This window comes from Durio zibethinus, chromosome 5 (genome assembly GCF_047325235.1).
Source record: "Durio zibethinus cultivar Kanyao isolate XHJ-2024 chromosome 5, ASM4732523v1, whole genome shotgun sequence".
In the NCBI taxonomy this organism is placed as follows: domain Eukaryota; kingdom Viridiplantae; phylum Streptophyta; class Magnoliopsida; order Malvales; family Malvaceae; genus Durio; species Durio zibethinus.
Window position 1 is genome coordinate 30,748,305 of NC_143166.1, and position 278,284 is coordinate 31,026,588.

At 32.7% G+C, this 278,284-nt stretch overlaps 35 protein-coding genes, 2 long non-coding RNA genes and 12 pseudogenes across 82 annotated transcripts; 25 read left to right on the top strand and 24 right to left on the bottom strand.

Annotated features, from left to right (window-relative positions):
- Positions 1-4,645: 4,645 nt before the first annotated feature.
- On the bottom strand, positions 4,646-8,855 carry LOC111282458 (metacaspase-1-like). 4 transcript variants are annotated; one of them, XM_022870545.2, is made up of 5 exons: positions 8,295-8,855; positions 7,596-7,926; positions 7,204-7,315; positions 6,927-7,112; positions 4,646-5,231 (listed from the first exon to the last, which is right to left on the bottom strand). In XM_022870545.2, the coding sequence occupies exons 1-5, from the start codon at positions 8,728-8,730 to the stop codon at positions 5,172-5,174; spliced, it is 1,125 nt and encodes a 374-aa protein (XP_022726280.1). In that variant the 5' UTR covers positions 8,731-8,855; the 3' UTR covers positions 4,646-5,171. The 4 variants fall into 4 exon arrangements, with proteins under 4 accessions (XP_022726280.1, XP_089617191.1, XP_089617192.1 ...); XM_089761065.1 differs by having other exon boundaries at positions 6,927-7,127; XM_089761066.1 differs by lacking the exon at positions 4,646-5,231 and adding an exon at positions 5,238-6,277.
- A 5,908-nt stretch (positions 8,856-14,763) lies between these two features.
- LOC111282145 (7-deoxyloganetin glucosyltransferase-like) lies at positions 14,764-16,629 on the top strand. The gene is made up of 2 exons (XM_022870108.2): positions 14,764-15,332; positions 15,407-16,629. Exons 1-2 carry the CDS (start codon positions 14,834-14,836, stop codon positions 16,351-16,353), a joined length of 1,446 nt encoding a protein of 481 aa, XP_022725843.1. The 5' UTR covers positions 14,764-14,833; the 3' UTR covers positions 16,354-16,629.
- A 991-nt stretch (positions 16,630-17,620) lies between these two features.
- Positions 17,621-18,828, top strand: LOC111281632 (protein EXORDIUM-like 2 pseudogene; annotated as a pseudogene).
- Positions 18,829-20,110: 1,282 nt separating this feature from the next.
- On the bottom strand, positions 20,111-22,520 carry LOC111282876 (small ribosomal subunit protein eS6-like). Its single transcript, XM_022871160.2, has 6 exons — positions 22,420-22,520; positions 22,252-22,316; positions 21,978-22,035; positions 21,773-21,881; positions 21,088-21,360; positions 20,111-20,549 (listed from the first exon to the last, which is right to left on the bottom strand). Exons 1-6 carry the CDS (start codon positions 22,423-22,425, stop codon positions 20,311-20,313), a joined length of 750 nt encoding a protein of 249 aa, XP_022726895.1. The 5' UTR covers positions 22,426-22,520; the 3' UTR covers positions 20,111-20,310.
- Positions 22,521-22,818: 298 nt separating this feature from the next.
- LOC111282308 (14-3-3 protein 6-like) lies at positions 22,819-25,216 on the top strand. The gene is made up of 4 exons (XM_022870336.2): positions 22,819-23,437; positions 24,259-24,381; positions 24,565-24,681; positions 24,827-25,216. The coding sequence occupies exons 1-4, from the start codon at positions 22,961-22,963 to the stop codon at positions 24,884-24,886; spliced, it is 777 nt and encodes a 258-aa protein (XP_022726071.1). The 5' UTR covers positions 22,819-22,960; the 3' UTR covers positions 24,887-25,216.
- Positions 25,217-27,143: 1,927 nt separating this feature from the next.
- On the top strand, positions 27,144-31,276 carry LOC111283067 (uncharacterized; annotated as a pseudogene). Its single transcript, XR_016342292.1, has 2 exons — positions 27,144-27,179; positions 27,317-31,276. The product of XR_016342292.1 is annotated as an uncharacterized LOC111283067 (transcript).
- A 142-nt stretch (positions 31,277-31,418) lies between these two features.
- Positions 31,419-32,440, top strand: LOC149518899 (putative DNA helicase MCM9). Of its 2 annotated transcripts, XM_089761068.1 has the most exons (3): positions 31,419-31,690; positions 31,819-31,964; positions 32,274-32,440. In XM_089761068.1, exons 1-3 carry the CDS (start codon positions 31,555-31,557, stop codon positions 32,292-32,294), a joined length of 303 nt encoding a protein of 100 aa, XP_089617194.1. In that variant the 5' UTR covers positions 31,419-31,554; the 3' UTR covers positions 32,295-32,440. The 2 variants fall into 2 exon arrangements, with proteins under 2 accessions (XP_089617194.1, XP_089617193.1); XM_089761067.1 differs by lacking the exon at positions 32,274-32,440 and having other exon boundaries at positions 31,819-32,136.
- A 504-nt stretch (positions 32,441-32,944) lies between these two features.
- On the bottom strand, positions 32,945-35,134 carry LOC111283068 (phytosulfokine receptor 1 pseudogene; annotated as a pseudogene).
- Positions 35,135-38,053: 2,919 nt separating this feature from the next.
- On the bottom strand, positions 38,054-40,374 carry LOC111283130 (phytosulfokine receptor 1-like). The gene is made up of 2 exons (XM_022871545.2): positions 39,353-40,374; positions 38,054-39,253 (listed from the first exon to the last, which is right to left on the bottom strand). Exons 1-2 carry the CDS (start codon positions 40,262-40,264, stop codon positions 38,213-38,215), a joined length of 1,953 nt encoding a protein of 650 aa, XP_022727280.1. The 5' UTR covers positions 40,265-40,374; the 3' UTR covers positions 38,054-38,212.
- Positions 40,375-48,965: 8,591 nt separating this feature from the next.
- LOC111282361 (phytosulfokine receptor 1 pseudogene) lies at positions 48,966-51,315 on the bottom strand (annotated as a pseudogene).
- A 1,350-nt stretch (positions 51,316-52,665) lies between these two features.
- On the bottom strand, positions 52,666-55,118 carry LOC111281633 (phytosulfokine receptor 1-like). The gene has a single exon (XM_089761069.1). It carries the CDS (start codon positions 53,683-53,685, stop codon positions 53,017-53,019), a length of 669 nt encoding a protein of 222 aa, XP_089617195.1. The 5' UTR covers positions 53,686-55,118; the 3' UTR covers positions 52,666-53,016.
- Positions 55,119-55,222: 104 nt separating this feature from the next.
- LOC111283087 (dicarboxylate transporter 2.1, chloroplastic-like) lies at positions 55,223-58,846 on the bottom strand. The gene is made up of 4 exons (XM_022871481.2): positions 57,800-58,846; positions 57,271-57,584; positions 55,962-56,410; positions 55,223-55,534 (listed from the first exon to the last, which is right to left on the bottom strand). Exons 1-4 carry the CDS (start codon positions 58,622-58,624, stop codon positions 55,419-55,421), a joined length of 1,704 nt encoding a protein of 567 aa, XP_022727216.1. The 5' UTR covers positions 58,625-58,846; the 3' UTR covers positions 55,223-55,418.
- A 4,575-nt stretch (positions 58,847-63,421) lies between these two features.
- Positions 63,422-67,517, top strand: LOC111282326 (bifunctional riboflavin biosynthesis protein RIBA 1, chloroplastic-like). The gene is made up of 7 exons (XM_022870362.2): positions 63,422-63,534; positions 63,996-64,383; positions 64,493-64,714; positions 65,173-65,495; positions 65,659-65,788; positions 66,055-66,351; positions 66,848-67,517. The coding sequence occupies exons 1-7, from the start codon at positions 63,482-63,484 to the stop codon at positions 67,115-67,117; spliced, it is 1,683 nt and encodes a 560-aa protein (XP_022726097.2). The 5' UTR covers positions 63,422-63,481; the 3' UTR covers positions 67,118-67,517.
- A 1,090-nt stretch (positions 67,518-68,607) lies between these two features.
- Positions 68,608-69,218, top strand: LOC111281634 (uncharacterized). Its single transcript, XM_022869319.2, has one exon. The coding sequence runs from the start codon at positions 68,646-68,648 to the stop codon at positions 69,018-69,020; it is 375 nt and encodes a 124-aa protein (XP_022725054.2). The 5' UTR covers positions 68,608-68,645; the 3' UTR covers positions 69,021-69,218.
- A 1,021-nt stretch (positions 69,219-70,239) lies between these two features.
- On the bottom strand, positions 70,240-71,683 carry LOC111282509 (uncharacterized). 2 transcript variants are annotated; one of them, XR_002689245.2, is made up of 6 exons: positions 71,471-71,683; positions 71,291-71,371; positions 71,098-71,180; positions 70,765-70,967; positions 70,525-70,669; positions 70,240-70,424 (listed from the first exon to the last, which is right to left on the bottom strand). XR_002689245.2 is itself a non-coding variant. In XM_022870618.2 (5 exons), the coding sequence occupies exons 1-5, from the start codon at positions 71,662-71,664 to the stop codon at positions 70,577-70,579; spliced, it is 654 nt and encodes a 217-aa protein (XP_022726353.2). In that variant the 5' UTR covers positions 71,665-71,683; the 3' UTR covers positions 70,240-70,576. The 2 variants fall into 2 exon arrangements, 1 of the variants encoding a protein (XP_022726353.2); XM_022870618.2 differs by having other exon boundaries at positions 70,240-70,669.
- Positions 71,684-72,799: 1,116 nt separating this feature from the next.
- On the bottom strand, positions 72,800-74,914 carry LOC111282508 (acetyl-CoA-benzylalcohol acetyltransferase-like). The gene is made up of 2 exons (XM_022870617.2): positions 74,863-74,914; positions 72,800-74,304 (listed from the first exon to the last, which is right to left on the bottom strand). The coding sequence occupies exons 1-2, from the start codon at positions 74,912-74,914 to the stop codon at positions 72,800-72,802; spliced, it is 1,557 nt and encodes a 518-aa protein (XP_022726352.2).
- A 71-nt stretch (positions 74,915-74,985) lies between these two features.
- On the top strand, positions 74,986-76,689 carry LOC111282526 (RING-H2 finger protein ATL54-like). The gene has a single exon (XM_022870637.2). It carries the CDS (start codon positions 75,204-75,206, stop codon positions 76,368-76,370), a length of 1,167 nt encoding a protein of 388 aa, XP_022726372.2. The 5' UTR covers positions 74,986-75,203; the 3' UTR covers positions 76,371-76,689.
- Positions 76,690-80,332: 3,643 nt separating this feature from the next.
- Positions 80,333-80,752, top strand: LOC111282463 (pentatricopeptide repeat-containing protein At5g09450, mitochondrial pseudogene; annotated as a pseudogene). Its single transcript, XR_016342294.1, has one exon. The product of XR_016342294.1 is annotated as a pentatricopeptide repeat-containing protein At5g09450, mitochondrial pseudogene (transcript).
- Positions 80,753-80,767: 15 nt separating this feature from the next.
- LOC149518900 (pentatricopeptide repeat-containing protein At5g09450, mitochondrial pseudogene) lies at positions 80,768-81,010 on the top strand (annotated as a pseudogene).
- A 1,601-nt stretch (positions 81,011-82,611) lies between these two features.
- LOC111282174 (serine/threonine-protein kinase PEPKR2-like) lies at positions 82,612-87,729 on the top strand. 2 transcript variants are annotated; one of them, XR_016342293.1, is made up of 5 exons: positions 82,612-82,938; positions 83,512-84,646; positions 85,226-85,522; positions 86,265-86,734; positions 87,223-87,729. XR_016342293.1 is itself a non-coding variant. In XM_022870163.2 (4 exons), the coding sequence occupies exons 2-4, from the start codon at positions 83,905-83,907 to the stop codon at positions 86,627-86,629; spliced, it is 1,404 nt and encodes a 467-aa protein (XP_022725898.1). In that variant the 5' UTR covers positions 82,612-82,938; positions 83,512-83,904; the 3' UTR covers positions 86,630-86,891. The 2 variants fall into 2 exon arrangements, 1 of the variants encoding a protein (XP_022725898.1); XM_022870163.2 differs by lacking the exon at positions 87,223-87,729 and having other exon boundaries at positions 86,265-86,891.
- Positions 87,730-93,476: 5,747 nt separating this feature from the next.
- Positions 93,477-96,427, top strand: LOC111282167 (root phototropism protein 3-like). Its single transcript, XM_022870148.2, has 4 exons — positions 93,477-93,999; positions 94,152-94,221; positions 94,338-95,627; positions 95,803-96,427. Exons 1-4 carry the CDS (start codon positions 93,887-93,889, stop codon positions 96,349-96,351), a joined length of 2,022 nt encoding a protein of 673 aa, XP_022725883.1. The 5' UTR covers positions 93,477-93,886; the 3' UTR covers positions 96,352-96,427.
- A 2,190-nt stretch (positions 96,428-98,617) lies between these two features.
- Positions 98,618-102,917, bottom strand: LOC111283118 (transcription factor bHLH143-like; annotated as a pseudogene). Its single transcript, XR_016342295.1, has 3 exons — positions 102,493-102,917; positions 100,753-101,632; positions 98,618-100,653 (listed from the first exon to the last, which is right to left on the bottom strand). The product of XR_016342295.1 is annotated as a transcription factor bHLH143-like (transcript).
- A 120-nt stretch (positions 102,918-103,037) lies between these two features.
- Positions 103,038-104,093, bottom strand: LOC111283013 (mitochondrial uncoupling protein 5 pseudogene; annotated as a pseudogene).
- Positions 104,094-104,239: 146 nt separating this feature from the next.
- Positions 104,240-106,537, bottom strand: LOC111283014 (peptidyl-prolyl cis-trans isomerase FKBP12-like; annotated as a pseudogene). The gene is made up of 5 exons (XR_016342296.1): positions 106,450-106,537; positions 106,172-106,205; positions 106,013-106,074; positions 104,992-105,044; positions 104,240-104,493 (listed from the first exon to the last, which is right to left on the bottom strand). The product of XR_016342296.1 is annotated as a peptidyl-prolyl cis-trans isomerase FKBP12-like (transcript).
- Positions 106,538-113,045: 6,508 nt separating this feature from the next.
- On the bottom strand, positions 113,046-115,482 carry LOC111282824 (uncharacterized). Of its 2 annotated transcripts, XM_022871084.2 has the most exons (3): positions 115,156-115,482; positions 113,703-115,067; positions 113,046-113,318 (listed from the first exon to the last, which is right to left on the bottom strand). In XM_022871084.2, exon 2 carries the CDS (start codon positions 114,965-114,967, stop codon positions 113,711-113,713), a length of 1,257 nt encoding a protein of 418 aa, XP_022726819.1. In that variant the 5' UTR covers positions 114,968-115,067; positions 115,156-115,482; the 3' UTR covers positions 113,046-113,318; positions 113,703-113,710. The 2 variants fall into 2 exon arrangements, with proteins under 2 accessions (XP_022726819.1, XP_022726818.1); XM_022871083.2 differs by lacking the exon at positions 113,046-113,318 and having other exon boundaries at positions 113,442-115,067.
- A 992-nt stretch (positions 115,483-116,474) lies between these two features.
- On the bottom strand, positions 116,475-117,189 carry LOC111282662 (uncharacterized). The gene has a single exon (XM_022870856.2). It carries the CDS (start codon positions 117,130-117,132, stop codon positions 116,758-116,760), a length of 375 nt encoding a protein of 124 aa, XP_022726591.2. The 5' UTR covers positions 117,133-117,189; the 3' UTR covers positions 116,475-116,757.
- Positions 117,190-119,740: 2,551 nt separating this feature from the next.
- On the bottom strand, positions 119,741-120,807 carry LOC149518901 (uncharacterized). Its single transcript, XM_089760410.1, has 3 exons — positions 120,741-120,807; positions 120,684-120,688; positions 119,741-120,489 (listed from the first exon to the last, which is right to left on the bottom strand). The coding sequence occupies exons 1-3, from the start codon at positions 120,805-120,807 to the stop codon at positions 120,040-120,042; spliced, it is 522 nt and encodes a 173-aa protein (XP_089616536.1). The 3' UTR covers positions 119,741-120,039.
- Positions 120,808-121,699: 892 nt separating this feature from the next.
- On the bottom strand, positions 121,700-122,742 carry LOC149518902 (uncharacterized; annotated as a pseudogene).
- Positions 122,743-122,836: 94 nt separating this feature from the next.
- Positions 122,837-128,018, bottom strand: LOC111282017 (uncharacterized). The gene is made up of 2 exons (XM_022869892.2): positions 127,001-128,018; positions 122,837-123,954 (listed from the first exon to the last, which is right to left on the bottom strand). Exons 1-2 carry the CDS (start codon positions 127,579-127,581, stop codon positions 123,441-123,443), a joined length of 1,095 nt encoding a protein of 364 aa, XP_022725627.2. The 5' UTR covers positions 127,582-128,018; the 3' UTR covers positions 122,837-123,440.
- A 578-nt stretch (positions 128,019-128,596) lies between these two features.
- LOC111282016 (protein EIN6 ENHANCER-like) lies at positions 128,597-130,355 on the bottom strand. The gene is made up of 3 exons (XM_022869891.2): positions 130,065-130,355; positions 129,761-129,828; positions 128,597-129,017 (listed from the first exon to the last, which is right to left on the bottom strand). Exons 1-3 carry the CDS (start codon positions 130,234-130,236, stop codon positions 128,886-128,888), a joined length of 372 nt encoding a protein of 123 aa, XP_022725626.1. The 5' UTR covers positions 130,237-130,355; the 3' UTR covers positions 128,597-128,885.
- Positions 130,356-130,504: 149 nt separating this feature from the next.
- LOC111282818 (phytolongin Phyl1.1-like) lies at positions 130,505-132,748 on the top strand. The gene is made up of 2 exons (XM_089761073.1): positions 130,505-130,746; positions 131,273-132,748. The coding sequence occupies exon 2, from the start codon at positions 131,550-131,552 to the stop codon at positions 132,405-132,407; it is 858 nt and encodes a 285-aa protein (XP_089617199.1). The 5' UTR covers positions 130,505-130,746; positions 131,273-131,549; the 3' UTR covers positions 132,408-132,748.
- Positions 132,749-132,956: 208 nt separating this feature from the next.
- On the bottom strand, positions 132,957-135,903 carry LOC111282476 (beta carbonic anhydrase 5, chloroplastic-like). 4 transcript variants are annotated; one of them, XM_022870566.2, is made up of 9 exons: positions 135,663-135,903; positions 135,489-135,556; positions 134,703-134,848; positions 134,571-134,619; positions 134,320-134,433; positions 134,158-134,211; positions 133,955-134,037; positions 133,694-133,799; positions 132,957-133,480 (listed from the first exon to the last, which is right to left on the bottom strand). In XM_022870566.2, the coding sequence occupies exons 3-9, from the start codon at positions 134,771-134,773 to the stop codon at positions 133,280-133,282; spliced, it is 678 nt and encodes a 225-aa protein (XP_022726301.2). In that variant the 5' UTR covers positions 134,774-134,848; positions 135,489-135,556; positions 135,663-135,903; the 3' UTR covers positions 132,957-133,279. The 4 variants fall into 4 exon arrangements, with proteins under 4 accessions (XP_022726301.2, XP_089617198.1, XP_089617197.1 ...); XM_089761072.1 differs by having other exon boundaries at positions 133,694-133,796; positions 135,663-135,835; XM_089761071.1 differs by having other exon boundaries at positions 133,694-133,796; positions 134,703-135,021; positions 135,663-135,719.
- A 1,670-nt stretch (positions 135,904-137,573) lies between these two features.
- On the bottom strand, positions 137,574-140,142 carry LOC111282453 (uncharacterized). The gene has a single exon (XM_089761074.1). It carries the CDS (start codon positions 139,562-139,564, stop codon positions 137,711-137,713), a length of 1,854 nt encoding a protein of 617 aa, XP_089617200.1. The 5' UTR covers positions 139,565-140,142; the 3' UTR covers positions 137,574-137,710.
- A 21,510-nt stretch (positions 140,143-161,652) lies between these two features.
- LOC111282637 (MADS-box protein SVP-like) lies at positions 161,653-171,254 on the top strand. 4 transcript variants are annotated; one of them, XM_089761078.1, is made up of 10 exons: positions 161,653-161,914; positions 162,174-162,231; positions 162,689-162,880; positions 168,310-168,391; positions 169,091-169,152; positions 169,232-169,331; positions 169,477-169,518; positions 169,909-169,950; positions 170,027-170,160; positions 170,747-171,254. In XM_089761078.1, the coding sequence occupies exons 3-10, from the start codon at positions 162,699-162,701 to the stop codon at positions 170,763-170,765; spliced, it is 663 nt and encodes a 220-aa protein (XP_089617204.1). In that variant the 5' UTR covers positions 161,653-161,914; positions 162,174-162,231; positions 162,689-162,698; the 3' UTR covers positions 170,766-171,254. The 4 variants fall into 4 exon arrangements, with proteins under 4 accessions (XP_089617204.1, XP_089617203.1, XP_022726545.2 ...); XM_089761077.1 differs by lacking the exon at positions 162,174-162,231; XM_089761075.1 differs by lacking the exon at positions 161,653-161,914 and having other exon boundaries at positions 161,949-162,231.
- A 233-nt stretch (positions 171,255-171,487) lies between these two features.
- Positions 171,488-176,873, top strand: LOC111282420 (guanosine nucleotide diphosphate dissociation inhibitor At5g09550). Its single transcript, XM_022870485.2, has 13 exons — positions 171,488-172,111; positions 172,310-172,372; positions 172,508-172,591; positions 172,920-173,027; positions 173,130-173,302; positions 173,735-173,846; positions 174,066-174,146; positions 174,228-174,290; positions 175,259-175,360; positions 175,459-175,583; positions 176,001-176,211; positions 176,413-176,487; positions 176,611-176,873. The coding sequence occupies exons 1-13, from the start codon at positions 172,025-172,027 to the stop codon at positions 176,659-176,661; spliced, it is 1,335 nt and encodes a 444-aa protein (XP_022726220.1). The 5' UTR covers positions 171,488-172,024; the 3' UTR covers positions 176,662-176,873.
- A 730-nt stretch (positions 176,874-177,603) lies between these two features.
- On the top strand, positions 177,604-187,600 carry LOC111282217 (Cysteine proteinases superfamily protein). Of its 8 annotated transcripts, XM_089761084.1 has the most exons (19): positions 177,604-177,977; positions 178,525-178,575; positions 178,678-178,758; positions 179,617-179,682; positions 179,753-179,919; positions 180,114-180,204; positions 180,311-180,360; positions 181,058-181,255; positions 181,354-181,429; positions 181,744-181,867; positions 182,935-183,066; positions 183,625-183,663; positions 183,742-183,825; positions 183,921-183,976; positions 184,059-184,152; positions 184,803-184,893; positions 185,219-185,338; positions 185,676-186,098; positions 186,775-187,600. In XM_089761084.1, the coding sequence occupies exons 1-19, from the start codon at positions 177,809-177,811 to the stop codon at positions 187,255-187,257; spliced, it is 2,595 nt and encodes an 864-aa protein (XP_089617210.1). In that variant the 5' UTR covers positions 177,604-177,808; the 3' UTR covers positions 187,258-187,600. The 8 variants fall into 8 exon arrangements, with proteins under 8 accessions (XP_089617210.1, XP_089617205.1, XP_089617207.1 ...); XM_089761079.1 differs by having other exon boundaries at positions 183,625-183,825; XM_089761081.1 differs by having other exon boundaries at positions 183,625-183,825; positions 185,231-185,338.
- A 1,596-nt stretch (positions 187,601-189,196) lies between these two features.
- LOC111281635 (sugar transport protein MST6 pseudogene) lies at positions 189,197-190,493 on the top strand (annotated as a pseudogene).
- Positions 190,494-190,917: 424 nt separating this feature from the next.
- On the bottom strand, positions 190,918-193,108 carry LOC111283050 (uncharacterized). 4 transcript variants are annotated; one of them, XR_016342299.1, is made up of 4 exons: positions 192,879-193,107; positions 192,705-192,781; positions 191,583-192,183; positions 190,918-190,932 (listed from the first exon to the last, which is right to left on the bottom strand). It is a non-coding gene; the product is annotated as an uncharacterized LOC111283050 (long non-coding RNA). The 4 variants fall into 4 exon arrangements; XR_002689328.2 differs by lacking the exon at positions 190,918-190,932 and having other exon boundaries at positions 191,399-191,734; positions 191,821-192,183; positions 192,879-193,094; XR_002689329.2 differs by lacking the exon at positions 190,918-190,932 and having other exon boundaries at positions 191,399-191,734; positions 191,889-192,183; positions 192,879-193,089.
- An 11,957-nt stretch (positions 193,109-205,065) lies between these two features.
- Positions 205,066-208,136, top strand: LOC111282408 (beta-ureidopropionase). The gene is made up of 6 exons (XM_022870476.2): positions 205,066-205,279; positions 205,714-205,821; positions 206,437-206,625; positions 206,706-206,933; positions 207,022-207,246; positions 207,605-208,136. Exons 1-6 carry the CDS (start codon positions 205,145-205,147, stop codon positions 207,968-207,970), a joined length of 1,251 nt encoding a protein of 416 aa, XP_022726211.1. The 5' UTR covers positions 205,066-205,144; the 3' UTR covers positions 207,971-208,136.
- A 1,166-nt stretch (positions 208,137-209,302) lies between these two features.
- Positions 209,303-214,679, top strand: EX1 (UvrB/UvrC domain protein (DUF3506)). 9 transcript variants are annotated; one of them, XM_089761090.1, is made up of 14 exons: positions 209,303-209,897; positions 210,008-210,124; positions 210,224-210,289; positions 210,403-210,509; positions 210,741-210,822; positions 211,367-212,098; positions 212,223-212,346; positions 212,523-212,692; positions 212,944-213,037; positions 213,141-213,233; positions 213,330-213,475; positions 213,657-213,704; positions 213,796-214,073; positions 214,250-214,679. In XM_089761090.1, exons 1-10 carry the CDS (start codon positions 209,514-209,516, stop codon positions 213,152-213,154), a joined length of 1,890 nt encoding a protein of 629 aa, XP_089617216.1. In that variant the 5' UTR covers positions 209,303-209,513; the 3' UTR covers positions 213,155-213,233; positions 213,330-213,475; positions 213,657-213,704; positions 213,796-214,073; positions 214,250-214,679. The 9 variants fall into 9 exon arrangements, with proteins under 9 accessions (XP_089617216.1, XP_022725809.2, XP_022725813.2 ...); XM_022870074.2 differs by having other exon boundaries at positions 212,944-213,018; XM_022870078.2 differs by lacking the exon at positions 213,796-214,073 and having other exon boundaries at positions 213,657-213,795.
- A 963-nt stretch (positions 214,680-215,642) lies between these two features.
- On the top strand, positions 215,643-220,397 carry LOC111282796 (KH domain-containing protein HEN4-like). Its single transcript, XM_022871047.2, has 7 exons — positions 215,643-216,451; positions 217,100-217,684; positions 217,780-218,055; positions 218,444-218,740; positions 218,878-218,960; positions 219,162-219,273; positions 220,021-220,397. The coding sequence occupies exons 1-7, from the start codon at positions 215,846-215,848 to the stop codon at positions 220,159-220,161; spliced, it is 2,100 nt and encodes a 699-aa protein (XP_022726782.1). The 5' UTR covers positions 215,643-215,845; the 3' UTR covers positions 220,162-220,397.
- On the top strand, positions 219,163-231,658 carry LOC111282797 (GATA transcription factor 28-like). The gene is made up of 8 exons (XM_022871051.2): positions 219,163-219,273; positions 227,689-228,059; positions 228,934-229,017; positions 229,117-229,250; positions 229,353-229,469; positions 229,655-229,760; positions 231,062-231,133; positions 231,245-231,658. Exons 2-8 carry the CDS (start codon positions 227,730-227,732, stop codon positions 231,341-231,343), a joined length of 942 nt encoding a protein of 313 aa, XP_022726786.1. The 5' UTR covers positions 219,163-219,273; positions 227,689-227,729; the 3' UTR covers positions 231,344-231,658.
- LOC111282798 (costars family protein) lies at positions 223,156-225,736 on the bottom strand. The gene is made up of 2 exons (XM_022871052.2): positions 225,512-225,736; positions 223,156-223,551 (listed from the first exon to the last, which is right to left on the bottom strand). The coding sequence occupies exons 1-2, from the start codon at positions 225,590-225,592 to the stop codon at positions 223,348-223,350; spliced, it is 285 nt and encodes a 94-aa protein (XP_022726787.1). The 5' UTR covers positions 225,593-225,736; the 3' UTR covers positions 223,156-223,347.
- Positions 231,659-231,661: 3 nt separating the features above from the next.
- Positions 231,662-232,102, top strand: LOC149518903 (uncharacterized). The gene is made up of 2 exons (XR_016342304.1): positions 231,662-231,793; positions 231,908-232,102. It is a non-coding gene; the product is annotated as an uncharacterized LOC149518903 (long non-coding RNA).
- A 1,187-nt stretch (positions 232,103-233,289) lies between these two features.
- LOC111283040 (GATA transcription factor 17-like) lies at positions 233,290-238,468 on the top strand. 9 transcript variants are annotated; one of them, XM_089761099.1, is made up of 11 exons: positions 233,290-233,674; positions 234,778-234,864; positions 234,949-235,082; positions 235,673-235,782; positions 235,896-236,027; positions 236,836-236,895; positions 237,057-237,178; positions 237,332-237,424; positions 237,541-237,637; positions 237,734-237,802; positions 237,949-238,468. In XM_089761099.1, the coding sequence occupies exons 1-5, from the start codon at positions 233,528-233,530 to the stop codon at positions 235,922-235,924; spliced, it is 507 nt and encodes a 168-aa protein (XP_089617225.1). In that variant the 5' UTR covers positions 233,290-233,527; the 3' UTR covers positions 235,925-236,027; positions 236,836-236,895; positions 237,057-237,178; positions 237,332-237,424; positions 237,541-237,637; positions 237,734-237,802; positions 237,949-238,468. The 9 variants fall into 9 exon arrangements, with proteins under 9 accessions (XP_089617225.1, XP_089617224.1, XP_089617223.1 ...); XM_089761098.1 differs by having other exon boundaries at positions 235,896-236,895; positions 237,275-237,424; positions 237,527-237,637; XM_089761097.1 differs by having other exon boundaries at positions 235,896-236,895; positions 237,275-237,424; positions 238,041-238,468.
- Positions 238,469-238,675: 207 nt separating this feature from the next.
- On the bottom strand, positions 238,676-250,886 carry LOC111283039 (dynamin-related protein 3A-like). Its single transcript, XM_022871421.2, has 20 exons — positions 250,373-250,886; positions 249,520-249,802; positions 249,399-249,427; positions 249,201-249,302; positions 244,125-244,193; positions 243,981-244,040; positions 243,204-243,317; positions 243,070-243,118; positions 242,838-242,947; positions 242,237-242,329; positions 241,983-242,075; positions 241,757-241,894; positions 241,482-241,595; positions 241,283-241,378; positions 241,098-241,140; positions 240,697-240,845; positions 240,453-240,599; positions 239,763-239,815; positions 239,561-239,660; positions 238,676-239,318 (listed from the first exon to the last, which is right to left on the bottom strand). Exons 1-20 carry the CDS (start codon positions 250,739-250,741, stop codon positions 239,052-239,054), a joined length of 2,478 nt encoding a protein of 825 aa, XP_022727156.2. The 5' UTR covers positions 250,742-250,886; the 3' UTR covers positions 238,676-239,051.
- An 881-nt stretch (positions 250,887-251,767) lies between these two features.
- Positions 251,768-253,480, top strand: LOC111282580 (uncharacterized). 2 transcript variants are annotated; one of them, XM_022870721.2, is made up of 5 exons: positions 251,768-251,913; positions 252,240-252,302; positions 252,472-252,555; positions 252,688-252,869; positions 253,269-253,480. In XM_022870721.2, exons 1-5 carry the CDS (start codon positions 251,895-251,897, stop codon positions 253,365-253,367), a joined length of 447 nt encoding a protein of 148 aa, XP_022726456.1. In that variant the 5' UTR covers positions 251,768-251,894; the 3' UTR covers positions 253,368-253,480. The 2 variants fall into 2 exon arrangements, with proteins under 2 accessions (XP_022726456.1, XP_089617632.1); XM_089761506.1 differs by lacking the exon at positions 251,768-251,913 and having other exon boundaries at positions 251,975-252,302.
- An 11,234-nt stretch (positions 253,481-264,714) lies between these two features.
- Positions 264,715-267,626, bottom strand: LOC111282511 (gamma-glutamyl peptidase 5-like). The gene is made up of 4 exons (XM_022870621.2): positions 267,005-267,626; positions 265,400-265,555; positions 265,124-265,291; positions 264,715-265,036 (listed from the first exon to the last, which is right to left on the bottom strand). Exons 1-4 carry the CDS (start codon positions 267,314-267,316, stop codon positions 264,935-264,937), a joined length of 738 nt encoding a protein of 245 aa, XP_022726356.2. The 5' UTR covers positions 267,317-267,626; the 3' UTR covers positions 264,715-264,934.
- Positions 267,627-269,934: 2,308 nt separating this feature from the next.
- On the top strand, positions 269,935-271,140 carry LOC111281636 (uncharacterized; annotated as a pseudogene). Its single transcript, XR_016341996.1, has 3 exons — positions 269,935-270,057; positions 270,182-270,363; positions 270,764-271,140. The product of XR_016341996.1 is annotated as an uncharacterized LOC111281636 (transcript).
- The last annotated feature ends 7,144 nt before the right edge of the window (positions 271,141-278,284 follow it).

Genomic DNA, 278,284 nt, shown 5'->3' on the forward strand with positions numbered 1-278,284 from the left:
AATAATCAATATTTATTTTCAATCCAAAAAAAAATATAAAAATATAAAAATTTTTGGTTGAAAATATTTGACAATTATCCAATGATGAGAATCTTAGAAATTTCAAATGGTAAATTCTTAATAAATCTCTAGGTGAGAAATTTCTTTAAATTTGTCCCAAATAGTGGAAGAATTTAAATGAAATTTCAATAAAAAATAATTGTCATAATATTTTCTTTTCGAAAACAAAAAAAAAGGAAAAAAAATTTTAAATAGGCCCAAACGGCGGAAAATTTAAAAATTTTGAAAAAAACAATTTTTAAATTGACCCAAATTGTGAAAAATTTAGAAATAAAAAAAAATAAATAAAAAGAATTTCTAAATAGGTCCAAATGGTAGAGAATTTAAAAATTCAAAACAAGAAAATATTTTTAATTTGGCCAAAATTGTGAAATAATTAGATCTATTTTCAACAAAAAAATAAATAATTAACATTTTTCTGAAGACGGAGCCTCTTCAAGAAAACAAATGAGATTCTTAAATACTATCGAGGTGAGAAAATATTTTTAAAAATTCTACCAAATTGATAGAAGAGTTTTAAGAATTATTTTCAATATTTCAATATAAAATTTAAAACCATTAGAATTAATACCTTAGGATAAATTTAAAATAATATAGTATTATCCTTCGGATGGGCATGTGGGGGTGCTATAACCTTTCTCACATGTAATTGAACTCTCGAATCCTATTCTGGTTAGTAGACCCGAACCTATTCTTTTAACGACTCTTAGTCAAGCTTAAGAGTTCCTTAAGATGATAGATTCTTTATGTGACCAATCATACATAGAAAAAAGATTGGTGATAACTCCTTTTATTAAGTCTAGTTATAGATTTATGGATCTATATGTTATGACAAAGTGTTTGTTTTTAGTTTTGTATCAGCCAAATAACGTGAACTCAAATATAAGAGAAGTTCAAAAGAAAAGTAGTAGTAGTAGTAAGTCACGTGTAAATTAAGTTTTGACTGGTAATGAGTTGTAAGAGTGTGATGAGTTTCAATAATGAATTGTAACAGTAAAAAAGGTAAATTTTATTATCAAATTGTATACTACATCTCTATATTTTAGTTAAATGGTAAAATTAGTCTTTTATTTTAATATATTTAAATTGGATCCCTATACTTTAATTAATTATTGAATTTATTCAAATTATTAATGGTTCAAATTTTTTTATTAAAATTGATAATGTGGTATTTTGATTTTTATAATGTAGAATTTTTGTTGTACATGGCCATTGATTTTGTGTATCAAGTCCACATGATTAATGATAATGATGTAACAAAAATTTTTGACACATCAATATTTTTTTACGCTAATTTTTCTTAAATTGTATGACTCGTCTCTATACTTCAGTTAAATGGTAGAATTAGTCCTTCTACTTTAATGTATGCTCAAATTTGATCTTTATACATCAATTAGTTATCAAATTTAAGATTTGACGTAAAATAACATAAAAAATATAAATTATTAATTTGATCGTGATCTTTTTTTCATATTTAGATAAACTTTTTTTTGGATATTTGAATTATTAATTAGACTTAATTTGACAAATTATGTTAATCTTAAATTAAATTATAAGCTCAACATAAACTAAATTATATTTTTTCTTTTTCTTTCTTTAATTAATTAATTAATTTAGATTTAGATTTTTTAATTTTTTTGTTAATTTCTATTTTCAATATTTTTGAAATATAAAAAAAATTAAAATTAAATAAAAATAAAAAACTTTAAAAATTGACAAAAACATAGAAGTTAAATCAAGAAACCAATAATCAACAAACCCATCAAACCCAAATACACAATTAACAATAAAAGCAATTGTGCACATCCTATTTTATTCGAAAATTTTTTCAATATTAAATAACCTTCAAATTTTATATCGATATTAGGTTCTAAAATCGTTTTTGGATCAATTAAGCTTTAATTGTGAAATTAGATTTTTAAGCCAAAATTTAAAGGTCCAAAAATGTTTTATTTATTATGTGTTATTTTCTTTTTTTCTTTTTATTATTTAGTTGATGAAAGCCAAAAGGTCAAAGTCAAAAAAAAAAAAGATAAAAAAGAAATCAAAAATTGAAAAACAAGAAAATATGAAAACTTTTTGGAAAGATTAATTTAGGAAAATTTTGAGAATTCAACGACAATTAACAAGATAATAGAACAAAAACAAAGACAATCAACAAAAACTTTTAGAAGTAATTTTTTTGTTGAGAAATTCTTGTTTAGAGGTTTCATATTTAGAATTTTTAAAGCATTAAGCTTAGTTGCTTTAGACGATAATACAAAACGGTGGGATCGATGGTTAATTTTTTAGTATTGACAGTTTTTGAGATAAATTTTTCTATGATCATTTAATGTTTTATTTATTATTTTTTAGAAAGTTAGTTGAAATATAGTTGCATGAGATTTGTAGAGAAAAGCAAAATGCAAACGAGGATGATAAAAAAGAGGAAAAAAGGTAAATTAAAAATAAAAGGTTTTTTGTTTTTATAATAAGTTGAAGTGATGTTGTTTTAGAAAACAAGTCTAGTGTAACTCAAGTGTTGACTCATATATTTACTCTATTATGACTCGACCTATTTGTATTAAATTTTTTTTTTTAGTTTTATTTTATTTATTTTAGGCTAAATTTTAAATTCGATAATTAATTGATGTATATGAATTAAATTTGAATAAATATTAAGTTAGAAGAACTAATTCCACCATTTAACTAATGTGCAAGGTTGAACCATACAATTTAAGAAAAGTTCATGCGAAAAATATTAATATGACAAAAGTTTTGCCACATCATCATTTTTTACTATGTGGGTTTGATATGTCAGCAAAATCAACAATCACATAAACAAAAATGCTATATAAAAAAAGTCAAATTCCACATTATCAATTTTAACGAAAAAAATTTGAATCATTAATAATTTGACTAAATTTGACAATTTATTAATATATAGAGATTCGATTTAAACACGTTAAGAGAGATTAATTCTATCATTTGACTAAAGTATGAGGATCTATTGTACAATTTAACCAAATTATATCGTTAGTCGCTCAATTATGATCGTATTTTTAAAATGATCATTAAATTATTAAATCTTTTAATTTAGTTACTAAAATTTAAATATCTTTTTATCACTCAACTATTAGTCTCTAATGACATGATAATAACACATTGACACATTAGCTATCAGGTGACACATGACATTGTAATGTCATTAATTTTTCTAATGTTGCACTGATAATTGGTGAGATATTGTCAGGTTAACATGCTCCTAAAAACTAATGGTTGGATGACAAAAAAATTCATACTCAAATTTTAGTTACTAAATTAAAAAATTTAATAGTTTGATAATCGATTAAAAAATTTAATAGTTTGATAATCAATCATTTTAAAAATGTGATTATAGTTCAATGACTAATGATGTATTTTTAATATATATATATATATATATATAATACAAGAATTCATTTTTACATACAATTCTTACTCTAAAAAATTTTACAGATTTATCGTCTCATTATTTTAGAAATATTCGAACCCGCAAGAAAATTGGTGGAGAACCAGATTTGGTTTCTTTTTCTTTGGTGGAATAAAATCTTTACACATGTATGCAGGTAATTAGATTCGTCGTGGTCTGCTAGGTTATAGTCAAATCAGCTTGATTGCTATCCATTACAATCTTTAGAACAGAGCCAGACTGAATAATGGTGACATCTTGAGAGAGAAACTCAAGGTAAAGGGCCTGAAATTTGTGAAATACATCGCAGAATTGAGCTGGGTTTTGAGTATCCGGGCAGTGTTGCTCCGAACACAGAACTGTAAGCATGGTTTCTCGGGCAGCACAAAACGTATAAGAATGAGGTCTGCTAATCTAGATATGTTTTGTGAATAACAATAAAATATAAATCAAATCCAACAATGATAATAGAAGATTAATGAATTATGGTATCCACCGTCAAACTTTCGGGATTTGGCTCCGAGAAATCTCCACGGAAGTCATGTTTTATCCCTGGTAATGTCAAATTAATTTGAGAAAATTATTGGTGAATGTCTGGAAGCAAGAATTAAACCTTTTTTTTTTCTTTTTTAATTTCTGAGTACAAGAATTCAATCTACTTGAGAGGAGGGACCATCAATTCTTAGGTATCAAATGTCCCCATCCCTCTATTTGGGTAAAACCTAGACCATGATCCAACTCATAAATTTTATCTGTGATATGTCAAAACTTCTTTTGGGAAAACAACATTTCTCTTTCCTTTATTGTTCATTGTACAATGTGAAAGTTGATCAAAAAGCTTTCATATTTTGGAATGAACAATGAATTTTTTTGCTCTAAGATTCATGACAAATTAGGATATGCTGAGGAATTAGAAGATGATATTAGCTTAGTCTTGTTGGTTTTTATGAATCTAAACCGGATTTTTTATATGATCATCACCTCATTAGTCACCTTATCACATTTAGGCGTATGAATGCGGTTAATTGCGAGCGGCCTTATATTCCAGTTGTATTGCAACGCCGATTTCTTCTCCAAAGACAAAGGAACCAAAACGCTTGGTTGTTTCTCAGGAATCAAGTTCTCAGGAGCATATAGATATAGAATAAGAGCAGGTGGTGACAAATGTTCTTTTATTAAAGATGCTACACTTTGACATTTTTACAACATTTTTACGAGGATCAAAAAGTTAATGCTACTCAATGTTAGAAATTTTCAAGAGGCAGATAAAAAAACAATCAGCTCTCTGGATTTCCATTTTTTTTTTTTTTTTGCATACATCACAACTGTAGGAGGCAACATATCTTGATCCTTGGCACCAATCCAACAAAGACAAAATGAAAAACTAAAATCGACAGTAGCAACATACCCTCTTCAATCTTTCTTTTCATCTTGTTTAATGTCATAGTTATTTCATCTCTTTTATCGATAAATCTAAACTGTTTATTTCCCTGTAAACTATTCTTTAAATAATAATAATAAAAAAACTCTTGTTATCAGAAGTGTACAAAGGTTTCCTTATATCATGGGTAATTGATTAAGTTATTTCTTGAAGATCGATAACAAATGAAAGCTTCTGCTCTCAAACGCTCCACGCAAAATCCATGGCGCTTGTTGCTTCAATGGCATCCAATATGAACAATTATAGTCGAAATTTCCTCTGGTAAATGTCGAACTCTTCGGAAGCTGAGAGTAGAGGCTTCTGTATACATTCATAGAGAAAACCCAGTGCCACATTATGCAAAGAAAAACTAGTAGTCTATACAACTTTTGGTAACTATTATATGTACAATTTTGCTATGTAATATATATAGCAATACTTAAAATATAAAATTTAGTTCAATTAATCCATACAATCACTCTTAAATGATTATATTTATCAAATTTGCTATTTAAATCTGAACACCTTCAACCATTTTTCCTCTATCTAGATTGCGACTCCTTTATAAAAAAAATAACAATACTTGTAAGATTAAAATAATAGTTTCATTTGACTCAAGTAAGGATAAAGTGTGATAAGGGATAAGTATATTATTATATTCAAGAGAAATTTTAATATATCGATAATGTATTATTCTGTCGATCAATAATAAGATGACACTTTATTCAATAAAAAAAAATTAAACTTTCAAGTCCTTAACAATTAATATTAATAAATATATTTAGGGTTAATTAATTATTAAAATTTTGCTCTCCTCTAAATTTTTTTACTGACTCTCTCTACAATGTTTTGTAAGCCTCACACCTCTTTTCAACCTTGCTATTTCTGCTGCTTCATTCACAATTACAAAGGTAAAGATCATTTTTAAAACAAAGTTAGATCATTATTATTTTTCTCGTACAAATTTGCTGGCTAATCATCTTCTCATTAAGAACATGACAAGAAGAAAGGTACGAAAGATACAAAATATTTTCAGTATAGAAGCAAAACAATTTCTAAATCAAGGAATGACAAGAGCCTTAAGAGATTGAATCTTCAGATGATTTGGCCTAAGAAAGAGTTTTTAAATACTCTTCCCTCGTTCAGAACAATGAAGGCTACTTAACCATGTACTTGACTACTGTAGTTAACGATTGTGTGGCACATAGGGGGAAAATATAAAATAAAGTTTCCCAAAATTATGGCAAATTGAAAAAGTATTGGAAATACTAGAAGCTACTCTGTGATCTTCCTGTAACCTAGAATAAGACCGAAATTTGTCGATTAATTGATGATGTCTCATATGACTTCTTTTTACAATGTAAATCCTATAACAAGATCAATAGATAGGGTTAAAAATGTGAGTGAAGCAGTGGAAAAATAACAAGATTGGAAATAGGCATAAAGGTTTTAGAATATTGAAAAGAGCGGCAGTAAAAAAAATTAAAGAAGGAACTAAATTTTAATAATTAATTAACTCTAAATAAAATTTATTAATATTTATTTTTAAGGACCTAAAAGTTTATTTTTTATTTATTAATATTATTCTATTATTAATTGATAGTGTATAAGAGTGATATACTGTATCAAATAATCATAATATTCTCTAATATATATATATATATATGAAAAAATTAACTATAAGCATATAAACATATATTTGCATTTATCCTAATATATAACATTGTTTCTTGCATATTTACGTATAAACACACGAATTTTTGTTATTTTTTTTTATTTGAGATTGTTAGAAATTAAATTTTTATCATTAAAATTAAGAATTTAATAGTTTATTTTATTTAAAAAAAATATTGGAAAAATTAATATTGACTTTCTCTACATAGAGATGACTTTTTCAAGGTAGAGATCAGACACATGCAATTAGCATTGAGCTAAATTATCAAGCGTGAATTTTTGTGTTTATTGTGAAGAATGTTGGAGGCCAAGTACCTGAAGTATATCAGAGAGGTTAATTACCTGTGTGAGATTGGGGCCAAAAATTCTGCTTAATATTCTTGAACCAAGGCATCCTTCTATGTTAACTTGATGAATTCGTTCTTCCATCTCGTCAAGTAATTCCCCGTATGTTATACTTGGTCTGCTTCTGACAATATCTATTAAAGTGACTGTCATTGCACCATTCATCGACTTGGAACTAAAAGCCTGCACATATTTTGACTTCTTTGTCGAACTTTTTTTCCCTGATTTAAAAAAAAAATGTTTATGAAGACAAAGGAAATTGGGAAAGTCTTACAGAAGTGTCAGCAGCAGCCTGGTCATCTTCGCAAGCACTGATACAATATGCTTTTCCACCGCTTGTTAGTTTCCTCACACCTGATGGAGGGCTGTTGTCTATCCACTTGTTCCTGTTAACCCCAAACATGCAATTCATTATGTATATTTACCTGTATAAAAACAATTACATAATTGCTACTACATATAATGGATCAAATTTCTCTGTTTTTATTTCTCAATAGGATGTCCAGCGGTAATCAAATCTTTTGTTCTTTATTTATGAAAAGAAAATTCAAACTTCGATTCATGCATTTATTATTGGGTCAAATTTTTATATATATTAAAGGTATAAACCAATTAGATAAAAATTGTGAGCGTAGATTAGTTTTGGGACAGACGTGCGAAACTCACTTTTCTTTATCATAGACGTGCTCTAAATCGAGAATAGTTCCACTATGGCAAGCATCAACAATGGCATGAAGCGTGACGCCCACTGTCAACGGCTTAACAATGGTGGCATAGATGTCATTATCGAGAATCATGCCTTCTTTCAGAAAGTCAACCGGACAGATGGTTTCGTCGAACCCATCGCGCTCATCATTCTCAAAATCGGGTTGGCGTAAGCCATGTCCCGAGTAATAGAACACCAGCGAATCCCCTGCCTGGCAGTTATTCACCAGCCATTTCAAGCTAATCTCGATGTTTGCCTTTGTTGGAATAAGCCGAGGGTCTGTCTGTTCCTCTGCAGTTTAAATAGATTATTCCTAGCTCATCAACTCCAATTCCAAACATCGATGGAACCGATTAGATGGCTGCTATGATTTTGTCAAGTTTAGATATATAGAACTACCTCAAATCAAACAATTGGATAATTAAAAACTCATACTTCAATATTGTATCTTGACTGATTTTTCCTCTCCTATGAACTGCTCTTTGATTGGGTTAGTTCAAATTAATATATAACAACCTATTTTCCAAATGTTAAAAGGAAAAATTACACAAGTTTGCAACAAAATTTGTTAAAATTAGGCAGCTTTTTCTTGGACAAATGCAATTATAAGTTTAAGCGTACAAAAGCTAGATAAAACCAGTAGGGCTGATAATAAATACCTGTGAGCACTAGAATATTTTCCTCCTTAAATTCATAGTTTTGAATCAACAATTGTTTCATGTTAAACACATCGTTTATGGTCCCCTTGAGCCTATATTTCCACTTCTTGTAGCTCACACCGCATAGCACCGCACGTTTCTTCGGCCATGGGCCAGAGTAGTCGAAAGCACAAAGCTTAGGGTATTTGGTTGATGATGACCCAGAAGCAGCAGGTTTCTGCCTGCTACAGCGCAGAATTTTCTTCAGCTTTTGCTTTTCCTTCATAATGTTATCTATAAACGGGTAACTTATCCTGCCATGCTCTAGGGAAGATGATTGATTCGTAAATGTTCGATTCGGATTGATCATATGGCAGTATGGGCAAATAACTGTCTCAAGATTGGTTGACGCTGAAAACTTTTGCCTGCAACGCTGGCATACGATTCTACCTTCCATATCACCCTCTAACTAGCATTTACGAGCCTGAATTAGGCTAGGCAAAACTCTGCCTGATCGGGTGGAAACTTATTTTTTGAAGTTTAAATGGAACAATCAACAGAGAGAAAAGAGCCAGGCAAAGACGAAGGGTCATTCCTTGCTCCCAGCTTTGTCTTTTATATAAATAAATATATTAATTATTATTCTTTTAACAACTTTGGAATTTAAAATTTAGATATGTAATCTAATCATAATCTTTATGATTCTACGTATCTTTTCTATTTTATAATATAAAATTATATTTAATGCATTGTCGACGTGTAAATATATATTATTAGTAAATTATATGATGTCACTTTATTAATAAATAAATATAAAATTTTAAAATAAATATACAAAAGCATCATTTAAAAAAAAAATTTTTTTGACTTTTTTTTAAAATTTTTTATTAATGATATCATCTGATTAACTAATAGTGTATCAAATTCTTATTATAATACACTTAAAATTTTTTAAATGTTTTAAAAAATTATATAGATGTTGATGCTATTAAGAAAGTTTAGCATCTTACTTTTTATTATTTCTATCTATTTCAGTACATTAACTATATATAACTATTCATACGAGTGAGTCCAATAATCCTTATTATAAGCTTGATGGTTAAGGAAATTATATTACATCTATATTGGAGATTTCATGTTCAAATACTCACTTTCCCAGCTTAATTATTTTAGTAAATAAAAACATATAATAATAGATTAATATTTTTAGTTTCATACTTTTATCCAAAACTTTTTCTTTAGAAAGATAGGTTAGCCTCCAAAATAAGAAGCTAATCAAACTACTTTATATATTCCTGATATAAAATAATATAATTAATAAGATATCAACACTTCTAGCTGATCATTCTATTTAATATACTAGATGACATTATTTATATATTTTTTTATAATTAAAATTTGATCACTAAAATTAAAAATTATCTAATCTATCAACAGATCATGCTCAATTTTATTTTTTTTTTTTACTTTTTCTTCTAAACAAGAGGATAATTCTAAGTAATCTCAAATATATTTATGTACTCCAACTCCCGTAAATTGACCGATAGGTCGAGCAAGGTTAAGTCAATGTAAAAGTAAGATTTGTTTAAGGTTCAAGTCGGTATGTTCATCAAAACTCATTTATATTCATTATCATTCAAAATATTATTAGAAATTTCAAAAATATCTATATTAATATTTTTTAAATATTTTAAATATATTTTAAAATTAAAATTAATCTTTTTATCGGACTTAAAAAATCCTACTACGACTTGGCCCGAATTGGCTAGACCTGTTGTGCATGACAAACTGGTCAGACCCATGAACAAGTTTAATAACATTAATCTTAATTAATAAAAAAATCTAAAACCAAAAGCAAATTTAAAGCTTGTGGTACAATGAAAGATTAAGTGATTGATATATTTAACCTTTCGGCGACGATTCATTACTTTATTCTTCAACTAGTAGAATAAAAGAGCAAGAATCAGATCCGGTTTCCTTTCTAATCCTGTGGCTAAAGACACAGATGAGATTAGCGCTTCTGCTTTACTCCTGCTTTGTCTGATTCTTGCTTCATCTTATACATGAAGCATACAGTTAAATACCGGTTACAAAATACAGTAAACTTGGAAATGCCTGTTACCCGTTGCAATAGCAAAACTTTGTTATCCGAGGGACGAAATTACAATAGTCGGAATTCAATGGTTCAGATGTGTTAGTTCAATTGAAGCGCACTGAAACTTTAGTGAACAAGAACAACAGATGCCACCTTAAGTCAAGCTAATACAGCTCAACACATAGTTTGCTCATACACTAACTAGGACAAGTTAAATCTGAGCATACAGAAGTATTTTCGTAGACCCATGCTGCCAATACAAACTTTACAACAAAGGAGGTGCTGGAAGGCCAGGCCGTGCCAGTGAAGAATTCCCACCAGAGAGGATGGAATATGCCTGGTCCAATTACCAGACTGGCACGTCTCCATTCTAGTCTGGATAGCCACCTGATCTGCCACCATTTTGGAATTTCTTCTTACCAATTCAATCTTTTTATAAGGAACCAAATTGATCAGCAAACTATATATGAATATCCACCGTTAAGCGTTATTAGCCTAATTCTCCAATCCTTCACTTTCTTTACATTGGATCATAATTTTTTAATTTCTCTGATGAGCCACTTTATGAGATTCCTCCAATTAGGATGTTGAAATAGTCACTGCTCCAAAATTCTGTTCACACGTCCTTTTTTTTTTAGTAAAAAAAGAAAGATGCTTTTATAAATTTAAGGTTTCTCTCAGTCTTAGAACATTTTAGATCGTGCTAGTATGCTTCTCCCACTTTAGGATTGCCCATCAAGAATTTGATACGGTCAAATGTTTTTATTTCATATCTTTTTTTTTTTTTTTATGGATTACAATGTTTTGTGCTTTTATAATTTTCAAAACCTTATCCAAACTAAAGTAAGATAAAAAAGGAAATGGCCTGCACTTTTCTTTATTCAATGATATCCAAAGGTTTCTGATTCACGAATTGATCAGAAATACTACTAATTCTAAACAAGAATCATGTTAGTATTTGTTGTTGATCTCACAAAGATTTTTTACAACGAAATCTTCAGGTGCAATAGATACATGAATACGAAAGAGAAGTGAAAGAAAGGAGACCTTTAGGATAAAATGGTTAGGATATATGCCATCTCTTTTGTAACAGCTAGCAACAACAAAGGTGGAATAACATGAATAATATCTATATGTATGACAACCTAGTCTAAGTTAGAAAGGTTGAAGTAAGCAAGGTGTTATTGTCCAGAACATGAGACCAAAATCCTTCATGTTTAAGGTTTCACTGAGAAGTCATGGAGGAGATATTCTCCAAATCCATTACATAGCAAGAGTTACAATACGGTCCGTCCTAATAGATTAAGGACATATCCACCACTGTGACGCAAATTACCAGTTGTTGGGTCCTAATAACTTGGTTGAGCTCTGGTGTAAGAGGAGTGTCTAATGGTCTTAACAGTGTTTTCTTCTAGCCCAACTTAGTTGTCGATCGGAACCCTAGTCCGATTAGTGGTAAAAGGAATAATTTCAAGTGTCAATAAACATATATATATATATATATATGCACCTTTTAGTTTTTTATCAAAGAATATATGAATTGTTTTTGGTTGTGGCATGAATATGCTAGAGTGTAGATTGATTATTGTTCATTTGGTTCTCTTTATAAAATAGTAATAGTTGCTTTTCTGCAATTTCTACAACTTTTTTCTGTTTTCTTTAGTTTTTTATTGTCAATTACTTCTATTTAGGTTCTTAATCTCTTGTCTACGAGTCAGGAGAAAATATATCCAGAAAATATGCTGGGAAATATGACTCGCATGCATGTAGTAATGGGGTTTATTATACGATCTTTTCTTGCCCTTGTAATTTGGGTTAGGAGCTATACGTTTTGTCATTTTACTCTCTCAAAAGCCCCTTCAAAGTCCAAATTCCAATAATATACCCTCTTCAGTCTCCAGTTTCCGAAACCCACCCAATCTGAGAGGGAGAGCGGAAGTCAAACCAACCAATCATCAATTTCAGAAAGCAGTAGATCTAAAAATGTGAAATGGACAAATTGTTGAATCTGATTGTCCGGAAGTTATTTCTCAACTTAACAATTGTTGCGTCAGTCTTAGCTGCACAACAAATGCTGTGGTTAGCGATAGTTCGATGCCTTCAACAAGATTTTGAGTCTGTTGCATATCTTACGGTGTGATAACGAGGTTGCCAATTGAGTGTCAATAATACATAGAGATCTGTCTAGCCCAGCTGATTTGGTTTCTTGTCCCCTAGGGACTTGTTTTGTTTTATTCTTGCTGACATTGATGGCAGATTGTAAATGTTTTGGGGCAGCTTAATGCCCTTTGTATGAACAAGAAAAAAAATTTTGAGTAAAAAATTGTGGAGACAAATAGAAAACCATTCACACTAATTTACCTGAAATCGAAAACCATCGATGTTCAATAACGTTTCCAGTCATTTCTTGAATTATATAACTGCAGTCTAAATGTGACAGCTAGGAATCGCAAAGTGCCGCTCACCTGGTTTCTAGCTTGAATGGCAGATTTCCTGGATAGCCTGGTAGTTCCTCAACAATGGAGCCAGCTGAGTCTGCAAATGTCGAAAAAGTAGGAGCAGCAGCAAATGCAGAAGAAATTGGCGGCCTACAATGTTCCTGGATGGCATGATAGTTTTAGAGACCTAATGCAACAAAGCCCAAGCAGCGTTTACACAGAGTCCTCCCAAGGTTCCAAGAGTGATGGATTGGGTTGAGAATTAGTGCATTTTAATCATGGCATGGACCAGAATGAGAATATGTTGTTGGCATTAATTACAAACATCAATCTCCAATCCAATCTAGAACATGGGTGTGGGCAGCTTGTCTAATCTTACAGTCATTTGGGTTGGTCGATCAGTTCGATAATTTGTGCTTTTTTCCTCAAAATTTGTCTTAATGGCCAATTAGCCGTGAGAAGTGAGGCCCATGAGACTTGATAGTTGAATGTTTGTGTTATCAGTCTTTGAGAGAGGGAAACACATTGAAGATTCAACACAACGTACTGAAAGCATTAATCATGTTTTTCTTCCCTTTGTACTTCAATTTTTGCACGAATTAATACTGTTTTTCGAGATGGAAACTTGTATTCATTGATGGTTTTCATCTGCCGGTGAAGTGAGGGCACGGACAAGGATTAATGCTTGATAACACAAAACCTAATTACCTAACATTCAAATTCCAAATCATGCAATGCATGGATAAAAATTTAATAGGATCTAATGATAGTAGTAACAGTCGTACAATATTTAATAAAAAGTTTTTATTTGATATATTATCAATATATAAATTTTATATATTGTCAGTAAATAAAATGATATTATCTTATTGATAAATAAATATCAGTCTTTAAAATAATATAAAATTTTAATTTTTTTTAAAATTATTTATTAATAAGATGTCATTAGATGATAACAATTCATTTATAAAATGATATTATCCAATTCACTGACAATATATAAAATTTATACATTAATAATGTATCAAATATAAATCTTTTAGTAAATAGTATTTTGGTTTTTGTTTATATATATGTTTCAAAATCTCGTGTCCTCTTTCTTTTTATAAAACACATAATTCACTTATTTTTTATAATTTAATTTTTTTTTATTTTTAACAATAAAAATCATGATTGTCAAATTTATTAAAAAATTCAAAATTTTAATATAAAATACATTAAAATCAAAATTTTTTTTTCAAAACTCCATTAAAATCAAATAAAAACAAATAAAATGAGACAAAAGAATAACAAAAATTATTTGATGCAAGATAAGTTGGATCATGAATTTTTTTTTTTTTTTTATAATTGTTCAAAGGGGACAAAGTAAAATGAGACAGAAGGATAACGACATATATATGATGCAAGACACGTTGGATGATGGATTTTTTATAATTGCTAGAGAGGAGACAAAATGAGAAAGAAGACAACAAAATATTTCGTCGTCAAAATACTGCGATTGGAAATGATCATATGATAAAATCTTATCTACATAATTTATATGAAGTTCGTGAGATGAAATTTATGAAATTTTTTTTAAATGATTAATAAAATTATAATAAAAAAAATTAAATAGATAGATTGATAAAATTTAGTATAAAAATTAATAATATATAAAAAAATTATTTAAAATTATTAATTATAATTTAAATTTAATTAATACTTATTATTTTATTATTTACTAACATAATGAATGATGAATCAAATATAAATACCAATAGTAATACTTGGATCTGACACAATAAAGAGGAATAATTTTCTTGCCCCTTGAGAACAGAAAACAACAAGAAGTTTAATTAGCGTCATCTGATTGACTTTCTTGGCCCTTCGTTAGAAGTAATCCGTCATATATAAGTGGAGTGGGGACACTCTTATCATCAACTTTTTCTTTTACTTTAAGCTTATCAATTTAAATGCCTTCTTTTTGCATTGGAGCTTAGACCATAGACAAGTTTGATCCTCAGTGCTACTCACTTTCTCAAGGGCATATGGAACCGGTAATGCCCCATGCTGTCTGTATTCCTCTACCTGCTCAAGGCCACATAAACCCCATGTTAAAACTTGCCAAACTTCTCCATTTCAAGGGCTTCCATATCACTTTTGTCCACACAGAATTCAACTACCAACGCGTACTTACCTCTAGAGGATTAGACTCTCTCAGGGGCTTAGCCAATTTCCAATTTGAAACAATATCTGATGGTTTGCCATCAACAAATCCGCGGCGAATACAAGACCTACCAGACTTGTGCTTATCGTTACCGGTTCAGGGGTTACGTTCCTTTCGAGATCTGATAATAAAACTTAATGGTTCATCAGATGTCCCTCCTATTACTTGCATAATTTCTGATGGAGTCATGAGCTTCACCTTGGAAATTGCTGAGGAATTTGGCATCCCAGAGATGGTTATGTTTACTCCTAGTGCTTGTGGTATGTTGGGTTACCTTCACTTTGAAGAGCTTAAGGAACAAGGTTATTTCCCATTGAAAGGTACTGTTGTCTAATTTCTCTATTGACACTCTTTCTTTATTTTATTTTTTTTTCAATATTTTAATTATTTGCAGATGAGAGTCACTTGAATAATGGATATCTTGACACTCTGATTGATTGGATACCGGCAATGAAAGGAGTTAGATTAAAAGATATCCCCACGTTCATTCGAACCACGAATCCTGATGACATAATGTTCAATTACAACTTACAATCCGTGAACAATGCCAGGAAAGCTGCAGCTGTAATCCTCAACACTTTCGATGATTTGGAACAGGAAGTCTTGGATGCCATCAAGACCAAAGTCATCAAGCTCTACACTGTTGGTCCATTATCAATGCTTCACCGGAAAGTTTGTCCTGGAAATTTGGACTCCATCGGATCGAATTTGTGGAAAGAAGACACCCAATGCTTAGCTTGGTTAGACAAGAGAAAACCCAGGTCGGTTGTATACGTAAATTATGGGAGCTTGATAACAATGACGCCGGAACAATTGCGCGAGTTTGCTTGGGGACTGGCTGACAGCAAGTACCCATTCTTGTGGGTTATCAGGGCAGATCTTGTCAAGGGTGGAGAAGAAATATTATCCAAGGAATTTATGGAGGCAATAAGCGATAGGGGTCAGCTTGTGGGTTGGTGTCCGCAAGAGAGAGTGCTAAGTCACCCTTCTGTAGGAGGCTTTTTGACTCATTGTGGGTGGAATTCTACATTGGAAAGCATTTGTGAAAGGGTGCCAGTGATGTGTTGGCCATTTTTTGCAGAGCAACAGATGAATTGTTTCTACTCGTGTACGAAGTGGAGCATTGGGATGGAAATAGACAGTGATGTGAAAAGAAAGAAAGTTGAAGCTCTTGTGAGGGAGTTGATGGAAGGGATGAAGGGGCAAGATTTAAGGCAAAAGGCTATGGATTGGAAGAAAAAGGCTGAGGTAGCTACAAGCCCTGGGGGGTCTTCTTACGCTAATTTTGATACCATTGTTAAGCAGTTGAAACAGGGAAATGGTAATTGCTACTGTAAGTAACTAGGGTGGGGATTAATCTGGAAACATGCTAGTTCTGCTCTTCTAGAGGGAAACTTAAAAGGATGATGTTATTCAAAATAATTCATATCAATTTTGTGTAAAAGCCTGGGGTTAGATACAAATTATTTTTTTTCCATGGTCCAATTTATAGAAATTATTGCAGGAAAGCTGCTAGGGTAGTTTGATCATCAGAGACTCCAGCACGTACTTAGGGAAAGAAATAGACTCCTTGTAATCTTTTATATCCAATGCCGTTTTGACCCTTTTGGTTTTTAATTTTGAGATTATTAAAAATTAAATTTAATTATTATTTTTTTTATTTTAAAAGAAAGCAATGCCCTATTATATGAAAAGAGAAAGAAAAAACTTGGTTCAAACCTAAACATTAATATCTTCTTTGAAGTTTATGCACTGTTAACAAGATTTTTACGATTTTTTTTCAATTAGAATAAAATTAGTTTGCTTAGTTACCGGCCCAAAACATAATCCGAGGTTTGTTAATTTCTGGGTTCTTTTTGCAATTCAACATTTATCTTCTCCGGGTCAAGAATCATTGTCTTGCTACCACCAAATCATTTTATGATTCAGTGATACAATTAACGACGAATGATCATTGTATGACAAAAATTATAAGCCAGTAGACATTGTATGACAAAAATAATGCGTTTAATTGGTCGGATGTGTTTGCAGAGTGAGGACAGAGAAAAAGAACGACTATAAATGACAATAGGCATCCTCACATTTAATTTAAAATTGAAAAAATAAAAAGGCGAAAAAATTTTAAAAAATAAAAAATAATTTAAAATTATATTGTTGGGTTTAGATTTTTTTTATTATTTGATTTGAATAAAAATCAAATATTAAATATATATATTAAATTTAGATCAAAATATAAAAAATTAAAAAATTAAATTAAATTAAATTATATATTTTTATTATTTTTTAAATATAATTTAAATTTTTATAAAATAAAATTATTTTATATAAATTTATTTAAATATATTAAAATTTTTATTAAAATAATATATAAAAAGCAAAAAAAAATTAAATCAAATTAAACAAATAAAATTTTATTTAGATCTATTTCATTTTAAAAAATAAAAATAAAATTTAAATTTAAAATTTTATAATATTATAAATTATTTAAAATAATCAAATCAAATTTCATTGATTTGATTTATTAATTATTATCATTATCCGATTTTATCATTTAATTTCTTATATTATATTTTATATATATATATATATATATATATCCTCGTTCAAGTGCAAAGGATGGTTGAAATGGTTAACGGCGGCTATATGTTAAATGTCTAGATGCTCACCTACACATGGATCGTACGTTTAATTATTGACAAGAATGGCACAGGTTCAACAGTGGAACAAAGAGTACTTCAGTTTAATTTGAAGCCAGGCTCATCCACCTTAGCTGTAGGCAGACAGATTCTCTTCGAAAATTACCGGCTCAGTAAAATCCTTAAAAACCCACATTTACCAGCCTCGGCCAGCAAATTTATCGGTGTCAATACCATCAACATCATCCTCACGGCCGAAGATGTCGGCGTCGAAGGCTTTTTCATGAGGTGCGGGACTCACGGGTCAACCCGTGTTGGCCGAGGCCCCATTCATGGACCCTATATCTGGGTTGGAAACTCGGAGACGCAGTGTCGTGATCAATGCGCCTGGCGGTTTCACCAGCCTAGTACGGTCCCCAAACCCCGGCTTCAATTGCTCCCAATGGATACGTTGGAGTTGACGGAATGATCATTAACTTGGCTACCCTTTTGGTAACACTGTTACCGATCCGTTTTAATAACGGGTATCTGCAGGGGCCTGCCAACGCTCCTTTAGAGGCGGTTTCAGAATGCACGGGGATGTTCGGGTCGGGTTACGTTGGAGTTGACGGAATGATCATTAACTTGGCTACCCTTTTGGTAACACTGTTACCGATCCGTTTTAATAACGGGTATTTGCAGAGGCCTGCCAACGCTCCCTTAGAGGCGGTTTCAGAATGCACGGGGATGTTCGCGTCGGGTTCGTAGCCGGGATATCCAGACAATCTCCTGGTGGAGAAGGGTACCGGGGCGAGGTACAATGCACACAGGGTTAACGAAAGGAAATATTTGTCGCCGGCTACGTGGGATCCACAGACATCAACATGCAAGAGGTTTGTGTGATTTGGGACACATGGCGGAAATTGGTGATGAGAGAAGAAGATGATGGTTAACATGGCACTGATTGACATGCAGATATTTGAGGATAGTGCTGGGTGGGTGTAGGGGCCTTTGTGTGACTTGCAACTTCCATTTCAATATAAAAAGAGAAAAAGAAAAATAGTAGGGGTGGGTGGAAGGCTAAAAGGCTATCATTTTTATTTATTATAATTATTTAATTATTGAGTATGTGATTAAGAAATTAGTTGAAAGTAATGTAAGACAGTAGTTTTATTTCATCATTTCTTTCTCTCCTCTTGTAAGACTGTTAATTTTTTTTTGTAATAAAAAAATCTTTAATTATTCAGTTATATTAAAAAATAATATAATAATTTAGCACTTATAAATATACCTTTGATATAAAATTTTAAATTAGAATTCATCAATTATAATACAATAATACAGACGATCACTGGATGAGATTTACCACCTCACTTTGCTGTTTATTACTAGTACTATTATGACCATACCTTATTTTCTTTTCGAGGAACAAAAAGAATAGTTTTAAGTTATATTCGATCATTTAAAATATGATATAATATAAATATAATATAAATTAAAAAAATAATGATATAATTTAAAATTTTAATAAAAATTATATATAAGTTTAATAAAATTAAAAATAAATATTTTATATTTTCATATTATGAGATGTAATTTTTATATAAAATATAATATAAATATACAAATTATTAATATTTTATATTATACAAAAATATAAATTACAAAATCCACTTTCAATTATAGTTATGAAAAATAAATGGGTGAGAAAAGGCAGATCTATGTATACTATTAAGGTACTTTAAAAAAATATTTTTTGAACATATCCAAAATTTTTTAATAAAATTGATAAATTTATCGATAAATTTTTAATGGATAAATTTTAGACTTTTTTTTTTTTTTTAAATCATGGATATGTCAAGGGGTATTGATGGGTTTAGCAAAAATTTGGGTAAAACTTGATATTTTGGCACTCTCCATTGCGCTAGAAGAGGGGAGGAAGAGAGCCTTGTGAATAACGAAAATAATATACTTTGGTGAGTAGATAAAGGCAATTAGGAACCATTAAAACAGTGTTCATTTTTACAATTGATATATATATATATATATATAAAGGTTTCAGAAGCAGGACCACATTATCAATTTCAATAAATAACAGCCGTGACAAGGTCAGAGGTAGAGCAATCAGACAGTTCATGCACCATATCTACTATTCCATTACATCTGGAAAAGTGCATCTCATTTATTTATTTGTTTATTCTCTTGCAAATAAGCATGTTTTTGTTTAAGAAGGGAACCGATTTTTTTTTTTTTTTTGTTCATTTTGATTTGGAAGAAGGACGAGAGTTATGACTACTTGAGTGCATTCCTCGGCTCATTGCTGTTTCAGCGGCCATCAACTGCAATATAATGCTAATCAGTTCTGGCATTTTTGGGGTACAAAGGCTTTGCTTTTCACACCTCGGGTACAAGCTGACAGACAGCTGATAATTTCGGAAGCTCCTTCGCCTCCTTAATTTTCAAAAAGATAATAACAGAGAAGCTAGTAAACCAGAGCGATTACTCTATTGCATCAATGCAAAAGCACTAGAATATCAAGTTCAACATTCACAAAAATCTAAAACAACTCAGCACTCAAAATAACATAATAACATTGAATACTAGGCAAAACGATGGCAGCATATAGCACTACAAAAACTAAGTACTGACAAGATCCATTGTTTATCAAAACTTCAAAAGCAATCTAAGCCACAACAGAAGGCTTAGAAGCAGCTGAGAGCTTGGACCTCCTCCTTGCTAAACTCTCGCTACGGCGCTCCCGCTGCTCCTTCAACCTCAATGCAAGCAGTTTCTGGTACTCAGCTGCCTCAGACTTGGCCTTGGCAATTCTCTTCTTCTTATCAGCAATTCTAGCACGCTTCCTCTGGAGTGTCAATGGAGTTACCAGCCTCTGGATTTTTGGAGCTTTACTGACCTTCTTACCTGTAAACCCCAGATACGGCTATCAGTAATCGTTTCAATAAAGAAATCATCACTCTCACTGAGCCTCTCTAATTCCAATCCTGATCCAATCTCCAATACCCTACTTCCTGCATGCTCCATAGTCCATGCATGAATAAATGAAAGACTAAGACCTTTTCAACTCGATTAGGAGGGTTGGCAATGGGGTGGGCAAGTGAAGCATGCAGACACAATGCACATACTCAATTTTAACAAGTTAAAAGCTAGAGACCTAGAATTATGGTTGGACTCAATCACATGGATTACAGTCAGTCATAGGAGAAAATACAGTGACTATCACAGAAGGAACCATTACAGAAATTCAACCTTACTGTGCATATTAAACACGCTGCTATATATTAGAAAAATTTATAATTATATGTTACAGACCATTTCACAGTAAGCAAATAACAGGATAATGTCTAAGTAGTTATCAGAACATAAAGCATCCACCTAGTCTCTTACATCTTGTGGCCATCTTTATTAAAAACGAAAGTTAAGGAATAAAAAGCAGCTTTACCAGATTTTGTGGTGAAAGTCCTCCTGTAAGTGTTGACATACTTCCGTACATCATCTTCCTTGGAAAGGTTAAAGAGCTTTCTAATCTTGGATGCCCTCTTTGGACCTCTCATCCTAGGTTTTTCAGTGTCAGTCAGTCCAGGCAAATCATTCTCACCCTTCTTCACTATAACCAAGTTCAAAACAGATAAGTCTTGGCTAACAATACATCCACGGACAGACTTTCTTCTGCGCTCTCCATTACGTCTTCCATATCCACGGAAGCATGGGGTACCTGCTCAAGCAATTCAAATGAATCAACTTCCATTTCTGCACAGGAAGACATGAATGAAGGCCAAAAAACTTTGCAGAAGACATGAATGAAGGCTAAAAAACTAACATTCCAATCTACAAAAGTATAATGCAGCACTAAGACACCAAGCAGCAGAGATCACAATGGTATGCAAAAAAAAAAAAAACAAATAAATAAGTCATGCATGATTAAACAAAACAAGCAGCATTAGCCTAAACATAGAATTACCACCAAGACCCATGCCTTGATGATAATAAATAAATAAATATAAATATATAAAAGCTATGTAAGCATCCTGTTCCATGTCCTTATATTCAATAATTACATAGTGAACAAATCAAAGTAACTGGACTATGAAAACTATCTACTTTAGAATGCTCAGCAGAAACGTCACCTCTATGAAGCAAGAGCCGAACACGACCAGGAGTCAGAACACCTTGCTTCATTGGGAATCCTTGCTTGTCGCAACCTCCCATGATCTTGAAAACGTAACCCTTGAATTCCTGTCAAAAGAAATGGAAAGGAAACTTCAATTAAATCGAACAGATAAATAATTACTTCAAAAAGAGATTTAAATTGCCAAATGGCTAACCACATACCTCGCCTAAAGCATCTCCAACAACCTCCTGGGAGATCCTCTTATCAAAAAATGCCCGACTGTCATATTAAAATAACGCCAATATATTACTTACACGATGGCATGTCAATAAGCTTCACAAATTCAACTTAACTCTTAGATTCTGTGCTATTTGTAACCAAAAGTTCAATCTTCATATTTCTCATTGCTTTCTTATTTTCTTTCACCTGACTTTCTATCGACTTTCTCAGCAACCAAACAGAATATGACGAAAGAAAAAAAAATTTTGAACTTACAGCTTCTGATCGTCGTCGATCTCGAGCTTCTTCTGGCAACCAGTAGTCGGATTCGCGATATTAAACTGCAAAACAACAAAATGAAATAAAATTAATCACAAAGAATAGAGTTTTGCATCTCAATCAAATTAGAGTCTCCCTTTTATAAGGGGGAGGGTTGCATCGTACCTTCATTTTTGGATCAACTCTAGTAACTGCTGCTGCGGCTGCTGCTGTTGCTCACAATCACCAGAGGCAGGTCAGCGTGCGAAAAAGAGATGATAAGGGACAAAAAAAATTTAGGGTTCATAAAAATGATGCCTTATATATGAAGCGCGTGGCTCTTGGGTTTTAAATTGTCCGATTTCATTTGGGTCTTCACACTAGTAGTTTCACTGTAGGCCTGATTTTCGTTTGAGCTGAGGCTTTACAAAATATTACTAAGCCTATTAATAGGCCCAATATTTTAAAAAAAATTCCTAAAACAAGAAATTCCCTTTTTTTATTAAAAAAAAGTCTACAGTAAAACCGGTTAGGCAAGGAAAAAATTAAAAAGAAAAAGGGGGAAAAAAAGTCAAAAAAGGGAGAGGAGAGAAAAGAAGCCCCTTGGCTCGTTTATAAAAAAACGTCGTCGCTTCGAAGGTCCTTTACCATTGCTCCTACCTCTCAAATCTCAATCCTTCGAAAAATCTTGTCAGTTTCATTTCCCATCCAAACACAACCCAAAACCATGGCCCCGCGTGAGGAAAACGTCTACATGGCGAAACTTGCTGAGCAAGCCGAGCGCTACGAGGAGATGGTCAAGTTCATGGAAAACGTCGTCTCCGCCGTCCCCGCCCCCGACGAACTTACTGTCGAGGAACGGAACCTCCTCTCTGTCGCCTACAAGAACGTGATCGGCGCCCGCCGTGCCTCCTGGAGGATCGTTTCCTCCATCGAGCAGAAGGAGGAAGGACGTGGCAACGCTGACCACGTTTCTGTCATCCGCGAGTACAGGGCCAAGATCGAGGCCGAGTTGTCCGAGATTTGCGCTGGTATATTGAAGCTTCTGGATGACAAGCTTGTTCCGGGATGCGGAAACGGGGATTCCAAGGTTTTTTATCTGAAAATGAAGGGAGATTACCATAGGTACTTGGCTGAGTTCAATACTGGCGATGACAGGAAAGCTGCTGCTGAGAATACGCTCACTGCGTATAAATCTGCTCAGGTTTGTGGGCATTGCAGTAATTTCCTTTTCGACCCTGTCCATTTGTTTGCCTTGATTTGGTTTAACTTTAAGGTTTGATTAATTTTAAATGTGAATTATGGTGAATAGGTGTTTAATTTTTTGAATCTGGTTTATGCTTAATTGCGGCATAGTTTGATTTGGGGGCAATGCAGTTTATTGATCTACGTTTACAGTTATGCCCTTGATGTGTTGTTTATTTCTTATCGCTAAGATCGGGATCTGCTTTCCATTGCGTAGCTTGACTAGGAAACATAAGCGTTAGAAGACATCACCTCGAATTTCTATAGAAATTTTATGAAAATTAGCAAGAAAAAATGGTCTCAATAATATGGCTCTTGAATTAGCTTTGTATATTAAATATTTCTATTGTGTTATTGAAAATTTTATTTTAGTTATTTCTTTAAGTGCATAACTGAATTACTTGTTGGGGCCAAGGAAAATTTTGTTTATTTTTGAACCAGTCACTTCTCTCCTCAGCCTCCCCCCCCCCCCCCCCCAACTTAAAATTCAAAATTCCTTTGTATTAATTCAATTCATAGAGTGCAATATTAGGTGCTTCGGTTTATTGAGCATTTTCTAGTCATGTCACAAATTGATGTAAGTCCTGTTTATGTAGATCTTTGTTACTGCTATTGTTTTTCTTTAAGGCCTGGCAATCTGTCTGGATCTGTTATTATTATTAGTTTCTCATGTTATCTTTGGTTTTTGAGTTTGCTAAAGTGATAATGACTTGTGTTTTGTCCATAGTTCCGGTCCTTTATTGATGTTATCTTGCCTTTTTTGATCTGTTTTCCTTTCAGGACATTGCAAATTCTGAGCTGGCCCCAACTCATCCTATCCGGTTAGGATTGGCTCTGAACTTTTCTGTCTTCTACTATGAGATCTTAAATTCTCCCGATCGTGCTTGCAATCTTGCGAAACAGGTAGGATAATAAGACTTTAGAATTTTAGTTTAGTCTCTATATTCATCTTGTTTATCAAAGACAGAGCGTGTGTATGTATATTCCTTTAAATAGTATTACAAATCCTTTTTTGTTCTCCAGTTGGAGTTCATTTCTTTTGTCTTCAAATTCTATTTAGTCAACATGTTTTGTTTCTTTCCTCAGGCTTTTGATGAAGCCATCTCGGAGTTGGATACTCTTGGAGAGGATTCATACAAGGACAGCACTTTGATAATGCAACTTCTTCGTGATAACCTCACTTTATGGACCTCAGATATGCAGGTTAGAGCCCTCACATTTCTTTTTCTTTTTTGAATTCGTATTCTTCCATCTCTGTATATATATATATATATATATATATATATATATATATGTATATATATTTATAATGAATTTCTTTAACTAACTATATATTTAATGCATTTAGGATGATGGGACAGATGAGATCAAAGAAGCTCCCAAACATGAGGATGAGAAACAACAGTGAAGTCGCCAATCTTTGTGATAGTAATTTTCTTCTCTGGTTGTTTTTGTATGGAGAAGTTGCTTGGTCCCACTATTCCTCTTGTTACTTGTTTTTAGGAAATGATGCCTCGGTATATGCACCTTGAAATTTCTGCTAAAAATTTATTAGTATTTCACTGGTTATTCTTTTCGTGTTGAAGCTTTCTAATTGCATTGAGGCTATGTGCACTCTTGCTTAATTATTTCCTTGACAATAAGGGAGCTGATGATTGAGATATTTTCTAAGCTTAATGTTTGGAAGATGATTTCTTGGACGTATCAGATTCATATTTATATAGCTTTTGTTGTTTTACCCCTTTTGTGCACTATATTGAATATGCTTGTTTCTGTTTGTTCTCTTTGACCTTTGCTTACTTTTGATTGATGCCGAAATATCTGCCGTTTGCTTCATCTAGCTTGCTTTAAGCATGCATGCTTATGTCAAGAAATTGGTAGATACTGGTTTTTAACACAACTGCTGATTGCATTGAATCAATCTCCTGGATGCTTAGAATTGGAAGGGGAAAACGAATCGCGATTATTATAGGATTAATTTTAGTTGAATGTATGCTATGAAATGTGGCTTACCTGGAGATTAAAACATGCCAAAGATGGTCTGGTCTTCCAGGGTTTTACGCCACTGCTGCATAGATTAATATAAAACATAATTGTAGAGCCTTACTATGATTAGACTTGACAATCTAAAAGACGACCCAATAATACGATATGAACACATTATGAAAATAGGACATAAAAGTGAAATGATTTAAAATTTTAGTAATAATTATACATAAATTTAATAAAATTAAAAAAATATATATTTTATATTTTTACATCGATATGAATTGTGATAAGTAGTTTTCATATAAAATATTATGTATGTATATGAATTTTAGAATTTATATTACACAAATATACCAATCGGCAGATCTAATTATGGTATATATTACTATTTGTTTGCAATACCTTCTTAATTTCATGTCTTGAAGGTGAACATCCAAATCCAAGAGAGTTTCATTGCCTTTCCGTTTCGTTCTCCCTCGTTAGATTTTACTGTCAAATGGACCCGGTCGGATTTATTTTTCATTTTAATTTTCAAAGGATGGTCCAAATTCAATTCGTTTTATTTGAAGGGAGGGTTCAAATTCAAAATTTTCTGCTATTGGTTATTGCGAATGTTGATGAAAGAAAATCCATATACTCGTAAGAAACCTAAAGCCATAGTCCGGAGGGAAGGAACCAGTCGGTCAAGAAGAAAAGTGTTTGGGAATATGAATCCCATTGCTAAGATGCAAAGTCAAAATCGTCAAGCCCAGCTCTGCCAGCTGTTTCGGTCCCCACAGCCACACAAAAATCGACCATTTTCTTTCTGATTTCACAAGTAAAAAGTACAAATAACCCAAATAAGTCATTTTATTTCTTCTTTTTTAACAAAAACATAACAAATTACGTTACAATGAATTTAGCCCTAAGATTAAATTAATTAATTTTAAAATATGTTTTTATACAAAGAGGTTATAACTTAAAAATAAAAGAAAGAATTATAAAATCTGAAATAATTATCTGATATAAAATCTGAAATAATTATCTGATCCAGTTTGACTAAATTCAAGTTCAATTCATTTCAAAAATATTAAATCATTAAGTTTCTTGATAAAAATTAAGCTATATCTATAAAATAAAAGATTTTTATATTTATTATATTTTTAAATTATTATTTAAAATATTTTTATTATAAATATTTAAAAGATTGATATAATATTAACTCGATTTATTTGATAACTAAAAATTATAGTTTTATTGTAAAATTCATTAAATGGTAAATAACAAAGAGTTACAGTTTAAATTGATTTTTTGTCAGAGTTCCAATCTTACGTTAATATTAAAAATAATAAATTTAATGTCAATATGATTTATGTTGCGTATGAGACAATTTTGACATGTTAATTCAAATTTTGGTTTATATGAGCTTAATTAATTTTAATTAGTTGTATTTTATACAATTATATGTATAAATAAAATATAATTTTAGGGGAGAAAAATGTAAAGGCCAAAAAAAGGGAGAAAATGTATTAATATAATGTAAAACAAACCATCGGGCTTAGAATTTTGTTTTAGATTAGTACTGGGCCTGTGTACACACACAAACCCGACCCAAAAAACCAAACGGACTCTTTTTTCAGTTCTCAAGTCGGTGTAACTCCGCGATAAAGCATTCCTAAAGATCTCCAGCGTAGGACATTATAACCATTTCAAGTATCGACCGCTGCCTTCAGGTCAGTCTCGGTTTCATTTTCTTTCGAACTTCAATATTCCTTTTTATTACTCGCAAAACGATCTATCCTTTTTTTATTATTATTATTTTAGATAATTTTATTGATTTTCCTCTCAAAATTTTGAAAAAAAACCCTAGTTATGGACATTGAAAGTGAGATTGCAAAAACGCAAGAAGAGCGACAGCGAAAGGAGGAGGAGCTCGCCTCTCTTACCTCCCTTACTTTCGATCGGGATCTTTATGGTGGAACAGACAGGGATGCTTACGTCACTTCGATTCCTGTCAACGATGAAGACGATACGAATCTCGATTCCATGGATTCCGAGGTTGCTCGTAAGCTTGCATCTTATACGGCTCCCAAATCACTACTCAAAGAGATGCCACGTGGCGAAGAGGACGATAACTCGTTAGGGTTTAGGAAACCTGCAAAAATTATTGACCGTGAAGATGAGTATAGGAGGAGGAGGTTGAACCAAGTCATCTCTCCTGATAGACACGATGCGTTTGCCTCTGGGGAGAAGACGCCGGACCCCTCAGTGAGGACGTATGCGGATGTGATGAGAGAGCAGGCATTGGCGAGGGAAAAGGAAGAGACTTTGAGAGCTATAGCGAAGAAGAAGAAGGAAGAAGAGGAAGCGGCTAAGGCACAGAAGGAGAACGGTGGGGCTGCTGCTGCTGCGGTGCCTAAGAGGAGGAATAGGTGGGACCAGTCTCAAGATGATGGGAGTTCTGCGGCAAAGAAGGCTAAAACAACTTCAGATTGGGACTTGCCTGATGCGACTCCTGGGATTGGGCGTTGGGATGCTACGCCTACGCCAGGGAGAGTGTCGGATGCGACCCCATCAGTTGGGAGGAGGAATAGGTGGGATGAGACACCAACACCGGGGCGGTTGGCTGATTCGGATGCCACTCCAGCTGGTGGAGTTACGCCTGGGGCAACACCAGCCGGGGTTACATGGGATGCTACTCCAAAAGGGTTGGTTACTCCTACACCGAAACGGCAGAGATCTAGGTGGGATGAGACTCCTGCAACCATGGGGAGTGCGACTCCGATGGCAGGGGCTACACCAGTTGTTCCTCTCACACCCGGGGTTACTCCTTTTGGTGGTACTGATTTGCAGACACCGACTCCTGGGAATTTTCGGGGGCCTATGACTCCGGAGCAGTATAATTTGATGAGGTGGGAGAAGGATATTGAGGAGAGGAATCGGCCATTGACTGATGAGGAGCTTGATGCTATGTTTCCACAGGAAGGTTATAAGATTTTGGAGCCGCCTGCTTCTTATGTGCCTATTAGGACACCTGCTCGGAAGCTTCTTGCTACTCCAACTCCTATGGGAACTCCACTTTATGCTATACCTGAGGAGAACCGTGGGCAGCAGTTCGATGTGCCTAAGGAGGCACCCGGTGGGTTGCCATTTATGAAGCCTGAGGATTATCAGTATTTTGGGTCATTGTTGAATGAGGAAAATGAAGAGGAGTTGAAACCAGAGGAGCAGAAGGAGCGGAAGATTATGAAGCTTTTGCTGAAGGTAAAGAATGGGACACCACCGCAGAGGAAAACTGCTTTGAGGCAGCTCACTGATAAGGCAAGAGAATTTGGTGCTAGTGCATTGTTTAATAGGATACTGCCTTTGCTAATGCAGCCAACATTGGAAGATCAAGAGAGGCATCTCTTGGTTAAGGTTATTGATAGGGTGTTGTATAAACTGGATGAGTTGGTTAGGCCTTATGTGCACAAGATTCTTGTTGTGATTGAGCCCTTGTTGATTGATGAAGATTATTATGCACGTGTGGAGGGTAGAGAGATCATTTCTAATCTCAGTAAGGCGGCTGGTTTGGCCACCATGATTGCTGCAATGCGTCCTGACATTGACAACATTGATGAATATGTTAGGAATACAACTGCTAGAGCTTTTAGTGTTGTGGCTTCTGCACTTGGGATTCCTGCACTTTTACCATTTTTGAAAGCCGTGTGTCAAAGTAAGAAGTCGTGGCAAGCTAGGCACACTGGGATCAAGATTGTTCAGCAGATTGCTATTTTGATTGGTTGTGCTGTTCTTCCTCACTTGAAGTCCCTTGTAGAAATCATAGAACATGGTTTGAATGATGAGAACCAGAAGGTGAGAACAATCACCGCGTTGTCTTTGGCTGCTCTTGCTGAGGCTGCTGCCCCCTATGGTATTGAAAGCTTTGACTCAGTTTTGAAGCCATTGTGGAAGGGTATAAGGTCTCACCGAGGTAAAGTATTGGCTGCATTTTTGAAGGCCATTGGTTTTATCATTCCTTTAATGGATGCAATTTATGCAAGTTACTATACAAAAGAAGTTATGTTTATTCTTATCCGTGAGTTCCAGTCTCCTGATGAAGAAATGAAGAAAATTGTGCTTAAGGTTGTGAAGCAATGTGTGAGCACAGAGGGTGTTGAAGCTGATTATATTAGGAATGATATTCTACCTGAGTTCTTTAGGAATTTCTGGGTGAGAAGGATGGCTTTAGACAGGAGAAATTATAGGCAGCTTGTTGAGACAACTGTTGAGATGGCGAACAAAGTAGGTGTTGCTGATATTGTAGGGAGAATAGTAGAGGATCTTAAGGATGAGAGTGAACCCTACAGACGTATGGTAATGGAAACGATTGAGAAGGTAGTTGCAAACTTGGGCGCATCTGACATTGATGCCAGGTTGGAGGAACTTTTGATTGATGGTATTCTTTATGCTTTCCAAGAGCAGACTAGTGATGATGCCAATGTGATGCTTAATGGTTTTGGTGCTGTTGTGAATTCACTTGGGCAGAGAGTGAAGCCTTATCTTCCCCAGATCTGTGGTACAATAAAATGGCGCTTGAATAACAAGAGTGCCAAGGTCAGGCAGCAGGCAGCTGATCTTATTTCAAGAATTGCAGTGGTTATGAAACAATGCCAAGAGGAACAATTGATGGGTCATCTTGGGGTTGTTCTATATGAGTATCTAGGAGAGGAATACCCTGAAGTTTTGGGATCTATTTTAGGAGCCCTCAAGGCAATTGTCAATGTTATTGGTATGACAAAAATGACACCCCCAATCAAGGATTTGCTTCCAAGGTTGACACCAATTCTGAAAAATAGACATGAGAAAGTCCAGGAGAACTGTATTGATCTGGTTGGCCGTATTGCTGATCGAGGTGCAGAGTTTGTCCCGGCTAGAGAGTGGATGAGGATTTGTTTTGAGCTTCTTGAGATGCTTAAAGCTCACAAGAAGGGTATTCGAAGAGCTACTGTCAATACTTTTGGATATATTGCTAAAGCCATTGGCCCACAAGATGTCTTGGCAACTCTGTTAAATAATCTCAAGGTGCAGGAACGTCAGAACCGTGTTTGCACCACTGTGGCAATTGCAATTGTTGCAGAAACATGTTCACCTTTTACAGTTTTGCCAGCATTGATGAATGAGTACCGTGTACCAGAACTAAATGTGCAGAATGGTGTACTGAAATCTCTTTCCTTCCTGTTTGAGTATATTGGTGAAATGGGAAAAGATTACATCTATGCTGTGACACCATTACTTGAGGATGCTCTTATGGACAGAGATTTGGTTCACAGGCAGACTGCAGCTTCAGCTGTCAAGCACATGGCTTTGGGTGTTGCCGGGTTAGGTTGTGAGGATGCTTTAGTCCACTTGTTGAACTATGTCTGGCCCAACATATTTGAGACTTCCCCTCATGTCATCAATGCTGTCGTGGAAGCCATTGAAGGGATGAGGGTGGCCTTGGGTGCTGCAGTTGTGCTAAACTACTGTCTCCAAGGTCTCTTCCATCCTGCCCGGAAGGTTAGGGAAGTTTATTGGAAGATTTATAACTCGCTTTATATTGGATCTCAAGATGCTCTTGTTGCTGCTTATCCTATTCTAGAGGACGAGCAGAACAACGAGCAGAACAACATATATAGTAGGCCTGAGTTAATGATGTTTGTATAGATTGCAACTGCTGCTATAGTGGGCAATGTAACGTCTAGGACTGATGTTAAGACTTTCGTATTTCCTTGACTACTGCAGTAGCTAATTAAACTCTTATGCTTAAAATGAGATTGTTACATTATTTATTAGTACTTATTTATTTTAATTTGCAATGTTGTTGCATGCTGTGAATTGGTAATGCGGCAAACTTTCTGTTATTAGAAAGGCATTCCAAGAAATTTGTTGCTTACAAGTTACTACTGGAAGCAAGCATATTGCACTTGAAAGGTGCTGGATTCAAACTTATTCTGTATATCTATCTATATTAGCTTGCAAAGCTTTTGGAACTAAAGCTCCAGAATCACTGTAAACCAGTGCTTACAAAAGAGGCTTAAAAGGTTATCTCAAGCTGTTATCAACTCCAAAGGATATCAACCACCCATAATGCAGGTTCCTCCTCACAAATCCTTTCTACTAGATCACAGTTGTCATTGTTCTATTCACTTTGACCACACCATAATGGACAATGCAGCAAGAACAACAGTGCGGATGCTGGAAAGCTTGATACACCTGGCTCAAGGTACGTTGGAGAATGTGTTGATTTAACATCTTTTTCTGCAGACATTATATCCATTGGACTTTGTTGTTTGCAAAAGTTGCAGCAGTATCCGATCATCAATAATGGTTTTGATGCTGCTAATATTTCAGCATATGCAAGGCTTATGTTCAGAACTGAGGTCACTAGATTAGATGCCATAACAGCCATTCTATGCATTGAATCATCCATGACTATCTTGGCCATTGTAGACAGTATGGGGAACACTCTAATTTCACTGAGAACCATGATCAGGAATGTATCCTTGCCAGCTCTCTTCTTTATAAATCATCCATAATGAGTACATGATATGCATCCATGATCCATACATGCCAAAAGTTGAGCCAGTTAGCTTACTTTTATCTTAAACTTATCTTTAAGAGGACAAATCTGTCGTACCTATTAAAGTGTTACTTAGGAATTTTGCAATTTGGAATTTATAAAAGGATAGCGAAGCCATCACTTTGTTATTACAGTGCTTCCGCATGCACCATTAATGCTTGAATCATGCCCTTAAATATCTATTTCATAAAGAAGATTTTTTGAATTCCTGACTTCAATGTCATAGATGCCAAGCAAGGAAGGTTAATTTCTGAAAAGAAGAGTTCAGTTGATGAGTTCCAGGAATCAAAGGGCTTGGAAGGTGTGTGATTATGCAAAATGTGCCGGAGAATGCAAGCATACTGTTTGAACGAGCTGCTTTTGGGATTGCATCTAACAGCCACAGCCATAAATATTATAGAAATTTTACCGTTTTACGGTTTGCGAGGATAGGAATGATGGTTTCTCCAATTATTTTACCTCAGTGGAAAGCATCAGCTCTTTGTCTTCAATTCTTTGGTTGAAAGGAAAAAGTTAAGGTAGAGATTCTGCATATTTCGTTAATCATTATTTTTGCAAGAGTGGAAATTGTAAATTTGAAAAGTTGATAGTAGAATATAATTATTTGGCTGTTGTAACAAGACATTTCATTTTTCTTCTTGTGGAGTCACAGAAGGTGAAGGCTTGAAGCTGCAGAAGTTCCAGACGGTGGCTGTTATGGAAAATATCATAAATTAGAAGCAAATTAGAACTATGATAGTATGCTTTACGGTTTATCTTCGATCATTACAACATTAGCAAATTTAAGAGAAACAAAAGGAAGAAGAAAAACCATATGGGGAAAACCATATATATATATATAGCTCCTCTGCTTTTCCCCATATCTTTGTGTGTGTGTGTGTGTGTAGAATATGCTTCTCATCCTTTGGAAAGTACCCAGCCAGACTTGAAGCAAAAGGCGACAATGAGACCGAAACCAACTGCCGCTCCAATACCAAAATTCCAATCCACAATCTTCATTCCTTTACTTGGAGATGCAAGTGGAGGAATCAGTTTTGTCTGACAAGGTCTAATTATTTCATTGCAGAGTTCCTCGTTCCCCTCAAAGCTTGAATCGGGGAATGTCATAAACTGACCTCCTGAAGGTATATTCCCATAAAGCTTATTGTATGATACATTGAATTTTGACAAAAAGCTGAGATGTACCAGAGAATTAGGTATTTCGCCAGAGAGTTTGTTACAAGACAAATCCAACACTTCCAAGTTTGTCATCCCTGATATACTCTCTGGAATGGTTCCTGAAAGTTTGTTCCCTTTCAAACTCAAAACATGAAGGTTTTTCAAATTCCCAAAGCTTATCCAGATTGGTCCCGCAAGCTTGTTGAAACTCAAGTCAATAGTCGGTGGCAAGCTCCATATATGGCGATATGACAAGCGCAGCCCACCTTGCTCCATGCTTTTTACCAGTGGGAAGTCTGCAGAGAGTTCTTTCAGTTGAACAGCTTCGTTAACAAGACTATCAAGTCCAGTTAAACTTTCTGGTATTTTTCCGGAAAAGGAATTGTTAGACAAGCCCAAGTAAACGAGATATCTGAAATCGCCTACCCAAAAAGGAATGGACCCTCCCAATGAATTCCAAGACAGATCCAGAAATTGCAACATTTTGCAACCCCTCAACCACATTGGAAAGGAACCTCTAAGGTAACAAAATGGAATAATAAGTGCCTTAAGACTTCTAAACTGCAAATTGACGTTGCTAGGCATCTGTTCGTGATAAAAGTTAACAGCAAGGCCCAATATGGTCAAGTTCTTGCAGTCTTGTAGAATCTCAAGTGCTGTGGATATATTATTGATGCTAGTGTTTGTGAGAGAGAGGAATTCCAGTGCCTGGAGATTTTTGAAGCGGAATGGAATCCCACCGGTGAATTTGTTGTGTGCAAGACCCAGACTTCTCAAGCTCTGACAAGAGGATAGACCATCAGGAACTGGACCATGAAAATTATTAGAAGCTAGACGAAGTGAGGTGATACTGGTCATTGCAGAACAATTTATATTGATCGGACCATCCAGACTGTTGTTGTGCAGATCAATCTTCAAAATCGAAGGAGAATTCACCAAAGAAATAGGCAATAAGCCACTTAATCTGTTTGAGCCAGCAGAGAAGGACTCTAACTTTCTCAGTCTTCCAAAAACATCTGGAAGACTTCCATCGAAGCCATTGGAAGAGATATCCAATTCAACGAGGTTAGAGAGGTTACCAATTCCGTAATTCAGAGGCCCTGAGAACCTATTTTCTTGAAGGTGCACTATTCTGAGATGTTGTAACCGGAATAAATTCTCAGGGAAAGTTCCCGATAGACCATTGCCATTAAGATAAACATACTGCAATGAAGTACAATTCTCCAAATATGTTGAAGTTTCTCCGAACAAGTTATTTGCAAGATCAAGATACTGGATATTAGATGAAGTTTTACAAATTTCTGAGGTAAGGATGCTTGAGAAATAATTCTTTGAAAGGTCAAAATACTTCACTGAGGGCAAATGGATTATGGTGGGAAGTGAACCAACGAAATAATTGTTACTCAAGTCAAGGACTTCCAGGTTCTGGAAACGAAACAAGTTGGCAGGAATTTCACCATCGAGAGAATTATGAGAGAGGTTCAGGATTCGTAGTTGCTCCAATCCAACCAAACTCTCACATATGGTTCCTGAAAGTCTTTTGTTCCCAAGCTCTAGCCCAACCACTCTTTCATTTAAAACAGAGGAATTATCACAAGTGATACCTGTCCAGGAGCAGCAATTGAGGTTGTTCCAGTTCCACCCGCCAATATCTGATTCTAAACACTTGATGAAACCTTTGAGGGCTGTTAAGTCATTCCAATTGCATGCCGGTTGTTGAGATCCCTGGATCCTTTGCCCAAACATGACAACCAACAAAATGAAAGCCAAAGAGACCTTTGGGATGCCCATGAAGGTCAATTTAACAAAAGGAAGCAAGGAGTTGTTACTGGTTTTTGCTATGCTATGATGTTATACATTTTCCTTCTTTTTTGGTTTCCTCTGTAACGTTTTAAGGGGGACGAAAGTCGCAGAACCCATGACTTTTGTGGGAGCTTGGACAATCCATCACTGTTGCTTCTTTACTTCGGAAAGATGATTAAATGATCTTATTGACTTGTTCAACCAAAATTAGTCCATATCCCCGTACGCGTTCGTTCATAAACCCATAGTTTCTGTCAAAAAACAAAAGACCATTGATAAACTTCATGTCCGCATGAGATCGTTTTACAGTGAAGGTTTACCAATATTTTGACAAGAAATAATACATTAACATCTGATACACACGTAATGTGTTGATTAATCATTTCATTGCTTTCCATTAATGGACATTTTTGTTTATAGGCCAATGTGTAACAAATGATTAATGTTTATCGTCATTAAAGCAATAATTATTGTAAGCATTAATCATTGTAAGCTAAAATCAATTTACTGGTGTCATTGGCTCCATTATTAACTTGATGACTGTTATATGCTTAACTTTCATTTTTAGGTGTGTAAAAAATAAAATTTATTATATCATAATTCATATCGATATATTTAATATAAAATATATATTTAATTTTTTTTAAACTCATAAAATTTTTATTAAAATTTTAAATAATTTTATTTTTATAATTTTTATATCACTTTTATATCATATTATCATAGTTAAAATTATCAAATATATTTATATGAACGAATTTAACCACTCAACTACATTTTCATTGTACATATAAATGCAACCACTTAGATAAATATTACCTTATCCTCTTACTGAATTGTTGCTTAGGAACACTTTGTAGAGAAGATATTTTGGATTTTCCTTTTATTTGAATATTGCTATAGCCTATGGGTGCCAAGCATGAAAGGTTAATTCTTGCAGTCTTAGTTCAGCTGATGGGTTTGTAAGATCAAACGGGCTGCAAGAATTGTGATGATGAAAATAAGCGGAGTTATGGAAGCATCCTTGTTGACTAAGGGTTCATTTATACGAGCAGTAAGATTGATTTTGATAAATTTGAAAATAATGATAAAAATAAAATTAATTATTATAATAATAAAATTAAATATTATAATATTAAAATTAAAATTAATGATGAGATATGTGTTTAAATAATAAAATAATTATGATGGTGAGATGAAAATACAAAATTATTATTAAGTATTTTATTTTAAAAGTTTATTGATAAATTATTTATATATTTTTTAATATATTTATAATATTAAAAAAATTTTAAAATTTTAACTCAATAAAACAATAAACATATTATTTGTTATATAATAATAAAATTTATTTATCATATAATAATAAAATTTTATTTATATTAAATTAATAAAATTATTTTAAAAATTTTTAAATAAAAAATCAAAATAAAAAAATAAAAGTCAAATGGCATGAAAATCCTTAAAACAATAAGGGCAAAAAATAATACTAGCGATGGGCAAAATAGGAATAAAAGTCAGTTGAATCTCAACTAAAGCTCCAATAACGAGACCCTCGCGCCTCACTGGTGTTATCCAAACACCTGGACAGTGCGATTTGCACCAAAAAAAGGGGACCAATTGCGCTGAAACGGAAGCGCGATGACTTCCAAATGAGCCCTAAATGGATCAGAATTGGAGAAGTCTTAACTAACTCGTGTTGATGGGAAACTATTGGGATTATTTAGTATTTACTGTAATTTTAGCAAAGTTTTTTTTTTTTTTAATTTTACATGTATTAGCTGGATTTATTTGCTTGTAAAATACTTCTAGCTGCCCTTGTTCCCACGTAATTTCACTGCAGTGGTAAGGGAGACTTCCATCTATTTGTCCGTATGACAGGAGACTTCCATCTATTTGTCCATATGACACGAGACATCTTTCCTTGACCAACGTAAGGAAAATAATGAAAACTGCTCCTCCAACTCCATGACCTCATCAGTTTTTTGGCTTTGCCTAGAAAAGTCTTTAAGAGATGATAAAGAATAATTCTTTTTCTTTTTAATATATGTTATATGGTATAGTTATAATCATTGATTTTTTATACGCCCATGTTATGTGCAACCATAACAAACATATATACTATATCAATATGATCTCATTCAGAACCCAAACCATCATCATATACGGGAATAAAAGTATAGTTTCTTCTTCCTGATAATTTTCCAGATAAATGATCACTTGCTTTTCCTTAAATTCTGATATGGCAATAGACCATGATTAGGAATGTATCCTTTCCAGCTCTTTTCTTTATAAATCATCCATAATGAGTACATGATATGCATCCATGATCCATACATGCCAAAAGTTGAGCCCGTTATCCTACTTTTATCTTAAACTTATCTGTAAGAGGACAAATCTGTCGCTCTTATTGAAGTGTTACTTGGGAATTTTGCATTTTGGAATTTTGGAAGAGGATAGAATGCCATCACTTTGTTATGACAGTGCTTCTGCTTGCATTATTAATGCTTCATTCATACCCTTAAAAATTTATTTCATAGAGAAGATTTTTGGAATTCCTGACTTCAATATCATAGATGCCAAGCAAGGAAAAGGTTAATTCCTGAAAAGAAGAGTTCAGTTGATGAGTTCCAGGAATGGAAGGGCTTGGAAGGTGTGTGATTATGCAAAATGTGCCGGAGAATGCAACCATCCTGTTTGAACGAGCTGCTTTTGGGACTGCATCTAACAGCCACGGCCATATATTATATAGAAATTTTACCGTTTTACGTTTTGCAAGGATAGGAATGATGGTTTCTCCAATTATTTTACCTCAGTGGAAAAGTATCAGCTCCTTCCCTTCAATTCTTTAGTTGAAAGGAAAAAGTTAAGGCAGAGATTCTGCATATTTCGTTGATCATTATTTTTGCAAGAGTGGAAATTGTAAATTTGAAACGTTGATAGTAGAATATAATTATTTGGCTGATGTAACAAGACATTTCATTTTTCTTCTCTTGGAGTCACAGAAGGTGAAGGCTTGAAGGTACAGAAGTTCCAGACGGTGGCTGTTATGGAAAATATCATAAATTAGAACTATGATAGTAAGCTTTACGGTTTATCTTCAATCATTACAACATCAACAAATTTAAGAGAAACTAAAGGAAGAAGAAAGAACCATATGGGGATAAGCAGAGGAGCTATATATATATATAAAGAATATGCTTCTCATCCTTTGCAAAGTACCCAGCCAGACTTGAAGCAAAAGGCGACAGTGAGACCGAAACCAACTGTCAATCCAATACCAAAATTCCAATCCACAATCTTCATTCCTTTACCTGGGGACACAATTGGAGGAATCAGTTTTGTTTGACAAGGTCTAATTATTCCATGGCAGAGAGCCTCGTTCCCTTCAAAGCTTGAATAAGGGAATGTCATAAACTGACCTCCTGAAGGTATATTCCCATAGAGCTCATTGTATGATACATTGAATTTTGACAAAAAGCTGAGATGTACCAGAGAATTAGGTATTTCGCCAGAGAGTTTGTTACAAGACAAATCCAACACTTCCAAGTTTGTCATCCCTGATACACTATCTGGAATGGTTCCTGAAAGTTTGTTCCCTTTCAAACTCAAAACATGAAGCTTTTTCAAATTTCCAAAGCTTATCCAGATTGGTCCGGTAAGCTTGTTGAAACTCAAGTCAATAGTCGCTGGCAAGCCCCATATATTGTTATAAATCAAGCGCGGCCCACCTTGTTCTATGCTTTTTTCCATTGGGAAGCCTGCCGAGAGTTCCTTCAGTTGAACAGTATCGTTAACAAGACTATCAAGTCCAGTTAAACTTTCTGGTATTTCTCCGGAAAAGGAATTGTTAGACAAGTCCAAGTAAATGAGATATCTGAAATCGCCTACCCAAAAAGGAATGGACCCTCCCAATGAATTCCAAGACAGATCCAGAAATTGCAACATTTTGCAACCCCTCAACCACATTGGAAGGGAACCTCTAAGGTAACAAAATGGAATAATAAGTGCCTTAAGACTTCTGAACTGCAAATTGACGTTGCTAGGCATCTGTTCGTGATAAAAGTTCAAACCAAGGACCAGAATGGTCAAGTTCTTGCAGTCTTGAAGAATTTCAAGTGCTGTGGATATATTATTGATGCTAGTGTTTGAGAGAGAGAGGAATTGCAGTGCCTGCAGATTTTTGAAGTGGAATGGAATCCCACCGGTGAATTTGTTACGTGCAAGATCCAGACTTCTCAAGCTCTGACAAAAGGATAGACCATCAGGAACTGGACCATGAAAATTATTAGAAGCAAGACGAAGTGAGGTGATACTGGTCATTACAGAACAATTTATACTTACCGGACCATCCAGACTGTTGTTGTGCAGATCAATCATCAAAATCGAAGGAGAATTCACCAAAGAAATAGGCAATAAGCCACTTAATATGTTTGAGCCGGCAGAGAAGGACTCCAACTTTCTCAGTCTCCCAAAAACATCTGGAAGACTTCCATCGAAGCCATTGGAAGAGATATCCAATTCAACGAGGTTAGAGATGTTACCAATTCCGTAATTCAGAGGCCCTGAGAACCTATTTTCTTGAAGGTGCAGTATTCTAAGATGTTGTAACCGGAATAAATTCTCAGGGAAAGTTCCAGATAGACCATTGCCATTAAGATAAACATACTGCAATGAAGTACAATTCTCCAAATATGTTGAAGTTTCTCCGAACAAGTTATTTGCAAGATCAAGATACTGGATATTAGAAGAAGTTTTACAAATTTCTGAGGTAAGGATGCTAGAGAAATAATTCTTTGAAAGGTCAAAATACTTCACTGAGGGCAAATGGATTATGGTGGGAAGTGAACCAACGAAATAATTGTTACTCAAGTCAAGGACTTCCAGGTTCTGGAAACGAAACAATTTGGTAGGAATTTCACCATCGAGAGAATTATGAGAGAGGTTCAGGATTCGTAGTTGCTCCAGTCCAACCAAACTCTCACATATCGTTCCTGAAAGTCTTTTGTTCCCAAGTTCTAGCCCAACCACTCTTTCATTTAAAACAGAGGAATTATCACAAGTGATACCCGTCCAGGAGCAACAATTGAGGCTGTTCCAGTTCCATCCGCCAATATCTGATTCTAAACACTTGATGAAACCTTTGAGGGCTGTTAGGTCATTCAAATTGCATGCCGGTTGTTGAGATCCCTGGATCCTTTGCCCAAACATGACAGCCAACAAAATGAAAGCCAAAGAGACCTTTGGGATGCCCATGAAGGTCAATTTAACAAAGGGAAACAAAAGTTGTTACCGGTTTTTGCTAAGCTCTGATGTTATACATTTTCCTTTTTTTTTTGGTTTCCTCTGTAACGTTTTAAGGGGGACGAAGGTCGCAGAACCCATGACTTTGGTGGGAGCTTGGACAATCCATCACTGTTGCTTCTTGACTTCAAAGATGATTAAATGATCTTATTGACTTTTTCAACCAAAATTTGTCAACATCCCCGTACGCGTTCGTTCATAAACCCATAGTTTCTGTCAAAAAAAAAAAAAAAGACCATTGATAAACTTCATGTCCGCATGAGAGTCGTTTTACAGTGAAGGTTTACCAATATTTTGACAAGAAATAATACATTAACATCCGATTCACGCGTACCTGCCTCAAGAACAATGTGTTGATTAATCATTTCATTGCTTTCCATTAATGGACTTTTTTGTTTATAGGCCAATGTGTAACAAATGGTTAATGTTTAAAGTCATTAAAGTAATAATTATTGTAAGCATTAATCATTGCAAGCTACAAGCAACTTATTGGTGTCATGAGCTCCACTATTAATTTGATGACTGTTGTATGCTTAACTTTCATTTTTATGTGTGTAAAAAATAAAATTTATTACATCATAATTTATATTGACGAAATATATATTTAATTTTTGTTAAACTCATAAATTTTTTATTAAAATACTAAATAAAAATATTTTTATATCATATTATTGTATTTAAATTTATCAAATTTATTTGTATATACAAATTCAATCACTCAACTATAGTTTGATTGTAAATATAAATGCAACCACTTAGATAAATATTACCTTATCCTCTTACTGAACTGGTGAGATGAAAATAAAAAATTAATATTAAGTACTTTATTTTAAAAGTTCATTGATAAATTATTTATATATTTTCTATTATTATTTATAATATTAAAAAAATCTTAAAATTTTAATCAATAAGATCAATGAACATGTTATTTATTATATAATAATAAAATTTATTTATCATATAATAATAAAATTTTATTTATTATTAATTAATAAAATTATTTTAAAATTTATAAATAAAAAAATCAAAATAAAAAAAAAGTAAAATGGCATGAAAAACCTTATAACATTAAGGGCAAAAATAATAATAATAACAATGGGCAAAATAGGAATAAAAGCCACAATTGAATCTCGACAAAAGTTCCAATAAATACACGATGGCTCTTACCTCCAGTGAATGAACGGAGGCCCTCGCACCTCAACGGTGTTATCCAAACACCCGGACGGTGCGATTTGCACCAAAAAAAGGGGACCAATTGCGCTGAAACGGAAGCGCGATGGCTTCCAAATGAGCCCTAAATAGATCAGAATTGGAAAAGTCTTAACTAACTCATGTTGATGGGATACTGTTGGGAGTATTTAGTATTTACTGTAATTTTAGCAAAGTTTTTTTTTTTGTTTTTGTTTTTTTTTTTAATTTTACATATATTAGCTGGATTTATTTGCTTGTAAAATGCTGCTAGCTGCCCTTGTTCCCACTTAATTTCACTTCAGTAGGAAGAGAGACTTCCATCTATTTGCCCATATGACATGAGACATCTTTCCTTGACTAACGTAAGGAAAATAATGAGAAGTCCTCCTTTAACTCTATGACCTCATCAGTTTTTTGGCTTTGCTTAGAAAAGTCTTTAAGAGATGATAAAGAATAATTCTTTTTCTTTTTAATATATGTTATATGGTATAGTTATAATCATGGATTTTTTATATGCTCATGTCATGTGCAACCATAACAAACATATATACTATATGAATATGATGATCTCATACAGAACCCAAACCATCAACATATATGGGAATAAAAGTATAGTTTCTTTTTCCTGATAATTTCCATCCTTAAATTCTGATATGGCAATAGACCATGATGAGGAATGTATCCCTTCCAGCTCTCTTCTTGATAAATCATCCATAATGAGTACATGATATGCATCCATGATCCATACATGCCAAAGTTGAGCCCGTTATCTTACTTTTATCTTAAACTTATCTGTAAGAAGACAAATCTGTCGCACTTATTGAAGTGTTACTTAGGAATTTTGCAATTTGGCAATTTGGAAGAGGATAGAATGCCATCACTGTTGCGTCTGAAGCAATAATCACAACAATACAGAAGCAATAGACAACAATCAATAATCAAATGCGCAGAAAAATAAAGCACACCAAGATTTACGTGGAAAACCCTCCAGTGTAGAGGGAAAAAACCACGGGCCGCCAGAAAAATCTTCACTATCAAATAATAGTTATACAAAGTTCTTCTCTAGCTAAAACTAGAGCTAATCAACAACTAGAGAAACAATTGGAGAAATCTCACCAAATAAGTGACTCAACAAATACACCCTGGATTTGTTCCTAGAGAGCTTCAAACCCGATCTTCACCGTTCAGAATGTCAAACTCTGAATCATAAACCTCCTGACAAGGTTCCAACTCAATCGGACCACGGATCGACTTCCGTTCAACCAACTCTCCCTTCTCCTTTTTCTCTCTCTGCTTTTCCTGGCTTTTCTTCTTTCTCTGCTTGGTTTTCGACACACACACAAAACAACCCCACCTCTTTTTTATTAAGTAGCTAGGGCTCTGTGTAAAATAAAAGATCAAGGCCCATGGCCTTTACTTGGTCCAAAACCACTTACATGGGACTGGACCCCATTTTCCTAACAATCTCCCCCTCCAGCCCCATTAGGAGGAGATTCATCACCATAGCAGTTTCATTTGGAACTTAACTTGGCCAGGGAACTCATTCCGGCCAAGTTACTACAAAGCTCAAGCTTTTCCCTGGGAAGTATCTTAGTCAACATATCTGTCACATTTTTATCAGTATGGACTTTCTTCAATAGCATCTGCTGTTCTTCAATCACTGAACGTAACCAATGATATCTAACATCAATGTGCTTTGTTCTAGCATGGTACATGGTATTCTTACTCAAATCTAAAGCACTCTGGCTATCACAAAATACCACATACTCTTTCTGATTCAACCCTAATTCAAGAAGAAAACGTTTCATCCAAAGCATTTCTTTACATGCTTCAGTTGCTGCAATATACTCAGCCTCTGTAGTTGACAAAGCAACACACTTCTGCAACTTAGACTGCCAAGATACAGCTCCTCCTGCAAAAGTAAACAAATACCCTGAAGTAGATTTCCTACCATCAAGATCGCCTGCCATGTCAGCATCAGTAAACCCTTCTAGAACTGGTTGTGAAACTCCATAAGTCAAGCACATTTTTGAGGTACCCCTCAAATATCTAAAAATCCATTTCACTGCTTCCCAGTGAACCTTCCCTGGATTAGAAAGAAATCTGCTCACTACACCAACTGCATGAGCAATGTCAGGCCTTGTACAAACCATAAGATACATTAAAGAACCGACTGCAGAAGAATAAGGAATACTAGACATAGCTAGTTGCTCTTCCTTAGACACTGGACAAGATTTCTTTCTTAGATGAAAATGGTTGGCAAGTGAACTGCTAACTGATTTAGCATGTTGCATGTTGAATCTACCAAGCAGTCGTTCAACATACTTTTCCTGTGACAACCACAGCTTTCCAGCTCTCCTATCTCGGATAATGTCCATACCAAGAATCTGCTTTGCTGGACCTAAATCCTTCATATCAAAGGACTTAGACAATTGTTCTTTCAACCTGCAAACCATACTAGCATCTTGTCCTACAATCAACATATCATCAACATATAATAATAGGATAATGAAGTTACCATTAGGGAATTGTTTAATATACACACAAGAATCTGCTGCTGTTCTTTTATAGCTATGACTCATCATAAAAGAATCAAACTTCTTGTACCACTGTCGCGGAGCTTGTTTCAAGCCATACAAGCTTTTCTTCAATTTGCAAACTAAGTGCTCTTTCCCTTTCACTTCAAAACCCTCAGGCTGATTCATATAAATGTCCTCCTGCAAATCACCATGCAAAAATGCAGTTTTAACATCAAGTTGCTCAAGCTCAAGATTCAAACTAGCTGCCAATCCCAGTACCACTCGAATAGAACTCATTTTTACAACTGGAGCAAAAATCTCATCAAAATCGATGCCTGGTTTCTGAGAAAAACCTTTTACTACCAATCGAGCTTTGTACCTCACTAGTTTGTCACCATCCTTTTTCAACTTGAACACCCATTTATTCTTTAATGGCCTCTTCCCTGTTGGAAGTTTAACAAGATCATAAGTACCATTCTTTCGCAATGACTCCATCTCTTCTTTCATTGCTTTTAACCAGTGCTCTCTATCCGGAGTAGCCTGCACATCTTGAAAGCTTTCTGGCTCCCCTTCACTGGTAACTAAAATAAAATCTGAACTTGGATACCTGGTAGATGGCCTGCGCTCTCTAGTAGATCTCCTGAGCTGAGACTCTACATCACTTGATGCTGAAGGTAGCTCCCCTTGCTCAACACTCTCAGGTAGAGAGGATTGCTCCCCCTGCTCAAAACTAATAGCATCTGGCTCATCACCAACTATGGCTGGCTCATTCATATCCCCAAGTTCTGTTTCTGGCTCATTTTCACCATCTGTGGCTCTTTCCTGTGAAATCCCTGTCGGTGTTGAAACATCACACTCAACAGTAACTCGTGTAGTCTTCTCATTTTTCTCAAGGTCTGCTATGGTTTCTTTTTCATGAAAGACCACATCTCTGCTTCTGACTGTCTTTCTTTTTACTGGATCCCATACCCTGTAGCCAAATTCCTCATCACCATATCCTACAAACACACACTGTGTAGCTTTACTATCAAGCTTTGACCTCTGCTCTTTTGGTACATGCATGAATGCTTTACACCCAAAAACTTTTAAGTGAGAGTATGAAGCATCTTTTCCTGTCCACACTCTTTCTGGAATGTCAAAGCCCAAAGGAACTGATGGTGACCTGTTAAGTAAATAACAAGCTGTGTTGACTGCTTCACCCCAGAATGGCTTTGGTAATTTTGCCATCCTCAACATACATCTGACTTTTTCCACAATGGTGCGATTCATTCTTTCAGCTATACCATTATGCTGCGGTGTTCCAGGTTCTGTCCTCTCATGCCTGATCCCATGCTTTGAGCAATACTCTTCAAAGCTTTTAGATGTGTATTCCCCACCATTATCAGTTCGAATACACTTCAAGGGTAACCCTGTCATCCTTTCAACCATGGCATGAAATTTTTGAAAATACTGCAGTACCTGACTTTTATATTTCAACATATACACCCAAGTTTTACGTGAAGCATCATCAATAAAAGTAACAAAATATCTGCTACCACCTAATGACTCAACCTCAATGGGACCACATACATCAGAATAAATTAATTCCAATCTATTTTCTTTTCTCTGAGAACTTTTACGAAAAGAAACTCTATGATGCTTACCAAACAAACAATAATCACATGAATCGAGAGACATACCTTTGGTCAAGGGAATGAGAGAGTGCCTTGCCAAAACTTGTAACCCTTTTTCACTCATGTGTGCCAGCCTCCTGTGCCACAAGTTTGCTGAAGCATCATTTTCAACGGTATTTACCTGGTTACCGTTCAATTGCATCCATGTCTTATACATTGTGCAGCATAGTTTTCCCCTCGCAACTACCATAGATCCTTTGAGAAGCTTCCACTGTCCATTCTTTTGTCGGCTTTCATATCCCTCCTTATCAAGGACATTAATAGCAAGCAAGTTCATTCTCATATCTGGAATGTGTCTGACATCCCTCAAAGTCAACATGCAGCCTGTACTAGTTTGTACACCAATATCACCAATCCCAACAATCTGCGACACACTCTTGTTTCCCATCTTGGTACAACCAAAGTCTCCTGCTTTGTAAGTTGTAAACAACTCTCTCTTAGGAACACAATGATATGCCGCTCCTGTGTCAACTATCCACTCAATGCCGGGATCACTAACATGATTACAATCACCATGTGTACAAATCAAAATAACTGAATCACTATCTGAATTCACTGCTGCAACATTGCCATCATCTGAACTCTTGCCTTTCTCATCTTTTCGCTCTTGCTTTAAGATTCTACAGTTTCGTTTTATATGACCCGCCTTACCACAATGGAAACACTTCACTTTACCTCTAGACTTGGATCTATGTTTAGACTTACCACGGCCTTTTGAGTCCTGACCTCTGTCGATGTTTCTACCCCTGTTCTCTGTGACCAAAGCTTGATTCCCAGGGTCTACATCTTTTCGCCTCGCTTCTTCATTAAGCATACTGTCCTTTACCATCTCCAATGTCACCTTATAATCAGGAGCTGAATTAAGAACAGTCACAACTAGAGTATTCCAGCTGTCTGGCAATGAACCCAAAAGAAATAATGCCTTCATTTCATCATCCATCTTAAGTTCCATAGTAGTCATCCGATTAAATATATCTTGAAAATCACTCAAGTGCTCTGTAACAGATCGTCCATCCCTGTACTGTAAAGTTGCAATCTTTTTAACAAGCATAACTTTATTCATACCTGTTTTTCTCTCATACAATGCTGCCAATTTTTCCCAAACAATGTGAGCATCTGACTCCTGCGCTACATGATGGAACACGCTGATATCAACCCATTTTCTGATTGTAGCCAGCGTCTTTCTACCTAGCTTCTTCCAGCTTTCATCTTTCATATCTGCTGGTTTAGCCGAATCACCCAATACTGGCTCATACAAATCTTTACAGTATAGATGATCCTCCATCATAGGCTTCCAAATTGAATAATTCGATGCTGTCAATTTTATCATGGAACCTGTATCACCCTCCATGATCTCAAACAGAATTTACTTCTATCCTGGGTTGCTTCTGTATCGATGTCTCAAAATAACCCTCGCTCTGATACCACTTGTTGCGCCTGAAGCAATAATCACAACAATACAGAAGCAATAGACAACAATCAATAATCAAATGCGCAGAAAAATAAAGCACACCAAGATTTACGTGGAAAACCCTCCAGTGTAGAGGGAAAAAACCACGGGCCGCCAGAAAAATCTTCACTATCAAATAATAGTTATACAAAGTTCTTCTCTAGCTAAAACTAGAGCTAATCAACAACTAGAGAAACAATTGGAGAAATCTCACCAAATAAGTGACTCAACAAATACACCCTGGATTTGTTCCTAGAGAGCTTCAAACCCGATCTTCACCGTTCAGAATGTCAAACTCTGAATCATAAACCTCCTGACAAGGTTCCAACTCAATCGGACCACGGATCGACTTCCGTTCAACCAACTCTCCCTTCTCCTTTTTCTCTCTCTGCTTTTCCTGGCTTTTCTTCTTTCTCTGCTTGGTTTTCGACACACACACAAAACAACCCCACCTCTTTTTTATTAAGTAGCTAGGGCTCTGTGTAAAATAAAAGATCAAGGCCCATGGCCTTTACTTGGTCCAAAACCACTTACATGGGACTGGACCTCATTTTCCTAACAATCACTTCGTTATGACAGTGCTTCTGGGTGCATGATTAATGCTTCATTCATACCCTTAAAAATTTATTTCATAGAGAAGATTTTTTTAATTCCCGACTTCGATGTCATAGGTGCCAAGCAAGGAAGGTTAATTCCTGAAAAGAAGAGTTCAGTCGATGAGTACCAGGAATCAAAGGGCTTGGAAGGTGTCTGATTATGCAAAATGTACCGGAGAATATAAGCATCCTGTTTGAACGAGCTGCTTTTGGGATAAAAGTATAGTTTCTTTTTCCTGATAATTTCCAGGTAAATGATCACTTTCTTTTTCCTTAAATTCTGATATGGCAATAGACCACGATCAGCAATGTATCCTTTCCAGCTCTCTTCTTTATAAATCATCCATAATGAGTACATGATATGCATCCATGATCCATACATGCCAAGAGTTGAGCCAGTTGTCTTACTTTTATCTTAAACTTATCTGTAAGAAGACAAATCTGTCGCACTTATTGAAGTGTTACTACGGAATTTTGCAATTCGGAATTTTGGAAGAGGATAGAAAGCCATCACTTTGTTATGACAGCGCTTCTGCTTGCATGATTAATGCTTCATTCATACCCTTAAAAACTTATTTCATAGAGAAAATTTTTTGAATTCCTGACTTCAATGTCATAGATGCCAAGCAAGAATAAGGTTAATTCCTGAAAAGAAGAGTTCAGTTGATGAGTTCCAGAAATCAAAGGGCTTGGAAGGTTGTGATTATGCAAAATGCGCCGGAGAATGGAAGCATCCTGTTTGAACGAGCTGCTTTCGGGATTGCATCTAACAGCTATAGCCATATATTATAGAAATTTTACCGTTCTACGTTTTGCTATGATAGGAATGATGGTGTCTCCAATTATTTTACCTCAGTGGAAAGCATCAGCTCTTTGTCTTCAATTCTTTAGTTGAAAGGAAAAAGTTTAAGGTAGAGATTCTGCATATTTCGTTAATCATTATTTTTGCGAGAGTGGAAATTGTAAATTTGAAAAGTTGATAGTAGGATATAATTATTTGGCTGACGTAACAAGACGTTTCATTTTTCTTCTCTTGGAGTCATAGAAGGTGATGGCTTGAAGCAGCAGAAGTTCCAGACGGTGGCTGTTATGGAAAATATCATAAATTAGAAGCAAATTAGAACTATGATAGTATGCTTTACGGTTTGTCTTAGATCATTACAACATGAACAAATTTAAGAGAAACAGAAGGAAGAAGAAAGAACCATATGGGGAAAAGCAGAGGAGCTATATAAATATATATATATATATATATATTATAAAGAATATGCTTCTCATCCTTCGGAAAGTACCCAGCCAGACTTGAAGCAAAAGGCGACAGTGAGACCGAAACCAACTGCCGCTCCGATACCAAAATTCCAATCCACAATCTTCATTCCTTTACTTGGAGAGACAAGTGGAGGAATCAGTTTTGTCTGACAAGGTCTAATTATTCCATTGCAGAGTTCCTCGTTCCCCTCAAAGCTTGAATCAGGGAATGTCATAAACTGACCTCCTGAAGGTATATTCCCATAGAGCTCATTGTATGATACATTCAATTTTGACAAAAAGCTGAGATGTACCAGAGAATTAGGTATTTCGCCAGTGAGTTTGTTACAAGACAAATCCAACACTTCCAAGTTTGTCATCCCTGATATACTATCTGGAATGGTTCCTGAAAGTTTGTTCTCTTTCAAACTCAAAACATAAAGGTTTTTCAAATTCCCAAAGCTTATCCAGATAGGTCCGGTAAACTTGTTGAAGCTTAAGTCAATAGTTGGTGGCATGCTCCATATATGGTTATATGACAAGCGCGGCCCTCCATGTCCCGTGCTTTTTACCAGTGGGAAGTCTGCAGAGAGTTCTTTCAGTTGAACAGTATCGTTAACAAGGCTATCAAGTCCAGTTAAACTTTCTGGTATTTCTCCGGAAAAGGAATTGTTAGACAAGTCCAAGTAAATGAGATATCTGAAATCGCCTACCCAAAAAGGAATGGACCCTCCCAATGAATTCCAAGACAGATCCAGAAATTGCAACATTTTGCAACCCCTCAACCACATTGGAAGCGAACCTCTAAGGTAACAAAATGGAATAATAAGTGCCTTAAGACTTCTGAACTGCAAATTGACGTTGCTAGGCATCTGTTCGTGATAAAAGTTCAAACCAAGGGCCAATATGGTCAAGTTCTTGCAGTCTTGTAGAATCTCAAGTGCTGTGGATATATTATTGATGCTAGTGTTTGAGAGAGAGAGGAATTGCAGTGCCTGCAGATTTTTGAAGTGGAATGGAATCCCACCGGTGAATTTGTTGTGTGCAAGACCCAGACTTCTCAAGCTCTGACAAGAGGATAGACCATCAGGAACTGGACCGTGAAAATTATTAGAAGCAAGACGAAGTGAGGTGATACTGATCATTGCAGAACAATTTATACTGATCGGACCATGCATACTGTTGTTGTACAGATCAATCTTCAAAATCGAAGGAGAATTCACCAAAGAAATAGGCAATAAGCCACTTAATCTGTTTGAGCCAGCAGAGAAGGACTCCAACTTTCTCAGTCTCCCAAAAACATCTGGAAGACTTCCATCGAAGCCATTGGAAGAGATATCCAATTCAACGAGTTTAGAGAGGTTACCAATTCCGTAATTCAGAGGCCCTGAGAACCTATTTTCTTGAAGGTGCAGTATTCTAAGATGTTGTAACCGGAATAAATTCTCAGGGAAAGTTCCAGATAGACCATTGCCATTGAGATAAACATACTGCAATGAAGTACAATTCTCCAAATATGTTGAAGTTTCTCCGAACAAGTTATTTGCAAGATCAAGATACTGGATATTAGATGAAGTTTTACAAATTTCTGAGGTAAGGATGCTAGAGAAATAATTCTTTGAAAGGTCAAAATACTTCACTGAGGGCAAATGGATTATGGTGGGAAGTGAACCAACGAAATAATTGTTACTCAAGTCAAGGACTTCCAGGTTCTGGAAACGAAACAAGTTGGTAGGAATTTCACCATCGAGAGAATTATGAGAGAGGTTCAGGATTCTTAGTTGCTCCAATCCAACCAAACTCTCACATATCGTTCCTGAAAGTCTTTTGTTCCCAAGTTCTAGCCCAACCACTCTTTCATTTAAAACAGAGGAATTATCACAAGTGATACCTGACCAGGAGCAGCAATTGAGGCTGTTCCAGTTCCACCCGCCAATATCTGATTCTAAACACTTGATGAAACCTTTGAGGGCTGTTAAGTCATTCCAATTGCATGCCGGTTGTTGAGATCCCTGGATCCTTTGCCCAAACATGACAACTAACAAAATGAAAGCTACAGAGACCTTTGGGATCACCATGAAGGTCAATTTAACAAAAGGAAGCAAGGAGTTGTTACTGGTTTTTGCTATGCTATGATGTTATACATTTTCCTTCTTTTTTGGTTTCCTCTGTAACGTTTTAAGGGGGACGAAAGTCGCAGAACCCATGACTTTTGTGGGAGCTTGGACAATCCATCACTGTTGCTTCTTTACTTCGGAAAGATGATTAAATGATCTTATTGACTTGTTCAACCAAAATTAGTCCATATCCCCGTACACGTTCGTTCATAAACCCATAGTTTCTGTCAAAAAACAAAAGACCATTGATAAATTTCATGTCCGCATAAGAGTCGTTTTACAGTGAAGGTTTACCAATATTTTGACAAGAAATAATACATTAACAGCTGATACACACGTACCTGCCTCAATAACAATGTGTTGATTAATCATTTCATTATTTTCCATTAATGGACTTTTTTCTTTATAGGTCAATGTGTAACAAGTGATTAATGTTTAATTATTGTAAGCATTAATCATTGTAAGCTACAAGCAATTTACTGGTGTCATTGGCTTCGCTACTAACTTGATGACTGTTGTATACTTAACTTCCATTTTTAGGTGTGTAAAATATAAAATTTATTATCTCTAAATTCGTATTGATATATTTAACACAATTTTTTTTTTTTAACTCATAACATTTTTGTTAAAATTTTAAACAATATTATTTTTATATTTTTATATCATTTTTATATCATATTATTATACTTAAAACTATCAAATTTATTTATACATACAAATTTAATCACTCAACTATATTTTCATTGTACATATAAATGCAACCACTTAGATAAATATTACCTTCTCCTCTTACTGAATTGTTGCTTAGGAACATTTTGTCGAGAAGATATTTTGGATTTTCTTTTTATTTGGATATTGCTATAGCCTATGGGTGCCAAGCATCAAAGGTTAATTCTTGAAAAGTCTTATTTCAGCTGATGAGTTTCTAAGATCAAACGGTTTGCAAGAATTGTGATGATAAAAATGAGCGGAGATATGAAAGCATCCTAGTTGACTAAGCAACTATTTAGATGATGGATGATAAGATTAGTTTTAATAAGATTAAAAATTACGATAAAAATAAAATTAATTATTATAACGATAAAATTTAATATTATAATATTAAAATTAAAATTAATAGTAAAATATGTGTTTGAATAACAAAATTTGAATAATAATACAATTATGACAGTGAAATGAGAATAAAAAATTACTATTAAGTACTTTATTTTAAAAGTTTATTGATAAATTACTTATATATTTTTATAATATTATTTATGATATTAAAAAATCTTAAAATTTTAATTCAATATGAACAATAAACATATTATTTATTGTATAATAATAAAATTTATTTATTCTACAATAATAAATTTTTATTTATATTAAATTAATAAAATTATTTTAAAATTTATAAATCAAAAAATCAAAATGAAAAAACTAAAAGTCAAATCGCATGAAAATCCTTATAACATTAAGGGCAAAAAAATAATAAAAATAATGGGCAAAATAGGAATAAAAGCCACAGTTGAATCTCAACCAAAGCTCCAATAAATGCACGGAGGCTCTTACCTCCAGTGAATGAATGGAGGCCCTCGCGCCTCACTGCTGTTATCCAAACACCTGGACAGTGCGATTTGCTCCAAATAAAGGGAACCAATTGCGCTGAAACGGGACCACGATGACTTCCAAATGAGCCCAAACTGGATCAGAATTGGAAAAGTCTTAACTAACTGATGTAGATGGGATACTGTTGGGATACTGTAATTTTAGCAAACCTTTTTTATTTTTTATTTTTATTTTGCATGTATTAGCTGGATTTATTTGCTTGTAAAATACTGCTAGCTGCCCTTGTTCCCACTTAATTTCACAGCAGTGGTAAGGGAGACTTCCATCTTTTTGTCTATATGACACGAGACATCTTTCCTTGACTAACGCAAGAAAAAGGAACTCAAGTCAATAGTCGGTGGCAAGCTCCATAAATTGTTATATGACAAGTGCGGCCCACCTTGTTCCATGCCTTTTACCACTGGGAAGCCTGCTGGGAGTTCTTTCAGTTGAACAGTATGGTTAACAAGGCTATCAAGTCCAGTTAAACTTTCTGGTACTTCTCCGAAAAAGTAATTGTTAGACAAGTCCAAGTAAAAGAGATATCTGAAATCGCCAACCCAAAAAGGAACGGACCCTCCCAAAGAATTCCAAGACAGATCCAGAAATTGCAACATTTTGCAACCCCTCAACCACATTGGAAGAGAACCTCTAAGGTAACAAAATGGAATAATAATTACCTTAAGACTTCTGAACTGCAAACTGACGTTGCTAGGCATCTGTTCATGATAAAAGTTCAAACCAAGGACCAATATGGTCAAATTCTTGCAGTCTTGTAGAATCTCAAATGCTGTCGTTACATTATTGATGCTAGTGTTTGAGAGAGAGAGGAATTTCAGTGCCTGTAGCTTTTTGAAGGGGAATGGAATCCCACCGGTGAATTTGTTGCGTGAAAGATCCAGACTTCTCAAGCTCTGACAACAGGATAGACCATCAGGAACTGGACCCAGAAAATTATTAGAAGCAAGACGAAGTGAGGTGATACTGGTCATTGCAGAACAATTTATACTGATTGGACCTGCCGGACTGTTGTTGCGCAGATCAATCTTCAAAATCGAAGGAGAATTCACCAAAGAAATAGGCAATAAGCCAGTTAATCTGTTTGAGCCGGCAGAGAAGGACTCCAACTTTCTCAGTCTCCCAAAAACATCTGGAAGACTTCCATCGAAGCCATTGGAAGAGATGTCCAATTCAACGAGAAATAATTCTTTGAAAGGTCAAAATACTTCACTGAGGGCAAAAGGATTATGGTCGGAAGTGAACAAACGAAATAATTGTTACTCAAATCAAGGACTTCCAGGTTCTGGAAACGAAAAAAGTTGGTAGGAATTTCACCATCGAGAGAATTATGAGAGAGGTTCAGGATTCGTAGTTGCTCCAATCCAACCAAACTCTCACATATCATTCCTAGAAGTCTTTTGTTCTCAAGTTCTAGCCCAACCACTCTTTCATTTAAAACAGAGGAATTATCACAAGTGATACCCGTCCAGGAGCAGCAATTGAGGCTGTTCCAGTTCCATTTCCAATATCTGATTCTAAACACTTGATGAAACCTTTGAGGGCCGTTAGGTCATTCAAATTGCATGCCGGTTGTTGAGATCCCTGGATCCCTTGCCCAAACATGACAACCAACAAAATGAAAGCCAAAGAGACCTTTGCGATGCCCATGAAGGTCAATTTAACAAAGGGAAGCAAGGAGTTGTTACTGGTTTTTGCTAAGCTCTGATGTTACACATTTTCCTTCTTTTTTGGTCTCCTCTGTGCCGGAGAATATAAGCATCCTGTTTGAACGAGCTGCTTTTGGGATAAAAGTATAGTTTCTTTTTCCTGATAATTTCCAGGTAAATGATCACTTTCTTAGTATTTACTGTAATTTTAGTAAAGCCTTTTTTTTTTTTTAATTTTACATGCATTAGCTGGATTTATTTGCTTGCAAAATACTGCTAGCTGCCCTTGTTCCCGCTTAATTTAACAGCAGCGGTAAGGAAGACTTCCATCTATTCGTCCATATGACACGAGACATCTTTACTTGACTAACGCAAGGAAAAAAAGGAAAACTGCTCCTCCGACTCTGTGACCTCGTTAGTTTTTGGGCTTTGCTTAGAAAAGTCTTTAAGAGATGATAAAGAATAATTCTTTTTCTTTTTAATATATGTTATATGGTATAGTTATCATGGGTTTTTTATATGCCCGTGTCATGTGCAACCATAACAAACATATACACTATATGAATATGATCTCATACAGAACCCAAACCATCATCATATATGGGAATAAAAGTATAGTTTCTTTTTCCTGATAATTTTCCAGATAAATGATCACTTTCTTTTTCATTAAATTCAGATATGGCAATAGACCAGCAATTTCTTCACACTGTCAGACTTGGAGTTTCCCTAAATCAGCAAACCTAGCTGGCAGGTAAGGCTTTATAGCAGAACAGGGAATGTACAGTTTGCATCTCAAGCAACATAAACACAGAATTCATGAAAGGGCAGCAGTGATGGATTCTAAAGAAAATGAATGCATCTCTAAAAAAATCAAATCATATTTGAATAAGCGATATAAACCTGCTGAATAAGCAATATAAACAGTAAAAACATAAAAAGAGAAGACAAAAAAGAGCCAAATCTATAACTATGAAAATTTTCTTTTAAATTGAGCTCAATTGTTCCACAAAACCTGACTTCTTACAGCACGGAAGAATTAAACTTACAGGGTAATTGAATCAGTAGAGGCCCAAAAATTTCCACCAGAAAGCTCCAACAACTCCCCAAACCATGGCATTAATAAAGGCCATTATAAAACCCACTTTGAATACGTCAGGTAGGTCCACATATCCGGCTGTAAATAAAATCAAAAGAACTCATCAGCTCCAAGCAAATCTTTAATTAAAGAAACATTATCAAGATGTATATTGGATGACTTGTGAATGCTTTTCAAAGAAATTCACTATTATTGTCTATAGGTGAAAGAAGGAACAAAGAAATTGATAAGGGAATTTGAGAATGATCTCTTACCAAATGGCCACTGTAAGTATCCAAACCAATTCTCTTGTTTTACCATCTCATCAACCAAAAGCATGGTCGTGTACACACCGACACATGAGGGAATAGCTATATTTTGCAATAATGACTCCAGACAAAAGCAGGCTTTGTTGTTGCGTACAAAGGCACGGTGCTTATATGCATGTGTACACAAATGCATGACAAAGCAAGAGAGAGAGAGAATACATAGTCCATACAAAGATAGTGAGGAAAAAGAGACCCACCTCCATAGTAGACAGCAGCCTGACCACTGCTATAATGTGTTAGGGCACCAAAAAGATTGGTGTTGTAAGCAAGAGCCAATGCTGCTAATACACCAGGCACTCCAGCCGCCAAGTGCATGGCAAGAAAAGCAGAGTATAATGCTCCTACATGACCAGTTTGACTTGCAAATAGGTAGTGGATGAAAAAGTAGGATGTCTGAAGAACAACAAATGCAGCAGACCAGCTCAAAGAAAGCAATTGAAGGATCTTAGCTACACAGCCAGACATCCAGCTCACTATCCCAAGGTTTGTTAATTGGCCTGCCATGCCTACCAGTACAGCAAACCAAGCCAATGTATCCCATGCTGATTTTTCACTTAAGCAGTCATCCCAGTCAAGCACTCCTAACAGAAGGAGTATTGACAAACCAATCATTGCAGCTACAACACTTGGTATATTGAGAGTCTCACTGTGTATGGTTCAGGAAATATCAACAAAACAGAAAACTAATAAATTATCTGTTCTGAAGCAAACACCAAACCAGCAAAAACCATAGCTTCAAACTTGCAGCTGATAAGCATGCATGGATATTGTCCTTGAATGGTAAGAACAATAGGTTAGAGCAATACACGCATACAATACAAGTCCAATCTAAGAATCTGATTCATGCTGGCAAAAACCAAAATGGACAAAAAGTTTTCTAATGCCTTAAAGTATAGGAGGGAAATACAACATGGAATGCTTAAAAAGAATGACTTCCAAGTTTCAAATATTTAATGGTAGTGTGTAAGAAAATTCCTGCTGCCAGCAAAACCAGTATATGTTAGGAAAAACTAGAAAGTATAATCAGTAACAAGTGAGAATCTTATTAGCATGTTGGTGAGAAAATCCACCTGCGAAGGGCAAATGATTACACATTTTCATGAACAATCATACTTTGATACTTAAAACTACATTCTCAAAAGAAACCATTTCCTAAACATCAAAACCCCAAATAATTGAAGTTTAACTTCGTTGATGCATATCTACAACTTTCTCTACCTATTTTTGCTGTCTTATGTCCTGGCTTTATAACCCATATGTCATATGTGTAATCACACATTCATTTCAAAATAAGCAACAAAAGTAATAGATGGTATCCTCATTATGACATTCGCATGACAGTAGAACTTCACAGGGGCACAGATTCGTAAAGAAAGGGTAACAAGGGAGTTATGGAAGACACTGATATTTCAATCGATACAAATACACAAATTTCATGTTCAAACAAACATTACATACGAAGACATCAATTTCTTGGCTCGATTGGTATGATAAGATGCCACTTACCCACAGACCCATAGAGTAACTGCAAGAAGCATTGTTCCAACCATGATCCATTCATTTCTTGAGACAGGACCCATGTGCTCTAGTTTCTTTGCTGCCATTGCAGGGGCATCTGGCGTATCTTTGATTTCGGGAGGAAAAAGCTTGTACAAAATAAGCGGAGTAAGCAGTAGAGAAACAAGTGCCGGTAAACTAGCAGCCTTAAACCACGAAACCCAAGGACTTGAAATTATAATTCCAAGCTCCTCTGCTAATTTGAGGCATAGCAAATTTTGAGCTGCAGCGGTCAGGAAAAGAGCACTAGAGTTGCCACTAGACTGTCATAGATGATCCATGAGTAATGCGTGAGTCAAAAGGTACTAATGCAAATGAGAAAAATAAACAACACATAGAACCAAAAATATTCACAGAGCTCAAATTGGAAAGAGAAATCAAAGAGCCTAACTTTATTAAAACAGAGAATCCAGATTAATCTAAAAAATAATAATAATAAGCGGGTGATCATTACTAATAAACTAGAAACAAGGCGAACCTGAAACTGCGATTGAATTAGATAACTGCCAAGCTTCCGAGATGACGAATCCCCAGGCCGACTCCCAGCAGACAGAGACAACGACTTGATGATGGGCAAGAAAATTCCACCAGCTCTTGCAGTAGTACTAGGCATCGCCGGTGCAATCAATGCCTCACTCAAAGTGAGCCCATAAGACAATCCCAACGTGCTTTTTCCCAACCATTTCACGAAATAAGTAGCGATCCTATCACCAAGCCCCGTTTTAACGAACCCACGAGCGAAAAAGAAGGAGATGACAATCAACCAAATGACTTCGTTGGTGAAGGCACTGAAGGCGGTTGTAAACGGCAGCGTTCTGGTGACGACGGAAGTTGTGAGGCTTAAAAAAGCCCATGCCCCAACGGGTAAGGGGCTTAAGACGAGACCGGCAATTGTGGATAAAAATATGGCGAGGAGTTGCCAGGCTTGTTGGGTTACTTCGACGGGTTTGGGGACCAGGAAACCAACAATGAGGCCTACGGAAATTGAGATAAAGAGAGGAATGAGTTTGGCTCCTTGAGGAAGAGGGGATGGAGATGGGGATGTCGTTTCGGAGGATGGGTTATTGTCGTTTTGAGATATGGCGCAGATAAGGGAAAGGAGGGGCTTGGGTTGTGTGGGAAGTGGGGAAAACAAGAGGGGCTTGAGAGGGGATCGGAGGGTGGGGAATGAAGAGGAGGGGAAAATGGACGGTTGGGGTGATTTGGAGATGGGTTTAGAGCGGTGGTAGAGGGAAGTGCGGGAGGTAAGTGAGAAGGAAGTGGTCGTGGCAGCGGAGAAGGAGTGGAGGGCTAAGCTCTCCATTGTTTGGACGTCCAGGAACAGAGAGAAAGTGGAATTCAAATGGAGGGAAATACAAAGTTTGAGGAAGGATAGATGCAAGGAGTAAAGAACGGAAATCCCAAAGAGAGTCGTGAAACTGAAACTGAAACTGTTGATTGCTGGCCAACGGGGTCGGCTTTGTCAACTTCTGACGAGGGACAACTTTTTTTTTTTTTTTTTCTGGAAAAGGATCTTTCTCTTTTACATACAGGTAGTTACTTCTTTGTCCCTGGGTGTTATTAATTTTTATAAAGTTTTAAAAAAATTTATTTCAATATATTTAATATTAAATTTTTAAAAATTTTATAATTTTTAATGTTAAAAAATTAAAAATATAATAATAATTAAAAATATTTTAAAAGAATATAATTTTAAAATATCTTAATAAAAAATACACAAAAAAAAAAGACAGATGGAATATTATATTAGACAAAAGAAATTGTTAAATTTTTAGACATAGATCACTTTTGCTATTGCAGGTTGGTAAAATTTTGTTTTAAAAAATTTATGTTTGAAAAATATTTTTTAAAAAATATGATTTAAGATTTTTGAATGTTTAATATTATTTTAAAAAGTATATGATGTTGAAAAAAATTATTTTATAAAAAAATAATTAAATGAATATTTAATAATTTTATCTTTAAACCATAACTTTTAAATAATAATTTTACCTCTCGATTAATTTTAACAATTGATTTAAATACTTTTAACATAAATTATAATATATTTAGAATTATTTTTACGTTTAAAAGTTACATTTTGAAATCCAGACGTAAGGCTAGACAAATGCCTCGAACGAGGAAAAGGCACAACGGCTACTTTCCGGAGCAAAATTCAGGCGTCTATGACCCAACAACAAATAAGTTATATGTTTGATAATTTAAAATATAATATAATAATACAATATAAATATAATATAATTTAAAATTTTAATAATAATTATATATAAATTTAATAAAATTAAAAAATATATTTTATATTTTTATATTAATATTAATTATAATATATAATTTTATATAAAATATAATATAAATATATAAATTTTAGTATTATATACAATATAAATCGTCAAGTCTAATTTAAAATACTAGCAAGGGTCATATATTTGCATGTGGATTGGGCTTTGTTGTCAGTTCACGAGAAATTTGCCAAAACCTTAACTCAAAGTCTATTTAGTTGGAATGTGTGATTAAAAATAATAATGATAATGAGATTAATTATTATAATAATGAAATTGAATATTATAATAATGAAATTAAAATTAATAACAAATTATGACTTTAGATAATAAAACAATAGTGGTGGTAAAGTGAGAATAAAAAATAATCATTAAAGACTAATTTAAAATTATCTTAGTAAAATATTTTTATATATTTTAATATTATTTAAAACATTTTAAAATCTTAATATTTTTATTTATTTTCATCAAAATATTAATATATATTATTTATTTATTAATTTATTATATAATAAAAGAACTTATTTATTTATTAATTTATCATATAATAAAAATTTTATTTATTATATTAAATCAATAAAGTAATTTTAAATTTTTAAAATAAAAAATCAAAATGAAAATGAAAAACAGTGAAAAAAGTGAAAGGTTAATTTATGGATATTTTTGTCCATTCTTATAATTTTAAAGGTAAAAAAAAAATACAAACTAAAAAATATATGGACAAAGATGGAGGGAAAGAAACGGTGGAAATGAAATGCACCCCACTTTTTGTTTTTTTACACTCCACTTTTAAAAAAACTTTGTCAGTAAAATTATTTAAATATCATTATCAAAAGTTTTAGAATATTATATTTAACAAATTTTATGAGTTTTGGAAAATGTATTTCGAAAAGTATTAAGAGTGAAAGTTTATGAAAAATTAGAAAGAAAAAAAGAAATTTTGTTAAAATTTTTTATGAATTACTATAAAGAAAATAGTTATTATTAGAAAAAATTTTATAAATTTTAAAATTAATAAAAAATTTACTTTTACTATTTTGATCTTAGAGAAATAATAAAATATTATAAAATTCTAATTAAACATTTTATCTCTTCATATTACAAAAAGGTGATAAAATTTTATCAAATTCGATCAACATATAAGAGCTTAAACTACTTAAATGACTTAAATAATATTTTTCAATTAAAAATTTAATTATTTAAGTTATCATCATATACGTTAATAAAATTATAGTAATTATTTAAAATTTAATATATGTGAATTTTTTTAATTAAATAAATGAATCTAAACATAAAATATCTTAAAAATATAAAAAAAAAACTCTGGATATCATATTTTTTTTAAAATCATACTTTCTTTTGAAATCTATAATTTCACGAACTAAATACTCTTTAAGGTTAAAAAAGATAAAAACTAAAAAAGAAAAAAGGAAGGAAAGAAATGGTGGAAATGAAAAAGGGAAGGACTAAATGCACGCCACTTTTTTTTCTCTCTACACTTCACTTTTTAAAGAATTTTTTGATAAGTAAAATTATTTAAATATCATTATTTAAAGTGTTTGGATATTTATATTTAATAAATTTTGTAATTTTCTGGAAATGTATTTTGAAAAGTGTTAAAAGTGAAAGTTTATGAAAAATTACAAAGGAAAAAAAGAAATTTTGTTAAAAATTTTGATGAATTACTGTAAAGAAAAATGTTATTATTAGAAAAAAATTTATTAATTTTAAGAGTGAAAGTTTATGAAAAATTAGAAAGGAAAAAAAATTGTGTTAAAAATATTGATGAATTACTTACTATAAAGAAAATAGTTATTATTAGAAAATTCTTTCTAAATTTTAAAATTAATAAAAAAATTACTTTTATTATTTTGATCTTAGAGAAATAATAAAATCTTACAATATTCCGATTAAATATTTTATCTCTTCATATTACATAAGGTGATTAAAAATTATTAGATCTTATCAATATATAAGAACTTAAACTCCTTAAAATTATACAAATAATACCACTGAATATTATAAAATTTTGTTAAAATTTAATATGTTAGTTGAAAAAATTTATTATGATAAGTAGATGATGAGACTTCTCTAAAATGTTTAGTATAGTTAGTGCTATTATAAAATATTTTAATAACTGATACAAAAAATGTTTATTTAAAAATAATAAAATTTAAATTTATAAAAAATTGTATTTACTATTTTATTTTTAATTCAATTAGGATCTTATAAGATTTAAATTTTTTAATATCAAAATAGTAAAAATATTTTTTTATTAATTTTAAAATTTATGATTTTATTCTTTTTTTTAATATCAAGAGATGAAATATTTAATTAGAGTTTTATAAGATTTTATTTTTTTAATATCAAAATAGTAAAAGTAACTTTTTTATTAATTTTAAATTTTATAAATTTTCTAATAATAATTTTTTATTACACTAATTCATAAAAATTTTTAACATTTTTTTTTATTTTCATAAACTTCACTCTTAAGATTTTTTTAAGTGCATTTTCGAGAAGTATTATTAATTTTTGAAAATATATTTTTAAAAAAATAATAAAATTTATTAGATATGAATATCTGAAAAATTATGATAAAGATATTTAAAAAAGGTGGTGCAAATCGCGTCTCGATCCCCCTCCAATGGAATCTAAATGAGCCGTAAGGCATTAAGCCATCCCATATCCAAAATAAAAGCATTCATATGTTACCCATAATTCATTAATAAAATTAAGTTTTTTTTTTTCATGCATTTTATTGTTTCAAAAATTAATAATAATAAAAATAAAATCAGCATGTTTAAAGGTTACAACAGAAGTTATAAATAAAAACAAAACATATAAACAATTTTATCTTTTTCATCTACCATAATGTGCATACATAAAGTCCAATTGACTGTTGCTTAAAGACCATTTGTCAATGGTTTGAAAGGTTAATAAAAAAAAAAAGTAAGAGGGAAAGGAAAATGGTGGGTGACCAGTAGATTTAATAATTTAAGAGATGATATGATAATATAATAAGACATAATAAAAAATAAGATACAAAAATAATATAATTTAAAATTTTAATAATAATTATATATGATTTTAATAAAATTAAAAAATATATATTTTATATTTTTATATTAATATAAATTATAATATATAATTATATATAAAATATGATATAAATATATAAATTTTAATATTTTATATAATATAAATAAATAAATCGTTGGCCTAATAACAAATGAAAATAAATGAGAAAACAAGTAAATAAATGTAGACAAGTTTAGAGAAGCTTGAAGGGATGATTGTTATGGGTGATAAGATTCAATTCGAATCGAATTTGATTTGATTTTTTTATATTACATAATATTATAAAAATTAAAAATTTAAATTAAATTTTTATTTAATTCAAACCGAACCGAATTTACATAAATTTGTCTCCTGATTAAACCGCCCAGCTGCATCACCCGCTTTACATAAATTTTGTTTACCTACTTCTTTTTCAAATTTAATTAAGATTATTGTTTAGTTAAATTATTTATTTTTAATATATCTAAAAGATATGTTTAATTATGTTAATTCATTGTAAAATTTAAAAATTTTATTAAATAATTTTTCAATCGCACGCCTTCTTATATTAGTACGAAAATCCAACCAAGCAACGGTCAAAGAAACCCACCAAACCGACCTGCTGCTGCTGCTAGCTCACCCGCGGGTAACATCTTATCTCCACAAATATTCAATTCGCCGCAACTTCGTAATCACGTTTCTTGTTCCATTTTGCTTCCTCCTATAATTATATAATAACATAAACGTTAAAAAAAAAAAATTTCGAATTTACAATTGCAAGATCAAAAACCCCATTAGACTTTTAGCTTGTTCTCTGGCTGTTTATGGCTTCTTTCAACGTTTCTTCTCCTTCAACTTCGGCTTTTTCTCGTCCTCGGTAACCTGTCTTCTCTATTTCTTTAATTAATCCTTTCGTTCAAGTGAAATTTCGTTTGGGTTTTTGTTGTTGTTGGGTTTTCTTTGTTTTTTTTTTTTTTTTTGTTCCAATACGATTTCCTTCTTCTGTTCTTTGGTTTTCTAATCAAATTTCAAGTTTTTACGGTCAATGGTTCCGATTTCGATCTTATACAGAAGCTGTTGTTAACTTTTATTTTAAACAACTTAACGTATCCAACAAGCGGGTGCTGTCAGAGATTGTTACCAATGAACTTTAGCCTTTAGCCATTTTGACCAAAAGGTCCTGTCTTTGTATCAAGGATTAGCCTTGGCTGGAAAGCAATATGGCGACACACCCCATTGACTGATACCGAATGCCTTATCAATGTTATAGTACAATCTTTACACTTGTCAGTATTATTTGACTGTATGAATTTCTTAGTGACCTTTCTTTCTACATAGGGCATCCAAAAGCTTCAGACTCTTGAATGGATTACACAGCACAAATCTATTCTCTTCAAATGGCTACGTGTCTGATTTGGCCTTTATACGGTTGGGTAGTAGTAGATCACCCTTTGTTGGCAAAACTAGAGTTGCACTTGTATCTGGAGAAGGCGACCTCCTGTCCTATTCTAATGGAAATGGTGTGTCAACAAATGGTAATCTCTTCAGTGATAAATCAGTTGGGATTGAAGCACAACAAGATGCAATAGCATTTGGAAATCTTGCAGCAGATACAGCTCCTATAAGTAATGCTTTTCCCATCGATAATGATGAGTTTGATTTGGATCGCCCCACTGAAGGTTTTGCTTCCATCCCTGAGGCAATTGAGGACATTCGCCAGGGCAAGGTTAGTTTTTTTCCTTGGGATGCTTTTTGTTCCATGAGCTGGTAATATTTGTATATTTATTTTTCTGCATATTAGTCAGTTTTCTTTACCAATCTGAATTATGTTGCAGATGGTAGTGGTTGTAGATGATGAGGACAGAGAAAATGAAGGAGATCTTATAATGGCAGCTCAGTTGGCGACACCTGAAGCTATGGCCTTTATTGTGAAGCATGGAACTGGGATAGTATGTGTGAGCATGCAAGAGGAGGATCTGGAGAGGTTGCAGCTTCCTTTGATGGTGAACCAAAGGGAAAATGAAGAGAAACTCCGCACTGCATTCACAGTTACAGTGGTATGTTGTTTTGTCTGATATCCATAAACCCGATACATGGATAATTTCATTTTTAATGAAACAATAAATTATTTGGAAAGAAATTCCTATCTATGATTCTAACTTAAATTTGAGAACTAATTGTTTTTTGTTGTTTTTTTTTCAATTGTATTTACTGCTTCAGAACATTTTTGAAAATCATAGCCACCTACCGGAGGTTGAATCTGATTGCTGAAGATGTTAGATACCTGGAAGATATTGATGATCATGATTGCCTATACACTTTTGATAAGTTCAAAATACGATTTTGGAGAAATCTTTTATGATAATTTGAACAAAGTATGATTAGGGGTTAATTTGTTTTAGTCTAGAAAAACGGCTTCTATACAATCATTTTTTTGGCCAGGGCTTGTATGCTATCTGGTTCAACAATTCCAATGGTTCTAAACTTTTTCTGTCGCATGAAAACCAATTTGCAGGATGCAAAACATGGTACTACAACTGGTGTGTCAGCTCATGATAGAGCAACAACAATATTGGCCCTTGCTTCTAAAGATTCCAAACCTGAGGATTTCAACCGACCGGGTCACATTTTCCCACTGAAGTACAGGGAAGGTGGTGTTTTAAAAAGAGCTGGGCATACTGAAGCTTCTGTTGATCTTGCAATGCTAGCTGGATTGGACCCTGTTGCTGTTCTCTGTGAGGTTGTAGATGATGATGGATCCATGGCTAGATTACCAAAGCTTCGTCAATTTGCTGAGCGGGAGAACTTGAAAATTATATCCATTGCTGATTTAATTAGGTAAATTAATGAGTATCATATGCAGAGCTTTGCTTTCTACTCATCTTTCATGGATCCTGAGGTTAAGTTGCCCAATTAATTCTTGCCAAAACTGTTACTTTTTGTATATGGGGTCTTTTAAGTACAATAAAGTACTACTTCTAATAATGCTTATGATTGACAGGTATAGGCGAAAGAGGGATAAATTAGTTGTTCATGCTGGTGCTGCACAGATACCCACTATGTGGGGGCCATTCAGGGCTTATTGTTACAGGTCACTATTAGATGGGATTGAGCATATAGCAATGGTTAAGGTGAGGATATATCGGCATTCTTATTGCTAGTTTCAACTTCCTATATATCTGATTTACCTTATTATCTGTATGAATCCCATATAAATATTTATCCTGTGGTTAATCAAGTCAGAAATGTTTCAATCTATTTTAAGCACACTTCTATTGTTTTTCCGTAAGTGTCAAGTTTTGCACTATTCTGTATAATCCTTTAGCTTTAGATTTTCTTGGATTAAAAGCCTTCATAATGAAGAATATGGCATGATTCTTCTGTATGGTGTAAACAGGGTGAGATTGGAGATGGGCAAGATATTCTTGTGAGGGTTCACTCAGAATGCCTCACAGGAGACATATTTGGATCTGCTAGATGTGACTGTGGGAATCAGCTTGGCCTTGCAATGAAACAAATTGAGGCTGCTGGCAGGGGCGTTTTGGTATACCTTCGTGGGCATGAAGGCAGGGGCATTGGTTTGGGCCACAAGCTTCGTGCCTATAATCTGCAGGATGCTGGACGTGATACGGTAGAAGCAAATGTGGAGCTTGGGTTGCCCGTTGATTCAAGAGAATATGGCATTGGTGCACAGGTATTCCTCTTCAAAAATCAAAATCACGCTAAATTAATATATCTAGCATAATTCAGTTGCATTCCAAAGGTTCATCTGTTTTTGTAATCTCCCCCCTTTGTTTATAGTTTCAGGGTCTTACTAAAAATAACATGGAGCTTGTTTAAATTCTACTGGTTAAAAATACTTTTGATCTTAAGATGGAACCTTCATGTGTTGTATAGCTATTTAGATGGAGAAAAGAATGGAATTGTTGGAGGTTGGAACTCAGCCTAGGAACAATAGTCCAAGCTGAAGTACTTAATTCCATAATTTTTTTTCTTTTCCTTTGATTACAACCTCATATGGAAGAAAGTTCAGTAAAATAAATTGGGAAGGATATGAACCCTTGTTTGCGGCTTGCTAAAAGGCTTTACCATATGACTGGTGCATCTTTTTGCTTTGTTTTGATGGATTTTACTTTCTTCATAACTCTCAAAGAAGTTTGTATAACTCAAGTTTTGATTCTTCCTTTCAGATACTTAGGGGTCTGGGTGTGCGAACAATGAAACTGATGACAAACAATCCTGCTAAATACAGTGGACTCAAGGGCTATGGATTAGCAATTGCAGGCAGGGTTCCGCTACTAACTCCTATTACAAAGGAGAATAAGAGATACTTGATGACCAAACGCGCTAAAATGGGCCACGTTTATGGCTTAGACTTTAATGGCAGTTTGAACAGTCTCATTATTGGCGGCAATGGTAACACAACTCCGGTGGATGCTGCATCTGAATCTGAATCATAGGATCTGCTGCTTCCGGCTTGCTTTAGATGCTGGTAACTCTCCCACTCGATCCCCTTATTACAACTGACATGATAATAGGAAGAGAACATCATCTCTGAAGTTGGTTATAGATACAGATTAATGCTTAAAATTTTATATAAAATTCAATGTTTACTTTGGCATGCTAAAGTAAAAATTTATGCGGTTTTCCTATGCATACCGAGGAAGAGCCATCCATTCTTTTTCTATAGCATGTAAATTTGGACAAAGAAAAAACAAAACCAAGCAAGTTCAGTTCTAGAATTTGGATTTGCTTGACCAGTTGTTAAGCTTCTAATAATGTCAAATTCGAGTTGTCATTGTTGTAATTTCGATTTTATATAATAAATGGAAAAGGGGAATAAAAAAAGCTTTTAGTATATATCTGCATTTCATCTCTGATTGAATTTGTTGTTACGATTTAAGTAACAGTTGAGAATTAATACAAAATTCAAAATAAATCACAGCAAATATATAATTTTCTCATCAATTTAATGCACTCATTATGTTGATGAAAAATAAATAAATGTGAAAAAAATTTTAAAGCTTAATTTAATTAATTCAATCATCCAATATCTGATAAATTTAAAATTTAAAACTTAATATTTACAATATCTTTTTATTTTACATAATAGAGGAGGGAAATATAAACCAAATGATATATATTATTTTTATTTTTTAATTTTGTGAAAGTAGTGCATTACATTATGTAGGGTTAACTCGCCGTGAATCCGATCCAACTTAATGTGTAATTAAATTCGAATTTGATTTTATTCGAAAATTTTTTTGTTTTTCATATTTGAATCTGACCCAAAATAATAAAATATTATTTTTTAAAATAAAAAATTTAAATAATTAATTAAAAAATAATTTTTTATATAATATCAGATCGGGTTTGTTTAAAATTTGAATTCAATCCGATCCGAAACTTGAAATTCAAAAAAAAAAAAATCAAACTTATAAGATCGGATCTGATCGAAACTCGTCGGGGATGGTCGAATTATCAACTCTAATTACATGGATAATTTTTTTTTAAATAATATATATTTTTTAAAAAATAAATAATATGTACCGGTATTTCCAAATAAGTGGTCCCACCGTAAATTTCCCACTTATGCACTATTTTTTTTCCTTGGTGCATCAGAAACCGTCAGATCTATCAAGTTCTCGACCGTTGCAAATATGTAAACATTTAACGGAAAATTGAACGGATCAGATTGCATCTGGATGCCAAATTTCAACCCCACTGCAACTGCCATATGCAGCCGATGACCGTGCTTTTTTAATCGTTACTAAAAGCACAAAATTAAAGTAGAAAAAGCGCCAATTGCAAACCAAGCCCTTTCTTTAAAATTAAAGCAAATGCCAAACGTTCATCTCTTCGAGATCCGTGCGAGAACAAATCCAACGGTTATTAATTAATTCTGATCTCCATATATACTCCCCTATCTTCTCCCTTACCTCGTACACTGTCTCTGTTGTTTAAATCCTTCTTTGCATTTTAACGGCAATGGCTCTCTCTCGTTTTCTCTCCTTAATTACAATGGCATTGCTGTTTTGCTCCGTTATAGCACAATCTCCAACGCCGTCGCCTGTTTCTTCGCCGAAGAAATCCCCATCGTCAAGTCCGACGCCAGTCTCTTCACCACCCACGGCGTCTGCACCGTCTCCGTCGAAGATTCCGAAAGCAACCGCACCATCTCCAGTAACTGTTGAATCACCTCCATCTTATTCTCCGTCGCCAGTTAGCAGTCCCTCGTCGATTTCCGGGCCTCCTGCTGAAGCTCCTGGACCAGCGGAGAACAGTGCCGTTTTGAAGTTGAATAGGTTTGGTGCTACTGGATCTGTTGCGGTTGGACTGTTGACAGCCGTTATGGCGCTGTAGGGACATCAAGAGTCCTTTTCCCTCCCCGAGAATGAGAATTAAGTGTTGATTAAAGAGATTTCATCGTTGTAGTTAATTTCATTAGTTTTTTTTTTCTTTCTTTTTATGTCTTTTTCGAGTTATTGGGGTTTATATACAGTTGATTATTTTGCAGTTTGACATAGATGGATCTGCCCTTTCCGCTTGGCTTCATCTTTTTTTTTGTTAAAGTATCATTATCTTTAATTGTTTTTGTTTTGCTTTCATTAGTATTCTGTCTCTTAATTTGTCCCAAAAAAAAAAATTATTATATTATTTTTTTATGAATTAAATTATAGTTAAAGCTTTAAAAAGAAATTATAGCGCTAAAAATTTGAATTCAAATTTGATTTTAGTTATTTTTAAAAATATTACATGAAAATTAAATTTGGGATTTAAAAAATATACATGCAATTAAGGGTTCATCAATGAAATTAGTAATAGTGAGATTGAAAATACGACGATGAAAGTGAGATAATTATTGTAACAGTAAATTAAAATTAATGATGAAATATATATTTAGATATAAAAAAATAGTAGTATTGAGGTCAATCATAATGAAAAAAAAATATATATATATTAATAAAAATTTAAATTATTTAATATTTATAAATTATAAACAATTAAAAACTATTAAATTATTTTTAAATAAATTAATAGTTTTAATAATTTAATAGTTTTGCTAATAAAAAATTGAAAATAAAAATAGTGATAAAAATTAATTAAATAATTATTATATTAAAGTAATAAAAGTATTTTATAATTTTTAAATAAAGCATCGAAATAGAAAAGATTAAAATATAAAAAATTGTTATCTTTGTAATATAATACAAATGTGAAGGGTAAAAAAATGAAAAAAAATCTAAAATTGACGTCCATTATTTTTTGAACCAATTTTTACAAATTATAAAAAGGTGTTTCAGTGCGGTTAATATATTCAAGTACACCGTCATTATCTTGCAATCAGCACTCATCATGAATGCAATTACATCCAAATCGGCTGCAAATAAAATATATTTAAGTTATTACACCAAAGGAGGTGATTAGGCTTTGTGGTTGAGATTTAGAGTACCGAACAATTTTATCGTAATCCAAATGAGTCAATTTTATTGCCGTTTAGATTTCTTTCAGTCGCCCATCTTTATAAGATTCGGGTACGGATTTGGAGTTTCTGTTTCGACTTTCTTGAACAAGATTAATGTCTACTGGTCAATCTTTTACAGCTTTTATTAAATATCCGACCAAAAAAACAAGGAAAGCTAAGAATTTGTACGCTAACGTTGTCCTCTTTTGTCGCTTTAGTTTCTTTTCCAGACAGATAGCTTTGCTTTATTAGCCGTGATTCGTGTTCGCCGTGGCCCACGTCCTGGATGACTTGGTGGAATTCTTGAATTAGGGAGATAAACTGATGTTAGGCTGATCTTTGACTGGACTTGGACCAAGCAAATAAACAAAAGTTTAGAATAAATATTTTTTTTTATCTTACATCATGGCATTATTTAATCTTCTCAAAGGTTTCATCAAGATTAAATTTGAGTTTATTTTGCTTGGGGTCCTTGCTTCACGATCTTGTTAACAATGGGTTCAACCAATGACTCCAAGCCATCTACGTCATGCTTTATTGCCTCAACCTATATGTTTGAATCAACAAAGGGCGTAATCAATGCCATTTACCGCCAACTTCTATTGCGTGCTGGAAGAGATAAATGAACTGACAAGGCATTACCTGGTGGATGAATTGTGTTGTGGCGTGAGCATCTTGGGCTGTTATTTCTGAAACGTGTTCGACCGCCAGAGCTGCCTTTTTCAGCTTGCTATCATCAGGAAGCTTTTCTGCTACTTGAGCTGATGCCTTCTCCGCTGCGTCTGCAACCTTTTCCACTACCTCCGCTACATTCTCGACCTGTTCCACCACCATCTCTGCTTCTCCTGAAAATACATTTCAAAATTGCAAATATATAGATTTGGTAACTGTATCATATTTTCACCAGTGATCAACTCTTTACCAAATCTTGACAAGATGGGAAACAATTCTTATGAATTATCGCATAACATGTACCTTCAATCCTCTTCAGTTTTGTCCATTTTTCCTTCCAGAAGGGCAGGAAGAAACTCAGCACAGAGCCCAAAAGGCATTTTACCCTGCATGAAAATGGTGTTTTTCTTTATGCTTGTCTTCTCATGATAGGAATGGATTTCTTATTTTCTTTTGGTTCAAAACATTGAATATCACAACTTAAGCGAGTTCATACCAGAGGGAGAATTTGAACTTTGGAGGACCTGAACCAGCCGCTGGTGGGCTATCCTTCTCCCTCTCATCCTTTGTAGTAGTACTACAATTAAAAATAATGAAAATTTATTCAATCAATGTCAGAGGCTGCTCAATATTGATGATAAAAATGAACATTCAGGAAGATTATATGACTAATTACATGTTTCTCCATATTCCTATATTGGTGCTGATGAATCGAAGCCCTTGGTTCATAGAGAAATCATGTCGCTTAGCCATACCGTCTTGATGTTGGAAACCTGGAGAGATATTGCCCGACTTATATTTGTAAGAATGAAGTAGCGATTCAATGCAATTTTGCAGCTTGTAAGAAGCAAAGCAACCTCTTCCAAACATTGTCACCAATTTTTTTCACACCAATCCTATTGATAAATGGCCATTTATATGCTTCGTTCCAGGTTTTTAAGCATCGCAAGCCCTTAGCATCTTCTTCATGACATTTTCTCGTGGGAGTAGTTTCTTGCCAATTTATTAAAATGGAAAAAAACGAAAGAGTGTTTCAGCACGCCAAGGGATGAGATGTTCAACTCAGGTTTGGCTTTGCACCAGGAAGAAAGTAAGCCTCTGACCTGTTCCTTGCAAGTTAAAACTGATTCAACCAAGCTTAAAGGCAACCCAAATATTGCTTCTTGAACATTGTTACTTCCACGATTGAGCAAAAGCACGACATTGCTAAGCATGTGGGTTGTTCCTTCTAAGTAAAACACTTGCTAATTAAGTATTCATGTAAAGTTTTTGAGATTTGTGTTGTTAAAAACTCTTTTTGCTTACGTTTCGTTTGACTACGAATAATGATTATATGATTTACAAAATGTGATAAACACTACTGACTATATCATTCTTATCTTTAAAAATGCCATTCTTGTCAAATTTGAAGATGATGCATATAATTTTCAGCAAAAAATAAGACGATGCAGCATGTATAATTGGTCAGGAAATTATAAAAATTTGAAATAATTTAGTTAATGGATTAGCGATATAGCATACCAATAAGTTTCTATGTAGCCGAAATAATTATTGTTCTGAATTACTTAAAATGATTTTTGGTAAGCAAATTTAGCCTTAATAGACCATTGCATTAGCCCAAGTTTTGTTCAGAACAATAATTGCTTCATACTTCATTCGGATGATCGGTATGTTTAGCGATCCATCACTATGATCTGAGATTGAACCATGAACTCTCTCGACATGTTGATGTTACAAATGTTGGGCTTAGCTTTTAGACAATTTGCTAATTACTAGGAAAGTGTTAGGCCCATTTATATCTTGCTATTGTCTCATTATATAACCTTCATATGTATATTTTTTAAAATTTTAATGTACATCGTATCAATAGACAATATGGCATTTGACATAGTATCAAATAGAAAAATTCTTCCAATCAAGGAATATATAACACTAGCAATTGCATTGACTAAAGTCTTCTAGATAGATTTTACTTCACTGCAGCCGATGAACATTGAACAAAGTTTTAAGAGTAGTATTCTGCAGGCTTGCAACTATATGCCAAAATGTCATGATCTTGCTCGAATTGACGCATGTTGCTTGGTTCCAAGGTTACCCATGCTTCAATTCCACTATCAGACTTGGTGTCCATCAACAAAACCATTTCTCCAGGCTTATGAGTACTTGCTATCCAACCAGGCTTTCCCCAACCAAAATCAGCTTCATAATAGGGAAATTTACAGTGGCTTGTAAGGAGACAAATATCTGTATTCCCTTTGATTAGTTCTTCATGGATCTCTCTCAAGGAACTTGTTGCGGACAAGAACAAATCCCCAGCTTGTTCTGTCTTTGCAAAAGATTCGGCAGCATGCCTTAGTTCATTTCCCACTAGATTTACCAAGTGTTGCAATTCCAGCTTGTTTTCATTTGCTGTAAATCGGACAGTGACATTCCTGAATAGGTTGCCTCCAGCATTCGGTGGTATAGGCATGGCTGTTTTCCGACGAAAGTTATAAGGAAAGATTAGTAATGAATTCCTTAAAGACCCATGTTTTGCTTGAGCCAGAGCTATGCGTGCCTTCCATATGAGGGCAATCAACAGCTGCACCCTGGAAGGTTGGTGGCTTTGATGTGGTGAATCACCAGCCAAGGCAACGGTTTTGGCTTTGAGAGCAGATATAGCAGCTTCCCGGAAAATAAACCTCCTTGTGATAAGATTTTCTGAATTATCATCTGGGACTGGAATTTTATCCGTAGCTGTATATATTGCAGGCAAAAGAGATCCGCTTTCAAAACTTAAACATTTCACTCTATCTACACCTATGCGGCAACAAGTAGCCCATCCATTTACGAAGGTAAATATTGTAAATCCATCAGCAAACTTGTGTGAAAGACTGGCACCGATAGCTAAACCACCACAATCAAATTTGTTGATTTGAACCGCCAGGACTGTTGGAGTAAAGGCAAGCTCATTCGGGAAAGGATTTAATTGATTCAGCAATTTAGAGTCTAGCTCTTCCAGGATAAATTGGTTTAGATTGGCATTCACTTGAGCTTCCAAATATTCAGCCCCTTGGTCATGGCAATCAATGACGTTCCTATCTTGATCTAATCTACCAGCTAGAGGGTAAAAGCAGGTTAGTACCTCTGACAGTGAATTTTGTAGCTTTTCTAGCCTTTCATCTTTGCTGGATGTGCTGATATAGCTATCAGCAGGAAAGAAGAAAACAAATGAACCGTATGTTGGAGGAGCAATCTGATCAAAACATGATAACTTCAATTCTCTAAGGTGATTTGGAGTTGGAATCGATGGCTTTATCAACTTTCTTGTTTGGATGTGAACTTCCATGTCTGAACTGGAACTTTCCTTTGCAACAGCAATGCTTTTATAATGGTGGTTTGTTTCCTTCGAAATGAGAGAGTTAAAGATTCCTCTTCTCTGTAACGTAATTACAATCAGTGCGTTGATGGAGGTCAGGTTTTTTTGAGACTTCAGTTTTACACACCCTCCTTTATTCCAAGGCGTTAAAACTAAAGAACAGTTTTAACAACATTAATTTTCCCTAAGCCCTACTAGAAACAAGGAAAGACTGTCTTGTGTAGTGCGAGCGATGACAACAATTTTTTAGTAATTCAGGATTTTAACCGACATTCTACTATCATTCTCAGCAAATTTTATGCTGACAACAATTGACTTGCATTAAACAACAAAATAGTTAAAACACCATTAAAATATTTTTTTAAAAAAATAGATTAATATAGTAAATAATTTTTAAATTATAATGAAATATTTAATGTGATATTTAAATTTTAAAAATTTTTAATATGATATTTAAATTATAAATTTATTAATTAATATGATATTCACTTTTTAATTAATTTTATTTAATAAATTAATCAACTTTTTAAGTATCATATTAATAATAAATTTATAATTCAAATATCACTTTAAAAATTTTTAAAATTTAAACATTTAATTAAATATTTTATTATAATTTAAAAATTATTTATGACATTAATCCTTAAAATAATAATTTTATTTTTAGATTTTAAAAAATCATTTTACCTTTCTTCATCTTGATTTATTACCCGTGAGCAGATGATTACGCTTGGGCCGGTCCCAATGTCTACCTGACTCCATTGGGCCGCTTCTGGTCACTATCAGCCGCCATGACAACCAAAATACAAGAAAGTCAGAAACAAACGCGGAAAAGATCAAATGAAAAAAAAAAAAAAAGGTCATATTCTATTCTTCATTATCTTTTAATCAAACTTTTCGTTCCATAAACTAAAGCAGTTGTGTGTGAAAGTCAAGAACCCCTCCCATCGTTTTATGCTCTTTCTCCTTCACCCAACCCTTTGATTTCTTCCTTCTGGCATCGTTTCTCATCTTTGCTTTTGTTTTGATGTTTGATCTTTGGTTCCCGTAAATGGGTTTTCAACATAGAAAGTTGATGTCTGATTCAAGAAATGAAACCTCACTAGATTACTGTGTCGATTGTCACCATGATTGTGTTCCATCATGTTCTAAATTATGTGAGTTGTTCTGTTCTGAGCCTCCTGACTCTCCTGACCCATACCGATACTCTCCTCCGGCTCCTGTTTCTAAGTCCCCTTCTCATACAAAGATACCTACCAAGTTGTTGATCATAACGTTCACAGTTCTTGCCACAGCTTTCTTGTTTCTATGCTGTTATGTTTACTATGTCAGGTGGTCTAGACGCCGATCTAATGCTAGGAGGAGATCACAGTCTGAAACAACTGAAACCCGTGATGAGTTCCTTGATGAAGATCATGGTCCTATCGTTGACCATCCCATCTGGTACATCAATACCGTAGGTCTGCAACCATCTATCATTAATTCCATCACGGTTTGTAAGTATAAAAGAGGTGAGGGTCTGGTTGAAGGAACAGAGTGCTCTGTTTGCTTGAATGAGTTTGAAGATGATGAGACTCTAAGGTTGTTGCCAAAGTGTAGTCATGCTTTTCACATCCCTTGTATTGATACTTGGCTGAGATCGCATACCAATTGTCCTATGTGCCGAGCACCTATTGTCTCAAACACGGCTAAATCTAATGAAGGACCATCATTGTCTGAGGTAAATAATGAAGAGTCAGGAGTAAGTGAGGAAACCCAAGTGGTAATTGTGGAAGATGATGGAGAACCTGAGAGAGAAACTAATGGTGAAGCAAGTGAAATAAGGATTAGACCAGTCGAGGAAGAGGAATTAGCTGTTGAAAATGAGAGAAACACAGGTGAAAGTTCGGGAGTAGAGGATGGAATTCAACCTATGAGAAGATCAGTTTCTTTGGATTCCTTGGCAGCTTCTCAGATTAGCCAGGCTCTTGCTAATGGTATTCCAGAGGGATCTAATGGCAATTCAGATAATGATTTGGCTAAAGGAAAAGAATCGAGCGTGAGAATTGTCTCAAGGAGAGCGGCAGGAAATCAAAGTTTGCTGAGACTGATGTGTCATTCTTCTATAGCTAGGTCTTTGCAGAATGGGCCAGTTTTTATGAAGAGGTCATTTTCTTACAATGGAAAATTCTCCTTGCCAATATGCAACAACAAAAATCCTCCTTTGAGAAGCTTTTGATCGTTGCTGCAAGTTTCTACTTTCAGGTGAGACATCTGAGACTGAGATGTCTTGGGAACTCTCAACAAGCTGAGGGTTTTCTGTAAGCTTTTTGTTTCTTTAGAATAGAAAATACTGTAATATCCAGAACCCTTGATGAATATAGATGATGCTAAACTTGTATAATAATACATAGCAATAAGATTCATCAAAAAAAGGATCCTGTTCCGAAGGGATAGCAGTTGTGCTTATTGCAGCATCAGTTTTGAGTTTTCTATAGAAAACATGCAGTTGTAAGTAAAGCTTTTGAGACTAATGCTTATGTTATTTTCTTGTTTAACGAATTCTGCCCTTGCTACATGTAAGTAGACATGTAGAGGGGCGCATTGTTTTGGGTCTAAAAGAGAAATGTCTCAATTTTAGCATCAATCTTATGTGTTGCCAGTAGAACCACTGGAAATCGGCGTTTGACATGCCTGCTTCAGTCTTAATCCAGATCTTTCAAATGTTTCGATTGAAGATTATCAATGGAAATGAGCCTTTGGTAGATCAAGTTATGTCGCCTAGGATCAGAAAACAGTAAGGTTTCCATTGTGGAAAATTGTTGGATTCTTGAGGATATTTGCCCACCATTTCCTGTTTTACCATAGATTTCTTTGTGTGACACTAGAATGAATCATGCTCTAATTCATGCTTAAATATGTTTGTTAAACAAGAAAAGTTTGTTTACAGAAACCAATGATTTTCAAATCTATTATCCAACTCCTTAGGAAATATGTTGACATCCGCAGAAGAACAAGGAGTGTGTTCTGTAGTTCCAGCAAGTTGAGAAAATTAAATATGGCTACATAAATTGTTGATCCCTTGCTTAATTACAGAGTCCGATACATGATTCTCTGATTGATTGTCTCATCTCTCAAGTGTATATCAAAGGCAATTTTAAAGAATTGGGAATTTTAATCCTCTAAATTGTCAAGAAAATGGAGTCCCCAAAGAACAGCAAGTGATCATTGATTCATTCACTTGTCACGTTGTCCAAAGAAGATGAGCCTGAATACACCCTTGGAATTTTTTAAGTCTTTGGGAAGCAAACTTATAAAACCGGGTGAGTTGTCAGGTAAAAAACAAATGGAGTAGATTCAATTATGAAGTAAAAAAGGAAAGCCTAACTGGCTAACTTGAATTGACCTGTAGATGATCATGAATAAAGAAACTGATCGTAGCATTCATTGATCTCACAAGCAGGACAATCAGTATACTATGCGGTAATCATTTAGAATGCAATCTTATGGCAGTTCTTCTTCATGGGAGCTGTTGGAGTGATTTTCTCTGCCTCCTCGTTGCTCTCTGGTATAATAATTGGGGTTCTGCTTCCTGTGACAGAACCTTTAGGCTTTGGCTTTTTGTTCTACCATGAAAAGTTCCTAGTTGAAAAAGCCAAATCACTTGTTTTATCTGTTTGGGGATCTCAGTATTACTTATACGGTGAGTTCCAAGAATACAAGAAGAAGAATCAAGCTTCAGAAACAGAAATAACCTAAGCATGTGCTTCATCTTATTGCATCAAATTAAACAGATTGTCTGTATCATTCGCTTTCATATTTCATGCGTAGTTTCGACTTCAAGCTTATGTTATAAGTCCTAAATTATTCATAATCTTTTTTCTTTTGTAATTGAGATTGTCGGAATCTAATTGGATTATTAAAATTAAGAGTTTAATATTCTAACAATAGATCATGTGACCGCACACAATTATTTTGTGATTTGTGACATTTTGAAAATTAAATTTTTTGAGTATTAAAATAAATAAAAGGTTTAATATTATAAATAATCCAATACCAGAATATAAGAAATAAGGTTTAATATGATGTTGTTAATTTTAGGAATGGTTTTTAAACTATAATAAAATATTTAACATAATATTTAAATTTTAAAATTTTTTAATATCATATATGATTTATAAATATATAAATAATATAATATTTACCTCTAATATAAATAGTTTGACGAATAAATAATTTTTTAAATAATATATTAAATAATATATTTATAATTAAAATATTATATTAAAAATTTTTAAAATTTAAATATCACATTTAATATTTTATTATAACTTAGGAGACATCGTAACATTAGTCCAAAATAAAATACAACTTGCCCACTTTAATCCTTTTTGTCAAGACGACTGAACCCTTAGAAGACAAAAATGAGAAAGGGAGACAAGCACACAAATGAGAAGGCGAACCAAACACCGTCCAAGTGCCGAATTTAACTCAAGACCCTCATCCGTACTCTCTAGAAAATTGGAAGAAAAAAAGAAAAACTCAAATAAGCTAAATCAAATTCTATGGCGTCCCGCTCCCTCTTTCTTAGTCTACAGACGGTAATTATCTTTATTCCCATACTTTCTCAATTCCAATAAAAAGAAAAAAATGAGAGAAATTTATTAAACTGAACCCATTACATCTCTTCTTAGCTGTTTTTGAGTGTCTTTCGTTTCCCAAAGATTAAATTTTCAAATTTGTGAAATATATATATAGATATGTATGCAGGAAATGCAGCAACTGCGGCTTCTCAAGGCTGTTGGCTTCGGGCGCCGCCGGCACCAATGCGTGGAAGAATATCCGAATAATTCGGAAACCGACGATCTGAAAAGCCGCATTTTTTGGCTGCGGCTTCTGAAGGGGAGCACCACCACTATAATCGAGACATGGGTGGAACCGAGTTTCCATTTCTGACCTCCACCAAATTTCTAAAGACCTTAGAAAATCCCGGTGTTTCTGGCATGCTCTCGAGGTACTTTTCCTTCTGTCTTCCTCAAAGAAAAATTTATATATTTATATATATATAGTAGTAATTAAGATAATTAGAATGAAATTAAGAGTTTTCTGTGATGGGTTGGCTTTGTTATCCCTATAGAAACTAGTAATAGTTATTTAGATTAATAACACTTGATGAAAATTTCATCAGTTGTGGCATGACAGATATAATGCTTGATTCTTTAGGTTTCAGTAACTAGGATTGGCCAATTGGGGTCATATTAATCCATTGATTAGGAATCTTATCAACTGGGGAATGGTCTAATCTGTGGATATACACACGACGAAAGAGAGAATTTCTAATATATATTTGATTAATAAGATCGAAGCAACTCATTAAGCTCACTACTTGGCTAACTTGGATCTTTAGCTGGATCACAGCAGTGGCTTTCTCGTCATGTTGTCATTGAATACCTGGGTCTTGTCTCCTCTCTTTCTAGGCCTGCTTGTAGAAGTCTTCCTTTGCTTCTTTTATGAAATATTAAAACTTGCTTGTCGCTTCCACCCTCAACTTCAATAAGTTGAGTACATTGCTGTGCTGTCCTGTTAGTGTCACTTATTACTTCAGGTGTTTTTTCAGTTATAAGAGGGCATGTAGTGAAAGTTGGTTATGGTGGGAAATTTGTTGATGTTCAAGGTGACTTTTTTGGGATTGTGAAATACAAAGGTCCAACATCTTTATGTATCTAGGGAAATCTCAAATCCTTTTTCGTGTTATCCTTAGTATTCTTTATTAAGTTGCACCTTGCAGCATCTGGGTTAGTTTCTTTTTCTTTTCCCCACTTCTAAAAATACCTTTTGGTTGATTACAATCAAACATAGGAATATCAGAAACAAAGTTTCACCTTGCATCTGTGTGAAAATGTTTATGCTTAGAGTTGGTGAAGCTTTTGATTTTACAGTTAGAATTGATGCTCAATTCTCATATCTTACCTATTCAAGCTTGCAGATACCAGAATGGATGGTTAATCATGAAGAGTACAAGTTATCAGCTACTGACTATGCAATTCATATTCACTTGATGACAAAGTTTTTGGTATTGATGCTGCTGAACGCTCTTTTGAAGACTTACCTTCAACTGCAAAGACTAGTGAAACATACACAGCTCTTCTCCATTCTTATGCTGTGACAAAATTGACTGAAAAGGCGGAAGAACTTTATGAGATGATAAAGGGGTCAGACGTGTCATTCTCTGCCCTTACTTACGATGAGATTATGACTTTGTTCATGTCAGTTGGGCAGGTGGAGAAGGTTTCTTCCGTTGTAGAAGAACTGAAAAGACAGAAAGTTGCACCAGATATCTTTACATATAATCTTTGGATAAGTTCGTGTGCTGCAGCTCTGAACATAGATCAAGTTAAAAGTAATCTGGATGAAATGAGATGTGACTCTAGTTGCAATGATGGTTGGATGAGATATATCAACCTCATAGATGTTTATGTAACTGCTGGTCATCTTGCAAATGCTGAGTCCAGCTCTCCTATTGGAACAGAGAAGGGCATCACACAAAGGGAATGGATAACTTATGGCTTCCTTGTTATGCTGTAGACAGGCTTGGGAAACAAAGATAAAATTTATCAGATATGGAAATCTCTAAGAATGACCAAACAGAAAATGACAAGCAGAAATTGCATATGCATTCTTTCTTCGTATCTGACTCTTGGGCGTTTGAAAGAAGTGGGAGAGGTTATTGATCAATGGAAGCAGTCCACCACCATAGATTTTGATATCTCTGCCTGCAATAGGATTTTGAGAGCATTTGCAGATTTTGCATTAACTGAGAAAGCCAATGGCTTACATTTGCTTCTGATTCAGAGAAATTGCTGTCCCACAAATGAGTAGGAATCTGTTGGAGTTAAATGTGGATAGGAAAGAAAATTTGTGAGAATACTTCCATGGAGGCTGGAGTTCTGGATATGAAAAAAAAAGCATGATTAAAATTACTGCAGCCTTGCCTTGTAGTGACTGAATTGGTTTTCCAAGTTATGGCCGACTATTGCTACTGGTGATAGTTTTTTTTAACACCCACTTTTTGAAGCATGGGGTGGTTCACGTACACCTGAAATTTAAACCTTTTGCCTTTTTTTTTTTTTTTTTTTTTTTCACAACTGATAGCGAGATGAGCTACCATACTCTCTTAAAAACTGATGGATGAAGTGAAAAGGAATGCTGGAGCTGAGCACACATCTTGTAGAGCTCAAGTTTTGTTCTCATTTTTGCCCCTTAATGTCTAAGTGCTTGTGAAACTCTTTGTTGGTATACATATAATGCTTTAAAAATTGGAGTGAATTTCTAAACGTACCAATTAGTTATGTTGGAATCTTGAATATGGATTATTTAGCATTAGAAGGGAAATTTGTGTCTTTTTTTTTTATTATTATTCTTTTTTCAGAATTCAACAAAGTTACCTATTTAAATGGCTTTTATACTATGAAATTGTATGGGAAATGGAAGCAGAAAATTGCTAGAAGCGAGAAAGTTGAGCAGGGCCAAAATTTTGGAATTAGAATATGCAAAAGCATCTATTTCTCTATATAATTGGACTTGACGTCGAGTGATACTTAGTGGTATTTTGTGGCAGAACATGGGGCAGGGAATTATTGAGAACAGGTTTCAAGTTGTGTAGTAGTATCACTTTACTTTATTCATCTTCACCACTTACTTAATCTTCGTCACTTCATTAATTGACATGCAAAAATATTCTTGACATATAAATTTTGAAGATATAATAAAATTTAATGATTAATAATATTTTGTATTTATAATTGTTTGATTGATAACATTTTATATTTACGAAAAGATTCGATTGGTCATTCACTGGTGAAAAAATAGAATTATTTAATTTTTGAATTATATATAATATGTGGGATTTATTGATTTTGTTAATTCAAAACGTAATTAATCACTAGATTTCATATGCTGTTCAAGATTTATAGATTTCATAGTCTGTTCAAGATTTATATATAATCTTTTTGCATATTAATTAATCATCAAATAACTTGCCTTGAGGCTTGTTCTTAATTAGTCAGTAGTTCCCAATCCTATGTGCTAACATTTAGTACATGAACGTTGGCTTTCATGAGACAGAAAGTGCACAAGGAAAGTTTGACGATTGTATCCGGAACTCTCCGTCCATCGTCACAAAAAGATATTGAGCAATTGCGTGTTGGATCATATGAAACTCCTGTTCCAAATTTTCACCAAAAACTTGTCTAACAAACACTAGTTTTTTTTTGTTAGAGGCCCCATCTTTGGCAATTTTACTTCTATGAATTCTGTACTAGAAACTATGATGTTCTATTTATATTAAGTTTCCATCGTCCAAATCCTAATCAAATGGCGGTTGGCAAATCTCAATTGGATTTAGAACGGGAAATGGGCAAATAACAGGCCGCGCAAAGAAAATAAGGTCACATTTTTTAAAATTACTTTTACACTGTTTACCGGAGCGACATGGTATTCATAATTGGTATGACTAGTATTACACTGCTTACTGCAGCGACATGGATATAGCAGTTAATAAAGAGGCGCGCAAGACAAAGAGCACACCGTGGAGGCAACGCACTGGCGGTTGTTTTCACGTGCCTTTGTTTCTCACTTTCTCTCTCTCTATCTTTCTTCACTCAGCCGAGACAGACAGACAGAAAGAAAGACACAGGAAAATAGTATTCAAAGCATGAAACTTTCCTTTCAATCAAACCCTCTTTTAATCCTCCTTAATACTTCTATCATACCCCTCTGTTTTCCCTCACACTTTCCTCTCCGATAAGGTAGTGCATTTTTTTTCCCTTTGCTTCTTCTTCTTCTTTTATTTTTTTTCATTTTTTATGGTTTTATTATTATCATCAAAACCAGAAAGCAACTAGTTTTTTTCGAAGTATTTGTTTTAGACAGAAATCAGTTTGATTGCTGAGAAACCCTCTCTGGGTTACGTTCTGGTGAGTGAAGGGTTTAGTGCTTTAATCTCTCAGTGAACTAAAAGCCTTGTGGTTGATATGATTTCATCAGTCAACTATTTTCTTTTTCTATTTTGACTCTCTCCCTCTCCAATGAGAAAGGAAATGGGAAGAATATTCTAAGATTTTGGGTTTTTTCTTAAATATTTGTATAGGGAATTCAAGGATGGATCTTATTAGTAGTTCAAACACTAGTGATTCTTGTTTCGTCTGATCTTTATTCAGAAAAGAAGAAGATGATAAAGTTCATAGCAAATAAAGAAGCTTTTTTTATTTTTAACCACCTCTTTCTGTTAATAGTTGCATACTTGCATGCCTTTGCTTTTTCCTCGTTTTCTCTATAGTCATTTTGGGGTTCATTAGTTATTTGATTTCTTATGTTTTCAGGTTTTATTTGCAAATCCAAGTGGATCGATGTTGAGAATTTCTGCTATGTCTGTTCATATGGGTCGAAAGAATGAGAATAAGTAGCTTCTGGTGTCTAAGGTTTAACCTTTGCTAAATGGCTTCTTGATATTGTGTTTAATTGGTACCTAAATAAATAGAATAATGGTGTCGTCTGATTGAAGCCTTCTGCTGGAAATGCCGGAAGTGCTAAATATTTACCTTTATGAGAAATTAGTTTGTACTTAATTTTTGCTGGAAGGAATTTAGCTGTTCAGTGTTAGGTTTAAGAAATGTTGGACTTAAGATATTAAATTAGTAAATCCAATGCCTTGCTGGGTTCCTGGTAGTTTTAACGTTTAGGAATGTTGGGAAGTAGCCTTCCCTGAATGTTTAATGGAGGCCTTGAGGAAGAAGAGAAAGGGCCCGGAAGTGTTGCCATCATGTCGTAGGTCCTTCACTACTGTAACAGTTGTTTGGTCTCACTTATCTCTGGAAGATTACACGAAGCAGAAAAAGAAGTGTAAGGAAGATGAAGCTAAAGTGGCTATTGGCTCTGTTATGAGTGTAGTCAAAGGAATTGCCACTGCCCCACCTTGTGGGAGTGCATGTTTGGAACCACCCAACAGGGGCCTTAAGAGGAAAATTGGGTGTATTGATGCAGCAACTCAATTGGGTCGGAAAAAGAAGATTGACCAAGATTATGATTTGGGTGCAACAATTGGCTGTGGAAAGTTTGGATCTGTTGTATTGTGTCGAAGTAAGGTGAATGGCGCAGAGTTTGCTTGCAAAACATTATGCAAGGGTGAAGAATTTGTACATCAAGAAGTGGAGATAATGCAACACCTTTCTGGTCATCCTGGTATTGTGACATTGAAGGCAGTATATGAGGATTTGAAATCATTCTTTCTTGTGATGGAGCTCTGCTCTGGGGGACGGTTGCTTGATCAGATGGCAAAAGAGAGCCAGTATTCAGAGTATTGTGCTGCTAATATACTCAAGGAACTGGTTCTAGTTATCAAATATTGCCATGATATGGGTGTTGTTCATCGGGATATAAAACCTGAGAATATCCTTCTTACAGCTTCTGGACAGATGAAGCTCGCAGATTTTGGATTAGCTGTGAGGATGTCAAATGGTAATTCTTTTTCAAATTTATTCTGGCCTTTTAATAGTCATGGGTATGTTTGGAGTCTGGACTATTTAAACTTGTCAACTTTTAGTTGACTCTTTATGTTTCTTTTCTCATACAGCATTTGCTCCTTTGGGTATACAACTTTGAGTCTTCAGTAGATTAAGGGTGGTGAATCATGATTGATGCAAAAAGTAAATTGTTGGATAAATCAAGCATCCAACTGCTTTGGATTTAAATCAAATTCTTGTTGGATTTTGAGGGTATGTTGACATGCATGTTAGATTTGCAGCTAAAATGAAAGTTATAAAAATATGAGAAGAGGCTAAAGGGCAGAAAGAAGATATCCAAGGTTTTCTCTCTAGGGAATGAATGCTATCAGCTGTGTAGCATGATCCTTTTTTTAGTGAAATGACAACATGTAATAATGCATTTGTTTGAACTGAAATGTGTTGTGTCATCTATGTCTAATTGTGGTTTGTTATTTTTTGTGTTGCCTTTCCATTTAAGTTATTTACTGTCTATATCACAGCAACCAATTATGGGTACTTTGTCTAAATGAACATCTTGCTTTCTTTCTTCTAGGTCAGAGCTTGACAGGTGTGGTAGGGAGTCCAGCTTATGTTGCCCCAGAAGTTTTACTGGGCAATTATTCTGAAAAAGTTGACATCTGGAGTGCTGGTGTCCTCCTTCATGTTCTCTTGGTTAGTGTGCTTCCATTTCAAGGTGATACTTTGGATTCAGTATTTCAGGCTATCAAGTATGTGAACCTTGATTTTGAGAATGGAGCATGGAGGTCCATCTCTCAACCTGCACGGGATCTGATTGCCCGTATGCTGACAAGAGATGTTTCAGCAAGGTTAACTGCTGATGAAGTATTAAGTAAGCATATAGTGTATTCTCAATACTTTTCCTGAATTATTTAAGGCTGCATGGCACAATATAGATATCTAGTTATAGAAAACACTGTGGTTAATGCATTGAAACTTGACTGTGCCGAGAATAGTTCCATTGATCTGCCAAGCATAAATGTAAAGCACTTCATTTGCATTTCATTAGTGGCTGTTTTATGGGAGACATTGTAGTATCATGCCACTATTCACGTTTTATTATGCACTCCTGATTCCACAAATGGTGAATGCTACAGAAGCGTCCATGGATTATTGCCTTCCTAAGTCAACGTATTGATCTCTTCTGGGCCATTAGCTTTAATTTCTGCATTAGGGTTTCACCTCATCTTGCTTTAGGAACTTGGTACCATCTCCACTTTATTAGATCAACTGCTCAATAAATCCTCCACCCATCTTCTGCTCAGAGAAAACATCTGATAAAAGGCATCAACGAATTCATGTAGAACACCAGAAGGCTCTAACCTGTGTTTAACCACATCTTAGATTAAACTGCCATATACTTTGAAGAGAATGAGATCCATAGACACTAGATATGACTGTAGTTTGTGCATAAATAGATGGGAAAATGGAGCAATTATATAAGAGTTTATATGCTTATTTATTTTGTAGTTTTGCAAAGAAGGAATTAAATGCCAGAAAGAGAGAAAAAATGCATTGATATCCAATTTCTGTATCTTGTCTCTTGATGCATTTATATGACTAAAATTTTCCAGGGCATCCATGGATATTGTTCCACACTGAAGCAACAGTGGAGATGGTTGCTTTGAAGACAAAAGTGAGAAGCCATGAATGGCTGACTTCCCAACAACTGACTGTCCCGCCTGGGGTAGTGTCGGAGAGAAGCAAGATAATTTCCTGTGGCTTTCTCGATGATGATTCTTTCCTGTTTTTATCATCTGAAAGTTCATCTACTAGGTCAGAAGTGCAGGACTGTGTGTTGGTTGATGCTCTCACTGTCGCAATTTCACGCGTGAGGATATCTGAACCAAAAAGAACTAGGTTATGTGTCCCCAGTGGTCCTGTTCAACAAGAGTGTTCTTCTAACATTAAGGTCAACAGCCTCTGTACAGCATTTTAAATGTAACAAAGTGCTTATAACCATGGAAGATAGCTCACAATGACTGAAGCTTTGACTGGAAGGCAAATACTAAGGACCGTTATAATAAGCCGACTCTTCTAATTGGTATGTTGTATGACCTGAACTTCTGTTATTTTTTTGTTAGGAAAACATTTGTTTTAAGTTTGATGTGAAGGATTTGGTCTCTGGCTTTAGCATGACTTACTGTAAGCCTATAATTTGCCGATTTGCTATGTAAATAGAAAATGCATTTTATTGGGCATTGGGTATGTTTTGGGCATGCAGTTCAATTAATCAGTTTTTTTAACTTTCTTAATCATCCGCAAGGACTGGTATTTGCTGCTATGCAGGCAGCACCTACTCACCGACTTCACTGATACTTGTGCTTTATATGTGTCTTTACTCAGAGCTGTTATGATTTAGCTAATTCGTCTAACAAGTTATCAAATTGGATTGACGTTATCTGGAAAAGAAAATGGCAATATAAATAGTCCTTTAACTATTCAAACGAACGGAAAATTAAAAAAAAAAAAAATTCATATGGATAAGAAAAGCTTGACCCTGTTTGGTAATTAATTACTTGTTTGATCCAGGTGAAGCTAATGAGTTTAAAAGATATTCAAATGTCACCACGTGGGGCCAATTGACCAACTTCCTAATGGATCAAAACAGCAGCCTGATTGAGTTCTTTACCAAAGGATAGCTAAAACTTGCTGGCGTAGGCCAGTACGTGTATCATTTGGATGGCTAGCTGGTCCAGGATGAGGCTCTGAGGCGCATGGAGAGACCCTGATAGGGAGAAAAATGGCCCCTACTCAGATGACGATCGTCACTCTACAAAAGTGGTGGAATTGGATAAAATGAAACCCATTTTGCTGAGTGGGCTAAAAATATTCTAAATGAGGTTAAAACAAAGAAGTAAAAAGAGGCTTATAAACATGAATCAGCTTCGATTAAAACTTGTGGTTGCAGTTAATTGGTCTTCCTTCCTTTTTGGGTCCGAATTTTGTACTTCACTCCTTTTTCTTTTTTTGGAATTTTTAATTTTCATTAATAGAGTTATATCTATGAATAATCCTCATTCACCTGCAATAAGAACAAGTTTCATTTGATTTCAATGTCGGGTCCTCAAGCATGCTTTTTTTTTTTTTTTGGTAAAAAGGCATAGTCCTAGAGCATAAGAAAAATGTCCTAATTTCTTTGGATTATTCACTTTAAGTCGGCCCAATCTCAACTAGACCTTTTTGCTTTTCAGGTCTGATATTAAGTAGACCTCATTATCACACTCCAATTGCCAAGTCAGCTTGGTCCACCAAACTCCGATTGAAATCGAATGATGAAATGCCAAAAAAAAAAGAGAAAATAGCATTCATCAGGAAAAGTGGGAAAATTTTGTTTTCCATCATGATTCATGAGAGGGAGCGACAGGAAATTCTCATCCTTGAAAACAATCAAACTATGAAAGGTCCCTCCTAAAATAAAGCTATCTGGATATGGGCTTTGGCCATCACTCGACATGTTACTTCTTTTTCTAAACTATCGACTTCAACAAAGGAGGGTGGGGGTGGGACCTCAACATGTTTTTTGCATTTTCATTTTGATTTGAAAATTTTACTACAATGGAAGCAATAAAGCAAATCTGTTGACAGTCTTAATGGATATTTTAAAAATTAAAAATTAAAAAAATTTTAAACATTTTCAATTTTTAAAAATATTTTTTAATAACAAAATTAATAAATTCATCGATATTTTTTTACATATTATAAATAATTTTTTTTTTAAATAGATTCGTTGGAATCTCTCAGCATTGTCTAAGGTTTGATTTGGATTAAAACATGCATCCGGTAAAAGTGTGATTTTTATCAATTTTTTATTGGAGATCAAATTTTCAGTGGCTCGATGCAACTGCTTTATTTTTTTTGTTAACGCTTCTCTCGTTCAAGCTAACAACTTTAACACTTTACATTTATTTTTTTATTTTTCTATTTTGATTTTTATTTAAAAATTATAAAGTAATTTTATTAACTTACTGTAAAATAAATGTTATTATATAATAAATTAATAAATAAATTTTATTATTATATAATAAACTAATAATAAATTTTAATTATTTATTAACAAAATTATTATTTAATTTAAAAATAATTTAATATTTATTAATTATTTATTAATTTTATAAGTATTAAATAATTTAAATTTTTTATTACATATAAATTTTTATTAATTCTTTAATAATATTTTTTTCTCTTTACAATTTACTTCATTATCACCGTTTTTTTTGTATTTAAATATATATTTCACCATTAATTTTAATTTTACAATTATAATAATTAATCTCATATTTATCATTATTTTTTATTTTATTAAAATTAATTTTACTGCCTACCTAAATTTTACATTACAAGCAGACATAAAAGCTTCAATTCAAATATCGACAAGCTGAGAATGTTTGCAGCAGTTTTGTTTAAATATAGTGGTTAATAATTCATTTATCATAGATAATGATATTAGTTATGATAAAATTAAAAATAATGATAAAAATAAAATTAATTATTGTAATAATAATTAAAATTAATGATATAAATATGTTTTTTTTATGTAAATATAGTGATAATGGTAAAATAAATTATAATAAAAAGATAAATAATAATAAAATTTTAAAAAATTATAATATTAAAAAATTATTTATTATATAAAATTTGTTAATAAATAAAAATTTTATTTAAATTATTCATTGTATAATAAAATTCTTTTATAAATTTTTAATAAAAATCAAATTTTTATTTTTTTTTTAAAATAAAAATTAAAAAAGGACAAAAAAATCAATTGATATTAAAGTATGATTTGAGGCGAAAAAAAAATATTCATCGACCCCCTACTGAATTAAAAATGATCAGTGGAAAACTGATCTTCACTGCATTGCACCGATCACCTATTTGAGTGTCCACCGACAATGAACAGAAAAAAAAAAAAAAAAAGGGCCAGTAACCTTCCACCGAAAATCCGGTTGCATCCAAACCAGCCCTTGCAGCCATGTGTGGTCAATCTCCAACAACGAAGTGGGACACGCATGTGCCGAGAGAATGGAGGGATACGTGGCTCGGTTCCACCACCAGCTGATGACAGATCAGGTCATGTCATTAAAATTTGTTCTTTTTGCTCCAGCTTGCACTCGCCCTTGGCCTGCTCATCATGGCCGATGCTCAGCCTCCAGGTCAGGGGTGGTTCTAAATCCGAGAGTTCAATTTGGAATTTCATAAATTTGAGAGACACAAAGTCAAAAAACAAAGAAACAATGAGATAAAATTGGATTGGGGCGGTGAGGGAGACATTTTGTGGGCCATTTCAACAATAATAATAATGAAATGCAACAATAAAGAATCATTGGGTGTTAAATGAGAGGAGTGATTGCTAGTACGTAGAAACTCTTTGTTGGTTACTTTTTGGAAACGCCGTGAAATCAGCTAAGTAATTTTCGCTAATAATATCCTTGTCTATGATAATAATATAAAATCTGAACAATATACAAATTAGTAACACTTTTTGTGCATCTATAGTGGCAGAGCCCCATAATTAAAAAGAAAGAGAGTTTTTTTTTTTTAAAGTCACATTGATTATTGAGTAGAAAGTCCTAAGATAATCTATAATTTTTTTACTATTTTTTTATTAAAATAAAAGGTGATCCACTTGAAAGGTAGCAAATATACTTTAAGACTATAGAAAATATATTTTGATAGATTTGAATATTTTTATATTTATATTATATAAATATTAAAATTTATGTATTTATATTATGTTTTATATAAAAATTAAATATCATAATTTGTATCAATATAAAAATATAAAATATATATTTTTAATTTTGTTAAATTTAGATATAATTATTGTTAAAATTTTAAGTCATATTACTTTTGTGTTTTATATTTATATTTTATATTTTTTTTCATATTATCGTATCGTATTTTAAATTATCAAGTCTATATTTTAATGAAAAAAAAAGTGTGTCATGTATGGATATATAAATTTTATATATTTTTAATGAATTAGATGATATTATTTTATTAATGATTAAATATAAAATTTTATTAATTTTTAAAATAATTATACAAAAAATTTAATCAGAAAAAAATTTTATTAATGAGTTGACATTTTTTAATTTTTTAATAATATATAAATTTTATTTATTAATAATACATCAAAAATAATTTTATAGTCTAAATGTTTCATTTAATCTCAATATTTTATTGACGCCTCTTTTTGCATTAAATTATATTTTATGTTATAATTATGTGCATTTAGGAATAATAATTTTCACTACACGTGTGTAAATAATTTAATATATAAATTTCACTCATTAAGAAATATTGATATAAACATATTATTTTAATACATAAATTATTGTAATGAAAGAGACATGAGTTCTTGGAGTTTCTTAAATTTGTGAGTTTGGGATGACATGCTATAATTAGGATTGGAATTATTATTTTTTATGAAGGAAATTGTAATATAAAAATAGAGGGATAGACTGAAAGCATTGAAATTTAAATATATTCAATATTATTTTTTAAAAATTATTATATAAGTTTATTAAATTAAATTTTAAATTCGACTTTAAACTAATGTAGCTTATTCAAATGTAATGAAATAGTTATTAATTCACAAAACCCTAAATTAAGAAATGGGTTAACAGCGATAAAAAAAATTGGAGAACAAATTAAGGATATTATATTATACTTTTTCCTGTCTCTTTTTTTTTTTTTTCCTTTGTTAATCTTTATTTTTTAGAATGTCTAAAAATTATGATTTATTTTTTTGAATATTTAAAACTTTTATTTTTTTATTTTTTATAATTTTTTTTTGTTTTTGATATTAAAAATTATAAAAATTAAATTTTAATATTAAATAAATTAAAATAAAATTTTTGTTCTAAATTTCATAAAAATAAAAAACACTCAAATAATTTGAGTGAGAGGAAGTATCTACCATGGAAATGGAATCACCAAATACAGTAGAGGACACAATGTACTGACTTAAATGCAGCCTGCAACTGGGAAGTGTTCTTCCTTTCCTGCCAGAAGAAAAGGCAGCTCCATTGATGGACCACTTCCTTTCCTTGTGTTAATTTGCAGTAATGCTTCCAAAACTAAAAACTTATCTTTTATGTCAATTACTTCATCTAAACTAGCTAGAGCCTATTTTTAAAAATTTTAGGGTTGTTTTCCATCTTTAATAATGGAAAAAAAAAAAAGAAATTTAGGGTTCTAACAAATACTTGAAAAAAGAAAAAATATATATGTAAAAAAAGAAAAAAAAACCATATATGCAAATATGATTTTATTTTTTAATTAATTATTACATTATAATTAAGATGCAATCACAAAATAATCAATTATAAACTAAAATATAATTAAACAATAAAACTCATATTAAGTGAAACTTGAACTTAAAACTTTAAAATTCTAAAATCTCTTCTTTACCATTAAATCAAACTTCGTTAAAAAAAAAATTGCTTACCGTACAATTTTTGTTACTATACTACTATAAAGCAAGCAGGACAAGGAAAGAGCTCTAGGGTTGGAAAACGTAATTGAAACAAGGATTTGACACTTCATTTGAGTAATTTGGTGTTTATGTTTCACATTAGCAAGACCTGATCGTGATCAATCCCCAATCAAACACCAAGTAGAAGATTATCCACCTCCACTAGATTGAAAGATGGAGACCGCATATGTACTCACTACTCACCCACTGGACCAATCATTGGCCCCACTCTCCTTATCCCCATCACTGTCTGGTTGGAGGGTTGTGTTCATTGCCCATTGCCTCTCTCTCTCTCTCTCTCTCTCTCTCTCTCTCTCTCTCTCATTTTAGTGATTTATGTCTGACTATTTTTCATTCTAAATAAGACTGTAAATGTAATAATATGCATGTATGCTGGAAACTGGCATGTACTAATGGGCAGAAGGAAAACAAACGTATCTGCTGAATAGTGAAAAGTCCTACACTTTTGGACTGCGGCTTTGACTGAGGACCGAGGATTTGGGGGGAGGGGGGGGGGGGGGGGGAATAACACCAGCCTTCAGCCTTGCATAAAAGGGAAACTTCTCATGTCAGAAATCCGGCTAGCCAGTCCAAGTGCACGGTGGTGGAATGCTTATCATTCCTCACACAGTAAATATCATATAAAAGGAAAACACAGTACTTTTGCAGCAGAGTAGAAGATAAATAATCATATGCCTTTCATCAAATGGACTCTACCACTCCGATCTTCCAAATTGCTTCAATTCTTTTGGTGGGGGGACAGACGCTCTTTGGTGCTTGCCCAGTGCCATGGGGTCCATTATATATGCTGAATTTTCTGGAATAGTAAAAGTATACCAATATTTATTATTGAAAAGAGTAGTACAAAGCTAATCCCAAATGTAGCCCACTTGAACCAGATGTTTCAAACAGGGTTCTGGTCAAGTGGTAAGATTACAAAAACGCAAAATAAAAAAAAAAATGAAAAACGATAGAATGAACTAACTAATAATTAAATTTAATAATTCATAGAAAGTTCATCATATTGTTTTCATTGATGACTATAAACAGCTCTGCTCACTTCTGGGTCATCGGGATAAAAAAAATTGAAAAATACGATACAATTTGCGTTGATTATTGCAATGTTCTTGGATCAATCTACAAACTTGGATAAATCAGTGGCATTTTTTTGATTCAACGTTTCGCCGAACACCTGCTACGTAAACTTAGTTCTGTTCTGTCTCTGTCAAATTGAAGAATGTTATTTTTCGGAAATGTAATACTACAGAAATGATATTTAAAAATAAAAAAAATGGCAATGAAAAACAGGGACAAAGACAAAGGATGAGAGATGCAAGCTAATAACAGTGGAAAAGAGAAGAAAAGAAACTGAATCTCCCACAATTTTTTTTTTTATTATGCATAGAGAAAAGTGTCTAAATTTCAAACAGTGAAGAGAAATGTAAAACCAAAATGATTCAAAAAACAGTAAGATACTATACTGCCCATTACTTCACAGCCTGTAAGGAAAGCCTTGAAAATCCGACAATTCAAAGATAATTCCAAGCATCCCATGTGGGATTCTTCCTTTTCTTCTCCTCATCAGCTCTTTCTTTGTTGTTCGGTTCTTGCTGCGTGTTTCATTTTTCCCTCTTCTCCTCCTCTCTGGTGTGAGAGCCACATTCCCTGAGAAAAGAAACCCCTGTTCAACTTCCCTTAGGCCTTTTGTTTTTCAATATGTGGGAGTCAGAGACTGAATCTGTAAGAGGGAGTTGCTATCGGAATGGAGTCCTTAGCTCCAGTAAACATGCCGTCAAGACTGATGGGTTTGAGCTTAGGGGCCAGTCCTGGTATGTTCATCATGTCATCTTGTGATATATTTGGTGGATTCTTTCTTTTTTTTTTTTTTGGGGGGGGGGGGGGGGGGTGGGGGTTGCATGTGCAATTTCAGAACAAGAACTTAGAGCAAGTTAGCTTCTGAAATATGTTGTCTTTTGTGCAGGTACGTTGCTACTGATATTCCAAGTGACCTCCCAGTTCAGGTTGGAGATGTCAATTTTCACTTGCACAAGGTAGCTGTTTCTCTGATTAGATGTCTGAAATTTTTTTATATCCTTCAAAAGCTTCTAAATTCAAATTTCAGTTATCTGAAATCATATGACTTACTGTATTTCTCAACTTGGGGAAGTATCCCCTGCTTTCCCGAAGTGGAAAGATGAATAGGCTTATATATGAGTCACACGAACCAGACCTGAACAAAATTGTTTTGGAAGATCTTCCTGGAGGACCTGAGGCATTTGAGCTAGCTGCAAAATTCTGCTATGGTATTGCAGTAGACTTAACGGCAGGGAATATATCTGATCTGAGATGTGCTGCAGAGTACCTTGAGATGACAGAGGACTTGGAAGAGGGCAATCTTATATTCAAAACTGAAGCATTTCTCAGCTATGTGGTCCTATCCTCCTGGAGAGACTCAATACTTGTACTAAAAAGTTGTGAAAAGCTCTCACCATGGGCTGAAAACCTTCAAATTGTGCGGAGATGCAGTGAGTCAATAGCTTGGAAGGCTTGTGCCAATCCAAAAGGAATCAAATGGGCATATACCGGGAAACCCACTCAAGTTTCTAGCCCCAAATGGAAAGATTTGAAGGATTCAAGCCCCAGTAGAAGCCAGCCTGTTCCTCCTGATTGGTGGTTTGAAGATGTTTCAATCCTCAGGATTGACCACTTTGTAAGGGTTATTACCGCAATCAAGGTCAAGGGGATGCGATTTGAATTGATTGGGGCTTCAATAATGCATTATGCACTCAAATGGCTTCAAGGTTTGATAAAAGATGGTCAGGGGCAAGCAGATGATATGAGCATTAGCAGCAATAGCAATAGCAGTGGCAGCAGTAGCTGGAAAGGTGGACTCCATATGATTGTAGCGGGAACTAAAGATGACACTCCATCCATTCAGGCCAAAGATCAAAGGATGATCATTGAAAGTCTCATTAGCATAATTCCACCACAGAAAGACACTGTGTCATGCAGTTTTCTTCTTCGGCTTTTGAGGATGGCAAACATGTTGAAAGTGGCACCTGCTTTGGTAACTGAATTGGAGAAGCGGGTGGGAATGCAGTTTGAACAGGCTACACTGGCAGATCTTCTTATTCCTTCTTATAATAAAAGTGAAACATTGTATGATGTGGACCTTGTTCAGAGACTCTTGGAGCATTTCCTTGTTCAAGAGCAGACAGAAAGTTCGAGCCCAAGTAGACAATCTTTTTCTGACAAACACATGTATGAAGGAACGCAAATGGGCAATAATCCAAATGCCAAGATGAGAGTCGCTAGGCTAGTTGATAGTTATCTTACAGAGGTTTCCAGGGATAGAAACCTGTCTCTGACAAAGTTTCAGGTTCTGGCAGAAGCTTTGCCCGAGTCTGCAAGGACCTGCGATGATGGACTTTATCGGGCAATCGATTCCTACCTTAAGGTAATTCCCTTTTTCCCCTTTTCTTTTAAACTGATTCTATATAGACATGTGAATTTATTTTGGAGTTTTGGGAGTTTGATCTAGCCATTTTTTGAAGACGGACTGTAATTTCCATAGAGTCAACATGAACATTTCTTTTCTTCGGAATTCTCATCTCTGGTTAACAAATTCACAGGCCCATCCAACACTCTCTGAGCATGAAAGGAAGCGACTCTGCCGTGTCATGGACTGCCAAAAACTCTCCATTGATGCCTGCATGCATGCTGCTCAAAATGAAAGGCTTCCACTGCGAGTTGTGATGCAGGTGCTCTTCTCCGAGCAAGTGAAAATAAGCAACGCATTGGCCAACAGCACCCTCAAAGATCCTGGAGAAACTCAATACCAGCCCTTGATACCGAACCGTAGGACATTACTTGAAGGGACACCACAATCGTTCCAAGAAGGATGGGCAGCTGCTAAGAAGGATATTAACACACTCAAGTTTGAGCTGGAGAGTGTGAAGGCTAAGTACCTTGAGCTCCAAAACGACCTGGAGAACTTGCAACGACAATTTGATAAGATGTCAAAGCAGAAACAGACATCCGCATGGACCAGTGGATGGAAGAAACTTAGCAAACTCACCAAGATGACAACCTCAGAACACCACGACATTGGACCACAAATCCCAACCACAGCTGATCAGAATAAAAAGACACCTAGAAGATGGAGAAATTCAATTTCATAAGGGACAAAGGGTCCAAGAAAAACTGAAAAGAAAAGAATTCCATAGAATTAATAAAAGAAAGGGATGCCTTACCTCCACATTTCCATCCTGTGTTGCTGCCTTTTTTCCTTCAAATTCATCTCATTTTTTTGTCTCAAATTTAAGGAAGTGTAGTGTTCTTGTTTACAGAAATTACCTTGAAAAGGAGAAAAAACCACCATGAAACAAAAGTAAATTTGTCTTTCAATGTGTGATTCACTGATTTGTTTTAGAGAATTCTTTGTGTGTGTGTGTGTGTGATAATTCTTCTGTAATTCTCAATTTAGTACTTGGTTTTCAAAGGAAACTATATTGTCAATTGCCCTAAGCTAGTAAATCCACATCACATATTTGCCTTACCTTATCAGAAATAAAGATTGTTTCAAATCAAACATGGAAAATCATGAACAAGATCAAACATTCAGACAGTTAACTACCAATAATTTTGTCAAGCAGATACAAGGATATTAACTACCAATAATTTTATCATGCAGAGATAAGGATGTGGTGCACTCTCTATAACTCAGAACAAAAGATCAATATCACATGGAGAGATATTCGTGATTAGATAGAAATCAGGGGGGAAACAGCCGCCTAGAATTCATACAGCAAATACCAAAAAAAACCTGCAAATGCATGGGCTTGGTTAAAGGGCAAAACAAGTCCCACCATTTAACAAAAAGAAATTAAAAAACACATACCTAAATTTTTATGAATTCTGTCATTTTTGTCTTGGTAACATCATCATTCAAAGCTGGTCCTAAACTTCCAAACATATCATCAAACACATCATTCTTGTCATGCCTTGAGATGTGCTAGGGATTTGGTAAACATGGAATGAAAAATAGAGGGGGGAAATGCTCATAGAAATTAAAGTCTCATAACCTGCATTATAAGATTGTTCAAAAGCAAACATGATTGAAAGCCGATAAAGCGATTATGATCACAAAAACAGTGAGAGAAAAACAAGCAAAAAGGTTAAAAGCAGCAGCCACAATTTTCTATAAAAGATAATTTACAAGACATGGATCTTTTTTTACTTGAGAATTATTCAAGGGTATCGCTTAAAAGTTGTGGACGAATGTCACAGAAATAGTAAGAAATGAAAGATTTAGGTAAAACTTAAAAGCCACCATTTCTATATCAACTATTTTCTACAATCTTAATCAGTGAAGGTTTTTTTTTTTTCTTTGGAATCTTTGCTAGCTTTTAGCAGTAGTTAAAGCAGCTTAGCATGTGAAGCAAGTTGCCATTATTTTTACTTTCTTAATTTAAACCTTGTCACGCCCACATATACCATCTCAAACTTCCCTGATGAATAATAAATCATCCGGGTTATAGAATTAATCTAATAGTTCTCATTTTGTCGATAACATTTTATAAAAATCTAAAGTGTAGGCATTTACAAAAGCAATGCATGAACCAAATCGCTCGAAGTCCAGTCTTCATACAAAAGGGTGCCACTGTCAGTTGCAAAGTTACTTAGAACTCAAGTGAGTGATTTGGGTTTAGATTTTGGATATTCTGGAAAATTTAGGTTACGAGCACAATGTCATATCATTGAATTCTTTGGACATGTAGCCTTCATCCAACAATAATAATACTAGAAATCTCTCCTAATACTAGATTCCCAAACCCAGATTTACGCTAAACCTGCTCACCTCGTCCCACCAGTCATTACCCTCATTGTTTTCTGCCTCCTTCCTCTTGATAGACGAGAAAAGAAAACCAGAAAGGAAAATGATTGTAGAGTCAGATGCGCCCGAGATAACCTTCACAATTATTATATAGCAGCCATCACCATTAATGTGTTAGTTATATCATTTTGTATAGCAAAACATAAATATCCTTTCACGGGCAAACGATCCACTGTAAAAATATGAGAATGGATTTCCTGATTAGCTTGCTAAGGAAAAAGACTCGAATAAAAAAACAGCTTAATCAATGATGACTGACTCACAAAAATTGTTATTTTTTTTAATTCATTTGGGTTCAAAGTCACTTAAAGATTGTAAAAGAATACTTTTTTTATAAATTCATTAAAACGGTAAATAAAGTTGTTTAAATCGACCCAAAAATAAAACTACACAAAACTCAAAATTGTCTCAAAAGTCCTTGCTGTCAGAAAAAAAAAAAAAAAAAGCAGCTTGGAAGTTGGAACATAGTGTTTTATGCAAATGTTACAAGGGACTAACTGCCATATTAATTTTGTTTTGTTGTCAATTTTCATTTTTGAAAAGTAAAGAAATCACTAACACATATTGTACTATTGGAAATGATAGTACAACACATTCATAGTTGAGGCTCAAACTCAATCGCTCATGCTCCAACTATTAATACACAAATCATCAAATTATACAAACAAAAACCTTGCAAATACCAGAAGCAAAGCCAAAAAGTTCATACCCAAGGAAGGATTATGGTCACACGTTACAACCACATGTAACTGCACAAGTACCAGAGCCTTCTTAACGCTCACATGAAAACAAGCCAAACTTTTACTACATGATTTGATCGAAGATGGACCCCAAAAGAAAGGAAACAAAGGATGCTCTCCATGCATGTACATCCCAACTCCGGAAACTTGCCTTCATACTTCAAGGAGATCAATATCAAACATGATGTGCTTTCCAGATAATGAGAGAGGACAAACCATAAAATCAAGAGAAAAGGAACAAGGTGGATGGTAGGACCCAAGTTACCTAACGCGCATGTGCTAAATCCATGGTGGCTCTCAACACTTCCAGAAAAGGAAGTGCCTTGTTTTACAGCACATACCACGAATAGCAGCCTCCCCGTGCATTCAAAGCCTTGGTAACTTTTTTCCCTTAATAAAAATCCTAACAAAAAGCTAAAAAGGAAATCATTTCTGGTCAACAAACAAAACCCGCTTTTTTTCCTTCACCTTCTTTAAACAAAAGAGCTAATAGCATTCAGATAGTTGCATCACTACCGCTATTGGCCCATTATATACAGAATATAGCTCCTTGAGAAAGTAAAAGATGACAGACGGAGGACCTGACAGAGCAAAAGACGGTGTAGTGATTTCAAATTCATCAGTCATTCAAGCTAAGAAATGGTTCTTTCTTTCCCTTCTTTCCCACTGCAAAGAAGGGAGTGCATCTTAGTAGTGGTTCACTCCTAAAGTTTTGGCTTCGAGCTTTAAAGACCTCAAGTAATCTATAGATTCATTAAGGACCAACAATGGGTTATTTCCCTTGGCACCAGGTATTATGCTCTCAAGAATTTTTAACGTTAAGCGAATCTTATCCTTCTTTGACATCTTATTACGTAAGATGGAATCCATTTCTTCTACTTGATTACGTCCAATGGCATAGCTTGATTCTGCATCACTATCATACTCGTGAGAGCATTCCAATTTCACTGAACAAGCAGCATCCACCATTATTGATGAATTATGTCCACCTTTCAGCAGCTTTTGCTTTTTGTTTGGAGCACCAGAGCTAGCAACTTCCTCCATTGTATCATCATGGTCTTCACTCTGGTGGCTTTGTTGAATCCCAATCGGTGAGTGATCAGTTCTGATTACTTCATCATCATCATCATTATAATCATGATCCTCTTCATCAGAGTAAAGTAAGGCATTGAGTTCTTCAGTGTCTTCAAGCATCTAACCGTCTTCAACAGTCAAATGGTTTTCATCATATTGCTCCAATAAAGTTGGTAGTCTCAAAGTAAAAGGATTTGTTTTAACTGCTTCACTTTCAAGCCAATCAAGACAAGAACCTAGTGCTGTAATGGCAGTGATTGCATGCTGAGATGGAGGGTGAACCGAGCCATAAATTAACCTTGTCTGACTCCCTAACTGATCAAAAAATACCAGTCCTTTCTGCGAGGAGCTAGAGACCAAATTAAATGTAGCCCTGCCATTGTGCCCCTTAGCAGTCATGAATTACTGTTCATTGAGATGTGAACCTGGAGAGGGCAATGAAGTCAGAAAACATTGGCATAACTGCTGCTGAAGCAACTCATGAGGGTGATATTTTTGTTCTGTTTTTGAAACAGAAATATCTGCAGGCCCTGGCATTGCAATATTTGCAGGAAGCACATGAATGCCCGGATTTGAACCAGGAAATAGATACGCCGGCATTGACATACTCTCGGAAAACATGTGAGTGCAGGGATTTATACATACAGGCAAGCATTCTGGTTGCGTGGGCTCTGATGATGTGCTCATGCAATTTAACTTGGGCAGTTGCCACGAAGAATGCTGTGGTAAAAACCAAGAAATGTTGGTCTGAACCATTCAACTAAAACAATCTCCTTGCAGATGAAAAATAAGAATTAAATTTTTTAACCCAGGAAATGAACCAAAAAACTAGTAAAATGAAAAAGAAGATGTTGTATGTGGTAACAACATACCAGGAGATGGACAATACTCAATCTTCTATTGTCAAATTTTTAACGCTTCTTTGACAAACAAATGTTGAAAGAAAAACTACAAATTCCAGCTCGATAATATACCACAGATATGGAAACAATCTTCGTTACAGGTTTAAACAAATGACGAAAGTTCTCAGCCTGAAAAACAGCAAAATTGACATGATATCAATTTAACAACCATTTATAAAAATGATTAATACAAAGAAATGAAGGATTATTGGAGCAACAGTTAGAAAGAGGAAAAAGGAATTATATGAAACTAAAAATTAACTAACATGGCAATCCTCCATTGGTTGAAAGCATGCAATTACTCTAACTAAAATGGTTGGTTTTCCAGCAATACCATTTTCATATTTTAATGCTAGAAATCTCGTTTGACTTGCTACTTGGCACACCATAACTCTTTTCACTAGGATTAACCACTTACCTATCAATATAGGATGAGAAAGAAACAAATTCCCTAATAATAAAGTAGATCAAATCCACCAAGGTACAAGACCAAAAACAGATCTAACTTCTACTTAAGAAATGTTTGAAATCCAGAAATTGGCAGAAGGAGCTTGAATTATGACTAGTATTTAACTTCAATCTTTCTAACTAATCCTATATTAATCATAAACAAGGCAAAAAATTGGGGAGATCCCATGGATAGTTGAGCAAAAAACAATAGCAGATAAGAAAATTAAGGTAAAGTGAAAGCGGTAAAATTTACAAAATAATTCTGCAGTATAAATTCAACCGCACAAATTTGTGAAACACATTAACCAAGACACTCAACCAAGGCATGCTGTTTCCCTTCTCTGTTTCACCAAATTATCCACGGCTGCTATGTTCTTATTGGCAAACAACCCAATATTTTCTGGAAAAGGTAAGAAAGGTCTCATAAGAATTGTAGCATGACCACAAGAAATCAAAAAACATAAGGTACAAATAAGGAAGTCAAAACATGATAATCCACTTGTTTGAAGAGACATTGCAAGAAAATAAGGAAAAAAAGTTAAATCTTAGACAGGTCAACAATGCTAATATAAAATAAAACAAGCATAAGAAATGTGCTTGACACTTTCTTTCTTAGGACAGAAGAGTTTGCTACATACAAGTTCCAATTTCATTTCTCTCCCACCATTTTTCATATAAGCATTAACAATCATAATAGACTCAACCGATGTATGCACCAAGCAATACTTAAATCTAGAATCAAATGTAATTATGGTAAACCAAAGAAACTTGTAAACCAATCAAATAAATATAAAGTAAAATTTCATAGCAGTTTTGTTGTTTTTAGAAAAGGAGAAATCAAAACTTAAACATTTCCAATGTTAAATAGGGTTTATTGTATAAAACGAGCACATATAATCAAAAATTTTGTATAGAAAGTGATGAAGTCATGAAAACCGCACTCAACTCTTTAGTTTTCTCTTAATTCTTCAAAAATGTTTTCCACAATGAAAAGACGATAAGGATAAGACGCAAAGAAGCTTTTTCTCCAAAATTTTCTTAGCAACTAAGTAATTTGTCAGACAAACCTACATGGAAGAATAAAACGCTTAAAACCCAGAAAAAATATAGGAAAAGAAAACCCTTTCTTTCTTACTAAACAAACAGGGGACGAGGCAAACCCATCGAGACATAGGTAAAGAAACAACATAAAAGAACATGCAAAAAGGAGAAAAAAATAAAATAAAATAAAATAAAGGAACTTGAATATAACAAACTCACAGAAGAAAACTAGGCTTGGTATGGTGGGATCCAAGCCGATGACAGAATCTTCAAACTACGAGGAAAGAAACAGAAAGGAGGACAACAGTTGAACTCAGACTCGAGACAAAGGTTGGGTGTCTAAAGAGTTAAGTGAGTTAAGAGATACCGAGAATATATAGAAAATTTGGATGCACTTCTACGCTTTCTTAGGGCAATTATCGGTACACATTTTATGACAGTTCCTCTTGTAAAAACTCAAAAAGCATGGAAAATTTTTCTATATTAATGTATTGATGATAATAAGAAGATGAATGAGAGAGACAAACATGTGCTATTCACTCATTAACAATCTAATCCGCTCATTAGCAATCTAATCCAAAGGCAACCAAAGTTTCTTTCACAACTTCTAACCAGTAATAATGAGCCATGATCCACAAAAGAATGTGAAGTGTCACTTAGTGAAAAATCTAAAACAATAATAAATAATAATAAATCCAATATATCTAATCTAATATAAATTAGTTATTGTATCTTGCAATGGTGGAAACTATTATCTAAAAAACTTGTTTGAAGCGTTTTATTTAAGTTTTTCATTTCTTCTTCCATTAATTGTAATAGTTCAATTTACATACAATATTATATGATTTATCCTCAACGAATTAGAATGTATATACAATATTTATTTCAATTTCAAAATCTAAGCTTTTTATGATAAAATTGGAAAATGAAGTTTGTTCTCAATCGTTCGCAATCAAAGTTCCTTGAGTAGCTATCTGACTTGATACAATGTGACAGTGAATTGTCCTTCCCTTGATATTGTAGGGATGAAGCCTTTATACAAAGCAATAGGCCCCTCAGGCCCCACCGTCTTTAAAGCACAATCCAAAAAATCCAAGTAAGGCGGCACCGCCCCAGGCGCCACCTTCATATTCATCACCCTTGTCTTAATCACATTAATAGGGTTAGATGCCACAGCCGCCACGAATCCCGCCGCGAAGCTGGCGGTCACGTGGGTTATCCCATCACTCATCACCCGCTTCACCATTATCATCTCCCTGATCTGATCGTAGGTTGCAAGCTGTGATGCGGTGACGATCATTGCACAGTTCACTGTCCAGGCTACCAACGCCTTCTTGTTTCGTCATTTGACCTAATGCATTAATTACGCTCTTATAGTTGCGTCGTTGGTGAATAGCAAGACACCCATCAGCTTGCATACGGACCATTGCTACATCAGCAGGGTTGCCAACTGCTGCACCAACGCCCTCGGCAATGAGGCCAGCTGCTATCTTGCTTGTAAGTGGCAAATTCCCATAAAGTCCCATACGAGTGTTGGCCTTGACTTTGACGCTCCCTTCCCTTTCGCTCTTCATGTTCAATCGGGAGTAGCTATCAACATACTATTGGCACTATTTTACCGGATACATATTGACCAATTGGACCCTTCAAATTTCTATAATCTTATCGCTGCAGCATTGTTTGATTATTTCTCGGCAGTTAGTATTAAAGGAGTCTCACGATTCAAGCACTAACAAAATGAAAGGAGCCTTGTAATTGGTATTGTAGATTAATGTCCCTGTTGGAAGAGATCAACTCTGCCTCGCAATTTGCATTTTTAGATGACTGTCACTGTCAGAACCGATCTTATTGGGTCAAACAAACTCAAAAATGCGATGTGGGCTGGGATCATAAAAATGAACAAATCAAAAGCTACTGGAGGGAGGAAAGCGCAGTGGGGTTTGCAGCTTATATTAGAAAATAAAAGTCACCACTAAATAGCTTTGTCATGCATAAATTAGATGCTCATACAGATATTCGTTAATATTCATACATGCTACCCGATGATATCCATATTTGTTCATGGCAGGTAAGTTATTCAGGGTACATGTTCTTTCGACAATCACCGACTGCTTAGTACTCACTGCAAGCTTAGGACTTCAATCTCAAAATCAAGAACTGAGTGAGGCCGTATTCCCATGCTGGAAATCCACCAGCACCATAAGCATAGTCTGGAGAGCACTGCAAACATCCAAAAAGGCCCATCAGAAGCTGCATGAAATCATGCAGGTATCAACTAAAAATGGTTTTCTGTTTGGAGTAACAAGGGAGAAGATACAAGTGTAGATAAAACACCAATGAAAGAACAGGGGTGAATAAAAAACTCTTTTTTGTAAAAGGAACAAATATTTCTAATTTCTACAAGGCATTGATTTCTTGAATGTTTTGAAAAACTCCCGCAATGCTAATGCATTGCCAACAAATGCAACATATATATCAGAAATTTAAGATGTCATAGCTGAGATATCAAAATACATACAGAGAGAGGTACACACATTCTTTTCTTAAAAGGAAAAGGAGAAAACCACAAAAACTTGTACCGTGCGGTTCAATAACTCCTCTAACATATCTTTCATCATTCATGGCATTAATCTAAAAATTTCAATTTTAAGTTTCAAAATGTAATTGTAGTACAATTAAGTAAACTAGTAATGAATTTAGGATTCAGTAAAATAGTACCCAAAGACGAGCAACTTCTCCCACTAGCATTCCCATCACACCTTCATCCCTTCCTACAAAAGGTTGAACAGAACAATAAATTTTTACCAAATGAGGTATCATGCACTGCACAATAAGGAGTGGAAAGTATATAAATGCACAATGGAAAAAGAAAGAGAGATGCTATGCCTATCATGGCAGTCATTGCAAGAAGTAATGCACAAATCTAAGTTTCAAAAAGCATCAAGTTTTCCTTCTTTTTTTTTTTTCCTTTTTCAATCGATAATGAGTTCAAGCTACATGGCATACTATAGTCCTATCCTGTTAGATAGCATTTGCCTTCACACAATTGCAACTTGAGACCACCTCTTCTGATATGAAATGGGTATACCGCTAGCCTATAAAGTTGAGTGGTTTATAGATCATCAGGTTATGGTCTCAAATTGCATGACACAGATTTACCTTTCTTAACCAAGTAGCATGATTCTCTCCTCATATAAGCATAGAGAGTAGAAAAGGTGTAAGGTCAGTCATCTAATAACTACGCATCTTAATGGGTAGAAAACCATGAAACTTCCTCAATTCCAAACGTCAATCGGTATGATGTTCAACAAGAAAGAATACACTTGGATCTATCAGAACTAAAGAGGTAAGCATATTCTATGACATTGTACTTCCTCTCAACATAACTGCAGTATATTCCAACAAAGAACAATAAAAGCCTTGAGAAAAATTGAGTTCAGCTTTATTTCAGTTGAAAAGCAGTCAAACAAAATAGGAGGTGTTATAAAAAAACAAGTTCTACTAGAACACAATCATTATTCAAATTTAGGATTTTGATACGTCAAACTTTCCCAGGCACTTCAAAACCAATACATTCACATTCATAGATTAAAATACCAAAAAAAAAAAAAAAAATCAGGACAAGAAATAATTTTCTTCTTTAATAAAAAAAATACCATCAAAACTTGTAGGATATTGGTATGGGATTCAACAAAGTAGATACTAGAGACCAAAAAGCAAGCAATTAAAATTTTGCTACCTTTTATGACATAACCCTTGCCAATTTGGAAAGAGAAAGGTTGCTGTCCTTTATCCTTGGTGCTAAAATGACACAAACAGAGAAATAATTAATAATTCAATGGAAATAAAGATGTACAAAAAGACCCAAGTTGTGATTCTGGTTGAAACCGCTGCTTACCTCCAGAACTTCTCAGACAGATCACCATTTTTCCCTGCACCAAAAATAAAAGTACAGTTCACACCCTCAAACATAGAAACAAAAAATTATCGTGTTAATAACACCCAAAAAAAAAAAAGCAAATTTTTAATCAAAATTGGTCTTTTAGGGAAAAAAACCCCTTGATTAAAGAAGTAAATATTGATGATTGGAAAAATACGAACCAGGTTTTTTCGGCTACAGTGAAAAGTGTGAAATTGATAGTAGTAAGAAAGAAAATGGAGAAAGAAAATAGTTACCGTAGCCAGTGCAGTGAACCGTGACGGTCTGACCGGGGGTGGGTTAGGGACCGGTTCCGGGCCTGAGGACTTGCTTCTCTACTACCATTTTCAACTTTAATGATCGACGGAATTTTCGTAGGGTCTCATTTCTATTGTCGGCTGCTTTTCTTGCTTATAATTAAGCTGTCAAATGTAATATATCTATATATATATATATATATATATACAAATATTATCCCATGTTGTCTATCTTTACGAGATATAAACATTAGGGGTTAAATATAAAAATAATGTTGTATTATATATTTTAACTAAATAAATAAAATTATCAATTGAGGGAATTATTTGTACATCAAAAAAATTCTCAATACATCCCAAAAAAATAATCAATAAAAAAATTACTTAAATACTGTTAATTAATTTTTTTTTGTTTTTTACGCCCATTTTCAATAAGTTATTGAAAATAAATTTTTAAAATTTTTTTTAATATACCAAAAATTTATTTTTGAAAACTTCTTAATTATATCAAAAATTTATTTTTGAAAAATATTATAATTATAAAAAAAATGCATTTTCAAAAAGCATTCCAATTATCTTAAAATGTATTTTCAGAAGTAATTTTTTATTTTAATTTATTTGTTGTGATCTCTTTGATTAATGTCTGTCATGAGAATATCAGATATCTCTTGTTGTAATCTTCAAATAGGTCTATAATGATTTTTCCAAAATATGTTATGTTTAATTCCAGCAGTAGAAACTTTTAAAATTTCGACCAAGCACTGTCCGATTAATAACGTTCGAAACATTTTATCAATTTTAACAAATATGTATTTGAAAAGAATCGCTCATTGTGAAAAGCACTTGTGCAAGTGATTACTGCACCATGTGCGATGAGACAGTCATACTCTATCGCATATGGTGCAACAGCCAAATTACCTAAGCATCTCTTCACACTTAGCAATTCCTTTTGTGTGTCTGTGTGTGTGTGTCTATATATATATATATATTTGTCAGAATTGCAAAATGGTACAAACATTATTGAATAGATAATGCTTGATGGTTGAAAGATTAAAGATTCCTATTGGTAGATTTATCAATTTACTAATGACATAATGAGGTTAATTTTAGTATACTGAAAAATTATTTGATCTTTATTGATGGGCGAAGGTTATTATGTATTAGAAATCTATTTTTGAAAGTTTTTGAAAGATTTCTAAAATGAGTGTCAAGAAACCATTAAGAAATATTAGAAATAAATTTTCCGATACACTTTCAAAATTTCTTAAAAAGTTTTCGAGAGTGGATATTTGGAAGCTTTTAAAGGATTCCAAAAATGAAATTTCAGTACACTGAAGAAGTTTTCAGACATGCATTTTTAGAAACATTCAACAATTTTCAAAATTTTATTTTTGAAATGATCAAATTGCTACCCCAAATTGTACTCTTAAACTTAAAATCTTAAATCTTTTGAAATTAAACACAAAATCAAACAAAAAATAGAAAAAATGATTTACCTATGATTTTAAATTATCTAACATCAAATGAGTGATTGGAGCTTGATTTTGGACTTAATCCCTCAAGGGTTTAGGGTTTACAACGAAGAAAAAGAAAAAGGGTATAAGGTATTTGGGGTTTTTAGTAAATTAGTATTTGGTTTGGGGTGTGAAGAGAATAAGAATGGGTATTAATAGTAGTGGGGTGAAGAGAGGAAGTGAGGATGTAAATAGTTCATCTCTTATCAATTTAGTACTTAAACTTTTATTTCATCATGATTTTAGTGCTTTAGACAACGTTGTTAGTCCATTTACTTATAAGGCATGAACATCTAATAAGATATTGATACGTGTTAAAAAGTTCAATCGATGTCATATCATTAATTGTGACATCAACAATTAAATGAAAATTTCAAAAAAACATTTTAAAATTCTAAAAAATTCAAAAAAAAATTTAAAATTAAAAAATCTAAAATATTTAAAATATATATTAAAAATTAAAAAAAGATGAAATATTTTTAAAATTATAAAAATTACAAAATATATGAAACTTAAAAAATCAAAAAATCTTAAAAATTTAATAAAAATTCAAAAATTTTCTTAAAATTCAAAAAAAAATTTCTTAAAATTAAAAGCATTCATAAAAACTTAAATAATATAATATATCTAACATAGATAAATTTTTTTATCCCTTTTATCTATCTTTGTAACACATGAACGTTGTCATGTCAATTTATTTTCATCTCGTTTGGTCTTTTTAATTGCTATGTCAAATTTTTTTTACATGTCATCTAGGTTTACCTAATAATATTTTCTGTAACATTAATTTGTACTTGAACTATTTATGAATTTAGAGATTCATAAATCTATGTTATTCATAAACTAAATTAATTATAGATAAATATACTCTATTTTTTGTATCATTTAAAATTTTAAGTCTAAATTCATATTTATTATTAATTATGAATTAAATCCAAAATAAATGAATATAAACTTAATCATTTATGAATTCCATTAATTATGGATAAATGTTCTTGGTGTTTAATGTAATTTAAATTTAACATATTAATTAAATAGTATAAATACACATTAATCAAATCATGCTGATGATAGCTTACCTGACTCAAAAACAAGTTACATTGCTTTCAAGTTATTCCCCGAAGAATCTCTAATTAAAAAAAAAAAAAAAAGGAATAAGGTAAACTAAAAGTTAATAATACACCAAACTTTTCCTTATTATAATACTTATTTGAATATAATTTCTTGCTTTATCAATTTAAAAATTATGATTTGTTTTTGTACTTTAATTTGTTTTCTTACATTTCAATGTTAAAATAATTTAACAAAAATCACCTGCAGTAATGCATAAAACGTGACATTAGTATATATGTGTACATATTCGAGAAGCCTGTAGCTATAAAAGAAAAAAAAAATCCGAGGAAATGGTTAGCATTCATTAATTCGTGCATTATTATTGTGTTTATTTTGTCGCAAATATATATAGAATACAAAAATTATTTTAAATAATTTATATTAGCATTTTAATAACGTATAAATTTGTAGATTTATTGTTAGACATAATTTATGAAATCATTACTACTTTTTTTAGATGCGATTGATTATCTAATTGAATCTGTCTCATTTTTTAAAAAAATCTCAAATTTGACTCATATATCTTTAAAAGATAAATTTTAGTCCATGAAACCAAAACTAAGTTCAAGAATTTGATAACATGTACTATCCAAGACTTAAAACATATTTTTAATTTATCAAATAATTTAATTATTAAAAATTAATTTTAAAATTACTCCAATAGTTTGATATCAATTTAAGATAATTTTTTCACCTCAAGAATATTCATAAAGACTAGTGTCCCACTTTGAAAAAGTTCCATTGTCGGATTTATTAATGTATTTTTTCATGAATTAATTACTTTTGAAAATAATCAATAAAATCATCCAATAGTTTAGTAAGATTTTATTTTGATACACATCTCCTAATAATTTGGATGAATTTTTTTATTTAAAAACATTTTCGTAAATTTTTAAAAAGAGTTATTAAATCTTCTAATAATTTGTAAGATTTAACTCGAGATTTAAATATTCTAATAGTTTAATAGGATTGAAAAATATTTTTCAAGAAAATTCAATAAGTCCTCCAATAGTTTTGGTAACACTTAATTTAGAGATGTAAATCCTTCAATAATTTAATTTAGAGATTTAAATCCTCCAATAATTTGATAGGATTAATTTGAAAATAATTTTTATTTAAATTTCTTATGAAATCCTCCAATAGTTGGCAAGATTCATAATATGAAAAATATTTTAAACTCACAAAAATCCTTTAATAGTTTGATAAGATTGATGGATTTATTTAAAATATTTTTAACAAAACTTAATTTAAGCAACATGAATGAATAAAATTTACATAATATAAATTAAAAAACAAAATAAAATATAAATTACCCAAAAAAAAGAGTCAACGGCTTGGTTTGGACTTGACAACAGCTCGACTGAATAAACAAATTATGGCTTAACAACTTGATACACGATTTAGGTCGAAGCATCTGAGATGTAGGTTGCTAGATCCTGGTGCTATAGGTTGGATCTGTAATTAGGTTGACACTTAGGTCAAGTCAAACTGGGTTGATGCTTAGGGAAATTGAAAATCGTTGTTGGAATTTGAAAGTATTGTTAGAATTCTTGTCGAGAACTTTACTGCTTGCTGAAAAATGTTACCATAATCTGAACATCTTGTCAGAGTTTGAGAATCTCATCCAAAAATCATCAAAATTTGGAAAAAGCCTAAAATTTGAACTTGAACTGCTTAAAACTTTTTTTCTCTTAAATTTTTTTCAATGATTGTTGTGTGTTGATTGTGTAAATTTGTAGAATATTTATAAGAGTCTAATCCCAACTTGATAAGAGCTCTAATTCAATCAAAGATTATTTTAAAAATTATCTTTAAAATAACTTTAGAATTTCATCCCCTTTCTCACCCAGTTTTTTCAAAATCAAACTACTTAGATTTAATCAATATATTATGTATCTAATAAAGATATTAGTCTAGGTACAAAACTATTAATAAGGCTATAAACGAATCGAATATAAACAAACGAATGTATGTTTGTGGTATGTTCATTTATTTTTAGAGGTGTTTGGGTTCGATTTGCATTCAATAAGAAAATTGCTCTATTTGTTCGAGCTAGGTTTGTTTAAATAGTAGGATAATCTCGTTCGATTCGTATTTAATTTAATTAAGTTAAATGAGCTCGTTTGTGAATATTAAATGAACATGTTTACTAATATATATAAACGAACATGTTCATTAACAATAAACAAAATCATAATCAAATAAATTTAAATAAATAAATTCTAAACAAATATAAATGAATCCAAACAAATATAAACGAACCTTAAAATAAGATTATAATAAAAGATAAAAATATAATTTTATTAATATTATTATAAACAAGCAACAAATGAACAACAAATGAATAAGGTTAAATAAACTTTAAATGAGCTTGTTCATGAACATAAATGAACCAAACAAATTTATGCTCGTAGATTCATTTAAAAAACGAATATAAAAATACTATTTAAAATCATTTATTAAGCGTAATAAATGAATATAAACAAATAGAAAAATCAAACATGTTTACAAATAATTCATTGAAAACTTTGTTCATTTACATCCATAACCCTTGAATTGAATGAATTCCTATCCTCTCAAGAATTCAACTTCACTCACACTTCTGTCGACTCTTTTTTATTTAAAAAAAAAAAAAAAAAAACAAAGTAAAGATAATTAAGAAATAGATAAAGATATATAAGAAATAAATTAGTAAATAAAAATAATTAATGAAGATAAATAAACCATAAAGACAAATGAAAATAAATAATAAAAAACTTAAAATAATAAAAAAAATTGAACTTTTAAGCTTAGACTAAAGGTTGATCCTAGTAATATAAAAAATCAATACCTCATCAAAAGTATTTTTGAAAATTTAAACACGAAACAAAATAAAATGTCTATAAGCATATCAAAATGAATAAAATTTTTGCTTTTTTCTAAACTCATATATAATTTTTGTCAAAAGTTTGAAATTTATTATTTTTAAATCGAATTATCATATCACGTTTAAAATTTCTATAATCCAATATAAAGCATTATCATGTAAATCTATCAAATAAACATTATCCTAAAAATAAATAAAATTTTTAATTAAAAACTGCTCATAGTGTATGTTTAATTATGTGTGTTGAAACATTCTAGTGTTTTTTAAGCATTTTATTTAGAGCATATTAATGTTTTTAACTTTTGTTTGTTGTGAGGATTTTATAATTTAATTTAATTTACTTTATACCGAAGAATATAAAAACAAAATTGGACACAAGTACATTACAGCTTATGAGGATTAAAATGCCGCATTAATTAGATTATCGATTCAATTAATTTATTTGATTTACCTCTATTAGTCTATCTATATTTGAGATTATATCAAATCCATTACTCTAAAAATAATTTGATTTTAAAGATTTTTAATCGAACCTTTTGCTCAATCCAAATTGATTATTAAAATAAAAATATTTTATATGAATATTTTAAAATTAAATAAAGTAATTACTTAATAATAAAAAAATTTGATGAGCTAAACCGACTTTTTTTTGTATTACCCGACCAACCCGATACCCGATTTTTTTTTTTTTTTTAAAATGACCCTAAAAGATCGGGTCTGGTCGGAACCCACCGATTTCGGGTTAGATTGCCTTCTCTAGCCACGTCCCAAAATGAATGATACAAGCAAAACAAAAGGAAAAAACAAGAATCAATGTTGAGGTAGATGATCATTATGTTTATGATTTAAATCATGAAACCATTCATCACTGATCATCATGTTTGTGAGACTTGTGACAGTTATGGGTAGATGATCCTAGCTTGTGTCTACAAATGTCCTGTGGTTTAATCATGGTATTGACGAGAACTGGGACATTTCGACAAAGACAACCATAATTTGCAACATTTTAATGGAGAAGTGAAAGTGGCAGTTGCCTTAAATTTTCCAAAAAAGTTTTGACCCGTCGCTGAATTTAACTAACTAGCTAGGTTAAACTCAAGTAGTGAATACAACAATATTTCAAGCTATTAAAAACTGTAGTAAATGAGGAAAGTACCAATCCTTCTTCATTCAACTCAACTTTCGTTGAAGAATTACTGGCCATTCATGGAAGCAAGCAAACTCACCAAACCCAGAAGCCAACTTTTTTCATTAAACATTTTCTAACACTATAAAAAACCCAATCCGGGTCCTATCAACTCACTTCAAAGCCATCTTTACTTTCATTTCTTTAATTGTAATGAGAATCCAAATCCTACTATGACCATATTGTATGCCTGCAATTAAGGAGTAGACCAGACAATGAAGCATCTGGGATTAGAAAAAAGAAAAGAAAAAGACTATAGAAGATATGTGATAATATACCTAATGATTTAGATATCAAGAATACCAAAATCTCATAAAGAAATAGTAAAAGATCAATACTTAAATCTTTGAATACTGCATCTTTATTTACATAAAGTTAAAAGAACAAAAAGAAACATCAAAAGATTCGACAATCAACATGAAAATCAACACCTGGATAAAGAAACCAGACTACTACTAGTACTAAGGAATAAAATGCTTTTATTTGGAGAAATCACATGTAAACTCCCCCACATGGACTCTAAATATTACAACAAACATCACCCAAAAGGATGTAGATTGTAGCATGTGCATACCTTAGTTCTCATTCCCACCATTGATGTACTGCAACTCCCTCATCCCTCAGCCTTCCATATAAAGCTAAGCATTCCCAATAAGCCCTCTTGCTCTTTTTTTTCTTCTTCTTCTTCTTCCCTCCATCTTCCCATTGGTTGTTGCACTCCAAAAACAGTTCATCCACCAAACCGATTGCCCTCCTCTCTATTATCTCTTCCACCACTTCTGCTTCTGCCTTCATCACAACATACTCCTCTTTTCTTGCATTTTTCATCAACCAATCCGAAACATCAATCCGAGGAGTCTCTCTTCTTGCCTTTCCTCCAGATAATCCCCTTTCCAAACTGTAAACCTCAAATTCTTGATTCCTCTTTGGATAGTTTTTGTCAAACCATTTCATTACAACATTCTTCTCCTCAGGAGACCCCACATTAATGAAAACTCTACGGGGGTAGTGCTCTAGAGAATCCCCTAACAGATCAGGAAGAAAATTGATTTTCTTCAAGTAAACATGTGATTTAACCAAGGCTCTTCTCGGTGGCTCAAATAAAACATCTTCTAAACCTTTCAATGCCGCTTTCTTAGCCTCCAATGTGAGCTGACAAAGCCTTCGCTTTCCTGAGGAATCCAACAAATGGTTGTTTGAACCAAGTTTCTTCATTGCTACAATGGTTGAACTATATTTCTTAAGATATACAATTCTGTAATCTGACTGCTTTTGATAACTGCTTGAGATGTCATCACCCAATTGCATAGCAATAACACCACCAATCTTCACAACACGATCAACAAACTTGGAATCAAGAGAGCCAGACACGAATACAAAATCAAACCCCTCATCTGGTAAAGAACTTTGTCGTTCCAAATCAGGCTCCAACACTACATCAATCTCATCATTGTTCACGAACCTGGAACATCCATCAGCCACGCCTTCGATGGCAGAGTTCAAAATAAGAGCTTTATGGCCTTTTTTTATAAGACCCTCGTTAACAAAATCTTGCCAAAGCAAATTCCAATAATTCAAACTGATAGAACCAGAATTATGATGAAAATCAATGGCATTAAAAACCGAACCTGAAGGTCCCTTTAAAAAGAACCTAATCCAAGGCAATGTGATAATCAGCATTGCCAAAAACAGCGAACGTGACAAAACAAGCAAGACCCTTGGATCCGGAAGCTTAATAACCAAAAGGGTATCAGGATTTAATGAAATCCTTGGACCTTGCAAATGATTGATCTGATTGTTGTTGTGGGTTTGGGGTCGATACCCACCTCCCATCTCCATGTCAAATGGCCGGATCGATATCTGAAACGAAGCCAAACGAGCTTAATTTCGCTAAATTTCGCCAAATTGGCCGAAGGGTACCTCAGATGGCAAGAGGGTGCTGCAAAACCCAAGAGATTGGTGAAACAAAAACACAGAGACAAAACCAAAACAGTGGAGAAAGGAAGTTATTTTATCGAGAGCAAAACCTAGCAGCGGTGTGGTTTCCACCCACAAGAGCAACACGTGAGGTTCTGATTCTGCACCAGAGGAGAAACAACGACCTAAACCTCTCTATCTCCATGGTCACCCTACTCCTGAATCTCCCCTCCCCTCTCCCTCTTCTTTGTGCTCTTCTTCTCTCTTTACCAATATCAGATCAGATAAATGCAGGTCCAGAATGTCCCAGATTTACGTCTTCTTACCATTGATCATCCGAAACCTAACCAAACCGAACCAAAATTCAGAGAAGAAATTAGTACAAGAGGAACAGAGATGAGGGGGTAGATTTTTTATTTTTTATTTTGGTTTTGCGTGGGGAGAGAAAGAAAGAGACGCTTATATAAAAGGCAAAAGTTAAATTACAAGTAAGAACATAAAAATAAACATAGGATTAATGAGTTGTGAGTTGCAACTAATTCTCCCTTGTGAAACCTTAATTTGGCCTAGTTGAGGTTGTTTTTCATGCCGTGTGGGAGCAGTGTTACTAACTTCATGTAATCTTGAATGCTTAATATTCGTATACGTATGTCTTCGTGCAAAATGAAATTAAGTTTTTAATTTTTTATTATATGCAAATAAATTTAAAATATGTTTTTGAAGGAATAAATTTGTAATATTTTATTTATAATAAATATAATCATAAATTTTTAAAATTATATAAAAATTTAATTAATTTAACTGACGAATAAATTAGAGATAATTGATATCTACATGGCATAATGACAAAAAAATAAAATAAAATAAAGAAGCTCACATGAATGATGAGATGGCATAAATGGACGCACGCATGGCGTTAAAAAATAGCACCATGTTTGTTTGTAATTCTTACCAATGATATGGCATAAGTGATTATGTGTAATTCATACCATATCACTGACATATATTGTTATAATAAATGATTTTACGGATAAAATAATCAAAATGATAAATATTTTAACAATTAAATATCAGCATGAAACTTGGAGATCAAATTAAAATGTGACTAAAAATTTTAGGATTATTCATATTATTTACCTTCAAGATAATAAAAATATAATTTTTTTAAAAATGTGATTATTAACATAATTTAAAAGGAATAAATATATATTAATGTAGAATAATCATCCATATAAAAAATAAAATTTGGATAAGGATTAGAGATATATAATAATATTAAATTCGTGAGAGCACAATCAACTCATTTTTCTTTAAAAAAAAAAAAAAACTTGTTCTCCTTTGTCGTTCACCTTATCATCCATTTTTTTCATTCCAAGTTTTTTTTTAAAAATTTTTTTTTTTAAGTTTAAGAACAAATATATTGCCGGTATTAAAAAAATATAAATACCACACTTTATTATTCATTTAAAATGAAATTGAACATACAGCAAATATATAATGAGGAAATTCCCCTTGAACTTAAAAGCACTAACAGTGAAAACATATCGTCTTTTTTTTTGTTTTCTTCTTTTTCAAATAATTTAAATTGTAAGCAACATGATGACAAACAAGAAAGACTGAAGCAGAGAATGTGAGCAGAGTCCATTCTCAGGGACACAAGAACCATAACATAATTATTAGGAATCAAACTGCGCGCAATGAAATGGATGAATTCAAGGGCTAGAGGGAGCGGGAGGTGGAGACAAGAAAGGAAGAGAGGGAATTGTAGTTGGGATTGTGGGGATCGAAGGCATGCTTGGCAATGGAGGCAGAGTCACCTTTGGGGCAGTAGGCAAGTTGGGCAAGCTGGGAAGTGGAGGAAGTAATGTGCCGGCAGGGTTAGGCAAAGATGGTTGAGTGGTTGGCAAGGTTGGAAGTGTGGGCTGTGGTAGATTTCGGATAGTAGGCAATGGTGGTATTGTTGGCAAACTTGGGATTGGAGGCATGGGTGGTAATTGCTGAAGACGCCGAGCTGCTAGGCCAACCTCGATGCTCGAAAATGACAATGCAATGAAGAGAGCTAAAATGAAAATGTTGGAAGAGGCCATTTTACAGTAAGCAAAGGTTGAAGAACAAGTGGGAGAGTTGAAGGTTTACATGGGGAAAATCAGGGGTAGTCTTGGGTATTTTATAGCCAGGGAAACATGGACTCCATTTTTTGTTTCTATTCTTGTAGTTAGCTTACCTTCTCATCCATCTTTCATTGACAAAAACTACATTTGTTGGTTGAGTACTACTTTTTGATTTGGGCCAATGAATTACGACATCAAACTCCTAGTTGATCTAATCGGTTGGTGATCTAATTTTAGTCTAACTAAGCCACCTCATAAGCTATAAGATGATGAGATCACAGTTTTTTTTTAACAAAGCCCTTAAAAAAAAAACACGTTGCCTTAAAAAAATCATGTCTACATGCTTTACACAAAGCCTTTTAGCGACTAAATCAAGGGATAGAAGGCTATAGTCAATAGGTCAAAGGATAGAAGGCGAGATAATATGTTTTTTTTTATTCCGTTTGTTTTGTAAAAAATAATTTTTAAAAATATTTATATTTTTTGAATTTAAAGAAATTTTTTATTATTTGGATGAATTAATAAAAAATATTTTTTGGTTGTTAGTTGGTTTTTAAAAAATTTATATTTTTATCTAATAATATTAATATAACTATTAAAATATTAAAAAATATTTATTATTAAAATTATTAATATTAAAAAATATTATATTTTAATAATAATATTTAATATTAAAATATTATGTTAATATAAAAATACTTAAAATAAAATTATTTATTATTCTTTATATTATTCATTAATATAATATTATTTATTAATATATTATAATATTATTTACTAATATATAATAATATTATTTATTAATATATTTATTAATTGTATATTATTTATTCATATAATATTAATTATTAATATATTGTAACATTATATTATTTATTTATCAATATAATATTATTTAGAAGTAAAATTATGCTAAAATGTATTAATAAATAGTTATACTTATAGATATCTTTTTTTCAAAAAATGTCTTCTTTTTTTTAAATTTATAAGATAATTTTCAAAAAAACAATCTTATTTTTCATTGACTAGTAAATTATTTTTAATTAACCAATCAATTTTTGATCAAATAAACACCTAAAAATTTGAAAATTTACAAAAATGCTCAATTACTATTATTTTACAATTCATGCAAATAAGAAAAAATATGTACATATGTTCCGATTATGACTTACAATAAATTAAATCTCATGAATTACCATTTAATAAAAAAATTATTATTTTTATACAAAAACATTAAAAAAAAAATTTTATTTCAAAATTAAGTTTATACTATTGTCATGTATTTATTTAATAATTTAATAATTTATTTTTTTAATATAATCTAAATAGATACAATTCAACCATTTAAACTCAGACATGGAGTTAAAATTTTCACCATTAATTTATTCTGCCTTTATTAAAGACAACAAAAGTTGTTTATTTTTATCAATAGAATTTTTAAATTCCATCTGATGATTATCACATATTTTTTAGGATATATTAAAAATAAAAAATTAATATAATAAAAAACACATGACAATATTTTCACTTGTAGAATTTAAAAAATTCACAGTGAAATAATAATGCCAGTTAAAAAATAAAATTTTGTTCAAATTTAAAATTTTTTGGGGATAAATGACTATTTTATTTATCCCAAGAAAGCAAGGCCAACCATGCTACAAACAAAGAAAACTGTATATAAGTAACATTTTACACAAATAAATGAAGCAATCAAAGAACACCTATACAATAAGGCTGATATACATGAAGAAACCAAGGAGAATTCAACAAATTCTGAGTAACTGTCTTCTGGAATTAACTTATGTAATACTATATTAAAGTTCAATGGAGGTTCGTTTTTGGTACACTAATGGATATGCATATCAGTAGTATTACATTGAATATGGTATCAAAAGTTTAACTGATTTATCTGATTTTCTTGCATTTATCTTTCATCCTCATCGAAAAAAATCTTGGGAGTTTTTAGTCATTGCCCTATGTTGAATCAAAGTTTGATATTGCAGGAAAAAATAAATCTCAGAATTAGATCCAAGCTTTTGGATATACTTTTCTTTTTGGGTACATAGATTTTTTAAATTCATTTTTTATCACAAAATCTTGATAATTAAAACTAAGATTTTAATGCTCTACAAATGTTTGAATCTCTGCAAAGCTGAAATTGGTTCAAATTCTTTTGGTCTGTCAGCTTTCCAAGGAATTGTGGTTCAAGGAGCACAACTTTAACCATTTTAGAGCTTAAGAGATTTGAGAATTGTAGTCCAACAAGAAAGGGGAATTTAGTAATTTATCGTTATTGGACCTTGTTATGATAAAATGACTTTTAACATATGGGCAATACATTAGCCCAAACTTACAATATGACCCAATAACATAAATAGTTGAAGAATTGTAGACGGAATGAGCCATGTGCTGAGCTGATGTATGGCTTATCTGGTTTCTGAAACAATTTTTTATTAAAACATTTGGGCAAAGCGGTTGTAAATTTGTAATGCAATCAATCTCTTGCCTTAGATGCTCTAAGGTTACTTATGGCGTGCAATGGTGTACATTCTAGCATTTGCAACTTTTAAAGGGAAAAAAAAATAATAAAAGTAGATGGCAAATCTCAATAACTTCTCCAATATGGATATATATAAAGTGGTTTCTGATAATACAATGCACCTATATATCAAACTTCCAATATTTATGAAGACAATTGTGGTAGAAAAAGCATAAAGGAAAATGAAAAAGAAAAGCGTTGACAGTGAAATAAAACAAAATAAATGGCTAAAAACCTCTAATTTTCCCTGGTAATACAAGATTAATGTTCAAAACAGCCTATATCACACCATATAGCAAACGCGCATACTCCAAACTTGTATCAGGAAGGACAAGTGGACAATTTCAAGGGGTAATTTTTGCAGGTGGTGGGGAGAAGAATGGAATGGATGGAATGATAGTTGGAATTGTGGGGATTAAGGGCAAGCTAGGCAGAGGTGGCAGGGTGACTTTCGGTACATTGGGGATGGTAGGCAGTGTTGGCAGGCTAGGAAGTGGAGGTAGAGTTACGAGCTTGGTTAGAGATGGCTGCGGCAATGTTGGGATTGTTGGCTGAGGGAGATTTGGAATAGATGGTAACGGAGGCAATGTTGCTCCAGGGAAAGTCGGCAATGGTGGCAAAAGTGGCAGCTGGAGAAGATGACGAGCAGCTAGGCCAAAGTTGATGCTTGAAAATGACAAAGCAATGAAGAATGCTAAAACAAAGCAATTGAAAGAGTCCGTTTCGAGGGATTTGAAACTAAGCAGAATGTTTTTTCTTTTTTTTTTTTTGAAAGGAGGAAAGAAGTTGTCGTACTAGTTTGAGTGAGGACAAGGCCTGGTGTTGTGTTAATATGGCCTTGGAGAAAGGGGGCATTGGCCTCTCAGGTTGGTGATATCTGATCGATATGTGGTTATAAAAGATAAAGCGTGGTCATTTTAAATGTTTTGTTAGCTTATCTTCTCATCGACATTGGGTCAAGTGGAGTTGTGGTTGGCAAAGAAGCTACCGGAACTAGTTAAGGCAGCCACTTACATAATATGCCAAATAGTAGACTTGGCCAAACCGTCCAGGCTGTCAAAGTCTCCATTCATTGGTGGGTTATCTAACAGGACTTCAGTATACACCTCCATGTAGAATCTGCCATTAGCATTGGGTTTCCAACAATCAAGAAAAAACATTTTTTTTGGTTGGAAGTTGTAACTACTAAGCCAGTTCATTTTTCTTTTCTTTCCTTTGGGATGGGACTTAATCTTACAGAAACGCGAGAGGATTTAATTCTGTTGAGGATAAGCAGCATTTAATATTGAGGTTATCCCACAATGGTAGAGGAAGGGGCTGGTGATTGCTATATAAGTGTGGGGGAAAGTCTCATCTCTTCAGCTAGTTTTTGCGATGGAGAAACCCAAGATCATCTAACAGTGCTATAAAAGCTGGAAAAAGTTGGTTATCACTTTATAAGCGTGAGAAAACCTCACCTCTTGACTTAGCTTTTGGCATCGAGAAGTCCGAAGATCACCTTACATTTATTGATATCAGGAGCGGTTTCTTCCAATTCATTTTCTATAAAACTACCGTCCAGATTAATTTAAGACCTGTTGACAGTAATGTGCTAAAGTATCATACAACTCATCAACGTCTAATTCTCTATCCTATAGTAATCCAAGATAATGGGGACTTTTTCAAAGTCTGGAACTATTTTTTCCAAGTAGTTAAAACGTTGTAACATCTTTAGTTGTGATTTACCACTGGTCTCTCAAATTCCATCAATGCTCTGTTCAATTAATTTAATGTACAATTCTGAATCCTGTTTTAAGCTCAGGCATCAGTTGTAGCTACCCAGTTCTCCCCATTATCTTGTCTACATTTAACTTTTGATTCTTTTCTCTGCTGAACTTGTCAATGACTGCTGTTAACAATGGTTACAGTAATTGATTAGTTTTCATGGTCTTTTATTTTGCTAGAAAAAGTAATGGGAATATCAAAAGGGAGTAAGAAAAAGGTGTGGCAAGAGAAAAAGGAGGAAAAATTGAATAGAACATAAATAAAAACCCCATAACAAGGTAACAAAGTACACCAAATAATGGGAAACTCCCATTTGTACAAATTAAACAAATATATGTGGTGAAAAAAAGAACACTTCTCAAAATCAATAGATACTAAAAGGCTGAAAAGCCTCTGATATCTCCTTAGAGAAAGTAAAAATAGAACTACCTACATGCTACGACCATAACACATTAAAGCCAATCCATGGTATCCAGACCTTTTCTGTCAAGAGACAGGAGTAGAGCTTTCATGGAGTAGAAGAAGCAGGTGGCGGAGAGAGGAATGGAATGGAGGGAATTGCAGTTGCGATTGAGGCCATGCTTGGTGATGAGGGCAGAGTGGCCCTTGGTACAGTAGGCAAGGTAGGCATGCTAGGAAGTGGAGGTAGCGTGCCGCCAGGTCTTGGCAGAGATGGTTGAATAGTTGGCAATGTCGGTATTGTTGGCTGTGGCAGATTTGGAATTGATGGCAATGGAGGCAGTATAGTTCTAGGCAAAGTTGGCATTGCAGGCATTTGAGGCAATTACAGAAGATGACGAGCTGCCAGGTAAACATCAATGCTTGCAAATGACAAAGCCAGGAAAAAGGTCAAGAACAAGTAATAGAAAGAAGCCATTATCTGATAATTCTTTTGAGAATTGAAACAAGAAGAGAAATTTCTTTTGGTTCGAGTGAGAAAAACAAGGCCTGGTGGTGTGCTTATATAACTTCATAGCGTATGGCTTGGCCTGTCAGGTTAGTGAGTTTGGCTTCAGGTTGTCATTTTGGGAAAAAGCGGAAACCTATTCCCAATATCTTGTTAGCTTAACTCCTAATCCATCTTCTTCCGAGATATAAATGTAGTTGGTATATTCAGATACTTCAGTCACCAAAGTGATCAGACAGATATATCAATTATGGACCGAGTCAAATGGTTCTCTGAGTTAGACTTTACAAAGAGTTTTGATTATTGGTTTGTTGTCTGGTATCGAGTACTTCTGGAAGCCATTAAAGTTATACCACAACGGCTACGCAGATCAATGAACTGCATTACAATGCATCTTTGGTTGTTAAGATGAACTAGAACATCTTACAGTATCAAACCAAAACCTAGAAACATCTCTAAGATTAAATGGATGCAGTAAAATCATACATATGAAACTTTTATATTCTACTAACAACATATAGAATTTCTATTACATGCGACACTTCGATATATAAAATCAAGCTTAGTGAAATTAACAGTACATGTAACATCATTAACTTAAGTAAAATATAAGCACACAACGAACCATTCAGAATCATACACTACATGGGTGTGGCACTCAAATAGTGAGAATTAGTATATGAATCCCCTCTCTGGAAGAGACTCGTTGGAGGAATGCACACATTCACCAATTATTAACACTCCAAATGTATATATAATGCTTGGACACCAAGCATTCTATGCTCCTTGAATGAAGACACAAGCTGCAGTGTAATGATTCAAGAATTAGTAGTTGAATGAGCTTGAGAAAATATGGGCTGTGGCCATTCAGGAAACGTGGGCACTTCTGGCTTTGGCCATTCAGGCATTTTGGGCCATTCAGGTTTTGGAAACTCAGGATACTCGCGTATTTCTGACTTTGGCAATTCTGGCATTTTTTCAGGTTTTTGCTTTTCATGCCTTATGCTTCTTTGATTTAGGTAACTTAGGATACTCGGGCACTTCCGGCTTTGATAACTATGGTTCTTTTGGCAATTAGTGTTTATGTTTCTTAGGGACTTCTGGTTTTTCCGATTTGGGTAACTCGGGATATTCGGAAACTTCTGGCTTTGACAACTGTGGGATTTTGGGAAATTCAGGTTTTTGTTTCTTAGGCACTTCAGGCTTTTCCCATTCGGGTAACTCGGGATACTCAGGCGCTTCTCGCTTCGAAAACTCTGGCATTTTGGGAAATTTAGGTTTTTGTTTCTCATACGCTTCAGGCTTTTCTGATTTGGGTAACTCAGAACACTTGGAAACTTCCGGTTTTGACAACTCTGGCATTTTGGACAATTCAGGTTTTTGCTTCTCAGGCACTTTGGGCATCTCGTATTTTGGAAATTCAGGATACTTAGGCACTTCCGTCTTTTCCATCTCTGGCATTTGGGCCATTCGGGCACTTACAGGCTTTTCAAATTTTGACAAAGTTGATACTTGAGGCAAAGGTGGCACTTCAACTTTAGGCACCTCAGGCAGCTGAGGCTCAGGAAGGTCCAACTTCTCTGGCAAGGTTGTCTGTGTCTCTAAAAGACGTCGAGCCCCTACCAAGACTGTTGCTACTCATTAGTGACAAACTAATAAGCAAAAGTTGTAAAATGAAGAAAGGGAGGCGAACATTATGAGCCATGGTTAAAGCAGATGACGAGATAGTGAGCCTTAACCAAATGCAAAGATTGAGTGTATTTGATGTGCATTGTTGTTCATGTGTCACAAGCGGCCTTCTGTAGATGTGAGAAGTGGAGAATAGGAGGCTTGAAAGCTGGTTCGGTGGGATTTCCTCTACGTAGCAAGTACAACTTCTCATCTACAATACTTGACTAATGGCCTGTCAAGATAAAAATGTGCTCAATTTAGCTCCAAATAAATTTGATGATTACGAATTTGTGTCATATTTATTTCGTATCAAATATGTATAAAATATAATAATTATCATGTCATAATATGTATTTATATATTAAAACCGAAACTTTTTTTTTTTTGTCAACTCATATATACAATAATAATAACAAACTAAATTTTATATCTCATAACTCTAAAAAACACATTTTATATTTATTAAAATTTTAAAATATATTATTTTAATATATTTATTTTATCACTATATCATATTTAAAATTATCTACCTTAACTTCAAATAGCTTTATCAACAATTCCCAAAAATTAATTAAACAGAGGGAAGTTAAAGAAATAATTATATAAGACATTACCAATTTGAGTTCTTTTGGTCAGGTAATCAGAAAATGCTGATTGGAAAAAAAATTCTGAAATTAATGAGTCAAAACTTATGTACACAGTTCCCAGAGTCATTTCATCACATTAATGATATAGTATAGAATGCAGGTTATAACGACATAATAACAATCACAGGTATCATTTATGTAATCTATCAGCTTTTTTTTTTTTCAGCCTGGCAACTTTCCTCGTCTTTCTTTTAACTTAGTTCTTAGGATCAGTTGAGCTAAACATGTGTCTTTATCCATTAGGAGGCATAAACTGGCTCAAAAGGGAAAATTTGCAGGCAACACGGGCTTTGATCCACTCTTGGTAGCCTACTGTTTGCATGCTTTTAGTTTCAATTCCTTTTTTTTTACTTGAATCTTAGCCAAACTATATTATTCTAGACTTAACGTATCTCCTGACTGTTACATTCATGACCATGGTCTTTTAAAGTTTTATTTCTTTTAATTGGCAAAGACGTCTCCGTTAAAGGTGTCTATACGAGTACAGCTATTTGCTAGATTTCGGGCCAAATTTTATATGAATTTTTTGTTCGAATTTGACTTTAGTATATCAACAAATAATATGAATTTATTTAATTTTAATTATGAAATATATTTGTAACAATAAAATAATATAAATAGTTGTATAAGATTCGAGTTCTATTTGAATTTTCAAGATGTCAATTGAACTTGATTTCATGGACACCCCTAACCTCTACTAATTAGAAATTTTTTTAATGTGTTTCATATAGTCAACTTTCTCCTTACTTGACCACATAGGTTTTGCTTGGGTGAAAAATAAAAACTAATTATAGACAAATGAGTGATTTTATCAATTAGGAGATAGTTAAAATTTTGCATAATAATTATATAAGCACCAAAAAAAACCCAAACTTTTTTTTTCTTTTATAGTCAAATTATATACCAAAGGTTTTAATAAAGAAGCCAATCTTATCTCTTTCATTCTTAAATCTTCATTTCTTACCTTTATTTTAGTTCTTTTCAGTTTAATGATCGAATTACAGAATTAAAATAGTTTCTTTCTATTTTAAACTCCTGATTTTACTAAAGTAAGATCTGATTTCTTGTTTTTGAAACAATAATAAAAATTTTCTATTCGGGTTTGCTTAATTGATTTACCCATCTCCCTTAAGAGGTAGATTCTTGTAATTTTAAGATTTGATCTCTAGCGTTTGCAATTTTCCTTCTCTAATCTTTTAGGTTATGACCTCCCTTATATAAAAAAACTTTCAATCCAACAAGATTATCTAGTACATAAAAACATTGGAGGTTAGTGAATGCTATATCAGTTTATTCTGAACAAGTTTTTACCTCGCCAGTTTAGATGCTTCCCCGGTGTTATATAGAAATGGCTTATCAAATGGATGGTCAAATTTGTTTAACTGGAAGTATCTTTGTGAACCAGCCATATATAGTTACATATACCCCAAATTGCTCTTTTTTTTCTTTGTTTAATTTTCATTTTTTTTCCTTTTATACATTGTCATTACAATCTCATTGCCTACAGGGATATGCTTAAGTGAAAGTTTACATTTCTAACTTTTTTTTTCCTTTTTTGGTATGGACAATTGTAACTCATATCATGATGAAACATGGTTCTTCTAACCAAACACGCTAAGTTGATTCAGGTAACCATACAATTTAGTATATGACAAGAAACCCTCAATTATCGAGTAATGAGACACGGTTATTTGATGGGCAAAAAAAATACAGTTATTAGGGTTTTTTTTTCCTCCAAATTTTGGCTATCACTGTTTGAGGATTGAACAACCAGGAAGGATTATATGAATATGAAGACCACTGTTATCCTGTGGTCGGTGGTCATATCAATGTGCTTTTGCAAAGAATTCTATCATGGTCTTTTCCTGCTCCTTTCTTTTAGCCATGGATCACATTCCTGAATTTGAATAACTTTGTTTAGAAGCAATTGTTTGTTTGAGTGTTGTCATTAGACAATCCATACCAATGATTCATTCACACAGCGTGCCAAATGCTCTAAGTTAAACAAAATCGAACATACTAAACAGGGAAACCAAACTTTGTATATAACTATAAATTTATTGAGAAAGAAAAAATGATAATACAGAGATGACAAAAACAAAACTACTCAACCACAAATTTGAGAATAATCTGGTCCACAAGTGATTCATGAAATGAATACCCATATCCGCTAATCAACACTCTTCTATAAGAACACCTAGAAACCATATGTAATGTAGGGAAATACAAGGCAGTGTCATGATTCAAGGGCTTGTGTATGGTGGAGTGAAGGAAGGGATGGGGAAGTTTTTAGTAAGAGTTGGCATGGTAAGCAATTCAGGCAACTTGGGCACTTCTTCCTTCGGCAAGTCAGGCAACTTGGGCAATTCAGGCTTTGGCAACTCCGAAAATTTGGTTTCTTCAGGTTTTGTTAAGTTAGGAAACTTTGATAATTCAGGCTTTGGTAACTCAGGAACCTTGGGCTCCTCAGGTTTTGGCCATTCAGGCTTTGGTAAGTCGGGAACTTTTGGCGATTCAAGTTTTGGCAACTCAGGAACTTTAGGTAATTCTGGCTTTTGTAACTCTGGAACTTTGGCTTCTTCAGGTTTTTGCAAGTCAGGCGACTTGGGCAACTCTGGCACTTTTGGAAACTCAGGAGCTTTGGGCAATTCAGGCTTTGGCAACTCAGGCATTTTTGGTATTTCTGGCTTTGGAACTTCTGGCAACTCAGGCTTTGGGAATTCAACCTTGGGGAAGGGAGGTATATCAGGCCATTCCAGTTTAGGAAGCTCAGGTTTCTCACGCAAGGATGTCTCTGAAAGATATCGGGCACCAACCAAGATTGTGTTGCTGCTTATCAGTGACAGAGTGACCAGCAAAAATGGTAGTATAAAGAAAGGGAAATGATGGCAAGCCATGGTTAAAAAACAGATGAGAAGAAGTGCTTCAAAATGAATACTTGCTGTGTGCTTGTTTATGCAATTGCATGTGCTGATGAGCCTCTTATAGGTGTTGGGAAGTGGACAACAGGGGGATTTTCTTGGGCGGGTTGGTGAGAAATTCTACATTTTGTTAGCTCAACTTCTCACCTATTCATGACTGAAAAGTCTCATGCATGCCATGGATCTATCGAACTCTGATACGATGACACATCCCTTTGACTCCAACATAATTAGTTGTAAAGTAAATTTTTTCTGTTCTCACAGTTTATTCAAGGATTTTGATCTTTATAGGTTGAATAAGCAATCAAGTTTTAACAGATTGGAGTTGGACTCCTTTGGAAGGCTAAATTTTTTTTTAACATGTTAATTTCAGTTAAATTCCTTCAAACATAAGCTGGAATTTCTATCTCAACTAGCCGTTCAACAAAACATGCACCACCCATGAGCTTTATCTGCCGTTTTGGTTGTTCCACTATCTACAACTTGCTTTTGCATCTTGACAATGTGTTTATGTTTCTTTGTCTCTTTCTCTCTCTTTTTTAAATCTTCATTGAGATATATAAAATTAAATTAAATTATTATAGTTTGGTTACTTACAATGGACACAATTAACGGCTTTTTTTCTTCCTTTTTTTTTTTCATTTAAAGAAGAAAAAATAAATTTTCTTTTCTCTTTTTTTTTTCTCACTTTTTCCCCTTTCCTCCATTTTCCATCCTTTTTACCAAACCTTTCTTCTATATTTCCTCACTCTTTTTTCCTTCCTTCCATTTTACTTCTTTCCCACCAAACATAGCGACAAAAAATAGGTGCTGGATTAGTAGTCATAAATAAGTAGATCATTTGTTATTAACTTTTTATTTCTAAGTAGAAACAATTGCTCCGCACAGAACTTGGTGCAAATTCTTATGGATGAACATATGAAAAACCCAGTATATTGAATCCTATATAGAAATGATCCTGCTTTGGGGGGCATTGTATCAGATACTCTCATTTCTCAAGGGCATAGAAAAATTACTGCATTAGGAGACTCCAGTTTATCTGATGCTACAATTAACTGAAACTATTCAAGGACAGAACTTCAGTTTTGGAGAGGTTTCTAGGGATGGAATGGAACACAACGTTCGGTCCTGTATTCCTTCCATCCATCAATCAAATAAATAGTAGTTTACATCATGATACCTCTAGGATGACTCATTTAAGTCAAGACTGATCTAATTGTCAAGTAAATATTTGATTCATGACCAAGGCCGGCCTTCCACATCTCTTGAATACCCAAACGTCACCTCAAAACCACTGCTGCCTTCCTCAGAGCCAGATACCTTTGCACATACTCATTGGGAAGAGATCTCACAAGCTTGAAAACATCAGCATTTGCATAGCGAAGATTGGTCCTTGGATCATGGTAAGGTGCCTGCGCATCGATGATGAGTATATTGCTCTTCATTGTATTCCAGAAATTGAAATGATCTATTTGAGTTGCAACTAGCTAGAGTTTGCCTCATCAGAACAGTGAAGTTCAGGTTTATAATACAAGTTATATGTAAATAATTCAAACATGGGCAATGGACTCCAAAACAGTATACCTGAGTTGTAGATAATTTTTGGTTGCAGGAGGAGTTTCACACAATATTTTCAAAACAAAATTGGCAAAACCATTCAGGAATTCAATTCATAGCACCAGTATCTACCACAGTTAGCCACTCACTTGGTGCAGGTTGAAAGACAAGGTAGCCTACACTATTTCACCTTCTTTTGAATCGAGGAGTTTAAGCAATATTCATTTATTTACCTAGGAAAATGAAAGTCATTAACAGCATGTTGAGTTTAGCTTAGTATAAATTCAGTACTCACAGGATATCTATCTAAACCAAGTTGCAACAGCAACAATCAACATCCTTGAACGGCATACTGTAAACATTTTTTTTTCTTTTTTACTTGAGAAAAAAAGTGGAAAGATACATGAAAACAGTTGGAAGCTTAAAGAGGACGGGTGACAAACCAAACCATAGTATTATTTCCCTTTTGAGTATAGAAATCAGGCAGTCTAGGATATCAACTGAACAGAGATAAAGTTTAAGTCAAGCAAGCATCATATATTCTGAAAAAATAATCTTAGAATCGTCAAGGTTTCAAGTGATTAACAGAACCACGTACCTCAAATCCTGTTATATCACAAATTCTTTTGCACGGATGCATTGAAGGTGGTGACTCAATATTAACATCTGCAAAACCAAATTAAACACATGGAAATCGGGTTCGCTATTTTTAACAACAGAAGCTTCTAAACATGGCATAAAGATAAAAATACACTAATACTGAAACAATCTTTTGAGTAGGAATTTGTAAGGTTTTCACTGAAACTACTGAAAAACAACAGCTTCATCCAAATCTGAACTATTGATGATATTATCAACATAAATGGACAAAACCCTTACAAGAAAAAATGAAAGAAACTTACAATTGGGTTCATCAGGAGGGTAATTTTGGTAATTTTCAGCTTGAAGGATTTGCTTGAGCTGTTTCCATCTGACTTTCGATTGGCCCTTTGGGTACTTCTCATAAATTTGTATCCTCTTGAAAGTCATATGCGTCGGCAATACCAACTCTGCTTTTATCACCTCTGCCTCCATTGCCTTCCCAATAATCTCAAACCCTTTAAAAATCAGAGCTTCCCCAAGAAAAGAGCGATCTTTGATTATTGAGTCTCAAATTAGAACCCTAAAAAATAGTTTTTGAGGAAGAAGCTTATCCGACATCGTATAATTCCACAGTCCACGTCACTAAACATACTACGTCCACGTCAGAAACATGTGGGGCCCATCTGGTCTGATATTCTCCTAGTGCAACGACGTCGGGTTTCCTTCTCTTCTTTCCGGAATAAAAAAAAAAAGTCATAAAGAACGTCAACAACAACAACACACGACATTGTTTGAAGCAGTAAAACCAAGAATCATCAATCAGAATCCATTACATCACCCTTGTGCAACGTTTAAAACAGTTGGGTTTTTTTTTTTTTTTCAAAACAATAACGTCTTTCTCTTTCAACTTTCAACCCCAAGGCGTTTGTTCTCCCTTCAGTTCTTCTTTTTCCATGTAAAGATTTTAACTTTTATTCCAGATTTTGAAGACCTTGTTCAAAGGTAATGAATAATGATCGTGATTATAATAATAATTGAAAAAAAAAAAACCCTTCTAATGATTTGCTTGGTTGCTGCTGTGAAAAATTACTGAATGAAAAAAGTCAAACATTTCTTTTGCTTGATTTTTTTGTTATGTTTGAAGGTTTTTTTTTTTGTTTTTTTTTTCTGTGTTTATTTATGTAGATCTCTTGATTGCGGTTGAGAATAATTTCTGGGTTTTCCTTAAATATTTGTGGTTTTTGCTTTTACGTATTGATTCCTTTTATATTGTGCTCTTAATCATTATTTATTGGTATCTGTTTTGCGTAAGTAATTGGGTTTTTAACCGCTATGGGGTTTGGGGGCTGTTGGAGTATTGCCCAAATCTAGTATTTTGACTTTAATTTATCTAGCAGTCCATTAATTCTATTGAGTTTCTGCTGCATACCATGATATTATGATTGATTTTTGTGAGTGTGTTTAGTATTTACATATTGGCTGAGTTGGTATTTGTTCATGTGAAACCCCCACTCCCTTTTTGTTACAGGCATGAGGGACTTCATTCTCGACTTTGAGTACTTAGCAGAAGGCCTGTGTTGGTATTTTTTCGGGGCTTTGGACATTGTTGCTGAGGAATTAATGGCCTTCTTCCCAGTGTTAGTATCCTTCCTTGAGGAGTTTGTTCACTTATTGTTTTGCCTGATCTTGATTGCTTAGATTCTTGACAACTCTGAATTTGACATTGAAAGCTTATTACAATTGGGAGTTGAAGATTTGAGTTTTTTAGATGGTTTTAAAGCTTGCTGCTTAGTTCGATTCATTGCATGCTGAGACTAACTCCAATGGGATCCATACAGAATATTGTTCATTATTGTTGTGTTTCAAAAGGTAACAGGACTCTATATGAATATAGTGGGGGAGATCATGAGATAGAAAATCTGGCTGCCTTGTGCTTGGAAAGGATTCCCCAATTCCACAAGTGGTATTTTGAGACAATACATAAGAAGACTTTTGGGTTTTTGATAGAAGATGGGTATGTTTATTTCACAGTTGTTGATGAGGGTCTTGAAAACCATGGTGTGCTTCAATTTCTAGAGCACATGAGAGATGAATTTAAAAAAGTCGCTAGGAAAGGTTCAAGAGGTAGCTTTTCAGGTACGAGTTCAATTGGCATCCAGGAGCAACTATTGCCTGTTATCCTGCGTTTGATAACTTCATTAGAACATGTTTCATATAGTGGCAATGATTGGAAGGCTGAGGCTCCCTCATCAGGTCATGCAGGCCTCTCCCCATCTCCCAGTGATGCAAATGTGCAACTTGAAGCTACTAGTTCTACTAAAGCCCCTTTGTTGGGAAAGTCTAGCAAGCAAGAGAAGAAAAAGTTGAAGGATCATGTGATTGCAGTGAGAGATATTGAGTTGGAGGAGCATCGGAAATCTACAGATAGAGGAGTGAAGGTTGATTCAACAGCATTGGATTCTAATAACCAAAGTGGAGCAAGTTCTTCAATCTCATTGCAGAAGGACTTGGGTTCAATGAGGATCAGATCTGTCTCTCAGAACATTCGAAAAAAATGGTGGAGCCATGTCCGAATTGTTCTTGCTATTGATGCAGCTGTTTGCTTGCTATTGTTTGTGATTTGGTTGTCAATCTGTAAGGGAATTGAGTGTACCCGTTCATGATTCCAAATCAATGCCACAACTGAAGTTTCACGTTCAGGATCGGGGATAAAAAATCCTGTAAGAATAGGTTGAGAGCAATAATATATCAATCTTGTTAGTGGGTTTAAAAATCTCATCTAAGGTATGTGTTTCAAATTACACAGGCAGTGGCATGAGGTGTAGAGAGTCATCTGTATAGTTTCATAGTTTTAATGCATATGTACGTCAAAATCATATTGTAATATACTGCATCATAGTTTTTCTTTTCTGAATTTCATGTTTCAAAGATACGCAAACGTGCCACTACCACCCTCTGGTTAGTACTGATTTCTATCTTATTGAGGCACTATCTTAAATTCTTATTCTTCTAGTTCCACTCCATGTTTGAAACTATTAACTGAAGCATTTCAAAGTTTGCCTGCCTTTCTCTCTTGACTGATTTTGTGCCTATGTTTTAATTTCTTTTCTTGAGTGATCATAAGATAATTGTGGTTCTACACATTATAAATTTTCTTGTTCTAAAACATTCATCTCCATATAGAATTATAGCACCCTGTTGAATTCAGAACGTGCATTAATGTTTCATCTTATTATTGAAGTACAGAATATAGACAAAGAAAAGAAACGAAATTGGAAATTATCCACCAATGATTTAAAATTACAAAATTACAACACACAAAAATCTATCTCCCAACCCCAGGCCTCCTATTGCAAGATCCCCTTGAAATACAGATACATAAGTAGCTTATTATTACAACACAGTAGTTATTCCTTGGAATTACAAGGAATAAACATTATTTTTTTTAATTAGTGTTGTCATTTATAAATCAAGCACATTCTTAACAGAACGGAGAATGCAAAAGCAAATGATAAAAGGAGATGAAATGAGAAAGTTAGCACCAAATCGAGCTGTTCCTCACTATAACTCTCTTTTTCCTGTCCATGATGCTTTCCTTATAATCCAATGTCCATTTCTCAAAAGTACAGTGAACAAAGTCATAGTAGCCACCATGCAGAGAAAGCACCCCTTTCTTCACCCTTTCTTCTATCCATGGATAAGTAAGCAGGCTTAACAGTGAACAGTTGATCGATTCCTGAAAAAAAAAAAGAATATTATTAAATTCATCATTTGATTTTAATTTGAAGCCACTTCTCCCAAGTTCTCTTCCATTTTATAGCCAAATTTTGTCCATTCCAGAAAAAATGAAACATTTATAAACAGGCATGAAACCTCAAAAGCAGAATATTTGTGTTGGACCAAACATTCTCATGGGACTTGGATACAATAAACTCCAAGAGAGTGGTACCTTCTCACAATTTGTGCACTGCTGATCAAAGCTGAGGTTGGAAGCAGCGGACTTTGTAATTTGCTTGGCATTCTTTCCAACAATAACCCAACTTTTGATAAAGCTACTGAAACAAGAGAGGTATCTAAGTAAGCAATGCATACACAATTACTCATTCTCTTATCTGAAGATGCTAATGATAGATTAAAATGCTAAAAAAAATTAAAAAACTCTTTTTCTAACTAAACATTGAATTCTGGCAAAATAAATAAATAAATAAACCTTGAATCTACTTCATCTTTCATACTCATGAGGGCACGAATGCCACCACAGCGACTATGGCCAATAATTAAAATGTTTTCAACCTGCAAAAAGAATTGCATTAAAGGTCATGCATACTTCCAAAGGTGGCATAGGAGGGTAAGATTACAAAGCCTTAGAAAAGGGGGAACAGAGAGAGAGACAGAGAGGTAGGAGTGACTTACTTCAAGTGAATTTACAGCAAATTCCAATGCAGCATTAGTTTCTGATGGCCCACTCTGCACAAACAGAAAAGGAGAGAAATTTACAATATCATTTCCTAAAGGCAGGTTAGCATTGAAAAGCAAATATAAACCTAAGTTAAATAAATGCACAGTACTATATACCTCATATGTGGGCACCATATTTGCAACATTGCGAACCATGAAGGCTTCTCCTGGTTGAAATCCCAAGATGTTTGAGGGGCATACCCTAGAATCTGCACAAGCAATCACCATAACCTGTTCTCCAAATTGTTAGTATAAATATCACTCTGCCCCACATTCGAAGACTAAATTTAAAGAAAAATCCAAAAGACTACATGAAAACATGGGTCATAGCAAATAACTATAATGATTCACGGAAGAAACATCATTACTTTAGGAGATTGACCCTTGGAAAGTGCTTGAAAGTGTTCTGAGTTTTCCCTGCTCAAACATGAATATTGCATCAAAGGACAGACCACTTCTAATTCAAGCTAAAACAGCTAGGCCAAGATTTTGCAGCTTACATGTATTTATGCTTTTTGAAACTCAAGAATCTAATTTTCATTTCATCAAACAAATCACATCCGCTTTCCATCTCCACTATGCTCTCTTGTTTGTCACCTTTGCTGGAGGCTCTATTGAAGCCTTCAATTTCACACCTGTGTTGCTCCTACAAATGTCAGAGGAAGACATTTGTGGCAGCATAAAATAGATTTATCAGTGAAACTGAATCCAAGAAACTACATTGCAGGTGAGTTAAAACCAAACTGGAAATAAGCTTATCTCTTGGGGTCAACCCAGAAACTTGCATTGTAGTCGTAATCTTAAATTGTATAACTTCTCCTATAACAAATCATCAAACAAGATGAATCAGAGCATGAACCAATTCGAAAAAGATCTTCGCGAATCCCCACCATTTTAATTTCCTCACATGAAGAATAACAAATGGTTGAAACTTTTATCAACATCAGTTCAATTCATTGAGATCAACAACTTTAATTCCCAATTTTTAAATCAGCTCAAGCCTTATAAACACCATATAGCAATAGTAAAATTGCAAAAAGTTTCTGCAGTAGCAGATTAAAGTCATTAAAGGTACAACAAATTCATTTAACAGAAAAGAAAAAGAATAAAACTTTTTCCTTCTAAAGACATGCCCGTTTGTATGTTCAATCCAAAAAGAGTTCATAACATAGAAAAAGATGAAACATTTGGAGCTATAGCTCTCCAAGAAACCACCTATAGAAGTGGTAAAAGAAACAAATCTGAGATTTTAAACAGTGGGAAAACTGCTTAAAATAGTCTCTTACCTGAAAGAAGTCCACAGTCTCAACTGGGTCTGTTGAATTTCCCCACTTTTGACCCTGGAACCAAAGATCTGGTAACAAAACAGCAAACCCACATTCATAAAATGCATATAAACATGCATATATCGTATTAAATGAAAAAGGAGAGAGAGAGTGTGTGTGCGTTAATGAGTTTACCGTTGGTGTTCCACTTGATAAAGGGTCCTTTGAAAGAGACGTCGGTGCAAAAGCTGCCATTGGAGGGATCTAAAAATAATACGTCAGAAAGTCTCAGGTCAGGAGTAAAGGAGCAGTGTTTTTTTTTTTTTTTTTGATGAAAGGCATGCAGAAGGAAAGGACAGGTGAAGATATAAGACAGTCATTCAAAGTGTAAAAACAAGGGAAAGTCGTTAAAACGTGGTTGTACGTTAGTTGGATCAAAATACACTTTGTGGTTCTGTCCGTCCTCCAAGAAAGACGGAGAAAACTATATCAAATAAATTATTTTTTTATCATTATTAAAGGGCCGACCAAAGGATTTTTGCTGATGCTATTGGATTGGGCCTTTCTCTATTCGGAAGTTTGACAAAATTATTTACATAATTAAATAAAAACTAAAGATAATAATTTATGAAATTAATTTGGTAAAAATTAAATTTTAATCCATGTTTGATAATTTGATCAAATCAATTTTTTTTTTATTTTTGGATATTTAAAATTTTAGTTCAAATTTAACATAATTAACTCCGTTAGAATTTAAACTGAAATTTCAAATTTTGAAAAATTAAAAAAAAAACTTAATTTACTCAAATTATTGTACAAACATTAAATTCTAATTTAGAATCATGTCGCATAGAATAGAAGCATCTAAAATGTGCAGCCACCCATCCATATCGCCAATAATTACAATTAATGATGGGTATAACTTGTTGGGTCCCTCAACATCTATTCAAAAAGTCAGCGATCTTCAGAAATGTCGCAATAAAAAGATGATGCCTGTACTGTAATAAGACAAAGGATATTAAACAGAGGGCCAAAAATCTTTCATGAATCACTGAGGCCCATCTGGTTTCCACGTTTGTACGGTATGATTGAATTTATTATATTTTTTATTAAATTTTAATTTTAATAAAATTTATTTAATATAAAATTTTTATTAAATTGTTTTAACTATAACTACAATCATTTTTATTATTATTTTTAATTTTATTGTCTATTTAAATAAATTTTAAATAAATTTAATTGATTTATATAATTATTTTTAAAAAATTATATTTTAAATTTTAATATTTGTAAATTTTTTTTTTATATTCGAAGACCTCTTTTGTACAATAAAAAAAGTACATTTGAGTGGGTCGGGGAACGTTGAAATTTAACCAACAAAAAATACATTAAAGCTAATATTTTGCACTTTTTTCTAGAATGGAAGGGTTAAATGGTAGTGAAAACAACCTTTGGAAAGTCATGCTTAGAACAAAGGAAGTAGATTTGAGAACACAAAAGCAATGGTAACTAAATCCATCGAGGATCCATAACAATTGAATCTTCTTCTGCTATTTGAATCTTCTAAAAGGCAAGAGCAACAAAGTATGATGCTACAAAATATAGAGTTGAAATCAACTCTGAAAAATCTATGAAAGGAGATTCCACGTACCTCCAAATAATTAAATACTATTAACAACTACATACAATTACAACAATGCTGTAAAAAAAAAATTAATAATAATAATAATAATAATAATAATAATAATAAATTCATTTCATTAAATTAAAAATATAAATGATATATTAATACTCGTAAATTATTTATATTCGATTAGAATAAAACTCAAATTTCATTCGATTATTATCAAATAAAACTCGAATTCAAATAATTTGACTTATCAATTGAGTCGAATTCGAATATTTTTATATTCAACTCAATTAACTCACGAACTCAATTAAATTTTTATATTTTAATTATTTTAATTATTTAAATTAATAAAATATCTTAAATTCGAGTTTAAATTCGAATATAAATAATCAAATTTTTATTGAATATAAGAATCGAATTTATTTTTATATATTAATTAAACATAATTAAATAAATTTAAATAATTTAATTTTTATCTTAAATCAAACTCAAACTAAAAAAAATTTTGATAAAATTCAAACGAAATTTTAAACCTCTAATTTTAAATCGAATACAAACTCAAACTCAACCTTACTACTATATACTATATTTGTATAGACTCAAACTTCATTCATTATACCCCTAAAGTAGACTTTACTTTACCATCCCCAACGACTGAGAGTAAAGGCAAGCTAGTCAAAAACTCATCAAGACCCTCAAAAAAGCCATTCCCTTCAATGTTATCCTCCTCACCGTATCCAGCATGATTCCCTTCACTCCTCCTGGGCACAGGCTCTTCCACTTCATTGCTGAACTCCACATTCAAATCCAACTTCCCCAAATCCTTTGCTCCTCTTCCCATTTGCTTCCTCCCACTATTTGCCACCATGCTCGACTCAGCGGTTGGCATGCCCCCTGGCACCATTGAAACACCATTCGAGTTCCCACTGCGGCCAACACTAACTTGCTCATTACTCCCCTTGTTCACTCTCTCAATCTGTGCTTTCTTAGCATTTCTCGCAGCAGATCCTTTCCCTTTGGCATTCTTCGCCCTCTTCTTCTTCCTCCTCTCATTCTGCCATTCATCATCATCGTCGTCGTCATCATTCTCAGAAGTCCCACTCGAATCAGAAATTTCTACATATACATCATGTTCATCATAAAACACTTTTGGTGAAGACCTTTTGGCAGTCTTTTGTTTTCCAGCATTCTTGTCGTTAGGACAAGCAAACATGGCCGATATAGGGGACCAACTGGGAAAATTAGCGCCCATATTCTTACCATTCCCCGAAAATCCTAATGGGAAAAACCCCAAACAGCAGAAATACTTGTCCTTTCCGTTCACCGGCAGCGACGGTATCACAACCGCATGGAAAGCTCTCCTGCAATTCTTAGTCTGACACCTCAGTGTACAATCCGCGTACACGTTTGGATACTCATAGAGAACGTAACAGTACGGACAAGCTGTCCAGAAGGTCGGATCCTCTGACTCAGTAGCTTGACTAGGCCGAGTCGTATCGGTCTTCCGAGTCACACCGGTTGACTCTGTCGGACTATGCTCCGTAGGAGGTGAAGGAGCTGTATGATTGATCTGAACCGTCCGAGTCGGCTCATTCCGATTAAACTGACTCGAGCTAGCAATTCCTATCTGATTAACCCGACTCGTCCGGATAGGCTCGGGCCGATTAACCTGGCTCGTCTGTTTAGGCTCGGGCTCAGGCCGATTAATCTGGCTCGAACCAAATGATCCTGTCTGATTAATCTGACTCGGCCCGGCTAAACCTATCTGATTAATCTGACTCGGCCAAGTTGACGCAGCCGGACGAATTGGCTCCGGCAGATTATTATTTAAACCCAACTGCCATCCCCCTTCTAATTCGGCATTTCCATCTGTAGTATTATTCCTACAGCTTCTCACAAATAGTGGTTCCGTAACTTGCGTTTGCGATTCTATCTGCGGCCTTTGCATAAATAGCGTTTGCGTTTCTTTCGGCGGTGGAAGCGGTGGTTGTTGCATAAACAGCGTCTGCGTTTGCAGTTGCTGAAACTGTGGTTGTAGATGATGATGTTGTTGACTGAGTTGACTCACCTGACCAAACTGAAGGAACCTCAACTCTTTATCATAAATGGCCTTCTTAGAAGGATTGGACAACACATTCCAAGCTTCAGAAACGAATCGAAACGCCTGATCTGCGAAAGAAAGCCCGTTCTTCCCAGGATTCAAAAGAAGGACGAGTTTCCTGTACTGACTCGCCACGACTTCCATGGACTGAGTTAAGGGAACAAGTTGGAGGATGCCGTACCAGTCTTGAGGGTTGGACTGGGCGGTTAAGAGAGTGTCGGTGACGGCAAGGATTTGGTCGGCGAGAACAGGGGTGGATTCTCGTGCTCGAATAGCAAATGTTCTGGTCCCGTGCAAGTCACGTGAGGCCAGGAGCTTCTTCGCTATAGTTAGCCACCGTTGCGCTTCGGTAGTGTTACGATCCATTTCTCCAAGCGTTACTGTCTGTAGGATTTACATTTCTCTACGTCGCTTTTTGGTTGTGCGGGAACTATTTGTTTGGTGATGGAAAGACCAGCCAAAAGTGGTACTTGTGTCAGGTTTTACGGGTGGACGAAAGAGGACAGATGTTTTAAACAAATAACAAGGGGTTTCGGTTGGTTTTGGTACGATAAAAATATTTGTAAATGGGTATTATTGTCATTTGAGGCTCGTTGGAGTGAAAATTTAAGTGGGGAACTGGGAACTGAGGTCTGAACTTGGAAGTGTGGCAGAGAACAAGAAAGGAGAATAATAGTAAAAAATGCCAAGCTTTGCTGGAAAAGGGTGTTTTGGTCATACGAGGAATTTATGAATTGTGAAATTGTTTTGTTGGAAACTTCGCGCGTTGGAAACGGACCAACCTGAAATCTGAAAATAAAATTGGGCTCAGATTTCCAATGTAGTGATGATATGTCAATCACCATCAACAAACGTGAAAGATGATGTAGTAATTATACATCACGTTGTTATTATTATTTTGAAACAAGATCATTCCATTCAAATTCGAAAGCAGTACCATGTATAATAAGAGTACAATTTTTATTTTAAATTTTTAAATAATGTATAATTTATATTAGTATTTTTAAATTATATATCAGATTAATTTATAATCTAATATCGTTAATTATATCAATATATATATATAATATTTAATAAATATTATCAAATTATATATTTATCAAATATTCTATCAATATTTTTTCAATATAAATTAAAAAATATAGTTTACCTAAATCATAAAAATTATCTAAAATTTATCAACTATTTTTGTCATGTAATATTCATATAAAAGATTTTACAAAATATTTAATATTTTTATTTAATAAATAATATGCATATAATAAAATTATACTAGTTGTAAACACGTAGATTGAATTTTTATTCTAAAAAATGAAAAATAAATAAAAAGATAATAAATTAAATGATAAGGTTTTATGTTTGAAATTTGGAGTTTAGATTAAGTTTTTGAAATTTCAGTGACTTTTTTAAACTCAAAAATTAAATTGAAAGATAGGATGCTCGGTTTTTAAATTGCCATCCTATCTTCATCATCTTTATATAAATTATTATTCAGAACACAAAAAGAAAAAAAAAAAAAAACACATACACACACAAGGGTGAAGAATACAAATTAAAACCCAAAGAAAAACAAAGTGAAAAATACAGAGAAAAATCCAACAATTACTAGCTGTTTCACCATTTTCATTCTTTTTTCCACTATACTACCACCACCATCACAAGCATTACATGAGTCATTAATCTACGATAACATTACTAAATAGTCCATCATTTAGCCATGCCTTCCACTGTGAATAATAGTCATTCCTAACTATAACCCTTAACAGCACCAATCCACAATCTACCTTTTATAACAATCAATATAGCACATTCAAACAGAAAAAAAATCATAAAAAAAAATCTATCAGAAAATACAGGCTGAGAGAAAAGCCATTGGTAAAAAATCCATCACTACCAAGCTGCCTAATCCTACTATCACTAAAATTACCATGATCGGCAACTCAATCACTATATTTAATACCACAAAATCATAACTATTTTATACAAGTTACAAACCTACCATCTTAGAATTAAGACATTGCACAATAAACGCATAAAATCCAGCAAGTCAAAAAACCCAACTTCAAGTAAGATATAAGTCCAATAGCCCACCACCAACAATCAACAGCCAAAAATCTTTTCTAACGACCTTCAAGTCACCACATATAGTTAGACAATCTCAACAAATACCCAAATCCCATAATACTCAAAACCCAGTAGACAAATTACAATTAGCCCAACATTACCCACAGTAACAGTGGCAATAACTTTAAGGTCTCAGTCTCAGGTTGGGAATAACTTTTTTATAAAGTTCCTAATAAGGCAAAAGATTGCTTGACTTTAGATAAGGTGGCAAGAGGTAAGGCAAGTGAAAAGCTTTCTTCAAACAAAGGAAGGCGGTTCCAATGATTGATGGAGGACCACAGTGGCAGAAATGACTAAAGTTAGCTAAAATTTAGAGTTTGGGTTTGCTGATATTTGGTACTGATTTTGGAATTTTGAAGAAACAAAAAAATAAATTTTGAGAGGTAAAAAAAAGGAGAACTAGAGAGAAGCAAAGTTTAGCAAAGTTTTTTGAGCATAAAGTAGATGATATCATGGAATTTAGCCCACATACCAGCTCACTTGCTAGCCCATGGTCCAGTTTAGTCTCCTAGCCCATGCACCATTTGAATAAGCCTAAGCTAATTCATGAGCCCAAGTCAACAAGCCCTCATTTTTCAAGCCTAGATCATAATCTAGATTGGACCGTTCCAAACTCAAACTTTTTGGACTTTAACTTGGACTTGATCTAATAATTGATAAAAAATTTTTATTTTAATGCTATTGTTGATTATTTACTTATCGGATGAATGTTTTGAATAAAATAATAAAAATAATATTAAAAAATGAGATAAATTTTCCTTCTAAATAAAAAAAAATTTTAAATTTTTTGAGAAAAAGTTTGAGTATCAATTTTCCTTAAATAAAAAAATATTTCAAAAAATGTTTAAGGAAAAGTTAAAAATATCAATTTTTCTTAGAAAATAAAAAAATTCAAAAAAATATATTTCAAAATAAACGTTTTAAGGAAAAGTTAAAAATATCAATTTTCTTTAATAAAAAAAAATAGGCTTTAATGAAAAGTTGGAAGTATCAATTTTCCTTAAATAAAAATCTTTCCAATTTCAAAAAATGTATTTAGGAAAAAAGTTGAAAGTATCAATTTTTTCTTAAATAGATGCACTAATTTAAATAAAATAAAATAAGAAAAGAAATCTTATGACAAAGTTGAAGTATTAATTTTTTCTTAGAAATTTTTTAAATGTTAAATAATTCGACAACGAAGTCCTTGCAAAAAACATAATAGTTTTTTTATATACTCTTGAGGTAAGAAAATTTTCTTAACTTTCTGCTAAAAGTATTGGAGTCAATTAAAAATAATTTTTTATAATTAATTATTTAATAAAATTTTTTAAGGCTCAATAGATAACATAAAATCAAGCTGGTATTATCCTTTGATGGACGTTGTAAGGATGTTATAATTTTTTTCACACATAATCGTACTCTCAAACTTAATTCTGATTTTTTAGACATTGAATCTATCTTTTAAAGATATTTGAGTCAAACTTAGGATTTTTCTTTAGAATGTAATAGATTTAGTTAAGTAATCAATCGCATCTAAACAAAAAATATTGGTGATGACTTCTTAAGTCAATGTTTAGTGATATGTTCACAGATTTATACATTATGATACTAGTTAGATACCATATAAACTAGTTTAATTAACAATATTAAAATTAAAATTAAAATGATACATTATTTGAAAGTTCAAGGTCAAATTGTATCCATAGTTTTTACAAAATATTTAATATTTTTATTTAATAAATAATATGTATATAACAAAATTATACTAGTTAGATACCATATAAACTAGTTTAATTAACAATATTAAAATTTGAATTAAAATGATACGATATTTGAAAGTTCAAGGTCAAATTGTATATTTTATTTTTTAAAATATCAATTTGTACATTTTTCTAAAATTCAGGTATCAAAAGTATAATGACTAAAATTATAAAAAAGTTCTTAAACTTAGATAAATTTATATACTTTATTGCACCTAAATAAACTCTTAACCTTTACTTTACATCCAAATAAGTCCATTTTAATCTGTATTCAAATAAGCCAATAATTTTTAATTGGCACCTAAATAAGCCATTAACATAAAGTAAACTTTTGTTCAAAAAAATTCTTACTTAGATACAAATAAAAAAATAAGAGCTTATTTGGATATAATAAAAGTATTGTGACACCTTAAATCTCACATCAAAAAATTGTGAAAATCTACTATAGTATATAAGTAAAGACTTAAACTCATACTTGTGAGGCACTTTTTATGAGATAAATCATAAGATTTTTAAGTCAAAACATATAATACCTTAAAAGTTTGGTGCAAGTTTCCACAATTGGTATAAGAACAATCATCAATTGAATGAGAGCTAAATGTTACACCATAGAAGTTACCTCTAGGATCCCAACATCTGGTACGATCATAATTCTATGTGTTTTGTTTTTGACTTGACAAGAACATCAAATTTTAACGGAAGAGTTTGTGACACCTCAAATCTCATATCTTGTGAGAATCTACTAAGTATAAAGTATAAACTTAAAATCATATTTGTAAGATGCATTATGTAAAACAAAAACGAATAATTTTTCGTAGGTTGTATGTGAGCAATAGCATAACCAGAAAGTTTATACTTAGTATTATACAAACACAATATTATATATTATATTATTAAAAAAAATTATATGTTTAATTAGAAAGTTTTAAGCTTATAAACTTAGAATATATTATTTCATTACTTCATTAAAAAGTTAATATGAGATACTATTTCAAGTCTATAATTTTATCATTCTTGAATTCTATAAGTTAAATGGATTTTATTTCATTCTTATTTTGTTATTATTTATTTCTTTCTAAAAAAAGACAAATGATGAGAATAAATAATATTTTTTTATGAAATTATATTTATTCAAAAAAATTACAATTATAATTAAATGATTTGTTATATATATTAAAGAGAAACCAATGAACAAATCAAATTAAAAACCAACTAATCAATATGTAATTTTGAATAAGAACCAACAAATCAAATCAATTTGTAATTTGTTATATATATTAAAGGGAAACCAATGAAAAAAAATAAAAGGCTTTTTTTGTGAAATTTTTGGTTAAATTTTGGATGCAATATATAATCGTTTAATTATTTGTTAAAAAGAAAGATGTTTCCTCACATGTCATAATTTAGGTAATTTCTATAAAAAAAAGTTTAACATGGCTTTACCTTAAGCTAAGCTTTTAAGGTTCACAATATGTCGGGTTTGAATTTATATATCTAAAGATTCCCAAATTGTTCTATACATCGTTGTCTATTATAGATTAGTAAAACACTCTGATCCTTATCCATGATAGTTTATGAACAGAAATAATTCAATTTGAGTGGAAGTATTTTACTTGCTATTAAAGAGGTTATCATCTCATGAAAAGTACATGTACTTTTACTTCTTCTTATAAAGGATAAAGCTCATATATAGAGCTCTTGCATGAAGTGCAATGCGTTATTGTGTGTGCAAGTGTCTCATAATTTATTGAAGATAATATATATATATATATATAATAAATAAATAATGAACAAGTAATGCAAGTGGTTTTATTATTATTATCATTATTGTCATTTAAATAAACAAAATTAAAATCAAGGAAATTAAGATTCAATACCAATTAAGACTGTTAAATCAAAATTAAGGATAACATATGATTAATTTTTGGCTTGACTCTAAAAAAAATTGTTTCCAGTGGAGTTATCAAGTTGTTATAATGATTTTGGGATCGTTAGACGAATTAGAAAACAAATGAAGTCGTCATAAATTTTTTTTGACTAAATGCGATTAACCACTTACTAAAATTTACTTTCTTAAGAAAAATTTAAAATTAATCAAAATTTATTAAAATGATAACTTTTGGGTCTACGAAAATAGTTTAGGTTGGAAGTCGATTATACGTAGGAAAAGATTAGTACCCTAAAATACTCATTAAAAATGGTATCATTTATTTACATGTTATTCTTTAATTTTGGTATTTAAAAAATATTTTCCTTGACTTCCTTTATTCATCGCAATTTGGCTTTTTTTTTTTTCAAGGAAAATAAACTAAAACCTTACTATTGAAAATTTTCAAAAAAAATTCTAATACATTGGTAATATTTGAAGAAAATTTCTCATCTGAAAATTTTTTAAAACTCACTACTTTGACATTCTAAGAATCACATCTTCGAAGGCTTGTATTTATTTTTCAAGAATGATGTGCATGTAATGCAAATAACAAAATATTGATGCATATGTTTTATTTTTCCTTTAAAAATTTTTATGGTTTTTTAATTACACGTTCTTTAGAAGAAAAGAGAAAATTTTATTATATTAAAAATTTTTTTATAAATACTTTAATACGCTGGTAGTTTTTTAAAAAAAATCTTTTTACCTAAAGATTTCTTAGACATCACTACTTTAAATACTGTAAAATCTCATAATCAAATAAAAATTTCTTTTTTTCTATTTTTTATTATTTTTAGTTGTTTATTTTTATTTTATAAAAAAAAAGAACCTTTTTATTATATTGAATACCTTTTATAAAGACTTGAATACGCTGGTAGTATTTAAAAAAAAATTATCACCTAGAGATTTCTTAAGAATTGTTACTTGGAATATCTTAAAATCTTATTATCAGATAAAATTTTATTTTCTACATTTTTATTAGTATTTTATTTATTTTTTGTCATTTTTTATTTTATTTTTAAAGAAAATTTGTATTTTAATTTTTTTAATGAAATTTAAAATATAAAAAATTTAAACTTCATTTTTATTAAAAAAATTATTTTGGGACATATATAAAAAAATTGAAAAAAAAATAATAGTAAATAAAAAATATAAAAATATAAAAAATACATAAACCAGATCAGTCAATAGTCTGGTTAGTGATCTGAAGTGGTTTTTCATGCAGTTCAGCAATTCAAACTAATTTTTTGGCAATTTGGTCTAATCTATAGCGGTCTAATCAGACCGGTTCGTTACAGTCCAATTAGATCGGATTGAGGCTGGTAGCAACTCTTTGGTCAGGTAAAGTACGTGGACCCTAGGTCAAGTTTGGTCCACGCACAGGTCTTGGTAAGTTTTTTTTATATATATATAAGCCAAATTTTTTTTTTATAGAAGCCTTTTAAAAAAAAAAATTTTAATTCTCAAAAAAGAACCAAATGGCCAGTAACCACACTACCAAGATTCTGATGCCAACCTGCCACTTCGTCTGCCCCACACCACCGCATACTGGCCTTCTTTACGGCCCAAAATTTCATCATATGTTCTTGGCACTCTTGTCATGAATCCGACCTCTATTTAAACCAAAACAACTCTAAACAACGTAAATTTGAATCGAAAAGTCATGGCTTTCAAAACCCAAAATCTATTTCTCTAACAGTTTCCAATATGTTGCCTTGCATGCTAAGCTTCCCTTTCCCTTAAAAGCAAGGCCACAAACTTTCTCAAACCCCTCAAGACCAAAAATCCCAGTTTGGTATTTATGATTTTTTTTTTTTGTGTTTCCTTAAAGAAGGTGAAGACTATATCTTTTTTTTTTTATGTTGTATTTTTTAGTTTAGGTGGGAAAGGGTTTGGTTGAGTTGGGATTTAGCAATGAATGATGGAATTGAGTGATGATGGTAGTTTTTTAGAGAAGGTTTTCTAGTAAGTGTGGGTTCGACAGTGGGTGTTCTTACGAGTGAGATGATGGTTGATGGGTTTTCACAGTAGGGCTAGGTTTTGGTTTTTAGGGAATAGTCTTGATTTTTTACGGAGTCTTCTTGCTGGAAAATGGTCTCTACAATATTTTTTGTCAAGCCATAATGGCTCATTTTATAAAGCCAAAATAAGGTTTTGAATTGTTTATTTTATGATGCAGTGAGGCTTTTCACAGTGTTGCTGGCAACCAAAAAACCCACCAAAATTTCTACTGCAAGGGTGGCTTAGCCTTAATAAGGGCTACTCAACAAGGTTAGAAAGGAACTAGACACCAAAAGAGGCTTGTGGGTGTGTGTGGATAGAGGCCTAGGTGGTGCCATCTAAGGCACCAGGCTATATTTTTTTTATTATATTTTTAATTAATTTTTGATTGAAAATAAAAGGTTTTGAATAAAATTACGATTAACCTAGACAAATTAGGTGTCTACAACAATTCCACTCAAAGAATAAAAAATATTATTAATCTTAAAATAAACTATCAAAAACCAATTAACAGAATTAGATAAGACTTTTATTAATTTATCAAACAATGACTATAAAAAAATTATAAAAAAACTCAATTCTTTTTAAATAAATTCTTCATTTTCATTGATCAAATTTCTATACTCCAACAAAAAAAGATAATTCTCTCAAAAAAATTATCACAACAAAATCTAAAGTTTCAAAATTTCATATAACCAACCAAAATTCAAAAAATTAAACTTCAAAAAAAACATAACACTTAATCTTATAAACAAAAAAAAAGACACATTTACTAAAAAAAAAACCCATAACTTAAATTTCCTATATATTCAGACTATTTTTAAATAAATAAAACCAGAAACATATTTTCCAACTTATTTTTTTTATAATAAGTTTATAAATATTAGTTACTTTTAATAAAAAAAAAACACAAATCAAATGTTTCCATACCTTTAACCAAAATTAAAAGGCTACTAAACTCTACCATACTTTTAAACCAAATTAAAAGTCCAGCCTTTTACAAATATCATTACAAAAAAATTGATCATTTAAATTATTAATGTTGGCAGATCGGAGGTTGGCCACATCCATCAATTCTATGTGCTCGAATGTTGTGGGTGCTTGAGTGTGCTGAATACACTATAAGGTTAGGGCATGTGCCTTCCTAGCAACAATTACTTTTGAGAGAGTTAGTAGCACCTGGGGTCCTAAAAGTGGTATCAGAGCCAAGGTTACGAGTTTCAGTCTTAGTAGTGTTACTGAGGGAGAGATTATTGATAGATCAGAGGTTGGTCATATCCATCAACTCCATGTGTTCGAATTTCGTGAGCACTTGTATGTGCTCAAATGCTGTGGGCACTTGTGTATGCTAAATGCACTATAAGGCTAAAGTATGCATCTTTTTAACAACAATTACTTTTGTGAGAGTTGGTAGCGTCTGAGATCCTAAAAGATATTGTTAACTTTGAATTGATCCTTATTTTGAAATGACAAAACATTAAGCTAAATAAGCTTGATCAATATTTTGAAAAAGATTTATTTAGTACATGTTCTTAAGTTTTATTATTTTGGTACTAAATAAATAATATGATTTTCAAAGTTTAAATAAACCTTTCTTTATGTTTTCTTATTTCTTAAATCAAAACTATATTTAAATATTATTTATTTAAGTTAAAATGAAAGTTCAATTGTTGTTTTTAAAGTGAACTTATTCTTTTTGGACTCAATACAATTTGGATAATATTGGCTTTGAAAAATAAATTAACTTAAGAAAGTCATTTTACAATAACAAAGTTTTCCAACATTAAACCTATTTTATTTTTCTGTACTAATTCACAAAGTTTTTATATATCAATTTTATATGATTAGAAAGCTCTTTTACTCTACTTTCTAATGGATCAAATAAAATCAAAATCCAAATTTTCTAAGAAAATATTATGAATTTTAACTAAACACTTTGCAGTTGTCTAAAAGCTACATAAAAGGTAGTTTTGAAAATTTAGTATAATTTGTATACAATGAATTAGATAATGAATTTTATATGAATAGAAAGCGCTTTAAGTCTAGTTTTTAAATTTTCAAACGGTTTTTGATTTGGAATTGTATAACTTAAGATATGATCAAATTAGTGAATAGAGTGCAAAATAGGACAAAACCAACAAGCTTGATCGAATTGATCCCCTGGGTTACAGGATTGATCCTCTGGCTAAACCAATTGATCTCCTCTTATAATGGATCGACTGATTTTTCTTATAGAAAAAAATAGATTTGAAAAACACCAATAGGGATCGATCCCCTATAAGAAGGGATCGATCAGGTAAGGCACAAGATTGATCCCTTACCAAAATCAATCGATCCCTTTAACTGTAATGGTCAAGAATGAAGTGAAATATATGAACCAATTGATCCCCTCCAAGAAAAAATTGATCTTTTATGCCTAGAAACACTCAAACGGTTAGTTTATCAAGCTTCAACGGCTAGTTTCAACTCTAAACCATCCTCCAAATGGCTAGTTCCTTATTTTTTTATATATTGGGTATTCTAACACACTAGGAAAGTTGATGAATCAAGGGAGCAAGATAAAAAAAGTCATATATTCATTCTTTCAAAGAAATCAAGAGTTTAAAGCTTTAAAGTCTATATTTTTATATTTGTTGTATCCAAATCATTGTTGTTGTTTATTCATCAAATTTCTTTATACTTCGTTAGGCAAACACTCAACCTTTAGAGGTATTTTAGTTTGTAAAAATCATTTGGGTTATCTTGTAAGTAAGAGGTGAGGTATCCTTTCAATTTGTAAAGATAGAAGTTGCTATCTAAGCTTTAAGAAAAAGATAGAGATTTAGTACAAGATAGGTTTGTATCTTGTAAGATTTTTTTTCAATTAGTGGATTGAAGCCTTGGTGTAGATAATTAAAAAAAGAAGACGTAGATACTTTATAGAGAAGGACTGAACCCTTATAAATTATTGTGTTTGATTTCTTTATCTCTATCTCCTTACATTTATTATTGTTTATATTTGATTCTAGGTTCATTAATTGTTATTAATTGTATTATATTTGCATTTAAGTGCTTATTTATTTAATTCCTCATTCAATTATTTTGAAATATAGTTTTAAGAAGAACTTAGAGAAATCCAATTCACCCATATTTTGGATCACCATATCACCTAAAAAGCTAATAATTAATATAAAAAACTTCTTACATATGACAATTTTATTGAAATTACAAACTATATAATCAAATTAAAAATAAACTACTCAAAATCAATGAATAGAATCAGATAAATCTCTTATAAATTTATAAGCATTCATAGTTGGGAAAAAAAGAAACTTTTTTGCTTTAACAAAATTCTATCCAATACTATTCTCTAAAAAAAACACAAACTTTGCCCAACCAAATCACTTTAAAAAACTTTTAACTTTCTAATACTTATACTTATAATGAACATTTATGAAATTATATTCAAATAACAACTCATTTAAACAAGCCCACATAATCATTCTTTTTTCAAATAGCCATTTTAAATACCCATTAAAGACTAATTATCTTTACTTAAAATAATCCATAAAATCAAGAAAACAATAAGCAATATATAAAATGGCAATCTATATAAAACCTGTTAAAGTGATGTTATCCCACATTTAATAAATATCTAAGTTCTTATAATCTTATATTCAAGTTGGGTCTCTTCATTTACTATCAATTAGTTTTAAGTTGATACATAATATTGTATCAAAACTAGAATTTTTTTCTGTTAACTTTTCCTAATTTGTCACATGGAAAGCTTCTTTCAACTTTGCCTACACGTGATGGGGGTTGATAAAGTGTGTTATCTTACATATGATAAATATTAAATTTCTTATAATCTTATATTCAGGTTGAGTCCTTTCACTTACAGTCAATTGGTTTTAAGTTAGATGCTTAATATGGTATCAAAGCTATTTTTTTTTCTATTATCATTTTCAAATCTCTCAAATGATAGGCTTTTTTCATCTTTACCTACACGTGATAGGTTCTGTTAAAGTAGTGTTTTCTACATATAATAAATATCTAATTTCTTATAGTGTTATATTTAAGATAGGCCCCTCCATTTACTACTAATTGATTTTAAGTTTGATACTTAACATGGTATCAGAGTCAAGATTCTTTTTTATATCTTGAAAAAGATATTTTTCTTTCTTTATTTCAAAATAAATTTCACACACTAGATATTCAAATCCTTTTTTTTTCATCGTGTGATATGTAATTGGTCTTTTGTTTATTTAATTTACTTATATATTATATCTACTTTGCATATTTCTTTCTAATTATTTTTTAGTTGTTTACTATATCAATAGAAAAATTAGACAAGCAATCTGCTTATATTGATTTCATTTACTTATGTATTCTAATTTTTTTACCTCTTTATTTTCTATACTTTACACACTCAAGTTTTATCTTAGAACATGTAAAATTTTTTTTGGCTTATTCATGTTTACTTCCATTCTACTTTTAAAATCCTAAATCTCAACTCATATGTTCTTTCTTCTAATAAATAAATAATATTATAAAAGTTCTTTCTACTTGATTATTAACCATGTTCAAACTAAATCTAGAAGCAATTTAGGTTCCTACTTAGAAGGTTGAACTGACTTTTGTAACCAACATAAAGAAAAAGATTATGCGATTATAGTTCAACAATTCTAATATTTGCTATTTTGTCTTGCTAAAGGTCATTTGGATTAATTAACTTCAACTAATTTGCTATTGAAATTCATAACAGTAAATATTTTTATAATTAAAAATCAACATTGAAATTGACAGTAACTTTCTTAAAGTTAGTTTTGTATAATTTACTATTTGTATTGAAGTAATGTTGCCTTTATATTTTTTGTTCTCAAATTGTAATATTTTTACAAATTGTGTTTGACTTGAAATTTTTTTTTTACTAATATGAGAAATTTGATTAAAATTTTCAATATCTATAAAAAAGATTTGTTAATCGTTACATAAAAAATGTTCAAATGCCTAGAACTACCTATCTTGGAGGTCTAATCCTAGTTGCATTTAAAATCAAAATGTATCAAACGAATAACAATATCTACTTTCGCAAAATGACGACAGGTTCTGACAACTTACAATCGAAGATTTTCTTATGTTCAAAATTAACCATATCTTACATTCAGTATCTACTTTTATGATTGAAGTGCTATTTTGATGACAATTAATGATGTACAAATCAGGAAAGGTAACATTTTATTTTTATATATAAAATATATCTGAAATAAGAAATTAAATACACATTATTTTTTCTGTAGATAAAGAATGACACAATTAGCAGCAATAAACTCCTAGAGTTATTGAAAATAAAAATTCAAGCTTAGATTCAGATTCAGACAATGATCTGTCACTTTTTTAATGCACAATGAGTGAAATCAATGTCCGAACATCTTACATTTTAGGAAAAAAAACTCTTATAACACCTTAATTATAAACTATTACGTTGTTTATCCATTTTTCTTTCATGTTACATGCATTTTTAATTTTTTCTTCAATTTACAATCTCTTAAATTTGAATATGCTTTTTGATTTGGTTGCTTAGAAAATGGAAATCTAGTGAAATTTACTAAGCATCATTTTTTTCTTTTGATTTTTGTTCTATGATTATTTTAGTTTTTGCAATGTCTACTTTGATATCTTTTGGTTTACTTCAATTTTCATTTTTGCTATACAAAACAAATAATTTTATCAAAATCTATTTTATCACTATAACATTTCACTTATTATTCGAGTAGTAGTAAGTTGTAGAAATCAAGTTTTATCGTTTTAAATAACTTCTATTTGATATAATAATCTTATCACAATAGCTTTACTATTATAGTAATATTTAAACTATCAATGATCAATGATCTATATTTCTTACATGTTTTATCATTCCTAATTGTTTGTCTTAATGTGAATTTCTAATTGAACAATCTTTATTATACTTTTAATGAAAATTGCTTTTACTTTTTATATAGCATGTTCCTGTACCATTTGCTAAACAATTTCTTCCATCTCATCCAATGAAGTTAATCTTTTCTATTGTAAAAGAAGAAGCAAGAACATCTATTAAAAACATTGGTAGTAGCATCAATCAATAGCAAATAGAGTGGTTTGTTAACTACATTCACGCCTCAAAAAATAAAAGATTTTAAGGTGATTGGCGTTATTTTACAATTGACAATGGTTGAATCTTGGAGATCAATGCATATTTCAGAAGACTCAAGATTTTATGTTTTTATTTACGACACCGATTGATTAAGAAACCATGTTAGTGTTAATGCTATTATTGTGTTAAATAGTAAACTTACTCCTCTAATGTTACCATTTTGTTGAACAACTTTTGATGTTATCATTTTGTTTAACAACGTTGATGTCTTTATTTTGTTAAATAGCTATTAATGTTTTGTTTTTGTTAACAAAACCTATTAGTCTTAGTTCTCTACACAGAACACCTTTTTTTTTTGTAAATGTATAACAACTATAAGGAACATCATTTACAAATAGTAAAGAGGACTTTGAAATGTATTAGTAAGAATGAAATATTTACTTTCTTATATTTATTATTTTAAACACTTGCATCCATACAAACATCATTCTAGACCCATTTGAAATTGCAACCATAATATCGCTAAAAGCCAGATTCATTACCTTATATATTACACTAGAAAGCCTTGAACTTGATCTCATACAAACATCTCTTTCATCAAATTTCCTCCTACTTCTTCCTATTTTTATTTTTCTTCCTTATTTGAAATGGCATTCTTTTTGGTTATTTGTTTCATTACTAGGTACTCATATAAAAAAAATTCACTCTATAATAAATAAATGAATAAATTTTTTTAAAATTAAGTTTTAACAATTTACAAAATAAAATATTTTATTACCATACAAAAATAACAACTCTTTATATAATAAACAATATTTCCTTAAAAAATTATAAAATTATATAAAATATCAAATAAAAAATGATTCTAAAAAAATTAGAATCACACATTTTTCTTTAACGATATACATATATTAATAAAAAACAACACACTATAAATTACTATAGAACCTTTTTATATAAAAAAAAATTTATAAAAATATTACAATTTCAATACAAAAATATAAAACTACCTATTCCATAAATATAGCACATATACCTAGCCCCTCAACAATATCAAACCATAGGCCATATGATATTAAAATAAAACCCAACTACAAAATTTATACTACCCCATAAAAACACTACACACACCACAAAACCTTCTAAATTCCCCTATCAAAATTGGTCTCTCACCAAAAAAACCATGGTGACTCAGACTTCTTCTTTAAGTCAAAATACCAAAAACTTGTAGCAACCATCGTAATTCCTTAAATGATTGACTCATCAAGATACCATTCAAGACTTCACAGTAAAATTCTTTCCAATTCAACATTCTTTCTTTAAATCATAAGTAATTCATTCTTTTGTATTCTTTTTTTACATTTCATTTAGGGTTCCAAATTATCTTAACCCAAATCTATAACCGTCATTTATCTTGACTCACAACTATATCTCAAAATCTATAGAAAGCAAAGAAAGCATAAAAAAAAAATACTACCATTAGAACATAGCCTTTATTACAACTAGAGTCAGTAAAAAAAGGTCTAACTTATGCTGGAATTAGGGTCTAGTTTATGATGGAATTAAGGTCAAGCTTATGGTGCATTTTGTTCTTTTTCTTTTAACTAAAAACAAAGAAACAATAAATAAACAAAATCAAGCTTTTATTTTTAATCGTGTTGTTCAAAAAAAGACAAAGATACTATTTTGTGATTATAATAGTTACACAGATAAGGTATCATAATACATTAACTTTGATTTTGTAACTATATTATTATGTTAACTACTTTTCTCATCTATTGCATATTAAAAGTACTATAAAAAATAATGTACCCATATTGCTTTAAATACATTGTTAAGTCTTTTAGATATTTAATGCCCTTTATCTGCTATTTAAATTAATATCATTATCAATAATAAGTTTAAAATGATTACTTCAACTCAATTATTAGCTATTAACATTGTCTACTTTTATATGGGATTCCAATTGTGAAAGATTTCAAGAATTTTCACTTAGTTGTCGACCATACATCATCTAATTAGAGAAAGTAAATCCAAGAACCTTTTACAACTCTAAATGTTTCATTACATTGTAAACACCACGTGCAATAAATCTTTGTTTCATTCATTCTTTTGTTTCTTAGCTACTTTTACATTACTTTGTCTATTTTAGTTATAATTGGAGAAACTTTTCATGTCTATTTTCGTTTTTCATTACTGTATCAAAGCAATATATAATTGCAGGAAATTTTAGAAAACTTCACTCAACAACACATGTCAACAATTCAAACTCCAAGAACTCTCCACATAAAAGGTTTCTTACCAAATACATTCAATATGCAATTGACAAAAATCAACGACAAATTATACTTTAAAAATGGATGGTATGAATTTGTTAATGCACATTAATTTGCATATCAAAATATTCTAAATTTTACATACAACAATCCAATCGCTTTTCAAGTGTTTCGTTTCTGCATCCTCAATCATCTAGTACTATAATAGTAAATACCTTACAACAAGAGCTAGGTAAAATCTTCATTTTAGCTATATTATGTTTCATTTCAATTCATTTAAATTATGTTTACTATATTTGGTATTTCATGTTACAATACTCAATTTGACTATGCAAAACATCACAATGATCACTATTATGACAGTCTTACTTTTCATTACTTGATGACCAATGCAAATATCAATGGTTATCCCATCTTAGTGAACGATTATGCATTTACTATTAGCAAAACATATATTCAAAACATTTATTAATAATTTCTCATCGCGTTGTTTCTATAGCATATTCAAGCAATTTCCATAAGTATCTACCTGACAAACATTCTTCTATCACTCTATTAGATCCTTAAATAGATAAATCTTGACCATCTAATATAATGTCAAAAGCAAATCATTCTCAAAGGGATGAAAAAATTTATCATCGATAATCATTTGAAAATTGACAATTACTGTTTATTTACTATAATAGCACATGATACTTTTAAAGTAGTTATCTATCTTGACTATGAATAAATTGTTTAATAATCATTTGTACCTAAATTACTCTTTTTAAGATCTTTGTGACTTTTACACCTAACATTTTGCATTTAATTTTATATTAACCTTCTATTTCCAATCATTTTAAGAGACCTTTCTACACTTAACAATACTAATCTAATAAGTTTATATTAAATTATTTTAGATAAATAAAATAATATAAATTAATTTAACACACCGGGCGAAATCGGGGTTCCTCACTAGTTTATATTTAAAACCAACCCAAATGTATTCTATGACCTAATTTATTAAATTAAAATTCAAGTCCAATTCATTTTTCTATCATGAGATATTATTTTCAACATATAATTATTTTTTAATTATTCATTTTCAATTAACATTTAACATCTATTAATAATAAGAAAAATATCATAATAATAGTTTAAAATACTGTCAGTTATTATTTTTAAGGAAAATTAAGATAACATAGATATTTTATAATCAATTATTAATTAAAAGATTAAATTAAAATTTTTAAATGAAATTGATGTATACACTTACCTTTTTTAAAAAAATTCAAATAATTAATATGTGACCTTTGGCATTGCCGGAAGATTTTTCTAGTATACTTGGAAACGTACCACATTTTACATTTTAATTTATTAGTCAAATTGTATGAAATAAAAAATTTATAACCATATATAAAAATAATATAATATAGGTATAAGAGATTTTAAGATTTTTTTAAAATTTTGGTGGGATCAATATAAATAAGTTACACAAATTTACTAAAGTACCTATATTAAATTAAGATTTTTGAAAATTGAGTGGGATCAATTGACCCGGTGCTCTACATGTGGCTATGTCATTGGATGCTTTCTATATACAGAGATTTATTTAACTAGAATGATAAATTTTATGAACTCTTTTAATAATTTAACCAAGTATAATTAACTCTCTTACTAATAAAGGATATTCTTCAAACCAATACATAGTTGATCTTAGCCTCAAAGCATGTTTGGCCAATGAGAGTGCTGCTTCATTTGCATTCTGTTCCACATGAACTGCCTTAAAAAACTGAAACATTGTCCCCATCAGCCTAGCATCTTCCATCAGTTTTCCAATAACAGAGAGATCATTTGTTGCTGAGCTACATAATCCATACTTTTCCATGCTCTGTCTATTGTAACATAACATGATTCTGGATTTCCTTCACAGAAGCACAGTCTCTGACCACACATGCATTACCGTTTCTTCATGGTGTCCACATCTTAAACATTCAAGTTGATGAAAACAGACAATACACCATAATTCAACTTCCAGCCAAAGATCTTATAATCTTGTTTCGGACTGTTGCAAGCCAAAGCTTATTCCATCCACAACTTGGCATCCAAGTGATCATTTTCCTCCTGTGTTCCCGCAGATTGGATTTCATGAAAGTTGGAAGCCAGCAAATGGTAAGCGCTCCTTACTGCATGTGTATACGCTTAATCTAATTTCACCAGCCAAAGTAAAATAACAGTGATAGTAGTTGCGAGTAGCGGTAGTACAAGGTTTGAAGAATGGAATTTTATTCACACTTCATTTTTTACTCTTCACGCCCTTTTTTTTAAATCATTTTAAATAAAGTTACATAATTACTCTTTCTTTTTTCTCTTGAAATCTTTCCAAAAAATTTTAAAAAATTTTAGATTTTCATATCTATAAAATTTTTTATAAAATATATTTTTCTCAATTGATTTTTTTTTTCTCAAACTTAATGCATATCTAGTAAATCATATAATTTATGAAAAATGTATATTTAGTAAGTTATATAATTTATTAAAAATATAAATTTTAAAATTTTAAAATTAAAATGAAAAAAGCAATTAATTTATTTTATTTTAAAATATTTTAAAATAAAAAGAGATGGTGGTTTAATAAAACCACCTTTGAAGAAAAACAAGTACGAAATTGCAAATTCATAAATCATAGTGACAGAAAACATGACCCATCAGCCCACTCTTCAAAGTTAAAACTGACAAAGGCCTAAGTCATCATCCTAAGGTCCATTCGATGTCAATGCCAATGTTCAAAATATGGCTCGCCTGGGCTCAACCATAATACCAAAGCTACAAATTTCAGAAAGGAATCTTCTTCGCATTGTCAGTGTTACCTGAAAAAAAAGAAATTATAGTTTTTTTTTTCTAAATAATGATAAAACTTTTCGTATTAATTAATTTTTAGCCATTATGAATATATAAATATAACAAAGATATTCAAATTTTAATCAATGTGAAATTTCTTTGAATGTCTAAATTTTAGAATTTATATTCAATTTTGTTGATAGTGTATTTTTTGTGTCTTGGTAGAGAGAAAGTAAATAAGGTTGAAGGGAAAGGTAGATGTAACCTCACCAGAAAGGACAGTCAGGGATTCTGAAGTTATCATTTTGATATATGTTTTGATGCTTAAGTTAATGTAATATCTAAGATAAGATTAAAAAATAAGATAAGGAAGATGGACAAATGATGAAATGTGTGGGAGAATCTAGAGAGATTTAAATTTTTTTTTTTTTTTTGTGTATGTGGTTTTTTTTATATGTTGTATGAAATAAAGAAGGATGATCTAATTTAATTGATACACGATTGATAATTAAAAAGATATTTATGTGAAATTTAAAAAGAGTTAACGTGAATAAATAAAAATTATATTTAATTATCTTAAATAAACATAAATTATATTTAATAATTTTGAGATATCATTTAATGATTTAAGATAAATTGATGACTCATTGATTAATTTCAAAGCGATGACTTTGATAAATTATTGGTAGGATCTCGATCGGATATTTTTTTAATAAGTGACAAGTCATCCCTTAAAATAAATGATATAATAATTTGGACACATATTAATTGAATGACTCACGATATGTTGACCGATTGATTTAAGTATAACAAATTTAAAATTAATTTAGAATAAAAAATTTTGTTATGTTTAATTGTTTAAAATATTTATTAATTTAGTTGATACAGATTTTATTTTATTACCACTCTAATAAAAAAATCCACTTTCCTTGAAGAAACAAAAATACAGACAGATATTTATGACTAATGATGAACAAAATTGTACTGGAAGAAAAAAATCATTCACATATTTGTCCAGGTGCAATGTGGTAGGGCTTGGCAGGATATGGAAAATGTAAAATCAATTATCCCATAGAATTAAACTTCATAATTGGTTTCGTTTGGCCAAATATAGAACCGAATTTGTATTTTTAATCAATGAAAAATCCAAATAAAAAATACCAAAAATGAGGGTTAGACTATATATTTACACCTTTTTGCAATTAAATATTTTCAAAAATGTATATATATATTTATATATTTATATATATATTTATGGGTGGAATATGTTTTTCTTTGATTGAATTTCAATTAAAATTTAAAAATTATGATTAAATCATGTCAAATTTTAAGGCAAAAAAATATCATGTTAAATTTTATGATAACTTTCATGTAGATGATATCAAAACTCTCAAAATATCTTCAATGTGATTCAGTTTTAGTTTGGATTCTATAATAACTGCAGTGTAATTAAGTTTATCGTATCATCGGTTAAATTCAAATATTAACTCTAATAATATTAATTAAGTATAAATTTTTTTAATTTCAATTACATTACTTTTTTTCAATCACAATTATAATAATAATTATTATTATTTTTAATCTCACCGAATTCAATCTCACCGTTTATCAAATGAGCCTAAATGATCAACAGTTAATTAATTTATTGATTAAATCGAAACATGGAGTAAAACTTGTATTATTTTGAGAAATACATATTCCTTTTTATTTAAAAAATTCTTTTGGATTGTATATATAATATTACAACCATAAATCATCTAATTTTTTATGAAATAAATTAATCCTATAATTAATTGTATCAAAGTTTCTAAATAACTCATAAAGAATCTATAATTATTTTGATGAGATTAAATCCATGTGATCAGTGGTTTTGTGTTATTGCATGCCATTGTTACTCTTTAATTTGTAATTGCAGGAATTATATTTGTGAAAATTGAAAAATATAAAATTTATATATTTAAATTATGATCATCAAAATTAAAAATTTAACATTATATCAATCATTATATAGATATTGCTGAAAAAAAATCAAATTACCATAAGAAGAATTCATCAATATCTATTCGAACCCATATTAAATTATTATTGGTCATAAAAAAAGCATTATTCGAATTTAATTTTTTACATCCAATGCCACTTAAATTTTGCCACTTTTGGCATTCATGAACGCATTGAATTAACTCACCCATACCATGGAGGCTTTGTTTAATTCATTGTGTAACTTAACGATATTTCAAAAAAAAAAAAAAAAACTTTGCTTATAGTTCAAATATTGTCTCATGGGCAGAGCAAACTAAAAAAAAAAAAAGAAAGAAACTTATGATACAAAATGGAATTTTTATCATTTTTTCATAAAAATAGGACAGAATTTTTACTATACTATGGATTTTATCCGATCAAGGTTGACAATTCAACCTGCTCCCGATGGGTTTTGACCCAACCCTACCTTATTAGATTTATTTATTTTTTTTTTGAAAATCGAGTTCGAATTGAATATAATTTTAGACAAATTTGATTTGATCCAAATTGATATTATATAAATATTATTTTTAATTTTTAATTTATATATAATTATATAATATTTTATATTTTAAAAATAATAATTTATTAATTTCGAATTGAATAGGATCGGATTCGAATATAAAAAAAAATTTCAAATCAAATCGAATTCAAGCTTATAATTATAAAATTAAATCAAATTCGAAACGAACAAAAATTCAAAATCCATTTTGATCAAAACTGTTGCCAACCCTATATCCAATTGCTATGTTATTTTTTCATCATTCACTTTAGTTTGAATAATTACAAGTTTAATTTTTTATTTATTAATTTTAGTACTTTACATCAAAAGTAAAAAAAAAAATGTATGTAAAGAATAAATAATTTTTTAATACGTTTAGAGATATTTTTAAATTTTACTTAAATCTAATTTTTTTAGAATAATTTGAAAAGTACATCTTCACACATCAAGCTTATGTATGTAGATTCTCAAAGTATTTTCATAACGATCAAATCTTAATTGACAAATAATATTTTTTTTATCAACTGACTTAATCCCTAGTGAATAAAAAAACATAGAACATGGCAAAAGAAACCCTTAAACTTTCAAATAAAACATAATTGGGTTTAAAACAAAAAACCAAAACCAACTTCAAAAATAGTCGAGAAAGAAATAGGTAATTGACCAATTTCAACATTACGTTATCCGTTCACAACTTCACATTACCATTACCTTAGTAATGGCTAAAATACATAATAGGAGCAGTAATAATGAAACCGAGTTGAAAGGGTAGAAGACATGACTGGTACGAGGGTTTTAATGAGTCACAATTTCTTACAAGTATCCACCATGGTCCATCCGTACGGTTAAGCAAAACTCCACCATATATAAATAAAATACTAAAAATAATTACTATTACTTTTTTTATCACCAGATTGCAAAGCTTAGCCCCTTCTTGTTTGGGACATAAAAGGAATCTTTTCTATATCATTCCTTCTTCACTTTCTTCTCTTTCTTTCCATTTTTTTTCTCTCTCTCTCCCTCTGAAAACGATTGGTGGCTTTGCATTTGGTTCTCTGTCAGGTGTCACCAACACTCAAAATACAGCCAAAAAAATAAAAAATTTAAAAGCAGATGAATATGTGAAAGCCATAAAATCTGACCAATCCTCCCCCTCTGTCTTATTGTCCTTACTAAATGATCTTGGATTGGTAGGTTTTTCTTTGTTCTTCATTCCTTTTTTCTTTTCTTTTCTCTCTTTGGCAACTGTATGCTTCTGCTTTCCTAGGGTTGGTTTTACTGGTTCCTTCCTGATGTCCTTTTCTTTTTTTAGTAGTATTAGTTTGCATAAAGTCTCTGATTATGGTTGCTTAATTTGGAAAAAAATCACTGCAGCTAGCTCATCTTCCTTCTTTTCTTATCTTTGCTATTTACATCCAAGATTCCCTTCTATACATTTTCCATATGCAGAAACATTTTCTCAGTGCTCACATGACTTGCTTCTCTCTTGTATTTTGCTTGATTTGAGGTGAGTACTATTGTTTTTGGTTTGATTTCTTGTAACTCAACACCCATTTTTGTTTTGTGTTTCTATGTGCTTCAAAACAAGGTAGTACTTTTTTTATTACTGTTCCTGGAGGGTTAATGTTAGGATTTTTGCTTCTCAACAACGTTTGATTTTCTCAATATGTATCTTTGCCTCTTTGTCTTTCTCTAGATATAGATATAGTTGTCGGTATCTTAGTTATTACCCAGGAGTTTAGCATTTCTTTTGTGATCAGCTGTTCATTCGGATTCTGATGTTTTAGATTAAATTTTAGTCTTCTTGACGGCAACCCATCTAATTATTTTCCCTTTGAATACCCCTCATCCCTCTTTCTCCTCTACTGTTTCTTTGATTCTTTCCCTAGAATATATTTTTTGTCTTTGTTTCCTTGGTACTTTGGTTTGATTTTTTTTGAAGAGTTTTGATAAAATTTTCCCAGCTGGAAGATAATGACAAGAAAGAAAATTCCGATCCAGAAGATTGACAACACTGCCGCGAGGCAGGTGACTTTCTCAAAGAGGAGAAGAGGCCTTTTCAAGAAAGCTCAAGAACTCTCCACTCTTTGCGATGCTGAAATAGCTCTTCTAGTATTTTCAACCACTGGAAAGCTGTTTGAATACTCCAGCACAAGGTTGCTTTCCCTTCTCCCTTCACTCATATATGCTTATGCTTTGCCTTGAATCTTGCTCCATCTCTGCTGGTTTTATTTATAAGAATCTCTGCCTCCTGGTAGATTTAATGTGTTGAATGTGCGTGGGTGAGTGTGAGAGGAAGTGACAAGGTCTTTGAAAGAAGATCTTTTGAATCGAGAGAACTGCGTAAAAGTATTATTTCATAATGACTGAATGTACTACAATGTTATATTTCTATTAAAAAAATTTTCTTTAATGATTTATGTCTGAAGTTGGGGGGTCTTAGGGTGAGAGGCGATAGTTTTCAGTTGAAAATCTGATATCTATTGATGCTAGTTCCTACTTTCCTGAATCTTGTTCAAGCCATATTTTATGACTGATCTACTGCCTAGGTAGATGGTGTTTTCTTGTACATGTTTGGTGGTGCAACCAGAAGATAGCATTGATATTTGACCTTTTCATCTTTCTTTTTAAGCTGAAAGGTGAATGTATTTTATCATCATGAACTTCCTAGCCATGTTCATTGACACCTTAATTTCTTAAGAAATGCTCATAAAATATAGGGCTCCTATCAAATGACCAAAAATCCGCAATATAAATATAAGTACATGTGAAAAACTTGTTAATTCAAAGGTTAAGATTCATAATTATTTTTCTACTTTATAACTTAACCATTAGATTAACAAAAGTTTCATTTTTATCCTTTTCCATCCTTTCTACTGAGCAAAACTGAAATGTCTTGTTAGCAAGTGTATTAAGGATACTTACGGGTTGATGTAATTGTTAAGTACCGTTTAGAGAGAAATCTTCAATATCTAATGTATTATTAATGTTAATATAAATATTTCTAAACATAGTAGTTTAAAACTGTGGAGAAATAGTTGGAGTTATTCTAAAATGTTTTGTGAATTATAATTAACTAGCTAGTTTATGTTCTTGATTTTGATATTGTACTATTGAATTAATTGGATAATGAACAAATCTTTTTTTTTATGTTGCATAATCTAAAAATCAGCTAGATCATGTATATCACCACAACTAATACATGCATGCCAATTGTCAGATCTTATATGAATAATCAGTGTTATAGCCATGCACAAAAATTAAGCACAAGCTGTTGCTTTATCAGTCATCAATATTGGCTCCCCTTTTTAACCTTTCTCAAGAGAAGTACTTAATCCTAGCAAATTAGGATGTATGCATGTAAATATATGTATAATGTTAGAAATAAAAAATATTTAAAAATTTTTATACTTTTATAAAATCTTGTTCGCTTACAAATGCTGAGTCCGTGTTATTGCATATATGATCAGTTTCAAATGGATCTCATGTGGTATGGATAATCAAGATCTAATGATTGATTGATGCTATCTCTTTGTTCCTCCCTTTTCTCTTAATTTAAATTCCTTACCTTAACAAAGAAAAATAAATTTAAGATCATGTTTGGCACATAGGATGATAATCATTTTATATTAGTTTTATTGAATAATTTGTAATTTTATTATCTCATAAGCAGGGAATTCACTGCTACCAATGAACCGTACAAATATTATAGGTACTTCAAAATTATACTACAAAATTTTCTCTTTTTAGATCCCTCTCACATAACGTTTTGTTAACCTCATCAAATGCAATATTGTGTAATCCCCACAATTGAAATTGAACCATATCCTTGATCTATTTCACAGTCTGCTCCCTTGCACATTCTACATTGTTAAATTGCCTTTGATTGCTTTCCTTTCATATCATGTATAGATATGCTTCCCAAGTAACTCTAAGTAGGATAGAGATAAACAATTTTCGCTTGAGTTTCTCTACACTTAAACTCATTTTCCTAACTAATCATCTTATATTATATTTGACTTGTAACTAAAAAAAGGATAGGATTACAAAGAGAATTAATCATCCTCTTGATATAGAATGATTCAATCCTTGGTGTAGAATGATTCAATCTTCTCAAAATGGAGAGGATTATTTTTAATCTATGAGATTGAATTTACATGTGCTATTATACCTTTAAAAATTACATTAATAATTTAAATTATATAAGCTTTAAGAAAGAATAATTTTGACCGATAAATAAATTATTCTATCGTAATCCTTACATACATCTAACACAAGATAATATGACATTATTTAATCTAATCCTATTCAAATATTATCTTATCATATCTTATCATAATCCCATGTACCAAATATATCCTAAATACAATAGAATTAATTGTCATGTGAAAAAAGTTGTAGGAGATGTGAATCTGACAATATCTTTTCTTGAACAAGAAGGAAAATTTATTAGGAAAAAATCTCCTTTTTTTCTTTTTAACTAGCCTTAATTTATTAAGCATCCAAAGAGGATATTCAAAGCTGGTTTTGTTTAATTATTAAAAAACAAAAGGGTATATAAAGTTAGCAACTATGCTCTAAGACTAATTGAAGGTTATAAGAGATGCTTTTGTAAATGTGTGAATAGTTTTAAGGTTTATATTTGATACACTATAAGTGTATACATTTTATACATTATCAATCAATCATGAATTGATACTTTATTGATAAGTAAAGTTGAAAATTTAAAAGCTGTTAAGGATAAATGTCAATAAATTAGCATTTAATTACTTAAAAGATTTTTTAACTCTACCTTGTATCTTTTAACAAACAAAAGAAAAGAAAAAAATGAATTGAAAATTCTAATGAAATTGGGATTTATGTATTAGGCTTTGTAGATAGTTGAGAAACACCATTATTAGATGCAAGCAATTTTGAAAGTATTTTCAAATTAAATGATTATTCATTTCTTTTTCGCGTTTGTCATATTGGGGTTTGAGTGTTTTCTAGCAAAACTTTTACAAATTTGAGCTATAGGTTTCTGATTTTTTTTTAAGTATTGAGCTATGGATTTCTAAAATTGCTTAGTCAGATTAAGGTTTTGTTCACCTAACCTCTCGTGCTCTTTATTGACAAAGAAATATCGAAATATGAATTTGAACCTTTGTGACATTAATGGTGACATGCATTTCAAGAAAAAAAATTATTGATATTAGAAGGCTTTTGTTAAAACATGAAAGATATGGTAATGTTTTTCAATGATATTTTAAGCTTTTTGAAAGTTTCTTATGAAATCCAACAATATTCAACATAAAAATCCCATTTTTATTAATAAATTTTTTTCTTTTTTTCAATTTTCTCTACAATTGAAAGATTGAAGAAAAGGAAAGTTCAACATAAAAAATCTTTAATTTCTTAGATAATTTTTTTGTTTAATTAAATACATGATTAATTGATATTTATCTTCACGGGTTTTTAAATTTTAAATTTTACTAATTAAAATAACTTACTCGTTAATGAGGTGTTATCATCTGATTCATCTCATTAATGAATTGTCATCATCTGATTCATTGACAGTATATAGAATTTATACATTAACAGTGTATTAAATATAAATTCTATTAAATATATACATTATCAGTGTATCAAATATAAACTCATTTTTTTAGTACTCTTGCATTGGATCAGAGAGACATCAGAAAATGGAGCCTTAATATGAACTTATTGCATAAACTATAATTAAAATCATGACAGTGAAACATTTTCATACCTCAATAGTTAACCATACCTTTCCTTAAAAAGATCAAAAAAGAAAAAAAAAAAAAGGCCTGTTAATGGTAGCTTTGATACCTTTCCCTTAATTGTTTACCGTTCAAATTTTGTGTAGTAGATTCATGTGTTTAAAATTTCTATGTCAAAACCAGCCTCAAGGATCCTCTTATATGTAAACGTGATCTTTTCCCATTATTCCCAAATTTCTTAAATGTAAAACCCTAAAACTTACTAACATTATACGTCTAGTCCAACAATATAGATACACTGTAAATCAGACTAACATCATTCTTGGAATTAATTTAAAGGTACTTGGCTATATTGAAACATTATTTATTGTCTCAAAATGAGTTTTGCTCAGGTTGAGATTCTAAATTTGAGAGATAATAAATAAACATTGTCAACTTACTCAAACCCATAAATGAATAATTTGAAGAAATCACTATGTTGGAAACCAAATTGCTCTATAAACTTAGCTTCTTAGAACATTGGTGAAGTAATGCTTAGTGGACCAACTAATACAACTCTGCACAAATTTTAAGTGAAATGTTTAAGTGTGAATATGAGACTATAAAATGGCCAACCAATATGAAATTAAAAATTAAATGGCCAACCAATATGAGACTATAAAATGGGACATGGATAAAACAAAATACAATCTCATGGGGCCATACACGGTAGAGAAATCTATGTTAGGTATCCCTAAGTTTATAAGAATTAAGAATTATTAATACACATTAATACATTCACTTACAAAGTATACCTCATGCCTTGGCAATGTATGTAACCATCCACTTCTTTCTTATTCACAAGGGCAATCTTCTTTTAGTATCAATGGAGCTCTGGCTTTATTTTTCTTGAAGTATGTGTACTATACATATTCAACAAATATGGTTTTACTCTTCTTAATATATGAAAAAACTTTAAAAAAATGAACGTACCAGTATGGACATATAGTCGGACTCAAGACTCATTCTCGAGTAACATAGTTTATGACTACTTTTTTTTTTTTTTTTTTATGTGGTTGTTTGTTAATTGATATAGAATAGTTTAGATGTCCATCACTTCATGCATTTTGAACAATGAGAGATTTCAAGCCCATGGGCAATGGAGAAGTGTAAACATCAATAAGAAACAACAGAGATCATTAATTATAAAAAAGAAGAAGAAGAGATCATTAATCATAAAAAATATGTGAACAACTGCCATACGTGCATTTCTAAGACATCATGGAATAGAAGAGATAAGAGGCAAAATAAATAATGGGGGAGAAACAGTAACTTTGATAAGCAGATAGCTAAGGCCATAAGAATAAAGATAAATTGACAAGGCAGATTTTCTACCATTAATAAACCTATGCTACTAAAAGGAGTTTATGGTGGGCTTAGTTCACTTTTTTAACATTTATATATCTTTAACTCCATAGCATATTGTAATAGCCTCTCTATATCTATTTTATATCCACCATCTCTATTTCAGAAGTCCATACATACTTGTCTAAGATGACTATATGGCACTTATATTTGTTACTGGCAAGAAACCCTAGAACAACCCTGAATTATAGCAAAAGAAGACTACCTTTGCAAACATAGGGCCTACCTTTCCATATTATATATGGTTAGAAAAATACTGAGAAATTGCTTCTTACATTACCCTACTTTGATTGCATTATATCAAAGATTCATCCCTCAATTCCGATGGTATATGCTCCTTAAACTTTATTGTGGATCAAATATTACATCATGTCATCATCTGCTTTTTTTCTTTTTTTTTGTGGGTCATACGTTAAGGTAGTTCTACTAGTGACTCAGTGTCATTCTGTTGTTATCTCAAGTATCGGGCAGGTGATTGAAAGGCGCAATCTGCAGTCAGAAAAGGTTGGCAGATTGGACCACATTCCATATCCTGAGCTGCAGGTTACAATAGTCCAACTTTTATACTTTTTGGGTGATTGTTTGTATGTTACACATACAATGAAGGTTGCTACAAGGTTAATGTAATTCAAATGTATCAATTAGGTGGATTAAGCACATTTTTTTTTGTTTTGAGAAGTTCATCTGTCACTGCCTGCAATTTTATACTATTGTCGATATTCAAACAGTAAACAGCATTAATAACTGTTCAATACAGCTTCTCTGAAGAACAATAAATATGTTCTTTTCCAAGAGGTTTTTTTTTTCTTGGATTTTCCTATCCGATATTACCATTCTAAACGTACACGTTGTTGTACTCATCTACTAGTTTTTAAGTCATTAATTTTACCAAGATACTCGGTTGAGGTTCCTAATTGATATTGACCTTGTTTTAAGTTTCAACCATATATATGAACAATTTATCACAAGAAATTGCAGTCTTGATGACAGTGTTTAATATTGTGTGAAATTAGAATGTTAACATTTTAACTTTGAACTTGTATAAAAGTACTGTACTGCATGAAAAATTAGACCGAATAGGAGTTTTAGTCCTTGAAAATGCAACTTCCTGCAGCACATTCCAATTTAAATTTAGTGTCCTTGAAAATGCCTGCTATAGAACCACATTTTTTTTTTATCCCTATTTTCTTGGAAAATGAAAACCATTTATGCTGAAGAAGCTGCTCTTTTGTTTTGTCTTAGCTTGAGAGTAGCACATATGCCGTGTTGAGCAAGGAAATAGCTGAAAAGACCCAAGAACTTAGGTAAATCTGAATATTTGCTGTTTTCTTATTGTGATATATGAGCTTCCATGATGATGTTGTGAGATCCTTTCATCGATAGACAGCTGAGGGGGGAGGACCTCCAAGGGTTAGACTTAGAAGAATTAAAACACCTAGAGAAATTACTCGAAGGAGGCCTGAGCCGAGTTACGAAAACAAAGGTTTTTGAAGTCCCATCTCCTCCAACTCACCCCTCATCCTCCCTTTCTATGCCATTTTTTCACACTCAGTTAATGAATGCTATATTGTCATGTGAAAACTTTTGCAGCTTGTGATCTAACTGTTGATGAAACTTTTGTGTTTCAGGATGAGCGATTTTTCAGAGAAATCAGCACCCTCAAGAGGAAGGTGATATACATAGTCAACTTGCAACAGCTGATAGGATTTGTACAACTTTCATAGTTAAAAGGAATAAGTTAGTGCTGCTGGATGATATGATCAAATATGGAACATGACAATTTTGCAGCTTAATTTCCCAATTGAAGATTTCTTTGGTTAATGTTGTTTGTTTTCATAGGTTGCTTGATTTATAATTTAACTTAATTCCATTATGTCAAAAAAGAAATTTGTAGAAATTAACATGTGAAGAAAGATTTAAAATAAGTTCTGGTGATATCTTAGGCAATAGTGGAATGGAAGTGGTGATGTCTTCGGATCTACTTATTCTCTATATTTCTTTCTTTCTTTCCTTGGACAATTAATCTAGTACTTAGTTCTTTATCCTTGTTGAATGTGAAGGGAGCTGAATTGATGGAAGCAAACCAGCAATTGAAACAGCAAGTGAGTGAACTCAATATTTCAAAAACTTTCTTAATTGATTCCTTCTTTCATTTGACAGCAAATTTAATTCTTGTAGATGGAGTATTTTCCTCATGAGGTCCAAGCAGTTGTAGCTCAGCAAGGCCAACCATCAGAGTTAACTACCAATATCCGGAGCTCCACAGATTCTTCTAAAGGCTATAATAGCTCTGACATTTCCCTTAGGTTGGGGTAAGTCATGTAACATTACTAAATATAAATGCATCTATAGACTATAATTTTAGATAATTTGTTTTGAAAGGCAAGGATAGAATTATTTTATTATAATGAACGAGGTCATAACCGGATAAAAAACAAAATGGCCCTAGACTGTTGCAGCCAAGCTACAAGATCATTGGACCGATAATTCTTTGATTTGGCGAGCATATTAGCAACTAAATTGGCTTCACACGAAGTTTGAGTAAAGAAACAGCCTTCAACCTAAATTTCAGATTTTCGACTTGATTAAAAATGAGTTTCCTGTGTCAGCGGAGAGCATAGTAGGTATTCGCCCAAAGGACATTATTCTTGGAAAATCAGATTTTAGGAGCCTTACTCTTACATAGTGTATGGCTCCATTGCTAGCAATCCGATAGCTCAAATAATGGATCCAGAGTTCCATGAACTTACCACTTTGATAGATTGATAGCTAATTTTCTGTGTAAAGCTAAAAGATTGGAGTTGCTTTACAATATTGGTACATGGTACTGCAAAGACTTAATTGCTTCTCTTTCTGCCGTAGCTTTACCTAAGTGTGTTTTTGAATGCCTTCTTTCAGGTTACCTTTCCCCGAATGACTGTTGAAAGGTTAGAGGGGATGCTGTCAAGAAGTGATCGTCACCTTGCATAATCTTTTCTTTGAAGGCGTGTCTCAGTGTAAATATAGAACATGGCCCGTGTGTGTATAATGTTTTTATATTTCTATAGGCTCAAGATAACCAATTTATAGCAGTCAATTAAGTTTATTGATGAGTCAGTAATTTGTTTTTGGAAAAAGTTTATTACAATAAAAGTGGGGTTTGCATGCCTAGTTAAGTGTATAAATATACGAGTCATTTGATGATCTCCATTAAAAGTAGGGTTGTAAGTGTTGGAAAAGGCTGCATATACAGTATTGGCAAATTCCAGCACACTGGAGCTCAACGAAAGAATGTTAAATATTAGCCTTATTCCTGGAGAATGGAATTAAATCTTGAGAAGAAACTTAAGACTTTTTACATCCGGTTAGTTCAAAAGATTGGGTTGTAAATTATAGATGTATTTGAAATCCACTGCCATGTTTGTAACTTTGTGGTTTGTAGTTTGTAGCAGTGATCATGAGCAAATGAGCAGTAAAGTGCAAACACTGCAAGCTCTGCGACTCAAATGGTTTGATTTTGAATGTCCTATGCGACAGATCAAATTCCTGGCGAAGACAAGATGGATTAAATTCCTGATGTTCATCTGGAGATCATAAAAGAGCACCAGATTTTTCAATGTGGTCAAATTGTTTGCATGTTAATTTCTGAAATCGTAATCTACTTTTTCCCTCGGAAAACAACTTGATATTATCATCTAAATCGATATAAAAGTTTGTAAAGTTGTTTACTAGACTAAAGAGAAATTAAACGTAAAAAAAAAAAAAGTCTAAACTGGGAAAATGAAAATAGGGAAAAAGAGGTAAATTGTAAAATTTTTATCTTTCTCCCTTGGCCTTGAGATTGAAAGGGTCAGTAGTCATACGGGGGAAACGCTTGGAGCGAAGGCCACTCTCTCCAATGCTTGGACGCCAAAGAAAAACTCGAGATACCCATCCACGTGTTGTTCTCAAAGTGCTCCATGCATGCCACGCGCATAAAATAGCGTGAATTTAGTACTTTCCGAAAGCGTTTGTCTCGTTCCTTCCCGCTAAAGACCTGTTCCAAACTCAAAGCTCACAAAACCCAACTCTCTCTCTCCTTTTAATTTCACTTCCCATTCACTCTCTCTCACTCTCTCACAGCAAAAAACAAAAGAAAAACATAATTAAAAGGAAAGATTGAAATTGTAGAAAACCTTGTGATCAGGATATTCAGCCATGGATGAAGAGTACGATGTCATAGTCCTGGGGACCGGCCTTAAGGAATGCATTCTCAGTGGTCTTCTTTCCGTTGATGGACTCAAAGTACGTCCCTTATTAGTTTCTCACTCTTCTTTCTTTGTTTAATTTTTATTGCTTACATGTTTCAAAGCAATTTGCAATCTGGGTTTTCTTTTAGGAATCATGGGCACCCAGCTTTTTGCCCCTCTTTTTCATTTTTGGATGCAGTAGTTCAATTTCTAGATAGGCATTAACAGCCTGAATCTCTGCATTTTAAAACAGGTATTGCACATGGACAGAAATGACTATTACGGTGGAGAGTCGACTTCTCTTAATCTTACACAGGTCATTCGTCTTTGATCAAATGATGGGCTTTTTTTTTTTTTTTTGAAACCTTTTCTGTTAAAACATTCCTAGCTATTTGGTTCATCTGACATTTTCCTTTGACATTTTCTGAAATTTTGTCTTTCTGTTGCATAGCTTTGGAAACATTTCAGGGGAGATGACAAGCCGCCAGAACAGCTGGGCACAAGCAGGGAATTTAATGTTGACATGATTCCCAAGGCATGCAACAACCTCCAAATTTACCTATGTTATTTTGTAGTTTTCTTAATTTCCTGTTGGATGCATATTTTAGGTTACACTTCATATATGTTTCTAAGTTACGAAGTATCTCTGTCATTTTGGTTAATTTTTGTAACATAATTAAATATATGTGATTGAAACTCTATTTCATTTTTACCTGGATTAGTATAAATTCTGCAATTTATTTTTCTTTGTTTAGGGCACTGTGTGTTTAAAATGTGCACTGACAAACTATTTACCCAATGACTATGATATCTTTGTGCTGGTTAGTCATGTTTTGTGATGAAAGCTTAATTTGGTTTCACAGTTCATGATGGCCAATGGCAGTCTGGTTCGTATTCTCATCCACACGGATGTTACCAAGTATCTTAACTTCAAGGCTGTGGATGGTAGTTTTGTGTACAACAAGGGAAAAGTAAGAGTGTTACAGTTTTTTTGTATCATTTGTTTTCTAAACATTAGCGCAAACATTGTTCGATTGCAATCAACAACTTGAAAGCATTATCATAACTTGTAGATCTACAAAGTTCCAGCAACTGATGTTGAAGCACTGAAATCACCATTGATGGGGCTGTTTGAGAAGCGCCGTGCCAGAAAGTTCTTCATTTATGTCCAAGACTATGAAGACAATGATCCAAAATCTCATGAAGGACTAGACCTGAATAAAGTAACGGCGAGAGAACTTATCTCGTATGTATCTCATCCATCTTTCCCTCTAAAAAGCTTGCTCTAGCACTTTCATTGACTGCAAATGTAATAATATATGCAATGGTTATAAATTGTGTGTTTAGACTTGTAGGTTAAACTTATTTCTTAAATTCTAACTAAAATGTTACTTGATTTACCAATTTTTCTCTTACAAAAAGGAAAGTATTTTAATTTTTTATTTTTTTTTCATGACATTTGGTTTCTTTTACCTGTTTTTTGCAAGGAAGTTTGCGCTTAGGAACTTCTTTTTCCCTTTTGAGAAGGGTTGTTTGCTTTCTAGGGGGAAGATATGATATATTTGAAGGATTATCCCTGCTCAGGATCATTAATATTACTTACTCTAATTGTCCTATCCATTAGCTACTATTAGTTACAGTTTACTGGTCTTGATGGATGCTAATTTTTGCAATGTAGAAAGTATGGCCTGGAAGATGATACAATTGACTTTATTGGTCATGCCTTGGCACTCTACAGTGATGATAGTTACTTGGATCAGCCGGCTTTGAATTTTGTTAAGAGAATGAAGGTAAAAGTTTGTTTCATATCATATATATTCATCTTTGTAATACAGGTAATGGATGATTCTTATTGTCCATGCTCCATTACACTGGTTGGAAGAAACCAAATAAACCTTTTGCTTGGGCCTTTTTTTAAAATTCATTCTGCTTAATCTCATTCTTCGGTGGCCGCACATACCTTTTTTATCATTATATTCAGAGTATTTCTGCATTTGTTTTTTGTATAGCTCTATGCAGAGTCTTTGGCACGGTTCCAAGGAGGATCTCCTTATATATATCCACTATATGGACTGGGAGAATTACCTCAGGTTTGTCATTATCTGTAGTTTTCTTTCTTGTTTAATAGAAACATTTGTCAGTTTGACTTGTTATTGTGTCTCTATTGGCAGGCATTTGCGCGTTTAAGTGCAGTTTATGGTGGTACTTACATGCTCAACAAGCCAGAATGTAAGGTAAATCTCTCAGAACATTTCGCAAACCAGAATGTAATTTGCTTTGTTTTCTGTAAGTTCGCCATTGAGTCCTTTAGGGGTTAGATGCTCATAATTGTCAAGCAGTACTATACCACCGTTGTGCACCCATTTGAGTAACCCTATATGGTGATTATCCTTATAATTTGGGATTAACATTATATTTTTCACATTGTGTGTAACGCCCCAATCTCATAATGGAAGAATGTGGGGATAAAAAATGATATATATGTGTAGAGATCTAAACCCAAACTTGTGAGGTGCTTTTTGTGAGACAAAATCGTGAGACATTCCAGTGCGAGTCTCCACAAATGGTATCAGAGCAATCACCAACTCACCAGCTCGCCATGGGAGTTATTAAGTGCTACAGGGAGCCACTTTTAGAATGCTACGCTCGACGTTGTAATGCCCCCCATCTCACATTGAAAAAATCTGTGAATAATATATATTGAGAGTCATTAAGTGCTACATGATGGGAAGCCACCTCTAGAATCCCAACGACGAACATTGGAAGACTTTGTGAATAAATATATATGTAAAGATCTGAGGCCATGAGAGTCATTAAGTGTTACATGACGAGCGACCTCTAGAATCCCAATGATGATGAGGAGCCACCTCTAGAATGCTACGTTTGAGGTCGTAACGTCCCTAATCTCACATTGGAAGAATGTGTGAATAAGAAATTATATATACGTAGAGATCTAAAACTAAACTTGTGAGATTCCTTTTGTGAGATAAAATCGTGAGACTTTCGGGTTAAAGCAAATAATACCTCACAAGTTGGGTGCGGGTCTCCACATTGTGTTTTTCTCATTTTGAACGTACTCTAGTGATTGCTAACTTTGTAACATATATCTGATAATTTATTCTTCAAATTGTTTTTAAATGTCTTGTTTTTGAACTGTTTCTCATTTTGAACATACTTAAAAATCTTGTTTTTTGGGTTGCAGGTAGAATTCGATGGTGATGGGAAAGCTATTGGTGTGACTTCCGAAAGAGAAACTGCTAAGTGCAAGAAAGTTGTTTGTGATCCATCTTATTTGCATGATAAGGTAACCTCCGAAGAAACCATTCCTCTCTTTTTTCTTTTATGCATCCTCAAGAACTAATTATAGCTACTTTTTCTCTCATGTCTTTTTCAATGCAACAGGTTCAGAAGGTTGGAAAAGTTGCGCGTGCTATATGCATAATGAGCCACCCTATTCCTTGTACCAATGATTCTCACTCAGCCCAGGTTATTCTGCCTCAGAAGCAACTTGGTCGTAAATCAGACATGTATGCTGCTAACTTTCTCAGCTAATTTCTAAACAATGAGTGGCCAAAACAGAAATACTGATGCAAATGCAATGATTAAATTCAAAATAGTGTACGTGTATGTTCGTATAATCCTATCTGGAGTTTTCACTCCACACATACTGTTGTCATAGTTTTAGCTTCACCAATTTGAGTATTTTTGTTCACCGTAAAATGCTTATGCATAGATGTTCAAAAGCTTGTTGAAGCCTTCTTGGAATCTTGAGGGCCAAAGTAAAAGGCAAAGCATAAAGTGAATGTCGGTGAGAGGTTTTACGTGCTTCAATACTGGTGAAAAGAGAATGAGAGTTGTGAGAAGAAAAACTCCATATTAAGTAATCAAGAGCATTTCAAGTCACTGACCTCTGGTAACTTCTAAGGTTTATTTTTGTACTACAGGTACCTCTTTTGTTGCTCATATGCTCATAATGTAGCTCCCAAGGGAAAATACATTGCTTTTGTTTCAACAGAAGCAGAGACTGACAACCCCGAGGTAGAGTTGAAGCCTGGCATTGACCTACTGGGTTCTGTAGATGAGATATTCTATGACACTTATGACAGATATGTCCCCACTAACAACCATGAAGCTGACAACTGCTTCATATCTGCTGTAAGGAGACTTCTATCTCTATTGCTTTGCATATTCTTAGGAGAAAATATTGAATGGAAGTACCAAAGGCAACTTTTCCCCTGGATTTCTTTCTCCTATTGTAGCATCTTTGTCGAATGAAACAGTGCTTTCATTAGGTCAGATTTTCACCTTTATCTTCAGAACGTAGTGTTCCTGATTGGAGTTTTAAATTTCTTGCAGAGCTATGATCCAACGACACACTTTGAAACCACCGTGAACGATGTGATCCAGATGTATAGTAAGATTACTGGAAAGGTAAGGGTTCATAATGTTTTTGACTTTCATCTTACTGCATTTCGGTAGTAAAACTAACATATCTCCCTCCTTAATCTCTGTTGCAATGATTGATTCACTTATCAGTCTTCCCGTGTTGCACAGGCGCTTGATTTATCTGTGGATCTGAGTGCTGCCAGTGCGACTGAAGAATGAAAATCTTCAAACCTGTTGCTCTCAAATCTCATGCAAAATCATTAGCAGAGAAGCTTCAATTGTCTTTCTGTTTCGTCAGATATTTTAGATGCAAAAATCAAAAGTACATTCATTTCTATATAATAATATAATAATAATTTTTTTTTTTGTCATTGTAGCTGCTATAAGTGCTTTATCCCAAAATCATGACTGGGTTGCGTAACATGCTTTTGAGCCTATATCACAATTTTGATTGCCTTTTACATAAATTTTTTTTTTCTGCCAGCATGCTGCATGATGGTTACTGTCATTCAACTGAATAAAAAAATATACCTATCACCACATAATGTGTAAAACATTTTTCTTATTCCAAAATCATTAAATTCTGCATGTTTCTTCCTCATGTCTCAACTCTAACATCTTACCTTACAAAATACTATAATTAGTAGAATCATAGAGAAAAGCATAGAATATTTTTTACATTCAGTTTTTTATTTTTTTAATTGATCACATACGTATAAAATATAAAATTATTATATTATAATTTATGTTGATATGTTAATTATAAAATATATATTTTATATTTTATCAAACTAAAATATAATTTTTACTAAAATTTTAAATTATTTCAATTTCTTTTTTTTTTCTTTAAAATTACAAATCTACTTTTTCCTTCAGTTTGTCCTTCATACTGCTTTAAGAAACCACCATTTATACCATAGATACCATGGTCAAATTATTTTTGACTTTTCCTTTTGTCTATTAACCGATTGATAACCGGTGATGTGACATGCCACGTCAGAAAGCGCTACTTAAGGAGCTTCCTGCAGAACTTTCCCTTCGACTGGGCTAAAAAAATAAGAAATAGTTTTCCATTTAACTGGGCTTAAAAAAAAAAAAAATTCTGGACAGGAGTCAAGCCGGGGTGCATATAAAAGGAAAGTAGTGAACGCATGCGAAAGTGTACGGAGTATGGGTCCCACTAAAACAGTCTGTGACCTGTCCAGAATTCTTCTCGTTTTCAGCCATCGTTTGTTCCTTCTTCTGGAAGAAACCGCTAGTCATGCACTGAACTGAATGGTAGTTCTCTAGTTGATCCAGAAAAAAAAAAAAAAATCATTCTCGAATTGATTTGATTTGATTTGGTGAGTTGAAAGGCGGGGTTATAATGAGTCGGAAGGCGAGTCAAAAGAGCAAGCTGTTTGACATTTTTGACTTCGCCGACGAGGACGAGAGAGTTGAGAGGGAGTCCACCGAGATTCTAGGAAGGTTTAAGAAACCTAAAAGATGCCGCAAGGCACCTTTTCCTCTCAACAAATACAAGTTTCTTCAGCGCTGTAACTTTCTCTCTTGTTTTCTATTTGTTGATTTGAATTCATTGGTGATTACTCTGTTTGGTCCCGAGAAACTGCGGGAAAAAGTCATAATATGAATTTTGATATATCTAACGTGCCACCTGCTTGGTTTATTCTAATTTTCTCTTTTCGTTTTTCTTTTCCTACTTAATCTTTATGTTTCCTTTTTTTTTTTTTCAATTATTTTGCCTCAATGTTGTTAAATATGGCTCTGTTTTTTTTTTTTTTGTTTTTTTGTTTTTATTATTATTATTATTATTATTATTATTATTATTATTATTATATTTGAGGAAAAAAATGGTGGAATTTAAAAAAAAAAAAAACAACTTTGACACATCAATTTTCCTTTTATATTTCCTGGTTAACAAACACACCATAATCTAATGCATTCACTTGGGCTTATACGACTACGGATCCATTCCATTTGCGTCAGTGTCTTGTTAACTTGTTTGTTAAATGCCCTTGGCTTGTGTAACTATATAGTTTTTGTATGTATGTTTACTTAACAACATTTTCCTCTCCTTTGTAGTTACCCGGCAAAATGAAATTAGCAACAGAGCAATTGATCTTGACCTCGAAGGTATGGAGTTGGTTTAGGCTTAGTGTCATTTTTACTCTTTTGTCCATGCTTTCTTGTGTAATATATATCTGTTCAATTGTTTTCTGTATTCTTGTTCACTAGTAGCGGATTGCAGCAGGGCCAAGCGAAAGCAAATTAGCAATCGGCCAATTGCTCTAGATTCTGAAGTTACAGAACCTCATTGTGGGTTGTTTTTGCTATTTTTAATTTCCTTTTGTTTCTTTCTGAGTTACGACTTTGCATAACTCTTTTTGTATGATTTTATATCGTGAGTTGGTTACTGGACACATATTTCCCCTGTATCGCACAACATATTTGTGAAATTCCTTTTTTCAGTGTTTCTTTGATTTTTAGCTCCTTGTTTTATGGCTTAGAATTATTGCTTGACTCTTCTATCCATGGTTTGTTATATGAGATGTAAATGTCCAATCATGGTCTCCTCAAATCCAAAAGCTATTTTTCTCTATTTGACCTCTAATTGATTTCTGTGCACTTGTAATTTCCCTTTTTTTGCATTTATAATTTATTAATGGAAATTTTCATCGCTTTTGATGCTTTTCTTGCTTGTTTGTGTTGGTTGTCTATTTCCCAACAGGGGAGGAGCAATGGGGTGGGGTGGGGTGGGGTTGGGTGAGGTGGGGGTGGGATTGGAATTAAACATGTAGCTTTAAAGGAGAGGTATTGCTATTAATTAGGCCTGACCATGTTTTGATGTTGTTATTTCATTAGCTGTTTTCATGATGGCTCCCATAGTGCCACGGCAATGGACATGTGTGTTGTAATGACACATTTAGTAATTACTTTAGCTTTTAATTAGCTTTTCTGTTGATAGGTTTTATATTTCCAGCCTTATTCATGCTGTTAAGGAATATGTGAAGTATAAACAAAAAGATAGTTGGGGTTTGAATATTAGAGTAAGACAAATATATGGAATAGTTAGAAAGGGTGTGAATGAGAAAAGAATAGAGTTATTCTTTTTATTGAATTACTCATGCAATAATGTTTATGTAACACCTACGTTTCTTTTGTGTTTATTTATAGTTTTACAAAGTCGCAATACTTGGGAAAAGAAAAAGTTTGATGGACCAATTGATGTCGACGCTGAAGGTATATGACATCAGTTTGCATCTTCATTATCAATGTTAAAGTTTCTAATGTCCTTCATGTAATTTTGTAGAAGTGCAAGCAACCAAGACTGCACAAAAGGGCAGTGTTACAGGTCGCTCGGTTGCTGGTGTTACAGGTCAGCAATCCACCTTTCCTGCAAACTGTCCTAAAAACATGAGAGAAGAGGAGATTCTTGACTTGGACACCCCGTTGTGGTCTCTTTCTTCAAACTATGAGGTATACTAGCACCTTCCTGAATTATCTTGAGCAAAATAGCAAATCTAATATGCTTCAGACTGCAGTGAATATTTTAAACGCCACTCTAGCATATTCTCTATGTGATAAATGAAACTTCTCACACTGAAATGCTTGCAAGAAAACCATAATGAGTCTTGAACCTCCCAGTTATTGTTCAATTAAATTTGCTGCAGAATGAGCGAGTTGGTATGATTTTAGATGATGATAACTGGATCAAAATGAATTCTTCATTACCTTCTGCTTCTTCTCATGTAGAGTATGGAGGTTTTTACCTTATCCTTTTAAATTTTGCTCCATAAGTTATGATACCTCCTTTTCTTAAGTGTCATGTATCAGCTTGTGATCTTATACGACATTCTACCTCTCTCAGATTCTCCAGAGGAGCAACTTTCAGTTCATGATTCTGATGTACATGAAATTGTAAGTATAGTGCCCTCCTTTGTAGTATTGATGGCTGTTTAGAGGGTTGTTATTAAAATACTAACCACCTGTCAAATTCATGTGTATAAGATTAGACTTAGCAATAAAAATGTATGTACAAAATGTAGCAAATTATGTTGTATATGTGGATGCTTGGAGTTAACATTTTTTTTGGATATTATGGTGATCTCCTGTATAAAAAATCTTCAATTTTTGGTGCTTCAGATTGCCCTCAGAAATTCATCAATATGTGGACGCAGAGTTAAATCCTTCATTATTATGGCTATTTTCTGCTTGTTGTGTTGTGGATTAAGATTGTATTATTTTACATTTGTTTACAAGAATTAGCTGTTGACTTGTTTACACTTTACAAATTGTCTCTATGAATTTTTTTTCTTTCATATTGTTTACCAGAATGGCAGAATCAGTTGTTTTAAAAAAAATTTCTTATTGCACATTGTGTTTATCTTTTATGGTAATAATATCATTGTATTATTTTACATTCGTTTAGCAGAATCAGTTGTTGACTTGTTTACACTTTACATATTGTCTCTACGAATTTTTTTTCTTTCATATTGTTTATCCGAACGGCAGAATCAGTTGTTTTAAAAAATTTTTCTTATTGCACATTGTGTTTATCTTTTATGCTAATATCGCTTTTCATCACAGGACTTTTTATTTATTTTTTAACTTGCAGGAAAAAGAAAATTTGAAAGTTGTCATTTCCCCTGATTTTATGATGTGTAGAGGTATGTATTGCACAGAGGGTCAGTTAACTTTTTCAAAAACGTTCCTCAAGTTTGAGGGCTTGAGTGTGAATGGGATAAAGAATAAATTTAGTTTTATATGGACTCTCGGTGATATCATCAGTATTGAAGCAGAATGGTGTGAAAAGGTGTGTTAGAAGAGCGGTTCATTCTATCTGTTTCTTTAAAATTTTAAAGATATACTCTGAGAAGATTATCTTTGAATTTCTTATGCTGCTGGACATAGGTTGAGACAGCCATCATGAATCTTGTCCTACAATCAAAGAACTTTGGAAGAGCTGGAAATGCAAATGAAACTTCAGGTTTGCTAATTTTCATAAATGATTTGCAGTGAACTTTTTTTTTGGGTGTAGCATGTGTTTCATGCTCTGAGAGATTGTACCTAAACTCCAATTAAACTTATATATCCATAAATCTGACCTCTTTTTGAAATATCACCCTTTATAGCTGTCTGCTTGCATCATAACCTCATATGTGCATCATTTTTTTTTTTTTGTGTGCCTTCTCTAAGAAATTGTCTTCAACTTCTCTGCTTTCACTAGGAATTATTTTAGGGGAAGCTCTGATCTCATTTATCGGTTGTTCTTTCTCATCAATAAATTTTGAACTAGGATAGTCTTGATTGCTGCAGTCATTGAGTCGTTGAAGTTTTCAGTTTATGATCCTTGTTGGTCTGAAAGGCAGGAAGCAATCAAATCATTGAGTGTGAGATACAAGGATATATGGAACACTCTTTCTGAGTAAGTTTTCTACTAATTTAATTGCTTACCAAGTTGTTTCACTTTTTTCAACGTAAATGCAGAGAGTGATGGTTGGTTTTCTTGAATTAGAATATATAGGCATTTGATTTTGTCCAGCCACATAGGTAGTATTCTCTCTCCCTGCCCTTAACAGAGAAACAGGGGTCTTGTATATATCACTTTGTTTGATTTTTTTTTTTTGTTGGTGTTGTTGTATAGCTTAGATTCTTGCTTTTTTCAATGTTTTTGGCTTTCACTGTGTATTAGTCCCTTCTCCTAGTGTAACTTCCTATTTATGTATGAATGAAACTTTTTTTTTTTTTTTGTGGTTTAATTGCATAGATTTAACCATTCATGTCCTGCAGCAAAAATATAGAAAATGCCTTCATGTGACAGAATAGCAGGTTTTTTTCAAAGCCATATATTTCTGAGTAAGTTGAAGAAAGTTTTATGTTGTTTTTGTATTTCTTACTGGTTGAGAGAGAACCTCTGATAGTAAATGGTTTCTTAATGCATTTTAATGGCCTTTTCATTTGATGATTAATGATGCTCTATATCCTTTTCCTTTTGGAGGTTCAAGCTCTATTTCATTTTGGGTTTTAGGGATTTAGGTGTCTAAACCTCCCTCCCTTCCCAGAACCCAGAAAAACAAAAAAAAAGGAGAGAGGACAATATATGCTCTCAGTCTGAAGCATAATATCTCTCTAAATGCCTTTACCATTGTTTTTGTTTTAGTTAGACTATAGTTGTGGTATGTTTTAGTCCTTGCTCTTTCTTTGAAGCAGTTTCAAGAAACATCAAGATATATTCCCATTTGAAAGTACTATTTCCAAAATTTTATCATAGAGTGAATTAGGAGGTAACCTTAAAGTATCAGTATTGGATATGCATGTTATGCCAGTCATTCTTTTTATAGGAATTCTTTTCCTTCTGTATATGTATGTGTGTGTATAATTTAGTGTTAGAACTTTAAACCGTTTAGCTGTGTTTTTTATAAACCGCTTAAAACATTTTTTTTTTTTTTTTGAGAATCTGCAATTGAAACATCTAACTAATTTGTTGTAAAGTTTTCATGAAAATTTTAAAGAAGTAATCTATCCGAAAGGTGATCCTGATGCTATTTCAATTAGCAAGAGAGATGTGGAACTTCTTCGCCCAGGGACATTCATCAATGATACCATCATTGACTTCTATATTAAGTAAGCTTGAAATGTAAATTCCATGTTCTTGGTTTTCTTCTTCCTGTTCTGAATGTTAAGCCTTTTTGTTAGATCTTGTATGTGCTAGTTTTAGTTCAACCTTTAGGATTCATATATGAAATACATATGTGCGATATAGTGATGGGATTAGAAACATCTCTGTAGCTATTCTAAAAGTTGCATTTTCACATCTAGTGTATATTTTAGAAATCTCTTGTTGTCATTATAATTATGTCTTCTTGATGTAGTCTAAGTAGTTCTTTTGACACTTTTGGAGCAGCATTCATTTTGGTTTCCTTTCAAGAAATTTAGTACTTTGTACTTTTCAAAATGGTGATCTGGGCTTATGCAATAGACATAACTGAAACTATCATCTCAAGGATCGAAAGTTAAGTCTCTGATTAAACATCATAAACATGATAAATGTCTAAGTGCCTGAGAGTTAATGAGAAACCTTCCTTACGATCAGTTTATGATCCCAAACTGTTGTATTAGTTTCTGGGTTGGATCTATTTCCTGATTTAAAATGTCTGATGTTTGGTTCTGATTCATTGACAGATATTTGAAGAATAAAATTCAACCCGAGGAACAACATAGGTTCTACTTTTTTAATAGTTTTTTCTTTTGCAAACTTGCTGATCTGGATAAAGGTTTATCTAGTGCTTGTCAAGCCAGGGCAGCATTTCAACGTGTTCATAAATGGACAAGGAAGGTGGATATCTTTGAAAAGGATTACATTTTCGTTCCTGTAAATTACAGGTGATAAACCTTATCTTTTTTTTTTTTTCATGGTACAAGAGAACAATCTTTTATGTAGTTCTCTAATATGAGTTACGAACACATCTCTGTGACAGTCTTCATTGGAGTCTGATTGTCATCTGTCATCCTGGTGAAGTGGCTAATTTCAAAGGCAAGATCATAATAGAGTGTTTCAGCATATTGTAGCAACTAGAATTATCTCCACTTTTACCTTATTTTCAGTTGTCTTGCAGATGATGCAAGTGAAAAATTACTTAAAGTCCCTTGCATCTTGCACATGGATTCAATCAGAGGAAGTCATAGGGGCCTTAAAAATCTTTTCCAGAGGTAATTTCTTCATGATTAGTTTCTTAAGTAGTTAAGATGTTATTGCTTTGTTTGCAACTTGAGACTGGAAAAAACCTTTCGAGGGCTTTCTTGTCTTTTTTGTGTGCATGTGTTTTCACTGGCATTATTACCAAAATAATAGTTAGTTTCAATGAGTTTTCTGAGTTCTATGCTTACTTTCTAATCTTACTAGCTTGTTTGAGCAAGACAATCTTTCACTGGACTGTAAGCAAAACATCATGACTTGCAATATTGGAAAATAATTATGTTTCTATGTCCATACCAGGTCTATCTCTTTGAATTTATTTGAGCATTTGTTCTTCCAATGTGCATTAACTACCTTTTACTCTCTCTTTTTTATCTGTTTTAAGGAAAAACAGTAGCATACCATTACTCTGTCATTAACTTATTTGACAGTTCTTGAGGACCAAAACCTACCATTGATGAATGACAACCATTGATTGTTGTCTATATCTGAAAGTAATAGAATGAAGAAACACAGAAATTGTTGGAGAAATGATCTGACATATGTTATTTTAAGAAGGAGCTATCTCAAAATTCTCTGCTCTGTTTGAAATAGTCATTTCTCTGCTTTTAAAAGATCTTACTGTTGATATTATTTCCCTCATTTTTTTGTCATGAGATGACAGTTACTTATCTGAAGAGTGGAAACAGAGGAATAGAGAGGCAGCAGATGATGTTGCTTCAAAATTTTTAGATCTACCGTTTGTCCCACTAGAGGTATTGCTCCTCTTTGTATCCCTTTCATTAAGTTACCCTACAACCCCCCCCCCCCCCCCCAAAAAAAAAAAAACCGGTGCTAAAAATTTCTGACTCATCAATAGGAAGTTATTTTGGGGCCAACTTTAAAATTTCAGTAAGGGCTTAGTTTTATTGGAGAATTGAGGCTGAGGAAAAGCACATAACTGTATTTTTGCATAGCATTGTTTCATCTCGGGTGTCAATTCACATGATATGTCACCTGGTTTTATTATAAAGCATTCTTTCACATTTGCAAACCTAGTTTGACTTTTTTTTTTTTTAATTTTCCTTCTTTATGATTTAGCTTCCACAACAGGAAAATTCATTTGACTGTGGCATCTTCTTGCTGCATTATGTGGAACTCTTTCTTCTTCAAGCACCAACTAACTTCTGCCCTTTTAAGATAACAAGATCCTCCAACTTTGTAAGTTCTGTCATTGCTTTCTACAAGACTTAGAACTTGCATAATATTACTCTTGTTGTGAGAAGTATGTTGTTGTTTATGACTTTACCATTTAACTTGTTATTACTGCTTGATTGTCTCTGCTTGCTGTCATCTAGTCTTTCTACTGCAAATGACTTGGGAAAGTAATTATTGCTGCCATCTAGTCTCCATCCTATCTTACTTGTATATCACCTATTTATCACAGGGAACTCAAACTTTTCCAAAAAAAATTGTTTTTCTTTCCAATATGAAAATTGTAGGTAAGATTTCATTTGTATTGTTCACCTTTTCTAATATTATCTTTGACCTTTTTCAGCTTAATATGAATTGGTTTCCACCTGCTGAGGCTTCTTTGAAACGCTCTCATATCAAAAAGTTAATCTATGAAATCCTGGAGGAACAATCCCACAGTTCCACGTCAGCTGATTGCATCTATAAATACTCATCCTCCCTCTTACCCGACCGAAGCGAACAAGAAACTGGAGTACAATCTATCGAGCAGATTGGCAGTTCTTCAGAAACATGTCATGATCATTCCTCAAATTCCAACATTATGGAGGGGTCTAACAATTTTGCATTCTCTGCTGCATCCCATACGACAGTTCTACAAGGCCTTAAAGCCTCAGTATTGGAAATTTTTGATTGTTATGAGGTGGGAATATGTGGGGGATTGCTCTCCCATGGAAATTCTCAGCAGATTAATACACTTAGTCAAAGAAACGCTATGTCACCTATAGAGGTAACCTTTTGTTTCTTTATTACCAATAAGCTTAAAGCATGATATAAGATCAATTTGCTAATGAAAAATAGGTAACGTGTGAATCTCCTCTCTCTCTCTGTTGCATCAATGGAAACTTTACCATACAAAATATAAGCCGATTCACTAGCTTTTTGTCATTGTTTTGTAGCCACGTCTTCGTCCACCAAATGAAAAGAAATGTTGCTAATGAGATGGAGCATGCTCACACTTATCCAATATCCATCAAGTTGTTGTCATTCTTAGTTTTTTTTTTTTCCCAGCCAAATAAATAACAATATTTGGCTGACTTAAACGAAGATTAAGTCAGTGTGAGGTTTCTTCTCATATTTGTGGATTCATTGAGTTCTATCAAGTCCTGCAGCTCCTTTTGCTGCTTCTTATGAGACTGCCTTTGATGGAATAGAGGTCTTGATTTCCCCTCGTTCTGTTATTTCTACTCTGGTGGCTTCACATCTTTAAATTCTGCTAATATGAGACTGTTAATTATGTCAAAGTTGCCAACGAGATTCTGTTAGCAAGGGAGAGTGGGTAGGAGGGAGGGTGGTTGAATTTTGGTTGGCCCACATGACTCATAACATGTAAAGAAAAAGCAGTATAATTTTTTTTATTGATAATTTTGGCCTGAAATAGTTGCACTTTTTTCTGCTTGAAGCAGGAAACAGAAGAGACAAGTGAAGAAATTGCTGCTGATTCGCCCCCAGATCTAGATGGTCAGCAAGTTGCTGGATCGGTAACTGAACCTTGCTTATTCATGAGATATCGTAGGAATGACGTTAGAGTATTAAGAACATCATGGAACCAACAGAAGCCATTGCATTTCAAGGATTCAGCTTTCAACAAGTCGAGTGATTCTCTGGATTCATTAGCGATAGGGCTAGAAGATACTCAACCTCTTCCAGAGTTTGAGGTATCCTCCCATGTAGGGGAAACTGATAAAACTGTATCTTCCTCTACCTCAAATGAAGGTTACTCTGATTGTATTGTTGAAGATTCTCAAGAGTCGAGTGGCATGCATGACGACATTGAGAATGCATGTTCCCCTTTCTACTTTCATAGGGGTATTTCTGCTCTATCCCATCAACAGGCAGATTTGACTGCTAAATTTGATCTTAAAGAAAATTCCATACTAAAGAGTTAAGGAAGGCGATGAACAACCAGTCACAAAAGTTCCAGAGGCATATACTTCTTGGTGTAGTAAAGCATGAAGCCTTTCGAAAGAATTGCATTTGTGATGGCATTGCCAATGGTGTTATTAGCACCAAAAAAAATGTAGATTGAAGGGCTGGTAAACTGTGTCCAAAAGGCAAAAGGAGGAGTTAAAACTGTTTCTGGTGGCAACTTCTTGTAAATCGTAAAAGGGTACTAGTTTTCCAAAAGTGGCAACTCCTGATAATTACTACTACTATATCATGTTTTATTCTTGTACGAAATGAATACCTTTTTAGATTACTGATTTCTGCCATGGAGTTGTTTGATATTGATTCTGGAGTTTACAGTTTATACCAATACTTTACTTTGGAGAATGGCTTAGAAAAAAATGCAGAGAAATATTTTTGTCAAAACTTGGCAGCCATTTGCAACTCATTGCCGATTACTAGCTGGTAGACATAATAGTGAACAATGAACATTCAACCATATTGTGGGTGATTTTAGGTTTCTGATTTAAGATTTTTCAGGTTAAATCTTCTACTGAAATAAAGGACTTTTCAGCATGTAGGGGGGAGTGCAGTTAACTTGTTTAAGTTTAATATCCTTCGACTAAGATAAAGGACGTTTTAGAATCAAGGCATTGAAGCAAGAGATAAATGGCTGAATATGACTTGTTCAGCAAGTAAACTGAGAAGTGGTTAACCTAAGCATATTGTTTCTGTGCGATTGATGATCATTGAAAACTTGAAAATGGCCAAGTAATGAGCAGCTGCTGCCTTTTGCCAAAAAACAGCTTTATTCTGACTTACTTACCCTTCTAAAAGTTAATCTAGCAATTCTTAGTATGCTTTCAAAGCCATGATTTAACTTGGCAATTCATCCATGCTCCTCATAAATCATGCCTAATATTTGTGTGAATGTGAAAAATATTAAGAACAATGTGCATTGTCGTGTTTGTTTCTAACTCTAATGACTTTGCACATTGGACGTCCCAAGTTGAGAACTCTCATGCATTGGCATCGCCAATTTATAGGCGGTTTTTCTTGTTTCCTTTAATAGGTTCAATAATTTTTTGTTGTTCTTTTTTACTAAAAAAAAATTAGATTGAGGGGAGTTTTTTCCAGTCAGGGTCAGGCCAGATTGCAGAACTGAGGGAGGATTTATATTTCAAGTTTTTTTAATTACATGGAACATTGCAATTAGCCAGCAAATTCTAAAACCCATGTTTTTTTTCTTTGTTATAACCTAAATTGTAAAATCTAAATATATTTATTACCTATTATAAGATATGATTCTATTTTATCCTAGGCCCATTTAGTTAGAGTTCTTGAAAAACAAGTGTCGGCCGCAAAAAAAAAGGTGTCGGGTGATTCTTTATGCATTCGTGCATATGTAGAAGATTGTTTCCTTTCTAAAGTTACCGTAGGACTAACGGCCAATCCTGTCCTAGTATGTGGACTTTCAAAAAACAGAATGGACAACGAATATCCAATTTCTACCCTGTTTCATATCTAACTATATCTAATAACGGTTTGCTGAATAGCAAATCAAGAAAGAGCAACTAAAACTACTGCAACTGATGGCATTCCGGCCATCATGAACCGAAAAAAATAAAAAGGAAGTTAGAAGGAAGAAGATATAATAACAATCATTCAGAAACTCAAATCATTTCTTGGCGGAATGAGGTCAAGGGCATTTGATTCCCACCTTGATAAATATGAAGGTGGTGTAACTGCCTTAGTGATGGGAAGTTCTCTTGTTGCAGCCATGGGAGCTTTCATCTTTGGTTATGATTTCGGAATGTCAGGTTGGCTTTGCATTTTGGAGATTGTGATAAATGGTATTCATATTTTAGATCATGCTGATAAAATTTGTTGTTAACCAAGTTTTCTTTTTTTGATTTTTTTTTGGCGGGAGGGGTGACTTCAATGAAACCATTCTTGATGATGTTTTTCCCATCGGTGTACTGGAAGATGGTTCAGGACAAAGACCAAGAAAATCAATACTGCAAATTTGATAGCAGCCTACTATCATTTTTCACTTCTTTCCTCTACCTGGCAGCATTGGCAGCTTCGTTGTTTGCCTCAATAGTTTCCAAGACCTTTGGCCGGACTGCCTCGATGTCTTTTGCAGGTGTTGCTTTTCTTGTTGGAGCTATCCTAAATGGTTCTGCTGCAAATGTGTATATGCTCATCATAGGTCGTTTACGGTTTGGTGGTGGCATAGGATTTGGTAACCTCGTTTGTTTTAATCCTCTCCTCTTCTCTCCGAAGACGTCCAAGCAATATTTTTCGATGTTTAACTTTCTAATTTCTACCTCAATAAGATGATCAAACCATAATGGTTTGGTCATTAATTTATGACAGGTTGTTCCAATTTACTTATCCCAAATATCACCAGCGAAGATTTGGGGGGCACTCAATATTTATGGCTTCCAATTGGCAGCCACAATTGGGATTCTTATAGCAAATGTCGTGAACTATCATACGAATAAAAGCAAAGGTGGATGGGGATGGAGAGTGTCTCTATCCCTTGCAGCCATCCCTGCTTTGTTTATGATTATCGGATACGTATTCCTAACGGATACTCCAAAATCTATTCTAGAGAGAGGCAACACAGAAACGGCAAAAGATATGTTACAAAGAATCCGTGGAACAAAAAATGGTGAAAGAGAGTTCCAGGACATTCTGAATGCGAGTGAGGCTGCAAAGAAATGGCAGAACCCGTGGAAAAACATTATACAGAGAAGATATAGGCCTCAGCTTGTCATGTGTATCCTGATTCCTTTTTTTCAACAGCTAACAGGGATCAACGTTGTTATGTTTTATGCACCTGTTCTCTTTAAGACTATGGGTTTTGGTGATAAGCCTTCATTTACGTCTGCTGTTATAACAGGCGCTGTTAATGTCCTTTCAACTTTATTGTCCATCTGCTATGTCGACAGGTTTCGTAGAAGGGCTTTGTTGCGTGAAGGTGGCATGCAAATGGCTTTTTGCCTGGTATGTCTTCACTTACTACAATTTTCAATTGAAATCCTTTAAGAAGATAAAGGCCTTCTGCCTGATACCTTTTCCTTGACGCTGGCTGGTGTGGCTTGCTGTTTCATTGCAGTTTGTGATCGGGATGATAACAGGCTCAAACTTCGGGACTGCTGGCGAAGGAACCTTAACGAAAGCAGATGCAAATTTAATGCAGATTAGTCAGTGCTTTTGTTGCAGCATATGAATGGTCTTGGGGACCAATGGGTTGGCTCATTCCCAGTGAGATATGTGCTCTAGAAGTTCGATCAGCAGGACAAGCTCCTAGTGTTTCTGTCAACATGGTCTGCACTTTCTTCCCTTCTCAAACTTTCCTCGCCTTGCTTTGTCATTTGAAGTTTGGTTTCTTCTTTTTCTTTGGTGCCTTTGTAATCTTCATGACTTACTTCATAATTCTCTTTTTACCTGAGACAAAGACTATCCCAATTGAAGGTATAACTATTATCAGGAAGGATCATTGGTGCTGGGGGAAGTATAGTGCCGATGATACTCTTGATCATTGTGAAGGTAACAATCGCAGACCCTATTTCTCCTTAAGTAACCAAGCTTTTCAAACTGGTAGTACAAGACATCCACGGCCAACAGGGCGTCCTATGGCAAATCAAAACTAAATGGACAGGATCAACCTATTTCATTAGTGTCCAAGTCAGGATATTGTTCAATAAATTTCTTATTGTACGTCAAATTCTTAGACAAGGATGTTTCTGGCCATTGTGTAGCCGCTATGGTGCAAGCCTGATAATTGCTTCTATGCACAAATTGTGGTGGTGGACATTGGAAAACTGCCAAAGTTTACTGATAGAGCAAAATGTTTCTCTTTCTGGATTTCATAATCCTTTTCATATTTTCTTTACGGTTATTTTCACTTTTTCTAATCATTTTATAGATTTTAGGATACTTGCAAAAGGTTTCGTAAGAACTTCTAGAGGTAAAAACTAAGAAGATAAAGTAAAATCAGAATTGAGCACAAGCCATGGTAAAGCCAGAACTGAGCACAAACCAAAGCCAGTATGGTAACTGCTATTCTCCCCCAGCAGGTAAATGCATATCTAAGCATGCAATAACATTGTCAGCAAACAAAGAACAAATATACAAACCAGACAAAATGAAGCTTCTGAATCAGAACTGTTAGCAAATTACTTGATATAGCAATCCGAAAGAATTAAGAACTGCTTTTTTATATGAGCTATACAACTTTACACAAAATATGCTATTATGTAGTATCCAACTTCAAGAAAGCAAAACAGAGAAAAAGCATCAGACAAGAGAATAGTACCAACATCTTTAAGTTGACTTGCTCTTGGTGTCACGTCCCTTGCCTTCTGGCAACTTATACAACAATATGCCCCTTGGACTAATCACACAATTCTCACAAACCCTTTCTGCCAAGAACAATTGTTGAAGTTCTTCTCTACGCTGCTCCAATTCCTGTGATTGAAAGTCAATGAGATTACGGAATTTTCATTTTCTAAACATATTTCATACTATGGACCTGTGAGCATACAAATCAATACCAAATTATAAATCTCCAGTACTCATCATGTAAAGGTGGTTTTTTGATAAATTTCTTATCAAATATCACCTGCAATGCACCGCAATAATGTGCTCTTACTCTTCGTCTGCCAACTTAAAGAAGATTTGGGTAGATGGTAAAAGAGGTTTGAATCCCAAAAGAAGCAATCAGAGTATGACTAGACCTCCGGACATTGATACTACGGCTGAACATTAGCATCAGACGAAACAATCATCAAGGCAAGATATAGACCAAAGGCCAGATTTGAACTCTCATAACTTATCTCCAAGTCCTTAACCGCTTGTTCCCTCGTAATTTCCTTTTTCTGGCGTGCGCGTTTGAGAAAGCCAATGCATAATAGTCCCTAACAAATTGTTGATACAATCAAGGATTAAACAGAAACTCAAGTCACAACTCTGGCTCAATTCCAATCCGAACTATATTTATCAATACATCAAAGTGAAAAATAAACCTAAACTATAATAGGATGTTAAATCACTTAGCCCATAGATAAGCAAACCTCACTAGAACACAAGATCAAAGAAAAAGGAAACGGTAAATTTGTAATTCAGTTGAATTATGAACCATAGTCTTTGTTAGTATTTCTTCTACCTTCTTATCCTTTCAAGTTTTTTTTTTTTTTTTTGATACAAAGGAGGCCGTATCATGAGAATAGGAGGGTTGCAAGTATTAGGGTTCGAACCTAATCTTGCTGGATGTTAAGCGGTAACTGCAGGAATCAACTAAGTTAAGCTTTGGTTCAGTTGAATCAGAAGAACTTAGTTGATTTAGCCTAGAAATTCTCTTGGCAACATAAACATTAGGTCCATTATCTAACCGGAATAACGTAGACCAAACCGCAAACAAGGAGCATATAGCTAATACCTTGCTACGTTCTGAAGAAGAACAAGATCCTGCTGGCTTTTGGAATATCAGGGAAAGCTCTTGTCATTACAGCAACACTGAAGAGAATAATAACAATTTTACAAAGAAGAAGCCGGAAAGGGGAAAGAAACAAATAGAAAAACAAGAAAAATCCAACTGCAATAGTAGACATACGACATTTGCAGCGTACTACTACCAGTCCAGTACTCCAACACCTACACAATTTTTAGATTAAAACATTCAACATTTATCATTTGTCTGGTATTAATTATTATTACATCTTTTAGATATAAATTCCGCTTCCACACCTCTCCCCCGCCCCTTGACGTAGTGGCTATGAATGGGGCTTAATAATCAAGCTCTGGAAGGGGAAATTTTTTTTTGAGTACATGGGGTTGGGGCAGAGTAGGGCTCAAAACCGAGCCCAAATGTCCCCTTTAAGCTCTCCTTAGCCAATAGGCAAGGGCTCGGTTTCGAGCCATTCCCTCCCCCCCCCCCCCCCCCCCAACAACCCCCAGTACTAAAAAAAAAATTCCGTTTAACAGCTTGATTATGAAGGCCCATTCTATTTCCGTGAGAACTAAAGTTATAAATAATACATTAGTATTTACAAATTATTTTATTTAATTTAAATAAAATTTAAATTTAATTCGATTATTATTGAGTCGAGTTCAAGTAGCTTGATTTATCGATTGAGTCAAATTCGAACATTTTTATACTCAATTCGAGTTATTTGTGAGCCTAACAAGCTTTTATATTTTAATATATTTTAATTATTTTAATTGATAAAATATCTTGAACTCGAGTTCGAACTAGAGCATAAATAATAAAGCTTTTATTGAATATATGAATAGAGCTTATTTTTACATGTTAATCGAGCCTAATCGAACGAGCTCGAGTAACTCGATTTCTATTTCGAGTTAAGCTCGAGCTAAAAAAATAAAACTTGCTCGAGTTTGAATCGAGTTTCGAGCATCGAATTTAGAGTCGAGCTCCAACTTAGTACTTTATCGGGTCGAACTCGATCGATTACACTTTTAGTAAAAATCACAAAAAATGTATGAAAATCCCATTAAAAATTGTTTATTTTTGTTTGTATAAAGAAAGAAAAAAATGGTCAATGTAGTTATTAAAGAGAAAGATAAAGCAAAGGAAAAAAAAGGCAATAACAATCACCTAATAGGAAAATCCCACTAAAAATGTTTGTGTCAAGTTTCAATTTCAAGGTCAAATCCTAGAAAGACAGAAGAAAAGAACAGTTAGAGGCCAAGGTAGGGGGTATTCATTACGTTTACACTCCAACACTCAAGTTAAAACAAATGAGATCGAAATGAAAATAATAAGGAGAAATAGAAGTAGTCGGGACTTATCTTAATAGTGTCTAGACCTTTATATTTATACATAAGTAATGGAGTACCATTGAGGGACAACAAGGATAGTGCCGAGCTGATGTGGCATTGGACGTGTCAGACCAACCTAATATGTCAGGTTAGCACAAATGATAGAATTACCTTTGATTTTTTGTTACGGGCTTCTAACATGGAAAAAACTATTATACCTTTTTTATCATTAAATGCCCCTAACACTTTATCCCTCTACCAAGCAATTTGAGTATCTGATTGCTGAATATATGATCGATGCGTTCGGTATAATGTAGATAGGCAAAAAAAAATCACGTGAAATTTGATTCTTCAAAGTTGACATCATAGAGGGGGATCAATATTAAGGGACAACTAGATTTGAGCCACGGTCTGACCTTGTGATTGTCTAATCTTGCGTGTATATATATGATCGATGCGTTCGGTATAGTGTAGATAGGCAAAAAAAAATCACGTGAAATTTGATTCTTCAAAGTTGACGTTATAGAGGGGGATCAATATTAAGGGACAACTAGATTTGAGCCACGGTCTGACCTTGTGATTGTCTAATCTTGCTTGTATATATTGGGTTGAGTACACAACCGGCTTAAAGATTGCTAAGGTGATAATTGTTTGGAATGGTTCAAAGTTAGTGTTGAAGTTCATCTGGTTGACATAAAACTTGTGTTTTATTTCAGGAGTTTGGATTTGAGTCTCTACTTTGAATGCTTATGATGAACAAAGCATTCGATTTACCTTAAGAAGTTGTCCAACCTGGCCAATATGACCAAGGTTCATTTGATTTGGTCAGTCTGACTTGGAGTTCATTTGGTTTGGCCAGTCTAGCAACATTAAATGAGAAGAGAGATAGTTTGAGCGAAAAAATTTTAAAAAAAAAAGATGAAAAAACATCTCCTTTTCAATCTTACATGTGGCGTGCTCTGTGTCGTTCATCTGATCTGCGATGCAGCTATATAAAGAGCTCTTAGAGTTTTCATTTTTCACCTTTTTACTTTTTTGCTCTCAGTCTGATCTAAATTTTTTTAATCTTAAAAGCTTTCTGGCCTTAAAGTTTTTTTTTTTTGTTTTCTTCAGTACATATTCTTAACCATGTATTATAATACAAGTTTTAGAGAGGATGAAAGTTTTAGGGTAGGACCTAAGAAAGGTAAGTTCAGGTAGGATGATGACAATCTGATTTCACCAATCATCGGGGATTGTAAATGTGAAAAGATAGCCTTCTAGTTCAACTCGATGTCTAAAGAAAAGTAATGATAAAATGAAAAAAAATGCTCGAGCAAGAAGAGAACGGGTCTTGAGCACAAAAGAACTACATGTTTAGATAGACTTCGACCTACAAAATCCATCATTTTTTTTAATCTCTTAGGTCGATCCATCTTTTTTGGTCAACCTTCTTTCATCTTCAACTATTCCTTCTTTCATGTTAATTTTCTTTTACTTCGTTCTTTCACCTATTAATGCTTTCATTGTCACTTTTATTTTTTCTCGATTAGTTTTTATTGATAACACTTCCTTTAATAAAGGGTTTCTACCTCATCCTTCTTCTCTTAGAGTTAAGTAGCTCTCAGCCACGGTTCAACCTTAGAATCTTACTTCTGTATAAGAGTGAAAATCTTTTAAAAGTGAAAATTTTGACAATTAGGAGAGTTTTAAAGAAAAACTAAAAAAAGAGAGTACCTTAGTTAAAAAAAATGACAGTAAGGAAAAGAATCTTATAGAGCAAGATGAACCAATCGAAGTCCCTATATATACTTCATGTGACATCGGTATGATCTCCAAAAACATGATGAGTGAACTGAAGGGCAAGGTAAATTCTGAATACTATCCTAACATATGTTCAGCTTATTACATTCATGCTTTGGTCACACCCTTCATTTTTTCCAAGAAGGGTACAGTATAATAATGCCAAACTCCGTAGACTAAGTCACTGATAGATTGAAACCATATTGATTTTATGTATATTGGGATTCTTTCATGGTCGATCTAAAGTTTTCACTTCACTCTTTATTTGTTTTAATTTTTAACTCTTATAATTTGATTATTACCCACATTACTTCTAACTCTATTGGGTACATAGTTGCTTTCATCATTCTTTATTAATATCTAAACATTTTTCCTTCTCTCTCTCTATTTAAAATTTTTTTTTCTATTCAAATACACCCTATTGATAAAAAATGGTATTATGTAACAGTTTTACCTAATAAAAAGTTATTCGTTGATTGTCTGAGCTCGATAAAAAATTAAAAACTGCTTTTTATTTGTCTTTAAAAATAGAAAATAAGTAAAGATAGCCAACCCGAGGTCGAGGTCACTATCGAAGTTGAGGCTTGAAAAATAAAAAGTGTGCCTAATATTTTTATCAATGCATCGGTGGCTCTTTCCATCCTAGATCTATCAGATTGTGATAAAATAATATATTACACCCATAAAAAGAGCTCGTTATTAATGCCTACAAGCTAACATCCCCTTAAGTAATAAATGAGATAAAGCATTGGGTTAGGTTTAAAATAACCTGGTAGAATTTTATTTTGACTTGATTTTTATCTAATTGTTAGCTTAATTTTATAGATATGTCCACCAATGATGACTTTAACTTTACCCTATACTAGCATGCCCTCAGGCCTTAAAAGGCCAAAAAAAATTTAACTTTGGGTTCTATCTTATGAAGAGGAACCCTTTAGTGCAGCATTCTTCAGTAGCTTGAATGATAAAGGCCAGGGTTGGTTAGGATCTCTTATCGGCAAAAGCATTCTTTTTTACTAAAAGACCAAGAGTAGATGTCTCCTCTTCTACTTTAAAGAACCCCAAAGCCAAGGTACTAAAACCTAACTAAAAAAAGATTTCTACGAGGTTGGAGTATGTTCTTACCGATGGTTCCACCAAGAACCTTGATGTGACGAAGAGATTTTGTAAGGTCGCAGTCCCTTATCTTGGTAAGTACTACCTGACTTCAACTTAAATTTATCATTATTTTTCATTTTACTAAGTTTAAGTTCATTTTATACAATCCAACAAAAATTTCTTGCTGAGCTTCTAGATATCACCAGTCATACCCTCCATTATACTTATCTTTTTATGGCATACCTTTTCAATGCCAAAAAAAATGTGGCTATCTTGATTGTATAGCATAAGAAGAGCTCGAACGCACTGGGCAACGTCAGGTCTAGCCTTAGCACGTCTTATAAAAAGGAGGCTAAGCAAAAAAAGAAAAATGATGAGCTAACGACGAAGCTAAAGGCCATCATAATTGATAAGACCTCAGCTGATTGATAAAGAAGTAGGTTGAACTTAAGTTCAACGATGTTCAGGCCGAGATAACAAGACCAAAGTTTGAGCTAAATACCAAAAAGATAGAGGAAAAAGATCTGAAGAAGAAAGCTATCGAAGAGTTCAAGACTTCCAATGAACACTTCTAAAGTGGAGTTCTATAAAAAAATATGCTCGGTGCCTTTAACCAAGCCAAGGATGAGGTGCAATTTAAGTACTTTTACCTCAACCTCGATCTTTTTAATGTTGACATTAATAATATTATATTAAAGCCTCTTTTAAATCGACCTAAAAAAAAGAAAAAAAGATGATGATAAGGTCATAGACGTCGAGCTTGAGGTAGTTCTGAGGCTCGAGCATAAGGAGGAGAAGGCCAAAGAGGTTAAGGTCATCGTCGCTGCTCCTACTGATGAGGATACTGCTGTTGCTATTGATGTTGATTTGTTAACACATGATTCTTTTACTTTTAATTTTTGTAAATTTGTATTAATGTATGAGGTTAGTTTTTGTAATGACTTTGGATATGAATGATTTGCTTGACAAACTATTTGCTAACATCTTTTGTACTTAATAGAAAATCAAATAAAAACTTTTATTCAGTTTAGTCCAAGCTTCAGCTTAGCTTTGTTATTATAATGTTTTTCTTTATTTATACAAGTTTAAACACGGTTAATCATAGAAGTTTGAGTCCGATTAAATGAACTAAAGATTTACTTAATCACTTGAATTAAATTAACTTGAGCACGATTAACTAAAAAAGTTTAAGTACGGTTAACCAAAAAAGTTTTAAGTCAAATTTTGTTACATCGGTTAGACGTAGGCTCATTGAGCATAATTTGGTTTTTGTATTCAAGTACAAATTACATGTGAGCTCAATTTAGATTGAGCTATTGGTAATAAACCTTTAAATTATATGAATTTTACATTCTTATGATGACATTGCCATTTATATATTACAGTTTGTAGGTCACGTTATGGACAATCTCTTTAACTACATATCATTTTTCCTAGGTTGAAGCTAATTTGCTACCTTAGTCATTTATTCCTGAGGTTTCAACTTTTTTAAATATCAAGTCACTTTTCTTAATGCTTATGTCAAACCCTTTTATTATAATAATTAAACACCTTTTACTGATAAACTATTATTCGTGTTAGGGCTATCTCTTTCTACGAGATCTAGGTCGGCCTTAAGCATTTTTTCATTTCTTTTTTTTTACCTTAGTTTGACCCTTAAGTTCAAAAAATTGATCTTAACAGGTACCACAACCTTTGTTCCAAATACCAAGTGGCATGGCGTTTCACTTGTTAATACTTTTGTAGTCGTCTTTAAGGCTTATAACACCTCTAGTAGCTCGTCATCTTACTTACCCATAGTTGTGTCCAATTTCTTTTTCAAAGCTTTTAATATTGTCTTGTTCGTTGCTTTAACCATTTATTAGACTGGAAGTGGGCAACCGATGTGAATCTCGAGTCGATGTAAAAGTTCAAACACCACTACTTAAACCTTGGGTTTTCAAATTGTTTGTCATTATCCATTATTATGGATTAAAGTAAGCAAAATCTACAAACTATATCTTTCTTATAAACTTTTTCACTTGGTTCTCTGTAGTAGTGACCAAAGTCTTGATTTTAAGCTATTTTATGAGTAATCTACTGCTACTAAGATGAATTTCTTCTTACCTATGACTGGGGTAAATAGTCCGAGGATATTCATTCTATACTAAATGAAGGGTCACGGGTTGATGATAGGTGTAAGCTCAATTAAAAGAAAATGTTACACATAGGTAAACATTTAACATTTATCACATTTTTTCACTAGTTTGGTTGCATTCTTTCTGATAATAGGCTAATAATAACCTTGTCTAAGTGCTTTATAGGCTAATGATCGAGGTCCGATGTGGCTTCCACATATTTTTTCATGATCTTACAAGATGTAGTTTGCTTCTTTTCATCAACATATCTTACATAAGGCATACTAAAAAATCTTTTATATAATTTTTTTAATCATTGTGTACTAAAGAGCCATTCTCATCAATGCTTTAGCTCGAATTCTATTGTTAGGTAATGCTTCAGTGGTTAGGTACACTTTAATTGATGTCATCTAAGCCTTTTTTTATGATCTGGCCTATGAGCTTATCCTTGGTGCTTTTATATGTTAGCTCTTCTACCAAGACTTAGTCTAGACTTTTAGTTGTTATTCCTAAAACCAACTTAGATAAGAGTTCGTAAGCGAATTTTTTAATCACAATATTTTTTACTTCGATCTTGGTAAAACTGGGCACTAGGGCCAATGCTTTATCTAGGTACTTTCGGATTCTTTCTTCTCGAGCTCTGAACTCTCTATTGATTTAGCCAACCACTAACTGAGAGTCACTATATATAGTTATGTGTTGAACATTCAGCTTGGTTGCCAATATTAGACTAGTTATCAGAGCCTCATATTCTACCTAATTGTTAGATGCCTTAAACTTAAATCTTAGGACATATTAATACTGTAGCCCTTTTGAGTTGATTAGAATAAGGTCAACTCCTCCGTTATGGTTCGTGGCCAATCTATCGACATAAAGCTTTCAATTTTTCTTATCTAGGGTTTTTTCATTTTCCTTAGGTTGTCTTCAAGTCGGGCTGAATTAAGCTCTACAATGAAGTTTGTTAATATCTAAGATTTCATGGTCGACCTAGGCAGTATATGCAAGATGAACTCACTGATCTCTATTGCCATTTAATTAGCTTTATTAACATTTCTATCTTATGTAAGACCTGTCTTAGTTGTTGGTCGGTCAGTACATAAATCGCATGAGCTTGAAAATATAGCATGAGTTTTTTGATCGAAATGACAATTACGTAAGCTAGTTTTTCTATTGATTTCTCAATACCTTACTCATAAAATAGATCGATCTTTGTTTCTTTTTTTTTTCTCAGATTAAGATTTAGCTAATCGTTTAGTCTATGGTGGCCATGTATAAGTACAAGATCTAATCGAATCCTAACTTAGATAGAATAGGTAGAGAAGATAAAAACTGTTTGTGTTTTTCAAAAATTTTTTGACATTAAGGAGTTCACCTGAAGTTAGAGACATTTTTGAAAATTTTAAAGAATGATAGACATTGTTTTGCTAACCTGGACATGAATCGACTCAAGGTGGCCATTTTACTAGTTAACCTCTATACTTTTTTATTGAGGTTGGTGCTTTTATGTTTAGGATTGCTTGAACTTTTTTCGATTTGTCTTTATCCCCCTTTGGTTGATTATGAAACCGAAAAAGTTACTTAACATGGCTTCGAATACACATTTATTCGAGTTAAGCCTCATATTATATTTTTTCAAGGTATTAAAGATCTCTTTAAGATCTTTCAGGTGCTTGATCAAGCTTTTACTTTTGATTATCATATCATCTATATATACTTGTATGTTACGATCTATCTGATTTTTAAATATCTTATTCATTTACTTTTAGTAGGTAATTCTTATATTCTTCAATCTGAAAGGCATTACCTTGTAACAGTAAAGGCTTTTTTAGGTGATAAAGGTTATTTTTTCCTCATCATCCCTTAGTATTTTAATTTGATTGTAACCAAAATAGGCATCTATGAAGTTGAAGAGGAGGCCATGCTAGCACTATCGTCTATCAATCGATCTATGCTAGAGAGAAGAAAGATATTTTTGGGGCATGATTTATTCAAGTTGGTAAAGTTAAAACACATATTTCATTTTTTACTATGCTTTTTAACTATGATCATGTTGACTATCCACTTAAGGTAGTAAACCTCACTAATAAAGCTTACTTACAACTCTTATTCGATGGTCTTTTATCTTTCTAGGACAAATTTTCTCTTCTTTTATCAAATTGATTTTATCTCAAGATTAATATGCTACTTGTGGACCATCACTTTGATATCAATCCCGGGCATATCAGATGGTGTCTAAGCAAATAGGTCAGTATTATCTCTCAGAAGTTGGATTAACTAATCCCTATGTTGAAGTTTGGTTTCAATTTGCATATGTTTTTTAGGGACGCTATCCCAAAACAGTATGGTTACCAGATCTTCAGATGGCTTAGGTGGGCTTTCATTTGAGTTTGATCTTTGGTCAATTTTTCTTTATTTGGTTAGGTTGAGACCATTTTCTATGAAACAGATCCCGACGTGATGATCAATTTGTTGTTAATTACTTGTTAAATATATATGTAATAAAATTGGTATGTATTTTTCATTTCATATTGTATTTTGGTCGACCTATTAGCTCGATCCAAATGAGAAGTAGTTTTTCATGCTAGTTGAAAAGATCGATCGTCTTTAGAGTTACCTCAAAAAATTTAAAAAATAGAACAAATTTTTTTTTTCTAGAGCTTAAAAGCTCAAAGCCACTTAAAAGTGTGTTTCTATCAGATAGGTCTTACGTTCTATGTTTTTGGTTATGGCTTGTTGATTCTTGTCAGCCTTCACTGTCTGCCCATTCTCAGTGTTTTTATTCTCGATCAAGGTTTTAGTCTACTTCTCAATTCTCTTTTTCATTGTGGTGACATAACACTATCGTGTTATGGATTAGTCTCCATTGACCTTTTCAACCCCATTGGGTGTTGAAAATTTCACTTTCAGATGGAGAGTTAAAACTATTAGTTGTATAATAAATTGGCTAGGTCGATCTAATATCATGTTGTAGGTTGATGGGACATCGATAATCTTAAATTTTATGATCAAGATGATAGTATTTGGTTTTATTTTTAAAAAAATTGATAGCTTGATTGTTCTTTTCACCAGTACCTATTTATTCTTAAATTTTATTAGTCTCGTAGTGATCGGTTGTAGCTGGTATTCACTGATTCTCATTTTCTTCTTAGTATCATAATACATGATGTCGATTAAGCTTCTATTATCAAACACGATTCTTTTAACTATATAGTTGTATACCATGACTGTGATAATTATAATGTCGTCATGCGGGTGCTGGATTCCTTTAAGATCTTTTAAGCTAAATAAGATTGGTTCATCTCTCCAATCTTTATTTTCTCTTCGTCAATGTGCCTATTACCATGACCATTCCTTGATTGAACTTTTTTTTGGTCGAGGTGGAACTACCTTTAGTCATCACATTAATCACCTTGATGATCGACCTATTATTATCAATTTAGACCTCTTTTTGAATTGGTTCATCTTCTTAGACTTTTTCTTCTTTTATTTTTTAGCCTTTTCTCTTTATTTCAAGTGTGTTCTCTTTGGTCTTATCTATAGTCTGTTCTAGGTTGGCCCTATTTTCATTACTCTACAAACTTTTTCAACTGACCTCTCCTTATCAAGGCTTCGATCTCATTTTTTAAGTCGACGCAATCTTTAGTATATGGCTTATATCATTATGAAAGGCATATTTTTTGATTGGATCACTTCTTATATTTTGTTTTAGTGACTTTGGCCATCTGAGGTCAGAGTTTCTTTCAATTGCATAAAAATCCTTTCTCGAGAAGTATTCAATGCAGTGTAGTTTCTTTCTCTAGTAGGGCTTTTAGCCCTATATCATTTCCCTCTCGGGGAAAGATTGTAGAAATCCTTGCCTTTCTTACTACCAAGAAGGGGGATGAACCTCTCTCACTTTGGTCGCTGAGGGAGGGAATGAGCCTCTCTCACCTAGATTATTTTTCAATGTATCTTTGGCATTTATATATTTCTCAGCTATCAACAGGATGTTGGCCAAAGTTTTAGGTGGTTCTAATGACAAGGTTAGCTTCAGTTGGTACTTTTTATCATTGAGTCCACTTGTCAGGACAGGCACAATGACTGTTTGTTTTAGGTTTTTAACTTACAAAGCCTCAATGTTAAAATGCGTGATATAGCTCTTCAACGATTCACTACGACCTTGGTGGATCGACATTAGACTCAGAGTTATTTTTTTCATTCTTCGACTACTTAAAAATTAAAATATGAAAAAATGGCTGAGCTTTTTGAATGTCATAATTGACCTTGGTTTTAGGCTATTATACTAAGATCGAACTGCGCCCTTCAGAGTGGTAGCTAAGGCTTTGCACATTAGGGCTTCGTCTGCATTCTACATTATCTTATTAGTCCTATAAAGTTTCAAATGCTCTAAAGGGTTAGAAGTACCATTGTAAGTCTCCAAGGTCAACATTTTAAACCCCTTGGGAGGCATGGCTCTATCGATTTCTTCAATGAAAGGTGAGGTCTCCATAAACTTAAGCTCATCCTCAAATGCTACTGTTTTTGTTTTTAGCTTTTTCTCTATGGCTTGCATCCAAGCTTTTAAGTCCTTGTTTGGTTGGGGTTCAGGGTTTATTTGTTTGGAATTTTAGATTTTTGGGTTATGGCATATGTCGAATTGTAACTGGGTAATAGCAAATTTGAGTATTATGCTCCTTTTATCTGGAGGTTGATGAGGCTTCTAGCTTCTCATAGCTTGGTTGTCTTATCGCTGTTCTTCAACCAGGGGTGATTAGGTTGGGCACCTTCGAAACTAATGTGAGGTTATAGTTTGTAGCATCTGTTTAAAGGTCTGTATTTGCTCTGTTAAGGCTTGAAATTATTTTATGTTCAAGCCTGTCTGTAGTGGGGATGGTCGTTTTAAGTGCTGACTATTATGTGTTTCTATTTCGACCGAAATGACCACCTTTCCTTCCTCTAAGATTCTTTTCATTAGTGGCATTGTTTCATGCTTAGCTACTGAATGAAAATGGCCCCTACTTGATATGCCAAATGTTTGTATCAAGCTCCAATCTTAGGGTTATATCCTAGAAATAAGGATGGTTAAAAGACAAAAACATGGAACAAATGAGATCAGAAGGAGAGTAATAAGGAGAAATAAGAGTAGTCGAAACTTACTTTAATTGTCTGAACTTTCGTATTTATAGATAAGCAATAGAAGATCCTGAGAGACAACAAGGACAATATCGAGCTAATGTGGCACTTGATGTGTCAAGCCAACTTGATCTGATATATCAAATTGATACAAATGATAAAATTACCTCTAATTATCTGCTATGGGCTTTTAATATGAAAAAAACCTCTATATTCTTTTAATCACCAAATTTCCGAAATAAAACCTATTTATTTTTGTTTGTATAAATAAAGATAAAAAGGGTCAATGCATTTTTTAAAGAGAAAGAGAAACAGAAGGAAAAAGAATAGATTATACATACATCATATCCGTTTATGAAAGAGCGAACAGCGGAGAAAACGTTGACGGACGGCAATGCAGAGAATCGCGGTTAGAGAGGTAATAAGACTAAAGCACCGTTGGTTCTCGCTCTTACTCTTGCGCTTGAAAACGCTCTCTGCTGCACTCCCTCGCCGCCCTCTGGATCTCTAGCTCTCGCCAATTTTTGTTTACTGAAACATTTTTCGCATCTCTAACTAAAACTACAGCTTTGAGAATTCCTTTTTTCAGATTTTAGTTGTTCGTTGGCGAAAGCGGGAGACTTTCACCAGCTATTCAAGGCAGTCAGCTTCCAATGCCACGTTTCGGTTGTCGAATGGGACTACCCTACACCTGACGGTATTCTACCATTATTGTTTTGTTTATTTATTTATTCGTTTTGTAAAAAAGGGTCCATGGACTAAAAACAGTTCTGCAGCCGTCAGATTTCATCTGATCAAACGATCAGTAATTTCAGGGTTTTGTGATTAACTGAAATCTTTTATTTCCATTATCAGTGAGTCAGACTGATACGTTAGCTCATTATTTTAAGAAAGAACAGCAGCCTTTTTCCTACGTTAGCTCATTTACTAACAAACTCTCTTTGCCCAAAGCAGATGGATAAGAATTGAGGAAGAAAAAGGAAACTCAGAGATGGAGAAAAGTGAAGGAATTGAGGGAGAAAATGGAATTACAGAAGAGAAGCAGGGCTTTAAGGATGGATCAATTTGTGGGTATGACTCACTTCACCGCCTCTTGAGCGCAAATCTCAAACCTCAAATCTTCCAGGTCTTTCCTTTTTTAAACTTTTCAACTCTTTTTCGTTTCTGGGTTGTAATCGATTTTTTTTTTTTTTTTTTAACTTTGTTGATTTGATTGGGGTGCTTTAATCTGGGTTGACAAGATTGTATACTGACCTTGTACTGGAAAAAATCCAATCTTGCCGGTTATTTGAGTAGCTTATACCTTTTATCAAGGATGAATTGTGGCTTTGACTGGATCAATATTGGCTGATTATGAGGAAATCCAATTCAAATTGTCAATTATGACTAGATTCGTTATTGTAATTTGGATCACTGTGTGCCTCTGAGATGATCGTTGGAATTGATCCTCAGAAGTTGTAGAATTTTTACCTCACTAAAAAATAAAATATCTTTTGCCTACTCAGAGTTAAAATGTACTGATATTAATGCTGATAAACTGTTGATGTGATTTATTTACAGGAAGTCAGCCGGTTGATTCTGGGGCTGAATTGTGGAAGAGCACTTGAAACTATTGTTCTTCCTGAATCAGCTAAAGCCCTCTCTTCAAAACATGATTTTGAGCTCCAGGTGCATATTTATCCAAACTTGTTGTGTCATAATGGATTGGTCAATTTGGAGATTTATCATCTAAGTCATTGATATCAGAAAACACTAACCTCAAGTTTGGCCTGACTGATATCCAAATATAAAACAATCAAAGTGAAGGAATAATTTATGTTTTGAACACTTTAGATATACAAGGCACTACCACACATTTTGAAGGGAACTGAAAACTGTGTTAATCAGTCTTTAGCAGGGTTAGTTATTCTATGTCTTAGATTGTTCTGAATTTCTTATCAAATATATTTCCTCCTTTTTCTTTTCAATTTCTAATTAATACATTTTGAATATGTGATTAGAATACTTTCAATGTCTACTTTACTTGTATCTGGACCGTCTTATAGATGGTCCATTGATTTCCTTGGAAATATGTTGATTTTCACTCAAGCTAGCTACCCTTCTCTAGAAGGTTGAGAATCGTTCCTTCTCTTGGTAAAAATTAATCTTTACACAGACCTGATCTGAGAAGACTTGTGGTTATTATCTTGGTCATTTTTTATCATTTCGATAAAAGTATATTCTAGAAGATGGCCTAGTCTAAGAAGACAATTATATTTGCTTTTCCATTTCAAATCATGCCAGGCTTTCAGCTTTTCTGCTGACAAAGAGTTGTTGAGAGAACCTCGACTAGTAAGGGTTGGTCTTATTCAGAATTCCATAGCTCTTCCAACTACTGCTCCCTTTTTGGACCAGAAAAAAGCTATCTTTGAGAAATTGGGACCAATAATTGATGCTGCAGGTGCTTCAGGAGTCAACATACTATGCTTGCAGGTATGGTTAAAATATTAGTTTTGATTGATGCTTAATTATTCTGGAAGTCCCAATTAACTACTCATATGATGTAAGTTCAGGAAGCATGGTTGATGCCATTTGCCTTCTGTACACGGGAAAAGAGGTGGTGTGAATTTGCGGAGCCTGTTAATGGGGAATCTACACAGTTTCTTCAGGAATTCGCACACAAGTATAACATGGTCATTATAAGCCCAATTCTTGAGAGGGATGTAAATCACGGAGAGACTCTTTGGAATACTGCTATTATAATTGGAAATCATGGCAACGTAGTAGGCAAGCATCGTAAGGTAAATGAAGTAGTTTATCTGGGTTCCCATTTATGTTCTTGTTAGAGTTTTTTGCTGATTTTGCTTAAATGACTGTGGCTACTGGCAGAACCATATTCCTAGAGTTGGGGACTTCAATGAGAGTACATATTATATGGAAGGAAATACTGGGCATCCTGTTTTTGAGACTGCTTTTGGGAAGATTGCTGTCAACATATGTTATGGAAGGCACCATCCTTTGAATTGGCTAGCTTTTGGTTTGAATGGTGCAGAGATTGTTTTCAACCCATCGGCCACAGTTGGTGAACTTAGTGAACCAATGTGGCCCATAGAGGTTATTCTTTCCCACATTTCACATTTCATTCCTACACAATGTATCTCTCTTTGCAAATACTTAAACATGCTTTTTGCTTCTTTTAAAAATTTAGATTACGATTCTATTGAGATTAAAATTCACCATGAGATTGTTTATCTAATGATTTTTTTTTATTAATAAGAACGATAACTTATATAATGCTAAGTTATCAAAATATTCGATGTGATACTGATCTAGACATATAGTAGACAACCATTTATCTAATATTGTTAATTGCATATGACATATTGACATAGATGTTAGCCTTATATAAGTTAATGCCTACGACTACGTTGTCTTCTACAAGTCATTTGACAGGTTATCCATTTTTTTACAGGCACGTAATGCTGCAATAGCAAATAGTTACTTTGTTGGGTCAATCAATCGTGTAGGGACTGAGATTTTCCCAAACCCATTCACTTCAGGGGATGGAAAGCCACAACATCCAGATTTTGGGCATTTCTATGGATCTAGTCATTTTTCAGCACCAGATGCTGCCTGCACACCATCACTCTCCCGTTTTAAAGATGGGCTGCTGATCTCGGACATGGATCTTAACCTCTGTAGGCAGCTGAAAGACAAATGGGGATTCCGAATGACTGCAAGATACGAGTTATATGCAGATATGCTTGCCCGCTATCTGAAACCAGACTTTGAACCGCAAGTTATCTCTGATCCCTTGTTACATAAGAAGTCTTCTTAAGTTTCAGGTACTAGTTTTATCTCAGAATTTAAGAGAATAAATGAAGCTGAAAACTGAAACTGTATCCAAACAACGTATTGAATTATCAATGCAGAATAAGATCTTTGTATTTGTAAGTACTTGTGTCCTTTTTTCTGTCTTCAATGGATTTAGCAATTTCTGACAATTCCATTAGCTTCCTTTTTAATTAAGTTGAAGAAAAGGGAATCCGATTGTCCGCATTTGGGGAAAACTAGAAGATGAAGAGGATAGAACACTTATCAGAAGAGGAATGCATTAGAATTGCTCTCGGCAAAACCATGCTTAAAATTATTTGAGTAATGGTCCCTGTCCGAGGCCTTCATTATGAAGGTTATTCTTTTCTTTCCAGTGTCTTTGTGAAGGGGTCAGCCTTCCATCTAAGAAAATCCAAAACCACAAACAATGTGACATTTTGAAGAGCATTTTCAGTTGTTTAACATGTAAAAGTAGATCTGAAAAATGTATTTTTTTTTTTTTTTTTAATTTGGTTAATGGAAAGCGGAAACTTAAGTTATGTTGCTGTAACTTCTTGTTTGGTAAGGATTTCCAAACATCAAATGTAGCTTCTATAACTATCTGTGAGTTGTGCTAAATTTAAGAAGCTTTTTGCCCACACAAATAGTATCCATATGAAAAGTATATGCAATTGATGTGCAAAAACAACTAAATCATGTAACCAAGGCAACCTAAAACACAATTGTTTTGCATAAGGTTGAGTACAAATATATTACAACCAATTTGACTTATTCGTTTGAATTTGATAAAATCGATTTGATTAATTCAATTTCGTAATAATTGATTAAATAAAGCTATTTGATCAATTAATTTAATTGATTGAATTAATAACACTTTTCAACAGATTTTTAAGTATATTATATAATAATTTTTACTTATATTTAAAAAAATAAAAAATATGATATTAGTGATAAAGTTATGAGATGAGTTTTATTGAATGAATATCATTGCAAAATTATTATTCAAAATTGATAAAAATATGAAAAAATTGGTTTTTTGGATCAACAGATTTGTTTATTATTAAAAATAAATCAGTAGATTTGAATTACTTTTTTTTAAAAAAATTATATTAACTTTAGATTTGTTTTAAAACCGAAGCTATAATTGCTTACCTTTTAATTATGGGAGTTACAGCTTACAGTCAGGTCGACATTGAGACGTGGTTAATGGATCCCGGAGATTTATTTACCTCCAACACGTCTTCTGTTTCTGTCTTGGCCCATTGCTTTTTTTTTTTTTTTTTTTTTTTTTTTTTAAGAATAAAATATTTAAATCCGTTTTTTATTGGGAAAGGATGGGGTCGTCAAGTGTCCAAAACTGAAACCTCAATCCAAAGCTGAAAAACATTGCTCTCTTTATCTGCAAATTGCCTATCCATTCGACGCTCACCACCCTCTCTCAAATCTACCCAATTTCTTTCTTCCTTTTCCACTCTCATTCTCTGCCAAATATTACCCACACAACAAGAGTTTTGCTATAAAGGAAGACAAAGTTGCTTCAGTTTTTCATGGCTTCAATTCCAACTCCGACGCCTCGTAATCTCACTTTCCCCAGCTCCCAATTTCCTTCCCTGAAAAGAACGTTTTACCCTCCGTCGAGGTTTCCCGATTCCACCCTCTGTCGCTGTTCCAATAGCTCCTCCGATAATAATTCTATTAACTGGAGATGGGACTCCGCCATTCAAGATGTTATCAAAAATGCCATCAAGCGATTCGATTCCTACATGAACCCTTTCCGGAAAGACTCCACCGCCACCAAAGATACGTTAAACGACGCCGTTGCCGGTAAACAATGGCTTCGAGGAGACGAAGAGGACGATTGGGATTGGGATCGCTGGAAAAAGCATTTCGAACAAGTCGATGAACAAGAACGCCTCCTCTCCCTTTTAAAGGTATTTACAAATCTATGCTTCTTTATTGGCTTTTTCCCCTTATAAAAGCGATAAATTTAATGGACCAACTTTAATTCCAAGCTTTTATGGCATCCCTTTTCTTTTAATAGACGCAGTTAAATGAAGCTGTACATAGAGAAGATTATGAGGATGCAGCTAGGTTAAAGGTTGCAATTGCAGCTGCAGCTACAAATGATACTGTTGGCAGAGTCATATCCCATTTAAATGTACAAATTCAATTTCTCTCATTTAATTAATTTAATTTTTTTAGAAAAAAAAAGAGGAATTTCCATTGTTCTTGCTGACCTGATTTCTTGTCACTTCAGAGGGCAGTAATAGAACAACGTTTCCAGGATGCAGCATTTTTAAGAGATAATGCCGGTGCTGGCTTGGTAAGTTAACCGTTTCTCTGTTTCCTTAGAAAAAAAAAAAAAAGAGAAGTTATTTTCTTTTCTTTATAGTGGCTAAGTCAATATTATTTGGTTTTTATGGTCTTGTGTTCCAGGTTGGATGGTGGGCCGGTCGTTCGGATGATGCCAAAGATCCTTATGGTCTAATTATACAAATAACTGCCGAGCATGGAAGATATGTCGCTAGGAGTTTCAGTCCTAGGTAATCACTCCCTTGGTTCATATATGTACGTATGTTTAATAGATCATTTGTATGTTTGTGTGCACATGTATATGCTCTACTATTACTAAGTATACAGTTATTGCGTGGAGCATTTCTTGTTTAAATATTTTGCATTGGCTCCTGGTTTTTTATGGTTCTTGCTTGTACTTATTGATTTGTAATTTCAATGATTGTTTCTGACATCTTGTTTGACTGATTCTTTTCTTTCAGGCAGCTTGCTATTGCATCAGTTGGTGTACCCTTGTTTGAGATCTTTCTTACTGTAAATAAGAAAGGTGAATACAAACAGCAGGTATCTTTTGTTTCTGTTCTTTTTTGGATTTCTGCTTAGTTTTTTATGTTTGAATTGAATATTTTACTTAGATAGCAACATTTTCTGATAAGTTGAGCCACTTCAAGAAGTCACCTGGGTGCTCTATATTTGTGTGCATGGATATAATGATAATAATTCTTGAGCTGGCAATTCTATTGTTTTTTTTTTTTTTCTTTTTTCTATCTTGGTGATCCTTTATTGGAGCAATTAAAGCAAATTAAGTCTTGTATCTAGATTGATGAAAGTTTGTCATCAATTGAATTGTCCAATGCTTATTACATTATATGTGTATATCTTTGTGGGTTGGTTATTATTTGTTTGATTGGTTCAGTGAAGGTATTAGTTCAGTAAGCCATAGGTATGCTTGTAGCAAGCTTAGAAAAAATGAAAGTGCTTCTGTTCTAGCAAATGCATTTAATAATACCTGTGTGTCCAAGGCACCCTGCTTAGCATTCATAGTTTTGTGTTCAATTGTAGTAGCATTTAATGTTTCACAAATGCAATCTTATCCGGTGTGTTTCAGGTTGTCTACTTGAAAAGGAGTATTTTCCAGGATTCTTCAATGGTGTCTTCCAAAACATCAGGAGGTCCATCGGGCTCTAGTGAAGACAAAAGTGATCTTTTTGTTGTGAGTGCTGTAGATGATGAAGATGGTGCTGATAAAGATGATGATAATGATGATGATAATGATGCAGATGATGGATCTGATGTGGCTGAGGGACTAACTGGTTTTCAAAATGTCTTGCAAGATATGATTCCTGGTGTAAAGGTCAAGGTCTTGAAAGTCTCTGCACCTGGGAAAGTAGACCAAGATTTTATATCTAAGGTGATTGAGCAGATAAGAGATGAAGAAGATGAGGACAAAGATGCTGACATTGAAAGTATAGAAGTGAATGATGAAAATAAGAGTGAAAATGACCAAGAGAGAGATCAGATTGAGATGGATACTGATAGTGGAGTTATTGATAGTGATAGGCGAGGTGAAATTGCAGTTAAAGTTGTTGTTGGTGGTCTTGTACAAAAGCTTTCTGGCAGTGTTCCTGCAATAGAATCACTTAGAGTGCCCGCTAAGTTAGTGAAAAAGGGCCGCCTAACATTTTCATTTTCTATAGAAAAAGACATCAACCAACAAGATTCCATTTTCAAGACAAGGGATTCAATGGATAGAAAATCAAAGATTCAAGGCCAACGTAGCTTAGATAATATAATGTTTGATCTTGCTAAATTTATTGGCAGAGAGAAGATACCTTTGAAGGTAGGTTCAATATATTAAATAAATATTTGATGAATAATTTTTGTAGAATGGGATCTACAGACCATTTCCCATTTAAGTTTCTACTGTAGAATGCTTGGTTTGCTAACTAATTTCAACCATGCAGGTGCTCAAAGATGTTGGTGAATTAATAAATCTCACTCTCAGTCAGGCTCAGAATCATCAACCATTATCTGGATCTACAACTTTCCATCGCATTGAGATTGCAGCATCACCAGACCCTCTAAATGGTGATTTTTAACACTATCTCTTCATGTTTGTTAATGTTTTGATGGAATGATCATTTATTCTCTCTCTCTCTCTATTCAGGCTACTTTCTGCCGTCCTCTGCTTTGTCTATGTTGTCATGATGGTTATTCAAATCTATCATAAAATTATTGTATTTACAATATATTTGTTTGATCAGGATTATATATTGGTGCACATGGGCTTTACACTTCAGAAGTCATTCATGTTAGACGCAAATTTGGTCAGTGGCCAGGGGATAGTGGGAGTAAGGAGCCTTCAGATCTTGAATTTTATGAATATGTGGAAGCTGTAAAATTAACTGGAGATCCTTATGTACCAGCAGGCCAGGTGATTTCATTATTTAATTTAACTTTTTCTTATGATTTGAGATAGTTTTCTGGAGTTATAAACGAGGATCATTTAATTTTGCATTTCCAAATTAATGTGAAATGCAGTTAAATCTCTCATTATTGTCTTTAAATTAGTAGTTCCTACTCCCCACTTTACCCCACTCCTATTTTTTGTCTGTTTATGTTTAACTTTGAAATGAGTATCTACCTTTATTTGGTTTGTCTCCTAATACCTTGGAATTTCTACAGGTGGCATTTCGAGCCAGAGTTGATAAAAGATATCAGCTCCCACATAAAGGGATAATTCCTGAAGAATTTGGAGTGGTACACTTTAGAGTACATTGTTAGTTTGTAAAGTTGGAATTTGTTGTTACCCTTTGTTTAAATTTCTCTTTGATACCCTCTTCAAATGTTAAGGAGATTCTGTGGTCTTATTTTCGACTCAGGTTGCTCGATATAAAGGACAAGGGAGGCTTGCTGAGCCAGGCTTTCGAAATCCTCGATGGGTTGATGGCGAGCTTGTTATTCTTGATGGAAAGGTTTATCTCTTTTGTCTGATAATGTATTTGATTTGACATCTTTATTTGTCAAGTGGATATTGATTATTTGATGTTCTAACTTGCTAATTTGAACAGTACATCAAAGGAGGGCCTGTTGTTGGATTTATATATTGGGCCCCTGAATATCACTTCTTGGTGTTCTTCAATCGACTAAGGCTTCAACCTTAGTCTGTTGCACATAATATTTGAGCATGTTTATTTATTTGTTCAGATCACGCTAGGTAAGTACTTCCTCACTGTAAATTAAATGTACGAAATGTGTCTAAATTTGTTTTCATTGCCTCAGGATTTTTTTCCTGTCTATTCTGTATTTCTGTTTGACAAGTAAGCCTATTAATTATGCTTTCATCAAGATATTCCTCAAGATAATTTTTCTAATGCTCTAATTCCTTGTTGATGTAGACTTCAATTAGGCATGTGGCATCGATTATAGTCTGCAAAATTGATCAGGTGGCAAATTTGTGAACTATTTTCTGCATAAAGGTCATGGTGATTGTGTCAATATCTGATTTTGCTACCTCCTCCTTTCCACTCCTTCCAGGTCCAGTCATGCTTGCTATTCCCTATTTGTGAAAGATGAGAGATTATTGAAGTTTTCGTAATGTTGTCTTCAGTCTCAACAAGTGGTTTCAAACTTTGCAAAATGAGAGATATTGTAGCATGCAATAATGTGTGCATAACTTTCATTGTAAATGTAATGTAAATGTGTTGTTTGTGTACGTGTGGGCAAGGGATGACATTGTCTGCATTAACCATATGATCCATCTCCAGGGGAAACTTGATTTGTACGCTTTTTTAAAAATAATTGTTATTCATAAGGTTGGTATCAATTTGTGCATTTAAGAATAATCAGTATGGGATTTTCTTTTCCTTTTCTCTCTCACTAACATATATTGCTGAAACATAACATGTAATGGTAGCATTTGTTAGATTTCTTCGCCAGTTTTGAGTAAATATCCAATATTGAAAATTTCCTTTGTGTTTGCGTTTTGCAGTTCAACATGATGCTTGTCACTGAACAGTAAGCAGCAAAGAAGGGAAGAGATTCTGTGGTTGTGCAGTAAATATATTGACTCTGGAAGTGACCATGGAGCTTCTCAAGGCTCAGAAAAAGAAAAAAAGATTCAGAGTTTCTGCTGCCTGGGTTCTTGGGAAGTCCTTTCCTTCAATGTATCCAGTAATTCTATCATGCATCCGATCAAATTCCCAAATTACAGGCCTATATGAATCATCATAGCCATAGCTTGATTTATTGTAAAAATATTACAATTCTAACTAGATCCCAGGTCATAGATGGAGTTAGGACTAGTGAAATATGGAAGGCTTTTGGATGGCCTTATTTTGTGATGCAGCTAGCGGATAACATTCAAAATTAATTTTTCTGTATTATCCTAGTTTATATTTGAGTTAATTATATTTTTGGTATTTAAACATTGAAAAAATATACAAATTGAGATTTAAAAAAGATAAAATATACAGTTTGTATATTGAACTTTCAAATAATAATTCTAATATTATTAACTTACGGAACAGAAGAAATCAAGGCTGTTAAAGCCAAGACAACCTGTGAACATGCCGAGCTTTCAGACGGCACAAGTCGACACTCCTACTAGCTGAGACGGAGGCAATAGCTTATGGCTTGTACGGAGGAACCAAATGAGACAACATTTGCTATCTTGGTTTGGCTTCCTTTTCTTTTGCCATGTGAAGGCCTAAATGATGCATCAACTCCAGCAAGATCAGTCAAGTGATTTTCAGTTTACATCAAGTCATATATTTAAGCTCCTGTTTGGTGCTTTCTGGCAAATGTGAAGAGGAACGCCAAAGGTTGCTCAGGCACGTGAATGCAGAATAACATCCTTGAGAAGAGCCACTGCCTATTAAAAGACAGTTGGAAAAAGAAAAAGAAAAACGCGTTGCAATTGGAATTTAGAAACTCGTACTGATCGTTGGATCAATTCCAGTTACATCTATCAACTAGTGGTGGCAATACGTTGGATCAAAATAAATTTTTATTCATTTCGAACTCAATTTAATTTTATATATATAAAATATAAATTAATTTAATAAATTTTTTTAATTATTTTATATTGATATCAATTCGATTCGATATTATATAAAATTATATTCAATTCGATTTAAAATTAATAAAATATTATTTTTTAATATAAATATAAAATTAAATATATAAATAAATATAAAATTAAATAAATAATTAAAAAATAATATATATATATATTAAATTAAAAATTCCGATCCAATTTTAAATTTTATTTTATATTACTTGATTTGATGCCTGAATTTTTAAAAAAACCTCATTTTAAAAAGAACGGGTTTGAGCTAAATTACCTTCCCTACTATCTAGTAGCTAACATCTGACGTTGAAACGACGGCGTATAACCTATGCCCTTTAATTGGTCCCTCACTTTCAGAAACTCTCAAACTTTAGCGCACGTTAGAAAGAAACTTCAAAACCAAAACCCTTTCCCCTTCCTTTCCTCTGCAACTTCTTTGCAAGGAGACAAAACGAAGATGCTTGTGGTAATTAATTGATTAATTTAATAGTTTTAATCGCTTAAATTAATTTTGCTATGGGCAGCACCTTCCTTTCTTTACCAATAAAGCGAGCCATGCCCGATCCGAACCCTTCTTCTAATGGACCCTCCAAGCGTTCCAAGCCTCCGTCTACTCCTCTCCATACTCCCCCAGGCCACGTTGCCTTCCGTCTCCTCTGCCACGTGTCCCGTGTCGGTGGCATCATCGGCAAGTCAGGTAGCGTCATCAAACAACTGCAACAGGTTACCTGTTCCAAGATCCGAATTGAGGATGCCCCGTCCGAAAGCCCCGACCGGGTTATTACTGTCATAGGCCCGAATGCTGTTAATACCAAGGTTGTACTGAGTCTTGGTAGCCTTGACAGTGGTGATGGTAGTAGAGTTGAGGAAATCGATGTGTCCAAGGCGCAGGAGGCGTTAGTAAGGGTGTTCGAGAGGATTCTGGAGGTGGCGGCGGAGAGCAATGGAGCTGCCTTGGGGATGGTTTCTTGTCGGTTGTTGGCGGAGGTTAAGCAAGTTGGGAGCGTGATAGGGAAAGGAGGTAAAGTAGTGGAGAAGATAAGGGAAGATACTGGGACCAAGATTAGGGTTTTAGCGGATAAGCTACCGGCTTGTGCCAGCTCCACGGAGGAGATAGTGGAGGTAAGAAATTTATAATGGGAGTTCGTGAATTAGGGTTTCTGTTTCTGAGTCTTAGGGTTTGTTGACTTTTTCATTTCTAGAAGTTGCTTTTTTTTTTTTTTTTTTCTTTTGACCATGGCAAATAGATTCGAAGTTTTGCAGCTTATGAATTGGCTAACTTAAAATGTGTAATTGATAATTTCTTTAGGCAATTTCATTATTATTTATTGAATTCTCTTCAGTCGATGTATGGAAAATTATTGCATTAACAATCAACCGCTGTGTTTAATATCAAAATTATTTCCATAAACAGCACCCTGAGAAGTGCCTTTTAGGTTCTCATTAGCGAAACCCAAACTTTATTAATTTAACTTATAAATTTTTCATATGGTAAAAATTATGGTAGTTCTGTTCTTTAGACCTTCTAAAACCCCTTTCTTTTTATATGGATAATAAGGGCAGAAAATTTGGGGCAAATTCTGGAGAGGAAATTTATTGTCCTCATGTAAATGGGACATGGAAGTATTCTGAAAGTGAAACTTTCTTGACAGTTTCGATACAATCTAACTAATGTTGCCCAACCTTCTCGTTTTCTTAAGCTTTTGCTTATTCTTGTTGTTATACTTGAGTAGAAACTTTATTTCTTGTTCCCTTGTGTATATTTTCTAGATTGAAGGAGGTGTTTTAGCTGTAAAGAAAGCACTTGTTGCTGTCTCACACTGCCTCCAAGATTGTCCTTCTGTCAATAAAACAAAGGTAACTGAAAACAGAACCATCGAATCAGTTCTGCCGGAGACTTTACGCAGACCTATTGAGGTACTTCCTCAGGAGACTTTGCACAGACCTATAGAGGCGGTTCCCCAGGACCCATTGAACAGACCGATTGACGTGGTTCCGCCGGAATCTTTTCTTAGACATTTTGAGGTTGTTTCGCATAAGTCTTTACCTGATTTGCATGTAGATCATCTTTCACAGCGTAGTTCCCTGGTACCTAGTATTCCCAGGAGCTCTATCAGTTATGCCACCAGAGTTCATCCTTTGTCTCTGGAGTCTGAGAAGGCTTCACCTTTGATAAAAAAATTACAGCAGGAAGTGGTTTTCAAAATTCTTTGCTCCAGTGATAGGGTTGGGGGTGTTATTGGAAAGGGAGGTGCAATTATTAGGGCTCTTCAAAGTGATACAGGAGCTACTATTACAATTGGAGCTACAATCACTGATTGTGATGAACGGTTGGTTACTGTTACTGCATCAGAGGTCAGTCATGTTGTTATCTTCTATGACATTTTACATGTGCTTAGATTTTGTTCTTTTTGTTATTGATATGCTTTCATTGACTTGATATCCTGTAGAACCCAGAATCACAGTATTCTCCGGCACAAAAGGCTGTTGTCCTTGTTTTTGTAAGAACTTTAGAGGCTTCAATTGAAAAAGTGCTAGATTCAGGGTCAGGTAAGGGTTTAAATGTTACTGCTCGGCTTGTAGTTCCATCAAGCCAAGTTGGTTGTCTGTTGGGAAAAGGAGGGGCAATAATTTCTGAAATGCGTAAGGCAACTGGTACCAGCATGCGAATTTTGGGAACTGACCAGGTCCCTAAGTGTGTCACTGAAAATGATCAAGTGGTGCAGGTGCGCTGGAGCTGTCTTTAATTATGTTTATAAAGGTTCATGGACATAAAAATAGCATCTTTTTTTTTTTTAATCTTTGGGGTAAAGTAGAAAATTTCTCAATTTTCAGTAGAGTTTTCTCCTACAAATATGGACAAATGATTCTAATATCTTAGATGGTAGAGTTAAAAAGGAAATCATGACATCACGATCTGTTTATAACATGTTTCCCAGCTGTTCCATAGCATTCTGATTCTGGCTGAGGAAAGATCTCCATATATATTCCTCTCTGTAGATACATTGGCACTTAATCTAGTGTTATGCTTTATCATGAGAGATTTTCCTAAAATAATACAAGCCTGGTTTTTCATAAGGCATGATTTGCTTAATTGTTATTTTCTTTTAACAGATTTCAGGAGGGTATTTGAATGTAAAAGATGCTATATATCATGTGACTGGTAGACTACGAGATAACCTATTTTCTACCACACTGAAAAGTGCTGGAGCAAAAAGCAGTTCCTCGGTTTTAACTGAGACCAGTCCTTATGGAAGATTGTTGGATACTGCCCCTCGTGGGTTGCAAGCATCAAGTGGTTTTTCTCATAGTCTTAGTTGTCATACTACATTGGCAATGAATAATACAGATCCCCTTGGACTTTCCCATAGTTTAGATTGCCCTCGTTCACCAGGATTGTGGACATCAGAGGTAGGCTTTTTTTCATTCTCTCTCACACGAGAGTGTGCACATGCATGCACCCCAGTCTCACTCATGAAGAGAAACAAACGTGCTGGAATAGAATTCTTACACTTTTTAACTTACCTGTGGCTGGGTTTTAATTGCAGATGGCTACTGGCCTGAATCCAAGGAGCATCACAGGTGTTGGAAGAGGATTGACTTCTTTTAGAGGTGGATTTGAACTTGGCAGGTTGGTAGCTTACTGCTAAATTTTGTGTGTTGCACAAACAATTAAAGTTTGAACTCACAAATTTAATGATTGATGTTGATTTTCTAATGCTATACTTAATGGTGTTATATGGGGCCAAATAGAGTTGGGAGTGTGGAATTTGGAGGACGACTCTTTAGATAATATCTCATAGCTAATGACCCTTTTATCTCATATTTGCAGTGGAAACAAATCTGCTGTTGTGACAAATACAACTGTAGAGATCAGAGTTCCTGAGAATGTTATTGACTCTGTTTATGGGGAGAATGGCTGCAATCTGGCTCGCTTAAGAGAGGTAACACACTTTTTTATATTGTTGGTGTATTATTTATTGGCATTGTTTAAAAAAATGCTTCGAATAATATTTAGTAGGTGAGTGGTTCTGCTCCTAATTTTGCGGAGAATTATACAAGCACCATCTAAACAACTCAATTCTTGATAGAACTTAATGAAGAACCTAGACAACACTACTGAAAACCAAAAAGCAATCCACAAGTATCTGAGACTAAAAAGGCAATCAAAATTAAAATGACTTCACTACACCCATTGAACAAAATTCCCTAGTTGGATGTATATCTTCAAGTAAACTGTAAAGAAACTTCTAAAAGTCATTACTTAAGCCTGCTTTTCATAAATAATGTCCCTTTAACAATTTAAAAAGTTAAACCCCCGTTTTGAATAGTCATTACTGATGTCAATACAACATGCCACTATTGAAGAACATATTCTGAAGTCATTACTAAAAATATTCTGTTTAAATCCCCACTTGTATAACAGTTAAGAACAAGCCTCGTGCCTTGAAATTTTATAATAAAACATTTTCGGAAATCTGCTCTTGATATGTTAGAAAGGTTACACTGAATTTCTTACACCTTTTGAGTTATTGATTTGTGCACACAAAAAAGAATGAGCGAATTAAAAAATATCTCCCTAATAAATATCTTCCCGACACCAAGATACCATATTGCTGTCAATATAAAATATTTATGAGATATCTGATCTTAAATCAACTTCAACTTTTCATCTGGTGTTCTTCAATCAGATCTCTGGTGCCAGGGTCATAGTGCATGAACCTCAAATAGGAACAAGTGACAGGATCATTGTCATATCTGGGACGCCCGATCAAACCCAGGCGGCTCAGAGCCTTCTTCAAGCATTCATCCTCACCGGTCCATCACGCTGAAATCTTTCATTAAACCTAATGTTTTCACTAAAGGGAGAAGAAAAACTTGAAGCTTTTGCCTATTTAGCTTCTTTTTTCTTTTTTTTTTCCCGGGTCTTTTCTTTTCCAAGCAGTGTACACTAGTCTAGCCATCTATGCAAGCCTGTTCTTTGGTGACAATAATTTAATCCTAATCATTTACAAAATGTTTTGTATCACATGGCTTATGAACATCACTGTTTTCAGTTGTTTCCTTACTTTTCTTGTCTAGTTTTGGGTTTCTGTTTTACTATGGATGAGAAGTTATGTTTATTATGGTTAATTGGTCTAGTGATAAAGGTCATGGGCCTGCTATGTTGTTATTTTCTCCCCTGCAGTCCTTATTTTGAGCCTAGCTCTTGGTACCCTATAACTGTTAGGCTCCGTTTGTTTCGGGGAAAATAACTTACGCAAAATGATTTCTGGAAAATATTTACATTTTCCAGAAAATTATAGATCTTCCATTGTTTAGTTATTTTTTGAAAATCAGTTTTTTATAATATTAATATATTATTTGATAATATATATTATGTATGTTATTTATTAATATATTATATTAATAGTATATTATTTATTAAATATATTATTATAATATTTATTAATATATTATAATATTTTTTTATTCATGTATTATTTATTAATATAATATTATTTTAAGTAAAATTATACTCAAAAGTATTGATATGTGGTTTTACTCATAAATAGTTTTTTTTTGGAAAATATCTTCCCCTTTTCAAATCTGCGAGATAATTTTCAGAACAATGATCTTATTTTTCGTTGACTAGTAAGTCATTTTCTGTTGACCAGCTAGTTTTCTGTCAAACAAACACCTAAAAATGCTGAAATAATTTTCCAGAAGTTATTTTCTGCAAAACAAACAGAGCCTTAGTAAGCCTAAATTAGCATCACAAGTACAATTCAAATTAATCTTCACTAAAAACTTCAGTTTAAGATGAGTATGTATGATAACACCCCAAAAGGAGAGAACTAACACATTCTTAGATTGTTCTCTTGTAAGTTTGTTGTGAAATTCTTTAGTTGAAAATAAACCTATTCTCCAAATTCTCAATAAAGAATCAGCTTGAATATATATAACCATGCTGAAAATATTCAGAGTAGATGTTTTTGAAAAAGTTAACCTATGATGAATTGGATTCTTTCAAGTATTTGATAAAGATAAAATCCAAGCTCTTTGTTTAGATATGGGTGGAGATGTATCAAAATTTCATCCAGCATCTGTACTGTTTTAGGCTAGAAGATGTGCTTCCAAGCTGAATTTGTAATGCATGTGTTAATAAACATCTATACTGTTTTCCATAGAATGGCACATCCCTTCTAGTGAAGGTTCAAATCCCCCTTAACCCCCATGGCCATGTCCAATTGTACCAAGACAATAAGTTGGTACTCAGGTAACCAATATTCTATTTGCCGTTCTCTCTCTCTCTCTCTCTCTCATTGTTTTCAAGTATTTCAATTTTATGCTAAATAAAAAGATATCAACTCCTATCTTTCTTCTCTTTATCTAATTGCTTTCTGAAAATATATGTTACTATTATAATTGTCATTGTCTCTATATTAATACTTTTTAATGGTTTTTTTTTTTTTGGTAGTTTGGAATGTGGAGGTCCAATAATCTTTTTACACAATTAGTGATAACTCTCTCCCCACAAACCCACTCTCCTTTTCCAAGATCTGAACCCAGAATCTTAAAATTGAAAGTTATAAGATTTGACAGTTATGAGATACCCTCAAGCATTCATCCTCACTTTTTCATCATGATGATATCTTCCATTTTAAACCTAACATATTCCACAAAAGGAGAAGAAAACTCAAAACCGTTTCCTATTTAGTTGCTTTTCAAATTTTTTTTTTTTGGTGTTAATGTTACGAATGATTCTTAAATTATAGTAAAATGTTTAATGTGGTACTTGAATTTTAAAAATTTGTAATGTGGTATTTGAACTATGCATCTATTAATTAAAGTGGTACTTATCTCTAACGAGATTAGTTTCAAATGATGACGTTTGGGACAAATAATCTTTCAAGTATCATATTAGTTAGTATATTCATATTTCAGTTATCATATTGAGATTTTTAAAATTCAGATATTACATTGAATATTTTATTATAGTTTAGGGATCATTCATGGTATTAAACCTTTTTTTATTTGAAACATTGTACACAGTTCTGTTCATCTATCCCTTGATAAGAATGGGTATTATGGTTAGTCACGTGGCAAGGGATATGATACAGCTCTGTTCCTTTCACTGACTTTCATTATCTTAGGCAAACCTTTTACTACTCTATGTCATCTTAGTCAGCCTAAACTATGCATTGGCAAAACAATTCAAATGAATATTCACTTGCAGTTTGGGTGTGTGGTTGGGCAAAATAAACAAATAAATGAAGAGAACTCATGCACATTCTTAGGTTTTCCTCGTGTTAGTTTGTTATAAAACTGTATGGTTGAAAAGTGATACATTTCAATCCTATTTTAATATTTTATGCAATGATACTTTCTTTCCAGTGGAGGATTAAAATCCAAGATTCAAACTCCCCTCTCCCTATGGCCTTAGCCAATTATACCGACAAAATAAGTTGGTTTTTTAAGTAATCCCAGTCCTACATGTTCTTTCACTTCAAAAAATTTAGTTGTATGTTGAGCTTCCGTCAACTTCTTTCTCTCTTTATCATGCATTATTTTCTGAAAATACATATTGCTTAAGGTTTGAATATGAGATCTTTGAATTGGATTTGGATGTTTTAATTTTGAACATCTAAACCTTTGAGAATATCCACTTGGCAGAAATTTCTTTTCTTTTCTCTCATTTTATTTTCTTTTATTTTTCATCTCAGTTCTTTCTTTTTTCCCGTTCAATTTATAATTATCCAATCATACACGTAGTTTATGCCATTGAAAGCAAATAATGGATGATACACACCATATTTCAGGTTTGAATATAAGCGAAGAAAACGTAAACAAATCTGGGTGTGGTATACCACTAACAAGTTGGGGCTCACTCTGGAAAATTTTATCGAGCAAAGAGTTTCCAAAAGTAATGTTATGCAGAACCAAGATTTAGACCACCATTAACATTAATGAAAAACATATAGAATATCAAGCTTTGCTGCTGAATTATAAGTGCAATATATTTCTTTAGAGCTGCATCAGCTGCTGCTGGCTGCTGCAGTTGCAGGTGGTGGTGGTGCTATCGCTTTGAGTGTAATTTCCACATTGTCATGAACTCCTTGGAGCAGTAGCTCTCCATCATATGTAACGACTTTACGTTTCTTTGCTGCTCTTAGTGTCCCGACGAGTGCTTCAAAGATGTTAGCACACTTATCATCATGAAATAGCACCCCGAATGTCACCTTCAACACATGAAACAACAAAACTTTATACATTTATACTAGAAAAGTAAATTGTAGCAACATGGAGTGGGAAATAGTATCACCATTCATCTAACTTTGCAAGTACTGTTTTCAGATGATGTGAACATGCCTGTAATTTTGTTTCTATTACTCAGAAAAAGAAAAACCTATAATGTCAATAATGTACCCTTCAATTTCTATAAAAGTAAAAGGTAAGTGTCTTTGGATTTGGAAGTAAATTTTTTATTAGATGAATTGGGTAACTTTTAAGTTTCATGGATAACAAAAAGCGTGATTTTATTTTTATATATTATTATATTTAACCATTCTTACCTTTCAGTAATTTACACATCAAATATATATATTTATTTTAAACAGCCTTTTTAGAATAGAAAAGCAAATCATAAAATTTAAGTAGCAGAAGCAATAATTAAGATCTGCTTGGTAGATGCTTTTTCATTCTCTTTTTGTTTTTTTTTTTATTTGCAAAAATATATGTGAAAAAGCAATAATAAAAAAAATTAGAAAATCAAAGACAAATAAGAAAAATAAAAACATCTACCATATAGAACCTAAATGAAGTTTTTAGTAGCAAAACAAAGGGTTGGCTCAGTTGTTTAGCTGACTCTACTAGTTATGAATTGTCTAGGTTAGAATCTCGTTGATGGTCCTTCGTTGGCATTAATTTCAAATGCAATCAATGAAATTTTGTGAAACGCATATCTTGGCCAACAATTGATAACCATCACAGGCATTGGAACAATCTATCTGCCCTGAATTCTATAACCAAAATAAAGCTAATGCCTGTAATGATTATCACTTGTTGACCTCTCCTCTTTCACGTAATGCAAATACGAGTTTAAACTTACAACCTCTCTAAACAACAAGCAATTCCATAACTATAAAGAGAGCCTACAACAAATTTTAGCAAAAAAAAAATTCAAACTTCAAATTTCAATCGCAAGGGGGGAGTATGGTCCCCTAAATCAGGCTCTTCAAAACAGGCAGTTGAAAACAACAATAGAGAATACTTGCACTTGCCATCTCTAGTCAGGCGAAAGAGAAAAGGACTTGTGTGTTTGTCACTAGGATACTCAATGATCTTCCTGATATGCCCCTCCAAAGATTTTCCAAATTTGTAAATTTCAAAGAAAACTCAGAACACAAATTAAGACAACTGAGGGCGTGATGTGAATTTATGAAGCTTTATCATATTCACCAGGAGATACATATCTATAGATAACTAGAGGTAAAATTCTTTCCATAGGACTTTCAAAGCACATTTGCTTGAATTTGGTAAGTGGGTATGTTGGAAATTCGGTCCAGAAATTTGCTATACTGATAGGAATCAGGTTTGTGCTCTTCAATTAGCCAGATGAACTACAAAAAATTATATTGAATTGGTTTTGCAGAGTGGATTGAGTAGAATAAAGATCGTCACTGATTCAACTTCTTCTATAGCGAAGGAAGGAGTGTTTCAAGATCCAACTAGTGCCTCTTGGAGGTTACTACTGGGCAGTGAAATTTGTAATAAGCTAGAGAGACTTGTTGGTTGGAATTTTGGTCACATAATAAATGCTTTAGCAATATTCGCCCCCAAACTCTTCCAGTATTATTTCTATCATTCTTTTCATGGTTCATCAGCAGGGAATGAATAGTAAAATCCACCAGGTATCTAAGTCAATCCTCTCACAGGACACAGCAATAGTTATATATATATATATATATATATTACAAAAGAGATGACAATTTGAGGATAAAAGTTAATTTAACTTCTACAAAAGTTGAAAATGAAGAAGAAAAATAGATTCCATTGTCATAAATGTACAGGAAAGATCGACCAATCAAACTGGAAAGTTTGAAGCATTCCAGATCCAGATCAAACAAGTATGTGATGTCCAAATAGCATAAAATTAAAACCCAGAAATAGAAAGGAGAAAAATCAGATAGGAAAAGAAACCTTGTAAGAACCATCGGGTTGGATCTTGCCAAGTCTTTGGATTTCTTCCTTGAGTCGCTCCACCTCTTCTTCTACGTTCATTGTCTTCGCTTCTTTCTTTGAAAAAACTAACAATATTTGTCTGGATATGTCTGGTTATCTCTTATGAGCTCTTGGCTATCAAGGGGCAAGAATCCATGTCTTCTATAGGACAACCCTCTCGAACGATGTTAAAAATGAAAAGTGGTTTCGGTTCGGTGGTTTTGGATAAGAATGTGGTGATTGGTTCATGTGGAGGGGTCTACCCTGTGTGGCCCTGCACGTGTGAAAAGTGGAATGGATTCTTTCTTACGGAACGATGAAAGTGGTGTAGGCCCAACTAATGACGATTGACGACCCACTATATTAAATTATTTTTTCTCATTTACTGGATCTTTGAGAATCGTAGTTTTTTTTTTAATTTAACATTATCAAAATTTAAATTTAAATTATTAAAATTAAAAATTGAGTATTTTATAAATATATTAAGTGACTGTTAATGAGACCCATAATTTCATATTACATATAAATAATATAATAAAATGTTATCAGTTTTTATTTTTTGCCAGAATTAATTTATGTTTATTTATTAATAAAGTCCAGTGTACCTATAACAATAAAATAAAAAATTTTCTGGCATAAAGAAACAGTTGAAATAACAATATTCATTAGAGTCGCGACATTGGTCACTCGGCCCACAGGCCACAAGGACTTTTTTGTATGAAAGAGTTGTAATTTGGAGATAGTAGAATGAATTATAAATGTTAAGTTTTAAATTTTAAATTTATTAAAAATTAATTTTTAAATTATATAAATTAATTAAATTAAGTCTTAAAATCGTTTGGTCATAAAATATTGTAGTTAATTATTTTTAATGTGATTTAGGTAAAAAAAAATTTTAAAATTTTATAATCATATTTATAAAATTATTATATGTTGCTACTGTAGCTTAAGATTCAATTTATTGATGTAATAAAATAATATTTTAACAAATTGTTTACATGGGTTTTCATCCAAAAATCTTAATTTTTTAATGAGATTGTTCAAAGCATATTCTTATTTGGGTGAATTGGTAGGTCTGGTAAAGATTGAGATTTGATTTGGCTTGAATTTTTTTAATAATTTATAATATTATAAAATTTTAAAATTTATTTAAATTTAAATTATTTTATAAAAAAATTAATTTGAATCGTTTGGTTGATATTTTTAAAATTTATTTAATTAAATTTAGATATAAAATAATTATTTTTATTTTATAAAAAATTTAAATATATATAAAAATTAATAAAAATATATAATTTGATTTGATTAAAATATTTTTAAAATTTTATACTTTTAATCAAAAAATTAATTTAAACTTAATAAAAATATTTAATATTTAAATTTAAAATAATAAATAATTTAATTTAATTTAAATAAAATATTATAATTTTAAATTAATTTTTTTATTTTATCAATTCTTTTCTCATGCATATGAAATTTAATTAAAATACGATATAGTGATACAATACGAATAAAAAATATAAAAATAATATGACTTAAAATTTTATAAAAATTATAAATAAATTTAATAAAATTAAAAAATTATATTTTATACTTTTTTATCAATATGACAAATGATTTTTATGTAAAATAAATATAATATTTTATAAAATAAAATGACACGAATTGTTAGATTTTATTGCACCTTTCAATAAATTATTATATTAAAAAAATTATGATAAAGCCATGTGTCACTTTTAAACCCTTCATACACCTGCTAGTTGGGCTATCATAACCCTTTTATCATATTGTCCTAAACCGTAATTTGGTCTCGATTTTACGTCAATCTGTCCTTAGCCCAACGAGCCCACCATCCCCAACCTTTATTCTAGTGAGTGGCCATTCTACTCCTACCCCCCCAGTGGCATAAACCGTAAATATATTCATTCATCAGGGGCTTTTACTTAATCCTCTCATGTCCGCCTTACTCCCCCAAATCTGCTTCTTTCAACCTGTCTCCGGTCGCTTCACAAGATACTTTTAAAACATTATTTTCATTATAATTTTTAATAATTTATTTTTTTATATTAAAAAATTAATCACAGTTTTGAATAGGTTTCTCTAATTACTTCGTTTCCCTTTCTGAGGATTTTATTCTCTTGTTTTTTGTTTGGGAGATTTTTTGGGCAAAGTTTGTGGTAATTTCGATGCAAAAGGAATGGCAAATTCAAATCGCCAGCCAACATCAATGTACGGTTCAGGTGCTATGAACATGCAACAAAAACTAGAAGAAGAAGAAGAAGACGACGTCCCGGGCGGAGGCGGTGGAGAAGCAGGCGAAGAGTCGTTGGATAACCCTCAGATTGGTTACCAAGAAAGCGTTGGCGTTGTTACGGTTATGAGTAATGGCATGGAAGAAGCTTCTCATGCCAATATTTATGGGCAAGGAACCGATTTAACTGCCGTTCCCGGTAATGCTGGCGCTGATCAGTTAACTCTCTCGTTTCAAGGGGAGGTATATGTGTTTGATTCAGTTTCTCCTGACAAGGTTCGTTATATATATGGGCTTTTAGTTTTGATTAATACTATCTTTATTTTATATAATTTTGATGCTGATTTTTCTTTAAATTGTTTACTTTTTGCATATGTGTATAAGTTTGTTGGATGAATTAATGAAATTATTCGATAATTTGGCGAATTAAGTAGCGACCTTTTGTGTTTTAATGCTAATTTAGCTGAAAAGCCTTGTTTTTTTGCATCTATGTTGTGGTTTACATGGTCAATTACTCAATTTCTTTGTTTAAAGTAATGTGGTGGGTTATGCATTATTCCCTTCTCTCAAATGAAGAAAGCTCCTTCCGTTTCTCCTCAATCCAATCAAGTTTAGTTATATCTGCATGGTATGATCTAGATGTGCGTTTGTTTATTAATGGTGTTTCATGTTAAAGGGAATAGACTTACTATCTGGGTTCCTGTTAATTTTTCTTCTTATTGCTTTTAATGTGCACCTTTTATGTGTAAAAAGGGTTCTGCTCATTGAAGTTGATTGTGTTAGGTATTCTAGTTGTCATCATTATTGAATTTGCATTCATTTTGTTGATCACGTCACTTACATTTATTTGCAGTTGTATTGTGACTGTGTTAAAATAACATTCTCAATTAGAGTTCCATTACCGAGTCATGGACCTCCTTCATTTTCTTACTCTTTTGGGGATTAATTCTGTAAATTCAAGTGTACAATTCAATAGTAGGTGATTATGATATAAGACTGACGTGGATTTTTTAATTGATCGTGTAAAAGTAATGATGTGTTATAATGTTAAACTGCAGTGGATTGCAGTGGTTGCTATTAGGACTTGCAGTTTCAGATATGAAGAAGCAATATGGGGAAAATCATAATTAGTTGTGCTTGATTTTTTCAGGTACAGGCAGTATTGTTACTTCTAGGTGGATATGAAATCCCTTCAGGCATTCCTGCATTGGGGACAGTTCCTGTTACTCAAAGGGTATGCGTTAGATCAATCATCCTAGTTATCTTGTGACTAATTATTTTAAGGAGGTTCTGTTTTGTTCATATATCTAGTTCTTTTATTGCATTCTCCTAGGGCATGGGTGACTTTCCTGGGAGGTCAATTCAACCACAGAGAGCTGCTTCTTTAAACCGGTTCAGGGAGAAGAGAAAAGAGCGGTGTTTTGATAAGAAAATCCGCTATACCGTGCGGAAAGAAGTGGCTCTCAGGTATTCCAATGATCAGTTTTACTTCTTTTTCCACATTCTTCTTTCTTCACTTAGAGCTTGTTCTTCAAGTGACTTTCTAACATGCTAGCTGTGGTTCGTCAGGATGCAGCGTAAGAAGGGTCAGTTCACATCATCCAAGGCAATTTCCAATGAAGCAGCCTCAGCCTCTTCAGGCTGGAATGGAACACCAGGTTCTGGTCAAGATGAGCAAGAAACTTTGTGAGTAGCTTTTCCTATGATCAAATAGCTTTCCTTTAATTTATCATTGGATTGGTATTCCACCTCACTTCAACATGTTAGTTTCAAGTATGTACACCAGCTATCATTTGTTATGTTCCAATAAAAGGGACTTCTGTAGATTCTCTTCTTTATTTTCCTATTATTTTGTGTAATTTTCTGTGTAGGTGTACAAATTGTGGAATCAGTTCTAAGTCCACTCCTATGATGCGTCGTGGACCTGCTGGTCCAAGGAGTCTTTGCAATGCATGTGGACTCAAGTGGGCAAATAAGGTTTGTGAAACCAGGAAAGAATTGTTCATACTATTCCTCTTTTAATTGCATGCAGACTCAAGAGAGCATACTATAAGATGATTGACTGTCCTCTAACTTTTGTTAATTATGTGTTCTTTGTAATTCTAATGATATATTTTTTTACAATTCTAATGATATTTAATCACACAAGATAATGATTAATCCTTGTGATTGTTAGAAAGGCATATCTCAAGATTTTGATCCATTATCTTGTGAAGCTTATTTGTAATTAGTATAGAAGATATTTAGTCAACGTGTCAAATTATGATTATTAAAAGTTAAAAATTTGAAAGTTAAGGTGGATGAAACCTTGTGGTACAAGCAAATTTAGTTTCATCCTGCTAATTTTAATTTTTGGCAAATAAGCTTCTTCAAAGTCTTTTCAATTAATAACTTTTGTGATGCAAAGTTAAGTCTTTGAATTACTTATTCTTATTAGGAAAGAAATAGAAGAAAACTTACTGATTAGATGAATCAGCCAGAATTATACTTGTTATTTTCTGGACATTAATTAAAGATGTGGGCACTTGTCATTTCACAAATCAGTTACTTGATCAGACGTGAAAAACTTACCTCCTATGTTTCTTTGTCCTTAGGCTTCAAATTAATAGTGAATTCAAAATTAGGTAACATCATAAATGGGCTTGAATACCAAACTATGGTACTATCTTGTTTTGAGTTATTTTTGTCCAAGGTTTGCTGTTGATGTTTGTAAAGATTAAAGATTTTCTTTTACAGTCCTCTAGATAATCGAGTTGGTGAGAATAATTGAGTTTCTTCTTCCCTTGACAACTTATTGTGATGGAAAGCCTGGAGCATCCCTGGTCTCATGGCAACAGCTGCAACATTTTGATTTGCTATCAGTCACTTAAGTTTATTAGATGGGTAATACAGGAAAATCTCTTTTTTGGGTGCATAATCAATCTAACCTTAAAGTTCTTCAAAAGCCTAAGACTAACCTTAGGTTAGGCGTTCCTTATCTGATGATCTGATAATATAATAATCTCATAACCTCCTTATGAAGGGACACGCCATAAAATCAAAATTTTAAAGTAACCTTGAAATTCAGTTTTCTACTTCCGGTCGATTTGTTCCTGGCACCACCTAACCTTAATACTTGATGAGTTTCGGAAGTAAATATATCCTTTGAGCAATAAGTCAGTCATGTCTTCTGAAGTTTAGTAACTTGTGGAGAATAACTCTAAGCTCTTAGAAATTGATAATCTTTGATGATTGTTTGTATTTCTTTGTTCAGTCACTTGGGAAGTTTTGATTTGCAGGGTGTTTTGAGAGATCTTTCAAAGGTTTCTACTGTAGCAATCCAGGATCCATCTGCAAAGACTACTGAGCAGGTACTGCTAACTTAAAATAGTATTGATGATAGTTGTTTATCACTTGTTTTCGTTATGTCCCAAGTGTTGCATGAATCTTATTACATCCCTACTTCATGGGTGTTTTATCAGAGTGATGCTGAAGCTAATGACTCAGAGGCTGTAACTGTGACTACAGAAGTTGTATCTTCATCTAATGGAGATAACTCTGCTGTCACTGCTGAAAGATGAGTAACAAGTTCCTTCCATTACAGTGAGCATTATGTTGCTGTTTGAAGACAGATGTCAAACTTTGTTGTAATAATTGAGTTTGTTTGACAACTGTGTATATGGTTCATTGCCTTCGATCATTATGTAAATAATTGTGAAATTGCGAGATACAGCCTGATTAGTTTCTGTAGCATAGGAGTAAGAAAAACAAAACTTAGTGTCACTTTTAGCAAATTTTCTTCCTTCCATACATGTTGAAGCTGGCAGCTTGTTTGATAATTTCCTTATCATACAAAAGTGGAAATATTGCAGAGTGAAAGGGAACTTTGACAAACATAGGTAGGGAAAGGAAGAGCTTGATGTCCAAAATTTTGAGGCTGATATTCCAATTCTACCCACCACCTTCTCACCAAATGTAAATGGTTAATCGGTTCAAGTTTGATGAGGATCATTTTGGGGTGGAATCCATGTGTGAGCATCCTTGCTATTCTGTTTTTCTTGTCTCATTGTTTGCCTAAACTCCTCGGTATAAGGCCTGGCAAACGTAGCTCTTACATGCTGGTCTTTCCTTACCTCTCCATGCAGCTCACCATTTCTGCTACCCAAGGTAGCCCAGGCGGCAACTAATGACAATCAAATCGCTGCTGATTCGGTCCAGTATCAGCCATGCGTAATCAGTTTGCTACATTGTCAACCCCTGAGTTCATATCTTGAATGATTTTAAATTATAGTAAATAGTAAAATTTTAAAAATTTTTAATGTGATGTTTGTATTATGATTCATTAATTAACGTTGTATTTATTTTAATATAATTATTTTTAAAAAATAACATGTGATGAATAAATAATTTTTTAAATATTATATTAATTAATAATTTTATAATATAAATATAATATTAAAAAATTTTAAATTTAAATATAATATTAAATATTTTGTTATAATTTAAGAACAATCACATAAACCCTTTCAGATAAAATTTAGATGCTCAAGAACAGCCGCAGCTAAGGGATGCTTCTTCGTGCAATCACGTTTCACCGCGATGAAAACGGGTGTTATCCAACTGATTTTGTTTGGATTTCGCAATTTGTAGCCTTGAAATAACTCTACTCACCTACCCTTTCTTGGTGAATTTAATAATTTGAATATTTATATTATATTTATTTTATATTTAATACGTATAAAATATAAAAAAGATTATATTGTAATTTATGCCGTTAAACATAAAATAGACATATATATTTTTAATTTATAAATAATTTTGATTAAAATTTTAAATTATATTACTTTCATATTTTTTTTTTCATTTTTATATTTAAAATTGCAACCAAAAAATTTATAGATATTTTTTAAATTGTATTTTATCTTTATATTTATTTTAATGTATCTTAACATATATCAATAAGAGTATAATTGTATTTTGTTACCAATGATAATTCAATAAAATTAAAACTAAAAAAATAAATATATTTAAAAAGTTATTGACAAAATATATAATTTATATCATAAAAATATTTGTAAATGTAATTGATTTATTTTTATTTTAAAAAATATTTATATTTTATTATATAATTTAATGCATATTACGTTTATAAAAAATATTCTAATACTTGAATCAAAGCCAAAATTATTGAAAAAAATGAAAAAAAGTAAAATGAAAAATCCAAGTTTTTCAATCAACACAAATGTTTTAATGAGTGGAATTAAAATTAAGATATTTATATACATAGATAAAATAAAAATACTCATAAAAATCATTAATTTAATTATGCTACTTTTCTTTTGGGTGATTTTTAATTACTTTATTTATTTGTTAATAGTTTCCCATTTTTTTAATTTCCCACTCTTAGCTTCTCACATTTTCTTACTACTAAAACAAACTCTCTCATTATTATTATTATTATTATTATTATTATTATTATTATTATTATGGCTTAATTTAAAGTTTAAACAACCAATTTTCACTCTTCAAACAACAGCGTTCTTCTGTTTTGTTTTTGTTTTTTTTTTTTTTTCATTTTTATCCAATTTTTAGGTTTAGGGTTTTAGGATTTTTTAGTTTACTTCTAGAAGAGATGGTGGCGGTTTTATTTGTGTGATGGTGTAGCAATGGATACGGTAAACCAGCGGGGACTGCTAGCGAGACCGTATGGAGATGAAGATGATGATGGGGTATTTGAGGCATAAGACATTAACGGAGCTCACGAGATGGCCATGAATGGAGTGGTGAGTTTAGTAAGCCGCCATGGGAATGGAGTTGGAGGAGGAGGCGGTTTTCATACGACTCGAACCAGTGAACTCACCATCGCTTTTGAGGGCGAGGTCTATATCTTCCCTGCAGTTGCTTCGGAAAAGGTTTGATTTTCTTTCTTCTTTTTTAGGTTTTCTAATTGTTTGGTTGCATATGGAGCTTGTATTTGTAGTGTTTGTTGTTGGATGTAACTGTTTATTTGGAAATGTGGAGAGTTGAACGGTTATGTTGATAAGTACCCTTTTGTTGTTGGTCTTACCTAACTGTAAACGAAGGAGAATAGCTCTTGAGACTTGTGAATTACTATGATCCATTGGCTCTGCTAAATCTTGCTAAAATCGATTAGTTTTTGATTCAGTCAAAATGTAGGAATGCTGCTGTTGAGATTAGTTATTTTTGCATATGTGTTGCCATTTTTTAGTTATAACTGAGGAGACTTTGTATTTTACAATGAGAGCTTGTTTCTTATTTGTGTTTAGTGATCATGTTGTCAATCCTGGCGCTACTCCAAGTGATTTTCAGACTTAAGATGCTGCCTTATCGGTAATGATGTCCACTGGCCTCCATATCTGAGGTTGTAGGTTTAAAATTAATTGTTAACGATCTAACTTTATTGTTGAGAGATCCTATAATTGACTGTGCAATGATGCGGATTGGAAAATCTTGGAATGTAAATTTAGGCTTAGTTGTGCATGCCTTCTATTGTTTTTTTTCCTTCTGTTTTTTCATCAGACATTCAGGATTTCTTGTGGTTGTGAGGGGAAAAGTTTCACTCCATTGGTTGAGTTGTGGCATATAAATGTGCTATACCACTTGTGGCAATAGGGTGGGAAAATTAGATTGACATCAGCCTTTTCTTAGTGGTGTGGGGATGACCATGGTGGACAAGCTGTAATTAAAATTGCTACTGGTGTTAAGGGCAGGTTTAGTATGCCTCAATAGGTTATTGTTATTTTGAAGGTATAAAAAAGGATTCTCTGTTTTAACTTTTATGTTCACTTCTCAGCTCATGTCAGCCACTCAGCTAGTTATATTATACGAGGCTTTTCTCCTATTTTTCCCTGTTAGTTGGGGAAGGGGATTTATTAGATGATTCAAAACGATTTCTATGATTGCTTCAACTAGGAATAAAGCATAAGGGAAATACATTTAACTCTCTTGAATAATTGGGTTTTTATATTTTGATTTGTTTGCACGGATTTCACAGGTGCAAGCAGTTTTATTACTACTGGGAGTACATGATGCATCAATTAATGTGCCCAGCTCAGCATTTCTACAAGAAGAAAAGCTCAAGGTATCCTATATGCATATGACATTTGTGGAAATTTATTTGAATCTATGGCTTCGGTTGTTAATATTTCCTTAAAATATGTTCAAGGTTGTAGTTGATTCTTCACGAGGCTTGGAGTTTTCACAAAGAATTGCCTCCCTATTACGATTCCGTGAAAAGAGGAAAGAGAGATGCTTTGAAAAGAAAATTCATTATACTTGCCGAAAAGAGGTTGCTCAGAGGTATGTCACCTTGTTTGTTGATAAGTAGCTCTTAGACTTTAGGACTTCTAGTGCAACTGAGATTTTTCTCATAAGAAGTTAAAATGCTAATTTGGCTTGTATATGTGATAAAAGCATACTGCTGTTGCTCTTTAATTATATAACATAATTACAACATCTATTCTTTCAAGCCTTGGCTATGCTTGTATAGTCCCTCTGGAGCATCAGTGTTGCACATATTTACTGAGGTTCGCCACCTATTAGAAAATAGCTTAATGATCCTTCACCAAGCTGCACTTGACATCTCATCTGTCAGGTCTGATGGATACTTGATATATTTTTCTTAAGGATATCATTGGTACATAATCTAGGCTTTGTTACCTTTTTCTTTGATAGGTTTACAAGATAGGGTGGATTCTGGAGGGATAAGCTTTTCCATTAATTTGATTTGGGGCCTTAAAATTGTTTATTGTATGCTCTGGAGCTGAGCTGCTTAAAAATAAATAAATAAAGATCACATAATAGCATTCTTCAAGTGTGCAAGCTTTCCTTGGGCTTGTAAATTTGGAAATTATCTCATCCCCAAAGAACTTCTATTGCTTGTTCACCAGTTTTCTAAGTGCACTTCAAATTTGCTTGTCTGCTGGGATGCATTGTAAGAATGGACAGTTTGCATCATTGAAGGAGTGCTACAACTCAGCTGATGGAAGCAGTGATCAAAGTGATTGCCCTCCTAAATCTGCATAAGTTTGAAGCTTACTTTGTTTCTTTCATGTTGATGTTAATTGTGTTAATGCTTATGTTTTTGTTCTGCATTTTTGCTTTTCTTATCAGTTTGCATAGATGTCAACATTGTGGGGTAAGTGAAAGGTTAACTCCAGCAATGCGTAGGGGGCCAGCTGGCCCCATAACACTTTGCAATGCTTGCGGCCTTATGTGAGCAAACAAAGTATGTGTAGAATGGTTGTAAGTTGCTATAGAAGCTTCTTTTCTCAGTTACTTATAATTATTTTTTGATGACATAATTATGTATGGTTGGAGACATTCAAACTTGAATTTCATTTGGTTAAGAAGTTTTCGGATTTTGACAGATTTTGTTGGTTGGTGGGTGATGATACTTTTTTTGTAACACTTGTAGGTATAAACTATGACAAGTCTAACTTGAGATAACCATCTATGTTACTGTCATTATTAGATTTTCAATTATTTGAGGATTGATTTTCCTTCTATTGGGAGGAGTCTACTTTCTTACCTTCTTCGTATCTGTTCTGGACACAACATTCATTTAAATTATCATTGGATACAGGCTAGTGTACCAATGTGGCTACTGTTGATTTAATATGGCTAATTAGATTATGACATTATTTTAAAGAAAGAGTGGACTGTTGAAAGTATGGCCAAAGTTACGAGTACTCTTGGCTCTAATAGTGCACTTGATATGCAATTAGATGGTGCTGATTGGTAGTTTTGGAAAGGGAAGAAAATGGATAAAACATACATGTGGATAAATTTGTGAAAACACATGAACTTACATGCTCTTCTCCCCATAGAGGAGGAATTGAGGTAAATTGCAGTGGCTCTGCTCTACATTTCTTACCAAATCTCTTTAGCATGATAACTTCGTTTTGTAATTGACCTGGATCTTTCCCCATACTGAATTTCCTACTATGCAGTAGGAGCTTTCCTTCTCAAGTAGATGCTTCAGTATCCATAAAGTTAATACGAGTCTTTTTGGGCAGCTTACCATGTTGTTCTTTATATTTTTTATTTCAAGGGAACACTGAGAGATCTTAGAAAAGAAGGGGGGAATGCTCACTTTGATCCAAATGAGCCGGTATGTATATGGAGATACTGATGTGTTCTTGTTCACTACCATAGGTTTAAAATTCTTCACTTAATTTAACAATCTAATTTCAGTTGTAATTATTGTTCTTTTTAGTTGTGAACCAACTAGACATTTTATTCATTTCAGAAATAAGTCTCTTTATCTCACAGGAAACTCCAACTGATATTAAGCCTTCAACCATGGAACCAGAAAATTCTTTTGCCAAGGATGATGAGCAGTTATTGGTCTCCTTTGATCAGTTACGACAAACATGAATCTAAAATATTTTCAAGTATGGAGTTTGATGATGCACTAAGCTTTATGCATTTACCTTTAGCTAGGTTTTTTGTTGGTTGTCCCATCTAATGTACTTTTGTTTCATCAATAGAAGCATTGTTAACTGTGAAACACAGACCATTGATGCTTCATCCTGGCATGGCTCTAGGGACTTTCCATTTTCTATCATCAGGGAAGCCCAGAGGAGACCAAACCTGTACCTTTGGATTCTGAAAATGATTTGATAAGATCTAACAGGCAGGTGAGAATCTATTAATGGTGGATGGGAGGGATTCATCTTGTGATTTTCCAATTATAAGGCATTTTCTAAGCTGACATGATATTACAAACTTGATGTACCAAGTTTTTTTTTTTCAGTAGTGACAATCAAAGTGAGTTCTTTATAAGCCATATTATGTTGTCTTCTTGCTGCACACGCTGCAGAGGTTCAATAGCTCGATTTTTCAGTTTGCAGGTGATTGCAGATTTACTGATTTTCCAAATTTTGTCAATACCAGTTTGCAAGTGATTGATTTTGTTGATTTACCAAATGTTGTCCACTGATATGCAGGAATTTGCAGCAAATTCACATCCTTTCCCCATCCAAGGGGAGTATTCCTCAGTCAACCTTGATGATGAGGTATTGTGTTGGTTACAAGCAATTTATTTTATTTTATTTTCTTGTTTTGGCCAAAGGAAGCAATTTTAGTTTAATGGGTTTGATGGCAACGATGTATTAGCTTTGATGTTAAGTAGTAATATTGTTCTCTTAAATAATTGCATAAGGGAGAGATTATGTCTCCTTTTGTGCTGAACATTCGTGAGGAGCTCTCAAAGGCGTACTTTACTCTCCAAGTAAGTTTGTCTACATGCATCAGGACATGCAGCAAACACTGCAAGAGCTTGCCGATGCTTCTGGGTCAGACTTTGAGATTCCTTCATATTTTGATGAGCACGTAGTGGTTTTTTAGCAACCTGGCATCAATCATATACTTCAGATGGGCTTAATAGCCAAAAATGCTATTACTTCTGCAAATTCATAAATACAAAACTTTCGGGTTGACATTGATGATACCAACATTGGGACCGTGTGGCCTGGGACGTAAGATCTTTCCATGTGTATGTGACGTGCAATGCTTCCAGATAGAGCTTTCGTTTCTAACATGTTTGATCAGGCAGAGCTGGTATTGACTAACAATATATTTCCGGAGATCTGTTGTTTATAGTGAGTTGCTAGACTGAACACTGCCTTTTTTGTTATTCTATATAATGTGAATAATATTTTGTGCCTTTTTTTTCCCCTTCATTTCTGCCTTTTTCCATTAAACCAATGTAATTGTAAGTTGTACAAATCCAACAGGCATTTGGTGATTCATTGTCAGCTAGAGTTAAATGGTGCAAAGTGCCAGGAGGAAGCATAAGTTACACAATTGGTGTGCAATGTCTCCTGAGTTTTACACCATCAAATGCAAAACTGCAATTATACGTTTCTTTGCAGGCAAAACAAAATGCAGATTCAAATTTCACATCAATGTAAACACCATTGCTAACATTCTTGATCTAAATACATTTTTCACCCAAACAGTAGGGTTTCTAACCAACAAATACGGGGGAGAAAAAAAATATAACGGAAAAAATATTGTTTCACTTCCATTATTCTTTCTAGAGTGGAGCTATAAACAATGCAATTATAACACTATATTATGGTAGTAGAACAAGGAAAATATATCGAGCAAAATGCAAATTCATGATTTGTGGAAATCTATTTAGTTCGAGGAATTCCAAAGATGTTGGGGGAGAAATTAGACTAAGCAATTAAATGAAAATAATGCTTCCATATTTGACAGAAGGAACTTGGACCTATATGCAAAATTGCACATTCAAATGGCTTACAGATCAACTGTAGGATAAAGGCCTGGCATATAACTCCATCCACTTCCATTTGAATCTGCGTTAGCATACAAGTGTGGCTGTAGTTCCCCCGAGTGAGATGACTTGCGAGATTTTGGGTTTTTTGGAGAAGCTGCAAAGTCATTTGTTATAGAATACATTGATGATGTAGGAAGTCCATGGATCTTTGGCAGGCCTGTTGGATCAGAACCCAAACTATATCCCCTCTCAACTGTTTCAGCTTCCAATGGCAATTCATCCAATGTCTATTCATAAGGATTTAAGAAAAAAAAAAAAAGGAATAAATGTGGCTGCTGCTTCCTCCATAGTTAATGTTGTAATTTAACCAGTAGTTGAGCATCAGGTAATGTGATGAATTATTGAAATGCATGTCAACATGGAAAAAGACATTAGGCATTTGTCCTCTTAACAAACAGATGAAAATTCTTGTGACCATTGTAGAGATTATGATATGTTTACATGGTGATATGCAGTCAAGAGAACCCACCCTGAATGCCTGTTGGAGAACTCGGAGTGTTTCTCGTGTGCGTTTTCTCCTTGAAGCAATCTCATCAGGTTCCTGTAACATTTCTTCAAACAGGTTTTCTCTGTTTTGGATCGGAAGGCATACAGGATACTCAACAGTCAATAGAGATTATCAAAAGGATATATAACTGAAATCAAGTCAAATGGCACAAATCTCTATATACCTGTAAAGCTTTTTGATAAAGACATTGTGAAGTTCGCGTTTTGTATGGTTTACCTGGATATAGATATTATCAACAAACACAAATCAATACTCATGCAATGCTTTAGTTTAACAGTGCACTATTGCACTACAAACAACTGTTAGGATTTAGGAAGACAACGTACACTTAAACAAGAAATTACAATAGTTCCAGGTTTCAATATAATAAATATATGGCAAACATAACTTCTTAAAGCTCAAGCAAACTTTTTGACCGACAGGCTAGCTCCATGTTTTTAATTCGACAAGTAAAACTGGATACAACTTTCATGCAATCATGTAAATCATGCCTATTCAAATATAATTTAAAACACATCAACCACATAATAATAATAATAATAATAATAATAATAAACAGCAACCTTGTTCAGCATGAACGATATATGTTTTTCTCTAGATTAAAATAGTGGAGGATGGAAATCAACATACTTAGCACCAACTCTTGTTTAGGTCAAGCCAAATTGTTGCTAAACTTATGTAAGGGGAAAAATGGAAATTAATTTGGCTGGAAAGTTATACAATGTACTCCTAACTAGAACACCATAATGCTTTTCAGAATTTCATAGTTATCAGGAACTTGGCCATGAACATGGATAAAATAGCAGAAGGCACAAGAAACATAATTAGCAAAAGTATTCAGTTTCAAGCCTACCAAGAAGTGCATAATTGCTTTAGGCACAGAGTCCTCTACATTCTTCCTAACAATGTCATAGTATGATCTTAAGAGCAATTTGGTGATAGTAATTTCAATAGCTTCATTTTCTGAACGGTCTTCTGAAGGTCTCAAGACAGGTGGGGGCTGAAAAGAATAAAAAACATGATTGTCAAGATCGAACTAACACATATTGTTTTAAGTTAGCACTGGATCCTTGATGGATTATCCGATGTGTATGCACCTCTCTTAAATGGATCATGGAAAAGGTGTGTTCCATGTTTTCAACAGGTTCAATAAATGGATTGTTTGTTGAGCTCTCTTTCACTGACGAGCGGTTATCAACACCACCAAATATTGATGAGATACCCCAAGTTGACCCACTTTTGCTTCCTGATAAAACCCACATATAGAACATAGTTTACTCTTATGCAGCTTGATAATTATCTCAAAATAGGATGAGAACTATCTAAAAAATAATAATTCACATCATACAATCCCCCAGACCCCTATCAGAAAGAAAAGGGGGGTTGGGGAGAGAGAGAGAAGACCCTCAATTCTTATCGCACAACTATCACAAAAAGAACATCAGATGTTAAAGAAACCTATTTAACAAATTCAAAATGACAGCATAAAATGCATTACCAGTGGATGGAACTTTCTCAACATCTGCAACAGGATGGGCTACCTGCATACAAATTGAGTAAAAAGTGGCAAGTTATTTATATAGATGACAGAAAGATGAGGGAGAAAAAAAGATCACAAAAGCAAAAAGGAAAAGGCAGGGAAGGAAAGCATGTATTAGGCAGCATAAACATAAATTTTCATGCCTGATCAGCCACAATTCCATTAACTTGTCTTGCAAGAATAGCTCGAGACTTAATACTTCTTTCAGAAGTAGGCACCTTATCAGGCTCTAAACCATCCTGATAAAGTGAACAAAGAAACGGGGAAAGAATGAAAATCAAGAGGATTTAGGATTAAATAATAGCAATAATTCCAGAGAAATGACTATTAGTATAGACCTACCTTCGACCTAGATAAAGGCAAAGGAACCCGGGAATTCTTTATCTGTTGATTGGCAAGCTCTACAGCCTTGCTCCCACCAATAAAATTTGGGTGGGAAGTATTTATGTAATCCATCTGCAAAATTGAATGGCATATATCCTATATGGCTAAAGCTCTTTGAAAATAACATATGAATATAAAATATATTGCACATTAATTGTACCCAGTTCATAGTTTATAGCAGAAACAGAAAAGAAATATAAAACTAGATAAAATTAAAATTAGCAAAAGCGAACCTCCATTTCAATAATATGTCCTATCATTGTCTCAGATGGTTCGAGGCCCTCTCGGAGAAAATTCCCAATAACTTGGTCCATATGCTTTCTCAGAACAGGAAATCGCTGCAGTTCATTCACCATACAGCGATGACTAATCTGGAAAGAGAACAATTTTATTAGAAAATCTACATTGTCAAGTGACAGGGCTATGAGACTACAATGATAATCAGGAAGAGAAAGTCACCTTTATTAACTCATCATATATGAACCTAGCACATTGAAGGCTTGGATCCAGCAACCGTGCTATTTGCCTTCGAACAAGTACTTCAAATGGGACCTATACATAAAAGTTGAATTATAACAATATGAACTAAGTTTAACATAAAATAATTCCATAAAATAATTCCAGGCAACAATTTGGAAAACAGCAATTTAGATCTGTGTAAAAACAAAATATTCTTAGATTAAACGTTTAAAGTAGAAACCACTACAACGTACTTCTGGTACAAATAATGCAGATCGAGGACCAGTTGCATTCTGAATGGCAGTTCTAATGTCATCATCAGTCAAGTCTTCACATGGATCAACCCCCTGTACAACAAATCAGTTAATGACTAACTCAACCAGCACCAGACAAAACTATTTACATAAAGACACTTGTTCAGAGATGTCTGTGCATCACCAATTAATTTTGGTGTTACAATGTAAGACTATTAATGTTTTTTTAAATTAAGCAGTGGCTCTGCTCAAAAAGTCAGAAAGTTTCATTTTATTGCCAAAAACGGAGGGAAGGTGAAATTAATATCATTAATATCATGAAATCAGATAACCACTTATACCAATTAGGTTGTTATATTTATTATTTTAACTTGTCCTTACTGAGACCATGCATGAAATCATCCATGGGGGAGTGAAATGCTCACATTGCTAGAATCAACAGAAATGTTAACAATGAAAGATAGTAATTGATGACCAACTTTTGTACATGTATAACATAATGCACCTCTAACATGGACTAGAAAGGAAATCCAGATAGTGAAAAATACCTCAGAGTGAAAAGGCATGCAAATATCAAAGGCACAAATATCAGTCTACACACCTCTAAGCTCTTAACAAAGATTGATTGGAAAATATAATGAATCCTTGCTCCACCAGAAAGCTCAGATGTAGACATTTCTTCATTTTTCCCCTCCACCATCGATGATAATGCTGTTTCCAACAAAGCATTGATTCATTGTATCATTACCAATTTAGTAGAATGTATATATAATATAATAGGTGTTTCAAAATATTAATAAGGAAATTTACAGACAGCCAATCAAAACATTTACCTTCACAGTACTTCGAAAGTATATTCAGTAGAAGAGCTCCCTGGCCAGCCTATAAGTTATGACTTTGTCGTAAGAAAATTATTTTAGATGTTTTCTCTCAACCAAGTTCCAGGTAAACAAACAAATATACATGCCTTTGATTCTGTGATTTCTCCATAGCTTGCATGCTCCTTTGCCACAGTAACCAGTGCAGAACTAATGCGTGACTTCAGCCCAGGAAGTATCGCCTTGATATGTTGTACTAAAATCTAATAGGAAATAGCATAGAAAGACTCAAAAACAAGATAGAATACAGAAATTCCCCCTATGCCAGGCTATACATGTCTCTTTGTCATGCACAACGGGGCACAAGGCTGAAATAAGAGGATTGCAAATACAACCTCAACTAGCATTATAGCCTTCAATAGATCCTATAAACATGAAGGTGACCTCATTCAGGTAAAAGGACAAAGGAAAGCAAGAATGCTCAAGCTATAACTAACCTACAGAGAATTTCTCTAGAGAGAGCATAATGATGCGAGTTTACAGTAGGTCCACGTTATAATCTGATCAGAAGTAAATTGGAGATCTTTTTCCACCAAATGCATAGTATAAGCAAGGGGGATAAATGAGTGGACATGGGGAAATAAATATTTATAGAAAGTGTGGCCAATGGAACAACGTTTGACATTCGAAATTTTGAATTATACTGCATAAAAGATTTGGAAACTTCATCTTGCAAAAAATGATATGATGGTTAATGAATTAGATGAAAAGATGGTTGTTGCTAGAAATAAGTGGCGCAAGAGGATTCAAACAACAATCTAATTTGACTCTCTTATTTGGTTTTTCATACAGCAAACCCCAGAACACGGGATATAAGGCTTAGTGTGTTGTTGTTGTTGTTGTTGTTTATCTTGCAAATATCTTACCTGGTTCAGCTTCTTCGCCAACTGAGGTACACCACAACGATCAGCTAGACCATTATATACCTATGCACCAGCAAAAAGAGGTAAGCAAATTGATGATGGAAACTGTATCAAACCATGAACAATTGCTAAAGGTTGGGGCCATACTGGACGACTGCGGAAGAACTTTTCCTCTGCCGCAAGGGCATCCTTGATACTCCGGTTGAGCAAAATGTCCTGTGTAGAGAGCAATATTCAAAGTGCAATCATAATATCAGCACACTAGTAAAATGATACCTGATAAGCAGTATATGATATAGAAAAAAAAAAAAAAAAGTCATCTAGAAGCAAAACTATAATAATTTACTAACCAATAAAATAGCTTTTAGTTGCTTTTGTGGATGGAAAGAAATAGAAGGGCTTTGAGGCAGTAGAGTTACCCACATCGAAGCTCTTGCATACATGGTTTTTACACTTCATTCCTGGTCTAGTGACCAGCAATTTTCAGAAGTTCAAATGCCCTTAGTCTTTATTGACATGTTATGCTGGAAAAATCAGCCATGTACTTGGCTTTTTCCCCTTTGAAACATTTTAGTGATTCTGTTTTGATGCCTTTGACTAATAATCATCAAGGTTTATTGTGGGAAAACACTTATTTACAGCTGGTTGTAATCTTGTAATCTATATATTTATATTTGTATCTCTAGAATTAAATATTCGTATCCTTAAAATTAGGATAGACAATCCCTCAATTATAGGATTAGTTTTTTAGGAAGATTTAGTTTCCTAGTTTAACCCCTAATTAGTTGTATATAAACCTAAGATTCTTGTATAATTCAAAAGAAGCAGTTTTTCAATATACATTCAGTTTCCACACTGATTTATTTCTTCGTTTTTCCACATGGAATCAGAGCTTTAGGCTCTTCTTGGGAAGCAAAATTTTCAGCCTTCATTGCTAACTTCTGTTTTAGGCCTTCCTTGCCGAATCCTATTTAGGCCTTCATTGCCAAACCCTTTCAAAGAAAGATATCACTACCACCCAATTTGAGGAAATGTCAACTGGGAAAATCACTAGAGTACTACAGATGTCTCAGAAACAAGGAGAGTTCGATAGGGAAGAGATTGAAAAACTGAAAAACTTATTGAAAATCCTTAAAAAGCCTACTATGGTATGTTCTTTGGGTAAGGTTTCTAATTCAAGTAAAGCTTCCGGTTCTCATGGATTAAATGTCTCGACTAAGCCTATTACGAGTTCTTGGGTCATTGACACAGGAGCCACGACCATATGACACATTCCTCACAAAAGTTTAGTACATATAACCTGTGTTCTAGTAATAAGAAAATTGTTGTTGCAGATGGTTCACTTACTACAATGGCAGGATTAGGAGATGTTCAAGTTAATCCCTCCTTTGTTCTCAAAAATGTTCTTCATGTTCCTGGATTGTCTACTAATCTGATATCTATACAAAAACTTACCAGAGATATGAATTGCAAAGTAACTTTTTATCCCTCTTATTGTGAATTTCAGGACCAGAGTTCAAGGAAGATGATTGGACTTGCTAAAGAGAAGGATGGACTTAACTATCTTAAGACATCAAATAACATAAGTAATATCAAGAATAGTTTACCTTTGTCGTTTCTTTCTGAAAAATCTTTCAATAAAGACAAAAACTGGCTTTATCATTTTCGTCTTGGACATCCTTCGTTTGGAACTTTGAGAAACATGTTTCCTTCTTTGTTCAAAGGATTAAATGTCAAATATTTTCATTGTGATATTTGCGAACTTGCAAAGCATAGATGCGTGTCTTTTCCAATCAGTAACAAAAGAAGTTCTACTCCCTTTTACTTGATTCATAGTGACATTTGGCATCCCTTTACAATTTCTAATATTTCTGGTGCGAGATGGTTTGTTTCATTCATAGATGATTGTACCAGGGTCTCTTGGGTTTTTTTACTTAAATCCAAATCAGATGTGAATAGTGTGTTTTTAAACGTCCAAAACATGATCCAAAATCAATTTGGAGTGAGAATCAAGAGATTTAGGTCTGATAATGCAAGAGACTACTTCAACCAGAGTCTATCCACCTATTTCCAAAAAGAGGGGATTATCCATGAGTCATCTTATGTTAATACTCCACAGCAGAATGGAGTGGCAGAGAGGAAAAACAGCCATTCACTAGCCACACCCCCTCCCTTCTTTTTCAAGCAAATGTACCTAAATCTTACTGGGGGGAAGTTGCTCTCACTGCCACACACATTATAAATAGGTTACCTTCAAGAGTTTTGGGATTTAAAACTCCTATGGAACTACTCTCACAATTTTATCCCAACCTCAATACCACAAACAATCTCACACCTAGGATATTTGGTTGTACATCATTTGTTCACGTTCACAGTCATAACAAGGGAAAGTTGGATCCAAGAGCGATTAAGTGTATTTTTGTGGGGTATTCTTCAACTCAAAAAGGATATAAGTGCTATCATCCTCCTACCAAAAAATTCTGTCTCTACAGATGTCACTTTTGAAGAAAATAAACCATTTTTTACTCAACCTTATCTTCAGAGGGAGACTTCATTCATGGAAGATAAGGATAAAGACTTTTTTTTGCTTGATTTGCCCCCTTCTTCAACATTTACACCCATTAATTCTTCTGAGTCAAAACCTGTTTCTGCTGAGCCCAAGTCAAACATTGAATTTGAGTTTGAACCCATTCCAAATACGGAAGATGTGACAAAGGATAATATTGTTCTTGATTCTATGAAGGAATTACAGGTGTACTCAAGAAGAAAAGTTCCAGATCTTGAACCAATGCTAGTCCAAGAACCTGATCCTAACTCTGGAAATGAGGTGACTACAATTGTTTACTCTGTTTCTCAAAATGAGCATGAATCTCCTAAAACTATAACTAGTGATTATGATCTGCCTATTACCATTAGGAAAGGAACCAGCTAATGTACCAAGCATCCACTATACCCAATCTCTAATTTTGTGTCATTTGAAAAATTTTCACAATTCCACAAAAATTTTCTTGTGAGCCTAAACACTACTTTTGCTCAAACTATATTATCCGAGGCATTATCCAGTGAGAAATGGAGGCAAGCCATGAAAATAGAAATGGAGGCCTTAGAGAAAAATCAGACATGAGAACTAGTAGAGTTGCCTAAAGGAAAAAATCCAGTGGGGTGTAAATGGGTTTTCACTGTAAAATACAAGGCAGATGGTACTATTGAAAGGTATAAAGCCAAGTTAGTGGCTAAGGGCTACACTCAAACCTATGGAGTGGATTACCAGGAAACCTTTGCTTCAGTTGCCAAGATGAATACAGTTAGGATTTTGTTATCATTAGCTGCAAATTACAATTGACAGCTTCAACAATTTGATGTAAAGAATGCTTTTCTACATGGTGATTTGGAAGAAGATCTATATATGAAGGTTCCACCGGGATTTGGAGGTCATCTAGAAGCAAACAAAGCATGCAGGCTGAAAAGAGCTTTATATGGCCTTAAACAATCTCCTAGAGCTTGGTTCGGGAGATTTGCCAAAGTGATGTTAGCAATGGGATATAAACAGAGTCAAGGAGAGCACACATTGTTTATCAAGCACTCTGATTCGAGGAGAGTCAAGTTCTATTAGTGTATGTTGATGATATAATTGTAACTGGAGATAATGAAAAAGAGAGAGAATCTCTAAAACAATGTTTGGCTAGAGAATTTAAGATAAAAGAGCTAGGGAGATTGAAGTACTTCCTAGGAATTGAAGTAGCTCACTCACGACATGGTATTTTCATCTCACAACAGAAATATGTGATGGATCTTCTAAAGGAAACTGGGAAGCTTGCATGTAAACCTGCAAATACCCCTATAAATCCTAATCATAAAATTGGAGAAGCTAATGAAGATGCTACTGTAAATAGAGAGATGTACCAAAGATTAGTTGGAAGACTCATTTATCTCTCACATACTAGACCTGATATAGCATATGATGTGAGTGTGATAAGTCAATTTATGCATAGTCCTAAAGAAGTGCACCTACAGGCTATCTACCGTATATTGCACTATTTGAAGGCCAATCCTAGGAGAGGTATCTTATTCAAAAAAAATTCGAGGTTAGTTCTAAAAGCATATACAGATGCTGATTATGCAGGTTCAGTAACTGATAGAAGATCCACCTCAGACTACTGCACTTTCTTAGGTGGTAATCTTGTGACTTGGAGGAGTAAAAAACAGAATGTGGTGGCAAGATCAAATGCTGAAGCAGAGTTCAGAGCAATGGCTCAAGGAATTTGTGAACTACTATGGTTAAAGATTATCCTAGAAGACTTGAAGATCAAGTGGGATGGACCAATGAGACTACTGTGATAACAAGTCTGCAATAAGCATTGCACACAATCCTGTGCAACATGACAGAACAAAATACATTGAAGTAGACCGGCATTTCATAAAGGAGAAACTAGACAATGGGTTGATTTGTACACCTTATGTATCAACCAAGGGTCAACTTGCAGATATGTTGACTAAAGGTCTCAGCAGTGCAACATTTCAAGAAATTATTTCCAAGCTAGGAATGGAAAACATCTATTCACCAGCTTGAGGGGGAATGTGGGAAAACACTTATTTACAGCTGGTTGTAATCTTGTAATCTGTATATTTATATTTGTACCTCTAGAATTAAGTATTTGTATCCCTAAAATTAGGATAGACAATCCCTCAATTATAGAATTAGTTTTTTAGGAAGATTTAGTTTCCTAGTTTAACCCCTAGTTAGTTGTATATAAACCTAAGATTCTTGTATAATTCAAAAGAAGCAGTTTTTCAATATACATTCAGTTTCCACACTGATTTATTTCTTAGTTTTTTCACATTTATCAAATTCAAGCTCCATTTTGCTCTATGCTACATAAACTTCAGGTTGCCCAAAAACATAAAAAGTTTTGAGGATGTCACACACCAATCGAAATAGACAGTGCCACAAAAACAAACTGACAGGACATGTAAATCGAAAGGAAGATCTCAACTGGCAAGAAAAAGTTAATATATGTTCTAATTCAATGGAGCAATATGAAGAAAGAACAAAAAGCCATTAGACATCTCGAAGGAATGACTACAGCATAATATTTAAGAAAAACAGTAAAAATGATAAATCATCCACATCAACAATCTACTCAGAAATAATTTATTTAAAAAGAGTAAGAAAATACAAAGTGATCTATTAATATCTTCACTCCTGTAAGGTTATACAGTTACCTCCTGACTGCGATTCACAACACCTATGTAACCAAGCCTAAGGGGAATCACTTTTCCAAGCAACAGGTTACGAGCATCAGTACCTCTGTCCATTATATCCAACTGATTAAAATACAAATAACTAATCAGAAACCTAGAACAGCTTATATATAAGTCATGTCATAATTTAAAAAGGAGATTTTCACGTTCAAGATGCACCTTTGTGATTACACCAATGGTTCTATAGCCTGCCCAGCAGAAAATTAGCAAAATGATTCAATTAAATATACATTAAAGAGCAACTGAATGCAGAAGTTGGGATTCTGATAGTAGAAATTACCATCAGGATCAGCATTTCCAGCAATTTGAAGCGCATCAGAGTTTGCTAAGTCTGAATTTGCAGGAGTAACAGCTAGAATCAGACAGCTTGGCTGTTTAATGTACGACATGATCATTGTTCTAATTTGAGCTTCAATGTCAGAGGGCTGGTCACCCACAGGAACCTTTGTGATTCCAGGAAGATCCACAAGAGTGATATCAAGAACATTTGGTGAGAAAATCTTAAGTCGAATCTGCTTGTCTGACACACCTTTGTTTCCTCCAGCCTCCCTATCTGTCTCAGCCTGCAGTCCAATTGAGATTTACTTAGCATAGGGGCATTTTTTAATACCTAAAAAAAGAAAAAAAAAATCAATGCCACAAACATTCTTTCTTGATCTCATAAAACCTATTATAACTTGCAAGCAATAAAAGGCTAGAGTTTGTCAGAGAGCCAAGGGGAGAGAGAAGAAATCTAGCTACGATCCTTAACCAAGAACATGTAAATTAAGTAATCCTCTTTCCACTCGCTGTAACTATCCATCTAAGCCTAAAAACTCCAACATAGTGAATTTCAATATTATTGTCACAGAAAGCCTAATTATTCCTTTTGGCAAGCTCTCAATTTCCCTAATCACGACTATTGTGCCAGCACCAAATGCATCTTTATTATTTCACATTCATCTAAATATATCTTTCTTGCTTCCAAGTTTATCTCACAATTTTAAAAGTTCTTAAGCAACCAGTCAGCAAAGGAAAATTCAAAAATGCCTAACTTAACAAAGTACATGCTAAAAAACCTACCTTTTTGAATTGAAGAATCAAAATGCCTAACTTTTGAACTTCGCAATCATAAAAAGCGAGCAATAAATAACCTGAATCTCCCTGCGAATCTCAGTGAAGTCATAGAAGCGCTTGCCAGGCAAGTGAAGAAACTCGCCATACTCCTCCTCTGAACCGTCAGGTTTACGCTTGGTCTGGAGGAGCTGGAGGACGAGAGGACGTCGCGTGCAGATATCGGAACCGCGAGGCAAGAAGTCGCGGCCAACGAGTGACTCAAGCACGCTGGACTTGCCACTACTCTGGTTTCCAACCACCGCGACCTGCGGCAACTTTATGGTGGACTGGCTACCAAGCTGAGCGAAGATGTCCTGTAGCTTGTTCACTATCGGTATAACGGAAGATCCCAATGGAGCTGCAGATGATTGAGGCGGCATCGATGCTGCTGCTGCTTCTTCAGCCATTAAATTTCAATGATTAATTGAATTATAAAAAATATCAGAGATAAAACTTTCTGAGCCCTAGGGTTTTGGAACTATTTTCCTTTTTTTTAAATCAGAGAGGAGCCTTTTTTTTTTACTAAAGTTTCTGGAAAGAGAAGGAGATGTCGTAGCTTTGCCTTTCATTATACGAATAAAAGAGCAAATGTAATTGATGTTTTGAAAATTTTTTGAGTTTTTTAAAAAAAATATAATTAGGGTTGAGTAAAAAGTTGGTTTGATCATTTAAAAAAATTAATAACTAAATTAATTAATTTTTTAAAAATAAATAATTAAATTGATAAAAAAAATTTTAAATAATCAATTATAATTGAATTGTTTAAAATTAATTTGGTTCGATTGATTTTATTAAATGATTAAATTTTTTATTATTTTTTTATGAATAATTATTTAATTAAAAATTTAATTTAATAAAATTTAAATTTAAATATTATTTAAATTAAATAATTTAATAATTTAATAATTTTAATAACATTTTACCAAAAAAATATAAATAAAGATATTCATTTTAATTTTTTAATTTTTATTATTTATTAAAAAATTAATTAATTTGATCAATTTAATTATTAATTTTATAAATAAAAAATTGATTGATTTTATTAATTTAATTGATTCAAAAAATTAATTATAATCAAAATCAAATAAATCAAATCAAAGTGATCATTTTTCATGGACTTAAATCAATTAAATTGATTTGGATAAATTGATTTAAATTGATTTTTCTCACTTCTAAATGTAATTATCTTAGTATTTTTTTTAATATTATAGTATTTTTTAAACATTATAGTATTGTTTTTAAATATTATTATTATTATTAATAGAAAAGAAAAATTATGAGATTTTCTATTTTTATAAAAAAGAAAAAAATTATTTGTGCGAAAATTTTGAAACTTAAAAAAAAATTATCAGGTTCATTGTCACTTCTAGAAGGTCTGATATTGACAGTTAGGATTTAATAAAAATTACCTAAAAAAATTTTGAACAATAATTCAGTCTTATTTTGTAACGTATACAACTAATATCTTTCTGTCCATGCACCGCCGGTGTCTATAAAAGAGAATTTCCACACATTCATCTAAACCCACAAAAATCTCTAACTGTGCAGACAACATTCAACATGCCTCGCCGAAGTTCTGGTTAGTTTCTTGTCTCATTTACCCAAAATATTTTTTTTTATCTTTTTCTCTAATTTATTTGTAGTTAATACTATGCTTTTGACCTGATTTTTAGGGTTGGTTTTTATTTTTTGTTTTAGATTTATTTATTTTGATTTTGATAGTTTGTAAGATTCTTTTGTGTTTTTAAAACTAGTCTAATTATTCATTTTCTATCAAAGATGGTGCAAGATTGATTGATATTTGTATGCCATTTGTTTTAACAAGTACCATTTTCTTCTATTTGGTGTTTCTGAAATTTCCATTTCGTTTACATATGTTTTCTTTTTGTTCTTATTATTTTGCAGGAAGGTCTGCTTCTCGCCCAGCCCCTCGTCTTGCTCCTGCACGCAGCCGGCCACATCAATCAGGTACCACTCAAGTTTTAATTTACATAGCACATTAGATAAGAGTTTCACTTGATTAACTTTGATATTTATCGTTTTGATATGAGGGTTGTTGATTTAAAATTGGATTTTGTTGGTAGTTATTTCTTCGATTGAATGTCATGTCTAATTCTATTTAACCCTTTTGCTGCAGCTCAACATGCTCCTCCTCCAGCTCCTGCTCAGAGTGGAAGTGGTAGATCCATGCTCGGAAGCATAGGCTCTACCATAGCTGAGGGTATGTTTGTGCATAGATATCCATCTGAGATGGCTTTATATATATATATATATATATATATATATATGGTTGCTTTGTAATGATACATTATTCTGATTCTTGTTAATTCTTTTCTTTATCTTTGCATTACAGGCATGGCTTTTGGCACTGGAAGCGCCATTGCTCACAGGGCTGTTGATGCTGTGCTGGGTCCTCGGACCATTCAACATGAAACTGTGGTTTCTGAGGCTGTAGCTGCCCCTGCACCTGCGACCACAACTAATAGTTTTGCCGGCTCTGATGCATGCAGCATCCAGTCCAAGTCTTTCCAAGATGTATATGAACTTCACTTTCTGTTGTTCGGTTACTTGATAGTCGAGTAGTTTGTTAAAATATTGGTACGGTTTTTCATGCTGTGGCTGACTGGAACTTTGAATCGAAAGCATGATTCTTAGATTCTAGCAGCTGTTTAATTGTGCTTTCTGGATTTACAGTTTGCCCAATATCTTCTACTTAATTTGGAATGAATCACATAAGGCCCTGGTTTCTTAACTAAATCACGGTTTTGATTCTGAGGTTTTATACTTCTGGTAGATGCCGACATTTCCTATGCTTCATGTTTTGTATTGAATGATGCATAACTCTTTTGGAACTTCTAGCAACAATGATGTCTCTTTTAGAACTTCTAGCAACATTAATGTACTGATATTTTATTGTTCTTGTGTTTCTTGTAGTGCCTGAGCAGCAATGGAAACGACATCAGCAAGTGTCAGTTCTACATGGATATGCTGTCCGAGTGCAGGAAGAACTCAGGATCCATGTTGGGTGCCTAAGTTCAGTCCCCATTTGTTACCGTGAAATGGTGTGTCAGCTATGGATTTTAGTTTCGTTTCTCTTTTGTGGAAGCTGAACTCCGTCAGTGGTCGAATAATCTCTATATAGAGAATACTCCGTCTAAATAGTTTCAATGATTGAACCTTGGTATTATTGAATTTTCGACTAGTTTCCCATCATTTATACCTCCAGTGAGAGGTGATTTTGGATCAAATCAATCAAATGCAATTGAAATTTGATGGTTGCTTATTCTTGCAATGCTTGAACAAATTGTTCTGAGATGATATCTTCTAGTTCAGATGTTATTCTACTCTCTCAGACTCCCTCTTATCGTTCTTTTCTTTGCCCTCCTTTTATTTTGTGGTCTAGTATGGATTGCGGAATATAACAGCTCACACAGAGAATGTAGGGAGGCGTTATTGGGCCAGGCTGAGATGAATTTTCAGTGTGTTTTACATTTACCTATGCCTTATTTTCTGGCCTGCTTAATATATCTATACAATTTATAGAAAATATATAGAAATTAATATCCCAACTAAAACACAGGCTCGCCCATGTCAATTAAAGCTTGAACTTTTTTATTTTTCTGTAAGCTTATATTTAAAACAAATACAACAAAATAAAAAGATATGATTTTTTAAAAAAATTTAAAAATCATTTTCAAACAATTCATTTCCCTGAAAAAAGAACACAACATCGACATAAAAACGTCAGAAATTTTTTTTCAAAAGTGAATTTTTTAAAATCATGACCTCAGAAAAAACACAACATAGAAATTAAAAAAAAATCAACAAATCTGAAATTTTAATAATATTCAATTTTTAAAATAAAACTGTCTCCTAACTCATCATAAACGACCAGACAATAAGAAATTTCAAAAATCACCAAATTTTCCAAAAAATTATAATACAATCACACAGAAGTTAAAAAAGAAAAAAGAAAAAATCCAAACAAATCTGTATATATGGCAATAAATAACACAATACCAAAAAAAGATAAAGAGAAATTACTCAGAAGTAAAAAAAAAAATCTAAACAAATATGTATATATGGCAATAAATAACAATACCAAAAAAAATAGAGAGAGAAATTACTCAAAAGTTAAAAAAAAAAAAGTCTAAACAAATATGTATATATAGCGATAAGTAACACAGAGAGAAATTACTAAAGAAAAAAATAAAAATAAAATAAAAAAGATAGGAGCTTTTAGCTTTTCGATAAGGCAACTTAGGGAATACAGAATAGAGAAATGGATATAATATGCTTTTAGGTATTTTAATTAGAAATCAAAGATTTTCGGTGATGACAATGGTAGTAGGGAAAGTGAATTTAGATCTAAGATTTCATAGGTAAATAATTGGTGAAATTGTAAGAAAGATGAAGAACAATTCTTAAGTGTTTGATAGCATTTGATTAATGGAAAGAAGGTGAAAGGCTGTAGCATTAGCGTTTTAAGAAAAAGGGGACGACACCGGTAAAGAGAAAGAGGATAGGATGAGAATGAGATAGGGTTTTCAAAGACAAGTTTATGTTAGGTAACCAAACAATGTAGTTTAGGGATTATAAGGGAAGGCAAAAAAATAAAAAAGAAAAAGGTGAATTGGGTTAAGTGTAAACCGACTCAGTGTAACTTGGAGTTATTATTTTTGGATTTAACCTATAAGTTTGTGAGGCATATTTTTTGCTTTTATTTGTCATGTAAAAAGTATATACTTGTTAAAAAATAATTAAAAAAACTTATAAATGAACATATTACTTTAAAAATTAAAGGTAAGAATACAAAATTAAATATAACAATTAATTGAATATATACATTATGTTTTTTAATTTAAAAGTCAATATTTTAAAATAAATATTTTTCTTTTTTGTTACTATTATTATATACTAAATTTCAAACCCATCTTTCCTCTAGGAGAGTAAAATTCAGTTATATATTAGTTTAAACTTAAAAAATGTATAATAAAAGAAAATGTTGTATCCATACTTTTTTATGGGTTTTATTAGTTTAACCTGTAGGTTATCAAAAAGTTGAAGCTATAATACAATCACAATAGGTATAAATTATGTCTAAGATGAGATTAAGGTATCTAGAAACATACATTATTGAAAAATAAGACATTACAAGTATATAAAATATTAAAAGAAAAAGTAAGGAAGCAAAAAAGTAAAAGATACCTGTAAGTCACATAAGGTTCAAGCAAGTGAAGCACGTTCATTGTTGCTTTGTTCACTTTATGAAAAACATCATTGAAAATCTGCATTCATTAAAAGCAAACACATCAATTTAGATTCAAATTTTAATTATTTATTAGAAAAGTATTAAATAGTTCTTAATACATTCATAACCACCATTTACCTACAATGTTAGGAAAAAAGACCCAGAGTTACTGCGACAATGCAACATCATACCAAAACATGTAAGTTTGACAATAAGTTCACAATAACTAAACATTAACTTTCAATTTTAAGTTACACTATCGAAATGACAAATTGTCCAAAGTTTCAACAATTTCAAACTATACAAACAACACACTGTAAACAACATTACAATACGAATAAAGGGCCAGAATACTTGCATCAATTACTACTCTAGTGTAGTGCAATACTTCATCTTCATTGGGAGCTCCATTATATTCTACATAATTTTTAAGCTTAGAAGCAAACCCAAGATCTCCAACCTGATTTGGCAATAAATTACATGAGTAAATTACAAGCATGACCTCAAATTTACATAGTTTTAGTCCTATCCTAAAAACTTTGAGTGTGGAAAGAAGAGAACCAACCGTATTAACCTAGTGACACTTGCACTTCCTCCAACTAGCATTGTCCAATTGCATCATTTAGAGTTCAACAATGTAAATTTCAAAGCTGTACTTGTCTATAAGATTTTTTTTCTTAAAGTTAATACCATGCTTCTGAATAAAGCTACTAAATGAATTGCAATGTAGTTTACTCCAATTTTATCATAGTTCTTAGATTGTAAACTAAATAGTTAACTAATCATGAGGATTAAATTGAATATTCAAGTTTACTTAAAGATAATATATATGAGAAGGTGATTAATAAATCCGTCATATCTATCATATGTAATACAGCTTAAGTTTCCACTCTAATTGGGTCATTAGTAAGTAAAAAAAAAAGATTTTAGATAAAAGGCTAACCATGTATTAAATCTAGTGTACCTTTTCATCTAGCCAATGAATGTAGTTTTTAGTTGCACTCATTACTCTTCCAAATGGCATTGGAAATTCAATACCATCCTACCTATAGAGAAATGAAATTGATTTAGATGAATTTTATCCTTACTCCGTATGGCATTGAAACAATAAATAAAAAAGAACTACTAATAAAAGGGCATATACTTTTTAAAATTAATGAAAGAAGCAGTGCCATTTAGTTCACCTCTCATTTCCAAAGGATAAGGCTTTCCATTAACTAGTGTGAAATGGTTCATTTCAAGGAAAGTAAAGTCAAGATCGAACATTTTCAAACTTGAAAAAGTTTATGACAAATTCCAAATATTAATTTGAATAGTCTTAGATTCAAAATAAATATATGACATACCTTGAAATAGAGTAAAAATCACTTTAATGAACTCATTAATTTATCGTTTAATCTATATTAAAAGAACATAAATTTAGCTTTTATCATCTCTTAAGTACCAAAAAAAATGAATGACATATAATTTGATTAAAAATAAGAAGATGCAGCCTCAATTTAACATCGACATTGAATGCCTAAAGTAAAATTTTTAGTTAAATGAGAATATTTTAACATTCAAAGTTTGATAATGAAAAATAATAAAGGAAAAATGAGAACCTGAAGATCAAACACAGGATGTTTATAATCTTCATCTGAATCTCCAACATCCCTATTCATTTAATGGAACAACATCCCTTTGTTAATGAACTTCAAAAAGAACAAATACACGATTTAAAAAATATAAAAAAATGAGTGGAAATATAAATAATTTATGAAAAAAATAGTGAAATTGAACTTACAAACATCAATTTCGTCATCACATTTTTTACGTCAACTACATTGTCATCTTGGTGTCTTCGTTTAGGCTTTTTTGACACCAACCATCATCTTAATCTGCCACATTATAAATAAATCCTCCATATAGTTACTTAGATAGCCTTCTTTGATAGCAAAAAGGAAAGCAAAGTAAATCTTAATTCTTAATTCTACATGTAAAGAGAAATACAAAAAAGAAATATTAAAAAACACATAAACTCATAAAAAAAAAAGCTTAAAAGAAAGCTAAACCCAAATATTTGAATGGCAAGATCATTCAATAAAAAAGAGTTGATTGTCCTACTTTCTTGTCCATAAGTTTATTAAAAAGAAACCCAAAGATGTAGTAAAAATAAAATAAAATAAAATAACGAAAAATTGGGACACATAAAATTTGAAAAAGAGAGAGAAAGTAATTAATAAAATTGATCTTGCTTGGAACTATAAAATAGAAACTTCTCAAAGAAAAACAAACGATCAATCTTTTTTTGATCAACCTTCAAAGATTGCTCTTGTTTATTAGAACTTCTCAACTGTTTCACTTTTGCTAAAGCTTTAATTGCTGTTATGTCCTCTTCAATCTTTACTTTTAGAAGCGTAACCAACAAACGTCACTTATTTCCTCTTTTTTTTTTCTATTTTTCTTGGCTAGGGAGAGTGATCATCATTATTAGGTTGTTTCGCTTGATCATTCATAGGTAAAAAGTTGGAAAAAGGCAACATCTAAGGTTTTGTTTCTGCTTTCACTTTGATCCAATGAATCCACCAAATAAAGCTTTAAAAGACATTTTTCCAAAATTAACCGTTCAATGTTTTTTTAATTACATTGTTAACGTGTGCATAAAATTGGAGTCTCAAGACTCTTTTTATTGTAAGCTAGAATTATAACCTGCACATCACTCTCTAGAGATTTTTCATTGGTTTTACCAAATGATTGATAGAAATTGTATGGTTTAAAAATAATAGTATATTATTGCAAAATCTATACTTTTTAACTGTGTACCCATTTATACTTTAAGAAAATTATATGATTATTAAGTATCAAATTTTATAATGTTTTCTAGGAATCAAATGTGGTAAAGCAAAAGGATCAATTTATACTTAAGGTAAACTATATTATTGTAAATATCAAATTTCATAGTTTTATTCCTTAATGAATGCAATGTGATACATAGGAATGCTTTAATCACATTCTTTTTCTATAGGACTAAACTAAACCAATTTACAAGTGTGTATATATATATGTATATATATATATATATTTATATATATATGAAAAGTATGTCTAGATGCCAATAAAAACAATCAAAGAATAGAAAAGAATTTCAAAAAAAAATATTTATAAAGAAATGATGCATACTTTATAGTTGTTATATTCATCCTTAACATTCAATTGGATGTTTTAATGGGATGCACGCACATTGATTGGTCTAAGAAACATTTTCAGAAATTTTCTTGTCATTCCTAATTACAAATTAATAAAATTAAAATTTACATTTGAAGAATTTACATTTCTAATCCAATCTAAATTTAAAAAAGGGATATGGTGAGCACTAAGTACAATTAAAATATGTAATCCCATACGGATTTTGGTTTCTCTCATATATTTCATTTTCATTATTTTTTCTATAAGAAATGCCCTTCTACTTTTCTTTATCATCTTAACCCTACAATGACAATGTGTATATTTGCAAGCCTATAAGATAATTAGCTAATTATGGTACTAAAATCTAGTTATATATTTCAACTTTCTACATTTGCTATGGTTTAAAATTCCAGCTTCTAGCCTAAAAAAATTGAGATGAAAAAAATTTGTAAAAAGCAAAAAGAGTGAAAGAAAAATCATTTTAAAATTTTATTTTGTAAGTGGGAATCTGTCAATTTGTTTAAGCCAATATTCTATAGAGCTTTTAAGCTTAACTTTGATGGTTTTTATTTAGAATAAACTTACATGTCTGCTCTCTCACAATAATTTGTCACAATGTAGAGATGGGATTCCTGTAAAAAGAAGAATGGATCCAAAGTAGAAAGTTATGGAATTACTATGCCAATTATATTTGCTTATTTTATTCAAGAATAAAACACTTTTGATTTTTTGATTAGGTGCTTAAACCATCCAAAAAAATAAAAAAAAAATGTGAATACACTACCTTTTCCACCTATCCATCCTTGTACTCCACGATATACAAATTATTAAGGTTTGCTATCAAATTCATCTACAATAGAAATAAGCAATAGATATAGAATCATTTTTCTTATAAAACTTTATAATTTAACAATGTAACCAAAATCTCTCTCCATAGCCTTCTAATAAGCACAAAAAATAAAATAAAAGTTATATATATATATATATATATATATTAGATAGAAACTATTTGTTTGTTTATATGAACAATACTACAGAGCCAGTATCTTTAGTTGACTTTAGATTGTAGCATAAAAGCATTGCTATGTTAAATATCAAAAAAATGATTCAAATACTTGATAACCATTTCTTAATGTTTAAGACCTTAAATGTTCCATGCTAGTATTTTTTCTTTTCATGCAGGCCAAACGTCTTGAATGATATTTCAACTCCACTAAGTACCAATATAATTCAAAGACAAAAGCCAAGAAATAGGAAAGTAAACTACATTGTGTGAAGATACATACCTCATACTTTATAAATCCCGTCATTCTTTTTCCATAGCAACATTCTTTCTTTCTCACATAAATCTTATATGGTTTTCAAAAATCAAGAAATATATACATACATGCATACACACACACACACACACATATATATATAAATGATTTTCAATTGAGGAGAAAGTGACATACCAACCACATGCGAAGTAATGATAGCCAGTGGAAACTAAAAATTTAAGCAAAGCTTTTACTTTCCCATTTTTAAATTGTGGTCGACATATCTGTCACAACAACCCTTTTTCTTCTTTTGCTTTTTGCCTCAAATCTTCTCTTCCATTCTATTTTAAACTTTCATCTTATTCTTATTTATTTTTTTTCAAAACCCAATTATCCTTTTACTTTTCCATTGTAGCATTGCTTCTTTTTTCAAATTATATATAACTATATCTAACAGATATCATGATAGCACAAAGTACTTGAAGTACCAAATTGGGAGGTTAGATATCTGGAAGTGCAGGTGGTTGATTATAGCAAAATACTCTCAAGTTGTTGTAACCTAATTTGAAGTATGAATTTCCAGCTTTAGCTGCCATATAAAGTGCAAATGGATTAAAAGTGTAGATTTTATTTTCAATGCCAAAAAAAAATCACAGGCAAGTGGCAAGGATTAAAAATGTAGATTGAAAAACTTTACATCAAAATTTTATTGAATCCTTGATGCGGTTTGATAAGCCTCAATTTCAAACATGCTTCTTAGTTTTTCAAGAAGCCTTGCTTCTTCAAATAGCACAGCTTTAAAAAGCCTCTCATTAAAAATTAACTTTGTAAATTTTACCTTTATATTTATTATCATCTGCAATGTAAGAAAGGGAATAGTTGAATAGTAACAAAAGTTAAGTCGAGGTGACAACAATGTTATTAAGAATGGAATAACACTTTTCACCTACAATTATGAACAAATGAGATTTCATAATTGTATACAATTTTAGTGGTCCAAAAAAGATAACCCATAATTTTTTTTAATTTTTCAAAATAAGAAATGAATATAAAATTAAGAATAGGTAGGCCTTTACCTTATGCGGTGATAGTGCAAACATCCTTTGGCAAAGATAATTGTAACAACAAAATTGATTATGAAGGAAACAAAAAATGCAATAGATGATTCAATTGAGTAGTACTTTAATGCCTCTTAAACTCGACCTCTCTTTTTGGGATCAATTTTTCTTAATTGTACCAAAACGGAATGCAAGAACACATATGAGGCATTATAACACAACCCACAACCCCCATAGCTTGCCTAATCATTTTTTAGCTAAGTCTAGGAACCAAAATACCTACAACAATAGAAAAAAAATTATACTAAAAAAATAAAATCACTTCATGCAAAATGATTATTATGTAAAAAAATTACCTATTAGTAGTTCTCTTCCATTGGGTTTTGTATCACCAAACATCCAAGCAAATCATAAAGCCATAGTTGCAATTAAAACAGCAAAAATGGCTTCTAGTTTCCTAACTCCATAATTCTCTAGGAATAAAAAGATAAAACTGTAAATAAAGAACAAGTGAAACACTTGTTAGAGGTGAAAAAAAATCAAATTTCAATTTAAAATAATAGGATCTAACTTCGTCTTCCCCATTTAAAACCCAAAAACATAAAAAAAGCTCAAACTTTAAATTCAAATAAATCTAAAATATCAACTAGATAAATAACCAAAAGAAAAAAACTTGGTGAACCAAATTAACATTTAAACAAAAAGGCACATTAAATTCATCAAATTCAAGGCTTTTACCAATCCGATGTGGTAATTAAGACCTTAGCTATGAAGCTTAAAAAAAATACTATACACAAAAAAAAAAAATCTAAACACAAAAATCATCATGCATGCACAATTAATCGGACATTATGCATGCTAAGACAAAAATATCAAAACACCAATAAAAACTCATAAACAAAAAATGAACCACCCATAAAACAAAATAATAAAAAAAAAACAAAGAAATAAAATATGATAAGAAAAGAAAAAAATTCACATGAACAAAGAAACAAACAAAATAACAAAAAAATTAAAAGTCATAAAAAAAAAACCTTGGCTTTCACAAGGCAAAGTTTGGCAACAAAGCTCTTTTTCTAACTTTTTTTTATCAACAACTTAGCTTGCTATCAGTCCTTTTTTTCTATCTCTTTTTTCTTACCCTTTTTCGTTCATCTTTTATAGGCACAAAATTGAAAATCCAAACAAAACTATTCCACTGATCAAAAAATTGAACTCACATTAATAACTATAATAAAATCCTCACCTCTGCTTGTCTCTCTCCTCCTTAGTCTTCCACCAGCAACCATTAGTCATGACCACTTCTTATAACAAAGGTATACTACAGTAGCCGCAGCAACCATCCTTTTGCTTTCTACCTCTAGAAATTTATGGGGCTTAATTTGTGAAACGGTGAAAAATGAAAATTAAAGTAAAGATTGTTAATGTCCAAATCTACCCTCAAATTACTTTTAATGACATTCTTTACGTGGCCAAAAAATTAAAGTCGGGGGATTGCTTTCATATATTTTATAGATTATTAGTAAAAATTTAATATATTTTATCAATAATTAAAAAAGCTTACCTAGTGCGAAATGAAAGAATCAACCATTGGACTATAATTAAAAGTAATCTTTTAATTTTTACTATTTATTGAAATTAAATGATGGCCTCATCGCTTGACATTTGTCAAACAATTAGGTCTTTACAATTATATTTACTTTTTATTTAAAGATCAAAATGATGTCTTTATATATATATATATATAAACGTAATTATTCATATAATATTTTTGGTTAAATGATGGTCTAATTAAATGAGTCCTTTTATCTTTTTTTTTTATGTTCTTTTTAAAGAGAAAATACTAAAAAATTTAAAATCTCTAACAAAAAAAAAAAGAAAGAAAATATTTTTTATAACTCCTTTTAAAACATATCAATTTGCTTATTGTTTATTAAATTAAATTGACTAATAAATTAGTTCTAAAAAAAATCTTAAAACAAAAATTTTTTAAATATTGTAATTGACAGTTTTTTATATTTTCACACATAAATAAAGAAATAAGTATAATTAAATTCAAATAATTAATATTATTTTAAGATAAAAATTATGATCCTGAGTGTAATCGAGTAAATTTTTCAATATATATTATCTCTAGATCATAAAAAATCTCTGCAATTACTCTAAGCCCCAATATCAAATAAGTTAGCAATAAAGCCTCAAATAATTACTAAAATTTTTGCAATTTCAAATGTAACTACAAATCCACAATAATACTTTTAGTAGTCAGACATCCATGTATTCTGGCTTAAATTATTGTTGATTCTTAAGCCTGCGTGTGGGATCCTTCTTAGGAGTTATAATGTAAATTTTAATGTGACAGAAGGGTTCTCACTATACATTCAAATCAGACAAAAAGTTTTGTTATAAAATGTAAATTTGAAATTGAAAGCTTTCATTCTAACTACGCGTTCAAATCAAATCCAAAATTGAGTTATAAAATACAAAATTTTGACGCGGAAAAGCTTTAACTATGCATCCACATCAGGCCTTAATGACAAATTATTATTTTAAATACAAAAACCATTGAATATGTTTAATTGATTGTTGAACAACGGCTTCTTTAAAATAAAATACAATATGTAATATATAAGAAGATAAAACGCGTGCATAGGAGGAATTCAAATGCTAGTTTTTGAGAGGGTCAAGAAAAGAAAAAACACCAAATCAGTAAGGAATTAAAAATTCCACATTTCCTCATTAAAAAGAAAAAAATTCCACTTTTTTTTGGGTGGAACCCATCAATCATCTCCAGTGTAGTGCAATTGTCATTACTATAACTACTGTGTGTACTTTCCAACTTGAAGGATTTTCTCCTTTTTTAATTCAAGCATTTATTAAGGAATGAGCAACCATTGCAACATGCCTCCGTTGTCTATTGCGTGTGCAGTTCTTAGAATAAAATACTCTCCTACCAATTTTTTGAGTTCCTTGCCTTTTCAAGGTTAAGTATGTGATGGATAGAAGTTTATTTAGAGCTGCTAAATGCACCTCTATTTTTTTCTTTCATACATTAATTTTTTTAAAATTTTTTATAAGTAAAATTATTTAAATATTTTTTATAATTTTTTGAAATTTTATAATTTTTTGAAAATAAATTTTCAAAAAACCATAATTTTTCAAAAAATGAATTTATTAAAAGTTATAAACATTTTCGAAAATATATTTTTGAAAAAATATAAATATTTTTTGAAAGATTTATAATTTTTCAAAAAATTATATAATTTTTCAAAAATTTATTTTTAAAAATAATATTTTGAAAAGTTATATAACTTTCTAAAAATGGATTTCTGAAAAGGTTTAAAATTTTTCGAAAATTCATTTTTGAAAACTGTGTGAAAGAGAAAAGATAATTAAATAATTTCATTTATTAAAAATTAAAAAAAAAAAAACTAGGATGTGAAAAGAATAGGTTTAAATGCTCTTAGCAGCACTCAAATTTATTTTGTTAGTTCATATAGATATTAACATTCAACAAATTTAAAATTTAAATCTTAATAATAGTAATTTTTTTATCTATTATTATATATTAAAATAATTTCAAGGATAAGACAGCTGGTGCCATCTTTAAGTTTATCCAGGGCTTAAATTTAAAATGGAATATGGAATTATTAAATTCTGCAAAATTTATTAAACCGGAGAAGACCACATCAAATTCCAACCTAATTACAGCTTTTACATTCTTAATTCAGCTGTGTTTTTTATTTGCATATATTTGTGCTATCACAAACCTCCCTAAACTTCCTTCAATTTCAACTTGCTTCTCAAAAAAGGGTTCATATTTACTATTTCTTTTTCTTTCGGACATTTTCCAAAACTTCTGAAACATCATAGCCTACCCTTGAGGAAGCCGGTGCACAGTTTCTTCCATGCATCCTTATCAGGCTTCACTTTCCCCAGGTTTGCCTTCAACTCATCAGCATATGATTCCTGCATTTGATATAAAACGCGTCAAACCGTTAAACCATTAGTAAGACTTATACAAGGAGCTTCGAATTGATCAGATGGTGGATGTACCGCAAGAAAACTGCACTGCATGAGATGGTCGATCAGATGAAGCAGAAGGTCTTTGTTGAACTCGGGGTGGCCTTGGATGCCCATCATATGATCCCCATATATGAACATCTCAACCCCAGTCTTCTCTGACCATGCGATCAACTCTGCTTTTGGTGGAAGTTCTTGAACCTGGCATGTTAAAACATGTTTAAAACAATACATATGAAAAAAATTATCGATTTCTTCTTCCTACGGTTTGGTTAGTAAGTTACCAGTTCATTTTCGAAATAGACCAACCTCATCTTGGTGGCACTCGATCAAAGAAAGAGTGGTTGGGATTTTCAGAGATGAGAAGAGCTTCGATGAGGATGATGACAAATGAATGGCTGTCAATCCAATGTTCCAACCTGAGATGGCACGCCCTGTCTTTCCTCCCAGTGCACGACTAATAATCTGATTAAATAACAAAAAAGAAAAAACTTTTTGTTGCATAAGCAAACACTTGATTTTAGCTTTTTTATCTTTGTAAAAAATGCAATTCAATAAAGTCTCTTCTTTCCATTTCACAACAACATCCAATGGAAACCACCTCTTATGGTCACTTCCTATAGACACGAACATATCTATATACATACACGATTTTCACAAGTAAAATTACATAAATGGCTAGGAACATAACTGAACTTGGTTAAAAGAAGAGCAGCAGATGGCATTTAGTATAAAAGATAAGGGGTCCAAATTGTTGATCATTAAAACCTCCAAATTCAAAGGAGTGTATATGTCCGCAGACAAAAGTTGAGGTAGAATGGGGACAAGTTTTGGACCACAATCAGAGGCCAGAATTTGGTTGCAGATCCAACCAAAAGCGTGCCTGTTTTTAATAAAAATCATACTACTACGACAACTATAATACTTTTGGCATCTCAGTTAAAGAGGTACGGTTGTTGGACCACTCACATCTAAGTTCCTGTACTTGCTGGGGAGCCACAAAATACCGTAAACTTTGAGTAATGCGTAAATAGAATTTTTTTTTTTTTATGATCTCTCGATATTTGATAATTATTTTAAAATTTAATTAATTTAAAATTAAATTAAATCGAATTTAGTAAAAATAACAAGTTTTTTCAAATTTACTTTTTTTATTAATAAAATTTAAAATCAAAATTTTACTTTAAAAAAATTGAGCTCCTTATCGTTTAATCCAACGGACGTTGGCAATGCGTAAATAGAGTTTATCAAACACTTGGATAGCTCCCGCTTTCTATCTATGTCTGCCATCAAAATTGACAAAAAAAAAAAAGAAAAAGAAAGAAGAAACCACTATTTCATTTTTTAACCATAATTTCGACTTAAATCATTTCCAACTAAGATTTTCTGCAAGTACAAATTTTAATTTTAATTTTAATTTTAATTTTTTTCTCTCTCATGTTGTACATTTTTTACCTCATTATTTCAATAATCTTGATAATTTATATATTCTAATTTATATATCCATGTCTTATTTATTAAATATATAAAAAATATTAATATTATAATATTATAATTTATATTGATATATTAAAAAATAAATATATATTTTTTATTTTATCAAAAATATATATAATTTTTATAAAAATTTTAAATCATATCAAATTCAATTTAATTTATAGTTTTATATAGTGTTTAAAATTAATAAATTTAATACCATTTAAGATTTTGGTTGGAAACTTCTAGCTAAATCATAGTAATAAAAAACTTGGAGAACAACTTTCTATTTTTTTTTTCATTTAAAAAAAAAAACCAAATACATCCCTCTTATTTGGAAAATGACAAAGGAAATTAATATTAAAATGTTAAAATGGAAAGTTAACAAGAACCAAGTGCTAGTAGTGGAAGTTAAAAAAGAAAAAGAGAAAAATTTACCTGGTGACCAAAGCAAATCCCAAGAACTTTTTTCTTCAAAGAATCCAACTTGTTCAAAAGAGCAATCAACCTACAGATCCAAGCGTCATTGCTATGTGCATCACTGGTACTCCCACTTATAACAAAGCCATCAAAGTCGCCAATCTCTTCATCATCAGGGAACTCACCACTGGCCACCTTGAAAACATCCCAAGTCTCCCCTTCCTCCGCCAGCATCCCCACAAGTACCCCAAAATACCCTCCATACGTCTTTTTAAGATAATCAGAATCCTCAGCGCACAGAAGCACAGCAAATCTCTTCCCACCACCCATGATTAAAAATGTCTCCCTCCCTCTCTCACTCTCTCTCTCTATATATTGAAGGCTAAAGCTAGACCCTTTAGAGAGGTAAAGAATCAAATTTCTCTCTAAAATCTGCGGAGCGGGTTATTATTGGAGACTTGGTATAGGAATGTTAAGATGTTTGGACCTCTTATATAGGCATACAGAAGACATGTTTGGTAACCTAAATTACAACAATGACCTGAGGTGGCTTGCTTAATTTGCCCTTTTTCCCGGGTGGTAGCCTTTCCAGTCGTTTCTGTCTCTAGAAAAATCGCTGAAATCCAACTTTGCAGATAACATCCAACATGACTTGCCGAAACTCTGGTTAGTTTCTAATCTCATCTCTTTCCTTTACTCAAAATATTTATTTTTATTTTTACCTTGTAGCTATAGAATTCGTTTTTATTTATCGATTTAATCTTTTTTGTTCTGATTTAATTTTCGGGATTGTTTTGATTTTAATATTTTTGAAGATTTTCTTGAGTTTTTAAAACAGGTCTGATTATTTTATTTTATTGAAACATTTTTATTTGATACAAGTAATTTCTATGCTATATGTTTTAATTAGAGTTGTGTCATGTCCTTGGGTGTTTTTGGAATTTCAGTTGTGTTTACATATTTTTTCCTTTTTTATTTTATAGGCAGGTCTGTTTCTCATCCAGTGGAGTCGTCAAGCTGTCATAACATCTAGATCTGGATATCTATCGCTAGACATTGACCTTTAGGAGTCGCCACCAATCTTTTTTATCTAGGTGCAATTGATCACATAAGGAATCTGCACTTTCAGGGAACACCTAAGTTTAAGGGTCCCTAAAAGGATAGGTTCGAGTTTACTAACCAGAACAAGGTTCGGGAGTTCAGTTAAGGTTATAGCACCCTCACAATGCTCATCAAAAGATGGTACCAACTTAAATTTATGTTATCCAATGAGCCTTAAAAATTTACTAAGTGATTAATTATTGAAAATTATTCTCAATTGACTCTAATACTTTTAGCAGAAAATTGAAAAAATTCTCTCACCTCAAGAGTATGCAAGAAAATTACTGTTTCACTTACAGAGGCTCCATCGTCGGATTGTTTAATATTAAAAAAATTAAAAAAAAAAACAAAAAGGAAGAAAAGAATGATTGTTTTTGTGTAGGAAAAATTGATACTTTCAACTTTTCTCAAAATATTTTTTAGAAATTTTAATCTCGAGAAAAATTGATACTTTTAACTTTTTCCCAAAATATCTTTTGAAACTTTAATTTCGAGAAAAATTGATACTTTCAACTTTTTCTCAAAAACTTTTTTTGAAAATTTATTTTTAAGAAAAATTGATACTTTCAACTTTTCTCCAAAAATATTTTTTTTGGAAACCTTAATTTCGAGAAAAATTGATACTTTCAATTTTTTCTCAAAAACCGTTTTAAAAATTTATTTTTAAGGAAAATTGATACTTTCAACTTTTTTCCAAAATTTTTTTTTGAAAACCTTAATTTCGAGGAAAATTGATACTTTCAACTTTTCCTCAAAAACCGTTTTAAAAATTTATTTTTAAAAAAAATTAATACTTTCAACTTTTCTCCAAAAATATTTTTTGGAAACTTTAATATCGAAGAAAATTAATACTTTCAACTTTTTCCAAAATTTTTTTTTTGGATTTTATTTAAAGAAAATAAAATAATAAAACAAAATAAAAGTGAAAAGAAAAAAAATAATAATAATAAAAAAATAAAGAAAAGTAAAACAAAAATAAAAATAAAATAAAGATAAAAGAATATTAAATAAACATAATCTAATAATAAATAAATAAATAAATAAATTTTAAAAAAAAAATCTGGAGCGACTCGGCTAACGGCTCGACTCGACTTAAGGAAGAAAAACTGCTCGGAGAACGCGGTTCGAAATGTCAGCTCGACTCGGCTAATGGCTCGGGGAGGCAGATCACGCATGGGTCGAAAAACGGGTCGACGCTCGGGTCGGGTCAGATCTTAGCAAAACGCGCGGATCCTCTGGGTTATTTAATATAAAAACGACATCGTTTTGAGAGGGTATATAAGGCTGAATCCTTCGTTTTTTCAGCAGACTGAACTTCCTCCCTCTCTCTTTTCCTTCCTTTTCTCTTCCTCTCTCTAGAACACCCAAAGAACTCCGGTTGAATATTATCGGATTTTAGAAATTTTCACCAGAATCTGAGTTTTTCGCCGGACGTTCATTGAAAAACTGATCGGTTTTTGGAAATGCTACCGGAAACTTCAAACGTGGCAGGAATTTTCGTCGAAAAATTCAACATTCACCGAAAAATTCATCGGAATCTGGAAATTTTTCAAAAATTTTCAGAAAAAAAAAATCACAAAATCAAAAAATTTCTCCGATTCCTAAATCTATTTTCACGCCTTTAAACCCCTTTTTAGCCTTCAAATCTCTTCTGTATGCCTTTTTCTCTCAACCAGTAACTGTTTTTCTATCTGTTTTCTGCACCCAGCCGGCCACCTCAACCAGGAACCACTCAAGTTTTTATATTCACGTAGCACGTTAGATAATAGTTTCACTTGATTAACCTTGATATTTGTTGTTTTGATATGATGGTTGTTGATTTAAATTGGATTTTGTTGGTCGATTGAATGTCGTGTTTAATTCTATTTAAACCTTTTGCTGCAGCTCAACATGCTTCTCCTCCAGCTCCTGCCCAGAGTGGAAGTGGTAGATCCATATGCTTGGAGGCATAGGCTCTATCATAGCAGAGGGTATGCTTGTGCATAGATATCCATCTGAGTTGGCTTTATATATATATATATATATATATGGTTGCTTTGTCATGATACATTATTCTGATTCTTGTTAATTCTTTTCTTTATCTTTGCATTACAGGCATGACTTTTGGCACTGGAAGCGCTATTGCTCACAGGGCTGTTGATGCTGTGCTGGGTCCTCGGACCATTCAACATGAAACTGTGGTTTCTGAGGCTGTAGCTGCCCCTGCACATGCGGCCACCACTAATAGTTTTGCCGGCTCTAATGCATGCAGCATCCAGTCCAAGGCTTTCCAAGATGTATGTGAACTTCACTTTCTGTTGTTCGGTTACTTGATAGTCGAGTAGTTTGTTAAAATGTTGGTAAAGTTTTTCGTGCTGTGGCTGACTGGAACTTTGAATTGAAAGCATTATTCCTAGATTCTAGCAGCTGTTTAATTGTTCTTTCTGGATTTACAGTTTGCCTATATATCTTCTACTTGATTTGGAATGAATCAGATATGACCCTGGTTTCTTAACTAAATCACGCTTTTGATTCTGAGTTTTTACACTTCTGGTAGATGCCGACATTTCCTATGCTTCATGTTTTGAATTGAATGATGCATAACTCTTTTGGAACCTCTAGCAACATTAATGTCTCTTTTAGAACTTCTAGCAACATTACTGTACTGATATTTTATTGTTCTTGTGTTTCGAGTAGTGCCTGAGCAGCAATGGAAACAAAATCAGCAAGTGTCAGTTCTACATGGATATGCTGTTTGAGTGCAGGAAGAACTCAGGATCCATGTTGGGTGCCTAAGTTCATTCCCCATTTGTTACCGTGAAATGGAATGTCAGCTGTGGATTTTAGTTTTGTTTCTCCTTTGTTGAAGCTGAACTCCGTCAATGGTTGAATAATCTCTATATAGAGAATACTTCGTCTGAATAATACTAGTTTCAGTGATCGAGCCTTGGTATTGTTATTGAATATTACTAGTTTCCCATCATTTATACTTTCAGTGAGTGGTGATTTTGGATCAAATCAATCAAATGCAATTGAAATTTGATGGTTGCTTATTCTTGCAATGCTTGAACAAATCAGTTGGTGGGGAAGAGTTATTGGGCGAGGCTGAGATATATTTTCACTATGTTCTACTTTTACATATGCTACTTTTTTTCTATACTTTGGTGATTTTTATTTTTTTAACTTGCTTAGTAGTCGTTTGAATCTTATCATATTTTAAGTACAATATAATTAAAATCATCATACTTTTAATTAAATTCAAACATCAACTTAAATTAAATTAAATTAATATAAATTTTTTATTAAAATTTTTTTCAATCGAAAATATAATAATAACAATAATTATTTTTAATTTCGTTGCATGAAACCTTAATATATCTATATAATATATAAAAACTTATAAAAATTAATATCCCAACTAAAATACAGGCTGACACATGTCACTCAATTAAAGCTTTAATTTTTTTTTATCACTTTCAGCTTTTTTCCCAAAAAGTTTATATTTAAAATATGATTTTTCTAAAGATTCAAGAATAATTTTCAAACGATTCATTTTCCTGAAAAAAGAACACAACATAGATATAAAAACATCTAAAATTTTTTTTCAAAAGTGAATTTTTTAAAATCATATCTTCCATAAAAAAACGCAACATAGAAACAAAAATAAACACCAACAAATCTGAAATTTTTAGTAATATTCAATTTTTAAAATAAGAAATCTCTCCTAACTCATCATAAACCACCAGACAATGAAAAATTCCAATAAACACAAAATTTTCCAAAAAATTATATTACAATCACACAGAAGTAAAAAAAAAAAAAAATCTAAATAAAAAAGTATATATAGTAATAAGTAACGCAATTAAAAAAAAAGATAAGAGAGATAAATTATTCCGAAGTAAAAAAAAACTAAACAAATAAGTATATATGGCAACAAGTAACATAATACCAACAGAGATAAGAGAGAGAAATTACTAAAGAAAAAGATAGGACTTTTTAGCTTTTCGATAAGGCAATTTAGGAAATATAGGATAGAGAAATGGCTATAAGATGTTTTTAGGTATTTTAATTGGAAATCAAAGATTTTCGTGATGACAATGATAGTAGGGAAAATGAGTTTAGATCTAAGATTTCAAAGGGTTTCTTAGGAAAATAATTGGTGAAACTGTAAGAAAGATGAAGAACATTTCTTAAGTGTTTGGTAGGCATTTGATTAATGGCAAAGAGGGTGGAAAGCTATAGCATGAGGGTTTTAAGAAAAAAGGGACGTTACCAGTACAGATAAGAGGAAAGGATGAGAATGAGATAGGGTTTTCAAAAACAACTTTATGTTAGGTATAGTCTAGGGATTATAAGGAAGGGCAAAAAATTAAAAGGGCAAAAGGCAAATTGGGTCAAGCCTAAACCGGCTTATCCGTCTGAAATTAGGCTCAATAACTTGGAGTCATCATTTTTGGATTTAACCCATATGTTTGTGAGATATATTTTTTGCTTTTTTTGTCACGTAAAGAGTATATACTTGTTAAAAAATAATAAAATTTTTTTATGAAAGAACAAATTACTTTAAAAATAAAAGGTAAGAATAGAAAATTAAATAAAATAATTAATTGCATATATACATTATATTTTTTAATTTAAAATTCAATATTTTAAAAATAAATATTTTGCTTTTTTATTACTATTATTATATATCATTAATAAAAATTTAATATATTTTATCAATAATGTGAAAGAACCAACCACTAAACTATGATTAAAAGTAATCTTTTAATTTTTGCTATTTATTGACATTAAATTATGGACTCATCACCTAACATTTGTTAAGCAAATAGGTATTTATAATTATATTTACTTTTTATTTATTTAAAGACCAAAATAATGTCAATTTATATATACTAGATTTTAAGCCCTTGCTTCACTTATAAGAGTAAAATATAGTTATTTATTAGTTTAAATATTAAAAAATATATAATAAAAAAAAGTTATATCCATGTTTCTTTGTAGGTTTTATTAGTTTGAACTGTAGGTTATCAAAATGTTGAAACTATAATACAATCACAACAGGTATAAAATTATGTTTAAGATGAGATTAAGATATTTAAAAACATACATTACTAAAAAACAAGACATTGCAAGTATATAAAATATTAAAAGGGAAAGCAAGGAAACAAGAAAGTAAAATATACCCATAAGTCACATAAGATTCAAGTAAGTGAGCATATTCATTGTTGCCTTGTTCACTTTAAGAAAAAGATCATTCAAAATCTGCATTTATTTAGAGCATATATAATAATTTAGTTTTAGATTTTAATTATTTATTAGAAAAGTATTAAATAGTTTCCAATACATTCATAAATCATTTGCCTACAATGTTAAGAAGAAAGACCTAAAGTTACTGTAACAATGCAGCATCATACCAAAATGTGCAAGTTTGACAATAAGTTTACAATAACTAAAAAGTTACTACATTAACTTTCAATTTTGAGTTACATTATCAAAATGACAAATTGCCCAAAGCTTCAACAACTTCAAACTGTACAAACAACACACTATAAGCAACATTATAATGTGAATGAAGGGCCTGAGTACTTACCTCAATTACTACTCTGGCATACTGTAATATTTCTTCTTCATTGGGAACTCAATTATATTCTACATAATTTCCAAGCTCAGAAGCAAAGCCAATAATTACATGAGTAAATCAAAAGCATGACCTCAAAATTACATGGTTTTAATCCTATCCTAAAAACCTTGAGTGCAGAAAGAAGAGAACCATTTGTATCAACATACTCTTCTAATTACCATTGTCCAAATGCATCTTTTAGGGTTCGACATTATAAATTTCAAAGATGAACTTGTCTGCAAGATTTTTTTTTTATAAGTTAATACCATACTTGTGGATAAAAGCTACTAAATGAACTATAATGTAGTTTACACCAATTTTATTAGAGTTCTTAGATTGTAAACTGAACATGAAGACTAAATTGAATATTTGGGTTTACTTAGAAATAATATATATGACAAGGTCATTAATAAATTTGTCATATGTTTCTTATGTAATATAGCTCAAGTTTCCATTCCAATTGGGTGATTAGCAAGTAAAAAATGATTTTGGATAAAAGGCCAACCATGTATTAAATTTAGTGTACCTTTTCATCTAGCCCATGAATGTATCTTTCAGTTGCACTAATTACTCTTTCGAATGGTATTGGAAATTCAATACCACCCTATCGATAGAGAAATGAAATTGCATTAGATGAATTTTATCCTTACTCCATATTGCATTGAAACAATAAATAAAGAAAACTATTGATAAAAAAGGCATATACTTCTTGAAGTTTTTGAAAGAAGCGATGTCATCCAATTCGCCCCTCATATCCAAAAGATAAGGTTTTCCATTAACCGGTGTAAAAGAGTTTATCTCAAGGAAAATAAAGTTAAGATCTGACATTTTCAAACTTGAAAAAGTTAATGACAAATTCCAAATATTAATTTGAATAGTCTTAGATTCAAGATAAATATACAACATACCTTGAAATAAAATAAAAATCACTTTGATGAACTTTTCAGTTTCTCCTTTGATCTATATTAAAACATAAATTTAGCTTTTTTCATCCTTTGAATACCTAAAAAATTAATGACATGTAATTTGATTAAAAATGAGAAAATGTACCCTCAATTTAATATCGACACTGAATACCTAAAATGAATTTTTTAGTTAAATGATAATATTTTAACATTCAAAGTTTGATAATTGAAAAAAATAAAAGAAAAAAAATGAGAACTTGAAGATAAAAAATAGGATGTTCATAATCTTTATTTGAATCTCCAACATCCCTATTCATATTTAATGGAACAACATCTTTTTGCTTATGAACTTCAAAAAGAACAAATAAATGATTTTAAAAAGAGAAAAAAAGAGTGGAAATATAAATAATTTACAAAAAAAAAATTGAAATTGAACTTACATATATCAATTTTGTCATCGACATTTTTGGCATCAATAGCATCATCGTCTCAGTGTCTTCGTTGTCTCAATGTCTTCTCATAGGTGTCATAACATATTAGTCTGGCGACTCGATTACTAGACGTAATATATCAAGAGTCACCACTAATCTTTTTTGTTGATATACGATCGGTCGTCGAGTTAAAATTATCCCTTTTAAAGAAATCTTAAATTCAATTAATATTTTGTGAAAATGATAAGTTTTGGTTTGCATTGCAAAGTTAAGTTCGGGAATACAGTTATGCGCAGAAAAAAAATTAGCGTCCTACAGCACCTATTTGAAAATGGTACCAAATAACTTTGTGCTACACAAAATTGGTCTTTAATTAAATGGTCATTTTGTTTTGTTTTGTTTTTTTATTTAATTTAATTTATTTTTTTAAGTATCGAAAAATTTCGTAAGATATTTTTCATTATTTTGGTAAAATCTCTAGAAAATTTTTCTCACCTTAAGAGTACTTAAGAAACCTGTTTATTTCCATGAAAAGGCTCCGTCATCGAATTAATAAAAAAACTTTTATAATTTATAATTTATTATTATTTTTAAAACCTTTTTATAATTAAAATTTTTTATGCTAAATTTTTCATCATTTTGGTAAAATTTAGAAATATTTTATTCTTTAAAAAAATTCTTCTAAGGATTACTCATTCGTAATCTTTAAAATTTCATGAAGATTTTTTATTACTTTTTTAAAAAATTTAAATAATAAATTACTTATCATTTTGGAATAATTTAGATTGAAATACTTTATTTTATTTTATTTTGTAAAAAATTACTCGTTTATAATTTTCTTTAGAATCCTACAATTGTTCTTATTTATTTTGATTTATTCAAATTTTATAACATTTATTATTATTATTATTATTATTATTATTATTATTATTATTGACTTATTTATTATTTTTATGATATTTGTTGTTTTTTTTTTAATTTTTCATTATTCTGGTAAAATTCAAAAATAATTTTCTATAGAAAATTACTCATTCGTAATTTTTTAGATTTTTTATTATTGGTTTTACTTTTTATTATTTGTTTTATTATTTATTTACTTTTTTGTTTTAAAATAAATATTTTTAGAATTTTCTTTTAAATTCATCATCATTCTAGTAAAATTTAAAAAAAAAAATTCTTTTATAAGTTGCACGTTTGGAACTATTTCAAAATTTATTGTTATAATTTATTTCTATTTTATTTATTCTTTTTTTTTAAATTTCTCAAAAATTTTTAAATTTTATGATAAAATTATTATTATGTTTAATTAAAATTTCTTTATGATTATTTAAAATAATTTTATACTTTAACAAATTTAAATTTTAAATATGCATATATTCAATATAAATAAATAAAAATAAATTAAATTTTTTAAAAATGAAGAAAACTTACTCAAAATGGAAGGTTAAAGATCGATCAATAGTTTGCCATAGTTCATACTGGTTCAAATCATTATTGGGTGATTTTTCACAATTCAACCTAGTTTTTTAGTAGTTCAAGTTACAATTTAGTCGGACCAGGTGGTTCACCTATGATTCAATCAAACTATTTAGCAGTTGAATAATAAAGCTTGAGCCAAGTCAAGTGCGTGGACCTCGAGTCTTAGTAGCAAGTCATTCGCGAAACTTTCTTGGCATGAAACAACGTCGTTTTGGTTTTCTTTTTTTTTTTTTGCTATATAAACCAAACTTTTTTTTCAATTCATTTCAACATATTTCAAAAAAAAAAAAAACTACAGACTCTTAAAAAACTATTTTAACATCTGCCTAGAAAATGGTCGATCATTGTTGCCATTGCCATCACTGGCACTGGCTACTATCACCAATGACAGGAAACTTTTTTAAAAAAACCACCAAATAGCTCCCCTTGGCCAAAAATGGTAACCAAAATCCCAAATTCTCTTCCAAAGTTTCAGCCAAACCTTTTTTTTTGTTGATGTTTCCTTTGTTTATAGCGCTATAGGTCCTCGTTTCTAGAGGTTATGGTTTTTTGGTTGTGCTTGTTTTTAGTTTTCTAATAAGCTAAGAAATTTTTTTTTTGGTTTTTTGGGTTTCGGCTAAAGGTTTTTTTTTTTTTTGTTTTTAGGCAGAGCTTTCTTTTTTTTGTCTTCCATTTTCTTTTTTATGGGTTTTCTTTGTCCTCTTTGGGTTCTTCGTCCTTCTCTTTTTTTCTTGGTTTTCTCCATCTTGTTTTTTTACTTCATAAGAAAATAACTCTATTTATAAAGCTTTTGGGATACAAATCCTAGATTTTTTTGGATTAAGATCCTAGATTTTCAAAGTTTGTGTTAAGTTTTCAAAGTCATCGGTGGAATTTGGTGGTTGAATTCTACATTTTCAAGTTAAGTAAAGGCAGATGGCTGGTAGGCAATGCAATAAATGTACCTATGACCTTAGGGGAAGAAGAAAAAAATGAGAAGAAATAAAAATGGATAAGCAAAAAAAAAAAAAAAGATTTATCAAAATATCTAAATTAATTAACACTTATTTTTATTTTTATTTTATTTAATTTTTTTAAGATAAAATTGATGTCTATAGCTACTCTTTTTTGAATATTACTGAAAGCTAAGAATAAGACAAAGACAAAAGATAATAATTTTATTTATACAGACAGATATAAAAAGCTTAAATGTTAGACATTAAGGTTTTTTTTTTCTTTTAAAAATTTGATAAGCTCTTCTTAACAGAGACTCAACAACTTTGAAAATTAAAAGTTCATTTAAGTATAGGCTTGATAACTTAGAAAATTTAAAAGACTCCCTTAAGTATAGGCTTGACAATTTTAAAAAATTTAAAAAGCTTCTCTAAGTAAAAGCTTGACAACTTTGAAAATTAAAAAAGCTCCTTCACGTAAAGGCTTAACAATTTTTAAAAATTTAAAAGGCTTTTCTAAGTAGAAGTAGAGGCTCAATAACTTTTGAAAATTTAAAAGGTTCTTTTAAGTAAAGGCTTTACAAACTTTAAAAATTTAAAAAACTCCTTTAAGTAGAGATCGACAACTTTTGAAAATTTGAAAGGCTTTTTTAAGTAAAGGCTCAACAACTTCGAAAATTAAAAAGGCTCCACTAAGTAGAGGCTAAATAAATTTTGAAATTTTGAAAATGTTTCTCTAAATAGAGGCTTAACAACTTTAAAATTTAAAGTATTTTACTCGGAAGACTTAGATATCTTGATAATAAATGTTCTTTTAAATAAAGGCTCGATAACTTTAAAATTTAAAA

Excerpts from the sequence above, each read along its gene's own strand:
- LOC111282458 (XM_089761064.1), bottom strand. The coding sequence starts at position 8,730 with ATGGAAGGTAGAATCGTATGCCAGCGTTGCAGGCAAAAGTTTTCAGCG. Across the intron at positions 7,128-7,203 it reads AGGCTGCTGCTGACACTTCT|TCAAAATATGTGCAGGCTTT; the intron begins GTAAGACTTTCC and ends TCGACAAAGAAG. Across the intron at positions 6,278-6,926 it reads TTGGCCCCAATCTCACACAG|GATTTACATTGTAAAAAGAA; the intron begins GTAATTAACCTC and ends ATCTTGTTATAG.
- LOC111282145 (XM_022870108.2), top strand. The coding sequence starts at position 14,834 with ATGGAACCGGTAATGCCCCATGCTGTCTGTATTCCTCTACCTGCTCAA. Across the intron at positions 15,333-15,406 it reads AGGTTATTTCCCATTGAAAG|ATGAGAGTCACTTGAATAAT; the intron begins GTACTGTTGTCT and ends AATTATTTGCAG.
- LOC111282876 (XM_022871160.2), bottom strand. Across the intron at positions 22,036-22,251 it reads ATCGACGACGATCAGAAGCT|TCGGGCATTTTTTGATAAGA; the intron begins GTAAGTTCAAAA and ends TTAATATGACAG. Across the intron at positions 20,550-21,087 it reads GACTTTCACCACAAAATCTG|GTAAGAAGGTCAGTAAAGCT; the intron begins GTAAAGCTGCTT and ends TGGGGTTTACAG.
- LOC111282308 (XM_022870336.2), top strand. The coding sequence starts at position 22,961 with ATGGCCCCGCGTGAGGAAAACGTCTACATGGCGAAACTTGCTGAGCAA. Across the intron at positions 24,382-24,564 it reads CTTGCAATCTTGCGAAACAG|GCTTTTGATGAAGCCATCTC; the intron begins GTAGGATAATAA and ends TTCTTTCCTCAG. Across the intron at positions 24,682-24,826 it reads TATGGACCTCAGATATGCAG|GATGATGGGACAGATGAGAT; the intron begins GTTAGAGCCCTC and ends TAATGCATTTAG.
- LOC149518899 (XM_089761067.1), top strand. The coding sequence starts at position 31,555 with ATGCAGGTTCCTCCTCACAAATCCTTTCTACTAGATCACAGTTGTCAT. Across the intron at positions 31,691-31,818 it reads CTTGATACACCTGGCTCAAG|CATATGCAAGGCTTATGTTC; the intron begins GTACGTTGGAGA and ends CTAATATTTCAG.
- LOC111283130 (XM_022871545.2), bottom strand. The coding sequence starts at position 40,264 with ATGGGCATCCCAAAGGTCTCTTTGGCTTTCATTTTGTTGGCTGTCATG. Across the intron at positions 39,254-39,352 it reads ACAACAGTCTGGATGGTCCG|AGCTTGAGAAGTCTGGATCT; the intron begins GTAAGTATAAAT and ends TCCTTTTGTCAG.
- LOC111281633 (XM_089761069.1), bottom strand. The coding sequence starts at position 53,685 with ATGACCAGTATCACCTCACTTCGTCTTGCTTCTAATAATTTTCTGGGT.
- LOC111283087 (XM_022871481.2), bottom strand. The coding sequence starts at position 58,624 with ATGGAGAGCTTAGCCCTCCACTCCTTCTCCGCTGCCACGACCACTTCC. Across the intron at positions 57,585-57,799 it reads TAATTCAATCGCAGTTTCAG|TCTAGTGGCAACTCTAGTGC; the intron begins GTTCGCCTTGTT and ends CATCTATGACAG. Across the intron at positions 55,535-55,961 it reads GGCTGCTGTCTACTATGGAG|CCGGATATGTGGACCTACCT; the intron begins GTGGGTCTCTTT and ends TTTTATTTACAG.
- LOC111282326 (XM_022870362.2), top strand. The coding sequence starts at position 63,482 with ATGGCTTCTTTCAACGTTTCTTCTCCTTCAACTTCGGCTTTTTCTCGT. Across the intron at positions 63,535-63,995 it reads TCGGCTTTTTCTCGTCCTCG|GGCATCCAAAAGCTTCAGAC; the intron begins GTAACCTGTCTT and ends CTTTCTACATAG. Across the intron at positions 66,352-66,847 it reads AATATGGCATTGGTGCACAG|ATACTTAGGGGTCTGGGTGT; the intron begins GTATTCCTCTTC and ends TCTTCCTTTCAG.
- LOC111281634 (XM_022869319.2), top strand. The coding sequence starts at position 68,646 with ATGGCTCTCTCTCGTTTTCTCTCCTTAATTACAATGGCATTGCTGTTT.
- LOC111282509 (XM_022870618.2), bottom strand. The coding sequence starts at position 71,664 with ATGTTTGGAAGAGGTTGCTTTGCTTCTTACAAGCTGCAAAATTGCATT. Across the intron at positions 71,181-71,290 it reads AAGTTCAAATTCTCCCTCTG|GGTAAAATGCCTTTTGGGCT; the intron begins GTATGAACTCGC and ends ATTTTCATGCAG. Across the intron at positions 70,968-71,097 it reads AAAACTGAAGAGGATTGAAG|GAGAAGCAGAGATGGTGGTG; the intron begins GTACATGTTATG and ends ATGTATTTTCAG.
- LOC111282508 (XM_022870617.2), bottom strand. The coding sequence starts at position 74,914 with ATGGAGTCAGGTAGACATTGGGACCGGCCCAAGCGTAATCATCTGCTC. Across the intron at positions 74,305-74,862 it reads GCGTAATCATCTGCTCACGG|TTTTAACGCCTTGGAATAAA; the intron begins GTAATAAATCAA and ends ACTGTTCTTTAG.
- LOC111282526 (XM_022870637.2), top strand. The coding sequence starts at position 75,204 with ATGGGTTTTCAACATAGAAAGTTGATGTCTGATTCAAGAAATGAAACC.
- LOC111282174 (XM_022870163.2), top strand. The coding sequence starts at position 83,905 with ATGGAGGCCTTGAGGAAGAAGAGAAAGGGCCCGGAAGTGTTGCCATCA. Across the intron at positions 84,647-85,225 it reads AGCTGTGAGGATGTCAAATG|GTCAGAGCTTGACAGGTGTG; the intron begins GTAATTCTTTTT and ends TCTTTCTTCTAG. Across the intron at positions 85,523-86,264 it reads AACTGCTGATGAAGTATTAA|GGCATCCATGGATATTGTTC; the intron begins GTAAGCATATAG and ends AAAATTTTCCAG.
- LOC111282167 (XM_022870148.2), top strand. The coding sequence starts at position 93,887 with ATGTGGGAGTCAGAGACTGAATCTGTAAGAGGGAGTTGCTATCGGAAT. Across the intron at positions 94,000-94,151 it reads GAGCTTAGGGGCCAGTCCTG|GTACGTTGCTACTGATATTC; the intron begins GTATGTTCATCA and ends TCTTTTGTGCAG. Across the intron at positions 95,628-95,802 it reads CAATCGATTCCTACCTTAAG|GCCCATCCAACACTCTCTGA; the intron begins GTAATTCCCTTT and ends ACAAATTCACAG.
- LOC111282824 (XM_022871084.2), bottom strand. The coding sequence starts at position 114,967 with ATGGAGATGGGAGGTGGGTATCGACCCCAAACCCACAACAACAATCAG.
- LOC111282662 (XM_022870856.2), bottom strand. The coding sequence starts at position 117,132 with ATGGCCTCTTCCAACATTTTCATTTTAGCTCTCTTCATTGCATTGTCA.
- LOC149518901 (XM_089760410.1), bottom strand. The coding sequence starts at position 120,807 with ATGGAGGTGTATACTGAAGTCCTGTTAGATAACCCACCAATGAATGGA.
- LOC111282017 (XM_022869892.2), bottom strand. The coding sequence starts at position 127,581 with ATGGCTTGCCATCATTTCCCTTTCTTTATACTACCATTTTTGCTGGTC. Across the intron at positions 123,955-127,000 it reads GAAGTGCCCAAGTTGCCTGA|CTTGCCAGAGAAGTTGGACC; the intron begins ATTGCTTACCAT and ends GACACAGACAAC.
- LOC111282016 (XM_022869891.2), bottom strand. The coding sequence starts at position 130,236 with ATGGAGGCAGAGGTGATAAAAGCAGAGTTGGTATTGCCGACGCATATG. Across the intron at positions 129,829-130,064 it reads CCCTCCTGATGAACCCAATT|ATGTTAATATTGAGTCACCA; the intron begins GTAAGTTTCTTT and ends TTGGTTTTGCAG. Across the intron at positions 129,018-129,760 it reads GTGATATAACAGGATTTGAG|GCACCTTACCATGATCCAAG; the intron begins GTACGTGGTTCT and ends ATCGATGCGCAG.
- LOC111282818 (XM_089761073.1), top strand. The coding sequence starts at position 131,550 with ATGCTGAGACTAACTCCAATGGGATCCATACAGAATATTGTTCATTAT.
- LOC111282476 (XM_022870566.2), bottom strand. The coding sequence starts at position 134,773 with ATGGAAAGCGGATGTGATTTGTTTGATGAAATGAAAATTAGATTCTTG. Across the intron at positions 134,038-134,157 it reads TTGCTGTAAATTCACTTGAA|GTTGAAAACATTTTAATTAT; the intron begins GTAAGTCACTCC and ends TTCTTTTTGCAG. Across the intron at positions 133,481-133,693 it reads AGTGCACAAATTGTGAGAAG|GAATCGATCAACTGTTCACT; the intron begins GTACCACTCTCT and ends TTTTTTTTTCAG.
- LOC111282453 (XM_089761074.1), bottom strand. The coding sequence starts at position 139,564 with ATGGATCGTAACACTACCGAAGCGCAACGGTGGCTAACTATAGCGAAG.
- LOC111282637 (XM_089761075.1), top strand. The coding sequence starts at position 162,017 with ATGTCCTTTTCTTTTTTTAGTAGTATTAGTTTGCATAAAGTCTCTGAT. Across the intron at positions 162,881-168,309 it reads TTTGAATACTCCAGCACAAG|TATCGGGCAGGTGATTGAAA; the intron begins GTTGCTTTCCCT and ends TGTTATCTCAAG. Across the intron at positions 169,951-170,026 it reads ACCAGCAATTGAAACAGCAA|ATGGAGTATTTTCCTCATGA; the intron begins GTGAGTGAACTC and ends TAATTCTTGTAG.
- LOC111282420 (XM_022870485.2), top strand. The coding sequence starts at position 172,025 with ATGGATGAAGAGTACGATGTCATAGTCCTGGGGACCGGCCTTAAGGAA. Across the intron at positions 174,147-174,227 it reads GACTGGGAGAATTACCTCAG|GCATTTGCGCGTTTAAGTGC; the intron begins GTTTGTCATTAT and ends CTCTATTGGCAG. Across the intron at positions 175,584-176,000 it reads CTTGGTCGTAAATCAGACAT|GTACCTCTTTTGTTGCTCAT; the intron begins GTATGCTGCTAA and ends TTTGTACTACAG.
- LOC111282217 (XM_089761079.1), top strand. The coding sequence starts at position 177,809 with ATGAGTCGGAAGGCGAGTCAAAAGAGCAAGCTGTTTGACATTTTTGAC. Across the intron at positions 180,361-181,057 it reads ATTCTGATGTACATGAAATT|GAAAAAGAAAATTTGAAAGT; the intron begins GTAAGTATAGTG and ends TTTAACTTGCAG. Across the intron at positions 181,430-181,743 it reads AAATGCAAATGAAACTTCAG|TCTTGATTGCTGCAGTCATT; the intron begins GTTTGCTAATTT and ends GAACTAGGATAG.
- LOC111282408 (XM_022870476.2), top strand. The coding sequence starts at position 205,145 with ATGGAGAAAAGTGAAGGAATTGAGGGAGAAAATGGAATTACAGAAGAG. Across the intron at positions 206,626-206,705 it reads TCAACATACTATGCTTGCAG|GAAGCATGGTTGATGCCATT; the intron begins GTATGGTTAAAA and ends ATGTAAGTTCAG. Across the intron at positions 206,934-207,021 it reads TAGTAGGCAAGCATCGTAAG|AACCATATTCCTAGAGTTGG; the intron begins GTAAATGAAGTA and ends GGCTACTGGCAG.
- EX1 (XM_089761088.1), top strand. The coding sequence starts at position 209,514 with ATGGCTTCAATTCCAACTCCGACGCCTCGTAATCTCACTTTCCCCAGC. Across the intron at positions 209,898-210,007 it reads GCCTCCTCTCCCTTTTAAAG|ACGCAGTTAAATGAAGCTGT; the intron begins GTATTTACAAAT and ends TTCTTTTAATAG. Across the intron at positions 213,234-213,329 it reads TTGTTATTCTTGATGGAAAG|TACATCAAAGGAGGGCCTGT; the intron begins GTTTATCTCTTT and ends TAATTTGAACAG.
- LOC111282796 (XM_022871047.2), top strand. The coding sequence starts at position 215,846 with ATGGGCAGCACCTTCCTTTCTTTACCAATAAAGCGAGCCATGCCCGAT. Across the intron at positions 218,741-218,877 it reads CAGGATTGTGGACATCAGAG|ATGGCTACTGGCCTGAATCC; the intron begins GTAGGCTTTTTT and ends TTTTAATTGCAG. Across the intron at positions 219,274-220,020 it reads ATCTGGCTCGCTTAAGAGAG|ATCTCTGGTGCCAGGGTCAT; the intron begins GTAACACACTTT and ends TTCTTCAATCAG.
- LOC111282798 (XM_022871052.2), bottom strand. The coding sequence starts at position 225,592 with ATGAACGTAGAAGAAGAGGTGGAGCGACTCAAGGAAGAAATCCAAAGA. Across the intron at positions 223,552-225,511 it reads AACCCGATGGTTCTTACAAG|GTGACATTCGGGGTGCTATT; the intron begins GTTTCTTTTCCT and ends CATGTGTTGAAG.
- LOC111282797 (XM_022871051.2), top strand. The coding sequence starts at position 227,730 with ATGGCAAATTCAAATCGCCAGCCAACATCAATGTACGGTTCAGGTGCT. Across the intron at positions 229,018-229,116 it reads CAGTTCCTGTTACTCAAAGG|GGCATGGGTGACTTTCCTGG; the intron begins GTATGCGTTAGA and ends GCATTCTCCTAG. Across the intron at positions 231,134-231,244 it reads CTGCAAAGACTACTGAGCAG|AGTGATGCTGAAGCTAATGA; the intron begins GTACTGCTAACT and ends GTGTTTTATCAG.
- LOC111283040 (XM_089761092.1), top strand. The coding sequence starts at position 233,528 with ATGGCCATGAATGGAGTGGTGAGTTTAGTAAGCCGCCATGGGAATGGA. Across the intron at positions 233,674-234,767 it reads CCTGCAGTTGCTTCGGAAAA|GATTTCACAGGTGCAAGCAG; the intron begins GGTTTGATTTTC and ends TTTGTTTGCACG. Across the intron at positions 235,083-235,672 it reads CGAAAAGAGGTTGCTCAGAG|TTTTCTAAGTGCACTTCAAA; the intron begins GTATGTCACCTT and ends CTTGTTCACCAG.
- LOC111283039 (XM_022871421.2), bottom strand. The coding sequence starts at position 250,741 with ATGGCTGAAGAAGCAGCAGCAGCATCGATGCCGCCTCAATCATCTGCA. Across the intron at positions 249,303-249,398 it reads CCATTGGTGTAATCACAAAG|TTGGATATAATGGACAGAGG; the intron begins GTGCATCTTGAA and ends TATTTTAATCAG. Across the intron at positions 243,119-243,203 it reads GAGAAATCACAGAATCAAAG|GCTGGCCAGGGAGCTCTTCT; the intron begins GCATGTATATTT and ends CATAACTTATAG.
- LOC111282580 (XM_089761506.1), top strand. The coding sequence starts at position 252,140 with ATGCCATTTGTTTTAACAAGTACCATTTTCTTCTATTTGGTGTTTCTG. Across the intron at positions 252,303-252,471 it reads CAGCCGGCCACATCAATCAG|CTCAACATGCTCCTCCTCCA; the intron begins GTACCACTCAAG and ends CTTTTGCTGCAG. Across the intron at positions 252,870-253,268 it reads AGTCCAAGTCTTTCCAAGAT|TGCCTGAGCAGCAATGGAAA; the intron begins GTATATGAACTT and ends TGTTTCTTGTAG.
- LOC111282511 (XM_022870621.2), bottom strand. The coding sequence starts at position 267,316 with ATGGGTGGTGGGAAGAGATTTGCTGTGCTTCTGTGCGCTGAGGATTCT. Across the intron at positions 265,556-267,004 it reads GGATTTGCTTTGGTCACCAG|ATTATTAGTCGTGCACTGGG; the intron begins GTAAATTTTTCT and ends TTATTTAATCAG. Across the intron at positions 265,292-265,399 it reads TCGAGTGCCACCAAGATGAG|GTTCAAGAACTTCCACCAAA; the intron begins GTTGGTCTATTT and ends TTAACATGCCAG.